This window comes from Anomalospiza imberbis, chromosome 2, assembly GCF_031753505.1.
Source record: "Anomalospiza imberbis isolate Cuckoo-Finch-1a 21T00152 chromosome 2, ASM3175350v1, whole genome shotgun sequence".
NCBI lineage: Eukaryota > Metazoa > Chordata > Aves > Passeriformes > Viduidae > Anomalospiza > Anomalospiza imberbis.
Window position 1 is genome coordinate 31,426,484 of NC_089682.1, and position 224,880 is coordinate 31,651,363.

General features: G+C 49.6%; 5 protein-coding genes across 11 annotated transcripts; 1 reads left to right on the plus strand and 4 right to left on the minus strand.

The window, feature by feature from the left end:
- Positions 1 to 1,877: 1,877 nt before the first annotated feature.
- FAM168A (family with sequence similarity 168 member A) lies at positions 1,878 to 131,556 on the plus strand. Of its 4 annotated transcripts, XM_068180424.1 has the most exons (10): positions 1,895 to 2,028; positions 23,353 to 23,435; positions 41,074 to 41,157; positions 67,776 to 67,863; positions 115,517 to 115,597; positions 120,533 to 120,658; positions 122,891 to 123,033; positions 124,587 to 124,761; positions 126,059 to 126,188; positions 126,882 to 131,556. In XM_068180424.1, the coding sequence occupies exons 4-9, from the start codon at positions 67,794 to 67,796 to the stop codon at positions 126,169 to 126,171; spliced, it is 708 nt and encodes a 235-aa protein (XP_068036525.1). In that variant the 5' UTR covers positions 1,895 to 2,028; positions 23,353 to 23,435; positions 41,074 to 41,157; positions 67,776 to 67,793; the 3' UTR covers positions 126,172 to 126,188; positions 126,882 to 131,556. The 4 variants fall into 4 exon arrangements, with proteins under 4 accessions (XP_068036524.1, XP_068036527.1, XP_068036525.1 ...); XM_068180423.1 differs by lacking the exon at positions 23,353 to 23,435 and having other exon boundaries at positions 1,878 to 2,028; XM_068180425.1 differs by lacking the exons at positions 1,895 to 2,028; positions 23,353 to 23,435 and adding an exon at positions 40,917 to 40,966.
- Positions 128,547 to 137,741, minus strand: RELT (RELT TNF receptor). Of its 3 annotated transcripts, none has more exons than XM_068180420.1 (11): positions 137,638 to 137,741; positions 135,087 to 135,144; positions 134,716 to 134,805; positions 134,459 to 134,613; positions 134,288 to 134,373; positions 133,811 to 134,044; positions 133,573 to 133,653; positions 133,402 to 133,483; positions 133,135 to 133,320; positions 132,937 to 133,059; positions 128,547 to 132,358 (listed from the first exon to the last, which is right to left on the minus strand). In XM_068180420.1, exons 2-10 carry the CDS (start codon positions 135,129 to 135,131, stop codon positions 132,972 to 132,974), a joined length of 1,047 nt encoding a protein of 348 aa, XP_068036521.1. In that variant the 5' UTR covers positions 135,132 to 135,144; positions 137,638 to 137,741; the 3' UTR covers positions 128,547 to 132,358; positions 132,937 to 132,971. The 3 variants fall into 3 exon arrangements, with proteins under 3 accessions (XP_068036521.1, XP_068036522.1, XP_068036520.1); XM_068180421.1 differs by lacking the exon at positions 137,638 to 137,741 and adding an exon at positions 135,649 to 135,957; XM_068180419.1 differs by lacking the exon at positions 137,638 to 137,741 and adding an exon at positions 135,376 to 135,586.
- Positions 137,742 to 139,094: 1,353 nt separating this feature from the next.
- On the minus strand, positions 139,095 to 169,043 carry ARHGEF17 (Rho guanine nucleotide exchange factor 17). The gene is made up of 21 exons (XM_068180397.1): positions 166,065 to 169,043; positions 149,017 to 149,094; positions 146,692 to 146,874; positions 146,197 to 146,313; positions 145,901 to 145,993; positions 145,352 to 145,528; positions 145,034 to 145,084; positions 144,674 to 144,783; positions 144,479 to 144,564; positions 144,250 to 144,368; positions 143,789 to 144,002; positions 143,597 to 143,670; positions 143,285 to 143,478; positions 142,932 to 143,182; positions 142,347 to 142,593; positions 142,179 to 142,265; positions 142,015 to 142,082; positions 141,529 to 141,677; positions 141,270 to 141,444; positions 140,370 to 140,612; positions 139,095 to 139,862 (listed from the first exon to the last, which is right to left on the minus strand). The coding sequence occupies exons 1-21, from the start codon at positions 168,987 to 168,989 to the stop codon at positions 139,672 to 139,674; spliced, it is 5,832 nt and encodes a 1,943-aa protein (XP_068036498.1). The 5' UTR covers positions 168,990 to 169,043; the 3' UTR covers positions 139,095 to 139,671.
- A 2,600-nt stretch (positions 169,044 to 171,643) lies between these two features.
- On the minus strand, positions 171,644 to 179,547 carry P2RY6 (pyrimidinergic receptor P2Y6). 2 transcript variants are annotated; one of them, XM_068180400.1, is made up of 2 exons: positions 179,272 to 179,547; positions 171,644 to 173,935 (listed from the first exon to the last, which is right to left on the minus strand). In XM_068180400.1, the coding sequence occupies exon 2, from the start codon at positions 173,878 to 173,880 to the stop codon at positions 172,891 to 172,893; it is 990 nt and encodes a 329-aa protein (XP_068036501.1). In that variant the 5' UTR covers positions 173,881 to 173,935; positions 179,272 to 179,547; the 3' UTR covers positions 171,644 to 172,890. The 2 variants fall into 2 exon arrangements, with proteins under 2 accessions (XP_068036501.1, XP_068036499.1); XM_068180398.1 differs by lacking the exon at positions 179,272 to 179,547 and adding an exon at positions 175,817 to 175,875.
- Positions 179,548 to 199,366: 19,819 nt separating this feature from the next.
- Positions 199,367 to 209,299, minus strand: P2RY2 (purinergic receptor P2Y2). The gene is made up of 2 exons (XM_068180401.1): positions 209,128 to 209,299; positions 199,367 to 202,578 (listed from the first exon to the last, which is right to left on the minus strand). The coding sequence occupies exon 2, from the start codon at positions 202,572 to 202,574 to the stop codon at positions 201,498 to 201,500; it is 1,077 nt and encodes a 358-aa protein (XP_068036502.1). The 5' UTR covers positions 202,575 to 202,578; positions 209,128 to 209,299; the 3' UTR covers positions 199,367 to 201,497.
- Between the last annotated feature and the right edge of the window lie 15,581 nt (positions 209,300 to 224,880).

The following is a 224,880-nucleotide window of genomic DNA, read 5'->3' on the forward strand; positions in this document are numbered from 1 at the left end:
CAAGTCAGGTGACAGCTGAGGCTGGGCTCTTAATAAAAGATGTTTATTGAGCACATGGCAACGATTAATACATATAAAAAAATTCTATTCCAGCACGTTTTTCAATGTGAAGCCCTTTCCCCTCCTCTCCCTCCCTCCAGCGCTGGCTTTAATTCCTTTTTTAGAAGGAATTAAGTTAATCCAGCAGCCTGCTGGATGATCCCAAAGGAGTTAAATGGGAATCACCCCCTCAGCCAGGCCACACTCACAGCCTTGTGCATCCCCCCGTGCTGGTTATGGGGCTGCAAAGCATTCTGGTGCTGCTGAATATTCCCAAAAGCAGGGAATTTATTTGGAAATCTGGCTGGGCCAGAGACTTTGTCCTGCCATGAGTCCGGAAAAAAGTTCCCTTAGGAAGGGGTTTGGGCTGAAATTTGGATTTATCCTGGGTTATCCACTGATCGGGCTGCCTCTTCCATTCAGACAATAATTGGAATTAATTGTTGTCAAAACTTTTCCATTGTGGTTTTCCTCTTGGGAAGGAAATGGTGCCAGTGCGGGATTTGGGGGGCTTGGTCTATTATTTTTTTTTGTCAGCTAGGGTGGGGATTTTTTTAATGTTAAATAGGATAAATCTGGGGCATGGTGGGTGGAAATGGTGACCCAAAGAGCCAGGAAATGATTTCCAGCCAGCGAAAGGAGAGGATGCCATGTGGGAATACACTCTCAGAAGAGCCAGGTCCTGGATTCCCCCCCGCAGTTTTCCACAGCAGCTGGGTGTTGTTTAATAAAATCCATGAACTTCGATGCCTCTGGTTTGTTTTTCCTCCAGCTCTGCCTGCGGTGGCTCGTGCCTGGTGAGGATCTCCCCCGTCCCAGCCACAGCCTTACGTTTTTAGGAATTTCCAAACCTCTTCCCACGTCTCAGGAAATCCCTGTCTTCCACAGGGGGTCTCCCCAGCTTCCAGGGAGCTCTGGGGGTTCAGAGCTGAACCTGGGGACAGAACTTGCTGTTCCTGTCATCCCCACTCTCGGGACAGGTGGGCACCTGGTTAAACCCCTCGGGAGGCTCCTTTTCCTGCAGCCGAGCGTGTCCCATCGGTGCCGCTGGAATCCCGCAGAAGGAATGTTCCCTCTGGCACGTTTGTCATCCCTCCACAGCCATCCCAGCACAGGGCAGGGAAACGGACCCTTGGTACCCGCGTCCCCGCTCCCCCGCGCCCAGGGGAGGCGTTCCACATCCGCGGCTCCATGCCCCCAGCTCACAGCGCCAATCGCCACCCAAAACAGCAGCAAAACACACGGAACCGCTCTTGTGAGGGGTCTGGGGTGGAGGCAGTGCCCCGCTCGTGTCCCTCCCTGGATGAGACCCACGGGATTCTCCGTCTCTTCCCAAATGGCTCCTTTCCTGCCCTCGACAGGGTGAGGGGCTGGTGTGGCTGCGAGGAGCAGGAGGGGCAGAGCGCTGTGGGGGCGGCACGCAAGGCCGGGCCCCGCGGCTGCCCGCTCCCCTCCCGGTTCGCGGCCCTGCGCCCGCCAGGCGATCCGGGAAGGGTCTCCCGGAGCCGGGCTTAGATCGCGGATCGCCGTGGAGCCCCACTTAGCACATCCCGGAGGGATTCCCGTAGCGGCCTTCTGTCTCCCATAAGCCTTCGCGGACTACGGCTCCCGTCATGCCTCGCTGAACTACAACTCCCGCCATGCCCGGCGGCTCAACCCTTGCCGTACTACACCTCCCAGCACACCCCGCGCCCGTCCGGGCCCTGTCGCCTTATGTCCTTCCCCCGCCTGCAGACCGGACTACGTTACCCATGGCACCTCGCGCGGGTCAGCCAGCGGTGGGCCGCGGCGGCGGAGCGCGGAGCATGCCGGGAGCTGTAGTCCCCGCAGCGGCGGCGGCTGTAACGGTCCCGCTGGTGGTACTGCCCCCCCTACCCCCCCCCATTCCCGGCTGGCGGCTGCGGGAGCAGCGGGAAGAGGAGGAGGAGGAGAGGGAAAGGGAGAGCTGCTGCGCCGGCACAGGGGCCGCCGCCGCCCGAGCAGCCGCAGGTAAGGGGAGGGGAAGGGAACGGGGGAGACCCCCGGGTGACAGCGGCGGGAAAGGGGTGGCGGCGTGGGGGCACGGCGGTGATGGAGGGGGCGGCCGGGGGCTGCCCCGGAGCGCACGGGGAGGGGGCGGTGGGGGAGCATCCCCCAGCCCCGGGCGGGGAGCGGAGCGCGGAGCCCCGGGGCGGGGGGAGCCCGGCAGAGCCCGTGTCTCCCCGGGCGCACGGAGCCGCCGGCCCCGGCGCTCCTGCCGCTGTGTCCCCGCGGAGCCTGCTCTCCCCGGGGGCTCTGTGGGGTGTCCCCCCTCCCGCAGCCCCCCGGGCTGCTGTCCCCCGGAACCCGCTGTGTGTCCCCGTCCATCCCCCCCAGCGCAGCCCGTTGTCCCCGCACCGGGCTGTGCCCCACCCCCCCCCACCCCCCCCCCCCCCCAAGCCTGTTGCCCCCCAGAACCTGCCGTGCCCCCTTGGCAGGGGCTGTGTCCCCTCCAGGGGCCGTTCCCCCGCCCCAGGCTCACCCCCATCCGTGGGAGCAGGGGAGGGGATGCCCGGGCTGGGGCTGCTTCCCCCAGGGATGGGCGAGCCCCCCAAAATCTGCCGAGGGGCACGTGGGGCCGGCAGCGGGGGCGCCGGGGACATGGAGCGGACCCGCCGGCAACTCCGAGCGGCGGCCGGGGCCGGGCTGAGCCGCCAGCCCTGTCCCGCAGCCCTCCTGCTCGGGGGGGCAAAAGGCTTTTGAAACGGGGAGAAAACGGGGAGAAAATGGTTAAAGGCTTCGCGGAGCCGGGGGGGGGATGTCGGCGCGCAGCATCCACAGGAATGAAAGCAGGGACGTCCAGGTTGTGAAATGCGAGGCGGTGTTGAGATTTTTCTGCCTGGATGAAATGCGTGCTCCGGTCGTTTTTTTTTATGAAAACGTGGATTATTTCCACCCCCCCCCCTTTTTTTTTTTTTAATGTCTTTTTAATAATGACTGCTCGCATGCTCTGTTGTTGGCATTGTGCTGTTCAGGGCAGCGAAGTCCATCGCTATATTGTGGGTGAATAATGTCAAAAAGAAGCTTGGTTTCAGTCCTTTATAGAAAGCAGGGGAGCCTGGAAGTATGGAAATGAAATAAATATTCATTAGCAGATAGAGGTTTTCTACCGGATTGGGTCTGGGGGGCATTTTTGCCCCCCACTGCACATGGTGATGAGCTTTTGGGTTATGGTTTGTATCTCCACAGGCTGAAATTTATTTATTTGGTGCTCATTATTGTCAAGTGCAGAAAAATGAGCAGGTTGAGGGTATTTTTTTCCCCTCTCCTGGACAAAGACATGTTGTGCTAAGCAGAAAGAAACCCCAGAAAGATTCTATTTCTGTTTTAATCAGAATATGATTTAAGATGCAGTGGTGTGTTTATTTTTGCTGTTAAATAGTGATGGAGGAAGTCAGAGCCTTTTTTTTGTGTGTGTGTGTGTGTTTTTTTAAAGGAATGTGAATGATGGAAACATCTTTAGGGAAACATTTTGCTGGACTTGATTGCATCAACTGCATTATTTCATAAAATGTGAGCTGTGAAGTGGTTGTTGATTAGAACTCAAATTGAGAAGCGATGTTGAGCAATGTAAAGAAAGAGGAAATTAGTATGAAGAGGCCAAATGCTTATTTTCTTTTTTTTTTTTTCAGTTCTTTCTGATTCTGAATTTTAACTGTTTCGTGGATTCTCTTGACCCTTATGGTTGAGTCGATTTGAAACAAAACCCAAAACAACAACTATGATCTTTGTGTTTATTCTTGTTATACATACATAGTTATTAAAAGGACTAATATCAGCCAGCATTGTGTATTTTGCATTAAATTTATGCTAAATCTTATTATCTTTTGTTCTGTAAGTTGCAAATACCAACTTACCCTGTTATGCATCCCAACTTTTTATTTACCAAAGCAAATGTTGACTTTTTTAGAAGGAATCTTCCTCTCCCAAATCCTGTGCCTTTTTTTAGGGAACATGGGATAAGTGTTCCAGATGTTATCGTCCAGATCTGGGGGGTTTGGGGTGTATTCTTCAGCTGATTAAAATTCCTGGCTGTCAGCAAAGACACACTTTTTTTGGACAGGTAGATCTATATCCTCTGGAACAAAGGGACTGGAAGCAGAATGTGTTTGGAGTTTGTTCAGAGAAACCTAAATTGCAGGAAAAATTCCATGGAATAACTGGGATGCAGTCATTTAGGGAGAACATTTGTGGAGGTGCTTTCTGCTCTTGGTTGATACTCACCTGTCAAACTCCATGGTGAGCCTGCATTACAGTAGGTGAACAACCCAGGGGGGTTTAAAATCTCTTAAATCAAGTAAAGTTTCCCTGGTCCCCATGATCTATAGGCCACCACAGGGATAACGGGGAAGAACAGGGCAGAGAGGTGCTGAAAACATTTCTGAGGAGAGTGAGAACGCTTTGGAGCAGCACTTCTGTGAAAGGCCTTCAGTACCTGCTCTGGAGGCATAATTAAAATGATAATTGAATTGGGGCTAAATTGAATTGTGTGCTGTGCCTGGCAGAGCTCAGCCTGGGAGGTGCACAGGCAGGGAGATGTGTGTGTGGGATCCAGGGCACTGCCTGCCTTTGGGAAGTTCTCCAAGGCGTGGGCTTGGCACCGCTCTCCCTCGCAGGGAAGTGGGACGTTCGCCGCTGGGATGTCACCTGCTGGCAGAGCTGCGAGCAGAATTCCCTCTGGCTCTGGATCCAGGTGTGTTTGGCAGTTCAGCCCTTGCTCCTCAGGTCCTCAGAACCCTGCGTGCTCCCAGCCAGGAGCTCTGAGCGCATTCCCAGCTCACTGCAAAGCAGTCGTCGGGGCTGTCAGGAGGGAAGCACAACTTTGATATCTTCCCCGTGAGCCCTCTCGTCCCTTCAGCACAGGTTATGAGCTTCATTTGTCTTCCAGCCCTGCCTTTGGGGCTGCTGGGATCTGCAGAGGCCCCTGGTTTCCCTTTCCGCAGCACAAGTGCTCCGTGTACTTTCTGTTTCCTCTGCCATTCCTGAAGCCTCTCCGTGTGCCGGGGCATTCCTCTCCCTGTTCCTGTCCCAGTTAGCTCCCTCCTGCCTGTGCCCTGGTCTTCCTCATCAGCTGGGCTCAGTTTTGCTGCCTGAAATCCATCACTTCTCACGTTCAGTCTGTAGGAATATTCGGTCCGAAATGACTGACTAGGAGACGGCTCCTGGCATGCTCCGTAGTATTTTCTTTTTGCTGATTCCAAATTCCAATCCCTTGGTCCCTCTGGATGCTACTGGATTCTCGTGCCGTGCATCCCTTCAGTGAACAGATGAAGATTTCTGTTTCAGTGACAAGAAATGAAATCCACTGGTCTGCTTTTTTACCTGTTGATGGTCTTTTAAGTCTCTGAATGAAAAAAATACTGATTCTTAATCTGTCACTGTTTAAAAGTGGGAATAAATTTTAAGGAATTATTTCCATGTGACTCAAATACCACTTGGACAGACGCAGTTCTCCAGAGCTGTTTAAATTGTGTCACCTTGTTCCTTCCACTCAACTGAATAACTTTCTTCTTACTTTTGTGTCAAAAACATTGATATCCCTAAATACCAGGGAAGAATGTCAGTGGCAGGGCTATATTTATTTATGCAAATGCATAGAATCCCAGAAGGATTTGGGTGGGAAGGGACCTTAAAGTCCTTCCAGTGCCACCCCTGCCATGGGCAGGGACTCTTCTACTATCCCAGGGTGCTCCAAGCCCCAATGTCCAGCCTGGCCTGGGACATTTCCAGGGATCCAGGGTCAGCCACAGTTTCTCTGGGCACCCTGTGCCAGGGCCTCACCACCCTCACGGGGAAGTATTTTTTTCCCCAGTAAAATTTGTGTAAACCTGATTTTAGGAGAAAGTAAGGATGTGACTGCACTTCCTACTTGCCCACCTGGGCAGAGAGCGAGTAAAATCAGTGTAAAATCAATGTAAAAACATGCCTATGATCTATATTTCATGTTATGCTCTGCTTTAACAGTGCTTTGTTAGGTGGATCATCTTGAGGTGGGATTTTATATTTGTTTTTTCTCTTGAATGGGAAGCAGCAGTTGGGAATTTCTAGGATTTTCTTTTGCTGAGAACAGGTGTGCCATGGGCATCTGAAGCAGGAATCCCAGACCTGTAATTAAGATCCCAGGCAGCAAAGATCCAGCTTTTAAGGCATATCCAGCATTTGCAGATCTGAAATTTGTGGGAGCTCTTTATTTTTTTAAGAACCATGTAGGGAAGGAACTTCTGTTGATGATGACGGAGACTCACAGATTTTTTAGAGTGTGAGTGGGACTTGGATAATTCTTCCAGAGCTCCTCTGGGTTTTGTTTACTATGGATGTGCAGAAAACCCTGAGCACTGCACAGGAATTTCAAGTGACTGTGCTTTCTGGGAGGGAAAAATGTGAGCCTGCTGACGCTCCCCAGCAAACCATTTAGTAGATTATCGTTACAGGATTTAGAAAAGCTGAAAAAAAACCCATTCCCCTCCTCTGGTTTGTATTTGCTTGTGCTTTACTCTGTCTCCCCTTCCTCTCCTTGGCTGAAAGGGTCATGTGGAAAAATGAAAAGTCAGAGCAGAAAACTGGGGTTTGTCGTGGCCTAGGTGCAATAACTTTCTCAATAGGAAGGCTAAAGCTGAAGTGTACTTGTAGGCTGATGGTTTTTGCCTTCCTTGTCTCAGCATGGGTTAGAGATTTGGGAGGATTATTGGAGACAAGCTTAGAGTATTTTATGAGAGGAAAAGTACTAAACTGGCAAAAAAAAAAAAAGAATAGATGCCATCATGCCTGCTAGGCATGTCTAATTCTTTGATAAAATGGATAAAGATTGCAGACTGCAGCAAAAGTTAAAATAGACCATAACATTTCAGGGTCCGCAGGGTTTTTCCTTCTAATTTGCTGTAGAGCTTAATAAAAAAGATTTGCCTCTTTTATGGCATCAGGCTCTTTATCTGCCACAAATTAAAGCCCAGTGCTTGAGCTTCTGCTTTCTCTGCTGTTAGATAGCAGCTCCCTAAATTTGATAACGAGTGGGTTTACCATTCTGAGTTTGGAAGACTGGTGAGAATCCTGAAGACTGGTGAGAAGTTTTGAGCATGGTCTTCTTTTTTCCTTTTTCCCCATTTTCCATTCAGCTCTTCATACTTGGATTTATAGCCAATAATGACTCGCTTTTTAATGGACAAGGGGATTTTTGTGGTTATTTTAAACAAGGTCCTAAGAGTCCCCACAGTCCCATGGCAGGGGCGGAGTCCCCATCCAGGGAGGGACTGAAAAGCCATGTGGATGTGGCACTTGGGGACATGGGTTGGTGGTGGCCTTGGCAGTGCTGGGGGACTCCATAAACCTTGAAGTCTTTTCCACTCTCACCAATTCCATGATTCTGCCTTCTCTTGCTGATTTGATGGACAAAGTAAGATCATTCATTGCAGTTCCTGATGACATTTTACCCAGGATAATTGTCATGTCTGTATGGACAGACAGGTTCAAGAGGCTTTTCCCTGCTGAAAAGTATTTTGTATGAAGCTTGTGAGCATTTAAAATGCAATTACTTTGGAATAGGTCTCTGTATAAACATTTGGTTCTGTAGCAGTTTATTGTACAAATATTTTTCTTCAGTTTTCTGTGTATGGTGTCACTTAATGAGACTTTTAATGGCTTTTACAAAATGATGGCATTCCACATATTTTCCAGTTTGCTCTTGACTCGACTTGCATTCACAACAGAAGTTTTCAAGCCTTTAGATGCAGTACCATAAATTGGAGAGCTGGCTTCTTTTTCTCTACCATAGCATCCAAATCCCAGCTGTTGAGCTTTCTTGGATAGCTGATTCTTTTCATATGGATTTGGGAGCTCAAGGAAATATTTCTTTGCATAAGAAATATTTAAAATTTGAGCCCTTGGAAAAGCAAACGCAGCAGAACAGCTCAGGAGCATCTTGCCCACGTGGTTTTGCTTTCCAGGGAAGCTGTGCTGCTGCTGGAGCAGATGCCAGGGACAGGATGGGTTCCTGGGGGATTCCAGGAAGGGTGGGACATCTGCAGCAAGTGTGGCAGAACTGGGCATGGAGAGCTGTTTTTACAGTATGGGTGGTAAAACACTGTCACAGCTGATTGCCCAGAAAGGTGGTGGCTGCCTCATCCCTGCAACTAATTGAAGTGACACCTTGGTGTCACTTCAGTTAGTTTCTAAAATTGTCTAAAAAGCCAATTATTGTCTAAATGCAGGTCCTTTGATACTCAATAACCTTTCCCTTGGGAGGGAACTCTTCATTCCACAACCAAGTGCTCTTTGGTTGTGGCCCAGTCAAACTCAAGACATTGCCTGGGAAGTGCTGGGCAGGTTCTCTTTGAGGGGCTCTGGCTTTCCCATCTTGTTCCCTAGATTCCAGGTCTGCAGTGGACCTCTGGAATGGTTCTGGGCTCTGGATGAAGCCCAGCAGAACCCCACTGCAGCTCACTTTGCTGGTGATTTTCCACGGGTGGCTGCTTTTTTAGTCATCTGTCACTCGGCCAACTCTGAATCTGCTCAGCTGCTTTGTTGACACATACAGTGGTCATTTTTTAACTGGGATGTCATCCTCAAAGGATTGCCTGTTACACTGCAGCACTTACCTTTATCACCATGGAGCTCCTCAGGGGATGAAGTCAGCTTTGCTTGACAAGGCCTATTTTCCATAACATTGACTTGGCTGTCATTAGTTTCACTCCTGTTCTTTTTAAGCCCAGGTCCAGTCTGATTCCCTTATTTTGTCCAAAGCTCGTGTCTGGCAAAGAGGTTGGTGTTTACTTGAGTAATTTTGCCCTCTCCTGGTGTAGTTCTGTTAGAAGTGTTTTTCTTCCAAATTTTCTCCTGCGCTCTGAAAAATATTGCAAATGAACCCTTGGGATCTCTGAAATAGTGGAGGACTCTTGGAGGACTCCATGGTTAAACATCCTGGGCTTCTGGGGCATCATTCCATATTGGAATGCAGAGCTGGTAGAGACCTTGGGAGACTTTCCAGTCCATTCACCCCCTTGAGGCAAGTTAAAGTGTCCCTAGAGCATCCTTAAAGAATGTATTTCTAATTTTTCCTTAAAGTCTTCCAGTCTTGGAGGTGCCAGCCTGCTCAGGAAGCTGGCAATGAACACTTAACCAATTTGGTTAAAAGCTTTTCCCATATTTTAGATCTTTTAGGAAGCAATTCTTGGCTGCCAGGGTGGGGAGGCCCTGGCACAGAGTGCCCAGAGAAGCTGTGGCTATCCCTGGATCCCTGGAATTTTTCCAGGCCAGGCTGGATGGGGCTTGGAGAAAGCTGGGAGAGTGGGAGGTGCTCCTGCCCATGGCAGGGGGTGGAACTGGATGATCTTTAAGGTCCCTTCCAGTCCAAGCCATCCTGGGATTTTGTGATGTCTGAAAAATGAAGATGCTTTGATGTTCAGAATAACACATCCCCTTGTTTCTGCTGTCACTGATGGGAGCACGTTATCCTCCTCCAGTTTGTTTTCCTGGACTGGCATGGTCCTTTAATGTGTTCTTATGGATCATTTTGCATCCAAACCTCTTTATTATTTCCTCAGCTTTCCTCTGTACTCTGGTGTGTTTACTTCTCTCTCTGCTCAGACTTGGCACTGCATGGCCTTGCCAGCATTGTATAAAACAAAATAATGCTGGTTTCCACATGGCACTCTTAAAACAATCTGAACTGCCTTGTTTTGTTTTGTTTTTTTGGCAATTCCATTGTATTGTTTACATTTTACTTGTGATCCAATATCCCCTCAGGGTTGTTTTCTCCTGTCCATCAGCCCCGCTGGGACTTCTCCACCTGCACAATGTACACTGCTCTTGCAGTCACTTTATTGTGTTTCACCAGGCTCTTTTGGTTTGACACAGTTTGGTCTTGACTCATCTATGTTGCTTCATTTTGGCTCTATCCTGTAATTGCTTTTATGTAAATTGTTAAATAATCCTTCTGGTGTCTCCCCATTGATTGTGAGGGGAGCTCAGTCTCTGATTTGTCCCAGAAGCTTTTTCAAACTTCACTCTGGAGCTGTTTTCCTTTTTGATCCCAAAAGCACTTTGAAACTTAGTGAGTGGATCATCTATATGCAAATTCCTTAATTTTTCCTCTGCTGCATTGTATTTGTGGAAAATCAAGTGATGCCAATTTTCATTGCAGTTAAGACTCAATATCTTACAGGTCTTTTCCAACCCAGATGATTCTATGAGCCTGTGATTATGTTGATATTTCGTTAAGATGATAACTAAAAAGCACAAATGTCATTCAGGTTAAAATAAATTATTGAAATCAAGACATTTTGCAATCTTGATTGAATTACTAAACTGAGATATATTTAAATACGAGTCTGCTCTTTTTCTGCACTGTCAAGTCTTCCAGTCCAGTGATTTCTGCAGCTTTACTGCTTGTAATGAGGCCCAAATCAGTTACTCGGTGTTACAAATTGTCACCTATGATTTTGGGAAGCTAATCTCTTGTAATTACTTGCTGCATGAGAGTTTCTGTATCCCTCCCGTTTCCTCCCTAACCCCACATGTTTTTTTTTTTTTTTTTCCCAGTAAGGACTCAGCTACCTGTCTTGGTGCTTCCCAGAGCCTCCTTCTGTCTTTACCCATTAAAACACACCAAATTTCTGCCCTGGAAATTCAGTTTTCCTGCAATGTTGATAGCTGTCAGAGAGGTGAGCCTTCCCACCTTTTTTTTAGGGATACATTGCAGCCATCTCTTCCTTTCATGTCTGAACACAAGAGGACTAATAATTTTCAAGTCCAGTCACATGCTCTTTTTTTTCATTCCTGCTGGCCAGGATTTCATTTGTTCCTGCTTGTTATCCAGACTCCCTACATCCATATATAGCAACAGAAAATTCTTTTTTTTTTTTTTTTTTTGTGAATGCTCTTGTCTGACTTTGTGCCTCATTTCCCCTTCTAAGTGTCCTTCTCCTGTGTTCAGCTTGTGCCTTTCCTGGATGCATCAGCAGTTTTATCTGGGAAGGTGTCTTATTAGTTGGAAAGATGCTGGCTCTGCAATTTGTGATCTTTCCCTTCCCTCCAATGTTGCTCCATCACTCAAATCCAAACATTCTCTCATTAGTCGTGCAGCCTTGTTCAGTTCCAGGATTTTTTTGGGGCCTTCCCTTGCATCTGGTACCAGCTGCATCTTTTAGCTCAGGGATGCAGTGTGGCGCAAACAGCATTGGCATTTGGAGGCACTGGTTAGCAAGAGGAATTTGCAGCTTGCAGTTCCTGCCTCTCCCTCAGCTCCAGGCTCAGGAAAAGCCACTGTCCTGCTTGGAAGCAGATTCGTGCTGCTTTGGGAGGCAGCTCCTACCAGCTCCTGCTGGGAAGGAAAAGCCTGGCATGGCACCGTGTGAAGATTGCCAAACCTTGACTTAGACTTTCCCTTGGAGCTCTTTTCCAGGCTGCTGGGATCTTTCCTCACCTGCTTGGCTCCAGCTGATGCAGTAACTTCTTGTGGCCTCAGTGATCAGCTGATGTTGGTGCTTGTCTGTGGGAAGAGGAAATCCATGGCAGCCAGCTATTTCTTGGAGGCCATCATGCTGATCCACAAAGCGTGTTTGCAGAGGCTGGTTTCCCTGAACACAGGCTGGAGAAAGCAGCAGGAAACAATTTTTCTCCATAATCCAAGCTCGTTTTTTCCTGTCAGCACCAAATACACACGTAGAGTTTAGTGTGACTTTCACTGTGGGTGTCTCCCTGGATGTCCTTGACTTTCTCCTGCTTTCCTGATGCTCTCCACTGACGTTCCTGGTACTTGACTTGTGTGTTCCATCCTGTTCCTTACAGCTTGTGTATTTTCCTCTTCTCCTAACACAAAGCCTGATGTTCCATGTTTGTGTTCAGCCCTTGGGAAGCTTTTTTCCCCTCTGTTTGTGGCCAGTGTTGTGGGCTTTGACCAAATTCCACGTAACAGAATTGTCTTCAGTGGAGATTTTTTTGAGATGAATTTTCAGCCTCATGCTGGACTTCTTCATTCAGGAGATGTCCCTGCCAGAGAGCCCAAATCTCCATCCTTTTGTGTTGTGGCTCACAATTTGAACTTATGCAGTTTGGGACCTGGCGAGAAATTAAAAGACTGGCATCTGCTTTTTTCCATGCCCCAAATTTCCCTCCTGGTCCCCAACTGCACAAGCAGTGCCTCAGTTTCCCATTTGGAGTGGGGCAAAAAGGGTTGCTAATGTCTGTACTCGCAGAGACAGATAAATGAAATATTGGAGGATGCTGCCGTGACAAATTCCCCCCTTGTCTGCCACATGCAGGAATGGGAAGGTTGTGGTTGGACTCCTTTATTGTGTCCTTTACTTAAAGTCTTAGACAGGTTTCAGAGCCAATTGATCCCTGCCACATGGAAATGTCTCTCGTGTGACATCAGTGGCAGAGCAGTGGGGACTGCTCTGGTGTCACCCTCGCTCAGGTCTGCACTTCAGGCTGCTGCCTTTGATCTGTGCAAATCTTGATTTGAATCTTCTCTCCGTGTGAGACCTCTCTCCCCAGGACTGTGCTGGCGGTCAGGATTAGCTGGGCTTTACTTCGTTGACAATCTTGTTTTTAAATCTGAAAGGACCTCAGCAGAGTTCTCTCCTGGGGCAGGGAGGGTGTTGATTCTGGAATATGTTTTCCTTGGTGTTATCAGGATTTTCTGGCTATCAGGATAAGCTACGGGGCTTGTGGATCATGGAGTTTTCTTCCTGCAGGAAGTTGTGCCTTCAGTTTAGGTTAGGTTTTACCTGACCTTCCTAAGATTTTTACCTTTTTATGATTTCTTTTTCGTATTTTTTCATATTTCTTGCTTTCTGTGGTGTTTGTATTTGCCCAAATATAGTGGGAAGAACATTGGGTAAAACAATCTCTTATTTTTTGGCCTTTGGTTTCCTCCTGCCCTCTGGAGATACCGGCAGGGTTCCAGGAACATGGAACATGGAGGGAGGAGAAAACAGGGCAGTGTTTCTTTTCCTGCCTCAAGGTAGACACCAGGAGCTGTTGTACTTTTAGGGATATTGCCATTAAGTAAAGAGGGAGGGGGGAAAAACCCCAGATATTAAATTTACTTGAGCTGTGTTCCCATGCAGATGCTTAGTTGGATATCAGTGCTGTCTGCAAATCTTTTTATATTGAAATAATTTAATGGGAGTATCCATTTTAGAGTTACTGGGGAGTATCCAGAGTCTATTCCTGGTGCGGGGAGCGGAAATCTGTTTTAATTGGAGCAGTTTTCTGGGAGTTGTGTTTCCTGCCAGAGCGGTAACAGTAGGAAGGATCAGCAGCATGCGAGGTTATAAAACCCCTAGGCATTTCACATTCGTTTCAAGTAGCTGGATGCAGTAAAAAAACCCAAAAATTGGGCAAACAGAGACTCTGCACAGAGGATTCAGAAACTGTTTTAAACCTTCCCAAAAAGCACCTGAATCCATAGGGACACAGTTGCTGAGTTCCCTTCTGTGTTTGTTTTACTGAGTGGTTCATACTGAGACAACAGATAAAAATCCACTGCTGCCACAAATAGCACTCAAGATTTTGGTGCTGATTATAATTAACCCTGGTGGTTTCTGCCTGATTTGGCTCATTTTTATGTTTGTAGGCAACACACAGGAGTACAGGAACAGACCCAATTAACACTGGGAAGTGAAAGCAGAGTGTTATCAGATAACCCAGGGAAGTTAGAGAGCTGGAAGCCTTTAAAAATAGTTTTTTCAAGATAACTGTGTCACTCTAATTTCAGAAGAAATATGTGTGTAGGTATATTATTTTTGAAGCCAGTTTTGTTTCCCTAAATGCCTTGAAAAATCAAGCTGATCCATTGAAATTTTTCCTTCAGTGTTTCATCTTAGAGGGATTCTTTTACACAGGAATAATTTATTCCTGCTTGGCACTGTGTCCATAATGCACATTATTAGCAAACTTTCACAATTTTGTTCTCACATGCTAAAATAAAGTGGAAAATTAAAAGATTTTGTTTCATGTCCATCATCCCAGATTATCTGAGCTTTATTTCTGATTAGTCTTTAGAGAATGGGTCAGCAGCCATCATTAGAGGCTAAAGACACCGTTGTGTTCTTATGTGGATTTTCACTTTGGATTGTTTCGTTTCTCAAAACCTGTGTCTCTTTAAGTCCATAGATCAGGAAAGTTGTGGAAATCCATTTTCCAAAGGTTATTGATTTCAATTTACCCACTCAGGATTCTGCCCTGTCTACAATCAACATCTCTTAAAAATGTAAGAACACCCTGAGACAGCCAAGCCCCAATGAATAAAGGGGTGCTTAGAGACTTGAACTCTGTCCTGTTAGAGCAGATCTGCTTTCTACTTACAGCCAAGTTAATTCAACTTATTTTAAGTTAATAATGTCTAAATAGGTTGCCAGTTTTTGTCATCACTAGGAAATCAAATCGAATTGACTGTGCTTAAATTACTGTTTTCAATTAAGTAGCTCAAAGGAGAGCAACAGCACTGAGAACTCACCCCGGTCTTGCTGAAACCTCTGGGATGGATCCAGGGAAGATCTTGTTTAAATTGTGACCTGGGAGGCATTTTAGTACCAAGTGATATTCTGATGGAGAAAAATGGCAGGATGTTAGCAAATAAATATTATATTAATCATATTAAAAATGGGTTCTTTTGGTCAAATGTGTAGGTTTTAGAAGGTTTTCAATGATCCAGCAGTGGATGCAACAGGATTTTGGAAGACTGGAGAGGAGAAGGCTCCTGGGAGATCTTAGAGCACCTTCCAGTGCCTAAAGGGGCTTTGAGAAAGTTGTTTTATGAGAAGTGGTGCTCAAAGGGATTACAGAGCAGGTGGGTGTAAGCACCAGCAGTGATGCTATAGCAAAAAAGGCAGTTTTAATTTAATTTTTTTTTCAGTTTTTAGGTGTATGAGCAAGAAAATATTTAGAAGGGAACAGATTTCATTTCTGTATTTGGTGCTTGTGACTTTCCTGAGTATGATTTCCATTTCAACATCCTGAAATAGCTCCTGGATAAGTTGTAGGGGAACGGAAGAAATGCAGAAATAGTCTGAGGACTAGAGAAAACACACAGAGAGAAGCACAGAGCTAAGTCTGGTTGGCTTATCAGAGGGAGAGTCTGACTGCAGGAGCATCCCAGAGAAAATTCCAGGCACTGCGTGCCCTCCCATGCATCCAAGGAAGTTTTAAAGGGCGAACCCTTTAAAGGTGAACTGCCTTTTGGGATGAATGATGCAAGGAAAAGAACACTTCCCATCTCTAAAACTGATCACTTTTTGTTTAAAAGTATAGAGAACAGTGCAGGGCATGTTCTTGTCAAGGATTAGGTTGACTGTGGGTGACATTTAAATCATGAAACTATGACCAGGATTTTCTTCCCAGGCAGAAAGGATTGCAGGAAGGCACCAGGCACTGTTAACAACCCCTGGCTGTGGCACAGGGGTTGTGTGAGGGGTGATGGAGTTTGCTGATTGAAACATTAGTTTTTATTTCATGGGCCAACTTTCCCATTAAAATCATCACCTCGTTCTAGTTCAGCATTTCTGTGGAGGAAGGATGGGTTTGGGATACAGCTCAAATGAACTGGAGCTGGAGACAAGCCCAAAAATGTTGTGGAGCACGTGGTGAATAAGGGAATGCAATTGGATTGCTGGGAGTGAAGGTTAAAAAGATTTCTTTTTATATAATAAAGGTATTCCCCTGTATAGAATCACAGAATTGTTAAGGTTGGAAAAGCCCTCCAAGACCATGTCCAACCATTCCTCACCACTGATCCACATTCCCAAGTGCCCCATCCACACAGCTTTAAACCCCTCCAGGGATGGGCGCTCACCACTGCCCTGGGCACCTGTGGCAGGGCTGGACAGCCCTTTCCAGGAAGGAATTTTCACAACATCCAATCTAAACCTCCCCTGGCTGTTTCCTCTTGGGCTGTCCCTGTTCCCTGGGAGCAGAGCCCAACCCCACCTGGCTCCACTTTCCTCTCAGGGAGTTGTGCAGAGTCAGAAGGTCCCCCCTGAGCCTCCTTTTCTCCCCAGCTTCCTCATTATATGAGAGAAAGCTGTAAAATACCTGTGGAAACTGGGCTGGTTGGGAATGTGATGATTGTCTGGTGGGTCTCTACACAGGAGCAGTTAAGGGAGGGATTATGCAGTGCACCACCCCTATAATTGCTGTATGCAAACCATCTTAAACTTCCTTTCTCCCCAAACTGATCCCATCCCAGGTGTTCACCTCTGGCTGGCTATTGCATCCTGGTAAAATAACTTGGGGAACTGTATAAAATGGAGTTTCAAGTGGGTGTCAGCACCAGGTAAAACAATGCAGCAAGAATGCTCTGAGCAGCAAGACAAAGCCTCTGTTGAAATGCTCTGGCTCCAGGTGGTGTCTTGTGGTAGCTGGATGTCTCCAGGTGATCCCTGGTGCTCCCTGAGGCCAGACTCCACCAAGGGACACTGTTCATGGCGTTCCCAGGAGAAGTGCCACGTGCACTGATCAGTCTTTGTCTGCATCTCAGACTCATCCCTGCCAGTTCTGCCTCGCCATCAGAGCTCCTGGCCTGACTGATGTTTGAAGTGATCTAAGAATACCTCAGATGTATTGTCAAGGGACTCAGTGCTAAATAAATTATAGAAAAGATGAGATCCTAGCAAGCTTTTGGATAACATAAGCAAGATTAATGGTTTGGAGCCTGTTTTCTGAACAGTGGGACGTGATTGATCAAAGAGCAAAAATTGTCTCTGTGGCTCCTTTGTACCAAAACTTTCAAGAGCCGAAAATGAGCAGCTGAAGTAAGAAATGCAGAGCTTAGGGAAGAACCTTGTGATGAAAAACTAGGGTGGGAGGTTATGAAAGTACAGGTTGACAGCTCTGTCCTCTGTATCAACCTTTCCCCATAGGGATCTGCTGTGGAAGATTTTGGACAGGCTGCTGTAGCCTGGATAGGTACTTTGAAATTTTATTACAATATTTTTTAAAAATCAAAGACTTTCATTGTGCTGTGAATAAGATTTGAGTTTCTAGAAAGCTGGTTTCTTCTGCTATCCCGGGAAAAAAGAGCTGAAGAGGTGGAAGGCTGATCTCCCAGGGAAGGTGACTGTGCCTGAGGATCTGGGGAGAAAGGCAAGGGCAGATTTTCATGTGCCTCACTCCCTGCAAATAATGTTCCTTGCAATTCCTGCTCCTGAAGTCAGAATTTAGGACTTTGTTTCCATACTTGATTCTCACCAAAGGTAGAAAACTGTGGCTTGAATAATTCCAACTGATCCAGGCTGCAATGTCACTGAAACCAAGCAATGGGAAATGGGAGATAAAGGTTATCAAAGTTGCCCACACCAGCTCCCATGATTACACAATTTTCCATACAGTTCTGTAAAAGGGCCCTGTGTGTTCAATGCATTGAAAGACACATGTCCACTTTACTTAGCTGAAGAAACTGGGGTACAAAAGTGCTGTACTTGATGGAAATGTCAGTTTTTGCTGTTAAATTTTGCTGTTCCGTTCACTGAAGCATAAGGATGAGACTTAGGATGATATTCTGCCTTTTTCCAGTATCTTTCTTTAAAAGATGTTGCCCTAATTCAACAGTGGGGATGTGCTTTCATTTAGCTCAACCCAAATAGCAGAGCTGGTATAAGAATAAACACAAATGTGCTCATTCAGTATCAATAGAGGAGATTGATTTTGTAGAAACATTGCAAGGAGAAAGGTGGTTTAAACCATTTGTTCCATCCCCAGAATAACGATGTGTAAATTGTGATCACTCTTGCACTCCAAGTGTCAGTTTTGAGTCTTTTATAAACCATTGGTTGTTGAATATTGCAAAGAAATTTTACCCCCTTGGAAGAAATCAGGAAGATTCCTGCTATTGAGGTAATTAGATACAAATTTGAGTGGGGATTTTTTTTAATAAAGATTAAATGATCTGTTCAACTGTTTCAGGCCCTGCTTGAGATACACACACCTGTGTCTAGCTTGTAGAGCATTTTCCTCATTAATTAAGAGCACTTTCCTTGTGTTATTACTTAATTGGGTATCACAGGGATCCTGATGAGACAATGAAATGGTCTTAATTGCAGACAAACTAAATGCATGATACTCCACATGCTGGAGTGTTCCACGACACGACCCCAGCTTGTCATCGTGTGCTAATGGCCACGGTGCCTGCTCAGGGGAGAGGGAATTCCTCCTGGAATTAATTCAGCGTGAACCACAAAGCCAGGCTGGGCAGGGAATGGCTGGGGAGCAGCCCTGGGGACAAGGACTTGGGGGTGCTGAGGGATGAAAAGCTGGGCATGCCCTACCCATGTGCACTGGCACCTGGAAACCTCCATGCCCTGGGTTGAGGGGGGATTCTGCCCCTGTACCCAGGTGAGACCCCACCTGCAGAGCTGCCCCAGCCCTGGGGACACAGCAGCAGCACCTGGAGCTGCTGGAGAGAGCCCAGAGGAGGCCACAGAGCTGCTCCAGGGCTGGAGCCAGGCTGGGAGAGCTGGGGGTGCTCATCGGGAGAGGAGAAGGCTCCAGGGAGAGCTCAGAGCCCCTTGCAGGGCCCAAAGGAGAGCTGGAGAGGGACTGGGGACAAGGCATGGAGGGACAGGACACAGGGAATGGCTCCCCAGAGGGCAGGGATAGACGAGATATTGGGAAGGAATTGTTCCCTGTGAGGGTGCTGAGTCCCCGGCACAGGGTGCCCAGAGCAGCTGTGGCTGCCCCTGGATCCCTGGAAGTGCCCAAGGCCAGGTTGGACAGCGCTTGGGACAACCTGACCTGGGGGAAGGTGTCCCTGCCCATGGCAGGGGTTGGAGCTGTGTGATCTTTAAGGTCCCTTCCCACCCAAGCCATTCTGGGATTGTATAAATTAAGCACTTTCCCATTTTCAATTTTCCCTACTTACCAGATTTAAGAAGTTTTCAGTGTTTGACAACATTCAGTTTTGAGCCACCTAAACCCTCTTGTCTGTTTACGTTTCCCAGGGATGTATCCAATTTCCCAGGGATCTATCCCATTTCCCAGGGATGTCTGTTTCCCTGCAGTTTCAAACTGATTATTACAACGGTAAACGACCATGTTTAACTTTTAAAAATAATATGTAAGACTTGCTTTCTGTGAGCGTACCCATGTGCTTCTGGACAGCCAGGGGCTTGTGTGGAAACAATAAATTTATTCTTCTGGGATTAATCCCTACTCTGCTTCTTCAGCCTGTTCATTTTTTAAATTTTTTTTTCCATTGGGAGAGTGGAAACGAGAGTGAAAAAGGAAAAAGCTCTTGCCCATGTCATGTCTGTGTGTGCTCATCTTTCCCAAGCAGCAGGTAGATGTGTCAAAACCATGAATTATGAATGGAGCTGCTGGAATGCTGCAGATCCACAGTGGAATTGAGCTGTTTTGTTCATCCCTCAGCAGCAGAAGTTCCCGTGGGACTGGGAAAACCCAAAACCTTCTCATTTTCTGTGCTTGGGAAGTCAGTCTTGGATTATACTCATTAAAACTTGGCAAGGAGAAGTTGGAGAGCTTTCACACCTTTCCAGTAAGGAAAATTCTCTTGTTCAAGAGGATATTTCAGTGTAAAAAACAGTTGTCAAAGGCAAAGTTATGTTTTTCTCCCTTGGAAATGAACTCTTTTACAGTGTGCCAAGGTATTTTTTTTTAGGTTTAAAGGGAAGAGATGGCAAGGCCAGGGAAAGACAAAAGCAGGGACTATGCATGACACAGGAGCTGAGTTCTTGTGTGACTTGGAGCAAGATCTGTCGTTTGTCTAGATTTTTGTTTTCCTTATCCTTGGAAAGGAATTATTGATATTTCCATTGCAAGGCTGTTTACAGGCTTCTTGGATCAAAATTTTGCAGGGATTGATTATATGGCACAGAAGCTCTTGTAGCTCTGGGGTTTGGCATTGGTGCCACTCAAAAGTAATGGTGGGAGCTGAAGAAAAAGCTGGGTTTTGTCATGCTCTGAACTCCTGGAGTGCCTTACACAGTCCTAGCAAAGGTAGAGTGGCAGCGAACCAACACCTTTTATCTTCTGGATTTTTGCATTTTGAATTTATGCCCATTCCAACAGTCATCATGCAAGGAATTTGATAGTGGGAGGGAGGATCTGAATGGATTCCATTTCCATTCTGTTTGTTGTTGTTACACCCAGTTTAATTTTTCCTGTTGTATTCCTGTGTTTAGCCACAGCCTGTGTGTGACTGCATTCCTGGTGGGGAAGGGAGAGCAGGATTTTACCATTTACCATCCTATTTAAGGTAGTTTTTGCCTTCCTTTTATTGCTTTCCTTAAACAATATTTTGGATTATTATTGTATTTTATATGAGGAAGGGCTGCAATAGGTATAATTTATTTTAAATTTCTCTAAAAATTTCCTAATTTCTTGTCAAAGGGGATCCTGGAGCTTTGTCTGCCGGGAGAAGAAATTGTTATTTCATGTAACTACTTCTGGATTTAAATCTATTCTTTTTAAATCTAGTGCTGATTTTAATTGTATTTAAGTCAAAAATCCCAGCTTGCTTATTTAAAACATTTGATTAAAAACTTTTTTTTTTTAAATTCTGCTTTTGTTCTCCTAAAAGAAATTTCTACTCCCTGCTTGGTCAAATATCAGTTGTACACTGCTGTCCTTTCATTAAAATTAGAACTCCTTTATTGTGGCCACTGCTTCTGTGCACACTTATTTAAACAATGGCATCTAATTAGTAATCTGAGAGTCTTTGTTTAATTTTTTATTGTGTAGGAAACAAATAACGATACATCTCAGTTGTGATGTGTGCTAGGAACTAATGTCAAACTTCCCTTGGAAACTGGAATTCAGATTAATACCGAGTGGGGTGCACAAGTGTTTGTGTTCATAGAACAACTTCCCACTTGATGAATTCCTGAGAAAAGCAACAGATTCCTCCCAGAACAGGCAAGGATGCCAGCAGCAGGATTGATCTGACAGGTGTTCTCATAGAATCCAGAATGGTTTGGGTTAGAAGGCACCTTAAAGATCATCCAGTGCCACCCCTGCCATGGCAGGGACACCTCCCACTGTCCCAGGATGCTCCAAAGCCCCGTCTAGCCTGGCCTTGGGCACTGCCAGGGATCCAGGGGCAGCCACAGCTGCTCTGGGCACCTGTGCCAGGGCCTCACCACCCTCATAGGGAGCAATTTCTTCCCAATATCCCATCCAGCCCTGCCCTCTGACAGTGGGAAGCCATTCCCTGTGTCCTGTCCCTCCATCCCTTGTCCCCAGCCACTCTTTCAGACTGTTTCAGAAAGTATAAGGTGTGAAACTGTCTCAGCTTGTTTGGTGTGGAAGATAAACATGAAAGCACTCACATGAACGATGTTGCTTTTTTCACCCCCTTTTCTACCCAGATATTGAAGCACTCTCCTGGTGCTTGGATTTTTTCACAACCGTTTTGCATCCCCAAATCCGTGTATACCCACCTGAAGGGGTTTTTCTCAGGCTGTGTGAGTGGAGCAGGACAGAGCAGGGCTGAGGTCAGGGGTACCAGGCCTTGTAAAACAATTTCAGCGTCTCTTTGTGGGGATCTGTTTGTCTTGTGATCCATCAAAAGCCAGCTGGGGAATTTGTCCAGGCTGATGGCTCGTTTCCTCCTTGGAGAGACCTTCAAAGGCTGCCATACAAGTAGCTGGCATTCTTCTACACAGACACATGGTTGTTCCAGGAGGTTCATTAATGCAACGCTGCCTTCAAGCTCTTTGGAAATTTAAGGGTCTCATTCTCTCGTTTACACCAGTGTGGAACCGGGTAGGAATTGTAATGACTCGAGCTTTTGTAGTCTGTGTTCAAAAAGGGAGATTGAATTTGATGGGTTTGGTGGGAATTAAGATCAGAAAGGAATATTAGATCATCTATGCTAATCGTGAGTAAATTAGACGGTGCAAATCCTGAGCAGAAAGCGAAATGCACGCTGTGATTCCTTACGGGAAGAACTCTGTCACAAGGAACTGATGGGTGAGAAGAGAGTGTTAATTGCTGAGGCTGCTCTGATGGGGCATAGCTGATGTTCACTTGGGCATAGTCCATGCAGCAGACTAAGAGGGAGTGGCATCCCTTCCTCCCTGGACTTAATCTGATCCTTGGGCTGATCCTGAGCACTGAGCATGGTGGGCAAGATGCTGCCTGAGAAGAGGCTCCTGCAGAGCTCACAGTCTCTGACTGATACCTTTGTAGTTGCTGTTTAGGGAGCTGCAGGCTGGGCTGGCAGGCTCTAGTCTCCTCCTTGCCAGATCAAAGAAGTCCAGCTTCCTCACCTGGTTTTCCCAAGTCTTGTGCTGTGTGCATTTTGGGACATTATTTACTTCCCTTGACTGGCCAGCCAGAGTATTCCACTGCCCAAAGGGGCTTCAGGGGAGCTGGAGAAGGACTTGGGACAAGGGATGGAGGGACAGGACACAGGAATGGCTTCCCACTGACAGAGGTCAGGGTTAGGTGGGATATTGGGAAGGAATTCTTGGCTGTGAGGGTAGGGGAGCCCTGACACAGGTTGCCCAAAGAAGCTGTGGGCTGCTCCTGGATCCCAGGCAGTGTCCCAGGCCAGGTTGGAGTTCTAACAGTCTTTAGGGTCCCTTTAGGAATCCTGTGATTCCTCTTAACATCAGCCTGTGTTGTTACTCAAGTAGTAACACGGTAGTTTTGGACAAGTCCAAGTACCAGCCCTGTTTTCCTTGTTTCTGGCTGTCAGCTGGATGTGGAGTCATTGATTGCTTGTCCTTTGAGCACAGTGGTCCATATTGCTTTAAACCCACTGAGACATGTTTGTTTGATTTTAGTTATTGCCTTAATGCATAACTGCAAGGTTTTGACAGACTTGTTCAGAGCCTCCAAAAAGGAAAGTAGTGTAAAATGGATTTACATGTTCCAAGATCAGAAGGGACTGACATAATCCTCTCTTTGGATGAAAGACCCTCCTGAAGCTTGGGACTGAGCATTTTTTTTTCTTTTAGTCTTTTGGAAACAAAAGTAAAGATATTGAATCCAAAATTTATTAAATCCTGATGGATCCTTCTGATGTGTGCTTGGAAAGCTCTTCTATGTTGGCCTGGTCTTTTATCTGCTCAGTCTTCAGATGCTTCTATTTTATCTATTTCTGAACTTCCAGAACTCCAGAAAGCCTTTCAGCCCAATTTAATATGGAATAAAGCAAAAAGCATGGTTTGATTCCAGACCAAGTCAGTCAGGCAACAGTTAGATAAGTATAATTAGACTTGTAATTGGAATGCGTTGTAGACAATTAGTTTTTGTAAATGTGTGTAATTTAATCCCAAGTAAAGGGTCAGAAGGACTGTGCTGTGAAAGAGGTTAAGGAGTAACATGTATAATTTCCAGGCCTTCTGATGCTCATGTCTGACACAGCCAGAGAAGAGCATTTCCATCTTTCCAATGGCAGCAAAAAATCCACCCTCCACAAGGTGAGTCAGGGCTTTTGTTCTGCCTTTGTCTCCCAGTATCCATTCCAAGAACAGCCTTCATAAATCCATGGGGGATGGATGCCACAGCAGCAGTGATTTATAGAATCCCCCATAAAAACCCAAAGTCTGTGGGGGAACAAGACCCAGTCTGTGGAGTCCATTCAGCTTTTGAGGAAGCTCCTGAGAAATGGGTTCTTATCTCATCCCAAACCCTCGACTCATGCTCTCTGTGGCAAAGGGCTGCAGGATCTCACCCGCGTGGTTACACGGCAGCACTCGGGATGTTTTTCTTCCTGCAATCCTTTTGTCAGGAAAGGGGCAGCCTTCAGCCTCCAAGGTCAGCCCAGGAAAAGGGCCTGCTTCCCAGACATGTGGTACTCATTTGCTTGGAATTTTTGACACCACTTATTACAATCCGGCGCAGCTGCAAGTTCCCAGGCTCTTGGTTTTGGGGTAGGATTGAATGGTAAGGGAGGAATGCCCCAGCTTCTCCCTGGAATCTTACAACACAGTGCATTCCCAGGATTTAACAGATCCTGCATCATTATGGTTGGCCTTTATAGCTTTAGGAAAGCAACCTCAGTGTGCTGGGGTCCCTGAGAAGGGGTTAGTGGTGCTGGTGACCGGCTGCACCTGGGCTTTGCTGGAGTTCTCTGTGTTATTTATGGCTCACAGGCTGCACCAAGCGTGACCCAGGTTCTGTCGGTGCAGATGTTGGGGCTAGGGGTGGGTTCCACGGGAGGAGTCTGCTGAGGGGACTCGCAGCTCAGTGTTAGTCAGCTACAACAAATGCAAAGCCTGGAAGAGCAGGTTCTGGTTTCTTGCCTTCTGCTGTAATAGCAGGAGCAGTGCAACCGTATGATTAACGGCGAGAGTCTGAAAGTAGCAGGATAATAAATACTGGGAATTCAAAGGAAACCTCAGCTTCTGGCAATTACAGAGTTTGTGCAGCAGAGAGATGGAGCTACTGACTCCAGTGTTATTTGTGACCTACTTGGAGCTGCAATGTTGCAAGAGACTGTTTGTTTAATACTCAATTGCTATTTCTATAAAGTTATACCGTATTCTGGTTAAATACAATCCTTTGAACATGAACTCATAGATAAACATTCTCCTCAGAAAATTCCACCAGTTCTTGTCTTAATTTTTACTGCCAGCAAGTGCTCAATGTGTTCCTTCTTTTTCCATTGCAAAAACCCCCGCCCCAAACCTCCATAACCTTTCCTATCATGTATCCAATATTTTACAGAGCAATCACAAAGGGTAGTAAATTGAGTATAACATACTATCCTTGGCAGGATTTCCCTCATGACTAAATCCAATATGAACAAAGAGGACAAGGGCAAATAACTTCACTTATTCAGGTCGTTTTTCATAAGAATCATAAAAATTAGATAGAAAAGGCCTATTAGATTATCTCTCCTCTCTTCCATTTTGCCAGTTCTGGGTTGTTCTCTACAGTAACCTTGTGAAATTTTACTTGTCCAAATGGAAGGAAGATAATTTTTCCTGCTGGTTATTATTTTTTTGAGTGGAAAAGGATGGATGGTTTTTCCATCTGGGCTAGAAGTACTTTTTGTGCTTCTACAAGGCTCATTTTTAATTTCCACAACTGTCTCCTCTTCAACAGTTTTATGTTCCTCTTTTTGGGCACCGTGATCTTATCGTGAGGCGTTTCCTAAGGTTGGGCCCATGTTTTTAATTCCACCCCATTATTCCAGTTGTTCAAGTATTGGAATAACCCTGAGGCCATCTGTAACAATTTCACCCCATTGTGTTTCTGCCCTTCAAGTGCTCGCCAGATTAATGTACCAACAACAACAGATTGTTTTTGCTGTATAGTGGGAAATATTTAGAAATGCTCTTCAGATTAAAATAATTTAAAATCCTCTTAAAAAATTGTTTCCCCCTCCCCACCCCCCCCCCAGAGAACTGCCAGGGAAGTATATATAAGATGACTTAAACCACCCAAAACAATAAAAACAAAGCCTCTTACACTGGTAAAGGACCATGAAGAGCTGGAGAGAAGCTGTCGGTGCAGCAGCTCTAGAGCTTGTGTTTAACTCCACACGAGTGGTTTAATTGCTGTGCTGAGCTTCTCCCAGGCTGAAGAAAGCAGTGGAATGTTTTTGACCTTTGTTACTCTAAATTAAAGGTGTGTCAGTGTCCAAAAAATGCTGAAATGAATATGGGTTTGGAAGGAGTTAATGTTTAAGGAGTGTGTGTGCTTATCTGCTGCTGAAAGGTCACTGAGGAAATTCTTCAATGATCCCAGTGTTGTGGGGGTGCTGCTGAAATGACAGCTCTTGTTCTGTTTCCAAAAAAAAAAAAGAAAAAAAAAATCTGGATTGTGAATCTGGTGCAAATGGGGATGTGTCTCATGTTGCTGGGAAATAGGGAATTATTGAATCATGTCACAGAATCCCAAAATGGTTTGGTTTGAGAGGGACCTTAAAAACCATCCCGTGCCACCCATTCCATGGGCAGGGACATCTTCCACTGTCCCAGAGTGCTCCAAGCCCTGTCCAGCCTGGCCTTGGGCACTGCCAGGGATCCAGGGGCAGCCACAGCTGCTCTGGGCACCCTGTGCCAGGGCTTTTCCATCCTCACAGGAAGGAATTCCTTCCCAATATCCCATCCATCCCTGCCCTCTGGCAGTGAGAAGCCTTTCCCTGTGTCTTGTCTTTCCAGGCCCTTGTAAATAGTCTCTCTCCATCTTTCTTACTGGCTCCTCCAGGCACTCCATGACCACACTTAGGGGGCTGGAAGTGCACATGGCCAGGGCCATTTCACATTTCATCTCCCAGCAGCCCCAAATCCTTCTTCACAGGGCTGTTCTCAATGACTTCTTCTCCCAGTTTGTTCTTACACCCCAACGCAGCACAGCACTTGGCCTTGCTGAAACTCATGATTCCCTTGAATCTCCTGCTCCTCGAGCTCATGTAGGTCCCTCTGGATGGCCCTGTCCTTCAAGAGTGTCCCTTGCACTGCTCAGCTTTCAGGAGCAGTGGTTGGATGGAGTAAAATGGTTTGGCATGATGTTGGAGCATGCACTGTGAGGTATCCTATGGATCCTATGCCAACCAGTCTGGGACCGCACACTTGTGTCATCTTCACCTCCTCAGCACCTCGAGAGTGAATTGCTAGGAGTGGAGAACTTTGGAGGGAAAATAAGGGAAAGGAATGTGGCCAGCTCAGTCAGGGGGGAATTACGTGCCTTAGTCTGTTCTCATCCTAAAGGAGTCTCAGCATCCAGGACTTGGACCTCCCCAGTGTCTGCTGGGTTCCTGAATTCCTGTAGACTCGTGGGTGATGTTAGGGAAATCAGGCAAGTCTATAATTCATGAACAGGAGATATATTGAATGTGACAGGGAAAACAAAGAGAAATTAGGATCCACAGAATGAACATTTGTGACAGCAGCAGAGGATTCTTGGAAGCTGCTTGTGGATCTTAGTGGGACTGATGTGCTGCTATAATAAAGGGAAATAAACCTTTAATATATAATAAGGTGGCTTTTTTAAGAATTGGCTTTTGACACGTGTATTTGGTTATATTTTAGTCTAAAAAATAGAGTCTCCTAGTCAGACATATTAGAAAAGAAGGTTTTATGCTTAGCAACATCCATAATTGCCCTTCTTCTGTCTTTATGGCCACATCTCATGTGTTGATGCCACTCCTGGGCATCCTGCATCCTGATCCCTGTGTGGGAACACAGATCTGAGGGATGCTGTCCCTGTTCTCTGTGACTCTTGTGTTGTGAAGTTTGTCTGCCTTTTAAAATGGAAGAGGGGACTACAATCTGTGGCACCACACAGGGATTTTACTTAAAAATACTCCTGTTTTGAGAGAGTGGTTTCCCTGTGAAATAAAACTGGCATCCTTTTGCTCTGTTCTCCATAAAATCCATGGATGGGAGGGTGGCCATGTACAGACTTGCTGTACATTAATTTTGTTTGTAAAAGCACTGTAATTATACAGCTCTCCTGCCAATTTGGCACAGGAAGACAAGGAAAATCCCAAGCAGAATGCTTTCCCCATGAAAAGTCTTTCTGTAGGGTTTTTTCCTCCCTTAGCTTGAACATAATAACCTGATTGGCAAGCCATTTAAAAAATGAATTGCAGGGCTTCCAGCTTGAAATGATTGGCTCCATAGGAGTTATAGCTTTTGCATACGTGGGGGAAAAATCCAACTGTGCCGCCAAGATCCACTGGGATGTCCTCTTGGAGAGCCTGTCAGGCTGCAGTGACCTGGAATGCATCCAGCTGGTGCGTCACCTCTGCTACCAGCGCTGCATTTTCTTCAGCTTTTAACTCCATTCCTGCTCTCAGTGGCAGCTGTTTAATTCTTCTGCCAGAGATAGCTTCAGGAGGGAGGGGGGGAAGAAAGAACTGCAAATACAGGGATTGTTTGGAATATTGGGTCTAAACATAGATGATGGTGATGGCTGGTTCCATTTTTAGCTTCCTAAAGAAATGAGGCTTATCCAGCAGTGACATCTGCTCGTCGGCTGCTTCCTCACAGGTTGTGAGTGCAGGGGTCAACATCAGCCAAATTTTGATTAAAAACCAAGTTTTGCTCCAGGTTTTGGCGTTTGATGGATGGGGACATTTGACTTTGGAGCTCGGTGGTGATTACTTTTTGACCACATGGCTGCAGGGCAGGGGAGGGAGAGTGGGTCATACAAAGCAGAGGAGCAGGAGAGGAGGAGAAGTGCTGGTGTGTGAGCTCTGATGAGGGCAGAGAATAAAAATCATGGCCAAACCATGTTCCAGTGGCTCCCCATCTCCAAGAGCGGCCTACCTGGTGTCCCTAGGCAGGCTCCCACCAGGGGATGTCTTCTCCAGCTCTGTTCCCACCTCTCCTTGTGCTGCCACGACCATTTGTGGATCACTGAAGCTCAGGGAACATTTTTGGCCGTGTTATTTGGAGCTTCAATGAGCTTAAGGTGGCTGTGAGAGTGAAGGCCGGTCTGTCTGAGGCGCCGGTGGCTCCTGGCGGCCCACAAAGCTGCTTTGCCTTAAGGAGCCCGGCTCTGGGCAGGATTATCCGGCTGCCTGGGAGAGTGCCATGCTTCCAAGTGGGCATGGAAGTGTCTCTGGGAGGAGGATCAGCACCTCGGTGTCCCCCTCGGTGCCTGAGCAAAGGTGACATGTTGAGCTTTTCAGCTCGAGTCCTCGGGGTTTCTCTCCTGCGTTAGAATCCAGCAGGCTCCTTTGGTTGGAAGGGACCCTGAGGGATCATCCAGGCTGACCAAAACCTGACTGATCAAATTCACAGCATGTTCTTAAGGGCATTGTCCAGGGGCTGCTGACAGGCTGGAGGCATTGGCTACCTCTGCAGGAAGCCACTTCCAGCATTTGACCACCCTCTTGGTAAAGAAATGCTTCCAAATGTCCAGCCTGAAGTGGCCAGTGGGACAGTCCTCCCTCGCCCGTCTCTTGGATGCATCCCAGGCTGTGGTTTGCCTTCCCTGCTGGCTCCAGCTGACCAGCACCCCCAGTTCCTGTCTGCAAGGCTCTCCAGACACTCCTCTCTATGGATTTGGGTGGATTTGTACAAACATCTGCTGGACCATGGCTGTTGAAGGCCACGTTCTGCCGGGCAGGCTTTGTGGCCGTGCGTTCCCGGCGGGAAGGCAGCAAGGCCGTGTCTTTGGGAATTGTACCAACCTGGAGAGCAAAAGCTGCAGCATTCGTTTTTGAGAGGATTCTGCCCCTTTTGAGATCTGGCAGAAGTGTTTTAGGATTTAGTGATGGGGAAATGCTGAGGCTGCAGAGCTCTTTTAGGCGCCCTCCCAGAGTCTGTGGGGCGCTCTTGGCTGAGGGAAGTAAACTGGTGACCTGGAAAAAAAAATGAAGGAAACAAGATTAATCTGCTCGACAGGGAATGCCACCCTGGGATTTATTTTGATTCCTGTCAAAGTAGCAGCCTGAAAGACTTTATGCAGAGAAAATTTGTGTTTTGTAATTGGACAGGAAAAAAAACCCATACTTTTGAGACATATATATGTAAAAAATATAGAGATTGGTTCCTGGCTGGAGGCTCTGGGAGTGCTTTGGGGAGGCCACTCTGCATGATATCCTTTATTTAGCAACTGTCATGCCCGCTTGTAGGATCTGTGGTGATAGAACCTGTCCTGGGAAACGTCTGAAATCCAGAATCATGAAATATTTAGTGGACCGTTCACTGCTAATGGGCTCCAGCCCTGCGCCAGCACCACAGGATCAGTAACAAAAGGCTCTGTGTACCAGTGCCAAGCTGCCTGAGACTGCTCTGAGTTTGTTCAAGTCTTATTTCAGGTTTTATCAAAAGCAACATCTGAGTCCAGCAAGGCAGGGTTTGGATGGATGAAACCAGCAAAAGCTTGTTTTATTTTCCTTGCTCAGAGGAAACCTGGGATATGTCATGTGTGGCATACACAGAAGTGAGTTATTTTTTTTCAGCAGTAGATAAATTGATGTGAGAAAAAATACACAGTATTGATTTTCCTTTTCCTGTAGCTTTTGAGAGGTTGTTAATGCAGCAAGTACACAAGAGCACTCATATGTCTGTCTGCACAGTAATCGCTAATAAATTGACTTTCTTAAAAACAATTTTTAGTCTGTAGTTTCAGTGACGTGATTTGTGGAGTAGATGATATCTCCTGGCACATAATTACTCATTTTTGGGCCGTGAAAAAGGGGGGAGGATAAATTTTCCTGCATTATCTGTAGCACTGAACATCTCTCCTATTACTCACACAAGTTTTTTCTCTGTGTCTTTTTCCTTACTGTAGCTGAGCAAAGAGGTTTTTAAGGATCTGAGGCTTTTCTCAGTGTTAAAATTTACATTACAGACACTTTCTAGAGCTAATTCTTGTGCATACTGATGCAGCAGTGGTCATGATCGTGACAAGGACAATGATCTATACTCAGGGGACCAACATTCATTTCTCTCAGTGTCTCCAGAGTGACTGCAAAGAACTTGTTTTCCTTGGGGGAAAAAACCCAAACCTGCAGTAGGACCCATGGTGATAATCACATTAGCAGTCCAATGAGAGCAATTTGATGACATGTGACAGAATGTGACATGCCAGGCCCTGTCAGTCTGGTGGTGGTGACGATCTGAGGATGCTGAGGAGGGCAGTGGGCAGGAGCTGACCCATGGAGTGGGATGAGGTGTTGGTCCATGCTTGGGGAATTGTGGTGGTGTCCAATGGAAGCACTTCTGGTCCTGATGCAGAGATGGGCACGTGGTGATGCTTTGGAATCACTGGTGTTCATTGACACTTTTGTGATGTTCTTAGTTCTTGCTGTTCTGGGCTTGCAATCAGAATTTGGTGGTCACTAACATACTAATATTTTCTTCCCATTATCCAGTGCAGGATTGCATTGTGTCCAGTTTCTCCTGGATTTGGTCTACACAAGTCAGTGTTATCTGGGATTTGTTGTCCCAGAGGTTTTGTTCTAAAGCCTTGTAGGTTGCCATGGTGGTACAGGGACCATGTTGTCACTGCTGTGAGAAAGAGACAGACATTGATTATGTTGCTCTGAGGTGATTTATTCCCAATAACTCCTTGTCTTGGCAGTCATCTGGGGATCTTAGCTGTCATGACAGTGATCCTTCTTCAGTATCTTTCCTGACAGCATTTTCCTGATTATTGCCTTGGTCTTTGCTGTTGTTCTCATGTCCCACTTGTTTTTAGCAACTTTTCTGTTTTTGGTCTCTCTTCCCATGGTGGTTCTCAAGGTCCTGCCAAATCATAGATCTCCACTCAGGAACCTTTCTGTGCAGGAACAGTGAGTCTGTGAAGGAACAGTGACTGCAGTGTGAGGTACAAAGTGAAATTTAGGACTTATAATTCTTGCACATTCTCAGCATTGCTTCTCCCCCTCCCCCCCCACTTTATGTCCTGTTTACAGTGCAAATGGTTTCTGCAGGAGGGCCGTGGACATCTGTGTGTTTGGCTGTTTATTGCAGAAGGCTTTTAGTGGGTCAAGGAAGCACACAGAGGGGAGCTTTTGGAGTGGCCTGTGAAATGATTTTGCTTAGCTTTGTTTTAGCACTCCTTCCACAAACCTCTGCTCCCTCCCCTCAGGTCACAGCTTTCCAAGCTGTGCCAGCAAAAGCAGAGTCAGGCTCTGCTAAACTCAAATAAAGCACGGGGCACATTTAATTTGCATTTGTGCAGAGGTGCTTAATTACAAACACCTCTCCTTCTGCCACAGTACTCCTGGTAGTTCCTTGATTGCTCCCAGTAGGGAGCTGAGCAGCTTTGAGGGTGGATGGTGTTCCCTTTGGTTTAGGAAGGTTTTCCACATCCCAAGGAGTGCTGTGCTGTGAGATGGATGAGTAAAGGTCAGTGGTTTAATGTTCCCAGAGGGCTGCTTATTACAGGAATCACAGAATATCCCGAGTTGAAGGGGACCCACAAGGATCATTGTGTCCAAATCCTGGCCATGCTCAGGAAAACCCCAACAATCCCACCCCAAGGATGTGTGTGAACCTCCCTGAGGGTTCACAGTGAGATCAACACTTCTAAACTCTCTCTCTCAAGTATTTGGTAGGTGGGGTAGCATGCACCATCTGTAAACCCATGGATGGATTGGAAGGAAAGCTTGTGGTGAGACGTGAAAAACAACCCCAAACCTGAGCTATTGCCTGAGGAAACATGGGAATCCCCATTAGAAAAATTTAGATTAGAGAACACGTCTGCCAGGAGTTTGGCTCTTGGGATTCCATCAGGGAAGTCCCACCTTATCTTCTTCTAGAGAGTAAAAAACAAACAAACAAAACACAACACCAAAAATCCCACCAAAACCCATCCTGAAAATACATTGCATGTCTGTCTTATTTATATGCCTAGAACGGGGCATCCTCTTGCAGTGCATCCAAATCCTCTCAAGAGATGGTCCCAGGATATTCCAGGTCCTACTTTGGACATGCAAGCCTTAGATCCAGCTTGGAAATTGTCAGGGAAGTATTTTCTACTGAAATACAAATATCCCCTTCTCACCCCCTCAAGAAGCATTAAAGCCTCTTTGGAGGAGTGAAAGTGCAGTACAACATTTAGTTATAAACTGAAGATTTCCAATCTATGTTGACTTAGAGCATCTGCTAGTGAAACATGTCTGCTCTGCAGACAGTTTTTGTACTTGTGCTGTGCAAGCACATTTCAAACAAGCACAGCAAATGTGCTGCTGAGAACAATCCAGCGGTGCTGCTTGGGTCATTTAGATGACTTAATAGGTCTTTTCTTTTTCCTTGCTATCTGCATTAAATCAATGATTCATATAAATTATGCCAAAGGGAGTTAATTGTTATTGCATGGTATAAAAAGCTGCCAAACTAAGGGCAAAACTCTGATTGCAGTGCATGAAATAAAATGGAGCTGTGTTCTGATTGCTGAAAGCATAAAATGGCTGAACCTGTCACCCCTACCAGAACAGCCTGCACTGGAATTCCTGTGGAAACAACAGCAGCAAAGGAATTGTAGAAGCAAAGGTTTGATGACTGTGGCATGTTTGGAGGTTTTGGTACATTTGGGTGTCTTCAGAACACACAAGAAACATTAAATGTGAACTAGCCAGCTCAAAGAACTGTGCTTCTCTGGTGCCTGGATCTGCAGAGGAATTTAGGAATTTAACTTTGTTGGTTTGGCGAGAGTTGAGCTCCTAAATATCTTAATGAAAATGGACTGTGGTCTGTCTAATATGGTTTATTTCTCATCTCTGCAAGAGGGGCGCTGCTACCGTTCTCTCTTGTGGTTCCCCCAGCACATTTTCAGGGCTGTTTGAAGAGGAATTGGTGCTTCTCTGGAGCTTGATTGTGGCTTTTCCAGCTTTTCAAGGTTGGACTTGATGATCTTGGCTGTCTTTTCCAGCATGAAGGATTCCGTGGCTCTCAGAGGGAGGGTACAGCAAGGGCACTTGAAGACAAGCCCAGGTGCTACCCTTTGCTTTGGAATATTTCTCACTGTAGCCAGTGGTGAAGCAAAAGAGGATTTATCAAGTGTAACTTATTTTTGATGTGCATTCTGCACTAAATCTGACATGGCCCTTTCCTAGGGAAGCTGCATTTTACATGGAAGAAAGTAAAACAATAAGAAATTCATGGAATCATGGAATGGCTTGGGTTGGAAGGGACCTTAAAGCCCATCCAGTTCCAATCCCCTGCCATGGCAGGGACACCTTCCACCATCCCAGGCTGCTCCAAGCGCCGTCCAGCCTGGCCTTGGACACTTCCAGGGATCCAGGGGCAGTCACAGCTTCCCTGGAAAACCTGTGCCAGGGCCTCACCACCCTCCCAGGGAAGAATTTGTTCCCAATATCCCATCTGATCCTGCTCTCTGGCAGTGGGAGGCCATTTCCCCGTGTTGAATAATGTGAGAGTTGCAACACTGCCTGTTGTATGAAGGAGAATGGAAAAAGATACACTTTTAGGAATTGTTTGGAGTGAAGTCTGGGTGTTTTTCTGCAAGTTAAAATAATTTTAAAATAGGAGTCAGCACTGGGAAATAAAATAGAGGAGCGTGTGGAATATGTAGGTCTGGGGTAGGGTGGAGGAGGACAACATCGGGAAGATGTTAGCACAGAAAAGTGTTTGGAATTAGTAGGTGGATTTGTTGGAGCCAGTGGGAAAGTTCAGGAGCACCATGGCACACCAGAAACCTGGGAAATGGCAGTGCTGGAAATGAGGAAATCCACACCCTGCAGCGACCAAATAATTAATAAGGGACCATTTCTGGCCTGCTTGGTGACCTGACCCAACTGCAGGAACTAAATGTGTAGGGTAAGGATTAATGTGCCTTAGGCAAGGTCTGTGCTGGGATTGGAACAGGAAATGATTAAAGTCCTTTGCAAAGGCTGGAGGAAAGCTCGTTATTTTGCTCTAATATTATCAGGAATTTTTATAATCCATGTGCAGTGTTCAGGAAGGTGAAGTAGTTGAGTGTTGGGGGCCTCCCCACTATGATCTCTTTAAAAACTGGGGAATATTACTCTAAATTTTGGTGAGTTTTCCACCAGCACTGTAATAATACCTGTCCCTGTGTGGCATAGGGAATTAAGTGAACAAAAATTAAGTCTACTGTGACAGAAATTGCCAATGACTTCTAAGGGAAGGAGAGATTGGGACTGCTTCAAACAAGTGCTTAATAAACCCCAGTGAAAGAAATGTTGACTTAACTCATTTTAAATTGCTTTTAAGCTCTGAAGTGAGTTTGTTACTGAAAGTAATTAAAGGCATTGAAAGATTGTGGGGAACTTTGGGAACACCTCTATGGAAAGGCAGTTACTTACCTTAAAATAATTTTTACTGCTACCTAATCTGTCTGAATCGCTCAATTAATTCCTTAATGAAGTGTGGTTCAGCACAGGGATGCTGCTCAGGTATGGCAGAATGTGTGTGCCATGGGTCTAATGGAAGGCAAAACACCAGATAAATAGTCAATTGTTGCTTTGAGAAACTTTATGGATAAATAAAAAAAGACCAGTCAGTTTTGTGAAGCCCTTTTTTACCAGGACTCCTTTTCCCGAGACATACATGAGATCTGGAATAGGTGAATTTTCTAGAGCTGAAACGTTTCCTTGCAGAATCACAGTTTAAACAATGGTTTCATCAGTGTGGCTCAGTTGGTTTTTCAGATGGAAATAACTCCAGCAGCAAGTGTCTCTGTCAATACAACAATCTCCAAATTGATTTTGTTGTCATGTTTCCATTGAGGACAGTGCAGAAGAGATTTCAAAGCTGCCTTGTGTGGCTGCAGTGGAAAAACATCCTGAAGGGATCAAGGGCTGTTCTTAACCTGGAATTCAGGTTGAGAGAGAGGATTCTGCCCCTGTGCCCAGGTAAGACCCCACCTGCAGAGCTGCCCCAGCCCTAGGGACAGAGCAGCAGGACCTGGAGCTGCTGGAGAGAACCCAGAGGAGGCTCCAGAGCTGCTCCAGGGTTGGAGCCAGGCTGGGAGACCTGGGGGTGCTCATCTGGGTAGGAGAAGGATCCAGGGAGCCCCTTTAGGTACTGGAAGGGGCTCTCAGTGCTTATTTTCTGTGCTCTATTAGCAGTAGGATCTGTCTCCCCAAACTCTGCTACTCAGCAGTGCATTGAGCTGAATGTTTCCGATATTCCAGTTAATTCTGAGTTTGGAGATTGAAGACAAACCCTTCCCAAAAGATGGCCCGTGTAAATTGAAGTAGATTATTAAACCGGACTAGAATTTACTGCCCTTTGCTTTTCTAAACACAATGAAGTGAAAATCAAGAATGAGGGCATTTATCTTCAGTGTATATTTTTCTAGATTACAAACTTTGGCAGATGCGGTACAGAGCGATATTTCTTGGCAAACTGGCATGTTTGAAAGACTGGTCTTAGAGAAATGAGTCTGTTTTAAACAGAGCTAAATATAAAAGCAAACCAGCTCTCACTCTGTTTAAGTCTCTCTTATCTGCTGGTAGGAGTTCAGATTAGAGTGTCTGACTGAAATATCTTGAATCCATCCATCCTGCTGCTGCATTGACTCCCAGCTCGGCACCTGAAATCCAGGGCTTGGCAGGAGCAGGGAGCCCAGTGCTGATATTTCAGTAGCAGTTGTCCTTTTCCTGCTCTTTGGCTCCAAAAGCAACCCCTCCAGTTTTCCAGGGGATTAGACTCTCTCTTTTTTTTTTTTTATTTTTAATTTTTTTTTTTTAAATTTTTAATCGGTGACTGTGAGTAAGTAAAAATGCGGATAGGATTTGATGCTTTTCCTAAGCTCTGCCCTTCTGGCCTTCTGCTGGCATCCTCCAAGTGGGAAAGTTATTCTAAGGATACAGTGGAAGTGATGTCAAAGGGAGCTGTGGTCAGGGGTGACATTCAAAATCCTGATGTGTGTCACTCATCTTTCTTGGGGGCCGAGCCAACAGGATGTTCCTGGAGAAAGGACAATGCCCAACTTTGCCAGTTTAATGCTTTCCTCACTTTTCTTGCCTTTTGAGTTGTCACTTTGATCCTGCATGTAAAAAATGAAGGAGGATCTTGGGATATTTAATAATCTGGAGTTTCAAGAAGCTAATTTTAGAAGCTCATTACACACCTGGAGATGTTGAGTCACTGTGTGTTGTTCCATGGAGTTTTCCTGAGGGGTGTTTTCCCGTGGTACATGTGTGCAAGGTGCTGCTGAAGCACATGGCCCTTTTCACCCTCTTCCTTAAAAACTCCTTCCCCTCCTGACTGGCCAAAGCCATGCTGATGATTCCCAACAATTCCAATTCTTCCACCAGCTGAGTGCTGGAGATGGGCCTTTGGCAGGAGGACGCTCAGGAGCTGGAGGCAGCCCTGGGAGCCTTTCCCTCCTGAGCATCATCAGTGTTTGGTGAATCCAAGGATGAATTCCTGCTGGTGCTGCCCCTCGTGCTCCATGCCAGTTCTGGCTGTGTCCTGTATTTCCTAACTCCAGGGTGAAGCTGTCCCTGGGAGCTTCCTTCCTCCTGTGCCTCTTCCCACTGCTGGGCTCCCTGGGCTCTGCTTGTCCAGCTCTCCCAGGGCCAGCTGGTGAGCCAGATCAGGGAACCGCAAACCCAGGTTATTTTAACCTGGATCCCTTCCCTAATCCAGGTCTCCGTACAGCTCTGGGCTGGTGCCGATGGCCCAAAGGCAGCTGCCAGTTTTAAGGAGAGGAAAGACAGGAAGGTGCTTCCAGCCAGGAGCAACCCTGTGGTTTCCTGCAATGTTCTCTGCCTTCCAGAATTCTTTCCATGCCTTTATTTCCTGCTAGGTATTTGTACAGATGTTTTCGCTTCCAGTTGCTCCAGGTGGATCTTTAATTTTTTAATTTTTTAAAATGTGCCCTGAGCAGAATGGAACTCAGATCCATTCTGGATAATCTGTATGTATTCACTAACATTTTGCCTTGTTCTTCCAGAATTTAGGTCCTAAGAGCATTAGGCTCCATGATAAATGTCTCTGGTATCCTCTCTGTGGTGTCTGCTTGTTCATGGCTTTACACTGCACCCTTCACTATTGCCTTTAAATTCTGTTTCTTTAATTCCATTCCCTGTGTGAATAAAGGTGTCTGAATTAACCTTCACAATGAACCTGCCAGGGCCTTTTCCCAGTGTCCAAATAGATTCTCATTAATCCCTCTTTTGTAATGCAGGGAAGGCTCGTGTTGCAGTGTTTTGCTTTGATTTTATTATTATTTTTTAATAGAGGAAAAGGCTACACTGAGGCTGCTCTTGCTGAAAGGTTTATTTTTATTTCTAAGACAACGGGTGCATATAATTTTTAATGTTGCACTTACTGGAGGTTGATTGTTGTGAGCAGTACAGTCAATATTTCCTTCAATTAACAATAATCTTAGATAATTAAATTGTTTTCTTTCCATTACAAAGTCATTGGTGACTTAGAAACCCCGAGGTGCCTTATAATATATAACTTGCACAAGTGAAAATAATTATTCCAGAGTCAATTCTAGAAGAAGTTTGGGAAAATTGTTGAAAATGGACAGTAAAGAAAGTGAATATTGACTTTTGGGGAATTTGTCCCTTTCCATTTTGTGGGGTTTGGTTACTCAGAGGGCTAAACCCAAAATGTTGTGGAATAGGATTTAACCCTGCAGGATGTCAGACATTTGCTGAATGTTTTTATCTTCATTTAATAAGCAGTTGTGGAGTGGGGTTTTTTTGCTACCCCTATTTTATCAGAACCCTCTGCAATCTACCAAAGCAGGTGTTTTAATCACCACATCCTAATTAACTCAATCTATTTTATAATCCATCTACCCAGCTCCTATCACTGGAGTCCAGTTTTGTGGACAGAAGGAAAATAAGGGATTAAAAGAGAAATATAGAAGAATAATTGTAGTAAGATCATCATTGAAGTGTAGCTACTAAAATAAAAGAAGAAAACTAAATTTGGGGCATAGGAGGGAGGATAGAATTAAAAATCTTGTTTTGCTGCTTGAAAGAGCACATGGAGTTGATGAAGATATTAGGGAATGAGCTCCCCTTCTTAGTAGCTGCAGTAATCTTAGGAAATATTGAGGGATTTAATCTCTTTCATAACAAGAAGAAAGTGGGAAGGGAAGGAGGAATTCTGGGCTGCAGGAACCTGCTTTGGTGTCTTTGCTTGACTTGATAAGAAGGACGGAGAGGGACTTTTTATGGGAGCTTGCAGTGACAGGACACAGGGAGTGGTGTCCCACTGCCAGAGGGCAGGGCTAGATGGGATATTGGGAAGGAATTCTTGGCTGTGAGGGTGGTAAGGCCCTGGCACAGGTTGCCCCACAGAGGACAGGGCTGATTTTTCTGTGCTCTTGAAGTTTTCCCTGACTAAATCCCAGATGACACTCTTGATGAACAAGGTTGTGCCAACAGGACTTCTCAGCCTTGTGCTATTTCCCTAGATTTTCCAAAGGCACACCTTCTCCCAAATTCATTTGGTTTTTCTTGCTCTCTAATGAATGTCTTTGCACTTCCACTCAAAGACACTGATTGGGACTGATTGTTTTTCTGCAAATACATCCAAATTTGGTCGATCCTGACTGTTTCCTGCCAGTTTTTGAGCGGTGGCAGAGGGCAGGGATGTGTGATGGCAGCTGGACAGCCTCCTTCTCTGCAGCTTTTCACAGCTTCTCTCTGCAGAAGCAGCATCCACTCCCTCTGAACTGAATCATTTTGACTTCTGGTCAGGAAAAGACAGAAAAGGAGCCAAATAAAAAAATCCAAAAAAAGGTTAATCTGCTGAGTGGCAGCACAATGCAAGCAGATATTGATGCTGTGTCAGCTAAAGAAAGATGCAGCACCAAGGTTAATGAGAGGTGGGGACTGTTCTTCTCCCTCTCTGTAGCAGCTAGAGCTGAACAAAAGGGGGAATGTTTGGAGAATCCCTCAGCATTAAAGGCTGTGGCAGTGCTGTCCTCCTGCCAAATCCTGGAAACCCTCTGGATGTTCAGCACCATTGGACACTCACCTTTAGTGCTTGTCAGCAAGAGCTATGGACTTCCCTGGTTTATACAAACATGAGGATGTGAAAACATCCCGAAATAAGGACTTGGAGCAAACTGAGGTGTCAAAGCAGCTCTGAAATGCAATAACAATGGTAAAGTGTGGGGATTGAGGTGTGAAAGCAGCAGAAGGAGTGGTTGGTGATCCTGTGGTTGATGCTGAGCCTGGTGCAGCGGGCAAAGCTTGCTTTCCCGAAATCCAAGGGGGGAGGAAGATGTGAGGGAGGTGGTTTTCTCCCCCATTTGCTTGAACACTTCTTTTCAGCTTCTTTCTTGCCACAAAAGGAGTAATTTGTTTAATTTTACAGAATGTTACTGAAGCTGTTGGAAGTGGAGCTGCAGCCCACGTCTTCTTAATAAATGAGTGTGTGTATTCCTGGAAGGAAGTTAAAATGGGGCTGTGTTATATTTGGTACCTCCTGAAGTACTGAGGCTACTTTGAGTACAGAATGTGCTCTGAGAAAGACTAATTTGCCACTGCAGAGCCTGATGGGATGAGATTTGTCAAGTCCCTGTCTCTGCTGAAATTCACTTACGCTTTCCTCTTTCTCCTGAAGATATTTTAAGGTTCTATCTCTGAATTGAAGGGCCATAAAAACAAGTCAAAAAGCCTGAAACCAGAATTAAATTACAAGCAATGAATATGCTTCTTATAATGTGGAAATACTGCAGTCAAGCATCCTTGGAAGCAACAGGTGGAGATGTCCCTGACCCGTTTTCCGTAGTGTGCTCATGCTCCTGCTAGCACCAGGGCTGAGATTACTGGGACATTGGAGCATCAGCAGGGTGGGTTTTGACTTCTCTCCAAGGATGCCATCTCTGATGGCAGGTGGTGGCTTCCTGCAGGAGGCAGGAAGAAGAAAGATTCAGTAAAAATGAAGATTTTACTGTTTTCTGTTCATTTACAAATTCATGCTGTTTCATTAGCTGGCTGGAAGGGTCTGGTGGTGTAACTCTACAGGGAAAGGTGGGATGTACCAACACTCCCTAAAAAAAACCTCAGTTGTTTTACTGGATTCAATGTTTTCTGCCTCCTGCTTTCTCCCCTAGAGTGTTTTTTAGTGAATGTAAACTAATACAGGATCAGTGGTTAGAAACCATGAAAAAATATTTAATGTAAAACTTTTGGTACTGGGTTGATTAAAATAAACAACTGTTCCAAGGAGCTGGTCCCGCTAATGGGAACAGTAGGGTTTCTGTTCCTCCCTATAATGCATAAAGTATGTGGAGTGCCTTGAGAGCTTTTTTTGGGTGCTGCACTTCATTTTGAGGGATTTCATTTTCAGTTCTCAGAGCTTTTGTGTCAGCTGGGAAGGGAGGACGTAGGAGTAACATGTAAAACTCAGGATAAAACCTGTTTAGTCCCAAATCCTGACAAATAGCTGGTAAACAAGTATTTAAATGAAAGCTTGGACTTTGTTTTTCTCCCTCTGGGAAGCTGGGAAGGCCTTGGTCTTATTGCCAGCTCGGGTATCCCTTCCCTCTCCTTGTATCCTGCGGCTCCAGCGCTCCTCCTTTTTTGCCTGCATTTCTTACATGTCCCATCTCTCCTTCTGCTCCAGTGGAGGTGAAGACCACTCTGAGCTGGGAAGAGCCATGTTTTCTTCCAGCAGGTTTTCCACAGAGCCTCACGGGTGTTTTTCTCTCTCTCTTTGTGTGTCCTTACTGCTGCAGAGCTCTGGAATGCTGTGAAGACTCCCTGCCCAGGCACACTCCTCTCCGGATTATCTCCATCCCAAGGAAGCTCGTGTCCAAGAGGTACCAATTCATCCTGTCTTTGTGCCCTTCAGTTTTAGCTGCTCTTCCCAAAACCCTTTCCCTGTTCCTTCCAGACAGAAAAGCCTTGGATGCCGTGGAGATTGCAGCTGTTGCTGTTTGATAGGGTTTGGACTCTTCTTTCACTTTGCTACAGAAGCACTTTACATTTTCAAATAAGAAGTGATTTCAGGGTCAAGAAATGCATAAGCTGAAGCTCCAGCAACACTCTGTGCCTGGTGTGTTTTATTGTGTTGATTTAGAAAGTTAATAAACATCAGGTCTTCAGCAGCCTGAGTAAAACACACAGTACTTATGTGCTGCTCCTATAAAGAATTGTGAGAGGGGCTCTTTCTTTAGTGTTTATTAGTCTTAATATCTTCCAAGTAAATAATACATTTTTGTTTTATATTAAAAATGAGACTTGTGTTCATTAGCTGGGTCAATATTCCCCGGGTTGACACAGACACCATTCCTGATATAAAATTCTTTCATTTGCCTGGAGACCAGCAAATTGTTTTCTAGTAGTTTCTGTTTCTTGGGAGAAGAAAGCTAGAAACAAAGTTTTCAAATAGAAACTTTGCAGTGTAGTTTGGTTGGAGCAGTTTCTATCTTAACTCCTTATTTTGGTTTATAGATCCCAGCATGATGAGACCTGAGCAGGGCAAGCCCTTTGAGCATGTACATATATATGTGTGTGTGTGTATATATATATCTAAGATAATTTAATATGTTATAACAGTGGGAGAACATTATCTACAGGAGCTGTGATATGGGAACATACTCCCTCAGGAAATCCCTCTGGAAAGTGTTCTGGGAAAATGTCCCTGTGTGCCTGCCCTTCAATTTTCCCTTAGGGAATCACACTTCCCTGTTGGGCAGAGAAGACACAGGGGTGGCTGAATTGTCTGTCTGACCTCATCCAGCTGTTCTTGTGCAGGAATATGGAAAAACCAGCCTTGACTCTATGGTTTTTTTCCATTTTATATGTTTTGCTGCTCACTTAATGACATGAACTTTAAATGTCAGCTGCTCTTGGGTCTGCTGCATTGTGTTGGGATCAAACCTTTGGGTACACTCTGACCCTTATCCTCACAATAATTTAGCACTCCAGTCCTGCTTTGGGAAAAGCTGCCCTAAATCAATGCCTCCTCTTTGGGTACAGACAAAATCCAATATTTCTGCCTCTCCCACCACCCCAGCTTAGGTGGGATGAGAGAGAAAATGCCAAGGATTTCAGCAAAGCTTTTCTTTGCTTCTGCCAGCCTTGAGGCGACAACAGTGATCCCCTGTCCATCCCCTGCTTCCCCTTTTTCCTCTCTTCATACTAGAAAAAAGGATAAATTAAAAAAAAAAAAAAAAGAAGCTTTGAAGCTGCTCTTATCCCTGTTTTCTGTATGTTTTCCCCAGTTTGGGCTGTGCAGCTTTTTTAGGATCTGAGAAGCAGAAATCCAGGGCTGTGGAAGAGGAGAGGCAAAGCCAAGGATGGGTTTGGTGGGTGGTGAGGTGGGAGAAGGGACACAAAGTAAGACTGGAACTGATGGGTGGGAGATCCAGAGAACAAGATTGTGTTTCAAGTGGGAATATGTGAAGTGTTGGCTTTGCACAAGAAAGCTCCTGCTCCAACGGCTCTTGGTCCAATCCAGCTTCAGATTAAGAAATTTGAAGCTCAAGAGTGGAATTGATGGAGCCTATGAAGATTTGACTGATCAAGCAGATCGAGGTTGCTCTCCAGGCTGTGATTGCCCTGCTGGGGATCTCCAGCAAATATTTACTTTTGGGTGACTTTATCTTGAGTTGAACTGTTAGACTCAGTGTTCATTCAGAAATCAAAAGGTGGAGGAAATTGAGTTAAACTTGAATGTGTGAGTGCTCCATGTCTTAGCTTACTTAGGTTGTTTCCTGCTTGGGAAATACCCCACTGCTTGGGAAATACCCCACTCCCCCAATCCTAATTGAAATTCCAGCAATTAAATAGTTAAACACGGGGTGTGTGTGTGTAAAATCCATGTGTTTCTATAAATACCTCTCTTATCTCTGTAATGGTTTGGTTTGATGTAAATATTTTAAAATGTGCTTTTACATTAGGCTGGTTTTTATCCAGTGTGTGTGAGTGGAATTTGGATCTGGGCCTGGACTTTATACTTCTGCTCCTCAATGTTTCTGAAGTCATGTGGAAAATTCCTGGACTTTAAGTCTCCTGAGCATTTCTGCCAGTTTGGTGGGCTCCTCACTGGGCTGGGAATGCACTGAATCCAGAGCTGAAGTGGAGCATTTTGCCAGCAGCTCTTGGACACTTCGATGCTGTTGGGAACATCATTTAATGAATTTTTTTTAGCGCAGGAGCAAATCCTTTGTTCACAGATCTGAAGTTTTCCTGCATTGCCAGCTCTGTTTTGGAGAACAAAATTCCTTTCAGAGAACATGTGATACGGAAAATGATTTCTGTCAAGCCAAGTTTTGTGCTGCATCCAGCTCTGGGGCCCCCAACATCAGGAGGATGTGGAGCTGCTGGAGAGAATCCAGAGGAGGCCCCGGAGCTGCTCCAGGGCTGGAGCCAGGCTGGGAGAGCTGGGGGTGCTCACCTGGAGAGGAGAAGGCTCCAGGGAGAGCTCAGAGCCCTTGCAGGGCCTGAAGGGGCTCCAGGAGAGCTGGAGAGGGACTGCAGACAAGGCATGGAGGGACAGGACACAGGGAATGGCTTCCCACTGCCAGAGGGCAGGGTTAGGTGGGATACTGGGAAGAAACTGTGGCAAAAACATTTTAAAGGGGGATTTTTTTAGAGGAGTGGATTTGACTCATAAAAGCATTTGCAAGAGTGTTACCTAGGATGAAATGCTGGGTCATTAATCTTTATAAATTCATCACCTTATACAAGGAGGAAGTTTCCCTATGTGCTCTATTACAGCGTATTTAGGTACATCATAGATTCCCCAAATGGTTTGGGTTGGAATGGACCTTAAAGCCTGTCCAGTGCCACCCCCTGCCAGGGGCAGGGACATCTTCCTCTATCCTGGGATGTTCCAACCTGGCCTGGAATACTCCCAGGAATGAGGCAGCCACAGCTTCTCAGGGCACCCTGTGCCAGAGCCTCCCCACCCTCACGGGGAAGGATTTCTTCCTAAGACCCAGTCTAAACCTCTCTGTCAGTTTGAGAAAAGGCTTCCCTCCCCCTTGTCCTGTCACTCCAGGCCCTTATAAGGAGTCTGTCTTCATCTTTCCTGTAGGTTCTGTCTTGTCTTAATCTTTCCTGTAGGTCCCTTCAGGTCCTGGAGGGTCACCATTAGGTCACCCCAAAGCTTTTCTTTTCCAGGCTGAACAATCCCAAATCTCCCAGCAGAGCTGCCCCATCCCTCTGATCACCTTGGTGCCTTGTCTGGATCTGCTCCAACAGCTCAGCAGCAGCAGCATGCTCTGTTCAAGGGCTCTGTGGCTGAGGTGAGCTTATGGGAAACATCTTCCCTGTCCCTCCCACCTTTCCACAGCGCCTTCCCGCAGTGTTCTCCACATTCCTGCCCTGACAAAAGCCATGCTGGAAGCAGGGGCCTTTCTCTCAGATGTATAATTCAGCCCCTCTTCCCGGCGTGCCAGCCTTGTTTGCGTTGATGAATGAATGTTCCCTATGTACAGCCTGCAGATTACTCTGCTCCTGGAGTACAGTCCTGCTCAATGTACCTGGTTCTGATTAAGTGCATTTGAATTTGGGAGTGTGCTTAATGAGCTACACCTTTCACAGATTCTTTTGTTAATTCAGAAAAGCTGCCTGCTCTGATTTATGGCGCCAAAAGGGGTAAACTGCCATTAAAAGCATTAATTAGTCTTGGTTGACTGCACAAAGAATAGACTTGGTGTGAGCCAGTTTTTGATTTAGCCCTTTGATTTTTGCCTAAGCTTGTTAGAGGGTTTGTATCTCTGGCTGTCTCATGCTGGACTGTATAATTGGAATTTTGTGTGAAATTCTTGGGCTGAAGGAGCAAGAGCCAATTATAATCAATAAAGTTGTAAGGCAATTGGGCAGAACTTTGCAGATAGTTCAGTACAGAAGTGTTCCTTTTTAACATGTGGAGGTGATAACTTGGGATTGGCAGATTGGCAGGAACGGTATCCCGAGGCTTTGCTGTGAGCCTTGGGCACTGTTGGTAAACCTCAGGAAGGAAAATATTCTCAGGAGCCTTGGATCTGCCCATTGTGCAGTGCTTCAGCTGCATGTGAATCCCAGAATCCCAGAATGGCTGGGCTTGGAAGGGACACAGAGGTCATCTAGTCCAACCTCGCTGCTCAAGCAGGATCCCCAAGAGCAGGTAACCCAGGATTGTGTCCACCATCTTTGGGATTGTGGGTTTTGACAATCCCCAGGGAAGGAGTCTCCACACCCCCTCTGGGCAGCCTGTTCCAGCGCATGGTCACCTCACAGCAAAGTTATTCCTCTTGTTCAGGTGGAACTTCCTTCATTCCAGTTTCTTCCCATCCTGTTGTACCACCCAGCAGAGCCCAGTGGTAGCACTGGTGGTTTTTTAATTTTCCTCTTTTCCTCTCCATCTTTATCTATTTTCTACAGGCTAACTAAAAAAAAAAAAAAAAAAAAAAAAGAAAGCCCTAAACCCTAAAACATTGTTTGTGTTGTATCGTATCCTTGGAAATCCTATATTATATTGATGAATGTATTTCAGTGTCTGGTAATTCCAGTACTTCTCAATTCTGGCCATCAATTCTCCACACAAAAGTTTGAAAATTAATTGAAATGCAAATCATAGCCTAAGCTTTCTTTCCAACAGACTTTCCATAATTATGCTTGACTGCAAAAAAACAATTCCATTGCTATAATTTTGGTAATTGCCTCTCGTCTGTTTGAGAATTAAGATTTCCCTCTGTCTGTATAAAGTTTCCTTCTCTCTTAGATATTATCACATTAACTGCTCCATAAAAAGAAGGCTGGATTGGGCTTCCATCCCAACTTGTCCTTAAGGAACCAACAGTTGGATCCGCCAGCTCTGCCTTAATTTCCTGGAAGAACTAGAAGGTTCCTTCTCCCTGCCTTCTTCCTGCATGCCTGGAGAGATGATGGTGGTACCGTAGGACTTTGGAGTATTGAACTGGAAATATCCTCTGGATATTCAGGGAGATGGGAACTGCCTTTAAAACACATTTTTAGCAAAAATTGGTTCCTAACAGCAGCACAGATATGAAATGACAAATATCTTTAGAAGCATGGAGGTATTTAAGAGCTGTATTCCCTCCTGCCTTCCCTGAACACATCCAGGTCCTTGGGGCAGTGAGTTTCCAGCGACTGCCATGTTTGGCAGATGGATTTTTGGGTAAGAGTGAAAGCCTTTGAGCTTCTGTTTAGTTTTTCACTCTCAGTCAGCACATCCTTGGAGAGAAGTCCATCATATTGAAAGCACTGGAACAGCCAGGGAAGTGGAAGCTCCCCCTCTCTTCACAGCCACAGCCTGGGCTTGGTTATTCCCAGCTCCCACAAATGTTCCCAGCTTTGTCTCTCCGTTATTTATTTTCCTTTCCCATTGAAGGAAGTGGTTCTTTCCAGAATGAGAAGCATTAAATTGACTTAAATGCTTTGTTTGCTGAAGTAGCTCTTTGAAGTGGATCTTTCAAGTTTCTTATGTGAGCTGGGGTTTGATGAGACACATTTTAACCCAGCAATCTCATAGTGAGGAAGGAAGGGAAGAAGGGAGAGTGGAAGGAAGAGACGGAACCTTCCAGTTCTGCCTGTTTTGATCCTAACTCACACGGTTTTCCACATTCCCTTTTAACACTTGACTTGTGCTGGAGCATCCAGACGTTGCGGGGTGATCGTGGGATCGGCAGGATCTCACTGGTCAGCTTTTCCAGGCGTGTCTCCAGCATTAAGTCTCAAACTGGAAAGGTAATCCCCTTGGGAGGCTTGACCTACTCTTCAAATTACTTTCTCCTGTTCTTTTGAGGCCTTGGGTTTTATTCGGATGGCTTTTTCCTCCTCATCAAGGCATCTCGTTTAATTGCTGTGACTGCCAGGCAGAAACCTCACTCTCACTCTTACAGACCTCCTTTTCTTCAGTTCCTTCATAATAAAGTGGTTTTTGGAGCAGGGCCAGGCCTTTAGCCCAAGTGTCTTCTGGTTTCATATCAAACAAGGGACAGCACAGCCAGATTGCTTCCCTAATCCCTCCTCCCAAAGACAAAGGTGTCAGCACTGTCTAGACATTGGTGTTCCATGTGCTCATTCAAGGCTGAGGGTTCTCCCTTTCTCCTTTTCATCCCACATAATTGTCCTCAGAGCCTCCTAATCTGCCATTGCTCAGTGGGTGAAATCCCCCATACAATTTGGGATGGATGTGTCCAATTTGGGAGTAGGTGGTCTGTGCCCCTCTGGAGCAGAATCAGTAAAACAGGATGAGTGAGCTCTTGCTGCTGTACAGACCAAGCATTTAAAATCTCTTTTTTCCCCATATTCATGCTGTATCCAGTCAGGAGGTATTACACAGAAACTGTTCTAAAACTTCTGTATTTCTTTTATGGTTGTTTAATGCCTTTCTTTGGGTCGACATTTTGCAGCTTTCCCATGGGGGAGTGGGTCCTTACAAGCTACAGATTTGGAGTAGGAAAAGGAACAATTCAGCTGGTTTCCTGGTCCTTTGAAATTTTCCTTCTGCTGATGGCAGGTTTTGACCTCTTCTTTCTTTGGAAGTGTTCTGCTGGGAAGTTTGGCTAATGGGAGATCATTAGGGTCCTGTTTAGCCTTGGATGTGGTCTGGTTGTGTAATGGAGAGGTTAGGTACAAAAAAATCAGGAAAACTGAAGACAAATTGATAGCAGAGCAAAATCACAAATTTTTCTGCCCAGAGTTCTCTCACATTTTGGAGTTCCTTACAACCCTTTTGGGGAAGAAATTTTCCCTAGGAGCAGAGCCTGACTCCCCCAGCTGCCTTCTCCTGTCAGGACACTGTGGCTGAAAATTCCTTGGCACTTCAGCATGCTCCTTGTGCCTGTCTGTCAGTCTTTCTGGCTGTCACAGCTGGGAACAAGGAGAATCGTTGTGTTTTGTGTGTTCTATACAGCTGAGTGTGTCATTTCAAGTTAAAAATAAGACATCTTTAATGTCAAGATTGCAAAGTTCAAAAAGCAGAACAGGGATGGAAGTCAGTAACTGCAGTTTCTGTTTGTTCTATATTTATGTGAGGCCTTATCAGCAGGATTTCTGTCCAGGATTCACTCCCTAAAAAGTCATTCATCCATGAAAAATGTCTTGGACTGAGGGCTATGGCAACTGGGGTATAATTAATTACTTATAACTTGTGAGGCCACCTAAAAATGAAGTTCCTTGTTTCTTCTCTAGGCTCTTCTCTGAGTTCAGCCTGGTCTAGTGGAAGATGTCCCTGCTCATGGAATGGGGTGGGAATGAGATGGGCTTTAAGGCCCCTTCCAACTCAAACCACTCTGGGATTCTATAGAAACAAGCAGCACTCGACATTTGTGGAGCTGTTGTTGCCTTGTCTTTGGGTGGGTCGGGTTTGAAAGGTGTTTCTTCAGCAAAAGTGCCTGGAAAAGAGCTGATTATTCATCATAAGTTACCAGTAAAGGGGTTTGCTGTTGTTCCCAGGTACTGCTCGAGGATGATTTTGCTAGTTCATTAAAGGCTTGGATAGGGATTTACAAGCTGATAGCTTTGGTTCCTCTGGTGGACTCAGGCTGGAGCCCCTAAATATTTTTCATTTAATGTTGAAATAAAGTGGGATTTCAGAGTGAGAAGCCAATTCTCATGTTAGTTTAAAAAGGATTACAGGCAGAGAGTTTGCAGACTGGGGACAGTAATTGGGTGTAGCTATGCTGTATGGGAAGACCACAGCAGCTTATCCACTGTTCCTCCTCCCCTCCATTTCTGCTCTTCTTGAGGTGGAACAATGACCCTGGAATGTCACCGGAGCATCCTCGGGCTCCCTTCCCCCAGCTGCCAGAGTGCAGGAATGGCAGATTCCCATCCCCACGGTGCTCCTGGCCTGCCAGAGCATCTCCCTGCAGTTCAGTTGTGAATCACTGCTTTATTTGTCACGTGCAGCTCCAGCCTGGCTGGAGAGCCTTCAGTCGGAATTCACGGCGCTCTGCCAAGGCGCTGCATTGTTGTCAGAGCCCCTGAGCTGATAAAACACATCCTGACTGCACAGTACTGCATCCATGGCATTGCATTCCTGCATGCGAGCTAATTAATGGGCCTAGGAATTTGTTGGGTTTATCCCTGGGGATTAGGGAGTGGGTGTGGGTGTTCTAAACTGTTAATCCATATATTTTACTGTTGGAAAAATTCATTTTCCTGAGGGTTATTTGGCACTGCAAGTGCATCAGCAGGATCTCTGTAATACAATCAGAATATCTTCTACACAAGAGGAAACGTGTATTCTTTTTCCTCAAACAAAAAGACAACTTGCTTTACGAGGAACAAAAAAAATCCTTTCATGACCTTAAAATAATTCATTGGGGAAAAAGAAAGCTTTTTGTTTTGTGAAGGTTTTGTGTCTGCAGGATCCCAGCTGAATGCCATGTAGGAATTGAGTGGTGCTAGTGTTGATTTAAAAAAAAAAAATCAGAATTCCTTGGACATGGGAGGTTATCAGTCAAATACTGCTTAGAGAAATTGTTGTAACGTGCTGCCTTCAGCACCTCACCGAGGCACGGGGATGTGCGATAATGTGAGCGGAGTGGGCAGTGTAAGATCATCACTTTTCTCCTGATAATTTAACTAAATTATCAGTTTACAGTAGGAGTATCTGTTGCTAGAATGAGAGGAGAAAATCATCCTTACACTTACATTGTCCTTGTACTCATCCCCCTGTTCCAAAGCTTGCTGCCAGTGCAGGGAGAGCATTGCAGGATTCCCTGTGGCTCTGCCTTCCCCTGTGTGTGTTTTTGTAGAGTTCCTCCTCTTGTCTGCTCCTTTGATTCTGCTTTTTCCTCAGAAGGCCACACACAGAGCTGAACCTTCAGTTCTCGTCACCATTGTCATCTTTTGTGTCATTTTCTTTATCCTTTTCCAGTCTCACCTGTGAAATAGGTGTGGTTTAAAAAAAAGAAAACCCAAATGCCAGGTTTATTATCTGGTTTTTGTGTTGCTCTGCCGTGGCTCACAAATGAGGGTCAGCCTCAGAACAGACACAAATGAATTTTACTGGCTCTTGAATGTTTTTGCAGGCTGATGAAGTTAAAGCAGAGGGAATTAAAATGTAGAGGTGCATCTGGGAAAGGGTGTCCCTCATCTGCTCCATGGGGCCCAGCAGTGGCACCAGAGGAAAGGGCAGGAACTGAAGGCCAGGAAGTTCCACCTGGACGTGAGGCAGAACTTCTGCCAGGGACACCTTCCACTATCCCAGGTTGCTTCAATCCCTGTCCAACCTGGCCTTGGACACTGCCAGGGATGCAGGGGCAGCCACAGCTTCTCTGGGCACCTGTGCCAGGGAAGAATTCCTTCCCAATCTCCCATCTATCCCTGCCTTCTGGCAGTGGAAGGCGTTCCCTGTGTCCTCTCCCTCCATCCCTTGTCCCCAGTCCCTCTTCCAGCTCTCCTGGAGCCCCCTTAGGTACTGGAATTTAACACAGAAATGTTGTTAATTTTGAAAAAAAAATGCAGTGTTTCATGCATTTCTTTAATCATTTGGCAATTTCATTTTCATTGCATGGATACAAATATTACAGCATTCAATCAAGCATTTCAGAAGCTCCATTATAAATGATTTTTGGATAGCCAAAAATTGCCTCTCGGGGATCTTTCTAAAACATCAGCCACTGCAATAGGAGCAGGATTTATTATTTTATTCAGCACACACATGTTACCTTGCATCTCTCAGCAGATGATTTCACTCTCTGCACTTCTCTCAGGGCTCTCTGAATCTCCCAACTTAATTATGACTGTTATGAATAATTTATTCCCCACAAACATTCCTTTGTCTCTTCTGTTTCTTTCCCAGTTTCCACTGCTGGTCCCTGTAAAGGTTCTGGGAGCACCTTGCTGTCACCCTTTTGGGAGTCTGAAAATCCCATGTTTAATACAGGCTGTTTCCTATTGCCTAACTGCTCCCTAATCCATAACATTCCCTTTTCCTATTGTCATATAACTTTAATTTTTTAATAGTGTCTCGCTGGTGCTTTTGTAAGTAGCTTTTTGAGGTGGTTTATTCCCCAGTCCTGGACTCTTTAGGCACAATTGAAGGATTTGGGTTGAGTTATTTTGCTTCCCATGCTGTGTCTGTTTATCTGAGTGAGGGCACTGCAGCATTCCAGCCACTTTGCTTCATGGGAGAGGAGACATTGGCTAATTCCATGGTAATCCTTAGGACACTTGTTAAAGATAAGGACAAGTCCTGTGCTGTTACATAGTGAGTGATTTGAATGTGATAAAGTATTTTCAAACACATCATGGACAGGGCATTCTAAGTTTCCCCTGACTTTTAAAGTAAACAATATTTGATTTTATTGACTTTAGCATATATTGAGTTCTCTGGAAATTCCCAATCTTTCCATACTTGGAATAAACATGGAGCAGATCTGTATTTGCTGTTTTTACTTTCTAGCTTGTTTAAGGTGTTCTGTAGTTTTGTTTAAGCTCTTATTGGTTTGGATTTTGACTCATTTGCTTCCCATGATTTTGTTTTCCACTGAGCATCCTCCTCCCTGCTCTCCTCCCATTTTTTGGGGGTTCTCTCACATTCCTCAAGTAGACCACAGGCAGAGGCTGTTACCTTTAATTTTCCCACCTTTGGACTCTTCTTACATGAAATGATCCATATTTTAAATCCTCCTGTGAACAGATGCAAATTTCTATGTCACCCTGCTCACTTTAGAGAACATTGGCTTTTTCCCTGTCCCAAATAAGATTTTATTCTTGGCAGGGAAGAGTTGAAGTGCTGTTTGTTTGCAGAATTTCTGGATGACTGACGGCATGCTCAGCCCTCAGAGTCCTCACGGTAAACACAGCTCTTGCTTTTGGAAAAACACATCAGAAATCCCAAAATAAAGCAGGGAATGTACAGTATTCCCAAGTTAGGAACACCACGTGTGGCTTTTGATGGCAGTTTGATTCTGAGATGTAGGAGAAATTAAATCTTTCAGATGCATTCCAGGGAGAGCCAGAACATCTTTTTTTCCTTTTCCTAATCATACTCATCCGGAAACACTTAGGAATGAGCAATTCCTCCTCTTTGTCTTGTTGATGGCTGTTTTCTCCTGGTATAAGGAAATACTTTCCACTTGTATTAGACCATTATCTCACACGGATGTAGAGCAGATTTCCATTTGCTGTTCTTGGCTGGGAAGGTCATCAGGAGAGAATCTGCCGGAAGCTGGGGAAAAAACCTGAGAATATGAAGTGCCTTAATCTGCTTGACTGTGTGTTCTGATTTAGCCTGAAAATTCCTCTTTTTTGGGGTGCCTGTGGTGAGAATAACTAGGGAAGACCCTGTGCCACTGATGGGGGTGCTGCTGTATTATTATTTTTATTTTGGGCTGGCAAAGCCTCTTGGTGCTAAATCCCTTGCCCACAATAATTCCCAGCTCTTTCACCTGTGTTTCAGGAAGCTTTTGAGAAGGGAGTTGTCAGGTCAGATTGTCTTTCTCTAATAACTAGAAATCCCCTGGAATTTCTTCGTAAATACCCTGTAGGATATGCTCCTGGTATAGGTACCCAGCCAACTCTGGCCTTGGAATAGCTCAAAAGCCGTAAGTAAATATGTTCTTGGAATTACATTTTAAAATTGGTTTTCATCTTTAACTCGTTTTGAAGTTAAAACCTAATTATGAATATTAAATTCAGGTTAAAGAATCCAATTTTCTTCTAGTTCTGCATTAAATGAGCTGCCAGAATTCACCTGGTGGTGGCAGGTTGGGAAGGAGCATTCTCTGAGGTGGCCTCACTAAACTGCAGACTCTAGCCTAAAACTGTATTTTAAACATTAATTTGCATAGAATGCAGGTCCTGTCTTTCAGGAAAAAAAAAAAGAATGACCTCTCCCCCAGCTGGCCCTATCTATGATGAGACTGCAGTGGAAAAGCAGGATTCATGCTTTGGAAAAAGGGGTGTTTGCCAGATTCTCATCTGAACTGCAAAGGGCAGCTTTGGCTTTGAAATGAGCCGTGAGTTCACGGTGCCCTTCTATGGGTGAGTGCCTGAAGGATGGATTTGGGCAGTGCTGTCTGTTTTTCTGGTCCTTTGTGTGACGTGGGCAAGTGCTGGACATAAAATCCAACGGAAAATTCCCCCATGTGTTTTGTGTTGCTGGAAGTTCGCGTTGTGCTGGTTGATTTAGAAGGGGACATTGAAACACATGTTGGCAGCAGTTAAAAAGGACAGTGTTTACTGGTCATCCCAACTGGTCTCATCCCAGGAAACATCAGCTGTTTGTGCTGCTCAAACCACTGGAGCACTTCTGGAATAGGGGAGCTCTTGCAGCTGTCCCAAACTGGCACCTCAGTGAAGCACAAAGAAACTTTACCCTGTCCAAGGTGCCTTGGATATGATGTAGAAATCTGAGGTGCCAGGCAGAGTGAATTCCAACAAAGCCATGACAGCCAGGAGCCCTTTCTCAAATTGTAGCTGATTTCTGGGCCAGGGAACTCCTAAGTGGTGCAGTTGGCTGATTGAGTATGTTTAGGTCTTGTTTTGCTGCTCTGAACCAAGATTACTATGAAAATAATGAGAATTAATTGTAGCATCATTGGATTAATTGTACACTGGAGTTCTTGCCTTCAGAGTTGCTAAAAGTTTGTCTGGATTAGCTCTGGAGCAGTGCAACAGTCCAGTAGCATCCCTGTGGTCCCAATGGCCCATATGTGGAAAAACTTTGGGATTTTGAATAAAAAAATGAAAAGAAAGTAGACACACAGAGCATATAAATACTTTACCCAATGTGCATCTTTTCTGCAATCATTAAATACCTTGGAAAGATCCCTTCCAACCCAAATCTGTGGATGATTCTCTGATCCTGATAGTGAGGAATGGTCAACTCTGCTGTAAATTACAAAATCTGATGGAAGCTGAATTGGTGCAATCTGATTGACCATCTTAGACTCTGCTGCCTGAAAAATTTCATCCCTTTATTCCAAGGCTCCTGAAAGCAGTTACTCTGGAGTTATTTAGTTGTGACATGACCTGGCTTGTCTCAAAGTGACACTTTGCAAGAAGTTAATAGAGCCATCTGTTTTCTCATACTCTAATTGCTCCTTGAGCCCAAACAGCTCCGTGGATCCAAGGAAAGCAGGGAGCGAGAGGGGCCAAGTGTTATGGGGCTGTTCTGAGGCTCTTGGTGTGGGTTGAGACTCCATGGCTCAACATCCCATATATCCCTACCCTCTGGCTGTGGGAAGCCATTCCCTGTGTCCTGTCCCTCCATGCCTTGTCCGCAGTCCCTCTCCAGCTCTCCTGGAGCCCCTTTAGGCCCTGCAAGTGCTCTGAGCTCTCCCTGGAGCCTTCTCCTCTCCAGGTGAGCCCCCCCAGCTCTCCCAACCTGGCTCCAGCCCTGGAGCAGCTCCATGGCCTCTTCCTATCATTTAGGAATAGCCACATTTCTTTATTTTTCAAGGCAGATCTCTGTAATTTCCTTTGAGTTTTGCTTGAAGTTTATGGATATTTTTAATGTGGTTCCAGTTCTGTGAACAAGAACTTTTGACTTGCTTATCTGTGAGCACTGATTATTGACAGAGGTGTGAAAAGGAAAGTAAATCACACTTATCCTGATAGAGTGTGGATTCTGACTAGATATTGGGAACAAATTCTTCTCTGTGAGGGTGGAGAGGCCCTGGCACAGGGTGCCCAGAGCAGCTATGGCTGCCCTGGATCCCTGGAAGTGTCCAAGGCCAGGCTGGATGGGGTTTGGAGCAACCCTGGGCTAGTGGAAGGTTTCCCTGCACTGGGATGGCACAGGATGAACTCTAAGGCCCTCCCAGCCCAGATTCTGGGATTCTGTATCTTTCCTTGTCCTCTTGCGGTGTCCAAACCTGGCAATGTGTCCATAGCATTTTTGGGTGAAATACCTGCTCATAGCATGGTGCTGCTGGTCCAGCCAGCCAAAAGTTATGGAAGACTGGAGCTGGAAAAATGATGCCTTGTTCTGCAAGCTCAGGAATCCATAATGTTTCATCTTCAGGCTGTTTGCAGCTGAGGGAGCAGAGCAAGACCCAGCAATTGCTGATGGTGGGAGCAGGGGAGCTGCCAAGGCACAGGCAGTGGCATTCCCTAGATTCCCTGGCTGGAAGGCTTTCCTCAGCCTCCCTGCTGAAGAGAGGATAAGTTTTTAGATGCTTGAAGGGCCTGTTCAGTGCATCTCTCCTGACTTCCTCTCAACCAGACCTGGGACTTCATGTATAATGTCACCTTCAGGTCTGTAGCTTCCAGTTAAACCAGTGCTTGTGCTTCACAGAGATCTGTATTCCATATTGCATGGGTTTTCCTCAATAAAGGAGTCATGAAATAGTTTAGAAATCTGGACAAGTATAATTCTATGGAGCAGCTTCAATTAACCTGAAACCTCTGTTAGTTGATGTTTTTGGATTGATTGGTGATGGCTCTGTCAGGAGATACACAGACCCATATGAAGTCTCCAACTTATGTCAGGAATATGTAGGATATATGGGGTATGGACCAACAGTCACCTCATTAACCCAGTCACCCCAAAATCCTGGTCAGGAGGGGGCCAAACCCACCCCAGCTGCAGCACAACTTCAGCCCTCTCCTGGGAAGTGGCACGTGGGCTCAGACACCAGGTTACACCAAAGCAGAGCAGGGTAAGATGTGTGATTGCTCCAAGGCTGATGCTGATGAGAAAGAAGTGATGTGCAGCCATAATTAACAACCACTTAATTGAGTGATTTGCCCAGGGTGTGTAGGATACAAAGCAGGATGTGTGAACACCCAGCCAAGGATGATTTGAGCTTTGCAGGAAATGATCCGAGGTGGAGGGCAGAAGCTGCTGGAGCAGCTGTGAGCCTCTTTTTTTTGGGAATGTTGAGAGTTCCCAAACCTTTCCAGGTCTGCACCTACTCACTGTTCTCATAACCCCTGGGAAAGTAAACCCCAGGGAAAGTAAACCCCAGAGTTCCTGCTGCTCATCTGAAGCCCTACTTTGTTTTTTGAGCAAACACTGCACAGCCTTAAAAAGCCCAACAGAACAGGATGCTTTTTCTTTGCTAGTGAAAGCAAGTGTTAAGGACTGGATTACAAGATGGGAAATGGAGTTGTATTTTTATGGGGCTCTTTTGTAATTGGAGGATTATGTTTAACAAAGATCCTCTTCAGCTACACCAGTATTTCATTCCCTTTGGATGCTGGTGACCCCAGGGCTTTCCTTACCACGTTAAACTCTCTGAGATGGAGTTTTCACTCTATATTCAAGATGGAATTTCCTTTTTCTGCTTCTTAGTATTTTGTTAACCTATTTTAGGAATGATTTCTCTGGATTTATATCAAATATAGCAGCCATGAGTCAGCCTCTGTTCCTGGTTTTGGACTAAGGGATGCACTTGCTGCTTTCGCATTCCCTCTGCCTCTGTAATTTCCCTCTCTAAGTTTCTAATCTGGTCCCTCTGCATTCCTCCAGGAGCTTCCTTCAGTTTACATGGCTTTCCTATTGATCTCAGGATTGTCACAATATTTTATAAATAGGCAGCAGCAGAAGAATTCAGCACAGGGGACAGGACAAGTGTGGAATGGTTTTAAACTGAAGGAGGGTGAATTTAGATTAGATCTTGGGAAGGAACTCCTTTCTGTGAGGGTGGGGAGGCCCTGGCACAGGGTGCCTAGAGCAGCTGTGGCTGCCCCTGGATCCCTGGAAGTGTCCAAGGCCAGGCTGGACAGGGCTTGGAGCAGCTTGGGACAGTGGAAGGTTGGTCTCTGCGCATGGCAGGGAGTAGAACTGGATGGTTTTAATCCTCTTCCAACCCAACGTCTGGGCTTCCATAATGCACCATATCCAGCTGGCTGTTAGACTGTCACAAAACCCTCCGCTGGCATTTTAATGTACAAGTGACAGATCTGGAGCTGCAGGGTTCTTCTGGAGCTCTGGGGAGATCCTGTTCCTCCATGTGGCACCTGTGGAGCAAAGTTCCTTGGAAGCTTCCTCCCCAGCACGGGCTGTTCTCTGCTGGAGCCATGGTGGAGCTGTGGCCTGGCTGGAACCAGTAACTCATGGCACACATTGTCCAGGAGCCATGGCTGAGATAGGCTGCACACAGCAGGGTGCAGAAGGCTGGAGAGGCACAGGAGGCTTGGCAGTGATGCCAGCTCCGAGTTCCGAGGTGGTTCGGGGGCTGATGAGGATTTTTTTGAGTGCCCTCTTAATTGCTGGTAATTGGCAGCACAGCCTGAGCAGTTCTGTCTTGTGTTCAGTTCTGTTTGCCTGTCTGATGTCTGCAGAAGATTTGTAGGATCAGATGGCAGCAGTGAATTGCAAATCAGGAGGATTAGCATTTGTATCAAATATGTTCCAGCAGAAGGAGATTACAAGTCCTGGGTCAGCAAGAGCTCAGGAGTGTAGCTATGGAGCTCCTGCTGCTGTGGGGATGGCAATTCTGCTCTGTTCCTTCTGCAAGGCTGCTGTGACAGATCGTAGAATCATCCTGAGCTGGAAAGAACCCACAAGCATCAAAATCCAACTGCTGGCCCTGCACAGACACCCCAACAATCCCACCCTGTGCATTCCTGAGTGTTGTTCAAACACTCCTGGAGCTCTGGCAGCCTTTGGGCCGTGCCCATTCCAGTGCTCCATCTGGGTGAAGAACCTTTTGCTAATAATAATATTTAGCTTCTGCCAACATGTTGTGTTCTCCTGTTAAAATGCAGAATAAAATCCTTCCAAAATGGTGTTCCTGTCCTTCAGTATCAGTCCTCCCTTCCTCTTTCCAGACAGTGGACAGGTATTTTACATCAGATAAAAGACCAGGAGAGGAGCAGGCACACATTTCATGGTTTTAGAGCTGCTTTTAGTGTTGGTTGAGCTGAACAAAGGAGGGATGTGAGGACATCAATGGCAGTTTCACCTCAGCTCATCCACACCGACTTGGAAATACCTGCGGGCTCCTGTTCATTTGCAAACTAGAAGTGGGAGCAGGGGAAACCTGGGCTTCCTCTGCCAAGGGCTTAAACACCCACAGAACACACAGATGAGCTGCTGCCTGTGGCAAACAGGCTGCCTGAGGGGGAAATTAAAAGTGCCACCCTAAAACCCTTTGTAATTACATTTCCATAGCCCTCAGCCACACTGGGAGGACAAATCTGGCACTGTTGTGCTGATGCTGAAGTCTGGGCACAGCTGGGTTTTAATTTCCAAAGAAAACAGAGGGGTGTGGAGTACATCCTCCTCTCCTTGTTTTGTGTACCTTCCATCTTCCTCTGGCATTGCACTAGGGGTGTTCTGCACATGGAGGGATGCTGGTGGGATGGCACAGCCCCAGTAATGCCAGTGAGGGACACTTGTGCCCTGGGAAATTCATGTGGAAATACTTTATGGAGTGTTGTTCACTGTGCTCTAAATGCAGGCACCACTGTGTTTAAATTCACGTAGGTAAAGAAATGAAAATATAAAGTATATATTAAAAATGTGATTAGAGGCATATTATTAATTGAAAAGGAATAACCAGATCATTCTATAGTGATTGAAAGAAGTCAATTTGGGAAAAGAATATAGAGAAGGGGGGAACCTTGGGGAAGTGTCTTGCTGTGTAACATTTGTTCTTTCTGAAGTGTGTATTCCCAGGCTCTCCAGATTGTAGAGGTCGTGGCTACTCTCATAATTTGCCCTCCTTTTCTTTCCCTCAAGGACATTTTTTTCACTCCCGTTGCCTGGCAATTCCTGTGAAGGTTGCCCAGGCCCTGCCCTGTGCTTTCCCTGTGTTCCCTGTGCTGGTCACATTGTCCAGAGGATGTACATCCAGTCTGGTTTCTCTCTTATCCACAGTGTGTGCTGCCTACTGGGCTGCTTATTTTATATTTAATTCCTTCTAAAGCCCCTGTTAGTTCTTCCTTGCTGTTGGAATCATCTCTTAAAGCTGAATTAATCATTGAACAGAATGAACAGGAACTCAGTTGCTGTTGTTTATTAAGGAAATGAACAACATGCCACCAGTATTTCACAAAACATCTTCTGGGAATACTGAGTTTATTTCCCAGGCATGGAAAAAAAAACCTTGTGAATTCATTAAAAAATAGAGCGAATCTTACCAAAATTAGTCCCTTACCAGACTGGGGGTTTTATCACAGTTACTATCAATTTAGGCATTGTCAGAGGACAGAGAAATCTGGAGAAAGGAAATCTGTCTCTTGAGTAGGTGATGTGCACCTGTTGTATGATTGATAGAGTTCATTTAAGATGAAAATTGAATTGTTAGGGAGAAATGATGGCAGAAAAAAAGCCTTATTATGTGCAGAGATGAGGCTTATCTGCATGAAAAGAAATGTGTCACAAATTGGTTGCAAATCAAAGGCCTGATTTTTTTTCCTTCTTTTTCAAAAAGGCACAAATAAGGGTGTGCACTGTAAATCATGGAATTGCTGTGTAATGTGTGCTGGGATCTTTTGTGCAATATAAAAAGGCTTTTTCTCTGCAGAGTTTATAATATGAAGCTGTGAGGCTACAGACAGCTCTGTGTGCTTAAACTAGGTGGGTTTATTCCAGCTACACCTGAGTGTGTTGTAAAATCAACACTGAATTCTAAGAATAATTAAATGATCAGTCATAGGTACAGACATGGAATTGTTAAACTTGGAAACAGCCTCCAAGGACATTGAGTCCAAATGTTCCCCTGGCACTGCCACCAAGAGTGGGATGTGGGACAAGGGATGGAGGGACAGGACACAGGGAATGGCTTTCCACTGCCAGAGAGCAGGGATGGATGGGATATTGGGAAGGGAATGTTCCTTGGGAGGGTGGGCAGGCCCTGGCACAGGGTGCCCAGAGCAGCTGTGGCTGCCCCTGGATCCCTGGCAGTGCCCAAGGCCGGGCTGGACAGGGCTTGGAGTCACCTGGGCTAGTGGAAGGTGCCCCTGCTCATGGAATCGGTGGAACTGGAGGATTTTCAAGGTGGCTCCCAACCCAAACCATTGTGTGATTTTGTGATTGTTTAACCTGCATGCATGCTGAAGCTCTGGCTTTGAAAGTGGCTCCTCTGCTCCTTGACCTTGCAGCCAGGAGGGATCGATCTGAGGCGAGTACAGAGGTTCGCATGGGAAGGCCAATGTTTGCTTGGTGCTTCAGACTAATCTTTTTCTTTTGAACGTTTCTGAGACACTTCCAGGACTTTTTTTACTGTTTTTCTTTGCTCTCAGCAGTCACTGTTATTTTAAGGAAGAAGGGAATGGCTGATCTGCCATTTCTGCCCTGCCATTCACTCTCCAAACTGGTCTTATCCCCCTGAAAGGAAACAAGGAAACAAAGCTGGGTTTTCCAGCCATCAAAGGCTGGAGATTTAGTAGTTCTTTTTTTCCTCATATAAACTGCAAGCTGTAAGCTCCTTCAAACTTCTCTTCCCACTCTTTAGTTTGGGAAGGTATGTCCAGAAATCTGTGAAAAGTGTTAATTGTTGACTTGCTGTGGCCTTTCAGCCCTTTCCTTGGTGTTGCTGCAAAAGCATTCCTGGTTTTGGCCTCCTGGGCTGGGTGTATTCACTGGAAACCTGAACAAGTGTTTAGGTGAATAAAAGCACTTCAAAATCTTCTGTAGCGGCAGGCTGGAAAATTCTTGGCTTTTCCAGTGGTTGTGAAATATGAATATGCTAATTAGGTGCATATTGCATGTGTTAGGGATCATGCCATACATGCACTGATTATTGCCTCTTGTCCCTTATACAGTGTCTGCCACTAACCTCTGGTAATTCCTATATGGAATGTTTGACTTGTGTTTGAGGCCTGGGACAGCTTTACAGATATCTGTAGCCTTCATTTAAAGATTTCTATCATGGTCATCTGTGTAAGCTTGCTTTCTGTTGTGCTGGTTGTTTTACTGAGCTCTGCCTATGATTGTTGTGATTTTCTTAATTTCTTAATCTGAGTTCTGTTTGTTCATCACTTGCAGCTTTCCTCCAGAAAGTCAGCAACTTCTTTTGCTTATTTTTCAAGTGGTACTGAGTTGCCCCATATATTTTCTGGGTTTTGGTGGGGCACATCAAGCCCAGCATAAATCTGGACTCTGTTTTTCTCCTTCCATGTAGCTTGGTTTCCAAATGGAGTGAGGGAATGCCACTGTCTGCCTGTCCTATGGATGGGAAAGACTTTCAGGCTCCTGGGCTTGTTAACACAGAGCCTCTTGCCAACACAAAATTACAAAAAGACGATGATAAACAAACTTCTTGCCAAAGCTCCCTTCCTGCTGACAGATTTAGCCTGGGCCCTCCTTCATCTTCCCTGGTACTGCTTTGTTTCAGAACGAAGATTCCAAAATATTTAAGGAAGAAGGGACTATTAGGGAGGATTGATCCCCTCTGTTTGCACTGTTCATCTTCCTGTTTCCCATTCTCTAAACCCCGTCTGAGTCCATCCATCAGTGTGAGCAGAGGAAGAGAAGAGGACAGGGAGAGATCGGGCGATGGGAGAGTGGGCTGGAGCTGCTCCTCAACCCTGCCTTGGGTTTCCAATCTCGATCAGAGAAGAAATCCCAGAAGTGACCAGAAAACAGGACCTGGATGAAGATTGTTAGAGAGCTGTGAGGAGCAACCATGGCCGGAAGTGACAAATTACAGTCAAAACCTGCAGCACAGTGGATTTGACCAAATAAAGCCCGGGGAAGCCAGACCCATCTGTTATAAAAAGGTCCTCTGCCCTCATCTGATTTTAATTCCAGGAATATTCTATTGCTGATGTGCCAACTTTGTATGGTATGATTGACTCCCAGACAAATGTAGATGTTTATCCTATTGCAGTCCATGGGAAGGAGTCATGTTTTCAGTATTTGGGATATGGCTTCAGAGGGATTCTCCCATCTTGAGGGGAGTAATTATAAAAATGGAGGGAGGGTAATTAGTGGTAGTGGTTGGAAATTTTGGAGTAAAACATAAATTAAGGCTTGTCTTTGAGGATAATGTGATGGAAAGTGGATATTAGACCTGAATAGTGTTCCTGCCAGTATGGTCTGGTTTACCCTAGAATCATGGAGTCATTTAGGTTGGAAAAGCCCTCTGAGACCATCGAGTCCAACTGTGAACCCAGGCCAAGGCCACCATTTGTGTTGTTCCCTGAACACTTCCAGGGATTCTTATTCCACCTATTCCAATGCTCCTAGTGAGCTCACCCTTGAACCCATTGCTCTCCTGCATCTTCTCTGCATCTGTAAAACAAAGCCAAAGAGGTGATCCATTATTTCATATGTTTAAAGAGCTTGGAAGGGGAAAGATTGTATTTATTAGTGTCAGAAATTGTCATTTTGTGGATTTTACTCTTGTGTCTGGTTGTTCTGTCTGACTCCTGCAGTGCAGCTTCTCTTGGGAGAAGGAGCAGTGGTTGGCTGGGAGAAAGGTCTGAAGCAGCTCGAGAAGGCTCAGATAAGAAAGACTACTAAGAATATTTTGTTCTGTTTTTTGTAGTGCCTGGGTGATGTTGTGGGATGGATGTTTATAATCCAGGCTTTTCCTGGTGGCCGACCCAAAATCTCCCAAGGCAGTGCTTGTGGAAAGGAAGGAGCAGAGAGAAGTGTCTTCAAGCTGCGTGTTCCAAGAAGCCTTTCCAGCAGAACATAATGAAGTAGGATAGGGAAGACAAAAAAATGGAAATAATCAGCTGGAGGAGGCCGTGGCTCAGTCGGAGAGCACCGAGTACAAGAGTACAGCAGGGTTCATCTCCAAAGGGAAAGTCAGCAAGGCCTCAAGTTAGAGAAGTTAATAGGAATGTATCAAGGAAGTCGTTTGAGAACTGCTGAGAATGGTTTGGGACTCACTGGGGCAGATATGTTAGATCTTTTAAAAAATACATGTATTTATTGGTTACCTGCTGGTGAAACCCATCAGACTTGCAGATAAAAGGCTGGGAATTTGCAGCACAGAATTCATCTGCATTAAGACATTTTCTTCTCTGGAAACAAGTTAATACAACCCCAGATGTGCCAGAATCAAACAGAATATTTTGGTTTTTCTCATTCTGAAATTTCTTGTGGGGGAACTGGTTCAAGGGCAGGTTGAATGGGGCTTGGTGGAAGGTGTCCCTGCCCATGGCAGGGGCTTGGAACTGAATGAACTTTAAGGTTCCTCCCAATCCAAACCAGTGTGTGAGTGTATGATTCAATCATTTCTCATTTATTTAGGCTCAGAGGGGTGTTTGTGTAAGTTCTGCATAATTCAAACAGGCAAACACTATGTGCAGGTGTTTTGCCACCCGTATTCAGGTTCACCTGTGCAACAAGTGATCCCATCTTCTGAGGCCTTTTCAGGGAGGACAGGGATTTCCTGTACAATATTTCAATATGCAGTCAAAAATATTAAATGGAATTAATTACTGAATTATCATTTTTTGATCCTCTGGCTTTTCAGCAGATCGCAAACTTCAGCAAACGAAAGGTCGAGCTTTTTCCTGCCTCAGCATTTATTTTTTGGGCAGTCTGAGGTCAGCAAATTCCAAAGTCAAGAGCTGCTTTGTGCTTATAAATTATCCATTTCATTTTTTGTACAATGAAGACAAAAGGGCTTGTTGCTGTTAGAGATGTCAGGCTTTTCTCAATTGGAAAAGCCTGATTATTTAGTTCTTCATCTCAGAGGAAGCAACAGGTGATGAGAATGTGCTTTTGTCTCCCAGGACACTCTGCTGTGTCTCCTCAGTGAAGGTCTGAGTGCTCCTGTCCTGGTTTGGAGGTGGATCTGATGGAAGATGCTGTAGGACTGTAAATTTCTAGGAGCTGGGGGAGTTCAACTGGAGAGGGGAAGGCAACCTGGGATAGTGGGAGGTGTCCCTGCCCATGGCAGGGTTTGGAGTTGGATGATTTTTCAGGTCTTTCCCACCCAAACCAGTCTGGGTTTCCATGTGTCAACCTGATGTGTTCACATTATATATATACAAATATTATAAATAAATAAATAAATATATATATATATATATATATGTATTATAGAAATCCCTATTACATTTCTATAACAGGTTCAATATTTTGTTTCACATGAGAGATGTTCAGTCAACTCTCAAGTTAAGGTGTCGCTAAAAAAAGAATAAATTAAAGAAGAAGCTGCTCATTGTGGAAACTAATCTCCAAGCTTGTGCCCACTGTCCCAGACTTTTTTGGGGAAAAGTGGAATATACCCTTGTAACTTGCCTAAATTAACTTTTAACAGATTATTTGGAAGGTAATTTAATTATTGTTTGGTGGATCCCAAGTGAGGGTCAAGCTTCAAAGGACTAAAGGGAAAAATTGTCAGAAAATTAGTGGAATTTGCATGGAGTGTAAGGTCAGGAGGCCTTTTCATGTTCAAGGAGACTTTGGCTGAATATTATTAGCATGCAATTTGTATAAAATTCATTTAAAGAGGTGATGTGCAGGTCAAGGAAGAAAAGTATCTCTTTTCTTTGTTCATACACTCTCACGTTGGTTTTGTGCCACCTGATGTGAAATAAATTGCTTTTGGCACATAGAGAAAATAGTACCCTCTCTCCTGAGTGTAAGGAGCAGGGCTCTCAAAAGGCATTGCATCCCAGTGCCACAAAAAACAAGGCAATGGGAGTTTAAAGGGAAAATCACCTTGACACAAGGAACGACTTGAAGGAAAATGGAAAAAATATCTGTTGTTCGGAACAGCTCCCTTTTCCATTGTTTACTCTTTTCTTTTCAAGTTCAGAGCTACTGTTTAATTTTTGGAGAGCGTGAAAGACTCACCTGTCCATGTCACTGTTTTAAAAACCCTGGAAAATATATTTATTTCTCTGTTTGTAAAGATTCCATTCCTTTGTTCTGAAAAGATAATGATAATAACTTTGTTAACTTCCTGGATTTTCCATGCCTGCTTTATTCTTTTAGCTTTTATATTGTGACAGAGGTTGGACTTGATGATCTTGGAGATCATTTCCAACCATAATGATGAGGGTTGCAAACCCCCCTGTGGAGATGGGGGATCTGGGCACAGTGTTTCCAAAGTCACCAAGTAGACCAGTGATGGGGGAAAGCAGTGGGATGAGATGTTCCTGATCTCCTGTGTCTGTAGGAGTTTGGAGATGTGGTGTTTCCTGATTCCCCGGAGTGAGGGACACACTCATGAAATCACAGAGTGATTAAGGCTGGGAAAGCCCTCCAAGGCTGGAAAAGCCCTCCAAAGTCATGGAGTCCAACCATTCCCCAGCTCTGCCAAGGCCACAGTGACCCATTCCCACCCTCCCTTGTGGCTCTGTTTGCCCTTCATGTGAAGCAGTTCCCTGGTGGGATGGGAGCATGTCCTGCACTTTTCCCAGGGAGGATAAAATAGATGAAAATGTAACCAGGTTACAGCCACAAAGTATCCCGGGACTGTTTGCTAGCAGTTTATTCCCATGGCATTCCTGCTGGAGTCACTCCTTGCTGGAGTCTCTCGGAGCAACTGAGCGTGGCTGTGTCAGGGATTAGGAAGCACTGGAAGCTGCTGCAATAGAGCAGCACTGGTGTTTGTCTGTTTATAATTAATTTTTAGTAGTCTTTTTGTTGGGCATTCATGGCCACAAGCGAACTCTGCAGGTTCTGGCAGTGCAGAAGGTTTAATTTTGCTAATCCTGTTTTATTCCCATTTCAGTGTAGCTGTTTCAATGCCACAACATGGTGCCTGCAATGAATTTCAAATGTATTTTCGGATGGCATTGTCTTGCAGAATGGGAGAGAAAATCATCCCTCCCAAATGCAGTTTGCAGGGGCTCTTTCCTGCTGTCTGGAAATCCCACCCTGCATACAAAGCAGGGAGGAAGCACAAACCTCTTCCTCACAAGCTCTCAAGCCCCCACCACCGTTACAACATTTTTATCTGAGATAAAAAGCATTTTCTTTCATCCTTCTCAATAAGAGCGTTTTGCTTTTACCCTTTGGTACAACACCTAATGCAAGCCACGCATACACAGTCTTTTTTTTTTTTCCCCGAATTACATTTTTTTATACTCTTTCCACACACAAGAGTACAAATGAAATGATGCTGGCGTTGAAAAGGCACTTTAGAAAAGCAGCCGTGATTCCAGCCCTGTCTGGGAGCAGGTCCAGCTGTCACTGGGTGGTTTTTGGGAAGGAACAATGGAAAGGTGAAGTGTTGCCCTCCTATATTTTATTTCGTAAAATCACAGAATGATTTGGGTTGGAAGGGACCTTAAAGCTCATCCAGTCCCATGGGCAGGGACAGCTTCCACTAGATCAGATGCTGCAAGCCCCATCCAGCCTGCTTTGGGCAGTTCCAGGGATGGGGCAGCCACAGCTGATCTGGGCAGCCTGGTCCTACACTGATTTTCTTAAAGATCTTCTTAATGCTCTTAATGCTGTGTGCTAGTGAAGCCACTGATGGAATTCCGAGTCTCCCTGTCTCTTCCCACTTGCTTATAGCCCTGATTTTCTTTGCTTTGAGAATGGCTCCTTCAGTGCTAACTTGGGGGTGGAGGGGCAGCTAATTAATTAAGCACTAATTGTTGTCAAGTCAATCGGTGCTAACATGTAACGTTTGACTTGTTTACTCTCAGGAGGTAAAGTGAAAGGAGTTAATGATGTAACTAATTGTGTCCCCATCATGAGGGACTTGTTTGGAGAGAATGGTGTTATTTATGAACTGTAAAATAACACATTTTAACAAAACCCCCAGATTTTGAAGCAAGATGGGTTTGGTTCTGGTGTGAAATTACCACTAGATAGCTGTGGAGACAAATGCGTCGCCTAATAAAGCTTAATGACTGATTTTCCCATTAATCAGAACTGAGACTGTGCTTCATTAAGATAATTAACTGAGCCAGTTGCTTAACTGACAGTTAGGAGACACAAATTCCCAAGTTACTTGCTTTCCTCTTAACAAAACCCACAAGAAGCTGACCCAGCTTCCTCGTTTTTATCGGAGAGGGAGCACAAGGGCTGTGGGAATCTCCTTGCTCACGGAAGCTCTTCGACAGAGTCGCCCCATGGGACAAGGGTGGGATCAGGGGGTGGCCCTGCCCAGCCCCACACAGGATCCAAGCCTTGGTCTGCAGGTTTTCACAGTCAGCTCACGCTGAAAGCTCACCAAGACTTGCCCTCCTCCATCTCGCCAGCGGCGAATGGTCTTTTATCTGCTGCTTTCAGAAAGGTCAGGTCTTTGGCTAGGTTGGTTTTATCACCCAAGAACTGCTCGCTCTTCCAAGGGGGAGAATTCCTTGCCTGACTTTGTGGCTCCTCCTCTTTGTTCATCTCAAGCTGGAAGTGGGGTCATGAGTCCAGAGCCCCCATGGAGCAGGGATGTGGAAGATGAATCTGCTCCAGGTACATTTGTAGGCAGAATATGCAGTGCTGGAGAAGTTGTGGGAATTAACAGAGAGATCCAAAACTTGAATTATTAAATATGCTATCTGGTTGTAACGTCTGGTTGTAAATCCCTTCCTTCACAGCTGTCTGTGTCTGGAATTCTAACAGGGTGATGCTATCAGGACTCTGCACAGACAGCGACTCGGGAGCCAACGTAAGGCAACTGTCTCAACTCTGCTTTTCTTTTGTCCTCAGAGTTCCCGGTCTTCCACCATGAATCCTGTTTACAGCCCCGTCCAACCTGGGGCTCCCTACGGAAACCCGAAGAACATGGCCTATACAGGTAGGATGGGGGTTGTGGCTTTTCCTGGATGGCTGTGTGTGGTGGTGGCTAATCCCGTAATGAGGGAGAAAGATTTCCCATCAGGGAACCGGATGGGAACATGACTCGCAGGAAAAACCCTTCAGCGAGGGTGGTGAGAAGAGTTGGGGCTGAATTCATGTGAAGAGGATGCCCTGGAAGTCCTAAGGAAAAGGATCCAAAGGGCTTTTTTCTTTAGATTAACAAATGTGCCAGCAGGTGCTGGGACAGTCCAGCAGGAGGGCTCCCCTCAGGAGCTGCCCTGAACCACTGGGGTGCATGTGCTGGAATAATCCAGCTATAGAAATGAGGATCACACAGCCAAGAGCCCCTTGTTTGGAGAGCATCCAGGTATTGTGATAGGTGGTGACTTAAGCTACAGTACTGACTGATTTTTTTTTTAATATTTCAAGTTGTGCTTTGGTTGAGTTAATATTATGTGGAAGAGCAAGTCTGTTGTCTGTTTGAAACCTTCTTTAGAACCGAGTTGTCTAAAAATGTCATCCTTAATACTCGAGAAAGATGTTTACCATCATTATGTAACTAGTGGGGAACTAAAATGTACTGGTATGGAAAGAATTAATTTGGGAGAAAAATGGTGCTTTGGAAAAACAAAATCCCAGTTCAGGTGCATCTGGTTTACCCTGTGGATTATGTTCACCTTGACTTGTTTTGATCTTGTAACCCCCTTACAAAATCAGCCCTGGAAAACTCCTTTTTATACCATTTTGGGGAAAGTAATCAGCTATTGGGTGTCATGTTGTGTTAGGCTTCCTGCTTTCTATTTGCATTGACTTTCACCTAATGTGTGGAATTATTTGGGAATGTGCTTTTGTGGAGGAGAGTGGTCACCAGCAGATGGGAATGAACATCAAATACTCTCAGCTGCTTTGTGCATGGAATATTCTGGTTGAGTTTGGCAGCTGTTCCAGCTGGTGGATCAGTGGGGCTGTGAGGAGCCCTGTCTGAGACTCTGCAGAGCAGAGAGTTCCTCAGAGGCCTTTTGCCCCATTGTTATTCATCCTTTCTTTTTTCCCATTCCAATTTATGCAGCTGCTTTGTTGGAGATACTGTAGCTTGGAGGAACTTTGGTCTCACAGTCAAAGCATAAGAGGCTTGAAAAAAAAAAAAACATTCTCTGTGAAAAAGTCTCTTCAAAAATCTCCCCATTGTGAGAGGACTGTGGACTCCAGCAGCGCTTGGGTGATAGAACGAGCTCATAAGTGCACAGTTATTTTCCTGCTCTGGAAATAACAGGAATTTTGTGGCTTTCCAGCACAAGAGGCTACTTCTCTCCCACTTTACATTGATTTTTTTTTTTTTTTTTGGCATGTGGTTAAAGCTCCACCTTAATATCCGCTCAATGTGCATTTCTGTATCTGCTTTCATACAATCCTGGGTGTCTTAGCAGCTGCATTCTGGCACTTGACAAGACAATTTAATTTAAATATTGAGGTGCAGATTGGTCAGAATTTGGACCTTGACCTGTCTAGAAGAATTCTAGAGGGAGAAATCTGCTTTAGATGAAGGGATTAATGGAATTCCAGAATAGTTTAGGTGGGAATGGACTTTAAAGCTCATCTGGTTCCACCTTCCATAGACCAGGTTGCTCCAAGCCGTGTCCAGCCTGGTCTTGAACACATGAATTCTGCAGGACTCCATTTGGAATTAGTCAAGAGCCAATAGTAATGGGATGTTGTTTTCTAAAATAACCTACTGGCTGATCGCTGTGAAGTTCCTACCGTGCCCTTAACTCTGTAAAATTTGACTTGGCCAACTTGTGCCAGCTTTGATCCATGCAGGGATCGGGAGGATGTGGCCCCCATGCTTTCATCCCAAACCATCCTTCAGGCATTTGTCTTCCAGAATATGTGGTAAATGCAATGAAATCAGTGGTGGATGTGCAGGATAATCTTGGAGGAAAAAGTTGGAGGCAGTCAGACTGGAAAAATTTAAACAAGGTCCTCGGTTTTGTCAATGGTAAAACAAAGAAACAAATGTAGGACAGCACAACAGGAATATTCCTGCTGGATAGTTCCATTGCCCAGGTGGAATGTAAGGAGTCAGTGGGCTGAACTATTAGAGTGAAGTCACAAACTAGAAGTCAAAAAGCATTTAACAGAACAGCTTTTTTTTTTTTTTTTTTTTTTTTTTTCCTGGGCAAATAGTATTACAAACCATTTTAAATCTGAATTTGTTTGAATATGTAATGAAAGACTCAAAGTTCTATAGCGAATGAGGAGGAGAAAATTTAAATTTTATCCTCTGTAGAGAATAAACAGGCAACTCCTGAGGGTGGTCTGATCAGCTATGAAAAAAGCTGTGGAATAAAACTCAGGTGGGATAGAAGCAGGAAGAAAGCATGGATAATAATTAGGATACTGGCAGGTTGAATTCTATGCTTTTGTGGGGTTTTGTGAGCTAAATGTGAATGCTTTATACTAATTTTTTTTTGTTTATTATTTTAATTTATATGATAGCTTTAGGCTGAAATAATGAGTTTTAATCTGGGTTTTAATGATTTTCTTCTCATTCTGACTTAAGTGTTGTTTCTTGGCAGAGCAGAGAGAGAGGTCCATTTCAAGATAAATAATCCAATTTTTTCTGCCAGATTGGCTGTTAGGGAAAATAGGAAATCCTTGAGTTAGGGAGAATGGGAAATCCTTGGCACATACTCAAGTACTTGATGAAGCATCCGTTTACTCAAATTCTTGATTTTTCCATTTTGATCTTCCTTAATGGAAGTGTAAAGGACAGTTACTTCCTAAATCATTTTTCAAGTACAGTCTGGATTGGCTGGATTTTTATGGGAAATAATAATTAGGTTTATAAAAGGAAGTTTTAAAATACAGTTACTTGGTAAGATAAAATCAGAATTGTTCAACTCATAGGAAAAATCTTTATGAAAACAATCCTTGTGTTTGAACTAAGGGATTTATTAAGCACTTGTGGCTTCTCCTGTGTCTCATTTTTGGGGTGCTTATAACTCCCAGATCTGTTGAATTGCTCCCTCCTTCCCCTTTTTCGTTGGGAACTGAAAGAGGAGGAGAATAACTTTTGCTGGCAGTGTTTCCTGCTGCTGGTTGAGCAGCTATGAGCTGAGGGAAGGTGACACAGGGAGAATATTCTGCTTGCAGACAGAGCTACATCTGCCCAATGCCAGGTTTGTGCTCCACGTCCTGGCTCCTCGTGCCCGACTGGTGATGGCTTCCACTCCTCTAATTCCACGCATTTTGGAACATCAGCAGCAGTGTTTCAGCCTTGTTTACTATTTAATTGAACCAGACTGTAATTAAGTTGGATCTTCATGTAAACTGTTGTTTTAATTGAGGCTAATTTATTTAAGGCCTCCAATTTGCTTTTTTGTTCTTGGTAGAATTCACTTTACCTGCCCCAAAGGGGGGCTGCTGAAGCACCTGGTGTTCCTTTGGCACGTTACCCTTCCCATTTCCTTACCCCCAGTGCAGGAAGGCACCAGTGCTGCAGTAAATAGATTAGTCCATTGGTGTGGAATCAGGGATGAAGAATCAGTCTCTCCTGGAGCTTGTTTGACTTCAAGCGTGAAACTATAAAGTGTTTGTGATAGCTCACACCGTTTCCCCTCTCCCTACCAGGAGCTGATTAATATGCTGATAAGCTGCTGTGATTCATGAACCTCCGTTAGGCTGACTCTGTGTTCACTGCAGTTATTCCTAAATAATAAATGGTAATAAAATCCAAGAGCCCAAAGATGCGGAGCCGGTTGGGAAATCTCCGGGGGTTCGTGTCGCGGCAGTTCTCAGGTCCTGCTGCGGCAGCGCCTGCTCGGGAGGGATGCTCACGGAATCCCAGCATGGTTTCTGGAAGGGACCTGGAAGAACACCTCATTCCAATGCCCAGCCTTGGGCAGGGACACCTCCCACTGTCCCAGGCTGCTCCAAGCCTCAGTGTCCAGCCTGGCCTGGGACACTTCCAGGGATCCAGGTGCAGCCACAGCTGCTTTGGGCATCCTGTGCCAGGGAGCAATTCCTTCCCAATATCCCATCTATCCCTTCCCTCTGAGAAGCCATTCCTCCTTGTCCTGTCCCTCCATCCCTTGTCCCCTGTCCCTCTCTTGCTCTCCTGGAGCTCCTTTAGGCCCTGAAAAGGCTCTGAGCTCTCCTTGGAGCCTTCTTCTCTCCAGGTGAGCACCCCCACCTCTGCCAGGCTGGCTCAAGAACAGAGGGGCTTTCCCTGCATAGGACCCCTTCATGGTCTTGAAGAGCAAGACACATCCCTGAGTTGGGCTGTTTGCAGCACTCCCAAGTTGAAAATTCCCAAGTTTTGTCATTTTTTTCTTCCCCAAGGTGAAACCACAACATTTCTTTGGACATAATGATGAGCGGAGGGAATCTGTGCCCTCCAGCTGTTGGTTTTGTTGGCAGGACAGGAGGTGAAGGATTCTCACGTGTGTTCCTGTTCTAATCCCTGTCATTTTTGTTCATTGCTGAACTTCAGACGCAGCTGCACATGTGAGGAGTGACCTCATTTACTCCTGACTGTTCCTTGTGTTTATTGTGATGTTGAAAGTCGGTGACCTTCGATGTTGTAGAAGATGGAAGGATGTCCCGATAGGATTTCTGCTGTCGGCTTTTAATCCTCCTTTGCATACTCTCTGTGGGACAAAGATAATTCTAGGCATGATGTCAGCCTTCCTTATTAACTTACAATTATAATTTGGCTGTGTTCTTCTCTGGAAATGCTGGGCCTTTGATGGCAGATCAGCTCCTAGGCCACACAAACCATGTTCTTTCACAACTACTCTGTGAAAGGGGATGAACCTTATATTTTTTCTCTTTCTTTTTGGCATTCCTCAGCATTTTCATGGGGAGCACTGAGGAACACGGGGCAAATGGCAGGGTTGAGGTGCTCTGTCCTTCCTTCTCCTTCTGCTCTAAGATGTGCATGCATGTCAGCCCCTTCCATTGATTGGGAAATGCCACTCCTGGATTTAATTAGGAGATCCATCGCTTACCGGGTCTGTAAAACAGGAATTCTAAACCGTGTTCAGGGTGTTGAATTGATTTCAGGGTGATTAAAAATGTATGAAGTGGATACAGTGAATATTTTTCCTCTGGCGTTTCTTCATGTTTATTAATTGGTGTGTGTAGAGCAGGCAGGAAAATCCTACTTGACTGGGAGAAGAATGAGCTGTGACTTGTGTAGGCTCTCATTGTTTTCATGTTTAAATGTGTGATTTTCTTACAAGAATACTTCCAAACAACTTGCTGAATTCCTCAGTGTTGGAAGCTGCTGAGTTTCAGCACTGAGATCAACAGTGGATAAATCACCATCTTCCTAGTGAATTAGCTCAGGGACTTTCTTGAGGTTGTAAAAAGCATAAAGCCGCTAAAGGAAAGAGGGAGGAGTAGTTTGTTGTTTGGGAGAAGGAAGCAGAGGGGTTTGGGTCAGATTAGGGATGTTTGTGAGTGGCAGGGGTTGCTCAGGGCAATGGTGGAATCATCATCCCTGGAATTGTTCCAAACCGATGTGGCACTTGGGGACATGGGGCAGTGGTGGCCTTGGCAGTGCTGGGGAACAATTGGACTCGATGGTCTTGGAGGGCTTTTCCATCCTTAATGACTCTGTGGGTCTAAAATTATTCATGACATCCACTCAGCTCATTTGCAGATTGGCCCAACTGATGCCAGCCTTCCAAGGAGTTCATAGAAACTTTGGGAAGCATCCCTCACCCCTTGTTTTGTAACTGTTTGGAGAAGGTTTTACAGGCTTTTGAGTCCCCCCGTATTGTGAAGAAACAGAATAGTCTCAGATCCTAAAAGCAAACAAAACTCATGTTCTGTTTTCCCAAATGACCTCATTGTGGGCCTTCTCCTCCTCCAGGCTCGGGTGAGTCCATGCAACTGGTTTATTTCTGCCTCATTTCTTGGCTGCAATATTGATTTTGGTTTTTCTCGTGGTGGAAAAGAAATAAAAAGATTAAATGGCCACGCTTGAAGAGGGCTGGGGAAAAATTGTGAGGCAGAGAAGTAAAAACCATAGGTGGGGAAAAAAAAGATGGCCTTGAAAACATGTTTTGAAGAGAAAAGTGCTCCATTTAAAGAAACTAAAAGGTGAAGAGAGAATTTTCTTGTGTCTCAATTGCTTTTATAGAGTACAGGCACATCTTGTGAAGTTCTTCACTCACCTGGGGAAAAGAGAAGCTTTATTTTTAACCATGAGCCCTCCCAAATTTCTGTCTTAAATTGCATACAGGCAAACTCTAACTAGTACTTTTGGCTTTTAAGTACACATTCAGTCTTAAAATTGATAACTGAAGGGGTTTTTTGTTGTCTCCTTTCTTAGTGTGTGTATATCAGAGAATGTAACTGGGTTTGGGTGGCTTATTAATTTCTAGTGTGTTTCTGAGCCGTCTCCTTTTTCCTTGTTTTAACCATGATCAATTGTTTTCCATTTAAATCTTCTTTTTCTGCATGTTTCCTTCACTTCCATATCTTTTCCTAAGTTCCTCTTGCTCTCCTCCTGAACAAGGAGCCTCTGTGTAGGAAGTCAAAATCACATTGGCCATTTCAGCATCACAGAATCATTGAAGCTGGAAAAGAGCTTTAATGTGATTCAAGCCCAGATGTTCCCCAGCAATGCCGAAACCACCACTGTCCCAGGTCCCCAAGTGCCACATCCACACAGCTTTGAAATCCTCCAGGGATGGGGAATTTGGGAACCTTTGCCACAGGCTCCATGGAGCTGGAGTGTGACATTGTCATTCTGCAAGTTGGAGATGGGGGTTCATAACCCAGGATGGAAACATCTCCTGGCCCTGGCACCCCATATTTCAGGGAGTCTCTCACCCAGAGTTAAAATTTCATCCAGTCTAAAAAAAAGGCCTTTTCCTGCATATTTCTTTCTGCCACTTGCAGTTCAAATTCATATGCTGGCTTGTTTTCTCCGTGCATGTTTGCACCCCACACATTCAATACCTCTTAAATCCCCAGGTGCTTCAATTAAATTATTGCAAATAAGCTCCAAGGCTGCCTTGTGATCCGCTGAAAACCCTTAATATTTGCTGTCTTTCCTTCCCCCCACACCTTTTTTTTTTCATCTTGCACAGCAAATAAGTGGTCAGATCCTTGTTATGTTTTTTCAGGCTGAAGGTAATAAATTAAAATTTAGTGGCTTGACTTCTGCAAAAATGTTTTTAGATTAAATATTGAGTTTTTCTTCCCTCCTGGTGCACAATTATTTCTCACACCAGGCGCAGTCAATGTGATCCAGCACAGAGGTTTGTACAGACAGAAACGTGAGCTGGCCCAGGCTTGGAAAAGGCTTTTATGAGCTTCAGAAGTAATTCCCTCGTTTGTACCAGATCTGTTAATTACTGGGTCTGTTTTCCTACTGTGCTTTATACCTAATATCTTATTTCTAATTTAATGGGGATCAGCTTTCCTGAAGCAGAGCGGTTGAGTTTATTAATCACAGAATCCCAGAATGGTTTGGGTTGGGAGGGACTTTAAAGATCCTCCATTTGCAGATCTGTTTTGCTGTTCTGTTTCATTAGACTTAGCCTGGTGTGAAGCCAAAATCAGGTGTTGCTCATATGCAAATGCATTCATATACTTATTTTAAAGTGTGTGTGGCTGCCCTTCCCTCTCCCTGCGCTCGCTGGCACTCGGCCCCGTTTCATCTGATGCAGCACTGGGCTGGAATTTTAATGTCTCTGCAGCCAGCCATGATTTATTAGATCCCAAAGCCCTGGCTCTGAGTGCAGGAAGAAAATATTGCAGCAGTGAGCTGCCTTGGCACTGCTCAAATAAATGAGTCCTGAAAGACTCTTTAGAGTTGCAGCCTTTTTTCCCTTCTCCTCCCCTGGCCCTCACTGCTCCTTGATTTGTCAACAGCCTCATCATGTAAAGCCCTTTGAATTCCCAGAATGAGCTGCTATCCTTCATTTGGGAAAAAAAAAAAATCAGCTTTTGTGGCAGGGTGCAAGGCTTGGGCTCCTGGTGATGAATTGGTGGTACAGAGAGAAGATCACAGAATTCCAGGATGGTTTGAGTTCGAAGGGACCTTAAAGGTTCCACCCCATACCATGGGCAGGGACACCTTCCACTGTCCCAGGGTGCTCCAAGCCCCAATGTCCAGCCCGGCCTTGGACATTGCCAGGAATCCAGAGGCAGCCACAGCTGCTCTGGGCACCCTGTGCCAGGGCCTCACAGGGAACAATTCCTTCCCAATATCCCATCCAGCCCTGCCCTCTGGCAGTGGGAGCCATTCCCTGTGTCCTGTCCCTCCATGTCTTGTCCTCAGTCCCTCTTTTGCTCTCCTGGAGCCCCTTTAGGCCCTGGAAGAGCTCTGAGCTCTCTCTGGAGCCTTCTCCTCTCCAGGTGAGCACCCCCAGCTCTCCCAGCCCGGCTTCAGCCCTGGAGCAGCGCTGGGGTCTCCTCTGGACTCTCTCCAGCAGAGCCTTGTCTCACCTGTCCTGAGCTCCCACTTTAAGCAGTGACCTGAGGAAAGACAGCCAGGACTTCAGTATTCCCAGGAAGAGAAGCAGTGTGTGACCACCAGCCAGTGCTGGCTCTGCTCCTTTCCTCTCTGCCACCCAGCCCCTCCTTCCAGAGAGCTGTCAGCCCACAGCCCTTCCTGGGAGCAGCTCTGAGGAGTTTCACTTCATCAACAAAATAATCTTCAAGGACAAGTAGAATAAAGAAGAAGTTGGGCTGAAAAGGTGAGCTCTCAGAAGACTGAGAGCAGTAAAGGGGAGGGTTTGGGAGGAGAAGTACAAGGAAGAAACCCTGGAATTGTAACAGGTGAAACTTCAGAGCTCACAGTTACAAAATTGACTTTAGTAAGCAACCAAAGGAAACATCCACTTTATGCTTGATTTGTTGCCAACTATTTACACTTAAAAATGACATTTCTGTGCCTCATCATTAGAGACCTCATGTTTGGCAGCAAAGAGCATCCATCTCCAGGGAGAAGAGGTTGATTCCGTGGCACTCCCAGGAGATGCAAAGCACGTGGTGACTGTAAATGAAATCACATAGGGGAAAACCTTGATTTTTACAGCTGAACAATGAAGAGTTTCATTCAGAAAGATGAATGTGTTTAGGCATCTGAACTTCTGTTTACCTCTAGTTCTTTTTATTTCAATTTAGGAGCTCTGTTGAGGTGAAGACCATTCTGTGCTGTGCTGAAGGAGAAGTGTGTTGTGTGCAGGCACACTGTGGCCGGAATAATTTTTCTCTCCTCTTAAAACAGTTAAGGAGACAGTAGTATAATGGACTATCATAGTAATTTCGGGGTGAGCAGAGCAGTTTTCCACAAAAATAACAATTATGTTGTCATCAAACAAGGCATGGTTTGCTCTGAGCCCATTAATATGATTGAGGGTCTCACTGAATGCATGAGCAGCAGGTTGGTCACTTACACCCAGCACCCCCAGCTCTCCCAGCCTGGCCCCAGAGCAGAGGGACTCCAGCCCCTGGAGCCTCCTCAGCCCTCCTCTGGACTGGAAATCCAAATTATTTTCCCCTAGTTTGGGTGTCTTGAAAAACTGGATATTCTGAGATATTTAATGTGCTGTGAACTCTGGTTTGAGAAGAGATTGTCAAGATGGAGCTTGAGTCACAAAATCCCAGAAAAACCCATCCAGTGCCACCTCTTGCCATGGGCAGGGACACTTCCACTGTCCCAGTCTGCTCCAAGCCCCATCCAGCCTGGCCTTGGGCACTGCCAGGGATCCAAGGGCAGCCACAGCTTCCCTGGGCACCCTGTGCCAGGGCCTGTCCACCCTCACAGCCAAGAATTCCTACCCAAAATCCTTCATCTGTCAAAGGATTCTCCTCCTTGGGTTTTTTATCCCTCCTGTTGGTGCTTCACTTTGGCTGAGGAGTTTTAAATTTTTCTTTTAATCCCCACAGTCCTTTATCCCTCCCTTGCTTCTCCCAAGCTCTCTGGTTCCTTGAAGGCACTAATGTGGAATTCTCCCATGGAAGATGCTGGATCCATTATGAATAAAGATGAAGTGGAAGTGGAATGCTTTCCCATTAATGTAAAACTTTGGTTATCATGACAACAGGTTACAACTCTCTTCATTGCCATGACAATCTCCTGCAAAATTGTTAAAATGCTGGCTTATGGTTATTTTTAGTTTGTCCTCTATTCCCATGGAGACCAACTTTTCCTTGAAGTGTTTGATGCTTTGTGTTTGGAGCCTTTAATGAGCCCCACAGAAGTCTGGAAGTCAGGAAAGGCAGAGGCCTCTGAGGTCAACCCATCCCTCCATCAGCCTTGAGGGATTCTCGGTGCAGTGGCTTTGCCACTGCTTTTGTTGTATTGTGGGCACTTTTTTTTTTATTATTATTATCTTCTCTTGTGTGATTTTTAACATTTACATTTCCTGTTGCGCCTGAGCTCTTGTATTCTTTGCCTATGACCCCATTTTTTCTTGTATTCTTTGCATATGACCCTATTTTTTTTTTTTTTGCATTAAATTCTGCCTGAAAACTTTACATTCTGCATAGGCCACTGGGGGAAAAATACAAGGGAAAATGAAAAACTATAGGGGAGCTGGAACAGGACACATAAAGTGGTAATTTTTAGTTGCTGGGGTTTTTTTCTTTTTTGGGAAAAAAAGCCACACAGAAATGAACTTTTCTGTCTGTCAATTTACCGAGAAGTTTTACTGGAGTAACATTTGCTCAATCAACTGAACATTTACTGGCTTTTAATTAATATATTACACATCAATAAAATATTACAAATCACCTCAAGTAAAAAGGGAAATAAAACTACTTTGTGATCCTCCTTTGTCCATGGGCTTTGTTTTTTTCCCCAGGTCTTTCTGGAAGGTGGCTGAGACTATGTAGGCTTTTTATTTGTATCCATCACACCCTGAATGATGGTTTTCACTGAAATGGGGATTTTTTTTCTCCACATCTAATGACTGTTAGAGGTGTTCAGTAGTTTCTTAGACATCTTAAATTGTTGTGTCATTAATACCAGCTGAACTCTGAGCTCTGCTCAACCTTCCACTATCCCAGGTTGCTCCAAGCCCCATCCAACCTGGCCTTGGACACTTCAGGGATCCAGGGGCAGCCACAGGTTCTCATACAGATAATATTTCTATCAATAATTTTAAACGTCTAGGGAGGCTCAGGAGCTTATCATTGATGGTGAAAATCTATTTAAATGTTGTAAAATCTTCCCCTCTCTGGGATAATGAAATCCTTTTGCTGTTCAGGTGACTCTGCATCTTTTTCCAGCTGGTAAGAGCAATCAAAAGAGTTTTTAATGCCTCTTGCTTGCAGAATCTCAGTGCTCATCAGAGTCCTTTTGCTCTCTGGTGTGTCTGAGTTTGCCTTTTCCATTCAGAACACAAAACATGAATCCTGCATAACACAGCCCTCATCTCTAGGACTGAAAGGTTATTTTGGCAGCAGGATTTCCTGGGAAGGCTGATGGCTCAGTTCTACTCTGCAGATACAAGGGAGAGTATGAAATATGGTGGATTTTTGTAGCACTAACAGTGGTGATAAGATTTTTATCAGGATGTTGCTCAGCATCCTGTGAGATGCAAGGAAGATAAATTCTGATGCTGAGGCTGGAGAACTTAATTGAAATAATAATCTATAAATCCCTTTATTTTTTTTTTTGTTGTTGTTCTGCTACACGTAGAGGACGTGGCATAATTACCATGATTTGATGTTGATGTTGATTGAGAGTTGTGTGGCTTTAAGTGTTCCCACAGAATTCTGGCCACGTGCTGTTCCCAGAATATTTCCTTTGCCCTTTCCATGTGTGGTTAAGAGGCCATTTAGCTTTCCTCAATCACTACTTTATTCTAATGGCTGTTAATTGGTAATAAAGGTTATAACTAATATAATATATGTAAGGTATTGATAACATTGCTTATGTTTTTGGGATGGAGTGGGTTTTGTTCCTTGAATTTTTGTTCTTTTCACATTATTTAGGATTGCAAGGGATAGAATAGAACAGAACAGAATAGACCATTACTGTTGGAAGGGATCTCTAACAATCATCTCATCCATCTGCCTGCCTAATTCAGGGCTGATCATGTTATTAAGGGCGTTATTATTTGGTTTTTATTTGCATGTTTGTGACCAGTGAATTAATTTTATAAGACAATGTTGGTTATAAAATCCACCATGATCTGTTCTTTCTCCAACTTGGGGAGCAGCAGCTACAGGGAAGTGCAATGAGAAATCTATCTCCAGACATGGAAAAATGAAGTTTCCTTCCACTTGCACTTAGCAGAAAATTCAGGAGGTAATGTGATTTTGGAAGGAAGGAGGACTTTTTTCAGATTTTCCTATGGGAATCGCCCAAAGAAACTGTGGTTGCCCATCCCTGGGAATGTTCAAGGCCGTGTTGGACACAGCTCAAAGCAACCTGACCCAGTAGGTTTCTAATCCAAACCATTCCAGGATTTTGTAACTTCTCCTAAATGCAGATCCTGCTCCAATGCCTTTAGGATTAAACAAAGACATAGGAACAAAAAAATCTGTGCAAAATTTTTTACACACCCAGGAGATTTTATCTCTATGATGACACGCCCCAAAAAGCAGGCTTGGTTTCCTCAGTCTGGTTTGATATTTTAGCAAAACTACGCTGCATCAAATTTCCAGCTTGACAAGATGTTTCCCATCCTTGGTTTTAACTGAATTTAGGATCAGCTCTCCCAGGGCTTCCTGAAGAAGCTCAGAATGAGGGGTGTCACTTTCACTTTTGTTTTTCCTGTGAAACAAAGTCTTCAGGATTGTAGCCTTGTGTAAAGGAGCGGGAAGAACCCGTGCGCAAGCAAAGGGAAATTCTGGAGGCGTTTGTGTTGAGCTCGGGATCAAATCCTGCTGGGCACTGACTCAAGTGCCATCGATCCATTCCCTTGTTTGCCTTCCAGCTCTCACATTAAGCAATGGTTAAATCATCCCTGGGGCTCCCTTGACTAATTGACCGCTCAAGGTGGTCCAGGTGCTTCTCGGCCGCTCCATCTGGCAGCAGCTCCAACCCATCTGGCCTTGTTCTGGCCTTGGAGAAGCCTCTCCTGGGAAGTTTATCCCAAAATCATTGCTTTCAGAAGTGTTTAAGGAGAAAAGTGAGGTACAGCAACGACCAGGAGTTCCTGCCAGTCTGCAGGCCTGGAATGGCTTTGACTGTGAACAAATGCACAAGGAACAATGGGCGCAAACGTTACCTATTGGAACCTGACTCCTGGATATTTAGGAAGTGTGGATGTTCAGGCTTCTGCCATATTCCTTCAGAGCAACTTTCCAAAGTAAATGCAGAGCCAGTCACCTTCAAAAGGCAGGGAATGTCACCCTGCATTTCTCTATCCACCTTCGCTGAGCGGGAGGACTTTGCATTCTCTGGAATGGGGAGATTTGATGGATGGCAGGACTTCTAATGTTGTTGGCAAGCAGTGCAGATTCCGTAGGATTTGGCAATGTTAGAGTCTTTTATTTTATTATTCCTTATTTTTAGAGGAATCTTGCAGTTTGCTCTCGCTCCTGGTGTAAATCAAGAGCCTCCACAGGGAGGTGTCCAGCTATTTCCATGCATGGCACACATTCCATGTCCCCAGTTTACTGATCCAGTCACTAACCACGACCCTTTCCTTCCGTGCTGTCAATCCCAATACATTTTTCCAGTGAGACCAAGGTCGTTTCAGTCCCTCAGTTGAAGAAAGAACCTGCCCACAGTTTAAAATCAATACTGGGGGCGAGATTATTTTTAGAAACAAGGCAAAGCCCTGACCCCAAGTCCCCACAGGTTTATCCCAGCCTTGGCTGTGTGGGGCTGGGAGGATGTTCCAGCAGGGACCACTGCGTTTTCTTCCGGCATCGCCCTCGTTATTCCCGAATGCCTTCGGCTCATCTGTAGGGAAGCAGATTTATTCAGCTCGTGTGAGCCCCTGTATAATCATCCTTAGCTCTGCATTAATGTGCTGAGCAAGTGGAACTGGTTAATGAGAGGAGGAGAAAGGAATCTCTTTTTGTCCCTGCAATGCTCTTGTTCCTGGAAGCGGAGGGAAATAATTAACATTCCAGCCAGGAAGCCGGTTCCTTCGGCAGTGCCTATTGATGGAACGTGGGGGATACAGGTGAACTAATTCCAGCCAGCCACAGGCTTGATGTTTAGCTCTGCCTTTGTTATATAACAAGTTTTTAGGTCCTCAAAAAAACCCATTTCTGAGCAGAAATGACCTTCAAGGAATGGTTAAAATAAGAAAGCCAATGTCCCTTTGGTTACTGGTGCACAAACTCATCACTTACATAAACAGGACAAAGGCTTTAATCTCCTTTTGAAATTATTTGCATATTTATTGAGGCTTTCAGTGCCTTTTTCTTTGGGATCCCACTGATCTGGAAGTGAAGGACACACATGGCTGGAAAACCCACCAGGTTTCCCTGAGGTTCACTTCAAACTGGCTTGTTAGTCCTTGAGGTGGGACAAAGTGGCAGGATTCAGCTTTGCTGTGAAATCATTAAACCAGGAACTTCTTGGTATTTCTATGCATTTTTTTCTTGTTGTTCAACAACCTTCAAGGTATTTTTTTCACCTGTATCCCTTGTTACTCTTTAAAATAAGAAAACCTTTGGGGCTTTGAAATTAATTTCGCTGTAGGTTCATTGAAATTTCTTTTCCTATATGGGATTTCAGCCTTGCTGAGTGGCACGTGACCATCATAATTAGATTGATCAACAAAAATTACACCTACAAGAACTCTTTAGAGACAAATGGTGCTGCGCACTCAGAGAAGGTGTTTGGAGAAGTGGTTCTACATTGGTCCCATTGCTTTACCATTAACCCCACTGGGAGTCCCCACATCCTTAGGGTGGTTTTGTGGCTGAAGGTGAAGCAGGGACCAAGGTCCTTCATGTTCCAGTGGTGCAGGCTGTCCTTGCTCATCCTGGATGGAGTAGCCAGCAGCTATTTTGGTGCTCATAATAAAAACCCCACAGACAAACCCCAAAACATTGCAGTTTTGTTAACCACATCTTGCCAGGGTGGGAATTCTCCAGGCTGCAGGATGAGGAAGGTGCTGTGGACAGCAAGGGGTGGCCATAATTACATTGCAGAGTGCACCTGAATATGAGCTATTGCAGTAATTACTGTTAAATGCTGGCCTGTAATTATAATCCAGCGATATTCCCGGCAGAAACATTTGTGTGGAAGCTGCGAGGAGCTGTTCTGCATTGGTGACTTGGAAGTAGCTGGAAGAAATTCAAAACATCTTCATATAAATTACATTTTGGTCATGGTCTGCTCATCCCCGGGGCTTTGCAGGCACAGGTTCCCCTCCTCAACTCCTCCTGCCTCTGATGCTGCTTTGAGAGCTCATCTTTCCCTTTTCCCATCCCCACCAGCAGGATTTTCCTCATGGACAACGGCAAGCTGGGAGCAGGTCGGGCTCTGCTCCCAGGGAACAGGGACAGGAGGAGAGGGAACAGCCTCAAGCTGTGCCAGGGAAGGCTCAGGTTGGATATTAAGGAAAATTTCTTCATGGAAGGGGCTGTCCATCCCTGGCAGAGGTGGAGTCCTCATCCCTGGAGGGATTTTTGTGGGTCCCCTCAATTTCAGGTTATTTTGTGACTGTACATTCCTATAAAACCTCATTTTTAAGGCTCGTCCCAGGTCTTGCTTTGTGCTGCTCCAGCGCTCTGCAGTGGCGGGCAGGGATCAGGTGAAATCCTTGGCATTAATGTGTGCCCTCCACAAAACCTGCAGGCAATTTTGGAAGAAAACTCCACACTTCCCTTGCACATGAACCCTATGAAATTACTTTCAGGAAACATTTGCCTGATTTTGAGCATTTCCCCTTATTTTTAAATCATTGGCCAATTTACGTCAGAATGTCAGGACTGAGTCTGATTTAAAGCAGGCTTGAACTTGGTGTATATCATTAAAAAAATGAAATGTTTCTGGATTCCCATCTGTTTGACTGGAATACACCTGGCTTTTGGGACTAGACACATGCTATACCTAAATCCAAGGCTTTAGAGATAAAACATGACACCAGGATGCCTGACTAATCTCCTGCAGGGATGCTGCTGGGATAAGATAAGGAACTTGTTGGGAATGGTTATAATTGTCTGGGGGAGGGAGCTGGCAGGGCCCAGGCTGCCAGAAACACCTGATAAGGTCCTGCAAGCCTGGCACCCACAGGTCCTGCCCTGCTGCCATCCCGGGCTTTTCAGGGCCTCTCAGAAGATAAACCAACATCTCTGGTTGCAAACCATCCCGAGGGACAGCAGTTGTTCCTGATGGAGTGACTCCCTGCAAGACCAGCTGGGGACTTGTCAGGAGTTTTCCTTTGCAGGCAGTTCCAGGAAAATCAGAATGAGCTGTTATTGGGGTGATATTTACACTCCTGTTCCTTCCCAATGCTCCCCTACAGCAGTTTCAGGGGGCTCAGCCTTGCAGATTTTATTCCCTCCAGTTCCATGTCCATGCTGACATTCTCCTTATCTTTTAATCCCATTGACTGAATTTTTTCCCATTTTTCGTCCTCCTTGCTTGTGGATTTACGTCACCTTTAATAAATATTGTATAAGACACAATTTTTTTTTTTCTGTGTGAGCAAATAGGTTTCTCTGAAGAACAGGGCATGACATCGTTTTAAAACTGAAATATAGCATTGAAAATTTGCTTTTTTCCTTTAAAAACATTTCAGGTGTGTTCAGTAGGATGTAGAAAAAACAAGGAAATATATCAGAGGGTAAGAAAAGAAAGAAAAATCTTGGTGGTCCTGATGATTTTGGGAGGAAAAAGAAAGATTTTTTAATAGGTAAATAAATCTGTTTTAATTCCAGACTGGGTATTGACTAGCTGGTGTCTGTAACTGTTCCTAAACCCCAGAGGGCTTAGGAAAATCCCTTTCCACCTCCTTGAGCTGCTTCAGCAGCTTTTCCAGGCCCTCCTTGAGGTCTTAGCTCTGGGCTGGGGTTCCTGCAACTCCCCATTTTGTCCCAGTTCAGCCCAGTTCTTTTCCTGCCTATTCAGCCCAGGATGTGACAGTGATGTTACATTTCATTTGGCAAATAAACTGAAAACATAATAACAATTCCATTCTATTTAAGGAATAATTAATATTTATTCTTGCCTCAACACCCCATTTGCCTGCCAGCCAGTCTGCCTGAGTTTAATACAAATTATTTCATTCAACTTCAAATGTTTCATTTCATTCATTTATGAGGAAATTAAAGGAAGTGAAGAGGGAAGAGAGTTGCTAATTTTCATAAAATCACAGATTCCCAGGATGGTGCCTGCTCCATTTTGGGTTAACAATGAAACAGGACCAGAGTCCAAATGAATGTGCAGAAAGTTCAGTCCTCAGGATATTTTTCCATTTGTACCATAAATTTGAAGCAGAGTCACTGGATAAGTCAGGTTGGAAAGGACCTCTGGAAATCCTCAGGTCCAGCTGGGGTCAGGTTGGTCAGAGCCTTGTCCAGTGGACAGAAGTCAAGGAAGTTTTCTGGTTTTTGGCAGGTATTCAGGTTTTGCTGAAGGAAGTTCTCCTGGCTCTGTTGCCAGGTTTTGAAAGCACAGGATTTCCAGAGGATCCAGGATGTTGTAGCTGGATATTTGCACTTTTATATGAGCACCTCTGCCATGGAGCCAGGCTGGCAGAGCTGGGGGTGCTCACCTGCAGAGGAGAAGCTCCAGGGAGAGCACAGAGCCCTTGCAGGGCCCAGAGGTGCTCCAGGAGAGATGGAGAGGGACTGGGGACAAGGGATGGCGGGACAAGAAAAGGGGGAACAGAGAGCAGGAATAGTGGGAACTCTGGTGATCAAATGCAGCACTTCAAAACTGGCCCCATTTCCTCCTCCATGGCTGGACCAAAAGCTTCCTTTTAGTCCTTACAAATACACAGCTCTTCCTTTTCATCCTTACACATTTCCTTGGAAAATTTTATGGCATTTTTGGGCAGACTCGTTATCCTTTGCTGCAGTAGCAATCTGCACACTGGGTTGCTTGATTTTTTTCTTATTCTTTTTATTTCCCCAAAGTTTGCAGACTCTGTGGACACAAAGCTTTTGCAGCTGGTGCCACTTTTTCAATGGATTTCCACATCCTCCCAAATTCAGGGGGATGAGTCACCTGGCAGGAAGAGGAAAGGAGCAGCAGTGCTGTCTCATCCCAAACACATCCTCTTTCATAGCCATGCCTTGGGGTGCTGCACGTTGTGTGTGGGGAACATTTGCTTGGTTTTGTTTTCCAAGGATGTGCAATTAGTGGGGATACAAAAAGCGGCTGCTGCTATAGTTTCTGGGATAGCAAATGAAAGAGTAACAGCTGAGAGAAGGTGGGAATTTTAGTCGTGGAACTGTTTGGGTTGCAAGGGAAATTTAAAGCTCATCTTATTCCACACCCTGCAATGGGCAGGAACACCTTCCACTATCCTAGGCTGCTCCAAGCTCTGTCCAACCTGGCCTTGGACACTTCAGGGATCCAGGGGCAGCCACAGCTGCTCTGGGTACCTGTGCCAGGGCTTCACCACCCTCCCAGGGAACAATTCCTTCCCAATATCCCATCCATCCCTGCCCTCTGGCAGCGGGAGCCATTCCCTGTGTCCTGTACCTCCATTCCTTGTCCCCGGTCCCTCTCCAGCTCTCCTGGAACCCCTTTGGGCCCTGCAAGGAGCTCTGAGCTCTCCCTGGAGCCTTCTCCTCTCCAGGTGAGCACCCCCAGCTCTCCCAGCCTGGCTCCAGTCCTGGAGCAGCTCTGTGGCCTCCTCTGGACCCTCTCCAGCAGCTCCAGGTCCTGCTGTGTCCCCAGGGCTGGGGCAGCTCTGCAGGTGGGGTCTCACCTGAGCACAGGGGCACAGATTCAGAATCCCCCCTTCCTGCTGCCCATGTTGGGGGATCAGCCCAGGACATGGGTGGTTCTGGGCTGCAGGGAATAAAGAAAGGAAAAAAAGCTGCAAGAATAGCAGAATTTTCTCCCAGAGCCACCTCAGCTCTTTGGTTGGGACCCATCTGTGCTCTTTAGCAGAGCACCCTTCTCCAAAGTGCACTGCCCAACATTTTCCTGCCTTAACTCAGCCCAGGGCACATTTCCTGGTTATCAGGGGGAATCAGGGCATCACTCCGCAAAAGCTCAGCTCAATTTTCTTCCTGGAAAGCTGACTTGGTCTTGCAGTTGTGCTTGTCTGGATTTTAATTTCCTAATTAATGATCTTCTTCCTAGGAAGCAAAGTACAAATCCAAGAAAACAGATGATGGTCATATCTGTGCTGTCTGTCCAAAATAGGACAGGGAAGGCTGAGTCAGTGCACTGTGATATTGTCTTGTGTGAAATTCTGCCCAAATTAAGAATCACGAGGAAGTGCTGTGTGCTCCTGTTAAAAATGCACATCCAGGGAGTGGTGAACATGTCCCTGTCAGCTCCCAGCTTTTCCTTCCTTGCCTGTGTATATTCTCCTTCTTCTTTATTTTCACAAGGTGAAATGGAAAAGGGAATAAGCAAATTCAAGAGCCTGATTTCACTGGAACAGGTGATACTGATGCACACAAGTGGCACCTTTGGTTTTCTGACCAGATTCCTTCTGCATATTCAACTTATTGCTTATGACTGAACTTTTGGGAAGCAAAGACCTTCTTGAATATTCATGGCATTAGTCCTTGGAACACCCTGAACTTGCATACCTAATCAGGTGATATATTTACCTTCTTAATCCCGCCTGACCTTCTTCCCTATGTAAATGAGACAATCTGAAAGCATCTACTTCATCAGTGGGTAGGAGATCCAGCTGATTCCTCTTACAGTAATTGCAGTGCTTCTTCCCAAAGTTTCTGGGAAAAATCTTCAATCTTACATCTCACTTGGCTGTGCTGCACCCTTGACCACTAATAAATTAGTTTTAGCTCATTTCTGTTTCCTTTGAAAGGAAAACGCGTCTGCATTTTTTGATTCAATCCAAAGTCTGCACAAATTGCACCCAAAGAGTGACAGAAAATGGCTTTAAAGTATTTTCTGACAGGTAAGAGACCAGCTCTCAATCACACATCTTTCTGAGCTCTTTCTTTGTAAATATTTTTGAAGCATTGAGAGATTATTCCAGTAGTTTTCCTGGACATCCCTAATGCCATATTTATTATCACAAAATGGTTTGAGTTGGGAGGGACCTTAAAGCTCATCCAGTCCCAACCATTCCATGGGCAGGGACACCTTCCACTAGCCCAGGCTGCTCCAAGCTCCATCCAGCCTGGCCTTGGATACTTCAGAGATCCAGGGGCAGCCACAGCTGCTCTGGGTACCTGTGCCAGGGCTTCACCACCCTCCCGGGGAACAATTCCTTCCCAATATCCCATCCAGCCCTGCCCTCTGGCAGTGGAAGCCATTCCCTGTGTCCTGTACCTCCATGCCTTGTCCCCAGTCCCTCTCCAGCTCTCCTGGAGAAGAGGCCCTGGAATGGCTTATCAAGTTTCCGTGGAGCTTCTCTTCATAAGGCTGAGCACCCCATTACATTACACCCCATTACCATCCCACTACATTAATTTTAGTAAATAAATATAATAAAGAAAAAATAAACCTGCAGAAATACAAACAGGAGACAAAATAGTTGTGGAATGATTGATGCATGATGAGATTTGGACTAAAAATGCCACATCTCAGCCTACTTCAGGCAAGGTCTTGCTGTCATGGAGAATGAATTCAGCCCTGACACTGATTTGATTATTCACTCCAATAAAACAGGTTATTGACTTACACAGGTACTGTAGGAACTGCAGCACTTCCTTGTTTTGCACTCTCCTGCGTGGAAATTGGAAACTGGAGCCACTTTTTGGTGCCCTTAATCACAAGAACAGCCCTGAACTTTTGTACCTTGTTGCTCAGCTGAGATGTGATGATGTGGAGACAGAGCTTTGTTGCCAGCAGTACCTGAAACCATGTTGGGAGCATCTCCTCTTCTCTATAGAATAATCATGGAGGTTTGGGAAAGCCCTCCAAGACCATGGACTCCAACCATTCCCCCAGCACAGCCATGGCCACCACTGACCCACGTCCCCCGGTGCCACATCCACACGGCTTTTAAATCCCTGCAGGGATGAGGACTCCACCACTGCCCTGGGCAGCTGTGCCAGGGCTGGGCAGCCCTTTCACTGAAGGAATTTTCCCTGATATCCAACCTAAATTTCCCCTGGCACGACTTGAAGCCATTTTTTTTGTCCCGTCCCTTATTTCCTGGGAGCACAACCTGTCTCCCCCTCCTCAGGGAGCTGTAGGATGGAATTCTCTTCCCTGTAATCCTGACAGTGTTGTACCCCATTCCAAGAGATGATCACCAGGCAGTGTCCAGTTGTAAATTTCTGCTGAAAAGGCAGGGATTCCTTGAGCTAGGGAAGGATAAATTCCATGAAAGGAGCTGCTGTCACCTGAGGTGGTTGTTCTGGAACACAAACACCTCGAGCAAGGTGGGTGTCTATCAACACACTCACAGAGAATTCGGGGCGGTGCATGAAGGGAATGTTTGTTGAAAATGTGGAATGAGAATCATTGAGACAAGTCAACAGGCTGCTGAGAGGGATCTTAGGAGGGTGGTGTGAGGATGAAGAGAGGTAAAACGGGAGGTGGAAGTTTGGAAGGAAGATAAAGCACTGAAGTTGCAAAAAGCTAAATGAGGTAATTTGTGCCATTTTTAAAACTTCTGTGCTGTTGCAGAAGCTTCAGGAGGACTTTTTGATTCTGCTGAAGCTCTTCAGATCTTCACTTTCATGTTCTTTTTCATAATCTCTTTATCTTTTGATTTACCAACACCAAAAGGATCCTGCAAGCTGTTTGAAACCATAAAGAAAGAAGTTGCTCTGTTTATTGACCTCTACTTGAAAGCTGGAAACCGTACTTCGATTTTTCAGATGTTTTCCTCATTCCACATCCTATGTTATTATAAACATTTGGCTTTCAAGCATGGGACAGGCTGAGAGATGAATTAACAGCCTGGTGCAGGTCTTCAGAATCCATCTGGTTCCTTCTCTCTGTGACAGGAGTCTGGAAGTGTCCAAGGTGCATCCCAGACTGGTTTGGGTTGGGAGGGACCTTAAAGACCATCCAGTACCACCCCCTGCCATGGACAGGGACACCTCCCACTGTCCCAGCTTGCTCCAAGCCCCATCCAGCCTGGCCTTGGATACTTCAGGGATCCAGGGGCAGCCACAGCTGCTCTGGGCACCCTGTGCCACAGCCTCACCATCCTCCCAGGGAACAATTCCTTCCCAGCATCCCATCTAACCCTGCCCTCTGGCAGTGGGAAGCCATTCCCTGTGTCCTGTACCTCCATTCCTTGTTCCAAGTCCCTTTCCAGCTCTCTTTAGAGTGTTTTTCCCAATATTTATTATTTTACACCTGTCACAAGTGGATTTTGTAGGTTGTCATTTTGCTTATTCACCAACTTTGTGCAGGTGTTTTTCCCCCTTCTATTCCTTGTGCTCTGTCTGGCCTGAGTGGTGTTATTAATATATTGAACTGGCAGCTTTCCTATTTTCTTACTCACTTTTCATTATTAATCCATACGTCAAACAATTTTGATGGGTTTGCTTTTCTTCCATAAGCTAACAGAGAAGTGGTTCTACCCTGGATTAATACAGAATTTATGGAGTGTCATCCCCGAGCCAAGGCATCGCTGATATCACAGCACCAGCACAAATCAGCCAGACAGAACACCCTGTCCAGGACACTGAGCCTGGGTCAGCTCAGGCAAGGAGCCTTTTCCCCCTGTTTAAACCAGCAGGGAGCTGATATCTTTTCATGGAAGTACCCAGTGATAGCAGCAGTGATGTCTGGAACATTTGGTGGCCAGGTCCCACGGGAAGGGGTGAGGATGCTGCAGAGGGCAGATTCATCTGCTTGGAATTTTATTCTTCTCCCCTTGTTTTGCCTCTCATTCCTTTATCCACTGCCAAATATTAATTTAAATGCATTCTCGTTGCACTCTTGTTTTATTTTTTTTCCTGCCAGACTGTCTATGCTGTATTCCCAGTTAATTTTCCAGAGTACAGGGAGCTTCTTGGACAGGGAGAAAAGCTCTTCTGATGTACGAGTCTTGCATTGAATCATAAAGCTCCATTTTGTGTCATTTTCTGGCAGATGTAACTCACTGTGGGAATTGTGTTTGTGGTTTGGGTCCTTGGGTCTTTCCTATAAATCATTAGGAAAGGATACAGAAGCTGTGGCTCTGATTGACAGCTCAGTCCCTCTCTCATTACTCCACTCTGGTTTATTTAACCTTTTTCATTAAGCTTAAGGGGAGAACTGCCCACATAAACAAAACATCAAGGGTGAATTAGCTTCAACAGGAATGATTAAAGCTATTCCCAAATGCTAATTTATCCTCTATTAACAGACAAATGAGCACATGCTGACTCCATGCTCTTCCTCCACCACACTCTTCATTCCCAGTGTCACTTCCAATCACAGGAGGTCCTTGACACCACTGAGAACACAGCGCCCAGAATGAATCCAGCACCTCTGAGTGCCCAAATTCAGGTGGAAAATATATTTCTTTCTCATATATATGAACCTGTGCTTGTTGTAATTTCAAATATGGAACAAAAAGACACCATTCCAGGGGAGAGGAGGCAGAAGCAGCAGGGTCTGAAGTGCAGAAGAGGAGTAGAGAAAACATGAAATAGCAATTATTGAATAATTCTGTGTCAGACACCCTTTGGGTAGTAAGTACCAGAAAAATTTGGTTTGGAAGGTTATGGTTTCCAGAAGGATTTGCCTCATGAATTTCTGGGCAGGGAGTGAGGCTGATGGGCTGGCATTTCCTTTTTTGAAGGTGGGTGTGATGTTGCCCTTTTTCCAATCACCAGGGACATTCCCCATCTCTGTGGCTGTTTGGAGGTGACAGAGTGGCAGTGACACCAGCCAGCTCCCTTGGCACGCTCAGGCCCACCTCATCCGGCACCGTGGACTTGTGTATGTGCACATTGTTTAAATGGTCTGTAATTCATCCATCCTTTATCAACAGTTGTACCTCACTCTCTCTCACTCTGCTCTCACTGATCCAACAGCAGCTTTCCACAGGATCCCACTGATCCCCTGAATAAGGCATAGTCTGTTGAACTGGAAATTCATAAATTCCTCATTTTTGTTCCCCTCTCTCCTTCCATGGTAGCACGGCATTCCTTCTTTTTCCCAGAGTCAGTCCTATAATGTTGCCCACATCATCAAATAACCTCACTCCCCTGCTTCTCCTGCGTGTTCTCCTCTGCGTTCTCCTCCAGATCCATGGCATGCATTCAGCCTGCATGTGTCACCACCCTGGGACATTGAAGTGTGACAAGAACTGCACTCCTGGCCCAGGAGAAAGCACTGGTGTTGCCACATGGATTACTTGGAGTCATTGGATTTCCAGCTCCCTACGGTGTTGATCTTCTGCCCTTTGAACTCTTGAGACATCCAGTAATGTGGGTGGTAAAGTTCCATGGGAGAGGGGGCCAGGGAAAGCATCCAAGACAGGCAGAGAAAGTGAGAGAAGGTGGACAAGGTGAACATGAAACTGCAGGAGGGATAAACAGCCTGAGGGTTGCTCTGATCCAGACTCGGATGAGCATTTTAGTCATGTGAAAAATGCAGGTTTGGGTGAAGTAGAGAGAGGATGTGGTGGAGCTTGGCCAGAAAATTGCTACTGACAAGAAAAGCTCTCTGGGGCTATTTAAAGATGCAGGTTTGGCTCCTCTGCTTTTCACTATTTTGTGGTGTTAATTTGTTTTGCTGTTGATGCCTGACTGATGTCTTGCAACGCCTACTCCAGAGACTCTCAAATTAATTCCTACTAGGATTTGTTTCACAGAATCACAGACTGGTTTGGGCTGGGAGTGACCTTAAAGCCATCCAGTGCCACCCCCTGCCATGTGCAGGGACACCTTCCACTGTCCCAGGATGCTCCAAGCCCCAATGTCCAACCTGGCCTTGGACACTTCAGGGATCCAGGGGCAGCCACAGCTGCTCTGGGCACCCTGTGCCAGGGCCTCACCATCCTCCCAGGGAACAATTTCTTCCCAAAATCCTATACATCCCTGCTCTCTGGCAGTGGAAGCCATTCCCTGTGTCCTGTCCCTCCATGCCTTGTCCGCAGTCCCTCTCCAGCTCTCCTTTGGGCCCTGCAAGGAGCTCTGAGCTCTCCCTGGAGCCTTCTCCTCTCCATGTGAGCACCCCCAGCTCTCCCATCCTGGCTCCAGCCCTGGAGCAGCTCTGTGGCCTCCTCTGGACTCTCTCCAGCAGCTCCACGTCCTTCTCATGTTGTTTATCATGGATGGGTGATGTTGGGATGTACTGTTAATGAATGTCAGGGCTGACATGTGTTGATCTTGTCCCATCAAATAATATCATTTTTCCTGACATGTATTTTCCTTGAGCGTTCTCTGGATGTGCAAAGCTTCAGCTTCTCTGCTGAGTTTTTGAGGGGTTTTTCTCTTCTTTCCTGAGAAAACTCTCCAGTAATAGAGCACAGAAGACTGTGGAAGGCAGACTGGTGTTTGCTGTGTTCAGTTCATTTGCTGGAAGCACCTGGTGGCCATTTAGAGAAAGGGATAAACTTCTGTGAAACCCAGAAGGAAACAGGATTAAGGCAGAATTGACAACTCCTGTTTCTCCAGCCATCATTTGTCATCATGCCTTGGTGAACAGCATCAAGAGGAGAATACTTCGTTGTGATGTGGATAGAGATATTATTTATTTGTACTGGCACAGAGTGGCTTCAGCTGCCTGAAACCACTGCAAGATGAATCAGGCCTGTTGTTTAACTCTTTCCCAGCCAGGCTCTTCCCAAGGATTATACAATTAAATTTTTGATTAAGGTGAGAATTTAATTAAATTTATTAGCTCTAGGGAGTGCATGAACAAAGTTTATTGGTCCTAAGTGGGAAATACAGGGTGATGTACAGTGAAATGAGGGGCTCATGGATTGCACACTCCACTGCCCATCACTGCACCAATGCTCTTCTAAAAACCCATCAGGAATTCCATATGAAGTCTGAATTCAAACAGCTTTTGATTTTTTAAAGCAGAATTTTAAAACCCAGGAAAAACTCCAAACCTTTCATTTTGTCTTAATATGGAGCCTTTCTGCATGAAGGAATCTGCTTGCTTCTCCTTGAATTATCTAGCTCTTTGGAGCAGGAATTAAGACTTAAAACAGCATCTGCTACCTATTAACATTTTTCCCATTGTGATATTACTGAACTAGTCCAAAGGGTTTTTTTTGAGAAATCATGGTATTAAAGACATTCCTGCTGGAATCTGCTCTGTGTCTGTTCCAGGAAAACTCAAATTTCTGGTCTGTGTTTATCCCAGAAAATCACCAGGTAAAGTCTGGTTTGGGTTTGGCTTTTGCCAACGTTTCCAAGCAGTTCCTCTCTCCATCTCCAAGGTCACGTGCCTCAAAGATGGAGCTGCAGGACATGGATGTCTTACATGAATGAGAATAATCTCACAGATGGGGGAAGGCTGGGAGTGAGATAAAAATTACAGTATTAATTTTTTTCCCCCTTAATTCTGAAGGACGACGGAACTTCATTATCCAATCTGCTTAAAATTGAACGACCTAATGAAATTTCACACCCACTAAATTTAATCATGGATTACTCATGTGGGATTTGAATCAGATAAAAAGGATGCTTCAGATATTTGGTAGCAATTGCATAAGGTAATAAAAAATCTGCAGTGTTCTTTGTCCTTTTCAGCAAATGTGAATTGCTTGACCTACTTTTCTTTTCTTTACTTTTTTCCTTTTTTTTTTTTTTTTTTTTTTTTTTTTTTTTTTTTTTTTGGTATTCATGACCCCAACTTCCTCCTGGGCATCACTGAGCAGTCAGTCCCATGCTCATCATGCTCATGTACAAACCAATGGATCTCAGGATCCTGGGTGCTGGGGATGCAGGTGGATTATTGCTTTTGCTGCAGCAGTTTGAGGCTGGGAAAAGAAAGAAATGTTTTATAGTCAATATCTTAGCTCATGTATTAAAAGGCCAGGCTGATAAGAGGATCTCGTTTGTGGCAGGTGGGGGTGGATGATGGATTAAAGTTCTGCTCAGGGTTTTGGTTGTGGCTGCTGAATGAGCTTTTGCAGATCACTTTACCCCCTCCAAACCTTCCCTGCATGGATTTAAGTGATGTTTGACTCACAGGGATGTTCTAACCCCCCCCGAACTGGCAGTGCCTGTTCAGGAACCTTGACACAGCACACGCTCTGTGCTTACAACCTATGGTTTTCCCCTCCTTCACTGTTTCCTGCAGAGCTGACCAAAGGGTGAGGAAGGTTCTGGAAATAGCAGCTCTTCAGTATTTTTTAGTGGTGCTTTGGGATTTGGGATCTACTTCAGGCAGCACCCCAAGCACAGAGCAACTCCAGGCCTTGCCCTAGAGGCTCAGAGAAGTGGAGCCTGGAGTCCATTTTGGGAAGTGTACAGTCAAAGGAGCCTTTGGAAGAGATGCTGGGTATTTAGGAGGACTTCTGGATTTTCCTTGTGAGAAATGGAGCACACAAAGTTGCTTTTTGACCTGCCCTGAGAGAGTAGCACAAGCAAGGCTGGGGTGCTGGGTTGGAGTTGGTGCCTCACTGTGGAAAAAGGGTGGCTGAGTGAGGATTAAGTGATGGAGTACCTTGAAATAAGCCCAAATTCCATACTTTTGGTAGAGGAAAGAGAGTTAGTCAAGTTGGGTAAAGGGAGAAAGGCACATGCTTAAGGAAATTATCTTTCCAGCAGTAATTTGGAGTAGACAGTGGTGGTATAGCAAAACTTCAGTCAAGGTTGAAGGAAAAGCTCTTTTGATAGTGGAGATGTGAGAGGCTCTGGCTCCTGGATGGGTGAGGAAGGCTGTGGTTAAGAATGTTACACACAAAGAGTTTGGAATCTCCCACCAGCAGCTGAAGACAGGGATGAAGTTTTTGATGCAAGTGACAGGGAAGATGCTGGATACAGTCAGTGGAAAAGTAATGGGGGCTTGTGGAAAAAACTCCTGTGCTTCTACTCCCTCAGAGCTTCAGCTGATGGATTGGCATCCCCAATGTCAATGAAGAGATGAGCACAAGCTGAAATATTGTTTGGACATGATGGCTCAGGTCTGTAGGAGACACCACTTGAGTTTTCTGTTAGGGAGTAAAGAGCTTTAAATTCCCCTTCAGGAAGAGTGGAAGCTGGAGAAGCCACTTCTTGATTCAGAGCCTGATTGTCCAGAGTACAAAAAGTCAGAGGAGGAATGGCTCAAGAAGGAGAGAGAAACAGCCTTTGTTGTCAGATCTTTCCTGCTTTTGCAGAGCCATTATTCCGAAGCCTGCACAGTCCCTGCCGTGTGTCTACTGGGTGCCCTTCATCCTCAAAAAAAAACCCAGGAAAAAAGCAGCTTCAGACATATAAAAGGATCCATCAACAGACTGAACAGCAGCTTCAAATGCTTCATCAAGGAGTAGGAAATCTCATCACAGCTGGATTACCCACCAGCTTCAGGGTTCTTTAAGGTCAAAAAATAGTTAAATTGTAGGGAACAGTGGGAACCAAGGACACTGAAGCCTCCTCTGGAGGCTGCTGGGTGTGAGTCCTGTCTTCAACACATGGCCCACAACATTTTTGTTCTTATAATCCCTTCCCACGAACACTTTGCAGGCTTAGAGGATTTTTTTTGTGCATTTTTTCCATGTGGCAACACCAGTCTTTTCACAGAGCCAGAATTAAGAAAATTTGCTGTCTAAAAGGTGTTCTGTGGTTTTTGCAAACACTTTGATGTTCCAGGGTGGTGGTGAGGGCTTTTACCACAATTCTCCATCACCCTGCAGGATGATGCCAGGGCTTTTTTTACTGGAAATCTGTAATTTTTGTTGGCATCTGTATGTGCACATCTGGGAGTGCTGGCCATGGTGGGCAGGAAGGGTTTCTGGCCATATTTATCCAGGGAAGGAAATGGAGCTGGGGAAGGGGCTGGAGCACCAGGAGGGGCTGAGGGAGCTGGGAAAGGGCTCAGCCTGGAGAAAAGGAGGCTCAGGGGGGACCTTGCGGCTCTGCACAACTCCTGACAGAAGGAGACAGCCAGGGGGGTCGGGCTGGGAACAGGGAGCAGGGACAGGAGGAGAGGGAACGGCCTCAGGCTGGGCCAGGGGAGGTTTAGAGTGGAGATTAGGGAAAATTTCTACATGAAAAGTGTTGTCCAGCCCTAGCTGTCATTGCCTAGGGAAGTGATGGAGTCCCCATCCCTGAAGGGCTTTCAAGCCATGTGGATGTGGCATTTGAGGACGTGGGGCAGTGGTGGCCTTGGCAGTGCTGGAGGAACAGTTGGACTTGATGATCTTTGAGGTTTTTTCCAACCTAAGCATTTCCATGCTTTTGTGAAGCAAAAGCAGTGTGTGTTTGGATCTGTTCACTGCTACCAGCAACAACAAATCTCCTCCACTGCCAGTTTCTTGGGAAATAAATAATCAGTGGTTTAAATCAGATCGGTGCCAGTCACAGATTGTACAGCCTGTGTGAAAAACACGTGTAAGGCCAAAGAGTAAAGGCAGTGATGGATCAGGAGCAGCTGAGGCTCACACAAGGAGCTGTTGATGCAGGATACAGGGGAGATTTTTCCTCTTTTTTCAGTCTCCTGCTGACACACACCTGCTTTACTTGCAGAGGAGTGCATCCCTCTGCTTGGGAGACACCCCAGCCTATCTTCACTTTTAAAGCACTGAATGTATTGTTTAATAGAAAACCAAAATACAAGGCTGTCTCTTCCTGCATGGAATGCAAATTCTTTGTACGTGTGATGTGCCAAGGGTGTTCCTGTGCTGAGGCACACTCGGAGCTGCTGATCAGAGGGTCAGGACACTGGGAAGTGGCAGAGGGTGGGAAATATCTTTAGGGATATTTCAGAGTCATAAAATCACAGGACAGATTGGGCTGGAAGGGATCTTTAAAGCTCATTTTGTCCAAGCATCCCACAATGGGCAGGGACACCTTCCACTGTCCCAGGCTGCTCCAAGCCCCATCCAACCTGGTCTTGGACACTTCCAGGACCAGAGCCTGGAAAAATGTGGCAAGTGGTGGAAGGAAGAACAGCAGGAGCTGTGGAAGAGGAAAGAGTCTGGTCTGCTGGAGGGGAAAGGAGGAAGCAGCAGCGACACTTTGAATGGGTGTTTTGAAATATGCTCGGAGTTAATTTTATCCCGAAGCATTTGACATGAATTTAGATTTGAAATCAGTATTTGCTCATTACCGAGCAACTGATGAATGCCAAATCAGGTCATTACTCTTGGAGTGGGTTTTTATCTTCTCCCATTATCTGGGGTTGCTCAGATCCTCTTCATTCACAGTTGTCTTTTCTGGATATAATTGGGTTTAAGCAACTAAGATACTAAATGAAGTGTTGATAACAAGAAGAATTGTTCATCTCTTCAAAGATGGTTGGTTTTTTTCCCCTTCTCTCGCCCCTGGTGGTGCTGAGGACTGCTCAGCAGTAATTGTTCTAAGCTCTATGCATTCAGATGTGTTCCATCAATGTCAGGATGTGTGTACTGACCCTACCCTCCCTGCTGGAGCACATGATCTGCAGGAATTTGCCTGCAGAGCTGAAGTTCCTCTGTCCCCATTCCTGAAGGCTGTTCTGAGAGCTCAGCAAGTGCTCGGTGGGAGAATAACAAAACGACCTTAATTCCTTTGGAAACTCAACTACCTTGTTTAACTCAATAACACTGAGAGGAAATTGGTTTCCCTTCCTAAAAATGTCTTCTCTCCTCCTGGAGGAAGGGATGAGGTTTCCATTTATCAGAGCAGTGGAGATCAACAGGAAAATGTTACCAAGTTCCTGCAGCGCTTTTAATAGAATAAGGAGGCAGTGCCCTTCAGCTGTTCCTTAGCCAAACAAAATGTTTGGTGAGCCTTGCTAATCTATCCTGGCAGGACCAGAGCCACCTAACAGCAGGAAATGTCACCATGGCCAACTGCTAAAATAATATTATAATTGTGCAATTTGTATTCCTGCGGGAGAATCCGGCCACGTGCTCCAGCAGCCCAGATCCCCTGGGCTGATCCCCCAGCCTGGGCAGCAGGGGAGGGGGATTCTGCCCCTGTGCCCAGGTGAGACCCCACCTGCAGAGCTGCCCCAGCCCTGGGGACACAGCAGCACCACCTGGAGCTGCTGGAGAGAGTCCAGAGGAGGCCACAGAGCTGCTCCAGGGCTGGAGCCAGGCTGGGAGAGCTGGAGGTGCTCACCTGGAGATGAGAAGGCTCCAGGGAGAGCTCACAAACCCTTGCAAGGCCTAAGGGGGCTCCAGGAGAGCTGGAGAGGGACTGGGGACAAGCAAGGAGGGACGGGACAATGGGAAATTTATATATATATATATATATATATATATATATATATAAACCCGCTGTACTGCTGGATCCCCACTGAATGTGACAATGTCACTGTGCATTTTTTCTCTCCAGCACACAAAGCTGAACCTCTGAGTTTGCAGGCTGCAGTATTTTCCCACATCTAAATCAATTTTGGACATGCCAAGCCTCGTGCTCCCACATTGTATCTTTACACTAAATATCCTACTCCCACATCTTGTCATTTTTAAAAACGGAGCGTGGCCCAAGAGGTCCTGAAGGGCTTTTCCTCTCTTTACACAGAGCTTTTGATTCCTGGGTCTGTTTGAAAGTGTCTGAGGGCTTTCAAGATAAAATGCAGTTGTCTCCTTTTCACTCCTCTCTGGTAGGCAAAGTCAATGCCTTTGTTTCCAGGCATAGTTGAAGTGCTGCCATTCCATCTGAAAATCCCATTAATCTCATGCATCCAATGATAACATTAAAAAGTAGTACAATATATGGTTGGTTTTCCCCAGGCATCCCATTATTCAGTGAACACACATGGCTCTGTGGGAACAGGGCTCTGGGGGGAACTTCACAGGGAACTCGAGGGAAATTCCCCAGGCTTAGACCTGCCACAATGTCCCTTTTTTACTCCTAAATCATCTCCAGTTTCCTACTCCTGCAGGCACTGCTGGCAGGAAGATGGAGCTGCTGACATGGCTTTGAGTCTTTATCCCCAGGTACAGAATCCCAGACTGGTTTGAGTTAGGAGGGACTTAAAGCCATCCAGTGCCACCCCTGCCATGGCAGGGACACCTCCCACTATCCCAGGCTGCTCCAAATTCCAGTGTCCAGCCTGGCCTGGGACACTGCCAGGGATCCAGGGGCAGCCACAGCTGCTCTGGGCACCTGTGCCAGGGCCTGCCCACCCTCACAGGGAGGAATTCCTTCCCAATATCCCATCTATCCCTGCCCTCATTCAGTTTAAAGTCATTCTTTTTTGTCCTTTCACTCCATCCCCTTATATTTACTTATTTCCCCCCAAACTCTTCCCTTCACACAAATAGGAGGAGCTGGGTGCCACTGGGTTCTTCACATTTTCACCCGTTAGAAGTTCAGCTGAATGGTCATGAGGAATATTTGTACTTCAGCAAGAACAGCACTGAATTGGGAACAAATTTAACCATTAAATTAACTACTACATTTCTCCTCAAACACAAGAAGATTTCTTTGCACCATCCCCACCTTTTTTCCTCCCAGATAAACTAATGTTCCCTGTTCTGTGGGGATTTAACTCTCTTTGTCTTCAGCTTGAACACTCCCTTAACTATATTAATCTCATATTTCCATCAGAATAGATTTTTCCAAGTCTTTAGACATATTTTGCACAGGTTGGAAGACTCAGTGAGCTGCCATCTCACTCTTGTTACTCTTCAGATTTGTAATTCCCCAAAGATAAAGCAGCATTAGGAACAGCCCCCAGTTTTCTCTGGAAAGTAATTTCTGATTTCCATATTAATCAAAAATAGCTTTACCTTCGTCCTGTCCTAATCCTAGGAACAACACAGGAAGAAGATTACATTCTGTAGATGTCAGAAAAGCAATTAAAACTTGCACAGAGGAATCGAAGGGGGAAGGAATCTCACCTCCTTATTTTGTGAGCCGAGCAGGGAAAGACCCTGACCTCCAGCTGTTTGTTTCTTATTGGCTCCTTTTCTTTTGAAGTGCCTGATAGAGTCATCTTTAATATTGCAAGATTAAAATACTGGGCTTTCAGTAGACTGAGAGGGTTCTAGTGATGAGAAGAGACATTTAAGGAAGGTGAGGATTGGCTGTGAAGAGCCTGGAATTTGCAGTTGGAGAGGTGAGTGACTATTAATAGCTCTGTCTGCAGAGATGGATATTCCTTGATCCTCAGGGACTGGAGTGCAGGGAGAGCCTGCTGGAATATTCCCAGGCTGGAATAAAGGGAGCCAGGAGAGAAGGGCAGGTGAGGCACTGCCTGCCCTGCCGGGTGGCAAAGGTTCTGCTGCACAAATGTGGAACTGCAGGAATTTGGGAGGTGTGGGGGTGGTCTGAGAAGCAAAATCTGTCACAGCTGACAGGAGGATCATGGGGAAGAACAGGGACAAATGTGGTGGGGCTGGCCTTTGGGGTTTCACCTGTCACATGTCACCTGTTTGGGTCTAGCCAGGGTGTCCTGTGCGTGAATCAGGGGATGGGAGGGGAGGGGAGGTGTTTACCTTGGCTCTTTGGGATAGGGTCCTGCCAGATACAGGTTTAGGTGTAGGGGAGGAAAGACACAACAGGATGGAATGGAATGGAATGGAATGGAATGGAATGGAATGGAATGGAATGGAATGGAATGGAATGGAAGCCCTGTGGAAAGGGCAGAGGAGCACATAAGTAGATGCTGCTGGGGTGTGGATTCCGTGTGTGTGGGATGGATTTCTCAGGATCATGCTGTTGCTCTTACCTTTGAGGAGAGGGGATTTTCCCAGAGCTGTTCTCCTAAACATTTTTTATTCTCCATTTTGTCAGGTTCCTGCAGGGTGAACACTGAAGCTGCAGATATCAATTTTTTCTGACTGAACCTTTGAACTGAACCCAGTTTGCAGCTGTAGATTGATTGTTGTAGATCCCTTCCAACTGAACAATTCCATTCTAATCTCTTCTATTCCTTCCATTCCATTCTTTCCTTTTAGTGGGCACATCTCTGGAATGTGTGACATCATACCCACAATAATTCCCTTCCTGAAATACTTCTGCTGTTAAATAGACCCATTCTGGAAATTCCTTTCCTCCACTTGGCTGATAACCCTGGACCAGTCCAAGGCACCGTGGTCAAACTTTGGATCCCAAAGTCCTGTGTTTATTGCAATAAATTGCTCCAGCAACTTGCCATGTGACTGATGATAGTTCTCAACACTGAACTTTTTCTCCTGCTTTCCCCATGCACTGCAACTCACAACAATATGATCATGGAATGACTTTAATTAGATGGGATATTGGGAAAGAATTCCTCCCTGTGAGGGTAGTAAACCCTGGCGCAGGTTGGCCAGAGAAGCTGTGGCTGCCCCTGGATCCCTGGAAGTGTCCAAGGCCAGGTTGGAGGAGATTTGGAGCAAGCTGGGATAGTGGAAGGTGTCCCTGCCCTTGGCTTGTGGTTGAAATGAGATATTTTTAAGGTCCCTTCTAACTCAAACCAGTCTGGAATTTTATACAAAATATTCTGCTATAAAACTTTGCTTCCTATTTTATGGCATTAAAAGCATTTTTAGTTGTGACTTACAGCCTGTGAGAGCCCTTTATAAAGCTGTTTTAAATGAAAACTCTTGAGGTGTTTGTGTGTTAGTTTATTTTTGATAGGGAGAAAAACCTGCTGCAAAAAGAGATTATTGTCTTCATGCATTTTTAAACCTTATTCAGCCAGAGCTGTGACAGTGACAAACTAGCCTCAGGTAATTTCTTCTCCTTGACATTTGCAAGTCTGATACATTTTTCCAAGCTGTGGCTGCCCCATCTCTGGGAGTGTCCAGGCTGGATGGGGCTTGGAGCAGCCTGGGATAGTGGAAGGTGTCCCTGCCCACTCAGGGGTTGGAATTGGATGAGCTTTAAGATCCCTTCCAACCCAAACCATCTGTGATTCTGTGGTACTTTGAACTAATACACATTTCCTGAAATGCTTCCAACGTAAATTTAGAGAATTCCAGATTTCTAATGAATTTGTTTTACTGGAAATTAAATGCTAAACCTGAGTCTTTCAACTCTTGCTATATTTCCCAATTTCTTTGCTGTTGGTCCTGTAATTTTTGAAAAGGATTGGGGCAGAAAGCCCAGTTCTTGATGGCTGGACAAGCTGGATTTTGGATCTCAGGTCTCATTTTACTTTATTTAAGAACAGCAACTTAGATTCGAGCCACAGGTGACCTGGCGAAGCAGGGGGTGAGTGCCACACGTTAGAATTCCACCTGGGAAATGAAGCTGGCGTTCAGTCGTGGTTTCCGTCAATTTATTGCTGTCACTCAATGGGCATTGATCTTGTCCTGGAAATCTGCAGAAGTTCATTGACATTGAACAGGAGCACTGCCTGACCTGCTGCCTGGTGGGTATTTGACACCAAGGAGTCATTTTGTGCCAGCAAGGACCCCCGAGATGTCACTGAAGTGACATCAAACTGCGTTTGACCCACTTGATGTTTGCCAGGTGACCTAGAACTGGCACTTGCTTGTGTTTAAAAGAAGCAGCAAAATCTTCAGGAGTGTTTCCTAAGGCTGCTCCGTTGCCAATCAGTCTGTTAAAACCAGATTCCTGGAGGAAATTGCTAATTTCTTTAGGCCATGGAAAAACTTCCTCAGAGCCTCCTTTGCCATCACAGGCAAGGACACCTTCTGCTGTCCCAAGCTGCTCCAAGCCCTGTCCAGCCTGGCCTTGGACACTTTCAGGGATCCAGGGGCAGGCACAGCTTCTCAGGCAACCTGTGCAATGTGTGAATCCATAAAGAGCTCAGAGATGAGGAATTGTCTCAGTGTTTTATAGGGCTGAGGATTTAGAGTAATTTAAATGCATTCTTTACATACAGCTTTTAAAATAACCCTATCCAATAAAATAGATGCTGTTTCTGCTTGCCCTGCTTGGAAGTGGACCAGGACTTTGTGAATGACAGGAGTTCTCCATGCTGAGATGGAGTGGGAGGCACAAATCCAGGCAGAGGAGGATTTCAGGTGATCGAAAGGGAAAGCAGCACCACTGCCTACAGAACTGGTGAGGGACTGTGTGCTGCCAGTCATGTTGTGCCAGGATAAAGAGAAACTTGGTTTATTTTACCTATTTTAGTTATTTTTTGAATGTAGACACAACATCAGCCGATCCTTTATTTCTCAACTGTTCCTGTTAACATTTTTAGGCAGAAGACAAAACCTGCCAGGAGTTTTGGCTCTGTAAACAGGGTGCCCAGAGAAGCTGTGGCTGCCCCTGGATCTCTGGAAGTGTCCAAGGCCAGGTTGGATGGGGCTTGGAGCAAGCTGGGACAGTGGAAGGTGTCCCTGCCCATGGCAGGGGGGGAACTGTATGAGCTTTAATGTCCCCTTACACCATTCAATCATTCTCTCCACAATCCATACTTATGTGTATGTATTGCTATTTTTCTGTTTCAAGTGCCCCAAATGATATTTTATGAAGTATATTTGATGCCATGAATTAATGGCAGTTTTATACTGTTGTTTGTTTTTTTGGTAACAATTTTGAAGTCCATCTGAGAGATTCCCCTGGATGCCTCTTCCCTCTCCTTATCTTTGCTCCTCACTTAAATCATACCTCAGGTTCTGCTGGTAGAACTGAAGCCTACTGATATTCTGAGTCCCAAACCATAATTAGTCATCTTCCCTTTTTTAAGCTGATTTTTTCAACCCAGCAGCCCCCAGTACAGGAGGGGGCTGATGTGAACCCTCTGATTTTATTTTGCTCGACATCGTGCCTTTCACTCCTTTCACTTCTGAGCTTTTCTCTTTTTCCCTCTCCCTTTTCCATCCCAGTCCATTACTCTAATTTGCTATTCCTGGAGGGAACTGCTGATCCTTTTTGCTGTTTCCCAGCCACACTGGATGTGTTATTTTTAAGGCAGCCTCACCACCTGCAGTGCAATGACTCATTTTGGATTTGCCAGGTCCCCACGTTTCTGCCGAGAAATCGGCTCCTAGATTGAATTCCTGAGCGGATTGTTAGGATCACAGCAGAGAATCCCCAAATCCTTGGAGAATGTTAAAGTCACAGGTATTCCCTAAACACAACCCAACATTGCCCTTCTAAAATGAGGGGGCAGAGAGTTCCCCCAGGACCTTTAATTCCCCCTGTCCCTGGAAGTCTCCAAGGCCAGGTTGGATGGAGCTTTGAGCAACCTCATTTTTTAAATCCCTCTGGGGATGGGGACTGCACCACTTCCCTGGGCAGCCTGGACAATCCTTTCCATGAAATAATTTTCCATCCTCCTCCCTCGCTCTCCATCTGCCATCCATCCTGAGAGACACAGTCCCAGTTATCCATGTGAAATAATTGCCCCTCACAAATTTTGGGATTTTTTTTAACAAGACTGCCTGCTTCCCTGTGTTAAAAAACAAGTAAAAGAGGAACTGCCACAAATTTATCACTTTTTACCTGCTTGAGTAACCAGGAGGATGCACCTCAACCATAAAATGTAATTTACTTAATTAGTAATTGCTTTGTTGAGTTGGACCAGTGTAGAAATCCTTGTTTTAAAGCAAGCAAATTAAAACTGTGCTAAAACATCCCAGGCTGCCACCCCTCAGCTATGGGGTTTATTATGTTTGGAGTTTCTTCTGGGCTTTTTGTAAGGAATAAAATATTTACAGGATGGAGGGAAGAGATTTATATTTGCTTTTTTGTAATTATTTTTTTTCTTCCCAAGCTTTCTGAAGAGATGCTCTACCAGAACACCAGGTGCAAAAACATAACTCAAGTATTCCCAGAAATTGGTTGGGTTTGGTTTTTTTTTTTTTTTTTTTTTTTTTTTTTTTTTTTTTTTTTTTTTTTTTTTTAAGAAGAGGGATTATAGGCCATGAACATGGTTTATAACACTTCTTCAGGGGTTGAAAAATTCAGTTTATGAACCAGAAGTAGTAAATGCTGCACGGCCCCATTATTCCAGTGCTGTTCTTCCTCCCTGGATTTTGGTGAGTTGGGCAGGAGCTGGTGGGGTTCTCAAGGGTCAGGTGGAACAGTCAGGGAATCTCATCCCAGCTCTTGGCTGGAAAATCAGTAACAAAAACCTTGAAATAAGGTGGGATCACTGTATCCCTGCTGCCTTTCTGGCAGAACCTTTGCACTTCCAAGCTGGTGAAATCAGATTTTATTTCCACCAGAGCCGTTTTTTAAACAGCACTGTGGAGTTTTGCCAGTTCAAATATTAGGGATTCTCAGCTTCCCCCAGGCATAATTTGAATCCCATCTCCTGGCTCAAATACATGTGAGAGACCCATTAAGCCTTTTAACACCCAAAACCTGCTTTTGTTAATATTCTCCGTGTGCTCCATCTGCTGCTGTGTTTGTCCATAGCCAATGGATTTGAGAGCAATTCACTTCTCTGGTCTGAGGCCAAAATGTCCAAAATACCATATGGACATTTGAAAGTTAATGAGCATTAAAAATTTTCAATATCTAAGGCTGTTGTGATCCCTAAACCTGAGTCTTCCTTGAGTTTGGCCTCTTCTTGTAACACTAAATATTTTATCATTTTGGATTTTTAGCTTTGCAAATGAAAATCACAACGTTTGTGCTTTGAAACTGGCCCTTTGGGGCAGTAATTTGATTTGTAACATTGTTTTGACTGTTCTGGAGCTGCCTATGACTAAAATGAGCTGAAAAAGGAAATTTGGTGTCCCCAGAGATGTTGTTTAAGGGTGTGAATCAAGGATGAAATCAGGAGGATGCTGCCAGTGCCAGAGGACAAAGTGGAGTGTAAAAAGCAGAGATGGGAGCCAGGACTATGTTTATGCTATAGAGAGACTTAATTAGTTAATTAATTGATTGATTACTGATTAATTGATTAATTACCAGGCAGTTTCTGTTGTGTTAATCATTGATCATGCTCAGGGCAGTGCTGGGCACCTTGGCTTTGGCCACACACCTGGAATACCATTTTTTAAGGCAGTTCCAAACCTGGCAAATTTAGTTCAAGCATTTGGAATAAGAAAAGCTAAAAGCCTGGAGCTTTTTGCCATCGCCTCTTTCAATCCAAACCATTCCAGGATCCTATTTTGTACCCAGTTGTTGCAAACACCAACTTGGCAGGAAAAAGAAATCACAACAGTCAGAAAACAGGGACAAATTCCCAGTTCCAGGATCGAGGAAGACATCAGGAATGTGAAACAGTTGCCTTTCCCTAGCTGGAAGCACAGAGGTTTTGCATGCACCACACTCTGTGACAGAGCTAAAAAAATGGGGTTTGAACTGATCCTCTTTTTAGCTCCTGGCTTGGGCGCAGAGCTGAAAAGGACGGATCGAAAATTAGCCAGATGAACAAGTGCATTTTGGACATCACAAAGGGCTGTTTTCCATTACAGTTATTGTAAATATCTTGCTGTAACCTATAACCTGAGGGCGTGGAGAGCACGGAGTCCTGCCTGCATTTCTATTCCCAACTCCTCCAGAAAGGGCCTTCTCAGCCCTCTGCAGCTGCCATAAAAATTCTGCCAGAGTAGACCAGGAGCATCCAGGTGAGGCTCTCCTCGCCCTCCACAAATTCAGGGGAATGGCAGAGTCATGACTGAAAAGCAAATGAAGGCAATCCTGGGAGTGTTCAGGACCAGGTTGGATGGGGCTTGGAGCAACCTGGAACAGTGGAAGGTGTCCCTGCCCATGGCAGGGGGTGGCACTTGGCGGGCTTTAAGGTCCCTCCCAATCTAAACCATCCTCGGATTCTATTACTACATGGTCTGTTTCAAGCTGAGCACTCTTCTGCCATCTTAATTTATTTTAAATCTTTCCAGCTGAATATTTCCCTGGAGACCATTATTGGATAAGGTTGAGCCACAATTGAGTATTTAAGAAAAACTGCAAAGGAGCTTCTTTATCTCAGGCTTCCACTTTCTGTGGAGCAACAAACCCTTTTATTTTATCAGTAGGGGCTGTTCATACCCTACTTTGGAATTTTCAAATACAGAATGAAGCACATCATTGCAAGGAGAATCAATATTGCACAACTTAAACCCTTTTCCAGAACTTCTTTCCCACAGAGCCTTTTCTGAACACAGGAGAGGATATGACACTTGTCTGTGGCCCAGAAGTGATATTGATTGACAGTCTGACAAGTTCTGTCACTCTGGTTTATTTATAGTGTGTGCACTAAGCAATCAACAATCTCTCTAATATTTTTGGACAGTTGCTTCTAGTTTTCAGGATGAGTTTTGCTCATCCAAATGCATCCCATACCCAGACAGCTGCAGTAAGGCCTGGGAGGTTTGTTTTGGATGTAGGTGGGAAGTAAAACTGAGGTGGAATTGAAGAAAGAATGGAACAATCTCTTTTTTCCTACATCTTGCAACTGTATTGAGCCTTAAAAATTGGTCTGAAAGCAAGGTTAGTCTGAGGAAGAGAAAATCAGAGCAATGTGTGTCCAAAGCAGTGCTCCCGTCACTTCCTTAATATCTTTTTAGGCTTGTAAATTCTCCTAATTCCTGGCATGATGAAGGAAACAACTTCCAGCTGACGTGTGGCATGGTGCAACCACAAAGTCCCATGGAAGAGCTCAAAGCTCTGTGCAAAATCATCTCTTGCCCAGCCAAATTCCCAGCAGGAAGCAGCCAGGATTCTGCGGCTCCTCAGGGCAGGGAGGCCCCACTGTCCATCCCCTTGCCTTTGACCTCCAGCTGGGGAAAGCTCCTCCAGGCAGGCAGGACCCCATTGTGTCAGCACTGTGACCCTGTGGAATGGGGACAAACAGGTAGTGCCACGTGTCTCAGCCGTCCTGCCAGGGACTGGAGGTTTTGTCCCCATCACCCCGTGCCAGAGGCCCCTCTGCCACTCCCAGCCCTGTCAGCATTGCTTTCTTAGGAGTCTCTGCAATATAAAGGAAATGGGCATCAAAACACAAGATTTCCTGCCGGATCCTTGTGGGTTTTGTGGGCATTTTGGGGCGCTTGGGTTTCTCTGTGGGGTTGTGTTATGGGTACGGGTGATGCCTGTGGAGCTCACATCCTTGGCCTCCAAGGTGTTGTGTTCACCATGTAAAATGTGGATAAGCCCTAAGGAAAATTCCTTAAGGAGCTGTGCTTTCACACAAATGGAATTTGATCAAGCTGTGATCCTGGGGAGGGAGAGGAAGGAGACAGAAGGAGGTACAGATATCTTCTCATCAGAGAGGACCTGCACTCTTCCTTCCTCATCCTCTGCTCTGCAAGTCCAGAACTGCCTCCCCTCCTGGGGAGCCTTCCTCCTCCTCTGTAATGTCTTCACATCCTGGGAATGTGGGGCTGGATTGATGGGATATTAGGAAGGAATTCCTCCCTGGGAGGGTGGTGTGCCCTGGCACAGGGTGCCCAGCGAAACTGTGGCTACTCCTGGACCCCTGGAGGTGTCCAAGGCCAGGTTGGACGGGGCTTGGAGCAGCCTGAGACAGTGGAAGGTTGGTTTTGCATGGCTCTGTGTAACGAGCAGGCAATAGTTGCTGTTTATATAAAGGGAAGGACCCTTCAGGGGAAAAAAGAAGCAACTGTAAAAGGCCTCCAGGAGCGAGATTGTCAAATGTGAGAGCAAATCTTTTTTCAAAGCCTTGCTGTGTCTGGTGCATCCACATTCATTTGACTGCTCTGCTCTTGGGCTGATGAGGCTTGAAACAGTAATAAGGGGGTGGCATTTTTTAATGGGAACAAATGTATTTATTATCCTCGGAGCCTTCAGAAATGCTGGATTCTCAACCATCCATTAAGTTGCTCTTCAGAACAGTCCCACCCTTGCTTTCAGCTTTTCCTCTATTTTTACATGCATTTAGCATGAGTGGGCTGGAATAGTTTCATGGCAAGGAGGTGAGTGAGTGATGGGATAGCTGTGGTTATGTGGGATGATCAGTGGGAAATTAAACCTGCTCCAGCCCCTGGGCTCCAGCAGCATCCAGGTGCATTTACCTGGCTGCTTGTCCAAGGAGAGGCATCAGGAGAGGTTTGGGTAGAACTTGCCATGGAAATGTGTCGAATGTGTGATGAGGGAAGACAGGAAAGGTTATCCTGTCCTTCCTGCCCTGAGCTGGCAGAGCAGGGTTCAAACAGAGATGTTTTAAACAGTTCCCACTGAGCAGGGAAGGTCTGGCACTGCCCTTTGTAAGAAGCTGCTCAGAGGTCACCTCCCTAAACGCCACATGCCAAGGGATATTCCCTGGGGACAGCTCCCCAAAAGGCAGGAGGAGCTGCACAGCCTAAGCCTGGAGCTCTGCAGATGTGTGAGGAGCCAGGCAGGCTGGGAAGATCCTTCTGGAATGAGATTGGCTCATGCCATGGGAGAGCAAGCTTTGATGACACCCCTGCTGTGAGTCCTTTGGGAAATGCTGGAGCTCTTCCTCTCTGGAGGCTGGTTTCCGATGCAGAAGGAGTTCCCAGATGTCCTCCTCAGCTCCTTTCCCTATGTCCCCTCTCCATCACATCGCCAGGCACATTCTTTCCGGTGTCACCGCTCCCAGCAATCAACGTTCAAGAGCCTTTCCTGCAAGTCTGGCTGGTGGAGGCTTCGGTGGAGCAGTGCCAGGGAGCCTACGTGGTGTCTGCTCTCTCATTTCTCACTTCTGAGGGTAATTCCTCAAGTACCAAATCTGCACATCATTCATTTCCCGACATGTGATTTTCTGCAGGAAGAAATTCCCAATCACTCAAAAGGGAATGGATTTACAGCTGTGTGTAGTTGAAGGCATGAAGTTTCTCACGTTTTTGTCCCGAGAAGGTGCTTGTAAATCCTATTTCGGAAGAGTTTCTGAGGGCTGGGCAATAAAGAATGAGAAATGCTGGATGGGCTTAAAATAGAACATGAAAGTGTTTTGCAGGGGAAAATGCTTTGGCTCCATCTGGCTGACCCGATGAGGTGATCATAAAGCAGAAGTGTTCCTGGGGCTGCTGCAGCTTCAAAGCTGTCACTCAGCAGAAACAAAGGGGTGGACAGTGGCTAACGGGGTTTAGAGGGAGGATTGGTAAAACAGAAGCACAGAATCAGGTTGGAAAAGCTCTCCAAGACCACTCAGTCCAGCCATTTCCCCAGAACTGACAAAGCCACCGCTGACCCGTGTCCCCAAGCACCACATCCACATGGCTTCAGGCATGGGGACTCACCTGTGCCCTGGGCAGCAAATTTACCTCATATTTATCTCATATTATCTCAAATTTACCCACCTCAGAGCAGTGAATACCACAAGAGGGACAGTTTTGTGTGGCTGCCTGGCTTCTCCTTCCAAGGAATGCTGGTGGTTAATTGAGCTCTCAGTTGCAGCAAGTGTGGAGCTGGAGTCCTTGGCAGCTCAAGGAGTTGAAGTGTGGTTTTATAGTGCTTTGTCCTGCCCTTAGATAAGGGACTTTATCATCTGTCCCTGTAAAAATCCTTGTGACACGGCCACTTTGAGGAGTCTGCACTGCTTGAGACTCATGAAGGAAGAGAATGGAGGAGAATATTTTGTCTTGTAAATTAATGTCAGCTGCTCGTAGCAATTAAGGCCTTGATCAGATAATGGTCAATGAAATTACTCTTGAAGAAGTGAAATGGCACATTCTGGAATTCGGTGTTGTAAGTGACAATTCTCAGTGGGTGGGAGGCTGAGACATGGACCAAAGCATGGGCTCTGCAGCCAAGGAGAAGCAAATTCTCTTTCAAGAATTTCAAGAGAACCTTCAGAGCCTTAGCATTTGTGTATTTTCATGGCTTGGGTGTCATTTAGATGATTTTGATACAGAAACATTTAAAAATACATGAAAAATTAAAGATGGCTTTTAAATACCTACTTGATGCAGCCCTGTGTGCTTTTTGCTTTGCACAGTTTTGTGTGGTGATTTTTAAAGCAGCTCAGCCAGTGCTTCCCAGAGCTGGAGTGCTGTGAGTTTTCCTTGGGGAGGAGATTAAATGAACACTGCCTTTCTTACTCCTATTGATTGTGGAGATGATATTCAATTAAAATAAGCCACAAAACAACTTTGGATTTCTTCTATGAGGAATCTAATAAATTTTGTTCAATATTTTTCATCTCATTTTCTTTCCTTCTGCACCATTGCAAGGCCTCAAGCCCAGCAGAGTCCTGTCATGTGCAGATCCATAGAAAGTAAAGGATATTTTCTTTCTCTTCCTGACATTTGCATGTCAAGAGGGTTTGAGCCTCTTGCTGTTATTTTTCATTCAGGGTGATAAGGAAGGACAGACATGGCAGGAGGGGAGCAGTAGCAGCAGCAGGATCAGGAATTTACAAAAATTTATATACATATATTTATATTTATAAAAATTACAGGCTTATGGAGTACTTTTGAGTCAGAAAAGATATTTTAAAGGTCATCCAGTGTCCATGGACAGGGACACTTTCCACTATCCCAGGTTGCTCCAAGCCCCATCCAACCTGGCCTTGGACATTTCCAGATCCAGGGGCAGCCACAGCTTCTCTGGGCACCCTGTGCCAATGTTTTATCACCTTCATGGTAAGAAATGTCTTCCTCGTATCTAATCTAAATCAACCCTCCTTCAGTTTGAAACCTTTCCCTTTGTCCAATCACAACAGGCCCTGCTAAATAAAAAATGCCTCATGTATTTTTAAACCTGCTGGATTTTGAGTGCTGGGAATTTCCAGGCATGTTTCTTCTGGCACAGATTGCCCCAGATTTTGATCCTTTCTTATTTTTCACTATGTCCAAAAAAAGGAGCAAACCGCACTAATTTTCCTGTACCTTTCCCATCTCTGCTTTGCCTCAAAATAGAAAGGACAAATTTTCTTGCTGGAGGTCAGCACTTATCAAAGTTTATGAGATCAGAGTGGAGGATAATGCAGAACAGGGCTTCTTTTTGCATCCAAAGCTATTAAAGCTTCCTTGATAGAAATCATATTTATTTGAGCCGAAATGAATCCAAACCCAGCCATAACTTACCTTCAGAACAACAAAAGATACCACGGCAAGGAAGAGTCCTGCCAAGCAGAAACTAAACCCAAAAAAAAAAAAGCAGAAAGACCAATTGAGTCCCCAGCCCTGGAGGTTTTTAAAATAGGTGTGGATGTGGCACTTGGGGACGTGGGTTAGTGGTGGCCTTGGCAGTGCTGGGGTGTGCTTGGACCTGATGGTCCTGGAGGTCTTTTCCAAGTGAAACAACTCTGTGATTCTATAAATACACAGTTGCCTCCATATGCCTGAAATAAATCCTTCAATACTCAGCTGGATGGAAAATCTTACCCAAAGCCACACTTCTCTTGTGGCTTGACTTATTTCAGGCTCTGTTTTTAAGGTATAACCCCAAGATTGCAAATTTTGGTCCGAGAAAAGGAGGGTTTTTTTTCTGATTTTGACAGTGGGTAAGTGCTGGTGGCATCTCAGAGGGCACAAGTGAAACACTTGTAACAACACAGAACTGTGTTTGTCATGGCTGGTGACTAAAGACTGGTAATTAAGGATTATTACTAAAGACTGTAGCAGTTTGTGGGATTCAGGGCTTATTTGGGGGGATTTTCCAGCAGCAAAGGTCAGAAGAACCTCTTGGAGCCCCAAGAGCCTGTCATCTAGATCCCTTGCAAATGAGCAGGGGACTTCCCAACACCATGACACACACAGCCATCATCATCTGTGCCCGTGGCAGGGAATTGGGATGGTCTTTAAGGTCCCTTCCAACTCCAACCTTCATGTAGCCAAGAAGGCAAAACCCCGTGGAGAAACACAGGTGGGAGAATTTTAGGGGAAATACACTTCAAGAAGTGAGCTGGAGTTGGTTTAGCACCCCTGGCTAGATTGTCAGGAGGAGACAGGAAGAGTGTGGAGCAATAAATGTCCCGGAAAAGACATGGTTGTCTTCTAATGAACTGGACAGAAGGGATATTTCTGATTTAAGATCCTCATCATTAATGCTCTGCTTGCAATCACTGGATCTGCTAATAACTTTCTAAGGAGCTTCTTGATTGCTGAAAGGCTTTAGATATTCCTTGGTAGGATGAAAACAGAGTTCTGTGTAGCCTAAAGAAAAAAAAAAATCTGTTAAACTGCTGCTTATCCAACATTAACTACAGCAATTTTTAATTAACCTGATTTAGAAGCCAAATATATCACTGATGAAAATGAGAGGGTAGAACATCCAGTCATTTATTCCAGTACAGTAGCCATGATTGTTGAATTAGATTTATTCAAATGAACCTCAACATTTCGCCACAGAAGTCAGTGGTACCAGGGTTTCAGAGCAGTGGGATTTGGGGTGTGGGAGGGGGGACTGTGCTGTGTCTCTTTTGGTGCTCAGAAGAGGGAAGTACAGACCCACGCTGGCTTTTATTTAATAAAATAAAATATTAAGAAAGATGGGTGTAAATCCACTGCTAATTACCTCCTCCCAGCCTTTGCTGGCAGCCAACAGCCTGTATCAGCGGGGCTTGGCATGGAAACACTCTCCAAGGGCCATTCCATTGGCTCTGCTCTGGGATGATGGCCAAGGGGACATACAGATAAGCCGGGTGGTGACGCACAGCACAGCCAAATTGTCCACCAGCAAAGCAGGGTTAATGTGTCCCATTCACTCTGCCAGGGGGATTTACTCAGCAGCACATAAGGAGGATGGAGTTTTTTGGGCATTACTCTTTTCTGTAGGGAAAACCTGCAAGAAATTGAAGGAAATCAAAAGCAAAATGGTAAGCAGTGACAGGACCCCAGGGAAGGGCTGGAGCTGTGCCAGGGGATGTTTAGGTTGGATTTCAGGGAAAGGCTCTTCCCCCAGAGGTGCTGGGCACTGCCCAGGCTCCCCAGGGAACGGGCACAGCCCCACAGAGCTCCAGGACTGTTTGGACACCTTTCCCGGGGGTGCACAGGGTAAGATTAGGGGTGTCTGTGCAGGGCCAGGGGTCGGGGTGGATGATCCTTGGGGTCCCTTCCAGCTCAGGACATGGTGTGATTCTGTGGAAAAGGAGCAGACCGAGGTGCAGAGGCTGTGTCTGTGCTCTCCGCAGAGGACTGGAATTTCCAGTGGAGTAGGAGTTGGATGCAGGACACCTGCACCTGTGTGGGTGCACACAGGCTCTGGGGTGTGCCACAGATTTCCAGCCCCCCACTTCCATCACACAATTGCCCTGAACTCCCTGTGACCCCTCCCAGTGAGGCTGATGCAAGCTGAAGATGCTCTGCAGCCTTGCCCAAAGTGCCCATTAAACCCTGCGTGGCTCCAAAGGGTCCTTCCAGGTGGCCTGGCAGGTAATCAGGTCCCTCCTGGGAACAGCACTTGTGCAGCCATGGGTGAATCCAAGGCGGGCATGTTTTCCTGCAGGATCCCTGCCTTCCCTTCAGCAAGAAACTCTGCTTAATGGAAGTGCTGAGCTCTCCAAAGTGCTGCCACGCAGCCCAAGAAAACCTTTCCAATATCGCTGTGCTGGTGGGGTTTTGTACCTGAATTCCACGTTCAGAGTATGGATTTTCCCAGCAGTTTTCTCCAAAGCACAGTGAGCACACCTGCATTCCTTGTTTCCTACAGGAATAAAGATGAAATATTGATGATGTCACATGTGGAGCACATTCATGGTCCTTCCTGTCCCCAGAGAATCCACCTGTGTTTTCCCTCGCTGGCCTGTGTGCTCACACAGGTTGTTTATTGCTCTTCAGGGCTGCCATCCTTGCTGAGTTGATAAAATCCTAATTCCTGTTTTCTTCTCCTTCCAGGTTATCCAACAGGTTATCCCACTGCTGCCCCAGCCTACAATCCCAACATGTATCCAACCAGCAGCCCTGGCTACGCCCCAGGTAAAAATTCTGAGAAAGGCCTGAAAACATTCCTTGCTCATCCATTTCCAAGTACTCACTGGAGATGAAAAATAATATCTCACCCTTCAATTTGACTTTTGGTTGCTTGAGGTGTTTATTCTGAGTGGTTTTGCCTCAGGAGAGCTGCAGGATTTTACCACTCCCAGATGAAGCTGCCTTTTGAGCTCAGTGTGCAGCAGGAAGAGCTGCTTGCACAAGGAACACAAAGCTGGACTTTGTGCCAGTCTTGCTAAACCCTCTCTTCCCCTTAATTGCCAAGTTTTCAGTCTCCCAGTTGTCATAAAATCAGTGGATCCCCAGGCTCAGGCGCTTTCCAAGGCTGATGAAACAGGAATGAGGGGTTTGTTGCCAAAATCTTTTGGTTTTGTCTTTTCTACATCACAGTTTACACATATTCCATAAAACTGTTTATTGTGGATGATTCTGGAAGGGATCTGTTGTGTTTTGTTCGGGTTTATGTGCTTTTAATAAGGCCTTTATCTGCATTTCTTCCCATTAAAGCCTTACCATGGAACATGAAACAATTTTTGTTCCCCTGGATTTGTGCTGGCCACCCTCCTTTCCCCTGAAGGATAAAACACTGGAGGAATTAAATCCATAGAATAAGAAAAAGCCCACAAATTTATTAGTAGCTTGTCCTGCCAGAGGCTGGCAATGTCCTCCCTGCTCAGCCAGGAATGTAAATACTGCAGCATTCTGGCATTTTGGCCTGGATATTATAAAATGTCACTTGTCCCCAGTTGCGCAGGCAGCAGCTCCTCCACTGAGTGGGCACATGGCCAAGGGAACACCCATGTGAGAGGAAACCCCAAATCACTGAAGGATAGGGATTTTGGGGGGTCTGAATTGTTTCTTGTACATCTTAGACACCATTTAATCATTTCCATCTCGGAAATCTCCTGATGTCCAGGGACCTGACAGGTGGTTTTGCGTGGAGAACAAAAACCTTCCAGTGGGCAACACAGCTAAGCACTAAACTAGTGAGGAAATTCAGAAATACATTAAGAAATTCAGAAATAAATTAAAATTCAGAAAATAAATAGGACTTAAAATGCTGAAACTTTTCATGGAGTTTCCCGTAAATCTCGAGGCCAAGTTGAAAAGACTTGGTTTAGATAAAGGTGTCCCTGCCCAAGCACAGGGTTGGAACTGGATTGTCCTTAAGGTCCCTTCCAACCCAAACCATTCTGTGGTTCTGTTCTAAACAATTTTTACAGCTCTTGAAATCAATACCATTTAATATCACAGCAGGATATTAAACCATTTTAACCACTCTGGGAAGCAGAAGCAGGCTCTGCTGCTCAGGACCTCCCAGCACCACACTCAGTGGTCCCTTCTCAATGGAAAGCAGACTTCCAGGAGGAAAAAAATAAGAAATTTTGAGAGCTAACTGATGGAAAAGAAGTGCCATAAAATCTCCCAGCAGTGGGGACATGTGACAGAGTGACAGCGTCCTCAACTCTGTTAAATGGAATTGGGCTGAGCTAATTCTGTGGTTCAGTGGCTGAGCTAAAACCTTCATCAGTACAGAGAGTGTTTCCTCAGATTGAAGGAGCTGCTGTCACACAGGAGGCTGGAAAAAGCCTGGAGAGGAATGTGCTCCTGGTGTCCTTCAAACACACTGGGAATCAGCTTGGGGGTTAAAATCTTGGACTTCTCAAACAGCAGACTAATTCTAATTATGTTTTTAAGGGATTTTAGACATTGAGTCTAAAAAAGAAAGAGATGCTGCATGTTCCCAGCAGATCTACTGCTCCTGAACATCCCATCCATGGACAAGGTCCTGTTCCAAAGCTCCCAGGCTGGGCAGGAGGTGGTTCCTGCTGGCAGAAATCCCTCCAGCTCACTAAAACAAATCACAAACCAAGGGTTCATCTGATTCTCCAAATGGAGATTAACCAGGGAAAGGTGCCCCTCAATACTGCTTGGAACAGAGGTTGGAAAGGGTGGGAAGAGCTTGTGGTTTCTGAATTCTTGGGACGTAACTGCAGGCAAGATCTCTTGAACAGAACCATTCTGTCCCAGCTTTTTCACCCTCTCTGCTCCACTCTGAAGATGCTCCTGCTCCCTCTCAGATGTCTCTTGCCTCAAACCTCATGAATTTTGCTCTTTGGATTTTGCTTTGGATTCCTTACAAAGTTTTGGCAGGAGATCAACCCCTGAGCGAAGATAATTCCAGTTTTCAAATCCCACCCGCTTTTCTCCCTGATGTTCTCCAAACACTCCCTGATGCTTCGCTGGAAGTCAGCCATGCCTCATGCTCTTCTCTTGACCTCGTGGCTTCCAAAATCCTGGGATCCACATGGGAAATTAAATGATGTAGTGACCTAGACTTTGCAACAGCATCAGAAGGAAACAAGGAGAGGAACTTGGAGAAGTCTAGAGTCCCCTTGGTTCAGTCCTCCAGTGAGGAAAGGGAAATGGTGACTGGAGCTAGTCTTGATTTCTCCTTCTCCCAATGCCAGGTTTCTAGTGGATATTTGCTGGTGTTTGAGCCCAAAAGGTGTTAAGTTACTCCCCTGATCATTCCAAATGAGACTTACAAGCAAGGGCATGAATTGGACTGGATGATCCTTGTTGATGCCTCCCAACTCAGGATGTTCTGTGATTCTATCAATGCCTTTCCATTCCACTTCAAGTTCCTGCTTTGTGTGATTTTCCTGCTGCATTTTCCACAGTTTTTAGAGGGAGAGACCCAAGGCAAAACACCAGCATTGCAAACTCATGCTTACAATAAGCCTATTTTTTTAGGACACTGTTCTTAAAAAGTCCCTTTTAAGTATGCAGAAATGAGCATCTAAAATCACTCTGCTGCAGAGACACAATAAAACAAAAAAAAATTATATATGTCTTCATTAAGCCTGGTGCATGTTCCCTCGCAGGCATTCTGTCTTGCTCATGGTTGTTTTGTTTTAACTTCCTTCATTAAAGCCTCCCTTTTTTATTTTCCTGAAAGTAGGACACACACTTTGCTTGTGGAGGCTGGCTGAGGCTGGAGCTGTGTTTATTAATAATGCAGGGCAGAAGTAATGGCTTTGCAGTAGTGCTCTTACAGAGCAGGACTAAAATCAGCCACAGAAATTAGGGATCTGTGTGGGAATACCGTGGCACAGGACGGAGGCTCAGATCCCCCATTCCTGCTCGTGATCCTGCCTGGAGGAAATGCTGCTTTGCAGAAGGGAGTTGGAGTATCAGCAGTGCTCTGAGCCATCCTCTAGAGGTGCCCACTGACTCTCTGGGGACACCAGTGAGTCCCCTAAGGGGTATCTTGGGGTCTGGGGAGGTGAATATGCTGTAATGCCTCACAAGGCTTTCCAAGGATAAATGCTCCCATCCTTTTGAGGTACTCAGGCACAGGACTGCCTGGGCAAATAAGCTTATTGCAAACTTTGTTCAGGGCTGGAGGCTGTATCCATCACAAATGAGGTTGTTAGAGGGAAGCAAGATATCCTACAATGTTTGAAAGGGTTCATATTTTTGTCTTTTCCACTTAAAATATGTCCTGAACATTCCCATGTCATCTAAAGGTCCTGTGAGGAAAACAGAGCAGTCCCAGTGCTGCAGAGACCCACAGCTCACATTGTTTGCTCAGTTCCCACTGGTTGATTTGTCAGGGATGAAACTGATAATTAATAAAAATGCTTTATTTTATTTATATGTAGGTGAGAGGATAAACCAAATCCAGAAGACACTGGTTGGAGGTAGCCCTTAAGTGATATTAGATAGTCATGGCTGGATTGTGATCCCTGTGAATTGTTGCAAAGGACCAGGAGGTATTTCTGTTCCTGGAAATACCTCCAGGATTTCCAGGAGGAAAATCCTGTTCCTCCTTGATCCACCTTTTGTATAGTTTTAAGCGATGGATTCTCCGAGGATCCATGATTTAATAAAGAACATGCAGAACTATGGCAATCTCCCAGCCATCTCCAGCCCAAATTGCCTTGATTTTGTGGCAGGTTTATTGTGGGGAGGGTAAATCACAGAGGAAGGATTCGTGTAACATTGGAATGAATTGTCTCACCAGTCTCAGAGATTAAAACCTCTGTGAAATCCAGAGGCAAAAATGAATCTGATTCTGAATAAAAGCATAAGTGAAGGAGTGTTTCTGTGGCAGCACTGGGAGTTGCTCTCCAGTGTGATGTTCCTGAGTGCAGCCTAGCATGGAAAATAAAGCAAGGCAACCTGGAAATCCTTAATAACTCCCAGACCTTTGGGAGAGGGCAGAGACTTGGAGCAGAAAATGATCAGTGACTGAGCGGAGGAGAAATTGGGCTTGAATCTCTGACTTCCCACAAACCTCCTGGTTTTCTGTTGGAGGAGGAGGAGGAAGGAGCAGGGTTCCACATCTCCAGCAGTGGAGCAGCATCCGGGTGGATCTCACACCCATGAGTATCTCCCACTGCTGCTGATGGCCAGCAAAGCAGCACTGCTGGGTATCTTCTGTGCTCCCCATTCCTGTGTGAGTCTAAGGAGGGCCTGGTGGACAAGCAGACCTGCAGCAGTGCCTCCCTGCACTCCCTAGGAGGTGGATTTCCATCCACTGGGATACGTTTTGCTGCTGCAGGCTGTGGCCCCAGTGCCAGTTCCTCCTCAGCCTCCCCAGTCCGGAGGATTGATCCCAATCATTCCCAACTTCCAGCCCTGTGACACTCCAGATTTACAGCTGTACCTTCAGAGAGGGTTAATTCAGAGTCTGAGCCGGTGTGGAGGGTGTGAAACATCCTTGCTCAGCCTTGGAGCTCCAGGAAGATTTCCAAGCCCTGACCAAGGCGTGAAGTCCCTTCCGTGGGGCTCAGCATCACAGGGGTAGGAACCTGGGGGGAAGAGATTACCAAGGTGATTCCAATGTGACATAAGTGTGGGAAGTTGTCTCTCATTGCTCTGTGTGACACCTCTTCTCTGTCTCCACTGAAGCCACACTTCTGATGAAGCAGGCCTGGCCCCAGACCTCCTCGTCCTGTGCCACCGAGGGCACCTTCCACCTCCCGGTGGACACGGGCACCGAGAACAGAACCTACCAGGCTTCTTCTGCAGCTTTCAGTAAATAAACCTTTCCTTCTGGGCTGTTACTGGGTTGGGTTGTGCCCATTTGCCTCCCCTGCTGGGGGTTGATTTGTGGGCAGGGTTATTTGGGATCACAGAATCAAAGACTGGCTTGGGCTGGGAGGGAATTAAACACCATCTTTTTCCAGCCCCCATGGGCTCCTTGCAGTAGGCCAGGCTGCTCCAAGCCCCATCCAGCTTGGCTTTGATGGATTAAAACCATGAAGGATCATGAAAAGGAGAGCACTGACCCTCCTGCTGCTCCTACGGAGGAGGAATTCCAGTGGAGAAGGTGAAACCTCTCTCTTAGATGTGTGTTGGATCCCTGGGAGCAACCTGGGGTTGTTCACAGGTGTTTATCTCCAAAGGGACATTATTCCCCAGTCCCTTAAAACTGAAAGAATTCCAAAATGAAGCCTGATTTTCAAGGAACACTGCTGAAACTCCCACCTTGTAACCCGGGCTGGATGAGCAGGAGCAGGGGGAGGAGATGCCGTTTAGGGATCGCAGTCAAACAGGCTTTTCCAGTGCAGCCTTGTCATCTCAGCCCTGAAGAGGATAAGTAGTGCCTCCAGGAGGGCTGATAAACTCCTTGATAAACCCTGGGATGCTTTCCCTGGTATGTGGGGTGTCTTCTGGCCCCTGCTTAATCTGGGGCATGAGTGGTGTGGGGTCAGAGTGTTCCTCACCTTACAGCTACTCCAGACTCCTTTTTCCTACTAAATTAAATCAATTACACAGCAAGGTGAGAGGAGGAAATGTAATTTTTTCTTTATGAAAAGAGCTATTAAAAATAAATACTTAAAAAACCTTTGGGAGACTTTCTCTTGGAAAAAGGATGTCCCTACCATTCCTTGGGGTAGGGGCTGTACACCGGGCACGGCACGGTCCAGCCCTCAGAGCATCTTTGTGGCCTCCTCTGGACTCTCTCCAGCAGTCCACGTCCTTCTGCTGTGAACCCGGGGCTGGAGGCTGCTCTGCAGGAGTGGTCTCACCTGAGGGAGGCAGAGGGGCAGAATTGTGCACATCCTGTCAGTTCCTTGCCCAGCTGAGGAATCCTGCTTGTCGTGAACCCTGGGAACAAGCAGCAATGGCAACACAAAGTTCCCCACTGAGCTCTTTTCCTCCCAGAAGAAGCCTTTTGTAGAAAAACATTTCTGTGCAATCCAGGGCACTTGTGAGCTGCAGGATCAATAAGGCTGAGATTTCTTGAGTGACATAAGGGATTTAATCAGCAATTTTAATAGAAGCTGGAGCTTAAAGGCTCGCTGCTGCTGAACCACAAAGCGGCAGCAGCATGGGCCACGCCAGCCTAATCCTAATAAGGTGTTAGTCATAATTAGGTTTTAAAATTATCTGCCAGACAGAGGGGAGCCTCCATCATCTTGTGTCATTAAACCTTGTTTTCACATTGTTTTACCTGCAGGTTGTTCTGTTTTTTTCCCCAGTTTATAAATACAGCAGATTACATCTGCCTGGGTTATTATGTTTTAATACCTTTTTAATATAGGAGATAAACTGTCTGTGATTCATCAGTCAGGAAACACTGCAAGTCTTGGTATTCAAAGTGGTGAAACCACACAGGCTTGAGCAGGTCCACACCTCTAGACACCCCTCAGAAATGAAGTGTGACACTGAAAACTGGCAGCCTCTGAGGTATTTGTTTGAAAAAACGAGTTCAGAATAGAGAAAAAAATCCATTAGATGTAAAACCAGGAGGTTGATTGGTCTGTGGCTGACGCTGGGCTCCTGGAGGAGTCCTGATGGAGGAGGCTGCACTTCTGCTCTGATCAATATTTCAAACCTTTTCCACTTCTCATTCGAAGATGGTTGCTCTCCTGCTAATGTGAGTGAGGAAAAGAGTCGCAGCTATTCCCCTTGTTAATTAACACCTATTTTTCCAATCTGCAGTAATCAGGAGGGGGTGAGATGCTGCTTGGGAGTTCCTAAAAGCTCCGTGTGTTCTTCGCCCTGTTTCAGTTCCTGGAGGTTGACATGGGATATTAGACTTGAAATCTTGGCCTTCTCTAATTGCTGAATTAGTGGAGTAAATAAGTTAAATAAGTTTAAAACATTGGAGTGTTTTGGCTGGGCTGAGCCTCGCCTTCTCCTCTCCATCCCACGAAGTCTTCGGGGCCCGTTTGCTGAGGGGGTGGTTTCTCCCAGCCCTCCTGCCAGCCCTGAGCAGCCATTCCAGGCCCTGACTGGGACCCCTCTTGTGTCTGGCAGGGTACACTGCGGGGACTCCCTACAAGGTGCCACCGACCCAGAGTAACAACGCCCCTCCTCCCTACTCGCCGTCTCCGAACCCGTACCAAACCGCGATGTACCCCATCAGAAGTGCCTACCCACAGCAGAACCTGTACACCCAGGTAGGTGCCACCTCCTGTCCCCCCAGCCCACCTGAGCTCCCTGCAGGGCCCAGCAGCTCCATCTCGATGGCATGGAGGGTGCTGCTATCACCTCGATATCCCTGCCCACTGAAAATCCCGAGCTGTTCAGAGCAACGTGGCCCTACAACTTCCCTGGCTTTTCTTCTCCTCTTTTATGTTGAATAACCAACCTTTCCAGCAGCTGCAAATCTCACGGAGGGGTTTCCCTGTGCCTTGCTGAGACTGGAGCATCTCAATGATCCACTGACAGCAGGAACTGCATAAGGCATTGGAGTCCATCCCTCCCACCCCTGCACACTGATTCTTCTCCAGTCCCAGCCACAGAATCTGCCATTTGTCCTGTGAACGTTTGTAGCACCTGAAAGAAAGAAGTGATGGAATAGTTGCCCTGCACCCCCTTTTCCCCTTAATCCAGACCTTCAGAGGTTCTCTAATGGGGCTTTCACTAATGCACAGTAAAGTCTCCATTTTGCTGATTCAAATCCTTGTTTTCTTTCCTCCCATGCCTGGTTTGCAGGTCCTGACAGTGCTGCTGCCTGTCCTGGGGACAGCAGTTCTCTCCCTCGTGCATCTCCTCCTTTCAGGCCCTGCGCTATTTTGCATGTGAAGCTTTTTCTGTTGGCTCCTTTTATTCCCATGCATCCTTCTCCCCTTGTTTCAAAACCCTGCGAGCCTTGGCAGCCTGGATTTTGGAGCCCTGTTGGAAAGCCAGGAACATGACACAATACCTGGACTCAAGCACCTTGGGATCACCCAAGAACCATGGCTTGTCCTTTCCTTCCATCTCTTGTTCCTTTTCTACACCAGCAGCTGTTTGTGTCCAGGCCCTGTTTCATCCCACCAAAGGGAGGCAGCAGGGTTTGTCCTGGATGAATTGTGACTGTTGATCTGACTATTGATTCCCGCCTCATGCATTCCACATATCCCCAGGTTCAGGGGTCCTCAGGTTTTAGCTTTCATATTTTTCAGATTCTGTTCTACCTAGGTGTGTAATTCTGAGCTTCACATTAAGAGTTGGTGAGCTCTCTTTACAGAGTAGGGAGACAAAACAATTCCTTCTCTAGCTGGGGACCGAGGACAAATGATCCAAATTTCAGGCCCAGGAGCATAAACAATGGCAAAATAAAGAGAGAAAACAAGAAGGATGGGACTTCATAATCTGAAGCTGTAACTGGACAATGAACACCAAGATGCAAATGGAGCAGAACTTACAAAAGTGAGAGCCCCTGTGAGCGGTCGTGCATTTTGGGACCATTTTGGTTCATCTTGGGTGCAGCCCTGGCTGGGCTCCTGTGCTGCCCAGGGTGCATCCATGGAGGCCTTTTAATAAATCCCTGCTTTATTCTTTAACTCTGTCCAGCCTCTGCTCTAGCTCAGCCTTCCCAAGGCATCACAGGCACAGGAGCTCGTGCACGGAAAGCACCAGCCACCAGCCCTTCGGCAGCGTTCATCTTACAGAATCGGGGAATTCTCAGGTTGGAAAACAACCCGGAGTGACGGTGGGATTTTTTTTTTCCCCCCTTCTCCAACAGGGAGCTTATTACACCCAGCCCGTGTACGCGGCCCAGCCTCACGTCATCCACCACACCACGGTGGTGCAGCCCAACAGCATCCCCTCGGCCATCTACCCGGCCCCGGTGGCCGCGCCCCGCACCAACGGCGTGGCCATGGGCATGGTGGCCGGCACCACCATGGCAATGTCGGCAGGTAAGGAGGGAACCCTTCCCCTGCTCTGAGGCATGGGCAAAAAAATAATTCCCCGTGCATCCCAAGTGCTGGTTTTGCTTGCTGGGTACTGCTCCTTTGCAGGCAAAAGTGCAGTAATTTGCCCCAAATCCTGATCTGACTCAGCGGAGGAGACCTTTGGTTTGGCTCACTCCTGCATCCTTAGATATATTATTCTGTATCCTTAAATGCATTGTTCCTTCCTCTCACTGTTCCACAAGTGAAGGAATAACCAGGTTGGTCCATTCTCAAGTAGTTGTATATCTCTCAAGCTCTTTTTTTAAAGACACTTATGGTCATATTTTTGTTTGACAAAATGAATGTTAACCTTGTTTTATCTATCCCAGTTCCTCTACACTTTACATGCAGATTTTCTAACTGCAGTTAATTGATAGTACATTAAGTAAGGTAGAGGCTGGTTTTATTTTTTCCAAAGCCTGTATTTTTCTCCTTAACAATTCTTAGGATTGTATATTGAATTATGCCAGGAAATGCATAATTCATCCTTTTGCATCTGCATTAGCTGTGAAATAGAAGTCTGTAATGGGACACAAGTTCTGTTCCAAGCAGAGATATTGCAGCCTGGATGTGACAAGAGCTACTCTGTGAGATTTACTGTTGCTTATATTGAGAAGTGGAAAAATGTAATTAATACACGTGGGATGTGTTAGAATTTCATTAATAACATTTGCTGAGAGATACCCAGAAACTGAGAATTTGGTTTGAGCACCCAGTAGCTCCCAGAACAGAGTAGTCCAGGGCTGTGTTCTCCCTTTCCATGAAGGCACTGTGCAAATTCTGACCTAAAATCCCTCTGTTGACTGGCTGCAGACTTAAAAAAAGGCTCATCTCAATTTTCCCTGGAGATCTGTTGGGTTTTTTTTCCTCATCTCCCTTTGCATCCCTCATCCCTTCCAGTTTGCTTCAGATCTGTGCAGTGATTTGCTGTCCCAGTTTAGCCCAGTGCTTTCAGCAGGTTGTGGCCAGCTTTGCTTCCTGTCTTTAGGGACAAGGAACACTGGAAAAAACAAGGAAAACCCTTAAGGTTAAGGGCCAGAGGTAGCATGGAGAATCTGCTGGAGCTTCAGGTGTTCTTATTCTGTTTGTGGTGCTGGCTGATCCCAATCACATGGGTCCAGCACCTTAAAATTGGGTCTGGCAAGCAGAAGAATTATCTGGGAAAAGGGAAAAGGAGGCAGCTGATGCTGTTCCTGCCCCACTGTACCCACGGATGCCAGCTCCTCTGCTCCATGACAAGTGTTTCTCTGTGTCCCTGCAGGAACCTTGTTGACCACCCCCCAACACACCGCCATCGGAGCACATCCAGTGTCCGTGCCAACGTACAGGGCTCAAGGAACCCCCACCTACAGCTACGTACCTCCACACTGGTAAACCACTGGCCAATCCATGTGAGTGCTGTCTCTCGCTCTGAGCGATCCTCCAAACCCCATCCAGCCTGACCTTGGGCACATCCAAGGATGGGACTTCTCAGGTCACCCTGTGCCAAGGCCTCCTTGTCCTCACAGGGAGGAATTCCTTCCCAATATCCCATCTAGCCCTGCCCTCTGGCAGTTGGAAACCATTATCACTGCATTCCCCGACAAAGAGTCCCTCCCCACCTTTATGTCACTGGAATATTTCTTTTCCCCTGCTGGGAGATCACGCTGTTCATTAGCACCGGGGTTGCCTGCGACTGCCTGTGTGTTCCTGTCATGCTCGGGATCTCAGAAATCCCAGCTGCTTGTTCCCGCAGCCCTTGGCCCATCATGCCCAATTACCAGGACAGGCAGCTGATGGGAACATCCCATCCAGCCCCGGGGTTATCTAAAACCTCTCTGTGCCGCACCAATTACGCCGGGCTAATCCTGCCCCTCCCAAATTGGTGTGCAATTAGCAGGGAGCAGCCCATCTGCATATTTGTAATCCTCTGCACTGGATACCACCGGCGAGCTGCTGCTTTCCCAGCTCCCTTGCCTGACAAATTGCCCACAGAGACGGTTAAATTCCATATGAATCAGCTCCGCTCCGCGTGGTGCAGGGGTGCAGAGAGGAGGAGAGCATCCTTCTAACTCCCTGTTTTTAATGTATTTGCTCTCTTCCAGATCCGGAGTCAAACATTGTATGCAACTACACAAGTCTTACATCGGTGCTGCGGCCGCTGGGCTGCAGCGCCTCGTCTGTTTGCAAGAACAAAAGAAAAAAAAAAGTGCAAGGGTCACTTTATGCATTCTTTAGTGGTTTTTGTAAAAGCTGCTTTTTCTAATCTTCTGCCTCTTTTTTTCCCCCCTTCCTCCCCCTCCCACATGAATTGTGTAACACACATACTGACACTGAGCAATAGTCAAGTTCTCTCTTCGGTCCTATCATTTGAAAGCTCAGAATCTTCACTTTTCCAGCATTGCCCAGCTGAGTGGTGCAAAAATCCCCCCCACTTCTTGTTCGTTTGGGTTCTTTTTGTTATTTTTCTGTTGTCGTTGTTGTTGACAAGAGCCTAGATTTTTTTTGGCTAGTAAGAGTGGTTGATGTTCAGGGTACTATGTGAAAAGCACAGCGCTGGTAGGCAGGCTTATTCCGATTTGGTTTGGGTATTTTTAGTTGAAGAATATAAATTATTCAATCTTTCATAACATATTACAAGAAAATTGGTGTCTTCCAGATAGCTGTCGTGATAGATTATAAATGCATTATCTGCAGTGGAATTCTGAACTCATCCCTTCTTTTTGTAGGAGTAAGAGAATATAAATATAATTAGCGACGTAACACACTTGTCTTAGGAAGCACGAGGACTGGTCACCAGCGGGTCTTTGGTCTGCTTTTTCCAACTGGGCAAATGGATTGTGGGTGATGGGAAGGGAGCAGCAGGAAGACTGCGTGCCCTGGGAGCATCTTGAACCTCTTGGGAAAACGGGATGCTCCCCCTCAGCCACGTCCTGGGGCAGTGTGAGGGAGAAGGTGTCTCCTTCCTTGCATGGCTGCTGTTTGCAGGCAGAGACGTGCTGGGCAGCTGCTGAGGGAAGCAAGGAGATGTCCAAAGGTTGGGCTGGAGAGCTTCTCCAGGTTTAGGGTTTGGTCTGAGGAGCTCCTCCAGGTTCAGGGTTTGGTCTGAAGAGCTTCTCCAGGGTATGGTGGTGTGGGGAAAGAGGGCGTCAGGTTGATGGAGATGAATCTTCAAGGCAGGGCGAGGGGAAGATGGGTGGCTTCAGCTTGCACCCATGGTGTTGGCAGGGCTGAGACCAAACTGCACGCCCTCCTTGGCAATTGAGGTGTCCCCCTTCCCATTCCTTGGGTTACAGCTCCAAGACTTCCAGGAGGAATGTTCATCCAAGCACAAATACCAGCACCATGGAGAAAGGCCGGGAGGGGGATGATGTCTGGCTGCTCTGCTTGGAGAGGTGGGAGAGGAGGAAGCAATAGCAATAAACACGCCGCCTCCTTCATGGGAAGGCACCTGAGAAGAGGTGACAGCAGGGAAGGTGATCCACAGTTGACATGGACTAGGATGGGGGACACCGGGCACGCAGAGGCTGTGGCATCAGGGTCATTTTGGGGGGGTTTGGCTTACCTGGGGACATGGGGACAGGAAGCTGGTGACATTCCCCCTCAGGGTGTCCAAGCAGAGCAATAAGTTGTCTTGAGGGCAGCAGAGGCAGTTTGGATTTGCGGACAATGCTTGTGGCCAGTTTGTTTTTAAGTCCTTGTCACTAAACCCAGCATAGAAACAAGGTTTTTGGGATTTTATTGTTTTTTTGTTGGTTTTTTTAAGACAAAAGCTTGGTTGGGTTTTGATTTTTGCCTCAAGTGTGCCAAAAGTGTTCCATGTTCTCGGTGGAGTCTCCCAGCTTGGCTTCTGCTCCTGGAGCTCCTTCCCTTGAGCATGGGCCAGATGGGGAGTAACAATCCTAGGGATACCAGGAGGACTTCCCCTCCCACTGGTTGGTCCCAGGAGGTTTGTCAGGTTGGGTGTTGGCGTTGGCACTTCTGTTTGGGGGTCATTTGGTTGATTCTGCTGGTCTTGAAGGAAATCTAGAGCAAAGCTCTGGTTGACCTCCTCAGCCTCAAGAGGAACAAAGTGGGGGAAGACTGTGCTGTGGGGGGACACCAGTGCTGTGGGGTGGGGAAGGGGCACCCTTGGGCTGCACTTTGGGTTCATATTGAGGGAAAGGAGAAGGAAAAAAAGAGAAAAAGAGCCAATAATCAGTGGGTTCCCCATTTGGCTTGGCAAAGCCAAGGATTAGTAAAGAGCAACAGGACATTGGGAAATAACAACAACACATCATCCTTCCACAGTTTGTAGCACATTTTAGTTAAATCTGGGGCAAAAAATCCCCAGGTCCTAAGAAATGAAGAGTTCTGAGATCCTCTTTTTTCCCCCTCTCATGTTGACTTCGTGTTACATACCAGGAGCTGTCTGTCAGCATTGAGTCAGGTCTCCCAACATAATGGCGCTCTGGTTTGTGGGGTCCACCGAGCTTTGGGATCCCAGCCTGGGCTCTGCAAACCACCTTTCCCAGCAGACACCACCCCACCACTGTCCCAGACACCCTGCACCACTTTAGGAACCACTCCTAAAATATTGGCCCACGTGTGGAAAAGAGATGTTGGGCTTTCTCCTGGAAGGAAAAGAAACAATAAAGGTGGGGGAGAAAGCCCCAGGAGTTGAGTGTGGTGGAACACCCAGTGTTCCCACTGATGAGACCTGACACAGGGCAGCTGGGTTTTAATTCCTTTGCTTGGATCAATGGCAGATCCAGTGCTACTCATCCCATTATTCCCAGGCAGAAATACTCATTAACCAAGGTGTGGAGAGGGGAAATATTTGCCACCTGTTGGGTCAGAGGCTTTAGTGAGGACATTTGGTTACCAGCCTTGAGCCACTGGGTGGAACCAGGGCCACCACACGGCTCTGGGGCCAGCACACGGTGCCAGGCTTGGGTAGCTCCTTCCCAAGGTGGGGCTGTGGTGGTGGGGAGATGCTACCTGCCCTTCCCTTGATCCCAAGTCTTTCCTTTGGTCAAGTCATGGCTTAACTTGAGAGTCCTGGGAAGGTCACAGTGGGGGATAGTGGTGGGGGCCACCAGCTTCTCAAATATTTAATTCAGAAAAGCTTTGCTGATGTTGGTTAAGGAAAAGGGTTTTCCACAGTGAAGGATCACATGGGGCATCAGTGGGAAAGAGCAGGAGGGGTTAAACCATCCTTAGCAGCCCCTGAAGTGTCTGAGATTAAAATTCCAGCTAAAGAGGAAGGAAAAATAACTCTGAACCATTAACCCATCCCAGACTTTACCTTAACTTCAAAACACAAGCTGCGATGCAAGATTTGGTGGGGGGAGATGGGATTTTAGTGGTGGTGGTGACCCCCAAACCCCAGGAGCCCCTTGAAGCCTGAGGCCATCATGCCTCCAAGTGGCTGAACCCTCCGGGCAAGGATTTGCTACTGTATTTTATGAATAATAAATAACACAGTTCAGCATTGTTGCAGTTTTGGGATGTAATTCCCAGGAAATGTTATTTAAGGGGTTTGTTTTAATGAGGGATGTTCAGAGCATCAGGTTTTCCTCCAGCCACCAGCATCCCACTGAATCTGGTCCTCCCCAGAGAGACCCCCCTGAGTCTTTGCCATCCCCTCTGGGAACTTGGGGATGATGTGGTTCCCAGCTGGAGGGCATGAAATGGATTCCTGGTTTTTTTAGCGGGGTGGAAAACAACATTTGAGGCTTTATTTTTGGCAAAATCCAACCAGCCAACAATAGCAATAAGAGCTGCTGGATACTCATAAATCCAGGTATTTTTGGTTTGTTTTTTTTTTTTTTTTAATTGCCAATATTTTCAGGCCCTCCAGCTGTGGTGACCCTCTGCCCATCTTCCCTTCGCTTTGCTCCTGAGCCAGGATCAGCCTCCAAATATTTTCTCTGCTGTGTGTTAGCATTCCCCTAAGGGAAAAAAAAAAAAAAAGGAAAAAGCCTGTGACGGAGCTTGGGAGGGAGGAAATCTTGGAAAAGGTGGCATGTTGCACGATGGCACTTGGAGATTCTCTGGCAATCAGGTGAAAGAACTTGTGGGAATGTTTGCAGGGCAGGAATAGCAAAATACCATGGTTTAACAGGAGTGATTCCCATTTGGAAACGCTCAATCGTGCTGCTTGCAGGGAATAATCTTGATGCAACATGGCCACCTGCAGCCTCCCTGCGTCCTCCTGCAAGAGATGGAGCCGGGAGATGGAATTTTCCAGGGGGAAAGGGGTTCAGGATCAGGGTAGGGATTTGTAGGGAAGCACGGGAAGGTGCAGGATCACACCCCAAACCCTCCCATTCCCACAACATGGCCTCAACCCACACCAGGCTCCCACCCCTCTCTTTCTATGTAATTGATTTTAAATTGATTTTGACCACCAGACCAGCTCGTTTTTAAGTATTATTGGACCTCTTAAATAAAAATAAATACAAAAAAAAATTCCCTGAAAGAACAGCAACAAAAAAAAATTTACACCCAAGAGTAACCACGTCTTCCAAGTCTACATCTCACAGGTGTGTAGGGAACATGGCCTTGGACTGATGCCCTGGAGAGCCCCACAGCCTCATTTTGTCCATCTGAAGTGTAAATTTGGGGTTGTTTTCCTGTTTGTTTTCTGTTCTGGTTTTGGTTCTGAAGATCAGGTTGTGATCTCCCTGACAGATTTCAGCCAAGAGTTTGTAACTGTACGATATTTACTGTAAGATGTAGAACATTCGATAACTATTAAAATGTTTCCAAAAAAATTAAATAAATAAATAAAAGAGCCCGAGAGGGTTTGGTAGTTGGTTTTTTGGCACGGTGATGTCATGGAGAGGTGAATGGGACCAGCCATTAACCCTTTTTTGGGTTGATGGTTGAGGCTGATGGTCTCCAACCCAACCTTGGGTGGGTTATCCCAGTGATCCCAACACGGCCAAGCCAGCGTGATCCCATAGAATTCCTATGGAAAGTGAAATGTGTCATCTGCATGGTGAGCATCACCACCGCATGCTCCTGAACTGAGACTTTGGAGAGAGGATAGATGGATGCAGGAGACCAGCTTTGCCCAGAGCAATCCGTGCCCCAGCTGGGCTGTTGGGAAGGGGGGAGTCACTCTGTGATCCTGTGATTCATTATCCTGTAATGCTGAGCGCTGGCACCAGGTGATGGAGGGAAATCAGGAGTTCATGATGGTCCTGGAGAGTTCAACAGACCCAGAAGGTGACCATGAAATAGCGTCCAGTGTCCTCTGTGCTTCCAGTGGAGCTGTGTTGTGGCATCATGGTTCCCAGAGATGATGATTCCTGTGGCCACCACCACCGGCATCGCAGCTCCTGGACTATCTATGAGGCCACCACACCATGGCCACCATCAGGCCTCAGGGACAGAGAATCCTCACCAGCCGAGCGAGACGCTGGATTTGCTGTGCTGCTCTTGGACACCTTGGTGGCAGGAGCAGAAGCTGAGCTGCCACCTCCAGCACTTTGCAGCTCTGAGTGGGGCTGGCTTTCACACAATGCCCAGTGTCCTCCACGAGGTCTTTGTGGGTGTCACTGACCCCTGAGGCAGCCCCCAGGCCAGGTGCCTGCTCTGGAGGACAAGGGATGGACCACAGGTGAGCCTGGATTGGCCCCTTTGCACCACCCAGGGTGGCAGGAGCCACTCAGTGTCACCCATCCATGGCTGTCACTACCCAACCCAAACCTCCCTGGGACAGTTTGTTGAGGCTGTTTTCCCTTGTCTTGGGAGCAGAGCCACAATGTCCCCCCTGAGCCTCCTTTTCTCCGGGCTGAGCCCCTTTCCAGCTCCCTCAGCCTCTCCTGGGGCTCCAGCCCCTTCCCAGCCCCATTCCCTTCCCTGGCCATGCTCCAGCCCCTCCATGTCCATGTCGGGAGGGGCCCAGAGCTGGATGGTCACAGCAGGAGCGCTGCAGGAGGAGGGGACACAGGGATGTGAGCGAGGGCACATGAGCCTGTGCAGCTGCCCATGAATCACGCAGCAGCCCCCAGCCGTGCCACCCCGTGCCAGGCCCTGCCAGCACCCTGCAGCGAGGGACACCCCCTCCCTCCTCCCTCACTGTCCCCATGGCCTTCATGCTCCGTTTCCCAGCCTTCAGAACCCCTTTGTCCGGAAAGGACCCCAGGGCTCTTCACCACCCTCTCTCACCTCGTGGGGGCCCTTGGTGCTGTAACATCACGGGGTCACATCCCGCTGCCGGCGGGGAGGGGACCACGGAGGGGCTCCCCCCCTGCCTCGCTCCTCATCTCAGGGATCCGGGACACCCGAAACCTGTTGGGGAGCATCATGTCAGCCTGTCCCCCCACTTTGCAGAGGGGCCACACACCGGGGGCTGTCCCTGCTTACCTGCCAATGGAGAGGATGGTCACCTCACTGGGATGAGCTCCAGGCTTGGGGACTTTGGTGGCACTGAGTGGTGGCAGCACCTCGGGCCACTTCTGGCTGCAGCGGGCACATGGGGCCGGACCCTGCACCGTGTGCAGGTGCTGCTGGTGGTGGCATGCGGGGGGACACTGAGGCAGGACGTGCAGCCTGGGGAGGGGGGAAATGCCATCAGCGTGGGGGTGGTCCCACCATGAGGAGTCCTCAGTGCAGCCTTAGGGGACTGTTTACTTATTGAGGGGGGCACAGCTCGGTGGCATCAGCTGCTGCCTCTGGTGCTCCTTCAGCAGCTCCTCCAGCGCCGCTGCATTTTCTGCGTGCGAGAGGACACCAAGGAGCTGGGGGGTCACGGGGCTCTGGCCCAGGTCGCCCCCTCCTCCTCCTTCCCAGGGACCCCCTGACCTTTCTTCTCGGTGATCAGCCTCACCAGCACCCCGATGGTGTCCTCATTGGCATCCTCCAGCTGGTAGATGGAGCTGGCACCTGGAAGAAGTCAGGAAGTTAGGGAAAACTTGGTGATGGGGGATGAGGCAGCGCGGGATGCCCTGGGACAAGGAGAACCAGAAACCACAGGAATGGGCTGAGCAAGAGGACATGGATGTGGGATCACCAAAGGTGTCATGGCACAACCAGGGCTCACCAGTGCCACCGAGCTGGGGCTCCTTGCTGGCGGTGCAGTGATAACCCTTCTTCTTCAGCAGGTTGCAGACCAGGATTCCCAACAATCCCATGGCACAGAAGACTGGGACGATGGTCAGCACGGCTGCCTGTGCTGCTGCTGCCTCCTCCTCCTCCTCACCCAGCAGGGTCACGCGTGTCCCGTTGGTTCCCGGGGCCCGGCCTGGCATTTCGGGACTTCGGGCTCGCCGCCGTCCTACAGGGAGACACGGATCAGCCTCAGAGAGGGGCTTTGTTGGGATTAAAACCCATTTCTCCAGGAGCCCCGCACCAGGGAAGCAGAAGCCACTTGTGTCCTGAGCAGAGGTGTCCTCAGCTGCCACATCCCAGCAGGACATCCCAAGGGAGACGCACCCTGTGGCGTCCCCGGGCCGAGGCCCGGCACAAGCTCCTCCATCACCCCCGGCCCTGGGGTGACGCCTCCGGCTCGAGCACCCACCTGGGCACCCCGGGGTGCTGCGGGCAGCAGCGGCGCAGGGCAGGCACCGGCCCCGGGGCTCCCTGTCCCCTCCGGGGCTGTGAAACCTGCGGGGCGGGAGGGGAGGGTCAGGACACGGCCCCCGAGGCAGGGCGGGGCTGGGGCTCGGCGTCCCCGGCAGGCTGGGCTCACCCCGGCAGGCAGGCTCCGCAGCGGCTGTCGCTCGCCGCCGTCCCCGCTGCCACCAGGATCCTGTTCCCGGCCCGGCACTGCGTGTGAGCGGCGCAGGACGCATCCCCCAGCGAGAAGGTGCCGGGGGGACAAGCTCGGCACGTCCCCGCTGGATCCTGCCGTGGGGGAAAGGGGGGTGAGCGACGCGCAGGTCCCGCAGCCTCCCCGGGCTCGGCTTACCCCGGTGGGCTCGGCTTACCCCGGTGGGCTCGGCTTACCCCGGTGGGCTCCTCTCCGGGCGGGCATCTCGCTGTCCCCTGCTCCGGGGCACTGCAGCTCCCGGCTCCCTGGGCAGGTCTGCTCAGCACCTGCGGCAGGATCAGAGCGCTCAGCGCCGCCGGCTGCCGCTGCCCCGCTGCCCCTGCCGGCAGTGCTGTGGCTCCGGTGGCGCGGTGGCACATACCACCCTCTTGCTTGCCCCACAGCCGGCAGACGGCCTTCTCCAGCGGGGTGAGGGATGTGAACCCACTGGATGCACCACGACGGATGCAAACCCATCCCCACGTCCTGTATGGTGATGGGGGGTGGTGTTGGAGCGTCGGAGAAGCAGAGGGATGGGATGAGATGGGACTGACGAGGCCATACTCACCCCCAGGACGGTGACAAGCCACCAGTGCATCCCGCTCCTCTTCATCACCCGGGGAGACCTGCCCAAGGGGGAGCACCGGGGTCATCATCCAGGGCAAGTCCCACTGGAGAAGTAATTTGGGGACCCTTTTTCTCCCCTCTGGGGTGCTCCAAGGTATCTGCCTAAATATCCCTACAGCAGCAGTCCTGAACTATCCCCCAGAAAGTTATTTTAGAGATTTTATGGAATGCCCAGCATCACCTTTTCCCTTGGAGATCCCAGCTCCATCCCAAACTGGAGAGGGACCAACCTCAGCAGTGGAGTCACACCATTCATGCAAGGAGCAGATGATGCTAAACAAAGTTAAAGAAAAGTTTTTCCTGTTCGGGAGGAAATCCTTTTGCATCTGTCACAAGGAAATGAAGTCACTAAAAAAAATTTTTAAATATTTAAATAAAAATTCGAACAAAACAAGAGGTATTTCCCAGAGTCTCACACCCCCTCTTCGGGCTCAGCAATTGGTTGTTAAAATTAAAATCTATGCTGACAGCACAGGGGAAGGAAGGAAAAAATAAGTAATAACCCAAACCCGGATCCAGCCTCCACATGGAAATCCTGCCGCCTGCATGGAAATCCTGCCGCCTGCATGGAAATTCCCCCCGGTCGTCACGGTCCTGTGAGAGCCCTGGCAGAGCTTCATTACAGCCTGTGCCTGACGAGTTTCTCCTAATTAGTGGCCAGCACCACGCTGAGATGCAGCTAATTACACGTGAGGGGGGTCCTGGGGGCGAGCGGGGCTGAGCCGGGTGTTTATAGGATGTGGGTTGGGACACCCAAAATGAGCAGAACCCAAAATGAGCAGAACCCAAAACGAGCATCCTCCGTACTCCAGTTCCCTCCAGTAGCTCCCAGTACAAGAGCACTCCTGCAGGGTGCCAGCACGGAGCCAGCCAGCCCAGCCCCTGAATCCCCCTGAGATTTGGGATGTGCCCCTCGAGCACAAAGGGGTGGTGGCACCCTGTGCAAGCTCTCCACCCTATAATCCAATAAAACTCCAGTTTAAACCTAACATGAAGCATTTTAATTCTCTGGGGCTGTGCAATTCAAGCGCTTTAGGGACACACTGAGATGTCTGGGGACCAGCTCTGCTGGGGAAGAAATGGCCTCAGGAAGGGACAGGAAGGTCCCACCGTGGCCGAGGGACCACGAGCATTCCAGAACATGATAACTGGATCTAAAACACCACCAGGAGCAGGGGTAAAGCTGATTTGAGGCCAAGCTTAATCCAGGGATTAAGGGCATCCCTCAGATTAACAAAACACAGCCATAGGGATGCAGGAGGTGCAGGGACCACAGGGTGCCAGCTCCTGGAGCTTTGCCCAGGACTCAGCACCCGCTTTTGGGGGCAGCTTGGGGCATCCCCAAGTGGAGAGGGGGTATGCAGGCACCAATCCCCAGCTAGTGATGCTGGGAAGCCCAGCTGCCCTGACACACTCCTCAAACCGACAAAATTTGCCCCTCCAAGAACCAGAGGAAACCAAAAAAATAACCCCACCAGTGCCAGACCCGGCTGCTTTTGGGAACACTCCAAGCCCCATACCCCATCTGACCGGTGCATCGATGCAACACACCAGAGGAGGCGACTTGGTTTTGGAAACCTCCCCAAATCCCTCCGTGTCACACGAGCCGTTTATTCCCAGCCCCCCTAAACGGAATCTGTAACCTAAAACTGCCTGCCGGGATTCCAGCGAGGGCATCCCCTCCCCGTGGGGGAACAGGGTTTCACCGCTGGCTCCTGCAGGCAAACGGAGGGAAAAAGGAGCAACTGTTCGGGAAAACTTTGGGGAACAGCTGCTGGAGACAGCCTTGGACAAGGAGGGGATTGTCCGGCAGATGGAGCGAAACTCGGCATTATCGCACTGCCGGGCCCCACGGGAGCAGTGGGAACGACCGAGCCGCCACAAAATTCCAGCGTTCAAGTCAAACCGTGCCCGGGGAAGCGCTGGGGTGGCGCACAGCCCGGCAGCGGCACGTCCCGGCCCCGCTCCGGGGTGCAGCCCCGCGCCGCAGCATCCCGCAGCATCCCGGGCCCTTGGGCTCCGTGCCCTGGGATTTTCCAGCTCCGGCAAAATATAAAAAAGGGAGGGAAAAAAAAAAAAAAACACCAAAAAAAAACCAAAAAACGAGAGACCCGACACGGCTCCTACCTCTTTTCCCAGGCAGCTGCTGCTGAGTATTCCTTAACCTACTTTTTCTCCTCTCCAGCCTTTATTTTAACCTACTTCGGCGCTGCAGCAGCCGCAGGGGCTCTCCCCAGCGCGCCCCACTCGCGGCGGAGCTCCCCCGACGCCCTGCTTTAGGGATGAAGCCGAGACGAAAACACCGCCCACCTTTTTCAGCGTAAAGCGGGGGTCGAGCCCCCCAAAAAGCACCAGCCCCCCCTCCCCGCACAAGCCAGAGCTGCAGAAACCCCAACCCTAGACCCCCGCAGGGGGGAACGGCCCTTTAAAGGGGAATGGCCCGAGCCCCCCCGGGCGGAGGAGGGGGTCTCTGTGCCGGGGGTGTCCCCTACCTGTCCCCGCCGCGGAGCCCCCGGGCTCCCCCCGGGGCCGCCCCGTCGCTCCCGCCTCCTCCTTATCAATGGACCCGCGGGAGCGCGGCTCCGCAAACCCCGCCCCGTGACGTGACGTCACAAGGTGAGCCCACGCCCCCTCGCTCCCCGCGGCAGCGCCACCTCCCGGCCGCGGCCGGGACTGCGGGGATTGCAAATCCCGGCCGGGGGAGGCATTTGGGGTGGGCTTTATCCCACTCGGAGGGAAAACGGGAACAACCAGATCAGGGTGGGTTTTACCTGCCCAGCGAGACTTTAAAGTAAAAAGAAAAAGTTGTTTTTTTTTTTTCTTCCCCATATGGGCCCGCACTGGGCACCCATGAGTGTTGTGTCCTGCTTTCCTACCTGTCCTACAGCACACCATGCCCTGTCCTGTTCCCTAGGGGACAGTTTTCTCACAGTGGGGACACCCGGTTGCCATCAGGCCTGGTGTTCTTTCTATTCCCCTCGGTTTTCCCCAGGACGACCTGCTGTCCCCTGTTTGGCTGTTTGTCCCCCCGGGGAGTGCCACCTCACGATGCTCTGTGGCACAAGGGAAGGATATCCTGATATCCCCCTCAGGGTTGTCCAGGACAGAAGGACTGCACCCCAGTGGTGGAGACGGTTTCTTCCTCCCACCGGAGTCTTCATCACCAGTGGCACCAGTGGGTGGTGGGAGCCGTGGCCATCCTCACCCTGTCCCTGCCACCCCATCCCGAGGTGAAGGACGAGACCACGCTGGGATCATTCTGGCACGGGTGACCTTTAATAACAAAGAGCCCCCAAGTGACCGAAATCCACCCCCCACCTTTCCCAAAATATCCTCATCATCCCAATTATAGCACACACCCACTCACCCCGCTGATGGACAGACGGATGGCTCCATGTGGGATGGCAGCATTCCTGTCACTCACCCAGCTGTGTGGGACTGGGGACACCCTGATTCATCCCTGCCACCACGGTTGTCACGTCTCCCATGGGGACAACAGGGTGTCCCAATCTGGGAGCTCTGATCTCGCCTGGATCCTGGAGTGAAAGCAGGAAAATGGGGGAGAAAAAGGGCAGACGGGGGTGGGTTGGTCCAGCACAGTCGCATTTTTAGGGTCCCCCACACTGTCACCCCATTGCAAGGGTGGGGGGACAGCACTGGTGGCCGGCAGGGAAGATGATTGTTCTCATCCAGAGATGCTTCAAACGGCAGCAGCGCCTTCATCCCACTTCCCAGGCTGCAAAATCCCACTGGGAATCACAGAGAAGGAAGGCGGGGGGGGACCCAAATTTCCTTCCCTCCTCCCCTCCACCAGCGGGGTCAGGCTGTCCCTCGGGGCGATGAACGGGGAAGTTTTAACCCCTCAGCTCCGGAGCGGAGGGACTGGCAGTGCGGCGATGATGCCCCTGACCCACCCAAAAACCCCCAAATAAATAAGGATGTTTATATATATATAATATATATATATTTAAAACAAACGAACAAACAAACAGAGCTATCTGGGTGCTGGCGATGGAGCGAGCGGGTTAGCGGGAGGCCCGGGCCGGGGGGGACACCGCGGGCGGATTGTCCCTGGGGTGGTCCCGCGGCGTGGCCGGGGGTCCCGGGGGCCGGGGGGGGTGGCAGGCCCACGCCCCCCCCCGCCCCGTGAAGCAGGCACACACAAATCCGGAGAGCAAGGCAGGTTCCTGGCTGTCGGGCATCCTCCGGCCGGTCCCCAGGGATGCTCGGTATCGTCCTCCTCCTCCTCCTCCTCCTCCTCCTCCTCCTCCGCGCCTTCCCAAGCAAACCCCCGCCCCCTCCCCATCTTCTGGAGGCCCCCGAAGCGCTGTGTGTCCCCCCCCGAGTCCAGTGCGGCGGCCGGGGGGACGGCGGGGGGAGCGGGGCTCATCCCCCCCAACCCCGAGCACACAGAGAGCAGCCGGGCTGGAGATGAGAGGTGCTGGGGCGGGGGGCGGTGGGGAGGGGGCCGGGACCCCCCTCGGCGCACAGGGGGCCAGCACCCCCCGTTCCTGGCCGGTGGCTGGTCACGCTCTCCAGAGGAGGAGGTGGTTGGTGCTGTCGTCCCGGCCCACGGTCTCGCTGCTGCTGGTCAGCCGGAAATCCTCGTAGCCGTCCCCGCCGCTGATCACCAACATCTTGGGCTTGGACAGGGCCAGGGCGGGGGCACGAGGGCGGGACGGGTCTCGCTTCTCGGCCTCACTCGGCTTCTCGGCCCCTGCCAAGCGCAGAACCCCCCAAATGCTGTCACCGCAACTCCGCTGGTCCCCACCAGAGCCCACCAGCGACACCTCAGCATCAACCCTCCACCGCTTTCCCAGGCACCACACCCCGGCCCCAAAAACCTCCTCCCATCCCAACAGCCCCTCCCAGCCCAAACTGGCCCCTGTAACCCAAATTAGCTCCTCCCCTCAAAACTGCCGGCTCCCATCCCTCTCCTCCTTCTCCCCATCCCAGCCCCGCCTCGGAGCTGGGCTGGGTGACACCGTGGGAATTTGAGTCTCCCTGGGAAATTTGGTTGCCCATGCTGGTAGAGGGCAGCTGAGCACCCAGTTTCCCCCCACCTTCCACTGCCAGTTTTTCACCCTGGATTTCAAGAAGGCAAGAACGCAACGGGGACGCCAACACTTCCTGGTCATCCAGCACAGCATTCCCAGCCCCAGGAACCCTATGCACTGCCCCCAAAAAAGTGCCACGACTGGGACGTGCCAGCAACCCCACCTACCTGTGTCCCTGGGCAGCGGGAAGAGGACATCAAAGCCGTCAGGCAGCTCGATGGCTGTGAGGAAGCGCACGTGGCCGGTGTGGCCCTGGGACAGCCCCACCAGCGTGGGGGCCGCCTTGGGTGACACGGCCAGGGTGAGCACCACGCCGGCACTGGTCCCGATCCACAGCAGGTCCTTGCAGGCCAGCAGCGCTGTGATCCGCAGGCAGGCGGCCTTGTGCTGCCGGATGATGGCATCCGAGCCTGCCGGGCATCCCCGCCATCGGTGCCTTGTCCTGCCCCACATGGCGCTGGGAAACCCCCCACCCACAGGGATCCATTCCCAGGGGTATCTGTGGCACATGGGACATGGGGAAGGGGGCTCACAACCTCCCCTGGCTGGTGGCATCACATTGGGTTGATAGGACAAGGGGGAATGGCTTCCCACTGAGAGGAGATATCAAGAAGGAGTTCCTGGCTGTAAGGGTGGAGAGGCCCTGGCACAGGGTGCCCAGAGAAGCTGTGGCTGCCCCTGGATCCCTGGAAGAGTCCAAGGCCAGGCTGGACAGGGCTTGGAGCACCCTGAGATAGTGGAAGGTGTCCCTGCCATAGCAGGGGGTTGGAATTAGATGATCTGTAAGGTCCCTTCCAGCAGAAACCATTCGGGCATTCCATGATTCTGTGATTATGGGATTACTGCCCTGTTCCAACAGGGAATTATCCACTTCCCCAGGGGCTGCCCTATTTCTATATGGGATCACCCAGCTCCCTAACACGAGCACAAGGAACTCGTATCTCCTTCCCCAAACCCAACATCCAAATTTCCCAGCACTGGATGCTTCAGGGCATGTTCCAGGGCCACCGGCACCCCCGGGAGCCGGCGCTGGCACCCACTGGAGAGGCGCCACGGGTGTCCCTTACCGGCGAGCATCTTGTGCACCGGGGGGGTGATGTCTGCCTCCGCCAGCTGCTCGAAGGTGGTGGCGTGGTACAGCCGGACCTGGGCGCTGCCCTGCAGCGCGACCCACACGCCGCTGCCCGCGCTCACCATGCAGGTGACGCTGCGCCCGCCGTCCTGCCCCACCTGGAGCGTGTGCTGCGGGGGGGACAGACGCCACCGGTGATGCCACCGGCGCCCGTCACGCCTCCCACCGCGCCCTCCCGCCGCCACGCAATGTACCTCTTGTGCCAGCGTGGTGGTGTTGAGGACCATGACTCGGTTTTGGCAGCCACACCACAGCTTCCCTGCCACCGCCACCATCTTGGTGATGGGGCTCCCCGGTGAGCCCAGGGACAGGGACTTGGAGTTCTGGGGGTCCCAGAAGCGGCCTGAGAGGGCAGGGAGAGTGGGGTGGGTAGTTAAAGCGTTCCCAAAAACAAGTCCAACTCGATACGGACAATGGGGTGTGGTGGCTGGAGACAACTTTCTCCAGGTCACCTCTCAGAGGGGACATAAACTGATGCCACCATGGGGTTCCAGTGGCAGGCAGGGACCAGGAGAAGGACGCCCACCTCCACCTGCCTCTGAGTGTGGTGTCTCCAGCATCCCTCCAGGGATGTCCCTTTCCGTGGAAGCAGGGAAGCCACCCTGAGCATCCCTCCCAAGCCACCCTCCAACAGCCACCACTTTGGGGCTGCATTTTTGACATCCCAAATCCAACCTCACCTGCTTCCCGCTGGTACACAACGAGCTCCCCGTTGGCCAATGACACAAAAACCTGGTTATCCAGGTACCTGTGGGCACAAACCACCTTTGACATGCAGCTGCAGAAGCCCAAAATCCCCTGCTCTGGCCCCCCCAAGAGCTGAAAATCCCCCTTCCCCACTTACAGGATGCACATGACAGCGGCAGCGTGTTGCATCTTCATGCTGTTCTTCCTGTTCCGGATGTTGTCTGAGGACTGGTACACATGGATGCTGCAGGAGGAGAGCAAAGCTTGAGGCTGCCCCAGGACTGGCGTCCTTCCCGTGTAGAAATTCCCACCCCGCGGGACCCACCAGCCATCCTCGGTGCCCAGCCACATGGAGCTCTGATGGGCTTCGGGATCAAGGCTGAGGAGGTCCTCGAGGCTGCCACGGGTGAAGGAGCCGCGGCTGGAGCGGCGCAGGGCCCGCCCGTCCGTGGGGCTCTCGCCATGCCGGCTCTGCCTGTAGGTGCCAGTGATGGGCATGAAACCAGGCTCCTGCTCTTCCTCCGAGCTCGTTGTCTCCACTGCTGCCTCCTTGCAGCTCGGGATCTCTTCATCTGCGGAGGAGGAAGAGGAGGAGGAAGGAATGGGTCAGACCACGACCATTCAACACCCTCCAAAGTCACGGGGAAGACACCACGGGTGATGTCAAGCCCAGGGGATGGCACAGGGATGCTGAGCCCCAAAACCCACGAGGCTTCACCCAAAGCCCCCCCATCTCAGTACCACACTGTTGGGCTGATGCCTCTCAACATCTCTTTTCCCAGGCTCAAAAGCCTCCACCTGCAGATTTCCTCGAGGAATACAAAGCAGAGAGGCCAAAACAACAGAGCTGCCTATAATTTTGGGGCAAAAAAGTGTATTTCTCCCTAAGCAGGGGCTGGGGAAGACTCACTGCCGAAGCTGGAGGAGATGGTGGAGTGGCTGGCTTGGCTCTGCAGCGTCCCGGAGGGACTGGGCGAGGACTCGTCATCCGTGTCATCGCTGTCAAAGGGCACCAGCTCCCTGTTGCTGCCGTCCACGGGCTCCGAGAGCTCCAGCGACGAGCCCGAGATGGAGATGTGCAGGCACGGCTGCGGCCCCGCGTCCTCCGGTGGCGCCGGGCCCAGCTCTGCCGAGGAGCTGCCCAGCGGCTCTGTGCGCTCCCTGCCGTGACGGGGGAGGGAGGGAGGGAAGGAGGGAGGGGAGAGAAGCAGCTCCAGCATCGCCCTGCGCCCCCCGGCGCCGCGGGGCCGGGGCATGTCCTACCTATAGGCGCGCTTGAGGCCGGGCACGGAGGCAATGCAGAGGATCCTGGCGGAGCAGACGGCGATGCAGGCCTCCACCGTGGGCTCCTTGCGGATGCTCAGCAGGCAAACCTGCCCCACATAGCCGTCGCTGTTGCAAACCCAAACCTCGTGCGAGCTCTCTGGGCTGCCGTGACTGGGAGAAGCGCAGGAGAACTGCCAGGGAGCAGAAGATTGGGTTATTCAGGAGCGATGCAGGAGCTGTCGGCATCCGGTAGCAAGACTGCTGGGGTGGGGAGGACCTGTGGGATGCCTGAAGCCAGACTTTGAGTACCTGCATCCCACTCCGCGTCTTCATGATGGGGATGGCTTTGAGGAACTCCGGGTCCAGGCAGTTTTTGCTGGAAGCTGGGAAAATCAGATTGGGGGATCAAGAAGTGATGGAGGAAAGGGGTCTATCAAAGCAGGGTGAGGGGGGAAATGCCAAGCCCACCACCATGTCCACCTCTCCCCTCCCTGCTGTTACCCAGCTTTTTTTTGGCGTCCTCGAAGGCTTGCTCAAAGCCAAGCCGGGCATCGGGGTTGGGGAACTCGAAGATGAAGGACTCGGTGCCGTCAGCTTTGGTGGTGCTGAGCTCCACCTTGTTAGGGGGGAAGGCCATGCTGAAGGACAGGGATTGCTTCTCCGACAGCTCCCGGTGGATGGCGGCCATCAGGTCCTTGATCACGTCATCCAGGCCCTTGGGACAGGGACAACACTTCAGCTCTCAGGGACGAGCCACCACAAGCCCCATGCTTGATAACCCCCTGTCCATCCCCTGGCATCCTTCAGAGGCTGCCCCAACCTCTTTTGTGGCTTTAGGGCTTTAGGATGCTTGTGGCCACCAGCCCTGCCACAGGTTCTCCCCTCTCGCTGAGCACATCCTGTGTGTTCCCACTAGGAACGCATCCAACCAGGGGACAGCTGCAGGGTTGCCATCCTCATACCTGGTGGGGGAAGCTGAGGGTCTCTGACAGCTTGCTGACTTGCCCCAGCGTGCTGAGGTCTTCATCCAGGCGGCTGATGCTTTTCTGGATGCTCTCCCTGTTGGTGGCTTGCGAGGCACCTGTGTGGGGACACACACACAGCATTAACCCCTCCCTCCCTGGCACTACCAGCCCGGGCGAGCCATGGGTTTTGGGGTGAGATGGGACACTCCAGCAGGCAGTGACAGACCTTTGACGATGTCCACATCCTCCAGGGGCAGCTTCCAGAGCAGTTTGTACTTGCTGGCGGTGTCTATCACACTGGCCGCCGTGTACCTGGGAGGTTGGAGGGGATGGCCCAGCTGCACCCACAGCCACAGCCCCCTAAAGCCAGGCCAGCTGGCAGGGACACCCAGGGGGTGTCCCCAAGCCTGGTGGTACTCACAGGCTCATGGAGCTGCGGCGGAGCGAGCCTGACTTGCGTTTCAGCGTGGTGCACACCAGCAGGTCCGTGAAGAGGAAGAAGGAGCGGTCCTTCTTCCCACCCACCGCCTTCTGTGGAGCAGTGGGAGACACCAGGGGGCTAGTGACCATCCCTCCTCTGTGCCAGTGCTGGGACAGGGCCCTGCCTCAGTTTCCCCATGTGCTGCCTTGCCCTTCCATCTGTCTGTTCCTTCCTTCCTTCCATCCATCCATCCATCCATCCATCGCCTCTCATGGGCACACAGGCACCCCATGACCTGCAATCACAGCCTCCCACTGCCCACCCAGGGTGGTCCCATGGCCCCACAGACCCTGCTCTTACCACTTCCACGACCATCTCCTGGCGCAGGAACCTGCGGAGCGGAGCCTGGAGCTGTGGGGACAAGGGGACTCGTGGGTCGGAAGCCACTGCAGGGAGCTTTGTGGCCCTCATCCCTGCCCCTGCATCCCCCAGCTCAGAATTGGGACCCCAACCCCTTCCCAAACCCCCAGGGGCCCACCAAGACCAAATGATAATGGGGAACGTGGGACTTGGAGGAGAAAACAAGTGACCCCGCCTGGGGTGACCCAAAAGAGCAGAAATGAGGGCATTTTTTGGAGAAGGAAAGAGTGCCCCCCATACAAGGCCCCTGCTACATACGTCCTCCATCCCTTCGATGTGGGACTCAATCTCCTGCACGATCCGGGCGTTCCTCTCCACCTCCTCCGCGCTCTTCATGCCCTTGTTGATCCTCTCGGCCACCTGCTTGATGTTGCGCTGGGCGTCGATGAGGAAAGGGTGGTCGGGGTGGTCCTCTGGCGTGTGCTTCAGCAGGTCCTGCAGTGGGGACAGAGATGGGCTGTCACCTCTGGCAATGCCTGGACACTGGCACTGTCATTGCCCCAGCCCCTCCCATGCTGCTCTGGCGGCTGGGGATGGAAACCGGCCCCGAGGAGCGGGTGGACATGTCCAGCAGAAAGGCTGAGGGTAAGGGGACCATGGTGGGGTGGGGCAGCTGGGTGACTGTCCTCACAGTGACCATCTCCAGGAGGGCAGAGCCATGTGCACACCTGGGGACACCAACTTTGTGACAAGGGATGGGAAAAGAGGTCAGGAGAGACCTGAGATCCCTGAAAGCTGCATGGAGGCGAGGAGGATCCGTGGCCTCCCCCGCTGCTGGTGTGACACGGCCACCCCGGTGTCACCCACCTTCACCAGCAGCTCGTATCGCGGGATCCTCTGCACAGGCTTGATCATCAGGTCGGACAGGGCCTGCTTCTCCTTGTTCTCCCGCATGCTTTGCTGCAAAACACCCATGAGGGTCAAGGATGGGCTTCCACACCATCCTGAGTGATTCAGGTTCATCCCAACTGACCCTCTTTGCAACAAAACCAAGAAGGTTGGGGCAAAATTCCCGGTCTGGCAATAAATTTACTCCCATTAACTCCAATCCTGACCTCCTTTAGATCATGGCCAGGATCTATGGAGACAGAACAAGGACCCACCTCCAGGAACTTCATGAAAGCCGGCCGGGCTTCCTTGGCGATCCTGACAGCATCCTTGGCATTGAGGAAGTTATCAATGTAGGCAGAGTAGATGTTCACCAGCACATCCTTGGAGAACTGGGGGGGGGGAAACAGGGCTAGATCCAGCATGGATCATGGGCATACCGGGAAGAAGCTGCCCCAAGGGTTAACTCTGACTCTGGGCTGGCGCAGGGAGGGCTCACCCGCTGTCCGCCCACCTCGATTTTTCAGTCCTGACGTTTGTGCTCCCGAGGCAGAAACGCGGAGCTGCAGAGCCAGCCGGGAGCAGCAGCTCCCACCCTTATGCTAAGCAGACAGCAGGCCTGGAGATCGTCTCCTGTTCTCCATCCCAGGCCTGCTTGGCCCATCCTTTCATCACTCCCCTGCCTCCTGCTCTGAAACCTCTGCTCTGGGGCCGTGCCCAGGAGCGGGCACACCCGCATTCCCGAGGGGAATCGCCCCGCCAGGACCTACCGACTGCACCAGGAGGTCGCCCACTTTCTGCTTCTCGTGCCAGTTCTGCACGCAGTCGTGGATCTGCTCCAGGAACTGCTCGTGGTGCTCCAGCAGCTCGGGGATCTGGTCGAAGATCTCGTCCACCAGCGAAGGGTCGCACAGCAGGGAATTCTCCGGCTGCTTCAGCGGCTTCATGTAACCCTGGGGGCAAGCAGAGGATCCGTGGAGGTTTCCTATCCCTCCCCAGCCAGTTTGGATCTCTCAGCCCATGTGAATACGGGGATGGATGGCACCCTGCAGCCGGGGGTTCCTCCAGGGGATGCTGGGCTGTGGGACCCACCAGCAGGGCCAGACAGGTTTTGCAACCCAGCCTCCCTGGGTGCCACGGCACTCAGTGAATCCCCACAGCTCTGTGGGGAGGGGGACACGTCTGCACAAGGAACCTGCATGGAACAGGATCCTCTGTCCCAGGGCCTTCAGAGCCATCTTTGCTGTCATGAGCCTTCACCACCTCCATCTGCCTGACCCAACTTGGAAATCACAGCAACACAACCCCGGGATCCAAATGCCGGAGTGTTCCTGATGGGATTTAGAGTGTTTGGAAGCAGGAGGACCAGCAAGATGCATCCACTGGGATGCCCTAGACCACCACACAATGGCCAACAAGCAATACTCAGGGCCAGCAGGTTCTCAGCAGGGCTGGGTGGGTGACTCTGCTATGAAACCACTTTCCTCCATCCACGGGGCAGAGCTGCAGAGTGGAGAAGTGCCCCTGGAATGGGAGAGATGGATTTGCAGGGGATGCAGCAGGATGTGGAAGGTCTTCTCAAGCCTTGCCACCCCCTCAGTCTGAGCAGTACAGTGTGCTGGTGGCTTTCAGGATGTATGGAGGACCACGGAGCTCAGCTTTGAGGACAGGACCCATCTCCAGTGGCTTCAGACCTCTCCAACCAAGTGGGCAAAGGAATCATCCCCCAAGGATCAGGTTCCTCAAGCTGATGCCAGATATCTCGTGGAGACCCAAATTAGAAGGAATACATCCTGAGGCTTCCCCCTTCACCTGCCTACTGTGTCCAGCACCTCCAGCAGGACCTGGGATGGACTGTGCCATGCATCCCGTACTTCCCACACTGGGCAGAAGAGCACAGAGACAGCCCTTGCTGCAGCACACAGGGACAGCAGGCAGAGCTTGCCCATGCACCACCTGGCTTGGCTGGAAGATGATGCTCCAGGGTGGTCCTTTTCCCATACTAAGTGCCACAAAGCCATGTCAAGGATCTGAGCACCTTGTCCTAGCTGGGACAGGGAGCTGGGGACACCTGGAGCCCTCTGATCCCTGCCAGAAAGCCAGGTCCCCCCCGGTGGCACTGTGTCAGGACAGGTCCCACGGACAAGAGCTCCCACCGGTGTCTCTCCCACCTCAGATGATGCACAGACCACGGGACAGACTCTCTCCATGCCCAGACCAGCAGAGACCAACCCCAAACCCTGTACAGCTCCCCCCAAAATCAGCCCCAGAGCCAGGGTCCTCTTGCCCCTCAAAGCCAAGGTCTGCACTGGCAGCAGCTGGTGGGTCCTTCCCTCCTGCAGCACATCTGTGTCCACCATGGGGGGACACTGTGGGGCATTTATGGGAAGAGCCCACGGCAGTGTTGGGATGGAGTGCCCCATGCCCTTGAGGACTGTCACAGAGGTCCCACAGGCACTGCTTTTGCAGAGCTCGCAGTTTGTGGTGTTTCCCCCCGGCAGGGATGTGGTTGGACAAGCCACACCTCGGCCAGGTGACGTCTGCAGGGCGTTGACCATCATTAACCTGCTGAAACACCTTCATTAACATCTGAAACGTGGGGTGGACCCTCGGGCCAGGCTGCTCCAGGGGGTTTGGAACCAGCTCAGCAAAAAAGCCTGAGAAAAACCTTTGGCTCAGGTCTACAGGTGACAATCCAAGCAGGAAACGGGAGCACGAGGGAACAGGGGATTTCAGGGGTCCCCCATCATGGAAGGGCCATCGGGAGATAGGGTGCAACACGAGAAGGAGCTTTTGGAAGGCAAGCAGAGCAAGAGACTTGGGGACACACTACGTGCCAGGTGACAACACACAGGGAATGTCACAGGCTTGCTTTGGGCATGGAGGTAACTCCCACACCCCGTTCTTGACACCGCTGTCACAGCGCTCCCACTTCTGCTCCTGCTGTCCCCAACATCCCCCGTCACCCCAATCCACCCCGGTGCCACGGAGCTCCTGGTACAGCCCCCAGCTACAGCCAGGGCTCCGACTTGGGGTGACCGCGGTGCCCCCGTGCCACGGTTTGGGGCGTCACACTCCGTGCCGTGCCACCTTACCTGCATCAAGGTGCGCAGGGACTCCACGTAGGACTGCTCGGTGTCCAGCAGGGTCATGATGACGTGTTTCCTCATGTCCTGCCCGGGGGGGAAAGACACACGAGTGTTTTGGGGTGACCCGGGGCGGGGGGGCTGCGCGCCGGCCGTCGGGGCCGGCGCTGGGGCTGGCTGGGGAGGCTGAACACCGGAGGAGCCCGGCTGGCGTCCAGCTCCCCTGCGCTGCCTCTCCACCCCGATGGAGGAATCCGGGAGGATTAGGAAGTACATGACACCGAGCGCACAGACGCCTGGTTTCCTCCGCGGCCGCGTCAGGAGCCCGCCCTGGAGCTCACAGCCCTACATGGGTCGGTGCCGGAGCCCTCTGGCTCTCCAGCGGCTCCGCTCCGAGCGGACCCGTAGGAATTCGCCTCCCGCCCAGCACCCCGGGCACCCTGGGGCTGGGCTGTGGCCCCACGGGAGGCGCTTTCATGGGGTGGTGGCGGCACGGGGGGCTGGCCGTGTGGGATGGGCCGCCAGCCTTAGGAAGCAGATGGGTCGGGGTCTTCTTGCTTGTGGGGCTCAGGGACCCCTCTTGTGTGCACTCCCTGCAGCTCAGCCTGGGGACCCAATGCTCCAGAACCCAGGGCACGAGACACGCCAAAGGTTTTGGGTGTGAGATGTTCCAAAAGGCTCTGAGTGCAGAGTTCTGGGTGTGAAATGCTTCAAGGCTGCTGGCTGGGAGACACCCCAAGAGATTTCGGTGGCAGATGCCCCAAGGGCCCTGGGCCCCAAACATTTTGGATGCAGAAGTGCTCCAGAGGTGCAGTGATGCCCCAGTAGTTCTGTGTTTGGATACACTCCAGAGATTCTGGATGCAGAGACACCCCGAAAGTTTTGCATGTGAAGGAGAGACTCCAAGTGCAGAGATATCCCAAAAGCTTTTGGTGCAGAGATGCCCTGGGTGCACAGATACCCCAAAGGTTTTGCATGTGCAGAATCTCCAGAGCCCCTGGATGTGAGACACCCCAAATGTCCTCCGTGTTGTGGGATGAGCCCCTGTCCCCTGGACACATGGGGCCGTGTCCTCCCCAGTGGGGACACAGTGAGCTGTGAAGCTGCTCTCCAGCCACAGGAAGAAGTTTGACCATCCTCACCATGGAGAGAGGCCACCATGCCCCTCGTTGGCCCCATAGAGCAATGGAGAGGAATCCTGACCAGATCCCGCTCTAGGACAGAGCTGTGCCTCAGTTTCCCTGCTCCCCACTAGGCTGTTGATGGAATCAAGCATGGAGGAAATTCTTGTCTAGAGCCAAATATTGGTGACGGGTCCAAGGCTCTCCAGGAATCAGGAAACCATGGTAATATTGGGAACAACAGCTGAGACCTCCCCACTTGGTTAGAGAGCTTATAAACACTCTCACTGCTGGATTAATTTGTTGTAATTACCGACGGATGGGCACTCACTGGAGGATGGAGCTTAGGGGAATCTGATGCCCCAAACTGCCTCAGTTTCCCCAACCCTCACCCAGCCTGTAGTTCCCTGCTGGTCCTTTTTCTCCTGGAGCTGTCCCAGCTCAGCACCAAAGCAAAGGGTCAGACCCAGGGGCTGCACAGGCTCAGCTGCACCAGCAGCTGGGGATTTGCAGCAGTGGGGACACGCAGGATGAGGCCCAACTGTGGGCAAGAGGATTTTTTTCCCCCGTTAGAGCACCACTATTACCCCGGCAGGGGCAAATTCTCACTGGGATGAGCAGAGCTGGGCAAAAGGCACCATCCCAGCAGGGCAAAGCGATCCGTGGGCAAAGGCAGGATGTGCCCCGCTGCATTCCTTACTCCAGCAAAGCCTCTCCGCTGGGGGGCTGAAGATGCTTCAGTCTCCATCTGCTCTCCCTGGGGACGCCCCCACCTCACTTTGGCCTCATCCTGCCTCCCCCGGGATGCTCAGCACCCTCGGGATCAGCCCCTGCCTCCCTGGGAATCGGGGTATTTCCCACCAGCCGACGCCTCCGCCGTGCAAATCAGCACTGGGGGGGCGGTGGCAGCGATGGCTCCAGCCCCCCCATCACCCTCTCCGGGCGGGAGCATCCCCCCCTCCCCGCGATCCAGAGAATCCTGGGGGTGCCGAGCTGAGGATGAGGATGGAGGCACCGTTGCCACGGCAATCGCGGTGCAGACCCCACAGGTGCCGGGTTCTGCACACACGTGTCCAAACGTGACGCATCCATGCGCCCCCACCTCACCCCCGCATCCCACCGGCGACTCCCCCCCCGCTACACCGCCGGGACCCCTTTTGCCATCATCACCTCGGTGCCGCCGCGGCTGCCGCAGCCCTTCTCCGGCAGCTCCTCGGCCGCGCCGCTGAGCCCGGAGGTGGCGAAGGCCGCGTCGATGCCATCCCCGATGTCTCGCATGTCCTCCAGCGCGATGGTGAACTGCGCCAGAGTCCTCACCATCTGCAGCATGCGGGTCCCGGGGGTCGGTCCGTCCCACGCGGCCCAAGGAATCGCGCAGAAATTCCCTCTCTGTCCCTCTCTGTCTCTATCCCCAGGTGTCCGCCCCGAGCCGGAACGCTGCGCCGGGATGCGGCGGGGAGGGGAATAAAAGCGAGGCGCTATTTATATCGCCGGGCTTCGGCGTGGATGTGGAAGTACGGGGATGTACGGAAAGCCCTCCCGCAGAGCGGCAGCGGGCTGCGAGGCTGCGCCTGCGTCCGTGGCGACGCGAGGGTCCCCGGCCCCCGGGGCTGGCCAGGCACGGGCGGGAGGCAGAGCCGTGCCCACACAGACACGCGCGGATGCGGGCAGGGCCGGATCCCGCCGAGGGATGCTGCTGGAAAGGCTTTGCCCAGGGAGGATGCTGGGGGTTGGGGTGGGGGGGGACCTGATGCTTTCTTGGGGCCTGTGAGCTTTTTGGGGAAGGGGGACGCACGGGTGATGCTGGGGTGCTCAGCGTCCTTAGGGACTCCACTCCTTTGAGTATTCCCCTCCTTGACCTTGCAGGCAGGGAAACTGAGGCACGCCCCCTTTCTCCCCACGGCATCATCACCTCAGCACCCACACCCCTGCTGGCCGGGTGATGCATCCTGCCCAGATCTGTTTGTAACGCTCCCCTCCTGCTTCGTTAATTAAATCTAATTAGCCGCTCACCCCGTTTCCACAGCAACGGCGTGCAGCAGGGCTGCATCCTCTCATTGCAGCCAGTAAATTTCCTCTTGGAAGTGAGGATGATGAGCATCCCACCCCGGGAAGGGTGCGTGGCAGAGAACAGACCACTCGGGGCAGGTAAAGGGAGCTGCAGGAGCTGTCAATGCACCCAGGGATCAGTGAGGAGGGAACGCTAATTGCAACCAGGTAACCAGGCTGCTCTCAAGGCAGCAGCAGCTCCTGCTCCCACAACTGCAGTGCCCTGGTCATCCCAGCTGTTGGAATGCTGGGTTTATTTGGTTTGCAATCCCAGATCTGCTTGGGTTGCAGTCCCGAGATCTTCTGGGATCCAATCCCAGACCCATTTCTGCTGCAATCTCAGATTCCTTTAGGCTGCCATCCTAGAACCAGTTTTGTTGCAAGCTTGGATCCATCTGCATTGCAATTCCAGAGCCATCTGGATTGAAAACCTGGGCTGTTCTGAGCGCCAATCCAGATTCATTTTGGTGGTAATCCCAGACACATTTGGGCTGCAATCCCAAACCCATCTCAGTTGCAATCCTGGGCATATCTGCATCATAAAATGGGATCCATCAGGGATAAAATCCCAGGCTCTGCTAGAATCCTATAGCAAACATGCTTCTGTTGCAATCCCTGTTTTATTTGGGTTCCAATTCCAGACCCATTTGGATTCCAATCCCAGAACAAAATGGTTTGCTAATCTAGGTCCATCTGGATTCCAATTCCAGACCCTTCTGTTTGCATTCCTGGGTGCTGCTTTTGGTGTGTAATCCCAAATCCACCTGAATTGCAAATCCAGGCCCAGCTGGGCTGCAACACTCTGGGTTGCGATCCCAAACCCTTTTATTTGCCATCCTGGGCCCATCCGTGTTGGAATCCTGGGCCCATTTGGGTTCCAACCCCAGACCCATCCAGCTGTCATCTCAAACCCACTCCTTTGCAATCCCAGAACCATTTGGGTTGCAATCACAGACCCACCAAGGATTCAAACCTGGGTCGAGCAGCATTGCAATCCCGAATCCATCTGTGCTGCAACCCCAATCCCATTCCTTTTGCAATCCCTACCCTATTCCTGTTGCAATCTCAGACCCAACAGGGAAGCCAGCCTGGGTCCCTCTGCATGGCAATGCCAGATCCATTTGGGCTGCAATCCCAGAACCACTTAGGTTGGAATCCTGGACCCACCTGGCTCGCAGTTTTGGACCCGTTTGGGCTGTAACCCCAGATCCATCTGGGTTGCAATCCCAATCCAATCCCACCTGCAATCCCGGACCCAGCAGGGATGCAAACCTGGGTCCAACCGCATTGCAATTCCAGGTTCATTTGAGCTGCAATCCCAATCCCATTCCTCTTGCAATTCCAGGTTCATCTAAGCCGCAATCCCAATCCCATTCCTCTTGCAATTCCAGGTTCATCTAAACTGCAATCCCATTCCTTCTACAATCTGGGACCCACCAGGGATGCAAACCTGGGTCCAACCACATTGCAATCCCCAATCCCTCTGCTTTGCAATCGCAATCCCATTCCTCTGGCACTCCCATTCCCACTCCTCGGGCACTCCCATTCCCGTTCCTCGGGCAATCCCAGCCCCACTCCTGTCGCGGTCCCTGCCCGGTTCAGCCCCAGCTGGCCCCGGCGCTGCCGTGACCCGGCGGCTCCGCCCGCAGCACCGCCCCGAGCCCTCCCCCGGGACCGCCTGTCCCCGGGGCGAGCAGGGCGATCCCTCCATCGCAGGAGAGCCTTTCCCACTCCCCGAACGCCACCTTTGGCTCAATCCCTTCATCCAGCCCAGCGTATCCCGGGAACACTGCAGGGAGACTCTCCGGTGTCGGCTGGAGAGGCTGCGCTTCTCCCAGCCCCTCGGGATGTGGGAGAGGATGGCTGGAGAAGGGTTAAACCCGTCCTGACCGGCGCAGGGAAGCAGCCAGGCCGAATCCCGCTGTACTTTCGGGGGCCCGGTGGGGGTCACCTCTCCATCACCCGGGGATGCAAACCCCGGAGCGATGCGGCCAGCCGAGCCCGGACCCCCCTGCAACCGGCCCGCAGCCCACAGGAAATTCCTGGGAGTGTTTGGCCACTCCAACAGCGCTGCCTATTTTTAGGGCTGTCTAAAATATGAGCCGGTTATTTTTAGCAGCGCGGCTCTTTGTAAACACCTTTAGATTTCCTTTCGGACCAGCCCCTGTTGTTTTTTGTTTTTGTTTTTGTTTTTGTTTTTGTTTTTTTTCCCCAACCTGAGCGTTTCCTCCCCCAAAACCCCAAATCCTCTTGGGAAATGCGTGCAAGTTCCTTGGGATGGAGCCAAGGGACTCATCCCACATCCCAAGGCTTGTGCCAGCGTGGCAAAATGCTCCTGAAAACCCAAAGATGGAGAGGATCCAGCACCAGGGGTTTGGGGGTGATTCAGCAGCACCCTAAACCTGGGATGGGGGCCAAGGAAAGGCCTTTTCCCCCAGCTTTCCCTCTGACACTGGAAATACAACCCTGAAGAAGGACGGGAACTCTCTCATCTTGATTTATTTTATTTTTTAATTAGGCTCAGGGAGCAACCCCATCATTTTGCTTTTCCCTGCGCAGGAATATCGATGCAGGAGGAGTTTGAGCATCCCCAGGGATTTTAAAACATCCTAAAATGTTTTGGAAAAGGCCATGGTATATTGTGTCCTGCCTCCACCCCCGCAAACAAAGAGGCATCGATGGAGGAAAGTCCTAAAACATCCATTTTTTAAACAAACAAAGGCCAAAGGGAGAGTAGGAATGTACATTCCATGAGGGATCACAGCCATCACACAGATTCTGGCCCTTGAGCCCGGGCTGAGGCCATGCACACATCAGTGCATGGAATGATGATGTTTCCAGCCACTCTGAGGACTCCCCCCACTCTCCCAAACCCTGGTGATTGCCTCGAGCTGTCACCACCACTGTCTGGGATGCTAAAATCACATCCCATGGGAAGGAGGATCTCTGCATCCCCAGAGATCATCCCAAAATTCCCACACTCACAGCACTCAGTGTTTCTCCCTTTCTTTGGTGTATTGAGTTGTGCCAGCACCCAGCCATAACCTGAGTGAGCTGCAGGAGGGATTTTGTCCCTGAGACCCTGTTCTGGGGCAAAAAATATCCAGATTTAGAGGGGGAAATTGAGTGGTTTAGACCACTTTGGGAGTGGGATTTGCTGCTCAGGGCCTTCCTGCAGCTGCTGAAGGAGGAGCTAACCCTGGCTCAAGCAAAATTATTCCCACCCCTCCTAAGCATGCCAAAATTTTAAGAGTAAATAAGTACAAGTTGTTTTTCCTTCAATTACAGCTCGTTCCTGCTGCCAGTTCCTGATGGGCGATTCTCTAGGGCCTCACAGTAGGGTTGTGCTAGGAGCTACCTGAATCTTGGCAGCTCCTTGAAACCAGCATTCCCAGTTTGAAGGAATCTGGAATTTCTGCACCTTTTCTTTCCCTGTATGCTTGTTCCCACGGTAGATCCCACTAGAGGGAGCTGGGACATAGTGGGAGCCACTGGTCCACGGGGACAGTGCATGGTGAATTGCCAAGCTTAACAATTTTAACACATCCTCAGCTCTATTTCTACAAAAACTCCTGAAAGAAAAGGCTTGGAAATAAACTGGACCTGCTTCCATCCTTCCCAATGCAATGAGCAAACACCTCTGCCACAAACAGCATCATCCTGGCATGTAAAACTTCCTTGTGCATCCAGAAAAGCCCCTGGCTGGCACATCTCCCAAAACAGGATGATGCTATTCCATCCAATCCTGTATTGCCTCAATCACTCAGCCTCTGTCAGGGAATCACTCGGGGTGGAGGGGGGGAAATCACATTCTGTCCTCTTGGGAAGTATTAAAGCCAGAGGTTGGATTGGCCTCTGTAGGGTTTTCAAACTTAAGCATCCCTTCCCTTGGGATCAGTGATGCTCTGCCCTATGTCCCACAAGTGCCAGAAAGTTGGGGGATGGCAGCTACTGCCATCCCTGGGTACCAATCACCTCCATTCCCTACTGCCAGACACCTTTTCGGGTGCCCATGTCAGCCCATCCCTTGGTACCAACCACCGCCATCCCCGAGCACAAGCCACCTCTTTTTCCAGGTGTCACTTCATCCCTGGCTTCCAATCCCTCCCTCCCTGCTACCAGCCTCTGACCTCTGAATAACAACCAACCATCCCTGGGACCACCAGGTGCTGGGGAAGCCATTGCCATGGGAACAGGAGGACCTGTGGCACAGAAGAGGGGCCGTGCCCAAGCCTGCCCGACGCCGTAGGGAATCACATCCGGGGCTGCATTCCCTCCCTGCCCAGCCTCTCCCTGCTCTCCCACGGGTAAGGAAAGTCCGAGCTGCTCTCCAAAGAGTAACTTCTTGAGAGGAAATAAGAGCATAAATCAGCAGCTCTGATTCAGCCCTGCTTCAGTTACTAATAATATTCCCGTGTTTATTCACAGGCCTGGGGCTGGTGATGTTTGCTTTTCCCTCGGCCGTGGTTTTTCCCAGGCTCCCAGCTCACAGAGGAGCATTGATTTGGCCAGTGATGCTCCCATGGAGAAACCCGGCAGCACCACCCCCTCTGGGATGAGGAGGAGGATGAGGAGGAGGAGGAGGAGCAGGGCAGCCTCAGCCCCAGTGCACGGGAATTCAGTTGTTTTCCCTTCTTGGACTTCTCGGCTGCGGTGATTCATCCCGGGAGGACACGGCCTGGCTGCAATTCTGCTTTTCAAGTGTGAGAAAAAAAAAAAGGGAATAAAAAATAAAGGAGTTGGGGCAATTTTTCCAAGGCAGGGTGGAAGGATGCTGGGCATCCCTGTGCTGTCCAGGGGAGCAGCAGCGCCAGGAGCAGTGCCAGTGGGAAGGGGAACACGGAGCTGTAGGAGACTCATCTCCCAAAGCAACAAAAATTCCTCCTCTAAATGCACAGTGGGGCTTTTCCTGTGGGACTTTCACTAGAAACTGGGGCTTCCACCACACTGGGGTGAGGGGCTCTCCCCTCTGCCAAAATTCGAAGGTCAGGATTGTGCCGGTGCATCTCCTGCATCCTCCCTGCACTGCTGGCAGCATCCCATGGATCCCCCCTCTCCATGCCCCCCTTCCCACCTGACTGGAGATGCTCACCCCAATTTAACCCTCCCCAGCTACCATCCACCCCCTGGCACATTTGCAGAGCCCTCACAAAACCAGTGGTCCAGGACAGAGCTGGGGGCTTGTGGCCCCCCATTTGCTGCCAGCCTTTGCCGAGGCCTGGAGCAACTTTCACCAAATATGGAAGGTTTTTTTTGCCTCCGGTTTTCGGCACGCAGGCCACGGCCCAAGAGTGCAGCTTTCCAGATGCTGAGGTCAGCCCAGCTCTTCTTCCCTCCCCCTGCTCCTTCCCTGCTGCCTCCCAGTGGGCTTGGCCCTGCACCCACCAGGACAGGAGTAATTCCACCCCCTCAACTCACTGGAATCCCTGGATCCCCCACCAGCATCCTCTGCTGCTGGCACAAGCCTGACCCTGCACCCCACACCACCCCAAATGCAATGGTTATGAGGATTTGGGGGGACAAGGAAGCCCAGGAGAGGGGTACCCGATGCTGGCACTCCCTGCCATCACTGCTGGATGCCAGGCTGGCACAGGGGGGTGGGAGGTGCCTTGGCTGCCTGGTGGAATGGGGCCAGAAGTCTTGGGACAGCCAGGAGGGAGCCAACCTGGCATGCAGGGAGTGATGGGCACAGGAGGTGTTCGGTACCCAGGAGCTGATGGGGATCCACATCTCCATGTGGAGCCAGAATTCCAAGCACAACCGAAGCCAAGAGGTATCCAGGAGTCAAAGATGATGGATGCTCAGAAGCTGATGGCTGCTCAGGAGTTACCCTGGCACCCAGAAGCCAATGGGGACTCCCTGGGTACCCAGGAGCCAATGGATGCCCAGGATCCCAAAGAGACTCTGGGTACCCATGGATCCACAAGCACGAAGGAGCTGAAGGACACCCAGTATCCAAAAGACACTCACAGGCTTACAGGCATCCAGTAACTGATTGATGGCCAGCATCCAATAGGTACCCAGCAGTCCACGGACACCCAGAAGCCACTGGGCACCCGGAGGGGATGGGGATGCAGGAGCTGATGGATTCCTAGGATCCAACAGGTGTCAGGAGTCCATGGACACTCTCAAATCCAGAAGTAATCACAGACCCCCATAAGCTGATGGCCCCTCAGGTGCCAACCAGTACCAGGAGTCCATGGCCACCCAGAAATGTCATCCAGCAGCTGACAGATAGCCAGGAGCTGACAGATGGATTCTTAGGATCAGACAAGTGCTAGAAATCCGTGGGCACCCACAAATCCACAAGCAACCAGGAGCTGATGGACACCCAGGAGCTGATGGAGGAGGTAGGAGACTTGAACAACCCGTTCCATGCCCCTGCCAGGACTTCTCCGGTCCCTCCTGCCTGGATCCATGTCCTGGAAGCAGCTGAGGTACAACCACCAGCCTTCTCCCAGCTGTGCCCCACAGACTCCAAGGGCCTGCTGCTCCGTGGGTCCCCTCACCCTGCTGCAAGCAGGACAGCAGGGAGCTGGGGATGGGGGGGGAGCCACAGACCTCGCCAGGAACGCCCACAGCCCACGTCACATCACAGCCAAGGCGAGAGGTGACAGCTTCCCTGCCCTGTCACTGTCACAGCACACCCTGGGGTGGGGGGGAGGGGGAGAGCAGGGGGGGTTCAGCATCCACTGACCTGCGCCAGGTTTGGACGATCGAGGGACGAGCTCCCTCTCCGCTCACCGAGGCTCTGAGCCATCTACATCCCATCTCACCGGGGTTTTGGGCAACCCAAAAAAACCCCAAAAGGACCAAACCCGATCCCCTACCGCTAGCGACGGTGTTTCTGCCGAGGGGTCAGGATGAAACTCGCCCAAAAAAAAAAAGAGCAAGAAGAGAGATGCCAAATCAGGGCAGGCCGACGAGTCTGCTGCTACTCCAGCTAAAAAAAGCAGGAAACCATATCCCAGGCTCGGAGATGCCAATCTTCCCATGCAAACAACTCCCTTTTTGTTTTTTTTGGAGAGTATCGGAGGGCTCGGGAACAGGCAGTCACAAATAGCAACTCCACGGCACCACCAAGGAAACCTTCTCCAGCCCCGGGGACCCTGCAGGGATGCTGGTGATCCCACAGCAGGATGATGGCTTCTCCAGGGGGCACCTGGTGGTGGCTGTCCCCTCACTGGAATGGTGACACCTCCAGAGGAAACCTGGAGGTGGGCACTACCACGGGTGTCCTCTTTCCCAGCACATCCTTGCAGGGATATCCTGGTGGGGTTCACAGGTGACCTGGATGTCACTGGTGGGGTGGAAGGTGGTGGTGGTGGCCACGTCCTTGACCCCAAAAGGAGACATGCCTGGGATTTCTAGGGGGTCACAAGAGCCCAACATCTGCTCCCTCCAATCCTTCCACCACTTGGATTAAAGGGATTCTACTCAAAATGCCCTGCACAAGGTACAGGGGAGCACCAGGCTTGGGGACAGCCCCCAGCTGCACCCAGGAATGGCAGTCATGAGGGCAGGAACTGGACAGACTGGGATCAGCCTCCTGTTCCCCGGAAGCTGAGCAGCTCCAACGGGAATTTGCACAAAGAGTGAGTTACTGGAATACTTTTACCCAGATGCTGATTTTTGTTCTCCTTCCCATTGGCCGGGCTGCAGTTCCCAAAGAACCAAAAGCAAACACACTATTTTTAGAGAAGAGTTCATTTACTGGAGCCATTCCCTTTGAAATTCCTCACTCATCCTCTCCATGGAAACCAAGGGAGTCCAGAGAAACAGCCCCACCGGGACCAACCATCAGAGCTTTAAAAAGAGACACAATTGAGGGAGAGGGGTGGAAGTGGCTGATTTTTCTTCACTGGACACATCCTGGCCTGGAAGCACCATGGTGGAAATGGCAAGGCTTTTGTTTTGGTGGGCTCTGTCTGTGCAAGCCAGGCTAGATGCCTTCAGGAGGGGACATCCTGGAAGATGGACCATGTTCTCTTGGAAAATCATGCCTGGATGGTGTGTGGGGACTGTTGTCCTGGATAGGTGGTGGGAATGGGTGGAGAGGGATGGCTGGATGGGAGCATGGACATGGATGGAGGTTGATGGAGATGGGAGGAGATGGATGAAGATGGGTGGGTGGATGGATGGATGGATGGATGGATGGATGGATGGATGGATGGATGGATAGATGGATGGGAGTCTCCTTCCCTGTTTTCCAGGGCATGCCCTGAGAGAATGGGAAACTGTACTGGCCAAAGCCCAGTGCTGCCTTGCTGCACCTTCCCTTTGTGTGAGGGCACCTCCTTCTCCATCCTGGATTTAGGAGAAGCTCCTGCTGCAGCTCTGAAACTGTGGGATGCCCCATGGGACCTGCTGTGACCAGGTGAGGGAGCTCAGCAAGGGGAGACTCCAGCACATCACCTCTCTGGACACTCCCATCACACAGGGATCAATATCCAGGGGAAATCTCCCTCTTCAGAAATACCCCTGGGAAAGACTCTAAATCAGAGAATGAGAGAATCACAGAATGGTTTGGACCAGATGGCACCCTAAGTTCATCTTGTTCCTATCCCCTACCATGGGCAGGGACATGTCCCAGGAGAACAGGCTGCTCTAAGGCCCATCCAGTCTGGCCTTGAACATTTCCAAGGATCCCACAACCCTTGCAATGATGGATTAAGGCTGCAGGAACAAGCCCTGTGAAGCTTTGAGCTTCCATCCCAGCTGGGTTTGGCAGGAGGTTACCTGGAGGTTACATCACAAGGGAGGCCGACCTGCTGCTTCCCTGGCAAGAGCAGATGGAAGAACAAGGCCACCTCCTCCCAGAAGCTTTGGAGGCATGTGATTTTCCATGGAAAAGCCCAGGCATCTGTGCACAGATGCAGGCAGGGTGCAGGCAGGCTGCCCAGTGCATCTCTGAGAATATATCCCAGCACCAGGGCCCTCTCCATATCCCCATGTATGTATCCCTGCACCAGGGACCTCTTCCCTTAATCATATGAATTATTTAGAAATGCCACAAGGTGCACAGCCTCATCTTGGGGACCTGCCAATGACCCCACAGCGGCACCAGCCAAAACTCCAGGAGGTTCCTTGTTAATGCATTTTAATTATAATGCTCGATGATTTTGTAGCACTTTGCAGCCCATGATCAGAGAAGACAAAAAACTAAACCTAAACTGGTCCATCAGGCAAAAAATGCTGCCAAATTCCCCCCAAACTCCCTTTGTGAGTGTCCCATACATGCCTACATGTATCCCTGTAGCAGGCCCTCTCCATCCCGTATGTACATCCCTGCACTCCAGGACTCCCTGTGCAGGGATGCACATCCACACAAATTCCAGAACCAGCCTCTCCCTGTGTACCCTAGCCCCAGGGAGCTCCTGGTGCCTCCCAGCTGCAGGACTGTGGGTCTCTCCACAGGCTGGAAGCCCAGCTCCTGCTGAGCCCATTCCAACCTCCCACCTTCGCTGCAGTCCCTGGATCCTGCCAAGAGCCTGACCTTTGGATCAGGCAGCCACGGGCCAAGGCCAGCCCCCAGGACCAGCTCAGCCCAGGGCTAACCCTGTCGCTCCAAGGCTGGCTCCTGCCCCACCAGCACAGGCCTCAAAGGATGCACATCCCACGTGGATCAGCCCCCCACCCCAGTGGAGCTCACTGCCTAATTAATTAGAAACTTTTAATTAAAGGGGGGGGGGGGGGGGGCAAGGGACAAAGGAACCCTGTTCAAAGCACTGGCGCTGAGGAAGGGAAGGGGCAGAAATGGGCAGAGTTAAGGGGATTTTGGCACCAGGGAGTGCCAAAAATGGGCAGAGATGAGGGGATTTTGGGCACTGGGGAAGAGTAAACATTGGGCAGAGTTTAGGGGACTTTGTCACCAGGGGAAAAAAAGAGGTAAAAACGGGCAGAGTTAAGTGAATTTTGGCACCGGGAAAGGAAGGAGGTAAAAAATGGGCAAAGATAAGGGATTTTGGCACAGGGGAAGGAAAGAATAAGAAATGGGCAAAGATAAGGGATTTTGGCAGTGGGGAAAGAAAGAGACAAAAATAGGCTGAGTTAAGGGGATTTGGGCTGGGTCACCCCTCTGGACATGTTGCCTGGCCTCATGCCATTGATCCCAGGGTCAATCCATGCCACTGACAGGCAGCATCACCTGATCCCAGCCAACTTGTCCCCGCTCCATCCCACATCCCACCTCTCTGAAGGGCTGCCTGCGTGCCTCAGTTTCTCCTCACTCTAGCATTTTGCTGAGCACGGCAGATCCAGGGACGCAAAACTCAGGCAAACCATTGGAGCAGGGAGAGGAAAGCCAAGATTTGCCCATTCCCACCTCTCCCCTGCAGCTGCTTTGATTAGAGATTTCCAGTTACACCAAAAAATGAGACAACTCCCAGCCACAGCCCCAAACCTGGGGATTTACAGAAATGGAACAGAGGGAAACTAATCCCAAAGATGACAAACTTCAGGAATATATGGCCAGTGCACGGATCCGACCTCTGAGCTGTCCCCACAGCGAGGAGGAGCTTCTGGAGGATTGGGGATGAGCTGGGAGGGAGGATGCTGGGGAGGAAAGGGGGTGGTTGACGCAAGCTTCCCTGGGAACATGACCCCATCGTTTCCCTCCGGGATCCCCCTCCATCCCTGATGGCTTTTCCGGGGTGCGGCCGCCCCACTTGGGGACCCACAGGTGGGGAAGGCAGCGGCCGGGGCGCCGGGGGCCGCGTTCCCACGGCTCCCGTGCTCCCCAGAGGTGCTATATTTAAATCAATATTTTCCTGTTTAATCCGAGCGCTGCTAAGTCAACAAACACAGCATGACAGCGAGCATACCTAATTTTCCATCCCCAGATGGATTCAGCCATGGGGGGAAGAAAGATCCAAGGGGTTGCCAGTCTGGCAGCAAATGGGCCCCAAATCCATCCCAAAAGTATCCTAAATGCATCCTGGCTTGCTGCTGGGCTGTGTGGGGCTGCACATGGGTGCACACACATGTGCTTGTGTGTGCTGCCCATTCCAGCAGCTTTTGGGATGCTGGAAGCAGGGAAAAGTCTTTATCTTGAGTTTTGGGGTTTTTTTCTCCCATAGGATCCACCAGAGTGGGATGCGCTGTTAACGACCCCCTAGGAATTAAAAGCCCACCATCAGGCACAGGGTAAAGGAGCTCTTCTGCACCCAGGATGAACTGGATGGCTCCAGCCCCATGGAGAATTGCTGGAAAGCACCCAGGACAAACAGTGCTGTCCCCAAGGGAGAATACCATGTTACCTCTCTGGGTGGGATGTGCCAGATGCACCTCTGCCAAAGCCACCACCAAACCATGGGAGCTGGGAAAATATCCTGGGGGAATGATGCTGCAGGGATACTCCACCCCAAGGGAGTATCTTGAGGGTGAAAGATTTTGGGAGAGAATAATTTAATGGAGCATCACCCCAGAGGTGCCAGACCCCATTATGAATCCCTTCCCAGTACAGTCTGCTGGAGATGGACACCATCTCAGCATCACCACCATGATACGAGATGGATGCTCCCATCACACAAAATTCCCAAGTGGAGGTGGCCATTTCCCCATACAGACTCACAGCCTTGCAACATTGGCCCTTTCCATTGAATTAGGGAGGGGAAAAAATCTAAAAGTAAAAAACAAAGCTGATTTCTTCTCTGCTGGTCAGGGAGCACATAAATCCCTGTTCCCAGCCAGCCATCCCAGTGCCAAGTTATATCCGGTCCTTGGTGCTCTCACGTAGAATTAAAGCAACTCCCTTGCAGGTCCCCCTTGCCCCCCCCACCCAGGCAAAGCTGATGCCATCTGAAATAAAACATCCCAGCTCCACCATCTAATAAATCAAAAGAAGAAATAAAAATCCTGGTTTCAGTCAGGATATGACTGGAGCACAAAGAAATCCCAAGGCAGGAGAGAGATTTGAAGATACAGCTGCGGTGTTGCCCTTAAAAGGGAAAATTCGCACCCCGAGGCCAGAGGGTTCAGGCAAGGTGAGGAGCAGCATCCTCAGGGTCTGCTTCCACAGGGTGGCCCATCCACCTGAGGACATGCTCGGCCAAACAGGGCTCCCAGCTGGCAAAAATCCACCCAAAATCATCCCAAAGTTGGGATCAGAGCAGAGCTGGGGGTGTAACGGAGTGTGGGGTCAGCAGAGCATCCCTGATATTGGCCCAGAAAACCACGGGGACCTGCCTGAGTAAGAAATATCTCTCTATAAATTATTAAGATAAACCATATATTATATAAACTAAACATATGAATTATTTAGAAATGCCTCTAGGTGCACAGCCTTGCCTTGGGGACCTGCCAATGTCCCCACAGCGGCACCAGCCAAAACTCCAGGAGGTTCCTCATTAACCCATTTTAATTATGATGCTTGATGGTTTCATAGCACTTTGCAGCCCATGATCAGAGAAGACAAAAAACTAAACCTAAACTGGTCCATCAGGCAAAAAATGCTGCCAAATTCCCCCCCAAATTCACCCAAAACATCCTCAAGGATGTTTCATACAGTGGCCAAGAGTGGCCATCCTGTTCTCAGCCACCAACGGCTGTTGTCTGGCAGTGGGGACAACAACAGGAGAAAGAGCTGGATGGGGAGCAGAAATCCCTGGAGAATATTTTGAGGGGAATGTTGCTGCAGGGACGATGAATTCCAAGAGAATAACCTGGGGGAATGATGCTGTGGGGATGCCAGACCCCAGGAGAAGATCCTGGGGACGATGATGCTGCAGGAATGCTGGATCCCAGAGAATATCCTGTGAAGAGGATGCCAGATCCCAAGAGAATACCCTGGGAGGAAGCTGCTGGGGGATTTTGGGAGGATCCAAAGAAAAGCAGCCTCTCTCCACGTGGCTCTGCCCTGGCCAGCAAGGGTTACACGGCTGGGCTCAGCCCCGGGGACTTCACGCTTGGCTGCCAGCGGCTGCTGGAAGGGAATAGTCCAGCCCATCCTCTTAAATCGGTTTGGAGCAGGGTAGAGAGCCCTGCCAGCATCATTCCTGCGAGCTCTCAGCAGATCCCCCACAGGAACGGGTATTTCTGGGCTTCTCCCAGAGCTATTAAAAGCCCCGTGGGTGCTGGCACTGCTGTGCCGCAGCAGGAGGTGATGCTTCCAAGCCCTTCCCGGCACAAACACCCGGAGTGATGGGAACCCAAGTCCATGTTCAAACAACAGCCAAGGGGCCAGCGATGCCAAAAACCCATCCCAGGAAAGATCCCAAAGCACGCAGCTGTGCTTCAGGGTGAGCAGAGCACCTTCACATCCCCCAGACTGCACCAATTCTTCCCCAGAGAGGATCAAACTCTCACCTATCAATCAAATATTCAGTGCATGCATAAAAATATTTTTCCCCCTTTTTCCCACGCACCAGCATGGCAATGCTCATGATCCCAAGTAGAGGGATGGTGTTTTTTTGGAGGGGAAAATGCAGTTTTGCTCAATAAGGGGTGTAACATGAGGATTCCCAAGCAGAAGGATCGTTTCCCAGCCTTCCCAGCCAAGAAACAGGCAATTTTTGGTTCAGCATCTCAGGGATGGTCAATTTATCAGTACCTTACGGAGCATCACTGAGAGATGTTATATATAAACATAATACCTTTCTAAAAGCCTCTTCCACCCAAACTTGGTGCTATTTACCCTGCTTTTCCCCATCCAAAAATCACCTTTTTATCAGGGAGGTCACAGCAGGAGGTTGCCAAAACAAACAAGAGCTCATACCCTGGGGACCACAGGAAAGGGCTGGGAGGGCTCTTGGTCATACAGCAGTGCCTCTGCAGATGGGAGTTTGTCCACCCCAAGGGACACATGACAGACCCCCAAGGCCACCAGTGCTTTGGATGGGTGGTGCACCCCATGAAACAAAGGTGCTTTTAGGATGGATGGGCACTTACCACCTGTGGCTTGGTCCTGGGGCCATGTTCATCAGGCAGCCGCGAGCACCGGGGCAGCCGGGGCGGTGGGGCAGCGGGTGGCGAGCGGGGTCCATCCCCAGGACTGGGGGACATGTCACCTGAGTTGAGGGCTAGCATGTACCGCTTGGTGACATCCTCCAGCGAAGGAGGCTGGAGGGTCGAGAAGGATTTTCCAGGTGAGCGGCTGGCAGCCAGCGCAGGGAGGTGGCCATGGTGGCCGGAGGGGACAAGCGGCTCGGGGACAGTGATGGGGACGAAGGTGGCGGGCTCGCTGGTGTGACGGACGTGCTTGGTGGCCGGGCGGCTCTTGGTGAGGATGGCGGGCGCCGGGGGTGGCTGGTTCTCCTGGTGAGCCGCGCGGTTGGAGCGCTTCTTGGAGCTGCGGCGGGCGATGCGAGGGGAAAGCACGTCAGCCAGCTTGGGGTCAAAGCCATAGCCGCGGCCGGTGCCCGGTGCTGCAGGCTGTGCTGAGAGGATGGGCTCGCTGCTGGACGGAGGAATGCTGGGCTCCAGCTCGCTGATGGCCTCACCGGGACCCTCGAAGGCGCCAGGTGCCAGCTCGCCACGGCGGCTGGGGTCACTCAGCGACTTCTTCTTGATGGTCTTGCCGTTGGCCTTGTCATCGCCCAGCTTGGCCATGGCGCCGGGCTGGCTGACGATGGTGCGGATGAGGCTGCTGTAGTCCCGGGGCCCATCGCTGCCCAGGGAAAGGTCGCTGCCCGCGCTGCCTGCGCTGCCCGCGATGGTGGCAGGCTGGGGGATGCCCGCCTTGGCGCTTAGCGAGCCCAGCAGGTTGCTGTCGACAGAGAAATTCTTCGCCTCCTCTGCCACCGAGCGTCTCCGGTGAGGCATGGGGTCGCTGAGGGAGCGGTAGGGCTCGGTGCCACCCTCACTGCCGCCCTCCATCCCATTGGCGCCCGCCGACGGGAACTTACGTCGGCGCCGCAGGCTGCCGGGGGTGCTTGGCATCTCGGCTTTGGCAGCTGGAAGGTCTTCAACCGCCGCCGTCGGGCGAGCGGGCAGCGGCGTTTTGGAGTCACCGGCTGCCGGCCCGGCACTGGGCAGCATCCAGGCATCCACAGCTTCGTGCAGGGCTTGGAAGGGCATCCCCACAGGCTCTGGCTCCGTGACGATGCCCTCGTCTGTCACGCTCGACTCGTGACCCGACAGCTCCTCCACGGATTTACTGTGAGCAAGGTTCTCCTCCAGCTCCACATCCTTCAAACACCGCGTGCTCTCCACCTGTCCCCGAAGGGTCACATCTGTCATCCCCATCATCGGTGCCACTACCTCAGCGCCCTCCACACCTCCACTGTCCTTCTGTTCGGCGGCAAAGCTGTAGTCCTGCTGGGAACCCATCCTGCTGATCTTCTCAAATACCTGCCTCGCCTCCTGGATGTACTGGTCCTGGATGACCATGGGGAGAGGATCCTCTTCCCCCTGCTGTCCCCCACCTGGAAGCACCCGGTCCTGGCCATCCATAGAGGCCAGAAGGAGCTCGGAGGAGCTCTGCTTCATGGTGCTCTGCAGGAAAAGCCGCCGTGTCCCAGATTTTTCAGAGCAGGTGAAGGACTTGGCGCGACGTAAAGTGGCTGTTAGGTCCTTGAGCGTTGGCCGCTCGCCCGGCGCCCAGCGGTTTTGGGGATGAGCGGCACCGCAGCCACCCGTGGAGGGGCTGGCAATGCTGGAGCATCCGTCGGAGCCCACGTCAAGGCCAATCCTCACCCCTTTTTTCTTCACCTTCAGCTCTGAGAGGTCTGATTTGAGAAAGCTGAGCAGAGTCAGGGTCTCGGTGGCAATGTCAGGGTTGGACAAGGACTTGCGATGCTTGGCCTGCTCCCCTTCCAGCCCTGGCTGGTGCAGGCTCTCGCTCCCATAGTCCGGTTTTGCCTTGGCCACACTCTGGGGCAGCTTGGGGCGGACACGGACCCCCGGCTGTCCCCACGCCAGGCCATCGCTGGCCCCGAAACTGGGCGATCGATAGATACCATAACCTGCCTGGAGAGTCCGTCCTTGGCTGGGCCAACAGACTCCAAACTGCTCCTCTTCCTTCAGCGTCTCCGTGCTGGAATAACGACTGCTGCTGCGTGACCCGCCGGGGCTGCCGAAGGGCAGGATGTTCACCTTGGAGACGCGGGCCACCATGGGCAGCGGGTGGCGGGGGACCACCCTAGCGCAGCCTTCGGCCTCGGCATCGCCATCCGCCGTGCCCTCCTTCTTCTTCCGTGCGACGCGGGGCCGGAGGGCAACGCTCTGCCCTTCGCCTTCGCTGCCCGATGAGGCGCGGGGAGAACGGGCCGCCGCGGCTTCATCGTCCCCGTTGGAGCGGGGTGATGGGGAGGAGGAGGGTGGTTGCGGTCGAGTCGAGTTATGCCAGGAATGCGGGCCGGGCTCCGGCGGAGCTCCGCGGGGAGAGCGGAGCGCCGGGTGCGGGACGCGGCTGCGGGGCGGAGGCGGCGGGGGAGCTCCGCGGGCGCTCCCGCTCCCACTCCCGCTCCCGTTCCCCATCCCATTCCCGGTCGCCGCCGTCGGCTGCCGGCAGCTTTCCCCGAAGAGTTTCCGCATCGCCGGGACGCTGGGCCAGCGCGGCGGCTCCGCGTTTAACCCCGGGCCCGGCGGCGACGGCGGCGGCGGCGGGGGCGGCGGTGGAGCCGGGGACGGCGGCTGAGCCCCGGCATGAACCGGGCCCGTCGGCTCCGGCTCGGTGAAACGAAGCGAAAGCTGCCGTACCGACGGGGCCAGGCTGCCAAAAGCCCGGCCCGGTTGTTGCTCCGCGATCGGCGCTGAAACTTTCCTACCCGGGAAGAAGAAGGAGGAGGAGGAGGAGGAGGAGGAAGGCGGGGAGGAGGCGGGCAGGAGGCACCGAGCCGCCGCTACCCCCCGGCCGCTGCCCCCCTCCGCCATTGTCGGTGCCCCCCCGCCGCCGCCGCCGCCTCCGCCCGCCCCCCGGCCCCGCCGCCGCCGCGCCCCGGCCCCGGCCCCGCCGCAGGCACCGCCCGGCCCCGCTCCTCCTCCGGGCTGCCGGCGGGCTGCATCCCTCCCGCTTTGTTTTCTCTCTCCCCCCCCCCCCACCCCTTCTTTTTTTTTTTTCTTCCTTTCTTTTTTTTTGGCTTTTCCTCCTCCCTCACCCCCTGCTTTTTTATTTGTTGCATTCAAATAAACTTTCCTCCCTGGAGGCGGGGTTTGCTCCCGCAGAGGGGGAGGGTTGAAGTTTTGCTCCCTTTTTAGAATTATTTATTTAATTTTTCTTTTTTTTTTTTTTTTTCCTTTGGAGGGGACAGGGGGAGAGGAAGGCGGCTTTGCAGCTGCCCTCTTGCTCTCGGGCTAAGCAGGAGCACCTCGCACCCCCTTGCATCTTTCACCTCCCTCCTGCATCCTTCGTTTCCCCCTGCATCCTTTCTTCCACACCCCTCCCCCGCCCCCAGCATCCTTCATCCCCCTTCCCTTTTATAAAGTGGCTTATAAGAAAGTGGGAGAGCAACTTTTTACATGGGCAGATAGTGATAGGATGGAGGGGGGCAGCTTTAAACTAAAATAGGGGAGATTTAAGTTGGCATATTGGGAAGAAATACTTCTCTGTGAGGGTGGTGAGGCCCTGGCACAGGGTGCCCAGAGAAGCTGGTGCTGCCCCTGGATCCCTGGAAGTGTCCAAGGCCAGGTTGGACACTGGGGCTTGGAGTAACCTGGGCTGGTAGAAGTTGTCCCTGCCTGGGCAGGGTGTTGAAATTAGGTGGTCTTTAAGATGCCTCCCAACCCAAACCACTCTGTGATTCCCTCCATCCCTTGCCAGCTTTTTCTTTTTAGGGGGAAACAGGATAAATAACCAAAAAATGTGAGTGCCAGTGAAAGACTCTTCCCATTGCAGCAGTTTCCTCCAGACCCTGCTTTGCTGCTCATCTCAGGGAGGAGAGAACACCTTGTTCCCAACTTGCAAAGCTCTGCAGGGAAGCACTGCCCCGTGAACAGACTTTCTCGTGGGTTTTCAGCATCGCTTGTCAGCGCTTGCTATTTGAAGCCTATAACCCTTTTTTTTCCCCCAAGACAGCAGATTTATCATTGGGGATGTGAAAAATGAAGGTGGCTGGGACAGCTGGTGGGTGAACTATGGCCTTGGAGACACAGATGGGGTTGCAAAGGTGTTCTGGCCATGTAGAATATAATGCTGGCTCTGACCCCGAGGCACAAAAAAAGGGAAAAAATAAAATCCAACGCCTCCTGTAAATGCATTTTTTGGGACCTAAAAAGCACCCACAGTGATGCCATGAGATGCTCCACCCCAGCAAGTCTTCCTTCCCTGGTTCTCCCTTCCCACCCTCCACCCTGCTTCCCTGCTTCCCCCAGGCCTGGGTGTCTCCTGGCTGCAAGGATGACGTCCCCACAATGTCCCTCCCAGGTGGCATTTTGGGAAGAGCCATGTATTTCATCCCTGCTCCTTTCTGTAGGAGCTGTTCCTCAGCTGCTGGCTTTGAGCATCTGGCAAGCAAAGGAGATTTGTTGAAGCCTTCACCCCATTTCTAAGGCATTCCTTTATTCCCATCACTTCCAGGCCTGGTGGTGCCAAGGGACCTGCTGACAGGACTCCAAGGCAGGGTAGGACATGGTGAGACCCAAAGAGAGCTCTGTGTGTCCCCTCCTCTTCAAAAACATTCCAAATTAGTGATTCCAGTATCAGGAACAACATCCTGAGGCTGTTGGATGTGACCAACTGAGCCCGTGCAGCCCTTGCAGCCACCACCAGACCTTTTGGAAGCTGATAAATTCCTCCCCCCCCCCCAACCCCATTCCACCTCAGAGCTTTATTGTGGTTCGATTTTTTTCGTCCGCCTCCTCCCATGGGTCCTATCCAGGCGCTGGGTGCAGGGCTCCTCCCTCCCTCCCTGGAGCCAGGTGGACACCCACAGATCAGCCGGATTTCTGCAAATGTAAATATTTTGCGCCCTCTCCTGGGTCCGGATGGCGTGGCCCGGCCCTCCCACTCCGTCACCTTCCTCCTGTCTGGGAAGAGATGGGAAAATCAGGCTGGGGTTGTCCCTCCAGCCACCGCTCTCGCAGCCCCTCGGCATTTTGCCCTTCCATTGCAGGACCCCGAAGATGCGTCAGAGGGGATTTGGCGTGGATGAGCTCAGGGCAAGGGAAAGCACAGGGCTGTCTTTGCTTCCTCCATCACATTCTGTGCCCCAACCCAGAGTCACTGTCACTGCCAGGACAGGGAGGAAGCTCCTGCAAAACCAGGTGGTTTGAGCTAATGCTGCTGCAGGATCCCTCTCTGTCCCAGCTCAGCCGTGATGCTGAGATCTCTGAGCATCATCCAAGAGCCTGTGACCACTCTGGACACCCTCCCCATCCTCATGACAGCAAGGAGACACACTGGGACTGCCAGCATGGATGGGTGGTGGCCAGGTACCTGAGGAGAATTGGTGTACCTGCAGGGAGCATGTCAGGATGGAGCTGCACGCTTGGCCAGCTGCAAGGTGGAGGGGTGGGTGCTCAACCCTGGAGATTTGAAGCAAATTACTTAAATCCACTTAGGTGTGATTATTATAAGTAGACATGAAAAATGCCGTTATCCACATATATATTTATATTTATATACACTGTATAGATACATACACCGTGTTCAGGCAGAGAATTTCTGCACTGCAGAACCTGGGCTGGGCCACAAACCTCCCTCTGCTCGGATATATTCTATGTCTGTACATACAGTGGGTGTATACACCCATCTGAGAGAGAGCAGGGAGTTAATTCTATACATCCTATATGTTAGAGAAGACTTGCAGAGTGATGAGTGGTGCATCCACCTTCCAAATCCCTCCTCGCTGGGAGGGGGCAGCATCCCAACAGAGGCTGGGGGAGCAAAGCTCAAACCCCAACCCCATGGAGAGGCCAGGGATGCATGGTGATGTGGCTAGGACACTAAGTAGCACTCTGTGAAAAGCATCTTCCAACTCCGGGCGTTGTGTCCATGTGTGGTGGCTCTCATTGTGGTGGATCCTGGTTAGGAAGTGGCAGCAGGGCACCGCTGACACCAGCATGGGCCAGATTTGGGCTAAGCAGGGAGCTAGATTCAGGTGAAGGTCGCCAGGCAGGTGACAATGCTGCTGGCTTGTGCCTAACCCAGCCCATGGTCTTGGCTTCAGTGGGAAATCCAGCATGGGTGTTCCAGTTGCCCTGATGTCCCCTTTCCTGGTTCCCAGTCCGTCCAGGGATGCTCCTCCACCATTTTGCAGCACCAGCAATACCAGTGAGCCTGTGTCTCTTGCTGGTGTGGCCTCATTCCAGGCACTGGGGGATAGGGATGTCCCAAAAAAGATGTCACACAAAAACCACCCGTGACACCGATCTTGAGCTGGAGAAACACATGGCCCTGTGGTATGTGCTGAACCAAGCCCTCCCCAGCCTTCATGCTGTCCCCATCATGGATTTTTTAGTTGAATATGGGGACAAATCATCCCCTAGCAGCTCAACCTGAGCCAGGGACGTGTCCTTCATGGAGTTCCATCTTGTTCTCCACTGTCCCAGTGGATTTTTATTGCATCGGTGGCTTGACCACCAAGGTGCTGAGCTGCTCCAAGTGAGCAAGGGAGAGGACACTGGATCTGTGATGGGGTTAATACTGCACCACTGGATGGAGATGGATCACCATGGATCCATCACCAGGCTGGAGATGGGCTGAAAGTGCTGAAAGCTTGGGAGATGCCATCCTCCTCTCCTCCAACATGTCCCCAGTGAAGCCATCTCTGCTCCTTGGAGCTTAGAGCCGAAATTTCTCCGTGCCTCGGTGGCATCCAGGTGGCCTCATCCTTGCCTAGGAGCCGTAGGTGATGCAGTGGTCGTGCCGCCACTTGGAGCTCATCTTGTCGAGGAGGTAGCGGGTGCTCTCGCGGAACTTGCGCTGGGTGAAGTAGAAGAGGATGGGGTCGAGGACGCTGTTCATGCTGGCGAAGGGCCGCGTGCACTTGTAGGCGATGGCGAAGGCCTGCAGGGCTGGGCAGGGCAGGACGGGCGAGGAGCGGACAATCAGGTAGATGGTCTTGGTGAGGTGGAAGGGGAAGAAGCTGATGGAGAAGACAATGACCACGATGATGACCATACGCACAGCTTTGTCCTTCCTCTTGTGCACGGCCAGGCCGATCAGCTCGTCCTTCTGGCACAGGATGCGGGCCATGCTGCAGTAGCAGGCCAGGATGGCCACGAAGGGCAGCAGGAAGCCGGTGAAGGTGAGGGTGATGCCATAGGGGAAGTAGGCGGCGGAGCGGTCGGGCGTGCTCAAGTCGTAGCAGACGGTGCGGTTCCTCTGTGTGCCGGTGGAGGCGAAGACGAAGGTGGGCAGGCACTGGGCGATGACAATGAACCACACGGCCGCGCACACCAGCCACGTCAGCTTCTTGCCCTTCTTCTTGTGCCACGAGGCCAAGGGGTGGCAGATGCCCAGGTAGCGCTGGATGCTGATGCAGGTGAGGAAGAAGATGCTGCTGTGCAGGTTGGTGTAGAACTGGAAGCGCACGAATTTGCAGGTGAAGTCCCCGAAAGGCCAGTAGTCCTTCTGGGTGTAGTTGTAGATGAGGAGTGGCAGGGAGCAGACATAGAGCAGGTCAGCCACAGCCAGGTTGAGCATGTAGATCATGGAGCGGCTCAGCGCCTTCCGTGCCAGCCAGATCTGCCCTATGACCACGGCGTTGAGGGGCAGCCCCACCACGAACACCACCGAGTACACCAGGGGCAGCAGGACCTGCTTGAACTCCTCGTGGTAGGTGCATGAGTTCCTCCCGGTGCTCGTGGCTGTCAGGTTGGCCATGGTCGTGGTCCCAGCTGTCAGTGTCCTCTCTGCTGGCGTGGCCCCTCTGCAGCTCCTGTGAATGTCAGAGGGGACAGCCATGACTCGTCTGCGTGGTGTCACATACGCCCTCACAGGATGAACCTGGACTGGTGATCTGCAGGTTGGGGCAACCCGCAGTATGCACACAGGCTGGGGGATGGAGGGATGGAGAGCCCTGAGGATGATTTGGTGGATGGGAAGCTGGACATGACCCAACCATGGGCAATCATGTGCAGCCCCCTGTGCCCTGGGCTGATCCCCCAGCCTGGGCAGCAGGGCATGAGGGGTTCTTCCCCTCTGCCCCTGTGCTCAGGTGAGACCCCACCTGCAGAGCTGCCCCAGCCCTGGGGACACAGCAGCAGAACCTGGAGCTGCTGGAGAGAGCCCTGAGGAGGCCCAGGAGCTGCTCCAAGAGATCCCCTCTGCTCTGTGGGAGCTGGGCTACCCAGAGAAACTGGTATTCCTGCAAGTGTCCAAGGCCAGGTTGGACAGGGTTTGAAGCACCCTGGGCTAGTGTGAGGTGTCTCCACCCATGGCAGGGGGCTGGAATGAGTCTTTAAGGTCACTTCCATCCCAGACCCTCCTGTGATTCCACGATTCTAAGCCACGGTGATGGATTTAGGAGTCTAACAAGAAGGTGAAGGCAGAGTGAGTGGGACAGCACAGGACAGCGTGGTGGCCACACTTGCCACCAGCCCAGCTCCACTTCCCATGACACTTATCCCGCGCAGAAAGGTTTGCACAAGGCCGAGCTTGGGCCTCGTGGCAGCCCCCTCCGGCAGAGGAAATTGCGGCAGGATGCTCCGGTAGCCGCCGGCACGGCTTCCTGCGCCTCTGCAGGGGGTGCCAAAGCCCTGCGGCCAGCCGGGCTCAGCCCGGGAGATGCCACCCGCACGGAGCCTAGCGCGACCCTCGTGGGCACTTTCAACCCGTAATTAGCGTGGTGACAACGACCCCAGAGCTTCTCGGTTCAGTGGGCTCAGAGAGCCCACCCAGCCTCCTCCGGGCTGCTCTGAGCAGGGGAGAAGATCTGCTTTCCTCAGAGGCTGAGAGCAGCGTGGCAGATGTGGTGGCACAGCCCCATGAGCCCCCTGCCCCAGCCGTGTCGCCGGGCAGCATCTGTCGCCGCTCCGCCCGTGGATGCCACCAGCGCCCGGAGGGCAGCAGGTCCCGGAGAGCCGCTTCTGCTCCCTCCCCTCGCTCCCTGCCCTGCCCTGCCCCGGCTGCAGCCCTGGCCGGAGGCACACCCCCCACTTCCTCTGCTGCCCTGGGCACAAACCTGCCTGGAAGGGGGTGGCCACTGGGAAGGGGAAACTGAGGCAGGGAGGAGGTGCCCAAGCTCCAGCCAGGAGCATGGGGCACAAGGCTCCAGGGAGAGAGGAACAAACGAGTCCAGGGGTCACCCTGTCAGCTTGTACCCCCCCATTTCAGGTGACTGGGGATTCAGCAGCCCCCAGAGCACAGCCCAGCCATGGTGTCAGTGTCGGGGACACATTTTGGGGCTTGTGAATCAGTCCCCCGGCTGCTGCACACACCTCCTATCCCCCTGCTACCCTGCTGAGTCCCCCTGCACCTCCATTCATCCCATCACACCCTATTTGAGTCCCTCTGTTGCCTCACTGAGCCCTCATCAGCCCCCAGTGCCCCCCTAAACCCTGCTGAGCCCCCCTGCATCCCACTGAGCACCCCAGTGTCACCCCAGCTCCAGCATTCACCTCTCCCACCTCCAAGCCAATAAATGCTCCAGGGCTGTGAAATTCCCTATCCCCTGGCTCCCCCCAAGCCCCCCTCAGGACCCAAGGTTGGGACAGCAGCCACAGGAACCTCTGTCACCCCCCCCAGTGTCTCCACCAAGGACAATGGGGACAAGGTGGCTGGGAAGAGGGGTCTTGGGGGGCCTGGGAGTGCCTCTTACCTCTTGGGGTGCCCTGGCGTGCTGGGACCCACGGCTCTGCCAGCACTTGGCACATCTGTGGGTGCCACGATCTGTGGCTGCTGTGCTCACCCCATTGAGCAACACTTCCCTTTCCTCTCAGCAGCAGCACCCCAGGGAAACGGGGAACAGAAACCCAGCTGGCAGGAATGGCTCTGCCGGGCACTGCAGGGCTGTGGCATGCCACAGATGCCACCAGGGCAGGGGACGCTCCTGCCTGCAGGTGCCAGGATGTGGCTGGCTCGGGTCATTATGGATTATTTGGTCTTTTCTGTAATTTTTTTGAATTTTCCCCCTTGTTTTTTGGCCGCTTTTCCTCATTTTTGAGTTTTTTCTCCATTTTTTGCCTCATACTTGGCTCCTTCTAAGTATGGGCAGACGCTGGGGACAGGGAAGTCCCCTGGCACTGTGGCACCAAGAGGAAGAAGATGTTCCAGCTGTCCAGGTGCTGCAGTAAAACAAGGGAAACTGAGGCACAGGCACTGAGTTGGAAGTGAACCAGTGTGGTCTGCACCTCTTTTAAACATATTTTCCCCCCAAAACACCCCTTGGAGGTGCTGGCAGGGCATTGCTGAGGGCCATGCCCAAGGCTACCTAGGTCTTCAGTTACCCAAAAAAAGGAGAAGCAGCCAAAAAAAGAAGGGATCCCCTCCAAAAATACAGCAAATGAGGAAAAAAATACTCTTTGTAAGAGGGAAACAGCACTGAACCCTCCTACTGCTGGGTTTGGGGGGATGGGAAAGCTGGAGGAGAGGAGGAAAAATCTCTCCTGATCCCATGGAAAGGCCAGACTCTGGAGAATCCCCATCCCAACTGTATCCAGGGCCTTCAGCTGCCCAGAACCCCCAGTCACATTCTGCCAGTGCCCACCAATTAATGAAACCAATTAATGAAACCACACTGAGACTCTCAGCCTCAACCAGTTTCTGTGCCCAAGTCATGTTCCCACCTCATTGTCTGTCGGGGTGGATTATCCCGAAAGTCCCTTTTCTCACCCCAAAACCCCATCATGGGAATCCTTGCCTGTTCTTGGGGCGATGGAGCTGGCACCTCCCACATCCATAGGAGCTGGTGCCCTGCCACCACAGTGATGGGCACTGGCTGAAATCCACCGGAAATGAGACTTTTAGGGAAAAAATAAAGGAGTGCCTGTGGTGTTGGGAGGGGTCAGGATGGGGTCAGCCTCATCCCAGAGGTTTAAGGTGCCTGCAGAGGAGGAACAAGGATCAGGAAAGAGAAGTGGGGCTGCTCTGTGGCCAGATGGGGAAGAGATTAAAAATAATCACCCGCAGCCATGAGCTTCCCCCTGCATGTGCCCCCTTCAACCTCTTTGCTTTCAAATCAAGCCCTTCTTTAGTGGAATTAGCTTAATTAATACCCTTCTATTGATTGGCAGGGGGATTCTGCAAGCTGGATACAGCGGGGAAAGCTTTTGGATGTTGCTGCTCTGGAATAGGATGTGGGGGAGGGTTTTGTCCCTTGGAAACCTTCCTCCGTGGTTTATCTTTCCCATCCTGGTCTTTGTGGCTGGCTGGCAGGGCTGGAAGTATGGGCTGGGTGGAAGTGAAAGCTCCAGCTCAGCAAATTTCAAAGAGCATAGAAAGGGGGATGCTGCATCCTGCATGTCACTTGGCCAAAGCCACCACATCCTTATCCCCAGAAGTCTCCTGGCTGGTGCCAAAATATCCTCAGGTGACCATCTGCCCAGTGGGGAGCCAGGCTTGGATGTTTTAGGGGAAATCTCCATTTAGTGAAGCCTCAGGATGTAAAAATGTGGGAAAATTGGAAGAGCATTGGGAATTTTGGGGTACTAAACATGGATTGTCCGGAATGAGGCAGAGGGTGGTGGCAGAGCCACTCTGTCCTTGGGTGAGCACCTTCATCTTCCCACATTTTGGTGCCCCATCATATATCAGCACCTCAGGGAGGCTCTGGGCAACCTGGTCTGCGATTCCCTGCTGGAAAGGGAATGATGGGGGCTGGGAAGGTGCAAGGAGCTTTCCCAGTCTCAGCTGGCCTATACGTCTATGCATATGCATATGCATATGCATATAAATACAAATACAAATACAAACATATACCTCTATACATAAATGCACCTCTGCACATCTCTCTACATATATATCTCACTACATCCAACCATATCTACTGCTCTCCACACACACACATTACATATTTATATTTATATTTATATTAATATAAATATAAATATAAATATAAATATAAATATAAATATAAATATAAATATAAATATAAACACACATCTCTCCACTCACATATACAGATTATACACACACATACACAGAAACTTCTACACCCCTACACACAAATATATGTCCCTGAGCACATGGAGTCACACTCATTTTGATACATAACTCCACCCATATATACAGAAATATAGTTATACATGTATACACACATGTCTATGCAGACATGCTCATATATAGGAATATATCTATACCTCTAGATGTATACATGCACAAATACGTATAAATATATATAAAAGGTAGAGGCCAGGCTGCCCACAGCAGAGGTGCCAAGGAAAACCAGGTCCCTCGAGCAGATTTAAGGACATTTATGTGTAATACAGCCTCTGGCACAGGGCTGATCCCTATGGATGTCTGAGGGATGCAGGCATCCCAGACCATGGGAGCAGAGGGACAGGGGAGAATCCACTCTGCACCAGCCCTGCCAGGGGGATCACGGTGGGATTTTGAGCCCTGCTCCATGGTAAGAGCTGTCAAACCTCCCCAAGGGCAAAGTCCGGCATCTTCCATTCGGAGTGGCTCTGGGATCACTCCAAATCCCAGCCGAAGCACGGCTGTTCTCTGGATCTGACCCCATTCTCTCTGTTCTGCCTCATCCTGCCCCGTTCAATTCGATCTGTTTGGGTCCAATCCTACCCAGTTTTCCCCCATCTTGCCCACTTTGGTTTGATCCCGTTGGATCCCATCCTGATGGGTTCAGCCTTACCCCCTCAGGTCTGACCCTGCCCGGCTCACTCTGACCCACTCGGATCCCATCCTGCCCAGCTGGGTCTGACCCCGTTGGGTCCCATCTTGCGCTGTCCAGTCCCATCCTGGCCGGCTCACTCTGACCCGCTCGGATCCCATCCTTTCCCGGTTCGGCTTGTCCCGTCCCCCCCTCCCCATTGGCGGCACTTACGGGCAGCGGGATGTGCCAGTAAAGAGCGGGTTCACTCTCACCCTATAAGGTCCCATCCTGCCTGGGTGGATCTGACCCTGTCGGGTCCCTTCCCACCCGGTCCGGTCCAGTCCCATTTTACTCAGCTGGGTCTAATCCTGTTGGATCTCATCCTGTCCGGTCCAGTCCCATCCCGTCCTTCCAGCCCGACCCTGCCCGCTTCACTCTGATACACTTGAATTCCATCCTTTCCCTGCTGGGCTTGTCCCGTACTCCCGGTACGCGGCACTTACCAGAGCGGGATGCGCCGGGAGGCAGCGGGCTCACTCTGACCCCTTAGGGTTCCATCCTACCCTTTCCAGCCCCATCCCGCCCGCTCCTGCCCAGTTCACCAAGATCCCATCCCGGCCGGTTGGGTCTGACCCTTTAGCGTCCCAACCTGCCCGGTTCACTCTGAGCCTGCTGGGTGCCATCCCGGCCCGGTCCGGTTGATCCCGTTCCCACCGTTCGCGGCACTTACCGGCAGCGGGATGCGCCGGGAGCCCGCGGCACGGAGCGCTCGGAGCCGCCCCGCTGCCGCCGCCGCTCCGCCCCGGGGCCGCCCCTCTCCGCCCCGCTCCGGCTCCGGCACCTGCGGGAGGGCCCGCAGGGGGCTGGGGAGGGGCCGCAGCTGGACAGGGGCGAGGCAGGGGGGAGAAACAGCTGGGCCAGCATGGGTGGCTCCCAGGCAAACATCTGGCTTAGGATCATGGGCGAGCATCTATACCGAAGCGGGTGTCGGGGGAATTCCAACGGCCCCAGAAGCGGGATTTACAGCGAGGGATGCCCACGCACTAGGGAGCAGCTGGATTGTCCTGGCCCTGGATGTCGGGGACAGGGTCTCCCTGCGGCACCGGGTCGCAGCCGAAGGGGTCGAAGCCTCCCGTACTCATTAACCAGGCGGTCAAAGCTCCGCGCTTCCTGAGCAGGGCAATTAAAGAGCAATTAGGCAAAGAACCCCGGGGGCACGGGTTGGGTATGGAGCGGCAGATGCATAAACAGCCCTGGGATGCTGAGATTCCGCTGGGCGATGGGCTTGACCCTTCCTTTCCCTGGGAGCCCTCCAGAATGATTCCCTGTTTTCTTTTGGGGGGCTTGTGGTGGGTCTCGGTGGATGTGAAAGAGAAGGAGGTGCTGAAGGTATTATTCAGATGATGGAATTCTGTGTGGGATCTCCCCAGTGTCACTTCACTAAGCAGACACCCAAATATGCCTGGGTTGGGTTGTACAGAAGGGATGGTGCAGTGGAATGAGGCATCTGGATCCTGCTGCAGTGGACAACACAAGCTTTCATCAATCCTGGCGCGAGTCCACGGCCAAGCCGGGCAGCATGGCCACGGAAGAGATGGGCTCTGGCAGGATCTGACACGAATATTTGCAACCACAGCCAGGCTGGAGCCATCCCTCAAACCCCAGGGCTGCCCGGGCTTGTGGGGTTGGGTTGGCGATGGCTCGGTGCCCTTGTGAAATTCCCCGCTCCCTCATCCTCCATGGGGAGAGGAAAATGGGGGGGAAATGTGCTTTTCCCCAGAAAACGCACCTTGTGCAAACAAGCCCAACATCTTTGGATGGGGAGCCCAGGAATTCCCGCAAGCATCCAGGGAATGCAGCTGAGGATGGATGCAACTCGTTCCCCCGATGAATTGACAGTGAGGGTGTTGATCCCACCTCCAGTGCTGCCTCTGGCTTTGGGGAAGGCTGGTGTCCTCCTCCCTCCTGGCATGGCGGGTGTCCTTGCAGGTCCCCAAGGTGACCGGCTGTCCTGCTGTGGGGACACTGTAAATAGTGGTGGGAGTGTTAAAAAACAGAAAATATAATAGTGGCTCCTGGCTGCCTGCCAGCTCCAAACACCTCCACTGAGCCACAAGCCCAGCCCTAGAGCACCTGGAATTAACGGGAAATCCCCAAAAATTATATTTCTGGGGGCTGATCAGGAATAGGAGAGGCAAATTTGCAGGCAGTAGCTGGGTCTAAAAAAAGAGATTGCAAGCAAAGCATTGTTTTTATACCTCTTTTTATTTATAACAAAAGATCATTGGGAAAAATGAGTGGGGAAAGGGACTAGCCTGGGTTCCTCTTGGACTCTGACCGAGTGAATTAATCCTTGGCAAAAAGGTCTGGCACGGTGGCTGGGTTTGAGTTTCCGAGCCCCTGGTTTCTGTTCCTCCGGCTGGATGTTGCCAGTAACTGCATTAGCTCCTGAGTGCAGGTGACCTTTGCCACTGCTGTTCCCAGGAGTAATTGCACCTTCCCACTGCTATCCAGGCTTCCAGCTGCCAGCAGATCCCAGCATGGCTGGATGTAGACAGGAGCCTCTGTGGTCAAAACCAGGGAGGCCCTTTGGAACTGGGACTGTGGCCTTTCAAGGGCTGCAAAACCTCTTGGAGGTGAAAAGCAGCATTTTTCAAATGCTGAAGCTTTGTGAGGGCCTCGGGGCTGGGATGTCCCCACCACCAGATGCTGGCTGTCCCCATGGAGAGGTTCCTCAGAGCTCTCAGGTTGCTGCCCAGCACAGACATGCAGGCATCAGGCTGGGTCCCTTATGCCTCGGGCTCCGCCACATCTCACCAGACCGGAGACGTCCTGCATGAAGAATTTCATTACATCTAAAAGCCACTTATAACGGAAATGGACTTAATCTCTCATGTCCTGACAACTCCAGCCTGCCAGGGTGGTGGATCTGGTTGAGCTTGCTCATGAGGAGATCACATGTGATTATAACTTTCACTTTTTAAGCTCGGAGGATATGGTCACCCCAGACTCCTCCATGGACATCTGCTATCCCAGCACCTTTTGAGACCCTGGATTTTTGGCAGAGAAGGTGTTTGGTGCAGAAAGTCTCATCTCCTGAGGTTTACCCTGATGGAGCCCTGCACCTTCTTGCTGCATCCAGAGTTCACCACAGCCAGAGCAGTGCAGCCAGCTGGGGTGAAGTCAGACAAGTGGTCTCACTGCTGGACTTCTGAGGGGGAGAAACTGATCACCTTCCAGTGCCATGAGGGGTCCTTCACAATTTGGACTTCACAATTTGGACCTTCACAATTTGTGGTCAACTTTCTCTCTTCAAGGACAGAGCTGGGGTCTGGAATGGGGATGTCTCCGAACTTTTCATGGTTGAGTGGAAATCAAATGCCTCCAGGCTGGCCACAATCCCTCCTTTGGCTCCTTGCCCTCCGTTGTGAAAACCCTTAGGTTTTCACCTCTAAGTGCAATTTTTAGTCTGTGCAACGAGTCTGTGCATTTCCATAATGGGAATTTTAAGTATCTTCTTAAGTCATTTTTCAGGTCAATTGAAGTTATTTCCTCATTAATACCATTAAATGCGGCGCTGTTGACTCAATTTGCCCATCCCCTTGCCAAGGGCTGTAAGGATGGGGCCTTGGGGATTCCTGAGAACCCAAAATAACTTCAAAGTATGAGGCATCTCCCAGAGGGACCAAAGCCTTCCAGTAATTCAAACACAGAGCATGGACCATTTGCTTCCCAGGAGAATGCAGGGATCTGCTCAAGTCTTGGGCTGGTTCTCCCTTTTCTGCAGGCAGGTCCATCACACCCAGCCACCACAGCAAATATTTAAAACACACTTCCCTGTTCCTTCCATTGCAGAGGAAACCAAACTGGACATTTATTTTTGGGGGGAAAAAAACTTCTGTTTCATGTCTGGCATCACTGGTGATGTTTTCTGTGGGGGCTACTCATATGTCTTTACTTCTCCCTTTCGATTCTGCTTCTCAGAAGATCATGCTGTGTCCCTGAAGAAGATGAAAGGGGAAGGCATGTCCCAAGTGATTTATTTTTTTAATTCCAAGAATTGGTCTCTTTCTTATAAGAAGGAAAAGACTTTTTTTTTTTTCATTTTTCTGTGGAAGAGCAGAATTACGAAGACAAGGCAAAACTGAGTCACAGTTTTCTCTTCTGTCATTCACAGGTGGGCAAAAACAAACCTCCATCAGTGCTTGAGGTTTGCTAAACTCGGCTAAACCAAACGTGATGGTAACATTTTATAGGAAGATTTTGGAGATATCCCAGGTAATAATACCCCTTGATTCAGGTATAAGAGGTTTTTCTGCTCTGCTTGCTGGAGATGACTGAACAACCACTTGTTGGAGGTTTTACCAGGAGCAGCCCCCACAGAGGGACGGTTCCATGTCCTCTATTCCCAAAGGGGAATTATTTCCATTTCTTCCCCCACCTAATCTACCAGAAAATCCTTTGGATCTGCTTCTGTGCAAGCAGAGAAGGGCTCAAACCTCCAGCAAACCCACTCAGGGCTTGCTGTAGGGTTTGCTCAGTGTTATGGGCAACATTAGGAGCAGGAATCGGGGGTCTGGGGCCAGCTCAATGCCTGGGGTAAGGTTGGGGGGGGGCAGGAACAGATTCCCAGGATGGGCTGGGTTTTTGCAGGGACGTGGTGCTCGTGCAGCAGTGCGGGGAGCAGCATTACCTTGGCAGCACCTTCTAAACAAAGCTCAGAGCAGAGCCAGTGCCCAGACACTTCATCCAAACACTGGGGGGAAACCATAACAAGGAAAATACAATCCTGGGGGGTCCTGGCCATCAATTGTCTGCGTTTGGGCAAAACCAGGCACGGCTGCAGGACCTTCTCTTTTGATGTGGTGGCTTGCACGTGACTGGGGGTTTGGGTGGGTGGCATTTGAGTGCCCGTCCAGCACAGGAGCCCATGGATGTTCAGGAGATGCTGATATGGATGTCAGGTGTAGCTTTGAGGGGTTGTAAGACCATCCTGAGCAAGGAGGTTCTGTGCCTGTCACTGCTGGGAGTGACAGGGTGGACTGGGGAGATCCTGTGATGACCTCAATCTGTGCCTCAGTTTCTCCAGTTGCACAAAAGAGTGAGCACCCAGCTTTCAGCTTCCGGGTAACAGCTATAAAACCCTCAAGCAGAGCGTTGCAAGGTTGTGTCCCACATCTGCCACAGGTAAAACCTCCTCGAGCAGCAGGCAGGGCCCTCCTCCCCTCAACCCGCCCATCCTGTGCCATCTGGGACACCTGAGACCTGCCCCAGCAAAAAATGTTCAAGCAGGTCCATCCCGTCGGGGATGTGTTGCAAAACCCAGGCAGGGGCTGAGTTCTGCACCTCGGCAGGGAGGGAGGAGGGGAATCTGATGGGAAACAAGATCAGCTCGTTGCCCTGGCACTTGCGTGTGCTGGCAGGCTCAGGAGCAGCGGGTGACCTCACTCACAGCACCTTTCGCAGAGTTTCAGCCTCTTGAATTTGTTTTTTAAGTCATTTTCCTGCAAACAAGGTTCTATTCTACTCTTTTGTATTCCAAGTTATTATTTTTAAATCCCTTTATTCAGGCCAGGAGCTGCCAGTGCCTGGGTCACTCTCTCTCCATGCATGTCAAACAAAGAGTCCTGATCTCAGCACAGTGGTGACTCCTCCAACTTAAGGGATAAATACCTAGACAAATCTGGCATAAACAGAGAAAATGATGAAATGGGTTTGATTTAATATATCCAGTAATCCTAGGCATTCTCACTTCCTTCCCAGTATTATCTGATGTGTCTTCTATTCTTGGATATTCAGAGAAACTTGCTCAAAGGAAAACCGAACAATAACAGACAGGAGATTAAAATAAAACCAGAAAAATAACGGGAATGGCAGACAAGAAACTGGTTGGGTTTCCAGGAAGGTTCAAGGGAATCTTCTGTGCAGGGATGTGACTGTGCCGTGCTTCAAGTTCCTGTTGGAGGGGTAGGTGAGGGTGCTGTGTTCCCCTCAGGAATAACTGCTGAGCTTGGGTCCAAACAGGTCCTTGGTCCAAACGGGCTCATCTCAGCAGAGTGGCTGGAGAAGGAGCCCTGGGATGTTCTCTGGAATGTGCTGTGGTGGGCTCTATCCCTGACATGTGGCTCTGACTATTATTTCCACCCTTGTCATCCAGAGGCCAAGACAGGCTGAGACCAGGCGGCTGTAATTTAGCAAATCATTAAATCTCTGTTTTCCAGGCACTTGGGCATCTGTTTTTTAACCCAGCCACAAGAGGAAAGGCTGGTTTTCTCCCCAGGATGAGAGCAGGTGCAAACCACCCCTGGCTAAGCAGGACCTCTGAGCATGACACACCTTGTGGTCTCCTCTCGCCCTGGCACACCTGGACGTGCCTCTCTGCTCAGTTCCAGAGTGAGGGCTGAGCTGCATCCCATCTCCTGCTGGATGAGTGTCCAAATGCCCCAATTTCTGGGATTTTAAGGGCACCAAGTGGCCCACAAGCCAACACAGCAATGGTCTGCTATGGCCACTCCCAGACTGGGAACCTTTATAGAGAGCACTTCCCTGTGTTTGTGTGTGCACAGGGCTTTCAGTCTGCAAACAACCAGCACAGCTCAAGGGCTTGGCTCCCACTCTGCCAGCTCCTGGATGTGTTCCTCCACTGGCTCTTCTCCCTCTCTTTCTCTCCATGTCCCAGCAGCCCCGCTCCTCCCTCCTCTCCGTGCTCATCCCTTGCCAGGCACTAACATGGGAGAACTCCCAGGTGCCAGAGACATCCCCATGTCACTCCCCAGGGGCTGGGGACCTGTTTGCTGAGTCCTCTGGGCATTTTCCATGCCCAGGGGGTTGTACTCCTCCTTTAGGTTCCCAGGAGTTCTTTGTTGGTGTGCGGGGCCTGCACCAGGGCCTGCACCGGGGCCTGAACCCACCCAAGGGAGAGAACAACCATGTCCACATTGCTTCTAGGACTGTCACATAGGTCCTACAACTGTCTCAGAGGTGCTGGGACTACCACGTTGTCCTAGATTGTCACATTGTCCTAGGACTGTCACATATTTGCTGTGACTGTCACATTGTCCTAGATTGTCACATCATCACCCTAAGAACAGGGAGGAAGACACAGCCACACCACCAGGCAACATTCAACAGGTCAGTGGTGTGGTGGTGAAGGCAAACAGCCTGGCTTCTCCTTCTCTTCCTCCTCATCCTCCTCCCCATCCTCCTCAGGCAGTTAATATTGATAGGGTTTATGAATTAACTTCCCTCTGAGCGAGTCGGCAGAGCCGGAATGGGGACATTAAACAAAAAGCAAGTGGCTTGTGACTCACGCCGTGGCCCTGTGCCAAGGCAAGCACAAAAGCAGAGGCCTCGGCAGAGCCTCGGGAATTGCTCACTGCTCAAACCCACATGGTCCTGGAGAACACACCGCATGGGTCCTCTCACTACATTCAGCTGGGGCAGGTGAAAAACTTCTCTTCTCCCCCTCCCAGGAACCCTGCTCCTCACCCGGTGCAGAGTCAGAAGAACAATCCATGAGGAGACAAACCTTGTCCCTGAGGGCCACCCGGCTCCCACAGTGACACAGATCCCAGATTTTGGAAGGTCCCTCTCCCACACCCCACAGGGCTCTCCTGCTCCTGCACAGGATGATGCAGCCCTGCCCTGCAGACTCACAGGGGCCTCTATTTTTGAGGAAAATGAGTAAGAGTTGATTGTCCTTTTGGGTAAGAATTAATCAAAGAAGATTTAAATAGTAAACCTGTCCTTTCCTATAGTTATTTCCCTCTTTATTCCCCCTCCTGGCTGCTGGGAGGTTTGTAAACATTTATTAAAGTCTGCTTTGACATGTCACGCTGAGTATTTCCTTTTGGCCAGCTTCTTACACGTTTGCTTCCATGCAAATTCCCATACAAGGACAACGGGGAGCCAAACCCCTTTCATCCCTCACAGCCTGCCCAGAGCCCTCTCAGGGGTCACAGCTGGAGGGCAGGGAGGCTGAGACCTCCCCAAGGTCCTGGCTCAGGCAGATCCTTTCTCTGATGGGCTGAGGAGGGAGACTGTCTCCTTTAGCTGTTTGCAAGGCAAAAATCCAAAGACAATGGATAAAGTGAGAGTGATAAAATGGAGCCAGAGTCTTTGGAGTGGTATCCAGGTGGTGAACAGCAACTGAAACATAAGAAATCCTGTTTAGACATAAGAAAATGATTTTGCAACTGTGAGGGTGGTCAGCTGAGGTTGTGGAGATGCTCAAAAGGCATCTTGACATGGCCCTGAGCAGCCCACTCCCAGTGCCCCCACTTGAGCACTGGGCTAAATGGTCTCCAGAGACCCCTGCCAGCCTCGGGCCCTCTGGAAGGGAAGGAAGAAGAGGACACCCCTAGGAAATAAACTCTGTGGGAAGTGGTGAGTTTCTCCCATGCCTGGGAGGTGACCAGGGAAGTCCGTGAAGCCACAGTTGGGTGTGATGAGGGTGTGTCTGACCCACAGTTCTGCGTGATGGAGGGGCTGCTGATTCCAGCCCTTTCCAAGCCTTCTTGTGAAGCTTTCTCCCACACAACACAGTGCACAGCAGCAGTGCAGTCCCCTGCCTTGACTCATGCAGTGGCCCTGCAAGGACACAGTGAGCTCATCCTCCTCCTCCTCCTCCTGATCCCTCCCCATTAAATCCCAGACATCCTCCAGATGTTCCTCGGAAGGATGAGCACCACGTCTTTGTCATTAGATCAGAGATAAAAGCTCTGGCTGCAGTGGATGTACTTGTGCCCTCTGGAGCAGGTGCCCAAGTCCAGATGTTCACAGCACAGGGCAGGGATGAAATGAGGGAGAAGGCTGGTCCAGGAGAAACATCTGAGCATGGGGGCTGCTTGACCTGCTCTCCTTGGAGAGGGACCCCTTTCCAACTGGTTTGGAAAGGCAGCACAAGCTCCTTTGGAGATGAGAAGCACTGGGAAGTGCCTGCACCTCTCATTGCCATGCACAAAGAGCCACATCTGGTTTGGGGGAAAAGCAAGGGAATTGGGTTGGTGAGAAACTGCAAGGTTGGAGAAGGATTTGTGGCATGGGGAGCCACCTACTTTCATAAAATCACAGAACAGTTTGGGTTGGAAGGAACCAAAGTCCAAACCCAGATCAGGTTGGTCAAAGCCCCATACAACCTGACCTTGAGTGTTTCCAGAGATGGGACATCCACCACCTCTCTGGGAATCCTGTGCCAGTGTTTTACCACCCTCATTATAAAAACAAAAAAAAAACAAAAAAAAAACAAAACAAATTATTGTATCTAATTTGCTGTCCTGTTTTCTTCTTTCTGTTCCATAAATCATCTCACAGCTCATTGCCCATGGATGTGGAGTGAAGAAGGGAGCAGGGCAGGGAAAGTTGCTCCAGAGGGGCCATCAAAGGGCTGGAGCTCAATGTTTACCTGGGAGCTGATCAGAGGAGGTGAGATGTCCCTCTGACCCAGCTCCACACCCTTGTCCTGCAGCAAAATCAGCTTTCTGAGGGCCTTCAGCAGCTCTAGTCAGCTCCTCCCTTAGCCCAAACAAACCCATTCTGGCTCCAGTCTGTGCTTGTACTCCAGGGCTGCTTGGTTCAGTGCCCTCGGAGGCATCCTGAACGTTTCACCCACTGTGGATAAGGGGACAGGGTCACTGTGTCCCTCCCAAGATGTGCAGGGGGTCTGGAGGCCCCTCTCTTCCAGTAAGGCCTCCAAGCACACTCCTAACATTATTCCCAGTGCATCCAGCCTCCTGGTTTGAGGATGGAAAATGTAGAGAGAAGTGGTGAAAAAAAATAGGGGGGAAATGGGTACAACCATGTATTTACTGCCCCAAATCACCCCTCCATGCTCACTCACCCTGCAAACCCAGCTGGCAGAGGAAGGATGTTCTCCCAGTTTCAACGTGCTCCCAGTTAAAAATTTCTCCTATTACATAAGCACAGGGAGAGTGTTTGGGGGGAGATAAGGGCTGGTACAGACACAGGGAGTTGAGCTGAGGTAAGAACAGCCATTGGCTGAGCTGCAGAGCACAGAATTGTTTCAGCTCCAGGAAGCTGCATCCAGGGCCAACCCACCCTGGACTGCACCAGAGATAGGAGAGGGACACTCTCTGACAGCCCTGGGGGCATGGACAAACCCTGCCCCTCTGGGACTCAATCCAAAATCATGGATGTTCCAACTGGATTCCTTTGCTCCACTGACCTTTGCATTCCTGGGGTTACAAATCAGAGCTATAAATAATTGTAACTGAGCATCTCCCAGCACCTTGATCCAGGCTCTGGCTCCTTCTCCAGCTCTCTGTGGCCTTGTGGCTGGATGCAATACCATGCTCAGGGTTGCTTCCCTTGGGAAATCACCCTGGCTTTGGGTGTTTCCCTTCCCTTGGCCTTGGGTGGAGGTCAGATACTCCAGGTCCTTCTACCCAGTCCAACATTAATGGCTGGACTTGATGATCTACAAGGTCTTTCCCAGCCTTAATGATTCTATAATTCTATAATGAGCTGCAAACTTTTCTCACCTCCCTTCCTCCCTCCCAATCCATCTTCTTTGATTTCCACGTTGTTCTTTGCATAGAGGTTGGTGTGCACTGAACAGGTCTAAGCATCCCTGAGGATTTGCCTGATTCCCTTTCCTTTAGGTTCAAGAAGGATCTTGCTTCTTTTATCCCTTCACCCAACAGAAAAGCTCATTTTCAAAGGACAATGCAAGTCCTTAATGCCACAAACCAGCGATTTCTGAATATTTGGAGACAAGGCTTGGGATTATGCAGAGCTGTTTGCTGCCTACCTCTGAATTACAGTGACCTCCCACGAGCAGCCACAGTGGGAGCACCAGGGAAATACCAGTGCCCCAGAAATACTGCACACAAACAGCACAAAAAGCCAAATATTTGTCCTTTCACACTCCTCATGAGGGTTCCTTCTGCAGAGCTCTCCTGGCCCTAGACTGGGATGAAAGGGAGGGGAAAACGTGGAGAGGAAGAGAGGCTGGAAGGGAAATAATAACAGGGGCAAACAAGCAGCACCAGAATTTGAGCCAGAGCCTGGACAGTGAACTCAGCTTCTCTTCGTGATGTTTCCTAGGACACCAAATCTTCTTCCCTGCTAGTTTTAATGGATTGTTTTAACCAGGAATTAATGCGTGTTGCTGATACCGGCCACACTGCTCACCACAGCCACTGGCAATTTGTGTGTTTGCACTTGGGACACAATGCCAGAGAAGTGCAAAAGGGGTGATCAAATACAGATCAGAAATCCCAAGGAGCTTGGAAAGAAGAGCTGGTGCTTCAGCACTTCCTTAATGATGGGTATCCATTCACGGGGTGCAGAGGAGCTGCTTGTCTCAGTTTGGAGACTGGGAAGTGACCATTCCTGAAGTTTCAGCTTTCTGGCCCCTGTGGGGACAAGGGATGCTAGAAAATCCTGGGAAAACCCTATGATGAGAAGATAAATGGAGAGAATGCAGTAGCAGAACATGTATAACTCTTGTGTTCTCAGAGTTGGTTGTATTTGATTTTGGATGCGCTGATGGTAGCTTTTCTAAGACAACAGGCATTCATGAGCACACTGGGGTGTGTTTCAGAGAATCATGGAATTATTTGAGTTGGAAAGAACTTTAAAAGACCATCTTGTTCCAACTCCACACCATGGGCAAGGACACCTCCCACTAGGCCCCCAAGCTAGCCTTGAACACTTCCAGGGATTCTGGATGAAGGACCCAGGGTTTAATCTGCCTCTCTCTGAGCACAGGCCCATCACTTCAGGCCCTTCCCACCTCTGCCTCCGTGGTGAGGAGCATAGCCTGGTCAGAGGTGGCCCCCAGGTCAGCCTGCCCTGGACTTCGTGTCTCAGTGGTCCCTGTGGCTTCCCAGCTGGCACAGCCTGGTCCATAACCAGGGACAAGGAGCAGCCTCACAACTGCCACAAGATCAGGAAGTGCTCCCTCTCTGGGGAATTTCCATTTTTGCTCTCTGGATTATGTTCAAACCCTCAGGCCATACAGATCAACAGCAATGAGGCGAGCTGGTGTAGGGGAATGGCATTTAGGGGACAAAGGAGATGTACCCATCCTTGTTCTCCATGAAGACAGAAAGGTTAGGGAAGGGGTTGCTCTCTGAGGACCCCTAAGATATCCACAGGGGATTTTTATCTTTTCATGTGTGCTCAGCCTAGCAAGGAGTTGCACACCTGGAAAAAGGATCTGGCTGCATGTCAGGGGCATCTGCTGTGCCCATAACATTTTGGCAACACAAAGAGGATCTTTGGTGTAGCTGCATGAGACAGCACTTTCACACCCTTGTATGAATTCACAGATTTTGAGCTTTCCTAGGCAAGAAAAAAGGCCCTGTATTGTTTTAGGAGTGTAGAGACACCATCCAGCCAAGTAATTTTGCAGGTCTTGCACTGTTACAAGTTGAAGATGCTTTTCCTTGGCTTTTCCTCTTCTTCTGGAGGACCCATGCACAAGATCAGGGTGCTGCCACCAAGCTCATGGTGGCCAAGCCGTGATGGGCAGAGCCAGGATGAGGCATTTGTTGTACCACAACATTGACCAGTGACTCTCCAGGGCTCGGGCTGGGAAGTTAAAGTGTTCTGGCCATGGGCCAGAACAAATATTCCTCTTGGGCTCATCAGACTGAGGCTACATGTCTGGAGAATCACTGCCTGCCCCAAGTCTGTGGGCCAGAGCAGAGGTCCAGAGAGGCTGTCCCTGGAGGACAGTGGTCAAGGGGCAGCTAGAGGAGACCACACTGGCAAAACCTCAAGGCCCAGAGTAGAAACATGCAAAGCACCGTGTTCCTGACTGAAGCACCCTTTGGTTCCAACTAGCTCTGGCTGTCCCAGAACACTGGGATTTTTCCCCAGCACACCCAGTTCAGCCAGGCTCTCACCACCTCCACCAGCCTTGCCCCGGGAAGATGCTGATGGGGGTGAGATCCTGGGCCCTGGCCTAGACCATGAAATATGAGAAAAAGTAATTTTCTACAGCAATATTTAAGGGATTTTACTTTTCTGTCTTTTGTTGAGACCATCCAAGAGATGCTTCTCCTGCAAGATGCTCTGGACTTTTCTTGGTAAAAGCCCACAGCCTGCAAAACCTTTAAAGCTCTCGGATCCTGGAATCCCTCATAATTTAGCCATGAATTAACGCTCCATCCTCGGAGAGGACAAATTCATGGCCAACCCATAAGGTTGACCATCCTTGGGCATTATCTTGATGGGTTTGATTTGGCCCAGCCAAACCCCTGCCTGGCCATGGTTAGAAAGTTGTTTGGATTTAGCAGAGAAGGTTCAGTATTGCTGCAAAGTATTTTCAGTGGGAAGAAATTCCTTATGCTGCAGTATTTGACTGCAAAAAGGGAAATGACAGAGAAATGAGGAAGCTCCTGAGAATTAAGCAGCTGAACAGGATGAAGTATTTGCAGAGGGAGTGGAAGTGGGCTGAGGATGCAAGTGCAAAGCACTGATTCAAAAAGCCCAGGGCAGCCAGGTCCAAACAGCAGTCTGAGCAATGCTACCAGGGCAAAGAAAATCTCCTGCAGAAGGGCCATGGCATGTCCAAATGGGAGGCATGGGACAGGTGATGGACACAAGATGAATCCACTTGAAATACAGGGATTGGATTTTTTCACACAAGTGAAAATCCACTTGAGCGTGTGGAAGATTTTGAGGAACAACTCAGTGAAAGCCGCAAAGGGAGTTAACAGGAAGCAGAGCCCACAGTGCAGATCTGCAGAACTCCGTGGTGGTGGTGGTGGTGGATAAAACTGATTGTGCTGAATTGCACAGTGCTGAGGAGGTGGCAGCATCTTCCACGAGCTGTCCCTGCCCTGCTGTTCCACAGGGAGATGGGCTGGAGCTGTGACAGGCCCCAAGGGGGAATGGGGACCTCAAACACTGATTAAGCTTTTCCTGGCTGTGAAAGACCTGCCCAAGACCCAGGACCAAGATCCAAGATCACCTGGATGGAACAGGGGGGTTCCAGCCACCAAGACCCACCCTCCAGCACCCACCTGGAGGAGGTAGCATGACATGTGGAGGTTATAAAAGCGGGGAAGTTTACAAAGTAGGGAAATTTTCTGGAGATTATCTAACTTACCCCACCTCCTTCTCACAAAACCCTGCAGCCACAAAAGCAGGGTGGGATTCAGAGCAGGTGTCACATTGCTAATTCCTTCCCCCTGTCCCTTTCCCAGTGGCCTCTGCCAGCAATGGGGCACTGGGGCTTATGCAAATATGCATGAAAAAAATGCACAACACATCTCAAAATACATAAATATATATTTATATATATAACAGGTTTCACAAGACACTTTTGAAAAGTGTCACCTGCTGTTACCAGGATATCTCCAGATATCTGTAGGAAATTCCCCAGTGGAGACATCTCTGAATTACAGCCTGAGAAATACAAAAGAGGCCCTTTTCAGTGGTACTAAACCATGTCATTAAACCTGAGATTACCTGGGGTCAGTTGGTATTGTGCATGGTAAACATTTGCTCTTACTGGAAAAGGATATTTTTTTATCCCTCCCTGCTTTTGTGAGCTCTTTATCTGCAGGGTAATGAGGGGACTGAGTCTTTCTCTTGCCTTTTTTCCTACTAAATCGGGTTTCTTGCAGTCTTCAGACTGATCCTCCTCCCACACAGGGTCGACGTCAAGTGTGGGTCCACCAGTTTCACAATAATCCCATTAACTTGAAACTGGACAAAACTCACAAAGCCGGCCCTGGGCAAGGCTGGGGCAGGAGGCATTTTGTGACTGGGTGGCTGAACCAAAATTTGGGAGGAAAACATGATTCCAGTCAAAGGGAGGTCAAAGCCAGTAGTTTCTGTTGATTTCTTTTAACCCTTGCCTATTTTGGTAAAATAAATTGAGGGGTTTTTTTTGGTTTCTTTTTGTTGTTGAAGAAGTGTCTTTTTGAAATGAAAAGTCAAGTGCTTTCTATCAGAAAAGTAGGAAGGGGAATAATTCTATCTCCCAAAATTATGATGTTTTACTGGGAGTTGTGTTATTTATAGAAATCACAGCATCATTTGGGTGGGAAGGGACCTTAAAGATCAACCAGTTCCATCCCATGCCACAGGAAGGGACACCTCCCACAATCCCAGGCTGCTCCAAGATCCATCCAACCTGGCCTTGGACACTTCCATCCCCATCTTCTCTATTCCTCCCCAAAATATCTCCACCCTCAACTAAACATCAGCCTCTGAGCAGCAGAGCAACAGCTTGGTGGTAAATCTTTGTGTGGAAAGATTCACCCTCCTTGGACGTCACCAGCTGGATCCATAGCCCTGGGCTGGGAATGTCCAGATTAATCATTGCACCACCACTGGCATGGTTTGGACCCAGACTCCTCCAAAGCAGCTCCTTTTTTTGGGAGGATGCCCATCTGGATGTGGCCACCTGGGCATCTTGAGTGCCTCAAGAGGGTCTGTGGGTCCTGGAGGGCTCATCTCTGTCTTGTGGGCTCATGTTGGGGTCTTGTTCGAACGTCTCTCCCAGGACAGGCTTCAATCACCCAAACCAAGCATCTGATGGGCCAAAGCACAGGGGAGGAGACCCCCTAAAACACCACGTACCCCCAAAACACCACGTGCCCCCGAAGACACCACATGCCCCCATCAAGCAGGCGGCTGAAGGAGGAACCCAGAGGGGGGCAGTGCTCTTCCTCCATCTATGGGCAACCAGGAGGAAGAGCAGCTGCTACAAATCCAAGTTTGCAGCACATTACAATCCAGCTGTGTTCTGGGGATGCTCCAAGAGTTACCATAATTGGGACAAAAAATTGGAAATATTTTGGTGATGAGGGGGATTTTGATGCTTCAAGGGATTGTTGGAATGTGCTGCTCTTGCTCCAGACTTTGTGCTGCCTCACATCACCAGCCAGATACTGAAATGCAGAGATGGGTTGCAACATCTGGGAAGCATTGCCTCGGAAGGGATGATAGATTTCGAGGAAATGACCTCATAAAGTTTGGATGAGGGTCAGGGCAGTGGAGTATTAATCACCACATGGAATTGGCATCCTCGAACATGGGCACTCACTGCTGCCCACAGCCCTGGCTTGAGGCATCATCCTCACGTTGTTAATCCAGGCCTATGACCCCAAAGATTCCACCCACCCCCCCCCCCCCAGCACTGCTGTTGCTCCCCACACCAGGAGCTGACCACAGAGGGGTCCATGAGCCCAGACCACCCTGCTGGGGGCCCATTTGTCTGAGGAGGAGCAGATGGGGAGGCACGAGCTGGGAAGCTGTTCCAGGGCTTTTGAGACTTCCTTGGCAACCCCTCAGGGTTCCTCGGATGCTGTGAGGGGTTTGGGGCTGGAATGGGAGTGCAGATGGGCTTGGAAGCATGGGCTTGGGAATGCTGACGCTGGTGACGGCACAGTGACAGCGATGCCCACCCACCCGCTGCCCCCAGGGAGTTATTTTTGGGTCTCAGCCCTGTGAGCTCATCCTGGGAGGATGCTGGAGGGTGAGGCATCGGAGTATGGGCATCTTGCTGAGCACAGGGCTGCAGAAGCTATTTAGGGACGATTTGGGTCATTTAGCAACTCCCAGCTGGGCTGTCTCGACTCCATTGCCCAGCGAGGACCAGAGGAGTGTGGATCCCCTGAGCACCTCCCCCTTACTGCAGCCTTTCTACTCGGCCATGCAGCGGCAGGATGACACCAAAGAGCTGGGCACCCCACACGAGCTCCCAGCCTGCTCTGCAGTCCTGTCCCAAGGCTCCCGGGCTCATCTGGGACCAGATGGACTCGTTCCACAGGCCACGAGGGGTGTTGAACCCGCACCGTGTTTGCAAACAGGCTGTGCTGGCACCCACGTGGCGCCTTGTCCTGCTGCCAGGCTGCAAAATGCACCCAGGTCACGGAGCAGGAGCAGGGCAAGGACCGCATCCGGCTGGGGGTGGGGGAGCTGCTCACCTGGAGAAGCTTGGGAACGACATCCCATCCTCCTGCTTCTCATCAGAGGAGGTTTGCAGCAAGCTTCAGGGCCCAGATGAATGGCTGATCAGGGACATCTGAAATAAACTCCTTTCCAAAGACAGTGATGGTGGGGAAGCCCCACCATATACCAAGGTCCTTCCCAAGGTGGGTGCCAAGTGGCCTCCACCTCCATCCATACACATCCATCCTTTCCTAAAGGTGTCCAGCCAGTTTCCAACCCCCTTGCCCCAGCTGAGGAAAAGGATGGTAGCACATTAAATGAGCATCAAGACTTCCCTTAGGGGAAGGGATGGAGCTGGAACAGCAGGTGGGATGATGAGTTGGTGGTGACCAGGCTCTTCCCCTGTCATTAAAACCACAGGAGGAGAAACCACACAAGAGAAACTTCAGAGTGAACAGAAAGCTTCCCTGGAAAGTCCCATGGATGAAAATCAGGACTCTGTCTGGAGTGGCTGTGAGTGCCACAATCCCAGCCTGGGGACAAGGACCCCACTGCTGGCACATCCCCTTGGCACCAGCAGAGGACTCTGCTGCTGCAGGTTCAGTTTATTCAGCTAAATTGTTTCTCCATTAAAAATCAGCCCAGGATGGATTTTGCCCTGCTGGGCCCAGCATCTTCCATCTACCTCCCACCATCTCCCAAGGTTGCCCACAGGCTGAGATCTCAGCTGAAAACCCCTCAGCCCTTTCTCTCAGAGTTCAAAGGTGGGAGCTCGGTGGTTTGAGGGTATCTTGAGGCTCCCCCAGGATTTAAGGGGGGCTGGGAATAGGGTTGTGACACGGTGCCTTTCCACAGTGAGTGGCAAAAGCAGAGGAGAAGAGTCTGGGGGGAGGATCTCCTGGATCAAAGGGGGCTGCAAAACCCACCCAGTCAGGATGGGGGTTTGGAGGTGCTGCAAAAGTGGGAGCCTCCAGCACCAAGCTGAGACCTTGCAGCTCAACTCATGAGTGAGGAGCCACAGCCAGGAAGATTTCAGCTGGCAGGGAGGATTTGTGGAATTGCTATTCTCATATAAATTAGGTTTTGGGTTTTTTTCTGGCTGATTTTTTTCTGAATTTTTTTGTCTGTTTTTTTTTTTTTCTGAATGCTTTCCTCTGCCCTTGGGAGATCAGGAATAGGCTTGAGGGTTCCAACTCTTCTCCAGTCCTGAAGCATGGAAAAGTGGGGCTGTGGGCATCTGTGTACTTATATACAACACATGCATGTGTGCCTACATGTGCACAGTCCAGCTGCTCCCCAAAACACACCCCAAAATGCTGGTGCTTAGCCAGGGCTTTGAGGAGAAATCAGGTATTTGAGGAGAAATCATGTTTAAAAAGGGTTATTTTAAACTTTCAGGTTTTCATGAGCATTTATTTGTCAGAGTCTGCAAATATTGGTATTGAAGCTGTGAAAGTCTTCAAATAAACTCCTCACAAAGCTGGGTGATTGACGTGTTATTTCAAACACCCACTGGCTTGATTTCTCCCTGAGCAACTGCTGCCTTGGCCCATCCATACTGGGGGAATGTCTGCAATAATATTGGTTTGTGGGATTTGGGAATTGCCCCTGTGTTTGAACACAGCTTTGGCCTGCTGGGTGGCCTTTGGGCCTCTTACCTTCCCTCACACATCACTCTCCCAAGCTACCACAGGCTCTGGCATGGGTGAGGTTTCTCTGGTGTCTAAAACAGATTTTGAGCTGTGGGGTGACAATTCCTTTGGCTCATTCTCCTTCACATCACAATTTTCCCATGAAATTTGTAGGAGCTCAACAGTGTGGCAACTTTGTCCCTGAATCAAACTGGCCAACCAGATCAGGACTGACTTGGAGGGGCAGACAGACTTGTTCCTCTGGATAATCCAGCCCCCAAGGCAGAAAACCAGAAGAGATATGGAGACAGGACTTGGAAAAAGAGGTGTATGCACCAAGTGTTTACAGTAACAATGTGGCCTGTTGCCTGCCACTGTTCCATTAAGGGCCTACTTCCTAGGAAGGCATGACCAGGAAGGAAAAGCTCTCCCCTTGGTTGCTGGGAAGGTCCAGCAGAAGTGTGCATCCCTCCAGCCCATGTGGCAGATTTGTTTCCTTGGCAGGAAACCATCAGTGCTCTTAACTTTCGCTTCCTGCTCCCTGTGCTAAGGGATATTTAGAAAAAAAAGTGGTTTGTAACCACTTGGCATGGCTGGGTGTTTTTTTTCTGCTCGTTCCTCCGCACAACCTCTGTGCTCCCCATAGTGGTTGTTTCTCTTCCTTAATTCCCATTCTTGGGTTTGGGTGACTCAGTGCTGGTATGAGCTGTGCAGAGTCATTGCAGTAAAGATTTGGGAATGATGCTCTAAATCCCAGCAGTAAAACCTATTCACATGTGAGCCCTTGGTCCCTGGGCATTGCCCTCAGAGAGAGACCCCCAAAACATGGGCTGAAAATCAAGAGGGGCTTTTCAGAGGGTGCATCCTGGGATAGCTAATTTAGCAATTCTGGGGCTCACAGCTACTTCTCTGGCTTTATGCTTTTGAGACTTTGTGTTTTGGCAGCTCTGAGGGCTGCTAAGTTCTTGGAAAGAGTAAGCAAAGCAAAGTAAAGCTTTCTGCCCTGGTGTAGGGGACCATGTAGGACTTCTGTCCCACAGGGGGTGATGAGTGACTGTGGCTGCCCCTTAAAGACATTGCTGGGACATCAAGTATAAACTGATTTGAAAACAGCTTCAGGATGACAAGTGAAGGAATTCACAGAACCAGAGAGTCATGGAATCACAGAAGGTTTGGGTCGGAAAGGACCTTACAGATCATCTCATTCTAATCTCCCTGCCATGGCCAGGGACACCTGGCCCCAGCCCTGTCCAGCCTAGCCTTGAACACTTCCAGGGATGCACAGAGCAGTGGGTTTCCATAAAATTACATTTGCAGACATCATCCATATCCCTTGCAAGTTCCTCTTTGAGCTGCCCAGATTATTCCTGAGCAGAGTGCAAGGTGGCCAAGACTTGGCCACAGTTTGGAATTAATACATCCATGGAGCTGAGTGTGTCCAGAGCCTTGTTTCACTTAGACAGAAAGGCCCAATGAAAGCCAAGCTGAGGACCAAGATAAATTGCAAACCAAATGAAAACTAAGTTGAAACCAAATGTATTTTTTCATGGTGTCTGTGGTTAGGCTTCTCCTGGCGTCTGCAGGGGAAGATGAGGAGCCTCTGAGAACCAGAGGTTTCCAACATCTTGGTTTGGTGGCTTCTGAGTGGCTGAGAGAATGAGAAAAACAAAAGAAGTTATATGGGATGGGACACTAATTATTTTGAGATTTGTTAATTATTACTTAATCTAACAATTTATTCTAGTCTTCAACAAGAGCAGCCTAAGAGAATCTACCAAGACCATGGAGGCACAACCAGAAAGGTTGGCTATTGAATTTCTCACACTCCAAGAGGTTTTGTCCCCTGTGAAGCCCTGCCATGACCACAGAGCTGTCTCTGCACCTGGGTTTTGCCAGAACTTGTGGCACCAGCTCCATGAAAATCTTGAATCAAGAGTGGAGACTGAATTGATTGAATTAGATGGAGATCAAGATTCACAGAGGAGTGGACAGCTGTACCTGGAGCTTAAAATATTTCCATGGCATTCAACAACCCAGTTTCTATCCCCAACACCCATCTTTTTCCATACCAGAGGAGACGGCAGAGAAGTGCTTGTAGTAGAAATAAACTCATTTACTATCAGAAATCCAAGGTGTTTGCATGTTACAAAAATAAAAATGTACAGTCACTGTCATAAAACTCACAATTTTTTTTTCTCTCCAGTATAAGTTAGTGCTTTTACAAACAAAAACAAAAACAAAAACAAAAGTCTAGAGCTAGACTTCCAGCCGGTACCTCTCCAACCTCTCTGCGTCTGGCCAGTGGGATCACTTGGGGATGAGGATCACAGAGGGACACCCCTGATGGCACTGGCAGTGCTGCCCAGGGAGGTGGCTTGAGGCCAGCTCAGGGGGAGGTGGGATTTCCAAGCAGGACCAGAGGAGGAAACTTTGGGTATGTTTTTGTTGAATTATTCTGAGCACGTAATGTGTCCACGCTGCTTTTTTGGCAAGTGTGGGAGAACGGGCAAGGCCTGGCCTGGAGTGATGTTTGTACCAGCTCAGTGCCCTGGCTGAATTCATTTTTCCCAGTTATTTGTCTCGCCCCAGTGACTGTGCCATGACCCTCACCATCAAGCACATGACCCTCCCTTCACGAGAACAAAGGAATAAAGGTGCTGCCATGGTGCAGTCCGCTCTTAACCCAATCCTATCCCAAACACACTCGAGGGTGGCATGAACCACCCTACAGATGTCCTATTTGCCTTTGCCTCCTGTGGTTGTGACATTGTTGGTTGGGACAAGAGCCCCGCATACGGGGTGGGACCACAGGAACCTCCCAGTTAGCCCTGAATGGTCCCAGTCACCCGTGACTGAACACACTGGTGACATCACAGCATGGCTTTGTCTCCACCAAACATCACAAGAAGGAAGGATGGGAGAAACTAAGGAGTGGTCCGAGGTCTTGGCCTAAGCCAACATCAAATGTGTTTGCCTAGTCCCGAAACAGCTTTTACAAAATGTGACTCGTCCAGTGCTGCAGCTCAAGCAGCAGCATTTTTCATTTTTAGGGGAGGAATCAGCATCCTCCTGGCAGGGAAACCACGGACCTGGGCTCTGGGCTCTCCAACCCAACAATTACAGGGAAAAACACCAGAAGCACCTTCTAGTGAAATGTTTTGTGGACAGTTTTTACAAATCCAGGCAGAATGGGGTGAAGCTCAGCACCACTTGCAGCTCCTCAACTCCTCAGCACCACTTGCAAACTCCTCAATTTGCCTCAGCTGGCAAATTTTGTCACCTCTGAGGGACAGCAATGGGGACGTGGCAGCACTCAGCCAAGGGGATGAACACTGGTCTTTGCTGCTGGGCTGGAAACATGAGTCACCAGGAAGGGGGTTAAAAGAAAAAAAAGACATGAAGAGCTCACCTTAAATTTTAATGAGCTGGAGATGATTATTAAAGCCAGCAGCTGGAAGCTGCAGGTTCCTAAAAGCTTTTTAAAGGGTGACTGCTGCTGTTGGGAAGCACTAATGGGTTTTTTGGAAGATGTTGGCCCCACTGGAGAAACCTACAGGGGACCTGCTTGATGGTACCAGTAAACTCCAGTGGGCTGCTACCAGTGCACTCCAGTGGGATGGAATGTCCATCAGGTTAATGGGAAGGCAACCCTTGGACAGGAGCTGGGAATCCCATCCTTGCTCTGCCAGCTTGACGCTGGGAGAGCATTTCTGCAAGGATGCAAAGCTGTGGGAGACCCTTTCCCGCTGTGGGTGATACTTGTCCTTGACATTTGCATCAAGCTGCTCAGCAGAACTGCAGCTGACTCTCCTCATCCACCCAAAGCCCTTCCTGCCTTGCCAAGGCACAGAGGAACTCCGGCTCTCCCTGTGCCAGGCAATCTGCAGATAGAATTCTTTAGGGGGACTTTTTGCACACGGCGTTCTCGCTTTGGAAAATGACTCAAGGCACTCAGGGCACGATTTTTTCCCCAGATTTGGTCACCTCAGTGTTGATCAGAGGGGCAGGCTGGGATGCAGAGCCAGAGATCAGGGTTCACGTGTGCAACCACAGCTGCATCTTCCTGAAAAAAATACAACAAAACAAGCAGAGGAGCGCATTTGACACAGACCACGCTGGAGCGGGTGCAAGCCCAGGCACCCCAAACACCCAAAGCCTCGGGGCCCCAGAGCAGCCTGTCCCCACTTCACACCCAGGATAAACCCTTCTGCTGCAGAGCAGAGCTAGGATTTCAGATCCTTGGAGAGCGTGTCCGTGTCGCTGCTGGTTCCCAGGTGACTGTTTGGCACGATGCCCAGCGCCACCTCATTCTGAGGCTTCCACGGCACTTTGTTGCCCGCAAATTTCATAAATCGTTGCCCTGCTAAGAAATACAAAATGGGATCCAAGCAGCTGTTGGTGCTGGCGAGGGGACGAGTCACCTTGTAGGCCAAATTGATGGCATTGAGGGTCTGACAGCTCAGGTCCCAGCTCCGGAAAGAGTAGTACAAGGTACGAGTGACATGGAAAGGAAGAAAACAGACAATGAAGACCACCAGGACGATGATGATCATCTTCACTGACTTCTTTTTGGAGCGGGAGAGGCGGGAAATGCCCCGGGTGGGCTGGAGCAGCCGCCGGGCCATCAGGCAGTAGCAGACGATGATGATGAGGAAAGGGATGCAGAAGAGCAGCACCAGCATGACCGAGCTGTAAATGACAAACTGGCCAAAGAGGTCCTTGCTGGATGTGTCGTGGCAGGTGATGGTGTCGCCCTTGATGCTGGTGGTGACAAAGAAGAGCACGGGGGACTGGCACACCACGGTCACCAGCCACACCACGACCGACACCCTGCGCGCGTGGCGCACGTGGCCCCACTGCAGCGACTTCAGCGGGAAGCAGATGCCCAGGAAGCGATGGACGCTGATGCAGAGCAGGAAGAGGATGCTGCAGTAGAGGTTGGTGTAGAACAGGAAGCGCACAATCTTGCACAGCCCCACGCTGAAGGGCCAGTTGTCCCCCATGGCATAGTAGTACACCAGGAGGGGCAGGGACACCACGTAGAGCGTGTCGCTTATGGCCAGATTGAACATGTAGGTGGTGGAGGCATTCCAGGTCTTGATCCTGAAGATGAAGGCATAGAGGGCCAGCAGGTTGAGAAAGAGCCCCACCACACACACGATGCCGTAGGAGACAGGCAGCAGGACGTATTTGAAGTCCTCGTCAAACACGCACTTGTAGGGGTTGTCATCTGTGCCACCTGGGTCCAAGGAGCTGTTGATGGCCCTGGTCCAGGCTGGAGGAGCTGTGAGGTTCTCCATCACCCTGGGGGGAAAGCAGAGAGGCTGTAAGGACATGGAGACAATGGCTCAGAAGGGCAGCACATCGCTGGCCACAGACACCATGGCCTCATGGTGTTGGTGACACAACTGAGTAGTCCCTGGCACGGAGGAATTATGGTCAGGTGGATGAGATGAGTTTTATTTAACCTCATTTTGCATCTGGAGCACAGAGGAAGAACTGAGCTGCTTTAAAGTCACCAACAAACCCCAGGCCACATGTGGGAGTCCACCTCAGAGCTCCTGCAATGCCCCAAACCACCCTTCCCACCAGGTTCACACAGAAATTTGCTCTCCTGCATCACAGAACAGGAAAGATGCTCCATTCTGTGTTTAGCCAGCCACGAGAGGTGACTTAGCTGAGCAGCATTAAAAATGCATCCTGCTAAATTCCAGGCAGAAAGGATTAGAAAGTGGAATTTCAGCAGGCAACCCTCATGACTGGCCCCCATTTCAGAGGTCTTCAACTCCTTCTGGTAGGGCAAACCTCACCGCACCCAGAGGCCTTGTAATCAAACCTTGCCAAAAGGAGCATGGTCTCCACCCCAGGGGCTCTGCCTGTCTTGGCTGTTGATGAGGATGAGGATGAGGAGTCTTTAATGGGTTTAGTGTTGGGCTCTTGGTGGACAGGTCACAGTCCTGCTCCCTGGCCTTGAGCCCTGCTTGTGCAGAGCTGGTTTCTGCATGGGACTGATTAGCTGGGAGGAGAAAAATGGCCTTGAAAGGGTCTCTGCAGACACACAGAGCCTGGCCTGTCTGTGAGGAGGGACAAGGGCCCTTTTGTGCCCTGGGCTCTGCTGACACACGATATCCGAGTGAGTCCATGGGTCAGGAATCAAATTAAAATGCATTTCCTCCCTTCCCGTAAGAGAAGCTGGTGTGATGTCCCTGCTGTTCCCTGCCTTACGGGAAGCCTGTGGAAATGGGGGGTTACAAGGAGACAAATCCAGCCCAGGAGCTCAGGGACCAGGAACTCCTGCAGGAGAAAAGGTCTGAGGAAAGGTGCCCTTGGAATGAGTGTGTGGGATGCACCCTGACCCAAACCTCTCAAGGATTTTAGGTGGAAAAGAGCAATCCCGGCCTTTTCAGGTGAAGGGCTCAGCTCTAACCTGATGCCACCATGCAGAGGGACAGTGTAGCCATGCCCTTCCTTGCAAAATAAACACCAGATCCAGAGCTATCCTGTCCCTACCTCCAACTCAGATCGTGTAGGGAAGGAGGCAATGACAGCGTCCTTGAAACTGCCAGCCTGGATGATCTGTCACCAAAGTAAAGCACTTTTGTACTAAAAAGCATCTTGACAACTGTTTGCTGAGGGAGAAGGGATGCTTCCAGCCCATCACAAGGGGATAACTCCAGTCCTTGCTCTGGGGACTGGATCAAACAACCTGTCCAGAAGTGCACTGACACCCCCCATTCTGCTGCTTTCCCCTTGGAGCAGAGCAGGAACAGGGTTGGCTGAGGCTCACACTTCCCAAGGACAGGGGTGGAAACCACACACACACTCACACCCAGGCTAATCTGCAATATCTGCAAAAGCCCCAGTACAACTTTGGGAACCACTTTGTGATGAAAATCAGGAGCCAGCACTGTCCTGGCCTCGGGGTTTTGCTTTTCCTGCACTCAGCTCAGCTTTGCTCCCATCCTGCCTCCCCCAAGTCCTCAGCAGTGTGGCTGTGGATGGAGAGGGTTAACTGAGCTCTGGCAGATGGGAAAACATTTTCCAGCTGCTGTTCTCTGCAGTTTCTTCCTTCCCTCTGAGCTTTGCAGATCTGTGGCCAACCGGAGAGAGGTTGCCCACAGACCTGGCAGCCGATTAAATGGGTTGGACAGGCCACTGTGACCGAGGGAAGCCACACAAGATGCCCTAAAAGGCTCAGGGAAGGGTTACAGAGTTCCAGAGGCTGCAGCTTGGCATGGGGTTTCTCCATCTGCTTTCCCTCTGCACATAACCCCACCCTGATGGGGGGAGATCACCCTGAATTCCAGCTCATCTTCCCACGGGCTCTTGAGACCCCAGTGAGAAAACCCAACCATAATCCATCTGTAAGCCAAGGTGGGGAATCTCCTCCGGCTGCCCAGGGATGTGCCAAGTCCCTCATCTCCACCTACAGGACAAGGAGCAAACAGTGTTTGCTGGTTGGTTTGAATGAAGCCTTGTCCTTGCTGTCGTGCTCTCCCTCCTTTTCCTTCTGGGGATGCAGAAGCCTTTCTTTTTCCTCTTTTTTTACCCTCGTTTTGCCCCGAGTCCCTAGGACAAAACCTGCTGTGTGTGCGGGGCCCGTGGCTGCCGTCCAGCCCCTCGCTGCATCCGCAGGGAGCGAGCTGGAGAGGCCAGGGCCAGCCAAAGCATGTGAAGGCACAAGAGCTGGCAGCTGGCACTGCCCTTTGCTGTGCCCACGGTTGGCACGAATGCCAGCTGTGACACCCCGAGCCCCCGGCAGGGACAAGGGGAGGGTGAAGACAGCCACAATCCCTGAGGATGCCAAGCGGGATAAACACTTCTGTGATCCCCAAAAGCAAACAAACCACAACGCTTTGGTGAGAACCACCTGCATCTGCCTCATCACTTCATCTCCCAGCCCTTTCCGAGGTCACAGTGGGAGGTTTTTTCTCTGGCACTGGATGCAGGTGACCAGGCACAGCTTTTTAGGTGCCCTCCAGCCATCCACACAGTTTCCCCCATGCTGAACCACATGCAGGTTGCAGTGGCTGGACCATCTCTCTCTCTGCAGTGTGGCCTTGGACCTATTTATCCCATGAGTTTTTTTCCCAGAAAACATGTACACTCAGTGCCAGAGGATGAAGGCAGCACAGGAGAGGAGCCTGGTAACAAGAGGAGCCTGGGCAGATCACTACCCTCAAATACAGCACCCACAGGCATGTGCACGTGAAGTCAGCATCCCAAAATGCTCCTGTAACTGTATCTGCCAGGGATATTTAGATCAGCCAACCTGGGAAAGGAGGAGGCTGTCATGGGAGAAGGTCACTGAGGGCAGCTGAGGGATGGGCAGCACTCCATAGGGAGACCACGGGATGAGCACTAAATTCCCAAGTGAAGGCCTTGACTCCTGATTTCTGCCCAATTTTCCAGCATTCCCAGTGCCATCCCAGCCGTTTTTCATGCTGGAATTTGCCAGGCAGCAGCAAAGTCACTGAAGACAGCAAAGCACAACCAAATCACAGCTGCGATGAACATGTTTTCACAGGGGGCTGATGAGGTTTAATTGGCCTTCCCAAATAATTAATGTGGATTAATGTCCCAGCAGGACCTCACAGAGGCAGCCCTTGGTTGTGCCACAGCTCCCATTGTTTTATGCTGGAGGCTGAAACCATGATCCCTTTGCCGCATCTTCTCCCTGACTCCCTTCCAAAGGACACACGGAGAACGTGGGTGTTTTCCCTGCCCTAATTCAGAGGCATTTAGTAGACTCATCAAAATCCTCGCTCAGCATCAGGAACCACTCAAGACTCTAGGAAGCAAACGACCTGAAATCATTTTTCACTGCTCTGGGGTTGTGGTTCCAACCCTTGGTGACCAAAAGCAAACAGGCAAGGCGTTCGGATGCTCCCGAGCCTGTCTGCTTGGAGCCCTGAGACAGGATCCGGCCGAAATCTGAGCCTGCCCAAACTGCCTGCTTTTCATCTGCCCTTTCCCTTTGGATCCTTTCTGCCACGGTGACCTTCAGTTCCTTTCTCCTCCGGGCTGGCCCCAGTCACCAGTGTGGGCTGAGGACCTCCCCAGCTGTCCCAGCTCCACCACCCCCAGCGCTTCTCCCCAGCGATCCCAGGGCAAGACACCTCCAAAATTCATTTTCAGGATAGCCAAGCAGCTTTAAGGGGCTTTATAGATCTCCCTGCCAGGCAACATCCCTCCTTTATCCCTGTTGGGTGTGATCTAGCCCTTCCTTCATCCCCAAAATAGCCAGAACACCTCATTTAAACCAAAACCTCACAAAGAATCTGTATTTCTTTCCCTACAAAAAAGCACCTTTGGAGGGCAGTTCCACTCCAGAAATGTCTCAGTTTCCCCTCCTGTCACCAGGCTGAGAAGCAGCAGAGTTGAATTTGTTTTCTCTTTGAAAAATGTTTTTCTGGGGGTGTTTTGGTTTTCTAGAGGGTTTTTCAGTAACTTGATCCAAGCTAAAAAGGGGAGAGAAAGTCTGGAGAAAAGATATAGCAAGTTTAAAAGAACTTTATGACTTTGTTTGGTGGTCAGATAAAATGTTTTTCTTTGAGAGAAATCACTTCTTCTGGGAATTTCTGGTTTTGCCCAAGAAAAATCCCTGAATAAATCTCCCTTCCAGCTCTTGCTTCCCAGGGGGTACCAAAACCTCCTGCCTTGCTCCACACCATGGGAAATCAGTAGAGATTAACCAAATCTGTGGCTTTAAAGTGAATTAAGAAAGCATTAAAGCACTGGTGACAACAGTTGAACCTGACTCAATTCCCAGCATCGCAGGGCTCTGGGGATGGATCCTTCTAGAAGCAAAAATCAACCCTGGCCAATATTTAATCTCTTCATCAACACTTCCTTTCCTGCTTCAGCAAAGGTGATGCTCCCTGCCTGTTTTTCCCTGCTGTGGGATTGGGGCAGATCCTATTTGACCCCTCAAACTTCCAGTTTTAATTATTCCATGGGGGAAACCGAGCACTTGCATCCTTTAGGCCTCCTGAAGGTACAAAAGTGGTGTTTCTGTCAGGAGTTTGACTTTGGTTTTGCCCTCCATGACCTTTTGATGATGCCCACTGGAGGAAGCAACAGTCAGAGAGAAGAGTGTGGGACCAGTTTCTGGCCAATTTGGCAATCCTACAAGCTCTGTGTCTGGGAGAAAGGACATTTCCATGGAGACCTCCCAGCCTCCTGCCCACACCAAGGGAGTCACAACCACCCTGGAAAAACCAAAGGCACTCTGGGGGACAACCAGGATAACACAATTACCGGGCTCCACCATGGCATCACCAGAAAATCACGCAGGGGGTGGACTTTGGGGGATAAATTTTTGCTCCTCAGGCAGCATCCCGTGGAGGCAATAGGGTCTTTGCTTCATGGGTGGTTCCCAATCATGTTTTAGTGGGGGCTGCTCAGCACTGAAGAGGGAGCCTGTCGTGGCCGGCAGCACGCTTGGCTGCCAGAGAACTATTCATGGCTTTGGCTTCGTGTCAACAACCCGAGATAAAAATCGCACTGGGCAGAGACAGGATAAAGTCACTCAGTGCCACGACCATCAGAAATCCTTCTGGGGCTTTTATAACCCACTAAGCCCCGGGATGTAGCTGTGCTTTGGGGCTCAGCATGTTTTGGGGTCTCCTCCTTTGCACTGGAGCCCCTGAACCTATCAGCCACCCTTTGCCTGAGGGAAAACAAGAGGAATTTGGTGGTAATGAAACGGCCCAATTTTGGCAGCAGCAACCACGAGCTAAGGCCACCATCCCCCAGTGCTGGTGGCCCCCAGAGCTGGGTTTGCTGATCCTCACCTCGTGTACAGGAAGGCAGTGGGTTGCCAAATGGCTTTTGCAATAAACTGATAAGAAAACTGGAACAGAAAGAGAAATGAGATGTTTTACCCCTGAAGCTGTTCCTGCAGAGATGTCAGCCAGTGCCCAGCTCTGGGAAGAGGGGTGATTTGGAGGTTAGGAGCTGCTAGAAGGAGTCAAAAAGTTTGAAATGAGAGTATCATCATTGCAGTGTAAATTAAAACACTCCCAAAGAAATTACATAGGGAGTCCAGCATGCAAAGAGGTGGAAAAACACGCAGAGCAAAGCAGGGAGTCAGCTCCACGGTTTAACCTGAGCTGTGTACAGGAAATCATGGACAAACAGCCAGCAATTCCCCAGGGAAGGGAGAAAATAAGCAGCAAAGATATAACTGGGAATTAATACATAAAAAAATCCAATAATTCGGGCAAAGAGGAGCAAAAGAAGCAGAAGGCTTCCCTGAGTGCCCAGTTTGAACCATTTGTGTCAGCACCCGCCCATGCCAGCGGCTCCCTGCCGGCTGCTGGTCCCACTGCCCTGTCTTGGGGCACTTCGGGGCTTTTGGGCACTTTCAGCGGCAGCACGGGCAGTATGTGGGCTTGAGAGTAGGAGAGCAGGAGAGTCGGGCTTCGGCGGTGTCCATGCAGTGCCCCGCTCCCCGCTCTGGGAGCGCTGGGACCCTGTGCCACCCGTGTCACCCAGACAGCAACAAGTGCCACCACCACCGCGAGCACGCGCATGTGTGCGTCCGTGTCCGTGCGTCTGTGCCACACGCGGGTGTCTGTGTCCCACCCCCGTGCGTGCGTGTCCCCTGCTCATGTGTGTGCATGGCCCCTTCACCCCCGTGCGCGCCGCGTCTCCCCCATGTGCGTGTCCCCGCTCCCACCCCATGCACGAGTTTCCCACTCGACCTTGGAGGTCGCCGCCCGTCCTTCCTTGTCGTGGGCAGGACAAGCACCCCCACATCCCCCCACATCCCCCCACATCCTCCCACGGTCCCCCCACGGTCCCCCCGTGCTCGCCCCGCGGCCACCCGCCCGATGCGGCCGCGCTCACCGGGCGATGCCGAACCGGGGGCTCCGTGCCGGGGGCTCCGTGCCGGGGGTTCAGCGCCGATCGCCCCGCTCAGGAGGGCGGCGGAGGCCGTGCCATGCCCGGCTTTGGCCCTTCCTTCCCCCGCCCCGGTGCCGCTCCCGGTGCCGGTGCCGCCGCTCCCGGGGCCGCCGCCGCGTGTGAGCCGGGACGGGGCGGGCGCGGGGCTGCACCGCCCTCCCGGCGCTGGGAGCGGGGTTGGGACGGGGCAGGACCGGGGCCAGAACTGCCCCGCCCGGGGCCGGGACCGCCCCTTCCCCCGGGGACGGGACAGGAGTTCTCTTCCCTGGATGGAAACGTGCGTGGGATCAGCGCTGGGGTCAGGACAGGAGTCCGACCGCCCCCTCTCCTTCCCCCTCCGGGATGGCACTATGGATGGGATCGGGATTAGGGCTAGAGCAGGACCCCCCCGCTCCCTCCCCCCGAGATGGGAGTATGGATGGGATTGGGGCTGGGATCGGGACCGGACACCGACCGCTCTCCCCTTTCCCCCCCGGGAATGGGACCGGGATTAGGGCTGGGACAGGAGACGCCCCCCATCTTCCAGAAATGAGGGCATGGATGGCATCAGAATTGGGACTGACATTGGAGACAGATGATTGCTCCCCGAATCTTTTCCTGGGGATGGGACCGGAGTTAGGACAAGGACAGGACCCCTCCCACCTCAAATCCTCCCCTGGGGACGGGACTGGAGTTAGGACAAGGACAGGACCCCTCCCACCTCTCTGCCCCGGGAGTGGGATCATGGATGGGATTGGAGCTGGGACTGGATTCACTTCCACGGGTGCTAGGACTGGGCCTGATGCCAGGACTGGGATGTTGGGACTTCTCATCATTGCTGGAACCAGGAGGACACGGCAGAAGGTTTGCTCGAGGTTTGCTCCTTGCTGTATCCTCTTTGACCTGCTGTCCCCACAGAGCCCTGCACGACACAGCCTCCCAGGAAGCTGCAGGAAGCTGTGGAGGACCACCACCACTTTCACAGCCTGCCCTCTCCTGCAGGTAGCTGCTGCCCAAAGGAAGCAGTGGCTGAGTCCAGCCCAACCTTCCTCATTCACCTGGGTGAGAAACCTCCAGATCCAGGGGCTGGAGGAACAGGCACAGCCCCACGGGATCACTTGCGGGTGGCCCAGTTGTTTTCTGCCGCCGTGAGCACGGAGCCAGCCCCAGTGCTCCCCCGAGTGTTCCCCATCTGTGTCCCTGGGTGACAGCCAGATCCTGCTTCCCCAGCTGGATCTGAGTTCATGTGGGGGTCCTTGGGCCCCCTGGCTGTGGCTGGGGGGGCCATGAAGCCCCTGATGGAGGTGGGGAAGGACACCAATGGCATCTATTATTCAACAGCAGAAAGTGGCAGCTGGCTAAGGAGGCATTAAGAGGATATGAACTCCTGGCATGGACACAGTGCTGCAGAGATCTTGCTCATGGGCCTCCATGCCAGAAAACAGCAGAAAAAAAAAAACCCATTCCTGTTTCCTTCTTCTGATGTAATTTGTTTGAGGAGTGAAAACAATACATCACATCGCAGCTATTTGGGGCTGATAAGGGAGGAAGGACAGGCTTGCTGCTGGCCCAGAGGGAGGGAGATGCCTGCACAGAGCTGGTGAGTGAGGCTCAGCTGGGTGAAGCTGTCCAGCAGTGCCCTAGGTGCTGAGTCCAGCCCATCACTCCTGGATTTGGAAACACTTCGTGGGCAAATGTTGGGTTCACCCAACCACAGCACCTTGGTTTTATCCTCCAAATCCTTCACCCTCCCAAGGAGGGATGATGTCCAGAGGTGATGGATGATGTCCAGGGAGTTGTTGCTGTCCTTGCAGGAGCTGTGACCCGTGGGGTGATTGCTGCTGCTCAGCAGCCCTTGCCTGGCACCATCTCCCCCAGCCTGGTCCTCCAAGGTCTGAACACCTGCAGCTCTTCCTTTCAAGATAAAGCCAAACAACTCAAAAACAAAAGGCAGGCGCCTTCCTCATCTCCAGGGGCGATTAATTATAGCCAGGCCGGCTGCAAGGGCTGCTTGGCAGCTCGGTGCTTCAGCAGGACAGAGGAGATGTTTTTCTAAAAGTTGCTTTGGAGCAGGAAAGTGTCCCCTGGAGAGCCCTCTTCCCATCAGACCTTTCCCGAGCCTGGTTGAAGTCCCAGCAGCTTCCAGCGAGCAGGAACTTCCCAGTTTCACTGCCCACTGCAAGGAAAAGCCTTTCCTTTCCCTTCTTTTGCATTTTCTCCTCTTATTTGGGCATGAGGGAGATGAAAGGAGGGCGTCAACCCTACCTGACCTTACTCATTTGTGTCCTTCATGCACCTATCATGTGCCTTCATGCAGCTAAAACCAGAGCCTCCCTTGCCCCAAATCTCCATTTCCCAGATCCACAGCAGCTCAAGGAAGAGGCAGATGTTTTAAATCGTGTTGAAAAGCAAGTGATTTGTGCAGCTGCAGTGCAGAAGACAGAGGCGATACCCAGCGAGCCGACCTGGAAAGCAGCCCCACGTTTCCCTTCGCGGCTTCGTTTTTTCAACCGTTTTGGCAGCCCGGCAGGTTTCTAAGACACTTTCAAAACATTCCCATGTTGACTAGCAGGCAGGAATGTGATACAGGAATGGGTGGACCGGGAAGGTCAGGCTGGCCACAGCAGAGCCTGCGCTGCACCCATGGGTGCAGCTCAAACATGCAGGGAGACACCGGCAGAAGTGCTGGAGACAGGCTGGCATATGTCAAATCTCTTTTATTTTTTTTTTTTTTTTTGCCTTTTAGTTTGTTTTTAAAGCCTTAGGTGCAGCAAGTTGGGTGTGTTGGACTGAGCCTGCAGCCCTGCCCTGTGTGACTGGGCTTGCAGGAGGGACATCCCATGGGAGCAGATGTGACTTTGCAGCTTCCCAGAATGCCTGAATTCTCCCTCCAGGATGTTCTTATTCAGGACTACCAACAACTTTCAAGGGGCAGCAAAAGCCAATGCAGCTGGAGAAGGAAACCTCTGTTCATGGTGCCCTTGGGGTACACTAGAGATGAGGTCAGGTGGGGCTGGAGAGAGACATGGAAGCACCTTCCCAGCAGAGCCAGATAGGGTGGGTTGGTTGGAAGTGGGAGCTGGGGCTATAAGACACAGAGTCATGGAATTAGGAGGGTTGGAAAAGCCCTCTAGGATCATGGAGTCCAGCTGTTAACCCAGCACCACTGTGTTCACCACTAAACCAAGTCCCCAAGTGCCACATCCACACATTTCTTGAACAGTTCCAAGGACTGTGACTGCACCACTTCCCTGTTCCAATGCCTGACCACCCTTTCAGTCAAGAAACCTTTCTGAATATCCAATCTAAACCTCCCCAGTGTGACCTGAGGCCATTTCCTCAGGTCTGGACCAGGAACCAGACCCTCTGTCCATCCCTCATCCACATACGCTCTGGGAGAATCTCCCGCTGCCCCCTCTGAGGCTGCAGCACCCAGGAGGTGGTGCTGGCTGGGTGCTGAGCATAGAGAGACTCTTTCCTCCCCTTTCCATCCTTTTCCCACTAATCCCTTGAACAGGAACCGACAGATGGATGCAGACAGGGCACAGGGGACCTTTGCTGCCTGGAGCTGGTGCTCCGTGGGGAACAGGGAATTGGAGGAGACCTGAAGCACGTGGGGCTCTCTGTAGCAAGCAGCTAGAGGCAGTGAGCCTTGATCACATTGCTTCAGTGCAGGGAGGGCTTTGCTCTGTGGCTGTGGCCATCTGGGTGTGGATTTTCTCTTCTCCACCAGCGGTTGTGGATGGTTTTTTTAGCCCAGCTTTCGTTTCCTCCCCACTGAGCACATGTGATGTCTCTCCCCTCCTCCTCCTCCTCACCATCAGGAAGGTGATGGAGGTGCCACTCACTTTTCCTCTCAGCTCCTGCATAACCCAGGTTTTTTGGAGGGGTTTTCAGATGCCAAGTGCATTTTGCCCCCTCAGGATGATGCTTGCAAGGAATGGTAGGGGTGCTGCCACAACCTCCCAGGCAGCAGGAGCTGCCTGCCGGGCTCTAAAACACAAGCATCCTGTTGTGGCCAAAAGTGTTTATGCTTTTAGGAAGACCATAAATAAATAAAACATCTCACACCAGGGCAGGTGTGTTAAAATTAACCCATAGGCTTGGGCTGTGTGTGCTGTGGGTTCCCAGATATGGTTCTGCTCTGCAGCCCGTCCAGGGAGGGAGAGGTCACAAAAATTCACAAAATTCAGCTCTGGCAGGGTCATCTCTGCTTCTGCTGGCCCCGTTGATGGCTTTCTTAGGAGCAGAGATGCTGAGTTTTCTGCCAGATTTCATGACACTTCCTCTTCCTCTGGGATTGCCTAGAAAATAGTAAATAAGAGAGATTAAAAAAAAAAAAAAGGCAAACAAACCCATTCAAGGTCTTATTCAAGAGGGTTTGAGCAAGTTGCAGCAGCAGGAGCTGCTGGAAGAGGTGTCCTGGAAGACAGAACTTGCTGCTGGAGGAGGTTTTGCACTAATCCTGGCATTCAATAACTCAAGTAAACACATGTCTTCAAAACAAGTCCTCCTAAAAACAGCAGCAGCAACCCATCCACATAATGGTCCCAGCCTAAAATAGTGCTGGGGGTTCCTGAAAAAGGCTCCTTTCTCCTCATTTCTCTATTTGCAGAGCTGCTGAAGGAGGTGCTCAGGAGTGACCCCAGCTGTGCCTGGACCTCTGGCAGCAGTTTGGTGGGATTCAATGGGCGTGGGCAGATGGATTGTGGGGTCCAATCACCCCCAAATTTTGTGGGGTTACAGCTTGGCTGACCCACCAGCAGCTCAGCCTGGGGGTCAAACACAGCCAGGCACCACGATGGATTTAGCTCCAGCTGGAGACTGGTTCAAGGGATGGAGTGGCAGGGCCCCCATAGCATCCCATGCCTCCCATTTTTCACCTGATCCTCATGAAATCCACAGCAAAGAAAAGCCACAGAGAGGCCCAGGAGAAAGTTCCCATTGGTGCTGGAGAAAAAGCCATTTTCCATTAGTTTTGTGGGCCATTATTTTTGCTCTCAACTCCCAGCAGTGAGACCATGGAGACCAGCATAGGGTCCCACCCTGGAACCTCTTTGTTTAAAAAAAAACAAAACCAAAAAAAACTTGTTCTCACTACGGGACTTTTGAAATCACTTCCTTCCCCTTCTGCTCCAAAACAAGCCTTGTGTCCTCAGGGAGATTCCCTCAGAGACATCCCAGGGGATGGCCCTGGACCCCAGAAAGCCACTGCTCCCTGTGGGTGCCACACAAGGGGGGTGATCCTTATCCAGCTCAGCCCAGAAAACACAAGGTTTGCTCAGCCCCTGTGAGTCCAGCCCATGCCTGGAGCCCCCTTGGAGATGTCCATCTAAGCTAAATTCCAATAAATTTTATTTGAAATTCACTTCAAATGGGGGAAAGAATCACACCAAGTGTCTCTTCAGAGCCCAAACTGATCACGTGGGGATTTGAGGGATGGGTGGGGATGGGGAGGGCACCATTACACCTTCCCAATATCCCAGCAAGCCTCCTGGGTGACCCATCCTGCTTCCTGCCCTTTGGGAGGAGGTTGGTGACGTCCTCCTACACTCAAGTCATCCTTTAGCAGCTTCCCCGTGGATACAAACCCTGTTGGAAAAAAACCCAACATTAGATCTCCTTTGACTGCCAATAAAAATAATGGAATTATAGAGGCTGGAAAAGACCTTTAAGACCATCAGGTACAACCATTCCCCCCAGCACTGCCAAGGCCACCACTGACTCATGTCCCTAAGTGCCACATCCACATGGCTTTAAATCCCTCCAGCATTGCCATGGGCAGGAAAACCATGCTGCAGAGGATAGATGCAATTCAGCTTCTCCGTTTTAAAACCCCCCCCATCATCATTATCTATTTTAAAATTGCATTTTCCTGTAGTTTTTTTTTCATTTAACACACCAATTAAGACCCAAACTGGGCTCAGGAGTGCAGAGTTCTGTGACTAAGGTGTTTTCCTGGCTGGAGCAAAGAGGGAAGGTGGGAAATTGTGTCCACATGGATTTGTCCCAGCCCGAAAAGGGAGTCCATCCCTGAGGCTTGTTCCCAGCTGGAGTCCTTGTCAGGAGGCCAATATTGTTATCTAGGGCCTGGCTGGTGTTTCTCCTTTGGAGCTTTGCCAGTGCAGTTAAAGTATCTCTCCCACCACTCCCAGCATGTAAAGGTCACGTTCCAGAGATTAATCCGGAGTCTCCCAGGCCGCCTCCTTGGCTCGGGATCCCTGCTGGGACCGACATGGAGGAAAGCCTCGAGATTCTGGGTGTGCACTCCCAGGGCTGGAGATCCCCTGGCTAGGAGTGGGCCCGTCACCAGCGCCAGGCCCAACGTCCTCCAGGAGATGGACATGGAGTTATGGACAACTCTGAGCTAAACAGAAGCCAATCCCCCCATGTCAAATGGTTAATTCAGTGTAAATCTGCTCCTAGCCCTCAGCCAAGCACTCCTGGGAAGTCCAAGTTTGCAAAACAAGCTTTGGAGGCATCGAGTTTGTTTGACAGCTCTCACAGCTGGTCCCCAGCTTGGTTTTTGTCCAAATAAGTCCTGGATTGATAGGAAAGGGTTTCCAAGTTAAATACAAGAGGAGAGTAATTGAGTGCTTAATGAAATCAGTGAGACGCTCTCTAAATGAAGGGATAAGTTGTGCCTAAGGAGCAGGGGATGTGTGGGCAAGGAGAGAGGGAAGGGGAACAGAAATTCCATGATCCCCAGGGAAAGAGGGGTCGACAGTCTGTGGCACAGGAGATGGGAAGCTCAGTGGGACCTGCAGTGTGTCCTCTGCAGAGAGAAACCTTCACACTAGCATCATTTTCCCAGCTGGATGGACCAAACCTGCGGCATCCAAATGTGCACAGAGCAGCTTAGGACAGCACAAGGGTTCCTGCCCCAGATCTCCCAGGGCTGCTCCTGATGTCAACAGGGCTTTTCCAGGAGAGGCGATGGTGCTGCTGCCCTCGTTCTCTTCTCGTGATGAGGAGACCTCTTTGAGGAAGTCTTGGCTATCCTGGCAGCACTGCTGACGTGGACACCACTGACATTCCAGGCTGAGGCTAAGGGAAAACTCTTCCACCACAAGCAGCTTGTGCGACCTCTGTCCTTTTCAAGACCCAACTGGTTAAAGTCCTGCATAACCTGGTCTGACCCCAGAGCTGCCCCTGCCATGGCCAGGAGGCTGGACTGAGACCTCCTGAGGTCCTTTCCAACCCAGTTTATCCTGTCGAACTCTGATCCAAGGATGCCAAACAGCGATGGAGCAGCATCATGACCTGGTCTCCTGTGGCTCCATTCCCTGAGCTGTGGGTCTCTGTCACAAACTGGGGGAGTCATGGGGAGTTTTACTGAGGCCAGCAGAAGGTCAGATCCCTTTCTTTTGGCTTCCACAAGAACTTCCATGAAATCCAGTATGTCTTGGCTCTGAACCCTCCAGCTGGTGACATTTAATGACACTCACCTCGGGCTGGTAGCTGTCATTAAAACCAAACCCCAGACTCATGCAGCAACAAGAGAGTCTCACTGTCACTGGGATCTACCTCTTCCTGGTTAGGAAACCCCATGAGGAAGACCCTTCCCTTAGCTAAGAGCCTGCAGGTGTTTCCTGATGATTCCAGGCATAGGGACTGTCCAAGCTGTCCCTTTCAATGAGTCAGTCATGGGGTATCCATGGCAAAGTTTTGGAGCCACAGATGGAACCCTCAGGGCTCTGTGATTTTTAGAACAAATAGATCATCTGATAAAAGAAACCCAGGCAGAGATAATTTCGGGAGCAGGTATTTCCAAGGGAAATGGATGGAGATTTCTCTCCAGATAGGTAATCACCAGGGAGAGGGATTGCCTCCAGCTTACACAGGAGTGAGTCACTCACCTTCCTGTGGCAGGAGGAAACCCTCAGCACATTGGCACTCCGTGGACCTTCCCTTTGTAAGGGGGCCACTATTTTGGGATACAATGCTACAATGCTCTGCTTCTTCCCGTGTCCCTCAGGGCCAGCAGCGTGGGCTGGGGCATCCCCAGCACAGGGGTGATCCTCCTTGCCACCCTGGCTCTGTGATTCCTGCCCCACCGAGGCTATGGAGCGATGGCAGCAGCTGGGAGCAGGGGGAAAAGTGGGCAGCTCTGGGCAAGGCTCAGTCCTGGTGCTGACCAGGACACAGGGAATGGCTTCCCACTGCCAGAGGGCAGGGTTAGATGGGATATTGGGAAGGATTTTTTCCCTGTGAGGATGGGGAGGCCCCAGCACAGGGTGCCCAGAGAAGCTGTGGCTGACCCTGGAACCCTGGAACCCTCCTCAGAATAACTGAGGCTGCGGGGGTCTCTGCTCCAAGCCTGACATTCAGTGAGGTCAGGTTTTTTTGAAGACAGGCTTGGCTGCCTCCAAGGATGGAGATTTTCCTACTCCCCAGCGGGACCTCTCCAGCTCCTCCATCAGCCCTGCCTCTCTCAACCCAGCCATGCTCCCCAAGCTTGTTCTGCTCCCAAACTCCCTGAGCATTCCCATTCCATTGTGCAGGTGGTTACAGGAGTGATGGAGGTTGTTCAAAGAGCTCTTGAGCTTGTCCTGGTCCTCGAGGACTCCCTGGAGAGTGCAGGAAAGGATCTCCTGCAGTGGGACATGGCATGTGTGGGATCAATAGCCCACAGCCACGCATTGGGTTAACTCTTCACATCCCTTCTCCTCTGGCTGTCCAGTCACTTCCTGCTGTTGGAGAACAGCACTTAGGCCATGTCCCTGTACCTCCCAATGACATCCTGATGTCACCTGGTGTTCCCAGATGCCAGTGAGGAGTGAGCAGACCCTTGGGGAGGAGTGGGACGAGGGGATGCCACAGAGGGCTGACAGAAACATGGGTAAGGCAAAGGGCTCTGTTTAGGTCTCAGCGAGATCAGAAGCAGGTTGGTCCAAGGGACAGCCTATCCATAGGAAATGCCTTTTGTAATGGGAAAAGGGATACTCAGGAGACAAAAAATGTTCCCACATCCCAGCAAGGGCAACCTGCACTCCCAGATAGTGCTCCCTTCCCGACCTTGGCTGCCGAATCTGTCTCGCCTGGGGCACAGAGGTGCTCTGTGTCAACAAAGTTCATCTCAGCTTGTGCAACCGTGGAGTTGCCACGTCCTGCACACCCAGGTGTGCGTCCCAGGTGCTGTCCCAGGGCTGGGAGGGCAGCAGGGGGCTGCCCAGGGCGTTCCCATCTCAGAGGGTTCCGCGTCGCGTCGTGTTCCAGCCTGAGCCGGGACGCGCCACGGCCGGCAACCAAGCGTGGCACAGCAGGTGACTCAGAGGTGCTCTGCAGCACGGCCAGCCCTGCCTGGTATTTCTGGGAGTCTGGGCATGTAGAATAGTAAACATGGGCAGCCCAGCATGCCTGCCAAGTCAGCCGCAGCAAAGGTGGAAAATTCTCATTTTGCACGGTTTTGGTGCATCCAGGGGCACGCCTGGGAGGTCGGGGACTTCGTGCCGCAGTTTTGCTCATGCAGAGGCATGATTCTGATCATGGAATCATGGAATGGTTTGGGTGGTAAGGAGCCTCAAAGATCATCCAGTGCCACCCCTGCCATGGACAGGGACACCTTCCCCTATCCCAGGTTACTCCAAGCCCTGTCAAGCCTGGCCTTGGACACTTCCAAAGATCCAGGGGCAGCCACAGCTGCTCTGGGCACCCTGTGCCAGGGCCTGCCCACCCTCCCAGGGAACAATTCCTTCCCAATATCCCATCTAACCCTGCCCTCTGGCACTGGGAAGCCATTCCCTGTGTCCTGTCCCTCCAGACCTTTGTCCCTCTCCAGCTCTCCTGGAGCCCCTTTAGGAAGGGGCTCTGAGGTCTTCCCAAAACATTTTCCTGTGCAAATTGAACATCCCTGCCCCAGCTCTCCCAGCCTGGCTCCAGAGTCCTTTTCCTGAGCTTTCTTAAGCCACACATTCCCAGATAGGCACCTTCTCTCTGAAGGGCCAGTATAAAGTTTAACCAAGCTCATGTTTATGCCTCCAAGTGCTGGGACTTTCCAGATTTAAGATCTGCTTTTGTGAATGGGCAAAGCAAATGGATTAAGTGTTTCATGGAGTTAAAAGCCGGCACAAATTCTTGTTTCATTTCCCCTGTGACTCAGAGATGAACACTCACTCCCTGGCATGGCTCTCATGTTTTGCCACTGTTCCCCATCAGCTGTTCCTGGGGAAAAAGAGCCTTTCCCAGGGCAGGAGCAATGCCTTCAAAGCAGGAAAAGCAATTTTGGCTGGAAAATCACAGGTCTTTGTAGTGGAGAGGCACTGGTTTTATGCAGGTGATGTATAAGCCCAGCTTCCAGCTCAGCTGAGCCCAGGGTTATTTAGAATCACAGAATCATTAATGCTGGAAAAGCCCTCTAAGGTCATCGTGCCAACCATTCACCCTGACCCTCTGTGTCAACCACTAAATTGTGTGCCCAAAAGTCTGATAATCCACTAGGGTTGAACAAGCTCATCTTTGGGAGGGCAACATGAGGCTATTCTCTGCCTTTTGATGAGAAACCAACACTGAGTTTGTATTTGTAAGGGGTTTGTTGCTGCTCTCTGGTGCTCAGGCTGAAAGTGGTAATCCAAGCTCATAGGAAACTCCAACCACTGAAGAGATCTCCATTTTTACATTGAGATATTAAATTAGGGGATTACTTATTGATAAAATGCTTTCATTGGTAATTACAGCCATAATGTCTTACAGCCATAATGCTGCAGGAGAATAAAAATCTCTGGGGCCCTTTCTTATTCTCTTTCGCATTTTGGGCTTTTTGCCTCTCAAAGCCTCACCCTCCAAATAACATCATTTCACTGGCACAAACAAGCAGCAGAAGGGACAAACTGGCAGGAGTGGGGTTGATCTCTGTGCCTTTGCTCATTTACAGCAGGGATAAACCACTTTTGCCCTCAGGATGGAGCTTTGTGGTCACCTTGCTTCAGCAAGCAGGATGCTGCAGCACAGAGCATTATCTCTGGGAAACAGAGAGGAGCAGGAATTAAATCAGCTGGAGACACATCTGCACATTGCTCCCACCACTTCTCCTTCATTCAGGAAGTTTTGGTTCCCCTTTGTGTGTGAAGATGCAGCTCTAAACCCACATTTCTCCCACACCCACCCTCTGTCCAGAATCTGCCAGGCCATGCACAGAATGGGCAAAAAAGTGCTGAAATTGGTTTTATGCCACACTTTCAGCTCTGTGTCCAGTTTCACTTCCTTCCTAGCCTTGGCAGAGGATGGGGAACTCCAAGATCTCCATGTCTGGTGACCTCTAAGGCCACACATTCCTCTCCTTCTGTCTCCATCAAGGAGCTCCCTCCTTATCCAGGTCCAGACTCTTTAGAAAAGGAGATTTCTTAGGAGCTTCCCCTCTGTTTCGTTTACAGGCACCCAATGTCAGGGAAGACTTGACAGAGACACCTTTTGTTTGGAAAAGGTGCTGGAAAAAGGGAATCTTTGTAGGATTTTTACCTTTATTCTTCACCATGAGAGTGGTGAGGCCGTGGCACAGGTTTTCCAGAGAAGCTGTGCCTTTACTTGGATCCCTGGAAGTGTCCAAGGCCAGCCAGATTGGAGCTGTTTGGTTTAGTGGAAGGTGTCCCTGCTCATGGCAGGGAGTGGAACTGGATGAGCTTTAAGGTCTTTTCCACAAACCATTTTGTGATTCCATGATTTGAGGCTGCATCCGGATCCCAAGGTTTGCAATTCTCCTGGGATGAGCAAGAGCCAAGCTCCCAGGCTTCATGGCTGGGAGTGTCTGAGGTTGGAAAGGGCTTTTCTTCACCAAGGACACTGCTTCTTCCCTGCTTCCCTGGCTGCAGGAAGAGAGGTGGAAAGGGGATTTTAAGGCTGGCCAGGGTGAATGGAGGTGTCTGCATGAGAAAGCATCCAGATAAACTCATTGCCAGGGTGGAGGGGATGGCTGGTGCTGATAACCAGGGCTGGACTGGGATGTGGCCCAGTGAGGAACATAGGAAAGGAGCCATCCCTGTCCAGCCCAGCAGCTGGGGGCTGATACAGTCCCCGTGCAGCTGAACCCCAGGGAAAGCAGTGCTCTGATAAGGGCAGGGAGCAGCCAGGTTCTGGCATCTCAATCATGATCCCGCCCTGGAGGTCAGCCAGCTCTGCCCACAGCATTCCTGACCCACACACATCTGCTCTGGATGTGCCCTGTCCTTCCTGAACATCCACCATGGATGCAGAAAGCAATCCAGCAATCCCTTTCCCTCTGCTGCTGTAAATAAGGAGGAGAAGGGCTCCCCACATCTTCTCCCAGCCACACAATAGCCTTGAGCCCTGTGAAACTCCTGGTCCACAAAACTGCTCTCAGACACATTTTTGTAGAAAATGAACTCCCTTCAGGTGGTTATTCGCAGTCTGTCCAAGACAGAATTGTTCTCAGCTGCCCTGGAGGGATTATAGAATCTCAAAGTGGGTCATATTGGAAGAGACCTCAGATATATAAAATTTCTAAGGTTGGGAAGGACCTGCAAGACCATCAAGCACAGCCATTACCCAGTACCACCACCTTCACCTTTGAACCACATCCCCAAATGCCACATCTACACTTCCAGGGATCCAGGGGCAGCCACAGCTTCTTTGGGCAACCTGTGCCACAGCCTCACAGGGAACAATTCCTTCCCCATATCCCATCTAACCCTGTCCTCTGGCAGTGGGAAGCCATTCCCCTTGTCCTGTCACTACAAGTCTTGTCCAAAGTCCCTCTGGAGGGCCCTTGGAGCCCCTTTAGGCACTGGAAGGGGCTCTAAAGTCTCCCTGGAGCCTTCTCTTCTCCAGGCTGAAGAGGAGACTCTGAGGAGGCCTTGTAGGAGATCCAGTGGAAGGACCCAGGATACTCAGCCCTCCCCACCTGCTGCCCTTCACATGACACCATCCACCTGCAGCTAAAATTCCCCAGTGGGAGCAGGCAGGGATGGAGCTGGCCGGGGACAGATAATGCTGGGATCACAGAAATGTGCCCCGGCGAGTTTCGGGTTACACATTAACAAGAGAAGGGGGACAGCAGTGCTGAAGGTGACACTGGACCAGGCAGGGAATTTATAGCAGGACTGCTCACTGGACAGCCTCATCCTGACGTGCTCCTGGCAGCAGCAGCTCTCTGGGACCTGGGCATACTGGGACTTTTGGGATCAGAGCCGTCTCCGTAAGGCCAGAGCTAACTTGCAGTAGGATTTGTCAGTCTGGCAAGCTTGTACTCCCAAGGGAGGTGTGGGGAATCAAATGGGGACTGTAAGAAAGTTGGGGGCAAACTTTTAAGCAAGGCCTGCTGTGATAGTAAAAGGGGTGATGGTTTTAAACTAAAAGAGAGGAGATTTAGTTTAGATATGAGGTAGAAGATTTTATAATCAGGGTGGGGAGGTTCTGGCACAGGTTTCCCAGAGAAGCTGCGGCTGCCACTGGAAGTGTCCAAGGCCAGCTTGGATAGGGCTTTATCTCAGCAGAGGGGCCACATCCACTTCAAAGCACCAAGAAGCACCTGGATAGCCTTGGAAACACAGCCACACTGGGATGGGACAAAGGGCAGACACCGAGTCCTGCTCCAGATGTCCGGATGCCTCATGTTCACATCTGGTCACATGCAATCAGAGAAAGAGCAGGAAAGCTGCCAGTTCCTGGAGGAAGACAAACCCCATAAACCTGCCAAGCGTCCCTGCTCAGAGATATTTACACTTTCAACGTGTTCTCATGGAAATTAATCCCAGTCTCACCCCTGCAGGTATGGTAAACATGAGAAGGGAGGAATGGGGAGAGGCCAGGACAGCAGAGCAAGGGGAACAAAGCTGTTTGGGTGTACCAGCCTTCCCCGAAATGTGGTGGAACAGGACCAAGCAGGACGTGGCAGGGCTGCTCGGGCTCCCTTCCAGCCCGGCCGGACCTCCAGCCCCCCGCAGCCATCCTGTGACCTGGAGGAGGTGGATTCCATCCCCCGGGCTCCCCGACAGCTCCCTCGAGGTTTCCTATTAAATTAAGCAAGCGCCAAAGAGGGGTTTTTAATTCCACTGGGGAAAGCCAAAGCATGCAAGAAGCAAGGAATTCTGCGCATGGGGGAAAATGCATCGTGCCCTGTGAAACTTGTTTTCCCCCATCTGTAGAACCCTGTGCTTCCTGCATGCTTTATGAATCTTGTCCTTCCCAACCCATGTGTTTTCTTTCCTCGTTTTCTCTATATTTTAATACTTAGTTATGTTTTTCTTTCCTGGCAAAAAGGTGCCGCTGAGCTGTCACCTGTCCCCTCGCCGTGGCTGTAGGACCAGCGTGATCCACATCCCTGTGGCACCCCCACGTGGGGAAAGCCTGGAGCCTGCGTTTTCCTCTTCACGGAGGGAAGGAAGGAAGGCTGGAAACACCTTGCTCAGTGCCACCATGAGCTTTGAAAGCCTGGAAGAAACACTCAGAACAGAATTGTGGATGTCAGATAATGCCAAACTCAATTTCTTGCTTTACTTGCTCCTGGGAGTGGTTGGGAACATTATGGACATTATGGTTAATTATTCCAGATAATTTTGTCCTTTCTTTATTTTTTATTTGTTATACTTTTATTCATTTTATCATTTTAATTTTTTCATTATTTTATTCTTATCTATATATGATCTTAGATTAATTTTCCAATATAAATGAATTTATGATTCTATGTGCATGTGTCTCTCTCAATCATTATATCCACTAAGCTTTTTATTACTTATATATTCATTTAAATATAAAATAAATTCTTATGTATTCATATATATCCACACACAATACAAAATAAATATTCCTTTACAAGAGACCTGGGGAGGGACTTTGGACAAGAGATGGAGGGACAGGACAAGGGGGAATGGCTTTCCACCAACAGAGGAAATGGATAGGATATTGGGAAGGAATTCCTGGCTATGAGGGTGGGGAGGCCCTGGCACAGGGTGCCCAGAGAAGTTGTGGATCCCTGGAAGTGTCCAAGGCAAGGTTGGACATTGGGGCTTGAAGCCACTTGGGATAGTAGGAGGTGTCTCTACCCACGGCAGGGATGAAATGAGATTTTTTTTTTTAAGGATCCTTCCAGCTAAGCCATTCTGGGATTCTACGACATTCCTAAACATTCATATTTGCTACAATTAAATAGCATACCTTTCATAGAAAAAGCTGACTTCCCCAGAGGAAGTTGCTGTGCTGTCAGCCCCCTTCCTCCATGGTCTCTAGTGGCAAGCAACCCCTTCTGCCAGGAGCGCTCCTGCCAGGCCAGGGGGCAAAATCCACAATACCAGGGAGCAAACCCTTCTGCCAGGAGTGCTCCTGCCAGGCCAGGGGGCAAAATCCACAATACCAGGGAGCAAACCCTTCTGCCAGGAGCGCTCCTGCCAGGCCAGGGGGCAAAATCCATAATAGGAGCAAATCCTTCTGCCAGGAGCGCTCCTGCCAGGCCAGGGGGCAAAATCCATAATAGGAGCAAATCCTTCTGCCAGGAGCGCTCCTGCCAGCTCAGCAGGCAAAATCCACCATACCAGAGAGCAAAGCCTTCTCCCAGGAGCGCTCCTGCCAGTCCAGCGGGCAAAATCCGCGGCTGGAGAAGCCGCTGTGCCAAGGCTCCGGCAGCTGGAGCTGCCTCGTGCGTTAATCATGGGCCCAGCGCAGGTTCCAGCCCGCTGGATTCCGCTTGGAAGCGCGTCCTGGCAGCTGAGAACCCTCCAACACATCGTGGTTTTGTGCTTGAAAAGGTTTAAACCCCTGCAGGGATTA

Excerpts from the sequence above, each read along its gene's own strand:
- FAM168A (XM_068180423.1), top strand. The coding sequence starts at position 67,794 with ATGAATCCTGTTTACAGCCCCGTCCAACCTGGGGCTCCCTACGGAAAC. Across the intron at positions 120,659-122,890 it reads GGCTTCTTCTGCAGCTTTCA|GGTACACTGCGGGGACTCCC; the intron begins GTAAATAAACCT and ends TGTGTCTGGCAG. Across the intron at positions 124,762-126,058 it reads CACCATGGCAATGTCGGCAG|GAACCTTGTTGACCACCCCC; the intron begins GTAAGGAGGGAA and ends GTGTCCCTGCAG.
- RELT (XM_068180421.1), bottom strand. The coding sequence starts at position 135,713 with ATGCAGGCGGCAGGATTTCCATGCAGGCGGCAGGATTTCCATGTGGAG. Across the intron at positions 134,374-134,458 it reads TGCGGAGCCTGCCTGCCGGG|GTTTCACAGCCCCGGAGGGG; the intron begins GTGAGCCCAGCC and ends CCCGCCCCGCAG. Across the intron at positions 134,045-134,287 it reads CAGCACCCCGGGGTGCCCAG|GACGGCGGCGAGCCCGAAGT; the intron begins GTGGGTGCTCGA and ends GTCTCCCTGTAG.
- ARHGEF17 (XM_068180397.1), bottom strand. The coding sequence starts at position 168,989 with ATGGCGGAGGGGGGCAGCGGCCGGGGGGTAGCGGCGGCTCGGTGCCTC. Across the intron at positions 145,994-146,196 it reads CTTTCATGAAGTTCCTGGAG|CAAAGCATGCGGGAGAACAA; the intron begins GTGGGTCCTTGT and ends GGTGTTTTGCAG. Across the intron at positions 142,083-142,178 it reads GCCGCTGTCATGTGCATCCT|GTACCTGGATAACCAGGTTT; the intron begins GTAAGTGGGGAA and ends TTGTGCCCACAG.
- P2RY6 (XM_068180400.1), bottom strand. The coding sequence starts at position 173,880 with ATGGCCAACCTGACAGCCACGAGCACCGGGAGGAACTCATGCACCTAC.
- P2RY2 (XM_068180401.1), bottom strand. The coding sequence starts at position 202,574 with ATGGAGAACCTCACAGCTCCTCCAGCCTGGACCAGGGCCATCAACAGC.